This window comes from Musca vetustissima, unplaced genomic scaffold, assembly GCF_032173495.1.
Source record: "Musca vetustissima isolate MV318-11 ecotype Yass unplaced genomic scaffold, APGP_CSIRO_Mvet_v1 utg6361, whole genome shotgun sequence".
Classification (NCBI taxonomy): Eukaryota; Metazoa; Arthropoda; class Insecta; order Diptera; family Muscidae; genus Musca; species Musca vetustissima.
Genome location: NW_026880425.1, coordinates 55,916 through 308,179, shown reverse-complemented (window position 1 = coordinate 308,179; position 252,264 = coordinate 55,916). Strand labels below are relative to the sequence as shown.

The 252,264-nt window shown below is 33.8% G+C and overlaps 2 protein-coding genes across 2 annotated transcripts; both read left to right on the top strand.

Moving 5' to 3' along the window:
• Window positions 1–17,790: 17,790 nt before the first annotated feature.
• Window positions 17,791–136,023, top strand: LOC133326020 (extracellular serine/threonine protein CG31145; the record flags this gene model as incomplete). Its single annotated transcript, XM_061534697.1, has 9 exons — window positions 17,791–18,120; window positions 54,415–54,539; window positions 61,218–61,296; window positions 77,615–77,707; window positions 91,841–92,084; window positions 110,291–110,371; window positions 116,693–116,805; window positions 130,377–130,517; window positions 135,821–136,023. Coding segments are annotated over 9 exons (1,405 nt in total), but the record flags the coding sequence as incomplete, so codon positions are not given.
• A 24,731-nt stretch (window positions 136,024–160,754) lies between these two features.
• LOC133326019 (uncharacterized) lies at window positions 160,755–167,814 on the top strand. Its single transcript, XM_061534696.1, has 5 exons — window positions 160,755–160,971; window positions 163,999–164,073; window positions 164,178–164,586; window positions 166,376–166,512; window positions 167,431–167,814. Exons 1-5 carry the CDS (start codon window positions 160,821–160,823, stop codon window positions 167,751–167,753), a joined length of 1,095 nt encoding a protein of 364 aa, XP_061390680.1. The 5' UTR covers window positions 160,755–160,820; the 3' UTR covers window positions 167,754–167,814.
• The last annotated feature ends 84,450 nt before the right edge of the window (window positions 167,815–252,264 follow it).

Genomic DNA, 252,264 nt, shown 5'->3' with positions numbered 1-252,264 from the left:
AAAATAAAAAAACCAAAACGATACATCAAAAGAACAGCAATTAATGATACTTGAATTAATTAAATGTTTACTCCCTAAATAAAACGTTGCCATTTAAGATGGTCGGTCGGATGGTTGGTTGTGTTGGCTGGCCACTTAACAGCAGCTCCAACACCTCTTTTTCAAATACAGAGAGAGAATATAAATTTTGAGTTTATGTGAAGGAAAGGGAACATTTGTGAAAAAAGGAGAAAAAAGGTAGGCACTGAAGCGTGTTTACATTTTTTTAAAGAATGGCATAGAGTTGTGAAATTTATTATTTATTTTGCAATAACAGTTATTATTTCGGTATTCCACAAAATTTTATATTTTGAGATAATTGATAGACTGTTTATTTAGTAATTAAGGGGAGAAGGTATGCCATTAATAATGGAAGAGCATTAAATGGACCCAAGAGCTCCCATTGTCAAATCGCAAAGTGACTGCCCCATGATATACGTAACCTTACGAAGTATTTGTTCGATGTCTTGAGTCGGCGCTGGGCCTATGGTGTACATATTTTCTTTTACGTAAGAAGTAGCAAGGTGCATAAAAGACCTCCAGCTCTTCTATAGGAAGAAGAAGACCTCCAAATCTTCTATAAGAAGAAGAAGACCTCCAGCTCTTCTACAAGAAGAAGACCCCCAGCCCTTCTATAGGAAGCTGAAGAAGACCTCCAACTATTCTATAGGAAGAATAAGACCTCAAAATTTCCAATAGGAAGAATAAGACCTCCAGCTCTTCTATAAGAAGTAGAAGACCTCCAGCTCTTCTATAGAAAGAAGAAGACCTCCAATATAATTTGTCGATGAAACTTCGGATTATTTTTAGGCATTCCAAAGGCTGGATTTTATAAGCCTTAAGGCCCAAGTATTAATCCACTATCGGCTAATACAGCCGAATTAGTTGGTATTGATTTTTATCACTGGATTTTCTTAACATCTTACTATACGACGACCTAAAAAAGTTTAATTTTTTGGACTATGACTGGACGAATTTCCATTTTTGTACCCTCAGCCTTGTAGCTACATTGAAAATGTGTCTCATCAAAATATTGGTTTTAGAGCCCAAGTTTCTTTGGCACATATTCATTTCAGACCACCTGCTCGCCTGTCCGTCTGGTTGGTTCGCAGGATAATTCTCGAAGGGAAGGTATTAGAATATCGTTCCAATCCTTGGGGTACCTTCCCCACGACACGGTCAGAAATTTTTATTTAATAAAATAATAGCACAACCTAATATTAGTTTGGGGAAAAATAAATCCATTATTTCTATATTAAATAAAGTCCTATATTTAACAAGCTTCAGAATGTCCGATTTCGGTCAAATATGCACCGTTTTGGTGTATGATTTGTTGCCATTTTAAAGGTAACTTCAGAATGCCTCTATGCCATAGAAGACCTGCTCTTTATTTGCAAAAAACTCTAGTAGTCGATTTTCACAATCCTCCCTAGATACCGATTTTTTATAATTAAAGAATTTTTGCAATGCAAGATGCGAATGGCGGATGCATTAAAACTTCCCAAAAAAGCTCCCGAAATTTCTGGCTTGTCACTATAGATGTGTGTGACTTAGCGTTGTCCTGGTGGAACACGACACCTTTCCTGTTGAGCAATTCTGGTCGTTTCTGGTCAATTGCTATCTTCGAACGGTTCAGTTGTTGACAGTAGAGTTCAGAATTTGGCTTTTGGCCATATGGAAGCAACTCATAATAAATCGTTTTTCCACAGGGTTATCGTATGTTATCCATTTCTCTTCTCCAATCACCATCCGCTTAAGAACTGGGTCTATCCCATTCCGTTTGGTCAAAGCTTCGCTGATGGAAATTCGATCCATTCTATTTTTTCACTTAATTGGTGTGGCTTCCACACATCGGGCTTCTTTTTAAATCCAGCTTTGTGCAAATGGTTTAAAACAGTTTTATTGTCGATTTTTAGCTCCTGGCCAATGTTAAGACTGCTAACATGCCGGTTTACTTCGATCATATCTCCGATTTTATCGACATTTTCGACGACCGGCCTAATGGATTTCTTATTCTCCAACTGACCGACTTTAAATCCGACGATGTGGTCTATTGGACAACCTCTCACATATGGTCAACTCTTTTATAAAGCGAATTGTAAATCTTTCGAATTGTGAATCTTCTCAGACTTTAATATTTATCGTAACCAAAATGGGCCATGAGCCTATATGTCATAGGCTGAGGATATATATCTTCCGACAACCCGGACTGGCACTTGTTATTATTATTCGGCTGGTATTATGCTCATATTGAAATCGAGAATGGGTCCGCTTTTACAACAATAACATTTAAGTTAACCTACCATATTGTTAAAACCCTGAAATGTCTTACGTTTAACGGTCTTTAGAAATTCTCTACTAAGGTCCTGGACTTTTATAAGGACAATGTATTCTGTCTTAAGCAGTCAATGAACTCTTGTTTGGGCTACGGCCATTTTTTTTTTCTTCTAAAGAATGTCTGGCAAAAAAGTAATGCTTTGTTGTTTGTATCCTTCCGGAGAATTTATTTTCTTTATTGTACCATACAAAAGAACAACAATTTCTATTTGTTTCTTCGTATGAATAACTCATTTTTTGTTGTATTCAATTATCACCACCACGTCATCCGGATGTATGTATGTGTTTATGTAACCGTGAATGCAGTTTATTGTCTGTCGGCTAGACTTTACTGCGATTTAAGTAATTCTCTAAACAATTTACTTCCACATGAGACTAATACCACCACTGCAATTTAACATAAACACATTCATATTTTTGATATGAAAAATAAAATAAAAAACGTCAGCTGCGGCGCATGTCTGTCCAACGCCACACTTTGTTAACTGCCAAGTAATTTAGTTGACTTCCTATGTTGCTTTGATTTTCGTTACTTGTTGTTTTTTTTTTTTTGGTTCTTTAAACGAGGACTTGATGCAAGTCTTCCGCTGTTTACACCATTCTTGTTCTTCTTCTACGTCTGATGTTATAAAATAGAATTTCCGTTAACCGCATTGAAGACACACCGGAGACTCTGGGAGCAGTCAGCAAGTCATGAGGCATTTACTGGCTGTTGTGTTGTTTAGTATGTTTTTGTTGTTGGTGTTGTCAAAACCTAAAATATGAACTGCAGGGAAACACCACTACGATATACATACACGTGACGCCTTTTTGGCTGGCTAGCATGGTGACTAGGCCACCATCTTCCATGGTGGCATGGACTAGGATATTAAGCTGTTACTGTAAAATATGCTGTTATCCTTCATTCATAACGTGCCATGCGTGATTATAAGCCTGGTTGAGGTATACGTACATATATGTATATGATATGATTTGGATACTAACTGCAGGTAGGGAACGATGTTGTGTTTTAGCCATGTATTATAACGTGCTGCCAATACAAATTTCCTGGCCTTGTTGTCGTTTCATTTCTTCAACGTCTTTTTTTTTTTTTTTTGCTTACTGATTGCTGTTGACTGTGTGCCGTCGTGCCGTGAGGTTCTTTGTAGGATTTCGTTGACTTTTTTCTTTTTTTGCTTCTTGTCTTTCTTTTTTGTGTGTGGATTTCATTTTTTCTTCTACTCCAGGTCTTTACTTAAAGTTGCGTATCAACCAACGCTTTCTAAGGATGAATGTTGTTATTAGGAGTAATTGAGGCCAGACAGTAAACAGGAGAGTATTCAAGGCAGATAATATAAAAAATAAGAAAAAATAAAATGAACGAAAGACACCCAACCAAAAGTCTCCCATCTAAATACACGAATTGTGAATAGCAACTTGAAATGTCATTAAGATTGAGATTAGCATAGAATCATGTGAAATTGTAATGAATGTCGTTATAATTGGATATTTTAGATGACATTGTATAATATTAGGTTCATTTGATGTCTTCGAAGTCGTAAGGGGAATGTTATTAGCTTTTCAGATTTTCGTTCTTTTCAAATATGTTGACTTATTATTTTTCCAAGGAACTGTTTTAAATTTAAAGCGCTCTCGAAAGCAGCATAATAATTACGATAGATAAGGAAATGAAGGATTGTCAACTTCCAAAAATTATAGATTTGTGGATAAAAATGATAGACAGTGTCAAAAATATGTCATCTAGTTCATTGTGTAATTCCTTGCCCCTCACAGTCAGTGGTTGAAAATAAAGTCCCACCACAAATTGTATATAAACAAGTAAAACAGTGTCAAATTCTGACTTTTGTATTTTTTAGTTTTTGGGGGCCTACGGAGTCATTGTATGGTATCGAGGTGATGTAATACCTACACACCTTTTTAACGGAGCAAAATATTGGTCCAAGACCCAACTTTTAGTATAACGATCAAATCTCGACTAACTGAGTCGATCTAGACATGTGTGTCCGCCGTACGTCTGTCCATTAAGGATATTACAGACCATAGATATGGACAATCGTCCCGAAATTTCATATGTATGTTCCGGCCAAAGAAGACCCTATTTTTTGATAATGATCGGTTAATATTTAGGGAATCAAATAAAACAAAAACTTAATGTTTTGTCTGTTTTTATACCCTACACAACTATGTTGTCAGGGTATTATAGCTTTGTGCAGCCCCAAAAGTTTGTAACGCCGCGAAATATTGGTCCTAGACCCACCTTTAAGTATACCGATCGTCATATCTCGACTAGCTGAGTCGATCTAGACATGTGTGTCCGTCCGTCTGTCCATTATAATTTGTAAACACAGTTATGGACCAATCTTCACGAAATTTTGCATGTAGGATGGGTTCTGACCAATGAAGATCCCTATTGTTTTTAGAAAAGATCGGTTAATGTTTAGGGGATGAAATGGAGCAAAAACTGTATTTTTGTCGGGTTTTCTGGTCGCTCTAGAGTCCGCAATTATGGCCCAAACACCTCGAATTTTTGTATGGAGAAGGGGATCGGGTCAAAGAATTAGCATGTCTGTTTTGATAAAGATCGGTAAATAATTAGCGGGTCAAATGGACCCTTTTGTGTGAAAAACGACAACATTTGTATTCTATAGCGTATATATTAACCCCTGTAGGACATAGACCCGAGAAGTTGACAGTATATCCAAGAGGAGTGGTTGACCTTTAAATTGATACCAATGATATTGTCGTATGTACTCGGATGCGGGAGTTACACTTAAATTAACTTTAACTTAAATTAAATGTACTGAACATTAGTTATAATTTTCGGCCTCTAGTTGGTCCAGATGGTTCAAATATCGCCCAAGGTCAGAATATAGATCCACAGAAAGTTAGTTTTTCGTGGAAGTTGTGTAGGGTATCACTGGTTTCTTTTTGGTTTGCTGTAGATGCCACAATTACAACCCGAACATTACGAAATTATAATTAAATATTTACAGGTATCTACGTATTCCGATATGGTTTAGTATTATCATTACACTAGAGGTCGCAAACATCCCGCTTATAGCTTTGAACGCCCTTATGATCAAGGACGAAGCCTATTATTTTCAGTGATGAACTGATGAAATTGACTGGAAATTTTATTTTTGTCTGATTTTTCTAGTAGCGATCTGAGCAACTAATTGTAATGACAGTGTTGATAATTATCGGTCAATATTTAGCGGGCCAAATTAAACAAAACTGGTGCGTACAAATTACAAAAAAAAAAAAAAATGACAGAGTGGGAAAACATGATTCGGAAAATATGGAAGAGTAAGGAAGGAGTTCTGTTGAACTCTAATCGGCCAAGAGAGTGCAAATATCGCAAAATATTGCCCAAGTTTGGAATATAGATCCGCAGAACGTCAGAGTTCAGTGGTCAACTTCACACTTTATTTAAGTTTGGAAGAAATCTTGCGATGTGTCAAATTTTGATGAAATCAGTTACTCTCTTCGATCGTTATTTTGCGTACCTAGCTAGACTGAAGAACAAATATATGTAAATCGATTCCAAATTGTCCGGTTCAAAAAAGCATGAGCTCTGAAACAAATATTTCGGCATATATTAGCCGTAGCGATGGTTTGTGCATTTTCGCGTTCTCTAACGCCAATTGTTTCACTCTATCACAGTATGTAATGTGACGATCTTGCATTATCAGTCCACGAAGGGTATCAATGTTCTGAAATAAATCTGCCTCTTATGGATGACATTGAAGATGTTCTTATACTTTCCAATGCAAATGCCACATGTTTACAAGCAGCACTAGCTCCTAGGTCAGAAATGTACATTGTAGCCCTCATTGGAAGTATGATGAACTTACGCCTGTCACGTTTAGATTAAGTCGAGTTTAGATATTAGGCAGATGGCTGTACTGATAGATTTCTCGTAAAGTATCGATCAAACAATTTCAGATTTATGCTCGTTGGAAGGGTGACATTTTGTAGTAAACAAAATATTTTGCTGTTTTTTGTTTGGTGCATTCAGTTGTGAGTTACAGGGTGTTAAAAATGGAAGTGAACAATGAGAAAATTCGGTACGTTTTACAGTTTTTCTTTGACAAAGGCGCAAAAGCAATCCAAGCGGCTAAAATTGTGAATGGTGTTTGTGGTTCCGGTACTATAACAGCCAATTATGTGTAATTTTGGTTTCTTAGATTCCGTTTCGGAATTTAAGATATTAAAGATGCACCTCACACAGGTAGGCCGGTTGTCGAAAATGTCAATAAAATTGCAGAAATGATCGAAGTTGACCGGCATGTTAGCAATCGTAACATCTTCCAGGAGCTAAAAACCGATCGAAAACTGTTTTAAACCATTTACAATTGACCTGAAACGGCCAGAATTGACCAACAGGAGAGGTGTCGTGTTTCACCAGGACAACGCTAGGCCACACACATCTACAGTGACTCGGCAGAAACTTCGGGAGCTTGGTTAGGAAGTTTTAATGCATCCGCCATACTTGGCACCATGCGATTATCACCTTTTTCTTGCATTGCAAAATTTCTTTAATGGTAAAAAATTTTATCTAGGGAGAATTGTGAAAATCGACGATTCGAGTTTTTTTTTTTTTTTTTTTTTTGCAAATAGAGAGCAAGACTTATATGAGAGAGGCATTACGAAGTTACATTTAATATAGCATGAAGTCATACAACAAAACGGTACATATTTGGCCAAATCGGACATTCCGTAGCATGTTAAATAAAAACCTATAGTTCAAAGAAAGATAATGGATTTTTCCCCAACCTAATATATACAAAAGTTGCTTTTTTAACATCCTTCTTAACCATTATGGAGTAGTGTTATTGCATTTCTACTGCACCACAAACTGTCACTTGACTCTGCCCTAAAACAATAATCTGCCCTTAGCGAAAAATATCCCACAGTCGCCACAAGCAAATATTAATTTTGAATTCTTATTCAATTAAAATTCTTTTGAAGGCCCTCCGTACACACACCATTGATATTCTGGCGTTAACCACATTGCGGCTAAAGTACTAAGATTACTGTTTTGCATAGAATGCCCTTTAAAATGCATACAATCGCTCGCACACATATACACTCACTTAAACACACACTCACCAAACTCTGTGTTGTGTTTGCAAAGGATAAAGGATAAACATAATTCATATGTTTTATGAAATAACAAAAGAGCAAACTTAACTAACAAACACACATCGCACACCAATAGCATCGGCAACAACAAAACAGCAACAATCTACCTCCCACTGAGGTAGACAAGCTACGTCTTGGCTAATACCAAACAAGAAAGGTTATTGGATGGATGTATATATGCGGATACGTGTGGGTGTGTGTGTTTGAGTGTTGCAGTGTTTGCCTAGTGCTGGCAACCATGATGTCTGGTTGCTGCCTTTTACATACTTTAGTGTTTAGCAAAATGTGCTTTAGAACGCACACATATACACACACTCTCGCATATCACTAACCTCTACATAAAGTAAACACATAGCTGGTGAGGATGTGTAGCTAGCTGCTTGCCTCCTCTATATTGGCAGTAGCAAAATATATGCACAATGTAAATAGATTTGAATTGTGTACTGACTTTAACAGTGTCGATAGCCAACCAACACTACTATCGCCAACAACAACGACACCAATGAGGACTATGGCAAGTTTCAAAAGTAGCAAAAAGCCGGTTGTTTATGGTACACCTTTCATTAAGGCATTTGTTAGACATCGTCATCGTTGTGGAAGAGCATGACTAACAGGGTTAGAGTTTGATCCCTTGGCCATTTGTGTGTGTGTGTATGAAACGAACTAAAGACATACACCCATACGCACATACACACACAGATGCATTGACTCAATGGGTCTTTACTACAATTAGAGTTTAATATAATTTAACCTTTTGCTTTGGTGTTATGATGTTGGACGTTGTAGTTTTGCTAACATTTACACACACATCCGTAAAGTTGTGTGTGTGTCCGTATTGTGGCATATTTCTTCAGTTTTATTGCCATAGAGGATTTTTCTTTTTTCCTTTTCTGAATAGGAATTCTTTTCGAAAATTGAATTACGATTGCGGTAAACAGTGTGGCAGAAACAAACTAGCTGGCGATTTTCAAGGCATTCCTAAGGAAAGGGGTTTAGGATGGAGGATTTGTTTGACACCACTTTAAGAATGCATAGCAGTGATAACGGTCTTGTGAAAAATATACTTTAAAAAATCCACGCCTTTGGTAGGACTTGAAAAAATATACTTTAAAAAATCCACGCCTTTGGTAGGACTTGAAAAAATATACTTTAAAAAATCCACGCCTTTGGTAGGACTTGAAAAAATATACTTTAAAAAATCCACGCCTTTGGTAGGACTTGAAAAAATATACTTTAAAAAATCCACGCCTTTGGTAGGACTTGAAAAAATATACTTTAAAAAATCCACGCCTTTGGTAGGACTTGAAAAAATATACTTTAAAAAATCCACGCCTTTGGTAGGACTTGAAAAAATATACTTTAAAAAATCCACGCCTTTGGAAGGACTTGAAAAAACATACTTTAAAAAATCCACGCCTTTGGTAGGACTTGAAAAAATATACTTTAAAAAATCCACGCCTTTGGTAGGACTTGAAAAAATATACTTTAAAAAACCCACGCCTTTGGTAGGACTTGAAAAAATATACTTTAAAAAATCCACGCCTTTGGTAGGACTTGAAAAAATATACTTTAAAAAATCCACGCCTTTGGTAGGACTTGAAAATATATTTTTTAAAAGATCCCGGCCTTTGGTAGGACTTGAAAAAAATATTCATTAAAAATCCCCGCCTTTGGTAGGTCTTGAAACAATATTCTTTAAAAAACCCACGCCTTTGGTAGGATTTGAAAAAATATTCTATAATAAAATATACTATGGTGGTCCTTAAAAAATATTTTTTTAAAAAATCCATGCCTTTGGTAGGAAAAAATATTCTTTAAAGGACTTGAAAAAATATACTATGATGGTCCTTAAAAAATGTTTTTTTTTTAATCCATGCCTTTGGTAGGAAAAAATATTCTTTAAAGGACTTGAAAAAATATTCTATGATGGTCCTTAAAAATATTCTTTAAAAAATACACGCCTTTGGTAGGACTTGAAAAAATATTCTTTAAATTACTAGAAAAAATATTCTATGATGGTCCTTAAAAAATATTCTTTAAAAAATCCATGCCTTGTGTTGGTCCTTGAAAAAATATTCTTTAAAAAATCCATGCCCTGTGTTGGTCCTTGAAAAAATATTCTTTAAAAAATCCACGCCTTTGGTAGGACTTGAATAAAATATTCTTTAAAAAATACATGCCTGGTGTTGGTCCTTGAAAAAATATTCTTTAAAAAATTCACGCCTTTGGTAGGACTTGAATAAAATATTCTTTTAAAAATCCACGCCTTTGGTAGGACTTGAAAAAAATATTCTTTAAAAAACCACGCCTCTTATAGTGCTTGAACAAATATTTTTCAAGAAATTTGATAGTCCTTGCAAAAAAAAAAAAATTCGTTAACCACTGTGCATCAGCCTATTTTAAGATATAAATGAGTAACAGAAAAAGCTGCTGCAGTTTGTGGTGGTGGCCAGCAGTGGAACATAGCGTAGAAAACGATAACAAATTGCCTTAAATTTCCGTTGCAGTATAGAAAAGTACCAAGTTCTGCGATAAGCTCGATGTTGTATTAATTTCATTTCAGTTTGTTTTTGTTGTGTCGTTGCTGCTAAACGATTCGAATAGTTTTTACTGGCGCAAATATTCCCTTTAGAAGGCTACAACTACTGCTCTACTACTAGTCATACTGTTCCAGTTGACTCAAGGGAATTTTATGGAAAATTTATTTTTATTGACTATCAACAGCCAGTGAGTGTGGAACACTCACTAATAGAAAATAGGGTCCAAAACAACAACAGCAAAAACAAACTAAAATGAATAAATTGAAAGAACCACAACGACAACGATATGAAACAAACAGGCAAATGCCAATTTTTTCCACAACATTTTCCACTGCAGCTAATAAAGTTATTTATTTTTCCCAGCACCACCTTACTTACATTCCTTTTAGTCAGCATATTATTTTTTTCCTCTGTAACTATGTTATACGATATTTCCTTGCAATGAGGAAAAGTCATAGCCATAAAAAAAAAAACAACTGCCTTCTTCATTGACATATGACGAAAAATAGTTTAATGGTTTTTTCGTTTACATTTCTTCAAATGCCAATAAAAAGTGGAAGATGAAAAAACTCAAGTAAAAGGTCATAAACTATAAATAGTAAAAATGCAGAAGAAGAAGTAGAAAAATATGGCCCAAGGTAATAATGCGAAAATATCACCAGAAACTATAAATTTTATAGATAAAATGAAGAATGTTTATGTCCTTCCCCACTGGGACATCGGGTATGACTATGAAATGTAAGCAAACTGTAAATAGCATGGGAACGTGAATTGTATACTGAAGGAAAATGAATTGTAAACAAGGAAGAGCAGGTCGTCATATTCTAATGTCAAAAGGTAATTCTAAATGTAATTTAACGAGGGGGATTTTGAACTTTTTAACGAGAATCTGAATGTTTGAGGAAAATAAGTAAATATTATTAAAAAATTCTACTGCTTGACAAAATATTCTTAAAAAAAAAAATTATGGCTAAATGGTGTGGAAAAAAATTCTACGAAAATTCGTTGAAAAAAAAAAAAATTTTTTTGAAACATCCACGTCTCTGTAGACCTTGAAAAAATAATTTTTGGAAAAATCAACGCCTCTTTAGACCTTGAAAACATATTTTGGTAAAAATCCACCCCTCTGTAGACCTAGCAAAATATTTTTTTAATCCACGCCTCTTTAGACCTTAAGAAATATTTTTTGAAATATCCACGCTTCTTTAGAGCTTGAAAACATTTTTTTAAATCCATGCCTCTTAAGACCTTGAAAACACATTTTTTTGAAAATTCATGCCTCTTAAGACCTTGAAAACACATTTTTTTGAAAATTCATGCCTCTTTAGACCTTAAAAAAATATTTTTTGAAATATAGACGCCTTTTTAGACCTTAAAAAATATTTTTTGAAATATCCACTCCTTTTTAGACCTCGTAAAAAATTCTTTTAAAAATCTACGCCTCTTAAGACCTTGAAAAAACTATTTTTTGAAAATCCATGCCTCTTTCGACCTTAAAAAACATTTTTTGAAATATCCACGCCTTTTTAGACCTTAAAAATATTTTTTTTTGAAATATCCACGTCTTTTTAGACCTTGTAAAATATTCTTTTAAAATTCTACTCCTTTTTAGACCCTGTAAAATATTCCTTTAAATATCTACGCATCTTTAGACCTTAAAACATATTTTTTGAAATATTTACACCGTTTTAGACCTTGAAAAATATTTCCTTACAAATCTATGCCTCTTTAGACCTTAAAAAATATTTTTTGAAATATCCACACCGTTTTAGACCTTAAAATATTTTTAAAACCACTTCTTGTGTGGTCCTTTAAAAAATATTCCTTAAGAAATCCACAACTTGTATGGTCCGTTAAAAAAATATACCTTAAGAAATCCACATCTTGAACGGTCCTTTAAAAAATATTTCCTTATAAATCCACATCTTGTATGGTCCTTTAAAACATATTCCTTAAGAAATTCACATCTTGTATGGTCCTTTAAAAATTATTCCTTAAGAAATTAACATCTTGTATGGTCCTTTAAAAAATATTCCTTATGAAATCCAAATATTGTATGGTCCTTTAAAACATATTCCTTAAGAAATCCATATCTTGTATGGTCCTTTAAAAAATCCACACTTTGTATGGTCATTCGACAAATATTCTGTAAAAAATCCAAGCTTTGCATGTTCCTTCTTTAAAAAATCCAAGCTTTGTATGTTCCTTCTTTAAAAAATCCAAGCTTTGTATGTTTCTTCTTTAAAAAATCCACGCTTTGTATGTTCCTTCTTAAAAAAATTCAAGCTTTGCATGTTCCTTCTTTAAAAAATCCAAGCTTTGTATGTTCCTTCTATAAAAAAATCCACGCTTTGTATGATCCTTTGACAAATATTCTTTAAAAAATCCACACTTTGTATGGTCCTTTGACAAATATTCTTTAAAAAATCCAACCCTTGCATAGTACTTTTAGAAATATTCCTTAAAAAATCCGCGCTTGTATGGTCCTTCTTTAAAAAATCCACGCTTTGTATGGTCCTTTATCAAATATTCTTTAAGAAATATTTCTTAAAAAATCCAAGAAATATTCTTTAAAAAATCCACGCCTTGTATGGTCCTTTAAAAAATATATTTTTTTTAAATACCCACGCCTTGTACTGGTCCTTGAAAACCTATTATTTTTATAAATCAACGCCTTGTAATGGTGTGTTGGTTCATGAAAATATTCTTTAAAAATTTTGCACCTTGTGTTGGTCCTTGAAAAAATATAATTTTATAAATCTACGCCTTTTTTCCATCCTCTTGATTTTATCTTTTATATATTTTTTCTCATCTAAATATGTTGTGCATCCTTGCAACGAAACATTAAAATCACTTTGGCAAAAAATTCCATATGTGTTTTTTCTTGTATTATTTTCCTTTTCATCTGCGCCACGTGCAAGCTTCTCTAATGTGATTTTGTTAGAACTGGAACAACAAACAATGAACAAAAAATAAAAACTAATTAAAAAATTAGTTAATTACTAAGTGGTTTGTTGTGAAATTCAAGGAAAAACAACAGCTACAAACTGTTGGAGTCATTAATGAATTAGCCAGGCTGCCAGCTAGTCAGCAACAACCAAACTAACTTTGTAAGAAGCCGCACAATATTCCTGCCATCACACATCCGCACACAGAGCGTACACAATTATGGGCAACAATTACAGCATCCAGTGGGGGTATTAAGATGATAGTGGCTGCTGACTTGTGAGACCACATAGCCATTCGCTCTTTGAATCATCTTCTCTAAAATAATTATGTTGAGGAAAATTTGTTTGAATTGGCCAACGTATCTACCTTCCGATGCACTATGCACTTTTTACGTTTATTTTGGCATAAACTCTAATTTTAAAGCTATTGAATTGAAATTTGGTTTGTATAAATTTTTTATGCTCCCAAGATGACCTACCAATTTTCATATGATTTGGGGCACTATTTCATATAGCTACCATATAGCCGATCTGACCGATTTGTCCCGACTTTTTTGTTTATAAAGCTATTGAAGTGAAATTTGGTTTGTATGCATTTTTTATGCTCCCAAGATGACCTACCAATTTTCATATGATTTGGGGCACTATCTCATATAACTGCATATAACAAAATGTTTGTTATATGCAGTTTTTAGCCTAGGTCCAGCATCTTCATAATTTAATTTTGGGCAACATTTTTTTTTTTTTGGGGAAACATACTGCTCATCCATTACTATAATTATAATTTTGCTAAGCCATTTTGAATGTTTAGTTTTAAATCGCTCTAATTTACGGTAGAACTTTGGCAAATGCTTTTTTATATAATTAAAAAAACTTTAACTTGTTTCGATATCAAACGCATTTGGTCTTCATTTAAACTGATATTATTGATATTCTGTAGCACATATTTCACAAGTGCATCTTCTGAGCGATTTTTACTGCTCCAAATTTCAATAAGAGCTGTATGGGCAAACACATGTTTATCAGTAAAAAACACGAGTTGGCACAAAATAGCACAAAAAAGGCTAGTTACTCCTTAATTAACACACTTTTGTTAATAACTTGGCATTTACACCTTTTTGCAATGCTTTGCCATTCACAAGTTACACTCCACGGAACAAAACTACAATTTATAGATTTTATATAAAGTTATACATAAACAAAACATTTCACAGTATTACAACAACAGACAAATATGACAAAAAGGGCATATCGTCTTAATTTTACATACCTGCACTAACGTTTTCCATAATTACACATTTTAATTTTTTTCAATTTTGTCAAATTACAAGCACTCGAACTTAGCTGATTTTTACCGTCAGTTGTACCAAAACAATGTGACTTTCAAACTGCTGACTTTTAAAGCTCGCCAGCAAAAAAAAAAGGTTGCCACCCGCATTGATATTGAATGTTTTTTTTCTAATATGGGTGTCTACATTTAGGAAATCAGTTACATTTCAAAATATGAAAACAAAAAAAATTTGACTTTATGCCAAAAAATCACACTTTTTACCCATAGTGCGATGGAGGAATAGGTTAAGTTATCCCTCTATTTTAATTTGAAATCTTTCTAATCCACTTCAATCCCAATCTACCACTCCACATGCTGTTCTAGATTATTCACTTAACCATAGCACACAACACGTTCCGTTTCGAAAATCGCCAAAACAATAGAATATCTGAACCCAGGTAAAAATCATGGCAAAATGAGGAAAACGTAAAAATTATTCTTCTCCCCAACCGAAATAAAATAGCGTAGCCACATCTCAAGCTTCCCCAAAAATGTTTAAACAATTAACTAACAATTCTACGGGAATAAGGAAACAGCATGAAAATAACACCACTTTAGGAAGCTACCATAGAATTGCAATGAACTTTTAGTGTAATATTGCTCAAAACAACAACAACAAAAACAACGACCACGTCGAAACGACACCCATAAGAAAAGCAAAACGTTAGTGAATAAAAGTGAAAACTACTACTAACACACTCTGCTCTGCAGGTTGGAGGGATAAGCAGTGCTTTGGTGCCCGGCATCACCTCTACCAAGCGAAGGTGTTTGTTTTTCTGTTTTCTATTCTCGTTTGCCGGATAAGGAAACAAAAACAAACACTCACCAACACAGACACACACTCACACAAACAGTTCTTCAAACTTTATAAGCTTGAGATTATTAGACTTATAGTAGATGTACTTCAGTGCAACTTCTTTGGCTTGGCTTATTTTCCTCAGTCGGTCAGGTTTGTGAAGGGAGAGGGTGAGTGCTTAGGATGGCTTTGATGGCTAGGTGGGTGATCCAGACTCCTACGTGTGGTAGTGAGTTTCTTTTATAATGAAGACGTGTTATTGAATGGACGACGGCGACGCCACCGCCATCGTCGAAGGAACAGGAAAAAAGTTATCAAAACTTTTATACGAAGTCGGCGCAATGAAAGGTATTGTGCAAATCATTCAAATCAACGTAATCAGTGTGGCAGATGCACAATTTTGCGGAAAATGAACTTTGGAAAAAGTTTTGCATTTTCACAGCATCGCAGGATAGGGTGTTTAGGGGTGGATGGAAAGGGAAATCATATAGAAAGGAAGATAATATAAGCCCACTATAATCTATAATGCATACCTTTATTTTTTCAAGGACCAAAACAAGGGGTGGATTTTTTAAAAGATATTTTTTAAGGCATGGATCTTTAAAGAATATTTTTTCACGGCGTGGGTTTTTTAAAGAATATTTTTTCAAGGCGTGGATTTTTTTAAGAATATTTTTTCAAGGCGTGGATTTTTTAAAGAATATTTTTTTCAAGGCGTGGATTTTTTAAGAATATTTTTCAAGGCTTGGATTTTTTAAAGAATGTTTTTTTCAAGGCTTGATTTATAATGAATATTAATTCAAGGCATGGATTTTTTAAAGAATATTTTTTTCAATTTTTTAATAGAATTTTTAAAGAATACTTTTTTCAAGGCTTGATTTATGGACCATTAGAAGGCGTGGAGTTTTTAAAGAATATTTTTTCAAGGAGCATTAGAAGGCGTGGATTTTTTAAAGAATATTTTTTCAAGGACCATTAGAAGGCGTGGATTTTTTAAAGAATATTTTTTCAAGGACCATTAGAATGCGTGGATTTCTTAAAAAATATTTTTTCAAGGACCATTAGAAGGCGTGGATTTCTTAAAGAATACTTTTTTCAATGACCATTAGAAGGCGTGGATTTCTTAAAGAATACTTTTTTAAATGACCATTAGATGGCGTGGATTTCTTAAAGAATACTTTTTTCAAGGACCATTAGAAGGCGTGGATTTCTTAAAGAATACTTTTTTCAAGGACCATTAGATGGCGTGGATTTCTTAAAGAATACTTTTTTCAAGGACCATTAGATGGCGTGGATTTCTTAAAGAATACTTTTTTCAAGGACCATTAGAAGGCGTGGATTTCTTAAAGAATACTTTTTTCAAGGACCATTAGATGGCGTGGATTTCTTAAAGAATACTTTTTTCAAGGACCATTAGAAGGCGTGGATTTCTTAAAGAATACTTTTTTCAAGGACCATTAGAAGGCGTGGATTTCTTAAAGAATACTTTTTTTCAAGGACCATTAGATGGCGTGGATTTCTTAAAGAATACTTTTTTCAAGGACCATTAGAAGGCGTGGATTTCTTAAAGAATACTTTTTTCAAGGACCATTAGAAGGCGTGGATTTCTTAAAGAATATTTTTTCAAGGACCATTAGATGGCGTGGATTTCTTAAAGAATACTTTTTTCAAGGACCATTAGAAGGCGTGGATTTTTTAAAGAATATTTTTTCAAGGACCATTAGAAGGCGTGGAATTTTTAAAGAATATTTTTTCAAGGACCACTAGAAGGCGTGGATGTTTTAAAGAATATTTTTTCAAGGACCATTAGAAGGCGTGGATTTTTTAAAGAATATTTTTTCAAGGACCATTACAAGGTGTGGGTTTCTTAAAGAATACTTTTTTGAAGGACCATTAGAAGTCGTGGATTTCTTAAAGAATACTTTTTTCAAGGACCATTAGAAGGCGTGGATTTTTTAAAGAATATTTTTTCAAGGACCATTAGAAGGCGTGGATTTCTTAAAGAATATTTTTTTCAAGGACCATTAGAAAGCGTGGACCATTTCAATACGTGGATTTTGAAAAAATAATTTTCAGGTACCATTAGAAAGCGTGGACCGTTTCAAGACGTGGATTTTGAAAAAATAATTTTCAAGGACAATTTCGAGGAGTGGATTTTTTTAATAATTTTTTTAAAAGAATTTAAGATGTGGATTTTTTACAGAATAGTTTTTCAATAACAAATCGTGGATCTTTATTTTCTAATGCCTGAATGTTTAAATTTGTTTTCTTTCACCTTTAATAAACAACACCCTTAGCATCCACACTTTACAGCTTAATGTAAAAGTTTCAACTTCTTGTCTTAGCCCAGTTTAGTGTTCCAATTTGAGCTACACTTTTTTACTACTACTACTCGTACTACTTAGTCTTCATCTTCGTCTTCTCAAGTTGTAATTAAATTTTGGTACGGTAGAGAGGGAGAGATGCATTTATATATTTCATTTTCATGCAGTTTTCTATAATTTTGAACAAATGAAACTAATTTAATTTTGTTGTTTGCAAAACTTTGTATTACCAGAACAAAAAATAATAAAAACTATTTATAAATGCTCATTTTTTATACTATTTTTGTGCTTAATAATATATATATTTTTTGTTCTTGTTTTTTCGTTACAGTAATTATTCTGGTTCTAAAGAGACCTCAACGCCTCAAACAACCCAAGCCCGACCCGGCAGTGCTGCCGGTGGCAGTGCGGGTAGCCAAAGTGCTGGCATGGTTGCCACCGGCTTCCAGGAGCCAAATGCTGCAGCAGCTGCTGCGGCCGAAGTACGACAGTCAATGTTGACAACAAAGAAACCAATAACGTATGATCGTTTTGAAGATTTAGTTAAAATTGTTAACGATTATACGGGGACGCTGCAATATGGTCATGTCATTGTCGACAATGATGGTAATGATGATGGCAAAAATCCATCACTGGGTGAATTAATGAAAATGAAACCGAGGTAAGTGGAGCAATTTTTTAATAACAATGGAAATTTGAATATTTTGTAATAAGTACTTTTGAGGGAGGGGTTTGGGTATAAATTAATAATTATGAAAATAATGAATAGAACTGAATAGAATCAATGAAGCAGTTTAAGAATCAATGATAAATAATTACTGGGATGTGTCATGAATAGATGCGAAATGATAATATAAGATATATCTGACCTGATGTATACTCTAGACTGATTTTATATTTAAGAGAGAGAAAAAGAATCGGTCTAATATTATTTTTGAAAATTATGAACCTGTATCACATATAATCATCCACATAAACGAACGTTCTGGAAATACTGGAAATGGAATGAGGTCCTTATGCAGTGAATTCATATAGTAACATGCTAAAGGCACAACAAAAGCATCCAGCAGATATTTTTTTGACGATTTCCATCATTGCGTGATTCCTTGCTGATTAACATCTGTGAACTGTGTGCTTTCTTGGAGGAGGAACTTTCCTATCTTACCCATCGTTCTCATCTTCACCCAAAGGTAAGATGAGAACGATGGCGCACTGATTTTCAAGAAAAGAAAAACGAAAAAAAAACGAAATATATAACTACAGACACTTGCATTCTAATATTGGATAAAAATCTACATCTAGGCACAAGGCGTGGAATTTTTAAAGAATACTTTTTCAAGGACCAAAACAATGCATGGATTTTGAAAAGAATATTTTTTCAAGAAACAACACAAGGCGTGGATTTTTTAAAGAATATTTTTTCAAGGACCAACACAAGGCGGGGATTTTTTAAAGGATATTCTTCAAGGACCATCAGAAGCATTGATTTTTACAGAATATCTTTCTATGACCAACACAAGGGCTGGATTTTTTTAAAGAATATTTTTCAAGAACCATAATTAGCGTTGGTTTTTTCAAGAATATTTTTTAAGAACCGTTACAAGGCGTGAATTATTTAAAATATTTTTCAGGGATCATTACAAGATGAGAACGATGGCGCACTGATTTTCAAAAAAAAAGTCTAAAAGAAGAATGGATTTTAAACAAATGCTAGGCATTGATTTTTTAAATCATATTTTTTCAAGGACCATTACAAAGCGGTTAGTGGACACTATGTGGTTCTGAGGGCAGAAACTCATCTGTATATAATCAATAGAAATTAGACCCTCTATTGGCTGTTACACATAGCAGGCCATTTGTGGACCTGCAATTGAGGACCTCCTCTATAGAGTTCATGTAGATTTTCAAGATTGTTTATGTACTATATATATTTACCATGTCTTTGGACTTGTTGTGGGGTTTTTATAGATATAAAATCCTAAATGGATCTTCGTCCAAATTAATGTGGGTCTACTATAAATAGAAAGTCATATGTGAATCTTCTTTAGATAAGGTCCTTCGATAGGTCTTCTTTCGATGAAAATTGATGTGTACTTTGTAGGGGTGTCCATTCCATGGCAGAAGACATTTGGGTCTTAAATATATATAGCCTATCTGTTGGTTTACTCTAAGCGGAAGGCTTTCCATAGGTCTTCTAAAAATCAAATAATTAATGTACGTATTCTATAGATTCTTCTATGGTCCTTGGAGGTCTTCTGTGGGTTTTATATAAATTAAAGATTTTGTGGGGTCTTCAAAATACAGAAGACCGTATGTCTTCAATATAATATATTCTCTGGGTAAATTTTAGATAAAGAACGACCTGTAAGTTTTCAATATGTGGAATATCGTATGTTTGTATCCAATGAATAGAATATCTACTATGGGTTCTTTATGATTTTCCCAGAGTCTTCAATAGACCCTCTTTGAGTCTTTAGAGATACACTTATATTTGTTTTCCTTAAATATAGGATCCTCTATAGCACTTCAATGAGTAATACCCTTTCTGGAAGTCTTTAATAGGTATGAGAAGACCCTACATGGGTGTCGGTAGGTGCATAACCATATGTGGATTTTCAGTAGATGTGTACCTAATGTGGTTCTTCAGTAGGTGTAACATCCTCTGTGGTATCTGTTAGTTACAATTCCTGAAAAGTGTGTCCCTTATATTTACTTTATATAACCACCATTAGGAAATTAGTGTGAGAGGAAATTAGTGTGAATTATTTTCATTTTTCATATTTTTTATTTTTATTTATTTTATTATGCAGTATATCCAAACATTTTGAGAAAACAGAAATGACCACCAATAAAAATCAAAAATAATGTAACTTAAGAAAAATTGAAATCTTGCGGAAGGAGTACGAATATTTCCTCACCTCCGGCTTCAATTCTTGACAACATAATCTAAAACTGACAAGCATTTGAAATCACTGAAACTCCTCTTAAGAAATCCTACCACATAAAGAAACTCTAGGACATATATTTTCAAAAATGTCCCAACTCCTTCGGCATCTTTATCCCTATCACTTCAAATCATTCAAAGTGTCGATTCTTCTTGAAATTATCTTAATATATTTCACTTAAGCTCTTGTGATGTAAAATCTTAAATCTACAAATATTATCCCACCCGAAAAAAATACCCTTATCTACATTGTGAACAACTAACAAACACTTTGGCATGCCAAGGATTTACAATGGTATGCAGCAGCAACAGCACCAACAACAACAACATTTTTTTATATATTTTAAGAAATGTCATTTGGTTCAACACTCTTCGATACTATTCATGCAAATTGAAATGCAAACATAATCTTTCTGGTTAAAATACAATCTCTTTCGTTTGCTATAAGGAATACAGCAGCAGCTACAACAACGACAACAACTACAGCTACAACAAATAAAGAATAAAACGTTTTCTCTTTCTGGAATTGTGGAAGAAGATGAAAAAACTCACATACACACACACACACACATAGAAAAACATGTAAATCTTTGAAATGGCAAATTGAGCTGCATATCGTGTTGAATTGTTTGAAAAATCTTTTGCTTGCACATACAGCATAGGTAGAATGAATGATTACCCAAAATTAAAAATTAGATATATTTTTGTGAGAACAAAAAAATATAATCCAAAATTACAATAAATAAATTATTGAGAATATGTTTCCAGATTATATCAAGGTATCGCATTATCCTATATTTATGGGGTATATATAGAGGTTTTTATAAGAGGACGACTCTCTGAAAACTATTTCGCCTACTTATAATCATTGTAGCAGTGACCCATGACTATTTATATTATACATATGTATATTTATATATAAAAATATCAATATACATATATATTTTTTCTTATTCTACAAAACATTCCATCGGATTGTATATGGATAAGATATTCGTGTACTTGGCAACGTATGACATCTTTAGTGAGCGTTTCTTTTTTTATTCTTCTTCACTACAATGACAGATAAAAAGATACACTTGAAATGCACGAAATTTTTGTACTTGCACACACACACACAGACAAACATATAATGTTGTACAAAATTTGTATAAAGATATATGCAAATAGTTTAACATACCCTAACTAACAAACAGCAAAACATATATTTGTTTAGACACATTGAACCTACTCTGGCGCAGATCGTTACTTTGAAAATTGGATATAGATTATTTTTGAGATTTTTTCATGGGAATTATTCAAGTGTTGGTTGCATTCAGTGTTAGATGTATTGGATACATTGTGCACTTAGGCGATTATGGGAATCAGATCAAAATCTCAATTTGAAAATAAATATATAATAATATTTTTAGTGATAATGTGTTATATATAAAAATTACTGATTTGCTATAAATTAAAAGATGGTGTCCTGATTTTTTAACGGAATTGTTAAATAAAAAAATAATTGTTAAAAAAAATAATTACATCGTGACCATTTTCATGCTATAGTTTTCTACAACTTTCGGAGTTGATTATCACTACAAGTGTGAATCGATGAATTTCACGCATAGGCTTTAAACGGTGGAAATGGCAAAGACTTCCGTACAGTCCAGACTTGACCCCCAGTTACTCAATTTTATTCCCATACATCAAGAAAAAAAGTGTGGTCAGCGATTTTCTTCGCCAAGAGATAGTGATATACATCAAGTTGTTGGCCTAAATAGTGTTTTGAAGGTGTCTCAATCGGATTACATCGATAATTGGTATTTCTCGAATAAGGTATTCTGTGTGACTTCTATAGTTAAAAGAACTGGGTCTTCAATATACGGAGGACCTTTTTGGGAATTCAACATACAGAAGGTATTTTGTCGATCTTCTTTGGGTATAAAGTCTTTTTGGTGTCTTTAATGTATAAAATATCTTCTATGGGTATAAATCGGGGTTCCAAAGAGTAGAAATAATACCCTCTATGAGAATTCAACAGATAGAACAACCTCTGTGTGCTCTTAATAAATAGAAGATAATCTGTTGATCTTCCTACAATAGTCTTCATAGGATCCTTGGTAGTTGATAAATTAATTGAAACCTCTATGTGGGTCTTGATGGTAAATAGGTAAAATAATAAGAAATTTTATAGAAACCACACCGCCCGCGGGTTTTCAATCAATCACTGTGGATAGATAGAATACTCTTTAGAAATCTTGAGGACGCTCTGAAAATATTGAGGACACTCTGAAAATATTAGGTTGGGGAAAAAGAAATCCATTAGGCCGGTCGTCGAAAATGTCGATAAAATCGGAGAAATTATCGAAGTTGACCGGCATGTTAGCAGTCGTAACATCGCTCAGGAGCTAAAAATCTGTTTTAAACCATTTACGCATTGCAAAACTTATATCATCAAGCTCGACTCGAAAGAGTATAAATAATCACTTCAAATTACTTTGAAATGATCACACTGCCCTTACAAGGCAAAAATTTAAATAACAAAAATTAATTTCAGCTGAGCACGGCTAGGGCTCGAACTTAGGTCCTCGGAGTAACACAAATGTTGCCAGACCACTTAACGTTCTGAGCCATCAACACACTTCCAAAACGGTTGCGCATAAACATGTGTATACCATGGAAGCAATTGTAGGTGTGTGGATTAATTATCCATCGCTACAACAAAAATCTGCTTTGAAAAGGAATATTCCTAGAATGAAGACAAATGTCGAACTTTGACAAATTTGAATTTAATTCGCATATGCAAGTTTAGCATCAGGACGGAATAAATACAAGTTATCAACGTACGACCTTTGTAAAGCCACATCGCCCAATATGTCTGATAAGCCGCTTAAACAACGGCGAAACGCGTCGCATAATGGTGGCTTTCCTTTTTATTGCAAAACTTAGATCATCCAGCTCGACTCGAAAGAGTATAAATAATCACTACAAAACAGGATTCAAAAAGAAGATCGATATTTGGCTGTCACACCAATTAACAGAAAAAATAGGATGGATCGAATACCCATCTGCGAAGCCCTGGCCAAACGGAATGAGATAGACCCATTTCTTAAACGGATGGTGACTGGAGATGAAAAATGGATCACATACGACAACCATGTGCGAAAACGATCGTGGTCAAAGAGCGGTGAACCATCTCAAACGGTGGCCAAACCAGGACTAACGGCCAAGAAGGTTCTGCTATGCATTAGGTGGGGCTGGAAAGTGATTATTTATTATGAGTTGCTTCCATATGGCCAAAAGCTAAATTCTGACCTCTACTGGTAACAACTGGACCGTTTGAAGACAGCAATTGAGCAGAAACGGTCAGAATTGGAAAACAGGAGAGGTGACAACGCTAGGTCAGACACATCTACAGTGACTCGCCAGAAACTTCGAGATCTTGGTTGGGAAGTTTTAATGCATCCGCCAAACAGTTCGGACTTGGTACCAACTGATTATCACCTTTTTCTTGCATTGCAAAATTGGTAATTTTTTATTGATAAATAATTGGTATCTAGGGAGGATTGTGAAAATTCACTACTTGAGTTTTTTTGCTAATAGAGAGCAGGACTTCTATGAGAGAGGCATTATGAAGTTACCTTTAAAGATGCATATTTGGGCCAAATCGGACATTCTGAAGCAGGTTAATTAAATCCTATAGTTCATATTAAAATAATGGATTTTTCCCCAATCTAATATTTAATAAATATGAACCCGTCTGTATATATCCCTTTTTTAATAACAAACATTCTATGAGTTGTATATCGTAAATATTGCGAGCTTTATTATGATTTTAACAGTGGGACAGAGAAACGGAACTGGCAAAATCGACATACCAGTTTATTCTGATCAAGAATATTTCCAGGTATTGCAAACGCATTGACAAATTTTATGTACACTCCACCTTATGCTAGAGGGCATACTTTTAAAGTTTTTAAAGCAAATTTGTCACAGATAAAAATGTACTCTGCAAAAATGCATCTGAACCAAATGCAACCAATTACAATAAATTCTGTACTTGGGTAGCAAAAGGTCATGCGCCAAAGATCCAGAAAATAATAATTTTTTTTATCAAAATTAGACCTAACATTTGAGACTATTTCCTTGTAATATTAAAAATGGACCTGTAGGTGGCAAAAAGTGCAAAATCATCTTAACACCTTGACGGACAGTAGAAACAAGTGAAATTCGAAAACATGACACTAGGCTTCTACTTGTACGCTGGTAAATGCACATTTGTGCTGCTACAGCCGTCATGTCACATAGTGAACTTGAACTTGACGGCTATAGACGCAACTGTCCGTCTACGTGTTAATACCGAAATTTTAAATGAATACCATTAATTGATATTGTGATTCGCAAGATATTGTATTCCTATTAGGTGTACGAAATACAAATTGACGACTGTTTATATGAGAACCGCCTCCAAAAGTTGATCTATATTCTAAGACTGTGTTTACAAGCGACAGACAAGTCGAAGTCGATTGAGTTCATAAAGTAATTTTAATTTTTTTGAAAAATAATTTTGATTTTTTATTTTGTTTTATTCTTTAATTCATTACAGCCTCCTTTTTTATTTAAATATATTTGTGTATTCTTTTGCAAATTACAATTACACCGAGACTATCTCCTCACGATAAAAATCAGTCTAGAGCTCACACAATTCATAGTCTGAGATAAGTATGCAAACTAGAATATGTGGAGTAAATTCACGTCCAACTTTAACAAAAAATATATATTCTATACGCTTAAATAGGCCACATATAGAAATAATACTCATTGATAATTGAAAATGGCAACCGATTATTACATTTATATTAACCCGCATTCATTCTGTCTGGCTATGTCATCATGCTATTCATATAGTGTGATAATATAACCCATTCAAACACATACATCCCTACATAGTATTTCACTACTACCAATGCAAATGAAAATGCTTGTCTAATACATACATACCCATATATACTTAAAGTGCACTTCCTTAACTTAGTTGGAATGTGGGAGGCATGCCGGGACACACACACACATAAGTTTGCTGTAAGTCTAAGCGCAAATCTGAATGCGTGTCACGTCAATTGAACACAAATTTGTTCTAAATTGGAAAAAGTGGGCAGGCAAAAGACTTTAATTTAAAATAAATTTATTTTATTTGTTGCAAACAGAAAGGAAGAGATATATATGCTCCTTTTGCTATATATATGTAGGAAAATTGCAGATGTTGATGGACGGAATTGTGAAAAAATTACATGTTAACATGGAAATTGTATGAAACTGTAATTGTTTATAATTGAGAAATAATTGTAGGACAATTTTGATTATGAAGGACATAATTGAATGCAAATTGTAAATGCATCTGATAATGAAGGGTATAATTTTAAAATAGGTTTTTTTCAAGGCCGATTAAGAAAATTTTTCTAAAGGCCTTTTAACATTAAAATAATATATTTTTTAAAGATTTTTAATAAAAACAATGTTAAATGCCTCTTAAAGGCGTGGGGTTTAAAATAAAAAAATTAAGACTTATAAACGGGTGGATTTTTTAAGAATATTTTTAAATGTTTTGGATTTTTTAGGGAATATTTTCCAGGCTTAGAGAAAGATTTTTTATTAAATATTTTAAGGCCTATTTAAGCCATGGACTTTTTAAAGAATATTTTTCAAGACCTATAAAATGCCTGGCTTTTAAAGAATAGTTTCTCAATGCCTTTAAAGGCGTGAAATTTTTTATAGAATATTTTTTCAATGCCTTCATAAGGTGTAGATTTTTTAAAGAATATTTTTTCAAGGCCTTACAAAGCCGTGAATTTTTAATTTTTTTTTAATTTATTAAAATTTTTATTTGGTCAAGGGCCAACAAATGCGTTGATTTTTAAAAGCATATATTCCAGGCCTTTAAAGACGTAGATTTTTTAAAGAATATGTTTTCAAAACCCCTAAAATTCGTGGATATTTAAAGGACTATCTTTTCGAGACCTATAAAAACCTAGATTCTTAAAAAATATTTTTTTATGGCATGTGAAAGGCGTGGATTCTTAATAAAATATATTTGCAGGCCATGTGAAAGGAGTGGATTCTTAGAAAATATTTTTTTCAAGAGCTATAAAAGTCCTGGATTCTTAAAAACAATACTTTTTCCAAGTCTATGTAACTCGGGACTTTTTAGTAAATATTTGTCAACGCCTATTTAAGAGACCCCCTCCCCCATTAGCGGTTTAAAAAATTTTAATTTTTATACCCTTCACCACACTGTGGTACAGGGTATGACGAATTTGTGCATATGTTTGTAACAGGCAAAAGGAAACGAGATAGACACATGGTTCCTTTTGAGAATATGCATAGAATCACTTTCTGAGTCGATTTATGCATGTCCGTTTGTCTGTCCGTCCATGTTAACTTTTAAACAGAGTACAGGACGCATTTATAATCCGAATTGGATGAAATTTGGCATAGGTCACTTATTTGGCCCAATGACGAACCTTATTGAAATTGAGAAAAATCGGCTCAGATTTAGATATACCTCCCATATATATGTTCGTCCGATTTAATGTAAATTGTGTACCAAAGTCCCTACATATCTTTCGATTTACACGAAATTTTACATGGGGTACGGAATTAGGTCTGGAATGATGTGTGTTAAGTTTCCTGAAAATCGGTTCAGATTTATATATAGCTCCCATATATATTTTCGTCCGATTTAAGGTAAATGGTGCACCAATGTCCCTAAATATCTTTCGATTTGTACAAAATTTGGCACAACGTACTGAATTAAGCCAAGAATGATGTGTGCTAAGTTTCGTGAAAATCGGGTCAGATTCAGATATAGCTCCCATATATATTTGCGTCCGATTTAATGTAAATGGTGTACCAAAGTCCCTATATATCTTTCGATTTCCACGAAATTTTGCACAGCGTAATTAATAAGGTCTAGAATGATGTGTGCTAAGTTTCGTGAAAATCGGGTCAGATTCAGATGTAGCTCCCATATATATTTGCGTCCGATTTAATGTAAATGGTGTACCAAAGTCCCTATATATCTTTCGATTTCCACGAAATTTTGCACAGCGTAATTAATAAGGTCTAGAATGATGTGTGTTAAGTTTCCAGAAAATCGGCCCAGATTTAGATGTAGCTCCTATATATATTTTCGTCCGATTTTATGTAAATGGTGTACCAAAGTCCCTATATATCTTTCGATTTCCACGAAATTTTGCACAGCGTAATGAATTAGGTCTAGAATGATGTGTGTTAAGTTTCCTGAAAATAGGTTCAGATTTAGATATAGCTCCCATATATACATTTTCGTCCGATTTAATGTAAATGGTGTACCAAAGTCCCTATATATCTTTCGTAATGAATTAGGTCTAGAATGATGTGTGTTCAGTTTCCTGAAAATCGGTCCAGATTTAGATAGCTCCTATATATATTTTCTTCCTATTTTATGAAAATTGTGCACTCGTGTGTCCGATTGCAACACAATTTTGTACAATGAACTGTAGTTAATCTCTGGCTTATTGAAATCGGGTTTGATTTATATATAGCTTCTACACATATATTTTCGTCCTATTTAACCAAAATTGACACAAATTTTGCACAACGTACTGAAGTTAGTATAAACTAGAGGTTGGATATAAATGCCTCAACAAGGTAGGTCCAATCGGCACAAAATTTTGCACTACGTACTGAAGTGAAGGCAAGTTTAGTTGAAATCGGTTTTGATTTCGATATAGCTAATACATATATATATATATATATTTGCTTTAAATTGGTTTGCATAATTTTGTCCCATTGTAAAAAGCAACCCTATATCTGACCAAATGAAAAATTAGTATAGGTAGCAGAATGAAATCTTTATGGATCCATTTTCATGTTATTGGTCCTTCAAAAATTCGACGTCTGTTAAGTGGTGTGTATCATATTGTCGGCCCCGTCCGACTTGACTACTTTCCTTACTGGTTTATTTTGATTTAATTCTAATCTCCACTAATTCAATAATGTACTTATGAAATTTCAAGTGAAAATCTTAACAACTCTTGAAGATATAGCCGATTTATTAGGCTAGCATCGAGTGACGGCAAGATTGATTCTCAAACTTGTTTCGAAGCAGAGTTTTTACGAATGACGGGCACAATAACTCAAAAACTAATAATCCAATCGGCTCCAAATTTTGACACGTTTCTCTATCGTATGAACTAGGATAAATCCAATCGGTGAAGAACTTCCTTATTTTTTAACTTAGTTGCATTTCTAAAAAAAAATGCAAAGGTCTGCCATTTTGTTAATTTTTTAACGAAGTTATTAAACCAAATTCATACGAGAGTACTCTTTCTAGCACCCGTGGAATTTCCGGATTCTGATGTTCCAGTGAGGAGTTATCATGCCCGCCATCAAAAATAAGGACTTTTCTATAATCACCAAAAAACAACAAGAACCAAATTTTGAAAATTATTTTTATTTTCTTTCAAATCTTCAATTATTATGTGTAAAGTTACAAACCTTAACATGCATTGACATTCATTTACCAGCCCAATAAAAATCTTGAAAATTTTAAACTCGAGAATGAGGGAGGTCCCCTAATAGGACTTTTCAATGAATAACGTGGATCTTTAAAACAATATTTTAAAGGCCTATTAATGACGTGGATGTCTTAATCAATATTTTTGAAGCTGATTAAAGGTCTTGATTTTCTAAAAAAATATTTTGGGAAGACCTCTTAAGGGACTTGATATTCTATAAAATATTTTGGGAAGACATTTTAAAATTTTTAAAGAATGTTTTTTCAATGGCTGTAAGAGGCATAGATTTTTTAAATAACCTTTTTTAGGTCTATTGAATGTGTGAATTTTTTCAAGACCAATTATGTTTATATATTTCAAGGTCAATTCAAACCTGTAATTACAATAAAATATTGCAATTATAATTTCTTATTTGCAATAAAAACAACAACAACAATTGAACATGAAATCTTGCAAATGTTACCTTAAAGCAAATATTATCTTTTGATACACCTATCCTAAGGCATTATCGTCAGCAACAACTGTAACAAATAAATTTATATGTCCCCATAAAACCCCTCCACACCAGAAAAACAGAACGGAAACAAAACACAAAATTCCAAAATGATGAAAGTACATTCCCTTAAACACCTGTCGTCAAATATGTTCCGCTTTACAATTTGCCAAAAAATGTTTACTACTACATATGTATGCTCCAGGTTCTCCATCTCTACGAATGTGTGTGTGTGTGTGTGAAAAAAATAATGTTTGTGAATGAATACAAATTTCAGACAGATTCAACAATTTTGATGTGCTAAGTTGCTTGGCAGTCGATGGCATACGTATGTAATGGGATGTAATGAAGGAAATGATATGCAATGATATGATGGAATTATAAATTATTCTAGGAAAAATTGAAACTAATGTAATCAAATGATTTTTTTTTCAATATTTTATAATATTCCATATAGAAAAAAGTCTGGTTTTGTTACGAACCTAGCTGGCCATTTTGTCGACCTAGTTGAAATCTTTAGGAAACCCCTTTGGAAAATTATTACTGCAAAGCTCTGCGAAAGTGGAAGGAACTTTGCAAAACTCCCCTCAAATATTTAGTTAATTTTATTATTGGCACACCCCAATATCCTTTTACCTCTATATTTTTTAACGCACCTCATACATGTATGCATATGTGTGTATATGTTTGACAAGTTATGCAAGCATAACGTAAATATTTTCCCCTGTCATGCATAACTCCGTTGTTTGTTTGAAGCTTTCCCGCTTTTGTTGTTGGCTGGTTGGGTGCTTGCTTTTGTGATTGTGGTAGGATGGGCTTGACGATGGCGATGGAGATGACGATGGTGATTGTTCTGATGTTCATGCTGATGGCATTGGTAATGGCAATTTTCACTTTTGCTTTTTGGCATTTCCAGTAGCAATTTGAGTTGAGAGAAATAAATATTTGTTATTGTTGCTGTTGCTGCTAGTATGCAACAATGACAATGTGTTCGCAACATACGTACATATGTAAAGCATAGGTTTTTTCAAACATATTTTGGTTTTTACCCAGATTCACCTAGAAAAAAATATATGTTGGGGCTGTAACCAAACTACTGTATACCAAAGGGCTAAACCATTATCCTTTATGTATAAAGGGAAATTGATTATAGAGGTTTTTTGGTGTTGGCCTCATATTAATATATCTGTTTGGCTTGAAGTGTGTGTGGACATGTGTACCGTTTTATTTATGATTGGGAAAATATGATACCAGCATATTCATGTGGAAGATATTTCAGTTACAGGTCATGGCGCCCAAAGCTAAAATATTGAAATATTATTTAAATATTAAAGGTGTAATGGGGGGATGAGTTAATGGATAGCAGAGACGATTTAAAATTTTGGGTAAATACGGTTTTCTCGAAATGATTTGTATCAATTCAATTCTCGATTTATCAGCTCCTAAAAATCTATTTTATAAAATCCAATATTCCTTAAAATCTCTACGCTTCAGAAGCCTCTGAAAAAATATTCTTTACAAATATAAAATCTAAGAGGTCTTTAAAAAAGGTTTCTTTAAAAAATCAAGGCATTAGAAACCTTTGAAGAATAATATATTTTTTTTAATTTAAGCTTTAGAGGCCTTTATATATATATATATATATATATATATAACAAATTTTTTTTATAAAGTCCACGCTTTAGAGGCCTTTGAAATTATTTTTTTTTTTTATAAAATCCACGCTTTAGAGGCCTTGGAAAAAATATTTTTTTATAAAATCCACGCCTTAGATGTCTTTGAAAAATATTTTCGGAAGTCATTTGAAAAACCAGTAAGGGAAGTAGTAAAGTCGGTCTGGTACCCTTCACCACTTGGGGCACTTTCTACATATGTATCCTAACAGACGTCGCCTTTTCGAATGAATTCTAATTTCAGTACGTTGTGTCAATCAATTTACATTAAATAGGACGGAAATATATATGGGAGCTATAACTAAATCTGAAACTTAGCACACATCATTCTGGATCTAATTCAGTACTCTATGCCAAATTTCATGTAAATCGAAAGATATATAGGGACTTTGGTGCACCATTGACATAAAATCGGTTGAATCTATATATGGGAGCTATATCAAAATCTGAACCGATTTTCATGAAACTTAGCTCACATAAATTTGGACCTAATTCAGTACCCTGTATCAAATTTCGTGAAAATCGAAAGTTATATAGCACCATAGCCCCATTTACCTTAAATCGGACGAAAATATATATGTATGGGAGCTATATCTAAATCTGAGCCGATTTTCTTCAATTTCAATAGGATTTGTCCTTGGTCCAAATAAGTGACTTGTGCCAAATTTCATCAAAATCAAATCATAAATGCGACCTGTACTTTGTTTGCAATTTAACATCTACAGACGGACGGACGGACGGACGGACAGACGGACATGCATAAATCGACTCAGAAAGTGATTATATGCATATTCCCACAAGGAACAATGGGTCTATCCCGTTTCCTTTTGCCTGTTACAAACATATGCACAAAGACATATTACCCTGTACCACAGTGTGGTGAGGGGTATAAATATAGTTTAAAAATCCAAGCCTCAAAAGTCATTTGAAAAATATTCTTTAAGAAATCCACGCCTCAAAAGTCATTTGAAAAATATTCTTTAAGAAATCCACGCCTCAAAAGTCATTTGAAAAATATTCTTTAAGAAATCCACGCCTCAAAAGTCATTTGAAAAATATTCTTTAAGAAATCCACGCCTCAAAAGTCATTTCAAAAATATTTTTTTTAAGAAATCCACGCCTCAAAAGTCATTAAAAAAATATTCTTTAAAAAATACAGGCCTCAAAAGTCATTAAAAAATATTCTTTGAAAAATACAGGCCTCAAGAGTCCTTGACCTTTAAAAAATACGCCTTAGAGGGTCAACATTTGGTACACATTCCACCACTCCTTTGGATTCTAAATGAATTAGGAATTATTAGTTGAAAAACAATTTTGAAATCAAAGATTGTATTATTTCCACATCTTCGAAAAAAAAAGTTCTCTGAATGACCTTCTTATATTTCTCTGTGATAACTCTCTGAACTATAAACTGATTTATATAATAAAATGTTAATAATTCATTTCAATGAAACAAATACTTTTCTCATAATCGTATTTAAAAAATTAAATCAACTGTAATAAATACATTTTTTTTCAAATAATATCTTTTATATTCCAAATAATATCCTTCAGCAAAAAAAATGTAGCATTTCGATTTTTCCAATAAATATTTGCTTTTGTTTAGAATACAAAAATGACGATGACCCAGTTTTAATTAAAAATACAAACAAACAAAGGAAACACATAGAGACAGACATACCAACATACATACATCTATCATCGAATACCATTGGCAATGAAACATCTAATTAAACAGCTATCTGCCAGTGAACACATGCACATACACAAATGTACAAACCAGCGAACGAAGCGAACACATTCAATTAGTTATATGTACAACGATCGATTTTCCCATTTCCAACAATTCCTCCTCCCCCATTCACAATGGTAATCACATCAATCTAATTCCGCCTCCTATAACTCATTTCGTTAATACTTGTCAATGGCATCGGCAACAGCAACAACAAAAACAAAAACAGCAACTATACGCATGCCATTCATTCATCCAAACATCTATCGGATTATGAGAGTCAAACAGACAGGCAGTCAAGTCGGACAGACGAACCAACCCACCGGCCGAGAGAATGAAATGACTACCGACCTGTATATGACGCACATTCTCCACTTTGATTTGATACCTTTTTGCAATTTTAATTTGCCAAAGGCAATGCAAAATTTGAAAATGTGTATTTGGTGGCGAATGGTGGTGGTGGTGCGGTTGATATGTTCCTGAAATGAAATTTGCCAAATCATATTGAACGCTTTCGATAATACAAGGTTATATTTGTACAATGAAATTTTTGGAACTGCAAAATGCAGCGAAAAGGAAAGCAATGTAGAGGAGACATATGAAAGAAATTTTAATTTCAATTTGAATTAGTGATATTTCAGTTAGAAATAATTAAAATTAAGAATAAATCACTCGCTTTCTTTCTCATGGAAACTTTAATCGCGAAGCATACATTGAAAGGGAAATAATCTAAAATGTTGTTTACAGCTTTCTTGTTGGGAAAATATCTAACAGTTCGCAGGCCTAGAGGCCCAACAGGGTTATTTTATATATTTCTGGTAAAAAAACAATAAATAAATAAAAAATGGATTTGAATCGTTGACATTTTTGTCACGACTTTTGGCATTGGCAAACTTACATTTTTTTATTACTATAAAACACAATGTTATAGCACTGTAAGAATTAATTTAGTGAATTATATCATAACCCATGCTCGATCTCAAATCATTGATTGTGTATGAACTGCTAATGCCAGATAGTCATGTGAGGTTGAGGGATCCTTGAGCATTTCTTCTGCTACCATAAGGGGTTCTTCTTCTCAGACAAAGTCTCGTCATGATCGATGCAAAGAATTTTTGAAAAATACGATCACTGTGATTTAAGTTACGAACTTTGGATATATGCGTATGAGACCGAAAGAAACAGCAAAGAAGACGGATAAATCACTTTGAAACAAAAATACAATTTGATGGGTCATGCGATCTGAACAGCTAAGGATGGTCAATTCTGAGGTATACCATAAATATTGGTTTTCAGACAATTTGGAGCCGATTTACAAATGTCCGTATGTGTGTCTGGCTGATGCGCACTATAACTCTCGAAGGGAATAACTAAGTATACAAAGATGAGACCCGTTGGTCCACTTATTCTTGTACCTCTACCACAAAGGGTAAAAATTTTCAATATTTATAAATTCAATATTATGCAAAAGGATTGACAGATTTGTACCAAACATTGCACAACATATTATCTTTACCAGCCTAGGCCCACAAAGGGTCAACATTTTCGATATTATCTTTACTAAGACCAAATCAGGTCCAAATATGGTACTAATCGGGTCAATATTTTTTAAACTTGTAAATTTATTTTGAACCGAATTTAATAACCGATTTGATCAACATAAAATCCGAAACCTCTTTGATAAACACATATATCATATGAAGCGAATAAATCAACCTGTGTGTGTAGATCTCCGCAAACCATAGGCTGAGGGAGATATCTGTCGGCAACACCGACTAACACTTTTTTACTTGTTTTATATTCAATTGACATATTTTCAATATTATGCCTTTATATGAATAATACCATAGGTGATGGATCAATGGGTCCCATCATCAAACTTGAATCCTGTTTTAGTAGAAATATTACGATCTCTAACGTTTTGGTATATGTAGATTCTCATGTGAGATAAAGAAATTTTCAAAATTTTAATACGTGGTCTGATCAAAAAAGAACCATTAAGTTTTGGCCATGGTTAACTGTCTTGGACCCTTTAAAGTAATCGCCTTAAGATACATCGAAACAGTTCCGAAATGCCATTTTTGGTATAGATAATAGCTCCTGCTTCTATTTATAACTGTGGTACAGGGTATTATGTCTTTGTGCATATGTTTATAACAGGCAACATGAATCGAGATAGACTCATGGTACCTTTTGAGAATATGCATAGAATCACTTTTTGAGTCGATTTACGCATGTCCGTCTGTCCTTCCATGTATTTTTGTTAACAAAGTACAGATCCGATTTGGATGAAATTTGGCACAGTTCACTTATTTGGTGCAAGAACGAACCCTATTGAAATTGGAGAAAATCGGTTAAGATTTAGATATAGATCCCATATATAGTTTTGTCTGATTTTTTGTGAATGATACACCAAACTCCCAATATGTGTCCGATTGAGCAAAATTTTGCATAGCGAATGCAATTGAGTAAAAAATGATGTGAAAAGGTTTGTTCAAATCGGTTCATATTTTGATATAGGTCTTATATATATTTTCGTTCGATTTTATGTAAATGGTGTACCGAAGGGCCGATGTTTGTTTCATTTACACGAAATTTGGCAGAGTGTATTAATTGTATATAGAGTGATAAAGGAACTAATGGTGTATGCAACGGTTGCTCAATTAGGTCCATGTGTTTATATATAGCTCCCGTATATAATTTTACTCGATTTCGTACAAATGCTACACCAAAGAATCCAAGGCTGTCCGTTTGACATAAAATTTTTTATTGATTTTAGAATGGTATGTGTATGGGGTTTTTCAATTGTTTCAAATATGTATCTAGATAACACATTTAATTTCGCCCCCATTCCATCTCAATGGTCCTCCAAAGATTCTATGCCTGTTCTGTCTACAGGATATTGTAGATATTAACATCTCTTGTATGTACCCAAAGTGGCCCCGTCGGACTTTTGAGCTTTCCTTACTGGTTTTATATTATTTCCTGAAAATTAGAAAATCACTTTCCTTTCTTTCATTGGTTTCTTCGGTGAATATGGTAGTTGAGGTATGATAACAGTTTGACATTCACCTCACAAGCATCGATTGGGGGAGCTAATGCAGTATCATGGTGCAAAATTCATTATTGGATTTTCCTTATTAATCTTCAATCTTGTGACAAGAATTCATAATCAACCACGTCCTTGTAGTCAAAGAAAAAAGTCCCTTCCTTTTGTGGAATGTCTTCATGCTTAAAAATATGTCAATATCATTAACCATTTTCCCCTGAGGTTCGACAATTATCCAAAATCATTTTCTTCACTGCTTCAATATTTTCATCGGTTGTTGAAGTGTTCGGACAACCAAGACGTGTACCGTCATTGACAACTTCTCGGCCTTCCTTAAACTGGTTATACCTGAATTGAACCCGTGTTCTGCTCTTAGTAGATAAGAAGTATAAAATACATGTGTACCAACAGAACAGAAATTAAATCCGAAAATCGGATACACATATATCACGAAACCTTTCATATATAAGCTTTAGGCAACATGTTCCCGATTTTCCATATATTTTATTTCATTCCACTCTTAAGGATCGAAACTAAAAAACATTTATTACCATTGAAAATTAATATACATTTCATCCTCGTGTCACTTTTGTCCTACTGGGTTTTCTCCCTAAAATTACATTTACTTATGATTCCGTTGCCATAAATAAAAAAATACTCGTCTCCATTACAAAAAAGTGTGATAATGAAATTTTTCATAAATTTTAATGTCAACAATTCATTATTTTCAAATTTCATTAGAACTTCAAAGACAGCATTTTGGGTGGGAGGTGGATGGTTGCCACCAAAAGCAACATCGCGTGTCAACTAATCTGTTCGTAACGAAAAAATTATCACGTATTTTATTGAATTTTCTTTAATTTTGCTTCAATGGCATTTGTCCCCAGACTCAATCTAAATGAGGTGGTGCAGGAGGATGTGTATCTATAGAGAATCCTATTAAAGCTAATGATGATATTTAAAAGAGATAATATTTTTCTTATTATTTGTTTTTCACTTCTTCTCCTATGAAATATGTGGAATAAAAGGAAACCATTAAGTTTTTTTCTTTTGGAAAGTGAGTGAGATATAGATTTGGCTAGAGGAAAACAGCTCTTAGCCAATGAAGAACAGGATTTTTGTACAGGACATTAGAATCAATTTAATTTCCTGCATTTTGTAGGCGGTATAATGACAAGGAAAGAACAAATGTATTACAAAGGAAGATTTTTGCTGTTGTCGATTTTTTTGTTTCATACCAACAAGTAGTGGTTTGATGAAATGATAAAGTGTGTTGCAAATAACAATGTCATGAGTTTATTGTGTTTTTTAACGGATGTAAGCATTTTCCGAAAAAAGGAAGCAAAACAAATAAAATATTTGTTTAATAAATAATTCCTTGCAAATCGGTTCAGATTTAGATATAGCTCCCATATATATTTTCGTCCGATTTTAGGTAAATAGTACACCAAAGTCTTTACATTTTTACGAAATTTGGCGTAGCGTACTGAATTATGTCTGGAACGATGTGTGTTAAATTTCGTGAAAATCGGTTCAGATTTAGATATAGCTCCTATGTATATTTTCGTCCGATTTTATGTAAATGATACACCAACGTCCCTATATATCGTTCGATTTGCACGAAATTTGGATTTATAAGTTACTGAAGAACTCAAAATGTGGCCGAATACAAAAAAACATACTGAACCCATACTAACCTAACATGTGACAAGATTTGATGAAATCGGTTTAGATTTCGATATTTTGCTTTAAATTTATTTACATAATTTTGTCCCATTGTAAGAAGCAACTCTATATCTGACCAAAATTTAGTATAGGTTGCAGAATGACATGTTTAATTTCATGTTAATGGTCCTTCAAAAATGCGACGCCTGTTAGGATTCCATCTGTTGAATATTCCCAAAGTGGTGAAGGGTATCATATGGTCGCCCCCATCCGACTTTACTACTTTCCTTACTCGTTTTTTATGTCTCAGTATTAGATGGCTTTTGGAAAAATTGTCTTCAAACAATCCAGGCCTTTGGTAGGTCTTGAAAACAATTATTTAACAAATCCACGCCTTTAGGAGATATTTTATAAAATATTGTTCTAAAAAGCCAAGCGTTTGATAGTCAGGCCAACTATATAATAGCACCCTTGATATGCATCCGGACGATATTAATTTATATTATGTTCACAACATAAATTAAAAAAATTGAACTTACAACTTTCCTTGATTACCATTCCCTTACTCCCACTTATAGTCCTCTTTAGCACAATATATCATTAGAATAAATCCAAGGCTATAGAGAGATATTAATTTCTTTATTTTTTCTGCATTACTTTTCATTTTTAATTTCCTTTGTGGTTGGAATATTAGTTTTTTTCTCACAGTTTTTTCTTTCGCACTTAATCAGATATAAGAGTGTGTGTGTAAATGCGTGCACTAAACGAGCATCATAGGAAAAATCTTACAAATATTATTTTATTTTTTTTTTCTCTCTCTCTCTCTTAGAAATCGAGTTTAAGGTATATATGCGAAATCTGCAATCAAGTGTGTGTTCACATCCTAATTTACGTGACTCAATTACAAAAGGATTTTGTGATTTCAGATTTTTTTTATGATTTCTCCTTCGGTTTGCCTTGATTTTTTTCACATTTGCCTTACACACACACACTCTGTTATGCCTAACCCGCATAAAACTAACTAATACCGACATACAGAGATATATGCAATTATAAAAAAAAAATAAAGAACGAAGAATGTCATATCAAACATGCAGGAAATAGGATATAGAATGAATCAAAACAAAAAAACAAACATAAAATTAAATCTCCATTAAAGTTGATGAAAACACATAAATGCTGAATGATATGTATAAATGCATGTGTATGTAGGTTGTGATGCGTAAGCAAGCTGATTTGAGGTAATTGTTGTTGGTGTAGAGGTTCGTAGTAGGAGAAAATAAAAATTGTAATTAAAATGAGAGTAGCAAAAAATTGCAGCTAACTACTAGGAAGAAAAACTATGATGTGTACATATATTCAACATCATTTAATTAACGAGAATTAGGTTTTGAATATGAAAAAATGAGAATGTGAATGAATGTGCAAAAAATGCTAAATTATTTATCAACAAAAACTATAAAAAATCTAAGGCTTAACATTAAATTCCTCAGCAGCGAATATAATATAATTTAAACCGAAGAATACTTGTTGCCATTAAAACCTCTTCTGAATCACATCTTTTTTTAAATAATTTCCATTTTTAGATTTTTTAAATACTATTTGTTGGTCCAATAATAAAAATCCACGCGTTAATAGGTATTGCAAAAATATTTTTAATAATGGCAACGCCTTTGGCATACATTAAATAAACAGTCTTTAAGAAATAAACGGACTGCTAACCCCTGATCATAATATATATAATATATATTATTTTATATAATATAATATATTTTAAATTATCCATGTCCCTGATAGACATTATAAAAAATTATTTAAAAACACGCAGACCTGTAATATCCCTTGAAAAAGTTTATTTCCATGGTAGATCTTGAAAAAACTTCTTTGGGAAATATACGACCTTGGAAAGTCTTGAAAAGCCTTATTTAAAATATTAAAGTTTTGAATATATATATTAATTTATCAATGACATTTGTAGAATTTGAAAAATCTTATTTAAAACATCCCCGCCTTGAATATATTTTTTCTTGATATTTATGTGTGTACCTTTGGCATACTTAGTCTTGAAACATATCTATAAAAAATCCTACGCATTTGGCCTTAGAAAATATTCTTAAGAAAACAGGCCTATGGACTTGCAAAATATTTTTTATGGGTCTTGAGAATTATTTCTCAAAAATTGTGTTGAAAAAGTATTCTTAAACAAATCCACGCCTTCGGTATGTCTTGAAAAAATATTCTCTAAAAGTCCCTAGCATCTTTAAAAAATTCCAAGTCTTTGGTCGGTGTTAAAGAAATATTCGTTAACAAATTTGCACCTTGGATAGGTCTTGAAAAACTTCTTTATCCAATCCAAGCCTTACGTAGGTCTTGAAAAAATATTTTTTAACAAATCCAAGTCTTTGGTATGTCTTGAAAAACATGTCTTAAAAACCCCACGCATTAAACAATAATCCTCTAAAAAATTAACGCCTTCTGCCTTTTGAAAAATATTCTTTAAGAAATCCAAGGCTTTTCCAGGTATTCAAAAAAGGTTAACTTCTGGTATGTCTCAAAAATATGCCAAGCCTTTATAATACATTGAAAAACCAGTAAGGAAAGTAGTAAAGTTGGACTGGGCCGACAATATGATACCCTTCACCACTTTGAATATATTCTACATATTCCTTTTCGAAGGAACATTGACATGGAATTGAATGAACTTAAATCTAAATCTAACTCGATATTCTCAAAACTTAACACACTAGCTATAGTAGGGACAGATATCCATCTCAAAGACACGAAAATCCCCATGAACATGCAGAACAACAACAACATCATGTGTAAATAAAAATGCAGAAAAAAAATTTTTCTGTAAATACACTTATCATGAGGGAACAAATATATAAAATAGGTTATTAGAAATACTTCAACGTACAAAACATTCAATTATAGTAACTTTAGTATGTACATTGTACGAAATTGTGTGCCAGCCCGCCAAACTTTGGGTCTTTAGTGCACAATTAACATTAAATCGGACGAAAATATATATGGGGACAAAATCTAAATCGGAAGCGATTTTAACGAAACTTAGCACACATCATTCCGGACCTAATCCAATACCCTATGCCACATTTCATGCAAATCGAAAGATATATAGGGACTTTGGAGCCCCATTTACCTTAAATCGGACGAAAATATATATGGGTGTTATATATAAATCTGAACTGATTTTCTCGAAGTTCGCGCACACGTTATTCTAGACTCAATTGAGCACGCCATTCAAAATTTCGTGCAAATCGAATGATTTGGTGCACCATTTACATAAAATCGGACAAAACTATATATGGGAGCTATATCTAAATCTGAACCTATTTTCACGAAACTTATGACGCATCATTCTGGACTTAATTCAGAACTCTATGCAAAATTTCATGCACATCGAAAGATCTATAGTGATTTTGGTGCCCCATTTACCTTAAATCGGACGAAACTATCTACTGGAGCTATAACTAAATCAGAACCGATCTTCTCGAAACTTGACATACTTCATTCCAGATACAATTCAGCATACTATGCAAAATTTCGTGCAAATCGAATGATGTATAGGGGCTTTGGTGCACCATTTACATAAAATCGGACAAAACTATATATGGGAGCTATATCTAAATCTGAACCAATTTTTTCAAGAAACTTAGCACACGTCATTCTGGATCTAATTCAGTACTCTATGCCAAATTTTATATCTAAATCTTAACCGATTTACTTCAATTTCAATAGAGTTCGTCCTTGAGCCAAATAAGTGGGCTGTGCCAAATTTCATCCAAATCGGATCATAAATGTGACCTGTACTTTGTTTACAATTTAACGTCTACAGACGGACGGACATGCATAAATCGACTCAGAAAATGATTCCATGCATATTCTCAAAATGAACCATGTATCTATCTCGTTTCCTTTTGCCTGTTACAAACATATTCACAAAGAAATAATACCCTGTACCACAGAGTGGTGAAGGGTATAAATATATTTAAACAATCCAAGCATTAGTGGAGTCGTGACAAACTCTTCTTAAAAAATTCAGGACATGAAAAATATTTTTTAAATAACCTCGCCATGGGTAGGATTTAAAAAATATCCTTTAAAAACACACCATTTGTAGACCTTGAAAATTTTTGCTCTAAAACCCACCTTGAAAAAAATATGCTTTAAGAAACCACACCTTTGGTAGGCCTTAAAAAATAATTTAAAAAACCGCGCCTTTGGTAGGCCCTGAAAAAATATCCTTTAAAAAAATCACATCTTTGGTGGGCTTTATAAAAATATCCTTAAAAAAACACGCCTTTGGTAGGCTTTAAAAAAATATCCTTTAAAAAATTTACAAGACTTTGGTATTCTTTAAAAAGTTACGCATTTCAAATGCGCACTTCATCAGGTCTGTAATATATTCATTCTTTAATGTGAATAAAAATATATTCTTTAAATATCAGGTCTTTAAAAAATCCATTCTTCAATGTGAATACAGATTTTTTTAAAAAAATCCACGCATTGTTTATTTATTAAAAACTATTCTTTAAAACTCCAGGCCTTGAAAAAATATTTTTTTAAAATACAAGTTTTAATATGGCTATAAAAATACTAATTTAAAATTCGGGCTTTAATATACATCTAAATATTTTTCTGTGAATATATTTGTTTCTGTAAAAAAACTAAATTTTAAAACTCACATGTCAAACAACTCTAATAGCTATCATTAATTTCCTATTGGCATACATCAATAGATTAACTCTATTACTGTCTTTTACTATGAATAACTTTAAACTAATTATAATGTTAAAGAAACTTCATGCATACATTGCAGTTTTTTCATCTTCACATTGAGTACAAAAAAAAAACGAATTCCCTGTCACCTCATCTCCGAAATGAGCTTCCAAATGCTGACATTTTGTAACGCTTCAAGTGGTTGCTTCATAAGTACTACAATACAGAGGAGGAGTAAGTGTATGTTCTGTGTGTTCTATGTTCTGTGTGAATATTATCTGCAGGCAGACACTGAGGGAGGAAATTCCTTACATTTTTACATATGCTGTTTCCAAAGATGAGTAGAAAAAATATATATGAAGAGAGGGGACCACAAAAAAAAAAACTCAAACAGAGTCATCAGCAATTTTTAATAAGCCTGTCATAACTTTTTACAGGTAAGGTAGGTTGGAAGGTAGCGAAAAACCCTGTATGTAGTAGAGAGAAAAAAGTATGGCTAAGAAACCCCTATAAAAACCAAACTTACGGAAGGAAATATGAATTAAATTGGATGTTGCCTGCTATTCTCTTTATTTTTTATAATAGCTGTCATTGGGTTAGTCACTTTTGGGGTTTTTTTCCACAGATATTTTTGCTGTGTTAAGGGTGCGATAAGAGCCTTACAGCAAAACAAAAGACTTAAAGGTTTTTGGTATTAGACATATGAGGGTGAATTCAGTCAACCCTCTATGCATACGGTAATCAAACGGATTTCCTCCTGTTTTTTGGTGTTATTGTTAATATCGTTTATCATTGTGTCTATAATCAGTTTTTTTTTAGTTGGGGACTGCTTCTGCTGCTCATGAAGCGTATGATTAATTTCATTTCATATCTAAGTGATAAATAATACTCATACGACACCATGTCATGTTGAATTTTACGCTAGTGCTTATAATTTCCCATAACTGAGTGGGACGTAGGGGTTTATTAGCGAAACATTTAATGAATTGACAAATTTGCCAGCATACAAACCGAAATTAATCATTAATTAAGGTATATGACATATGAATTTATTTGGAGATTGGATTTTAGGAATTTTAGTAGAAGTGATGGATATTTTGAAGGAAATTTTAAAATATTTTCAATGATTGATTCATTGGTTTTTGGAAATGAATAAGGGAAGCTTTTGTTAAATCAATGAACTGAGTTATTAATTATAATTGGTGATGATAAAAAATATTATATGTTAACGTAATTTGTATAATGTCTGAGCAGCAGAAACATCGAAAGTCCGAAAAAGTCATAGGTTTTATATAGAATATGTTTGATTTGTTAAAGGCGTAGAACATTATTCCAACACACATTTAAGTCCTGATTTTTTGAAAATATAATTTCCAAACACCTATTTATGTTGTGTCTTTTTTAAAGAATAGTTTTCAACACCTGTCTAAAAAAATGTAAAAACAAAATAAAGGGCTAACTAAAAGCGTGAATTAAAAAAATACAGGGCCAACTAAAGGCATGGATTTAAAACAACAGGGAGTGAATTTTTTAAAGAATATTTTTTCCATATCTAAAAGCTTTGCATTTTTAAAGAATATTTTTCCATACCCGATGTATGGAGTGGTGCGGTTTTGAATGCTCACTAAAGGCGTGGATTTTTAAAAGAATATTTCTTCAGGGTTCCCTTAAGCCGAGGATTAAAAAAAAATATTTTTTAAGACCTACTAAAGTCGTGGATTTTAAAAAATATATATTTTTTGTAAGACCTACCAAAGAAGTGGCTTTTTTAAAGATTTTTTTCAAGATCTACCAAAGGCGTGGATTTTTTAAAGAATATTTTTTCAAGGCATATCAAAAAGCTTGGATTTTTTAAAGTAATATTTTTTCAAGACCTACCAAAGGCGTAGCTTTTTACAAATACTCTTTCAATACCTACCAAAGGCGTAGCTTTTGAAAATTACATTTTTTTAAAGACCTAACAAAGGCGTAGATTTTTAAAATAATAATAGATTAAAAAAAATTCAAGACCTACCAAAGATGTGACTTCTTTAAGATATTTTTTCAATACCTACCGAAGTCGGGGATTTTTTAAAGAATATTTTTTCAAGACATATCAAAAAGCTTGGATTTTTTAAAGTAATATTTTTTCAAGACCTACCAAAGGCGTAGCTTCTGAAAATTATATTTGTTTAAAGACCTACCAAAGACGTTGCTTTTAAAAATTATATTTCTTCAATACCTAACAAAGGCGTAGATTTTTAAAACAATATTTTTTTTCAAGACATACGAAAGACGAAGATTTTTAAGATAATATTTTTTCAAGACCTACCGAAGGCGTAGATTCTTAAAATAAATTTTTTTCAAGACATACGAAAGTCGAAGATTTTTAAGATAATATTTTTTCAAGACCTACCGAAGGGGTAGATTATTAAAATAATATTTTTTCAAGACATACGAAAGACGAAGATTTTTAAGATAATATTTTTTTCAAGACCTACCGAAGGCGTAGATTCTTAAAATACATTTTTTTCAAGACATACGAAAGACGAAGATTTTTAAGATACTATTTTTTCTAGACCTTCCAACGACGTAGATTCTTAAAATAATCTTTTTTCAAGACATACGAAAGACGAAGATTTTTAAGATAATATTTGTCCAGGCATACCAAAGGCGTAGAAGAAAAAAAAATAATTTTAAGGGCCTACCAATTTATTTTTAAATATTTTTTCAAGACCTTCCAAAATTTTTAACTATTTTTTTCAAGACCTTCCAAAAATTTTAACTATTTTATCAAGACCTACCAAACCAAATTTATTAGGTTCAGTCTCATATTTCTTATTTACCTCCACATAACCCCGTCAAATATTTGTACTCGTCGTTTTTATTTTTAAAAAAAACATTTAATACATATTTTACCACATTAAATTCCTTTAATTTGACAGCCAAGTGATGTTATTTAAACCATTTATTATAAAATTCTCCCCTATATGTATACCAAATTTTTAAAGTTCTGTTGACGAATGACCGTGGAAAATCTACATAACATAAAAATTATGATGCTGATGACGTTAGTGAAAGCTGGAGAGGAGAGAAAAAAAAACAAACAAACAACAAACATTTAAAAATAGGATTATTTTTCATTTCACTTTAGTGAGCGAAAAAAAAAACAACGAAAAAAAAGAAGAAGAGTGGAAAAAACGAAACGTACAAATGGTGGTCATTTGTTTGACGAGGCCATATTCAAATCTGTGAAACTTGATGGATGACATAGTTTTGTGTTTCACAGTCATGGATTGCAGTATTATGGAGGATGGCAATATTTATGCACATTTTCATATTCGGAGGGAGACTACTTCAAATATTAAATAGTTCATTAAAAATGTTTAATGCTGATACAATATATTATATCGGTCCACTACATATCCTCTTTATTTTATTTTGTTCTTTTTTTCTGATGGAATAGAATATATTTACGACTGGTACACTGATTTTTCTATATATTTTCCCTCTACAATATGTATTTTTACCTGATTTTATTCATTATACTGAATTCCAATTCCCTGTCCCTTCACTGTCAACCACAAAACGAAGTATAACAAATAGATATTGTCTAGCTCGGAACATAGTGCTGTGAATAATGTTGCAGCTTTACGTTAATACGACAGTTGGTACGAGGACAAGGTTATATGGAAATACAGACAGTCGAACAATCGCATTTCCCCTAACATCGAAAATGACTGAAAGTAAATCTTTTTTCTAAGTCTTTTTAATGCAAACCACTATTAAAGGAATGGAAAAAGAGAAGACTAAAAAACAGACACATAATAAAGAACCATATGCGGCTACATCTCCAAACCCAGTAACAAGCAATAGTACAACAGCATACATGTCCTAGTAACTCTTCATGTGGGCCAATTGTGGCGCAAAAAGCCGGACAGAAAATGTTCTATACGCGACAAAATAAATACCAAAAAACACACACACACATCTACAACATATGGGCATTGAGACAAACGCCATAGATATATTTTTCCAACCATCACCCAATATAAGCCTGAAGACAGGCAGGCAGGCAGTCAGGCAGCAGCTGCAATATAAACTTTTGTGGCATGTTAAGACATGGCCTTGAAGCGATTTCCAACACATATAAAAAAAGAAAAAAAATAGGTCGTTAAAAACATTTAAAATGGTAAACACTATAATTTATAATGTTTTAACTTTTCCACAATGTACGTATATGTGCAATATATGATATATTTGTGTGTGTGTGTGTATGGGCACAAAATATTTTCCAACACAAAAAAAAACTTAATAGTTTTGTTATCCTTGGCCTAATGCAAACTCCTCTGGTATGTTGTTGGTCATGATACTCATACTGTCTCGTAAAGTTCTTCACAACATCAACAGCAGCAGCAGCAGTACCAGTAGCAAGCCTGGGTATCTCTCTACTCCATTGTAAAAATGACTACAGCACGAAGTGGTGCGGAAATAACAAAATTCCAACAGCAGCAACAACAACAATCGACTTCCTCAAATTGAAGTATGTTTCCTGCCTTACAATTTATGTTTAATAGTCTGGCCTATGAATAGCTAGCTTTATGGGCGAAATTAATGATGGTGAATGTTAAGAATGATGGAATGAAAAATTCTCATATTTATTTTGATGTTAGAGTTTTTTTCAAAACCCGCAAAAGGGTATTAGAGAGAATAAAAAAACCGGTTATTTATGGAAAAAACTTACAAAAGGCGTGGATTTTTTAAATAATATTTTTTCTAGGATATTATATATATATATAGAATATTTTTTAAGGACCATTACAGGGTTTGGATTTTTTTAAAGAACATTTTTATGGACCATTACAGGGAGAGGATTTTTTAAGACATATTTTTAAGGACCTACAGAAGGCGTAGCATTTTTAAAGAATATTATTTAAAGACCTACAAAAGGCGTGGTTTTTTAAGAGGGTTTTTTGAAGGCATATCAAAAGCGTCGATTTTGAAAAGAATATTTTTAAAGACCTACCAAAGGCGTGTATTTTTTAAAGAGGGGTTTTTGAAGACCTACCAAAGGCGTGTATTTTTTAAAAAGGGATTTTTGAAGTCTTATCAAAGGTGTAGATTTTATAAAGAGGGGTTTTTGAAGAACTAACCAAGGCGTGGACTTTTAAAGGAGGGCTTTTTGAAGAACTATCAAAGGCGTAGATTTTGTAAAGAGGGGTTTGTGAAGACCTATCCAAGGCGTGGACTTTTTAAAGAGGGCTTTTGAAGACCTATCCAAGGCGTGGACTTTTTTAAGGGGGCTTTTTGAAGACCTATCAAAGGAGTGGATTTTTGAAGTCTTATCAAAGGTGTAGATTTTATAAAGAGGGGTTTGTGAAGACCTAACCAAGGCGTTGACTATTTAAAGAGGCCTTTTTGAAGACCTATCAAAGTGTGGATTTTGTTAAGAGGGGTTTGTGAAGATCTACCAAAGGCGAGGATTTATAAAGAACATTTTGTCAAAGCTAATAAAGGCGTGATTTTTTAAAAGAATATTTTTGAAGGCCTATTCAATTCGTGGATTTTTTAAAAATACTTTTTCAAGGCCTATCTAATTCGTGGCTTTTTTTAAAGAATATTTTACAAGGCCTACAAAAGGTGTGGGTTTTTCAAAGAATATATTTCCAGACCTTCAAAAGGTCTGGATTTTTATACCCTACACAACTATGTTTTCAGGGTATTATAGCATTGTGCAGCCCCAAGGGCTTGTAACGCCGCGAAATATTGGTCCTTGACCCACCTATAAGTATACCGATCATCATATCTCGACTAACTGAGTCGATCTAGACATGTGTGTCCGTCCGTCTGTCTGTCCATTATAATTTGTAAACACGATACAGGCCACCGATACAGGCCCAGGCTCGGAAAAAATCCTCAGAAATTTAGAGTTCCGTTGAAGTTGTGTAGGGTATCGTATGGTCGGCACCGTCCGACTATACTGCTCCGCTCACTAGTTTAAAGAATATTTTTAAAAACCTACAAAGAGCATTATTTTTATAAGGATATATTTTAGTGACTATAACAAGACGTGAGGTTTTTAAGGATATTTTTAGATGTTTTTTAGTTGTGACGTTTAAAGGGATATTTTTTAGAGACTAGAACAAGGATTGAATTATTTTAAGGATATTTTTAGGGACTATAAAAAGGCGTAAAATGTTTTAAAGATTTTTAGGGACTATAATTATAAAATATATTTTTTTAAATTAGAAATTTTAGTTTTTATAAATAATAAAAATATAAATTTTAATTTTTATAAGTGATAAATATTAATATTATAACAATTAAAATTTAAAATTGATGTTTCTATGTTTTAATATTTCTCGAGGCAAATATACGGTCCTCTAACCTCAGGTCTTCACATCCTGAGCAATTTCCGCATTCCTTTTATTTTTGTCTGCATTTTTTTGTTTATTTTATTTACTTACTTTTTTACCATTTCTCAAAACTTCCTTAAAAACTCTTCGTCTTCTACGAATAATTTAAAACACTAACAAAATGCCATTAGGTATAACGTCGTTTCATTACGTTACGTTACTCTTTATTCTCACAGCAACTACTAACAATATAATTTGTGCAAAGATTTGACTTCCGGCAATGCTCATACTCACTTATTTTTTATTGCCGTTGTTGATATTTTGCAACTCCCTTAGCTATCTGTTGTAAACTTTTATGTTTTTACTACACAAAACGAATATTTAATTATTTCGAAGCATACAATACATACCCTATATATATATAGGGTATAATAAGGACATGACTTATTACTATCATGTTATGGAGTTCAACATAAAACGAAAAGTACTTACTCCACCGCGCTCCGAATATGCTTCTAGAATGTCGGGTGGGCCTTCATCGACATGTCTTTTCGTTTAATCTTGACATTTTTCATAATATTCCTTTACAGTAGCGCCAGTAGAAGAAGATGAAGAGTCATCATCGTCGGTCGTAGTCGTCTCAGTAAAACTGTGTGAGTTAAGAGGAGTTGGTTGTGTTACATGTACTGTTGTTGTGCTCTATAAAGTACACATGTATATGTGACACCACCACCTCCGTACATACTACTTGCACATTGTCTTTTTCATAATTTTTGCATGAAAGCAAAAAAATAAAGGATACAAAAAATATAAAATAAAATGAAGAGTACATTGAAGCCAGGAAATGTATAAAAAGGAAGAAAAGTTAACATCATAGATCGTTATTTCCTGAGCATAAAATATAAAACTCCGTCACGCATATAAAGTTTGGGAGGAAAAAATGACTTCAAATGACAATATTACAGAAGTAGTTGATATTTCTTTTGTTAGGGTCTGTTCTTAGACATAAATAACTATAAAAATTACGAGGTATGTTCTTTCTTCCTGTGAGTTATTGTAAATATGAGTTAGGGAATTTTTATTGACGACCTTCGTAAAAAATATTTTACTTACTTTACATCATTCCGTTTTACTTCACTAGGGTATTGCCAACTTTACGCTTCACTGCTCCACAGGAAGTTGGAATCATTTTCATAGATATAGACACCCAATGAAAATACTAGTAAATTATTTCGTTGTCCAAACGTATTCTAAATATGAAGTTGTTGATGTTGTCTTTTGGATTGAGTAGAAATTGGTTTGTAGACATGCAAAAATTATTTCATTTGAATATTTCCCTTTACTTCCATTACATTTAATTTTGAACAAAATTTAGTTTTTTTACACCAAAAAAGTCAGTTATGTGTCTGGAAAGTATTTGCGGTAGTTATAGTGATGACTTAGTAATAGGAATTTTAAAGAACAATTTTTTTAGTAATAAACTAGTTTTGGCGAAGATCTAATAATGCTTGAATTTTAAAATATTATAGGAAACTATTCTTATAGACTCATTCGTTATCTTGTTGGAAGCCATTTGACAGTTTATGGGTCATATGTGATGTTATGTTCTTATGATAACCCTGATTTGTTCGCCACTTCGGAGCCTGCGATTTTTGCGTATTATCTACGATCATAAGAAAAAATGACTCATACAAAGGAGAAATCATATTACATTATGCAACAATGGTATGCATACAAGTTTAATCATTTTCTTAAAACCGGTACAAAATCGGGTTCATGATGTGAAAATTCGTTTTTTCTGAACAAGGATCGGGTAAAAATGAAAGATGACAATGAAAACGTACAAATTTTGATTTTTCGTCTTTGGGGACCCGATCGAAAATGTTATGAGCAACATTTTAGTCCAGTATTTGCTGGTCAAAAAATCTCGTCCTATGACGTATTTGTTCTTCTGAATTCTTGATTGACTTGCCAAGGACTTTCATCCCCATAAGATATTTTCCCGCACCATGCCATGATTCCGATTTTGTGTCAATAAATTAGTAAGTAATTTGAACCGTCTAAACTTGTTATACCCCCCTAAAATACCGAAGATTTTCTATGAGATCCCAAAATACAAAATTAGAATACCCAAAACACTGATGCACTAAAACTTGGGTTAATATTGATACAATTTGGTAGGTGGAAGCTCCAAAGTGATTTCTCAAGACGGACATGGATAAATGTACATAGAATTTTATTATGATCAAGAATAATTTATTGTGCTTCGTCGATTATTTTGAGGTTTGAGGCAAATGGAATTAAAAATTTAACCACATTTGCCTTTCTAGAGGTCTTTTCACGGGCGCTCCTTCTGAACAATCTATTCCTTCTTACTAGTGGATGATCCCATTTTTTTTTTGCAATCGCATTTGACAAATTGTATCATATTCACCCTCCTAGAGATCCTTATGCGGAACCATGTCAATCAATTGTGAGTCATCGCAAACATTGGTCGGAATATTTTCTTGACTAAGATGGAAAGACACACAATTTATCCTTCTGTTTCTATACGTTTACGTTGATGTCCTCAATTGCGATGGGTTTAAAAATATAAAGGTCCGTATAGAGTCCCGACTATAAACCAAAAAAAAAAAAAATCAATGGGCCCAAGTGTTATGGATGCCACGTTAGTTGAGAAATGATCTAAGACTACCATCCAAAAGCCCGTGACTGCCCTTTTGAGCTGCAACTTTCAGTTTTATTGGTATTTCCGTATGTTATCGTGCGAGTGGCATTCAGTTCCAGTGCATGCAAAATTGTATAATTATAAATTTTCAAATATTAGGTAGGGAAAAAAGAAATCCATTATTTTCTATGAACTATAGGACTTTATTTAACATGCTTCGGAATATCCGATTTGGGCCAAATATGCACTTGTTTGTATGCCATGTGCTGCCATTTTAAAGCTAACTTCAAAATTCCTCTCTCATAGAAGTCCTGCTCTCTGTTTGCAAAAATCTTTTGACAATCCTCCCTATTACAGAAATTTTGCAATGCAAGAAAAATATCAAAATCGCTAGGCACCAAGTTCTCACTGTATGGCGGATGCATAAAAACATCCCAACCAAGCACCCGAAGTTTCTGTCGAGTCACTGTAGATGTGTTTGACCTTGCGTTGTCCTGGTGTAACACGACACCTCTCCTGTTGGCCAATTCTGATCAATTGTAAATGGTCTAAAATAGTTTTTTGGTCGGTCAACTTCGACCATTTCTCCGAATTTATCGAAATTTTCGACGAACGGCCTGTGCGAGGTGCATCTTTAACATCAACAAACAAAACAGCAAAATAATTTTTTGCTACAAAAGGTCAACCTTCCAATGAGCATAAATCTGAAAATGTTCTACGAGAAATCTATCAGTACAGCCGTTTGCCGAATAAATAGTGGATTTATTTTTCCCCAAACTAATATTCATGGTTCGGCCAGAAAAACATATAGGAACCGTGGTAGAACTTTGAAGAGGTTCACATTGGTTTCTAACGTTTTACGTTTTGGTATCGTTCCCATATACTGATACCTAGCCATTATCGGTATATTTGAGATTTTATCCACATTTTCAAGTCCTGTTTTTGAAAGTGTCATATGGGTCCATGTTCTCACATTTTCCCATAAAAAGATCCCGTTCCAGTTTAGTTGTTTTTATGGTCATAGTCACATTTGCAGCCACAGAAAGGTGATGCAGTCACAGATATGGATGCAATATATAATTTCTGCCGATTTGGTTTAGGAGAACCCCCCATCAAATGGCAAATTAGGATACATTATGTTAAATATTTCCAACTTTTCATAATATAATTTTTAGACTTAAGAAGAAAAAATTAAGTTGACAACATGTTGTTTTTGTAATTAAATAAAAGTCCTTCTTTTCGATGGCGGGCTTGATTTCCGATCAATTAGAAAGAGTACATATCTGCCTCTGGAATGAAGTAGTATTATTGACTTCCCTCGAATAACAGCAAAATGGCAGATATAGGAAGAATATTTGCATGGAAAAACGCTTATTTTGAACGAAAACCCAAGCTCGATGAACGCGAAGATCTTAGTTCATACAATAGTTAATAAATCAGCTATATCTTCAAGAGTTGTTGAGATTTTCACTTGAAATTTTAATGATTCATTCTAGAGAAGTTGTGGGTTTAAACATAATAAAATTGATTTTTTTTAACTGGGAATGGGGAGGGGTCCCCTAAAAAATTGATTGATTACTTGATGTCGACCCTGACGTAGCCTCTCACCATGGCAAAAATTTTACAGCTGAGCCTGAAAATGTTTTTGAACCTCGTAGGTTTCAACAATAATTCTTTCACTTCAGAAAACAATCGGTATCCTGACCACAAATCGCCACAACATATTGTTACTTTTCGCACTTTTGTGCCAACCTTACTGGTTCTGAATTAGTAAAACGCTGTTTAGTTTCAAATCAGTGATTTGTTTTTTTTTTTAATCTATTAAAAATCTGACTACAATGATTTTAATTCATTTACTTTTTTTTGTTAATTTATATTGTTGTGATTTGTCGAACTTCTTGGTATTACTAATGGAAGTGTGGTAGCTCCGCTTTGCATCACATCTTTAATTCTCTTAATACTAATTGCCAATTGTCACACAAATCATGGATGCTCCACCGAAAATTCAGTTCATTTCAGATAAGGTACAAATCACACACACCCACGTACAAATCTCTTCATCCTCTCTCCGTTTCTGGTAATTTGCATGCAATTTTCTGACCAATTTGTGAAAATCTGAACTCTACACATACACACACATACATATTTTTTGTGTTAAATGCCCACCATTGTCCTTGCAATAACAATATTGGTCATTTTTAAATCCCAACGCTGATTTTGCACAAAATGTAAATTTCAATATCAAAAAAATACAAATCGTACAAATTCATTCACTTGTTCATGAGGTTTGTGTGTGTGTAGTTTTTAGCAATCTGGGGCCAGGGACGTGCCGGACCTATTTGGAAGTCAACAAGTAAATCCTCAATGGGTCGATTAAAACTATTTGTTGGTGATTTTATTTTTTTAAAGTTTTTTGTTGTATAAAAAAATGTTAACTACGCCTCTGTGTCGTAGAGAAAATCGACATCATACAACCATTGAGTACAATACCTCATTTTGTAGCAATCGAAATGCAATTTAATTTTCTACCGTATTGTAGAATTTTTGCTTTGCATTTATATCTGTATTTTAAACAGAAAAAAACACAAAATTGTATATTCCCAAATGACAACAGCCCCTATTGTCGATGTCATCATTGTCGACATAAAATTGTTTGTAATTCAGATTCAATTGTTTCAAACAACAGGAGGTTTTTTGTTGAATATATATATTTTTGCTGATTGTGAGAACTGGCCTACTGTATGTATGGTATATAGTGTAACATCAGCATATAGTTAATGGCAGGAGCGGAAGAGACATCCTATCATGTAAAGAATTGAAAATTGAAATTCGTTACATGTATGTTTTCGGTGCGGATAGATTTTTTTCTTTTATGTTCTGGGCTGGCAAGACATAATATTCCACAAAAATAATTTATGACAACATGTATGTGTGTTACACTCAAACATTCTGGTATTAGTTGTATTCTACTCTACAATTTGTCTACATTACACCCTATTATTATGTTTAAAATATTTCAAACCAAATTCTGAATATTTTTCTCATGTCATCAAATGTTTTGTTTTACAAATGATAATCTTTGTTCCTTGCTTTTTTTTGTTTTTGTATCTTTACAGTAAAAATGCAACAAATTTGGAAAAATTTCAATTGAGAATAACCAAACATGAATTGTATTCAGAAAATGATACATTGGTCGATGCTCTACTAAAGGATATGATCAAATTGCCCATAAAGCATGTTGGTAAGTTGTTGAATATACTATTACATATCGTACTCGTACATGTATGATGTTCATGTACATTGTGTTGATAATTTGATATATATTGGCACATGTACATATTTTATTTTTTGTCTTTGTTTGCTTGTCACAGATGATGTGTCTTAAATATTGGTAAAATTCAATTAAACGCCTATATAATGAAATACAATCACAAACACACACACATATTTATATATACATACTGAGAAAACAGGAATTAAAAATATAAAGAGATACACACAAATAAATTGTAATCCGATTATATTTTCATTGGAAATGTGACATCGGAGCATTAGACGTCACACGCTGTGTAAATATTGTTGAAAATTAATAGAATTTCTTTAGAAAACCAAAAATATAAAATTTTAACAGACTAAGGAAAAGCCTGTCTTAAGGACTGATTCCATCCAAATTGTGCACATGGCAGTATTTGTATTAACTTTAAATCAACACCTCGAACATTAAAAATTCATGTGAAGCGGATGGAATATCCAATTAAATCCACTGATTAAACCCATTGATCGTAATATATTATATACAACGAATAATAAGTCTTGTATTGTCTAAACATGGCAGACCTTTATATTTATACTAACCATAGATTTACAGCAATTATCGGCCCAGCCCTGCGATGATGGGCCTATCACTGGTACAATATCCACAAGTTATCCACCGATAATTTGGCATTACGAGTTCTAGAAGGCTGACATACATCTATGCAGAAACTAATCAATATAGGCCAATGTGTTTACATCGCCCGCCCATTTTTTAATATTTTGAGAGTTTTAGCCGAAATTCCCCACCGAAGTAGTATATCAGGTTCTCGTAGGGTGAAAAACATATTTGGAGAAGATTTTTGATGTAGGTCCATGTTTCGACATAGACCACACCCATAAACAACATCTTCTTCAGAAAATATTAGGTTGAGGAAAAAGAAATCCTCCCTAAGGGAATCAAATCATCCTCACAGCCTCAAGAGGATGAGAGTAACAAGGGAGCAGTAACTTGCGGAAAAGAAATCTTCGTTGCTGTGGACAGTTAAACCTTCGGCCTGGTATTCAATAACGGCAAAGAAGAGGAAGACGAAAGTCAAACCAAATGGCAAGGATTCAAAGAAGCAGAAGCATTGACCGTCGATTAGTCGACAGATGGTTCCGGATGATCAGAGAGCGCTAATGATAAAGGTGACCTCGATGGGCGGAACAACAATAGTCATTGACTGCTGCTCGACCGCATCTCAACATCTCAAGACGAAAGTCAAACCAAGTGGCAAGGCTTCAAAGAAACCTTCCAAGCAGAAACATTGACCGCCGATCAGTCGACAAATGGTTTCGGATGATCAGAGAGCGATAATGGTAAAGGTGACCTCGATGGGCGGACTTCCTAAATAATATTGAACCCATTTGAGACTGTTGAATACTAAAGGCTGTAGGCGAAGCGGGAAAGGAATAGCTGAAGAACGCTTTGATGCTTGCTTTAGGCAGATTCAAAAATTTCAAAAAAGAAAAAAAAATCATTAAAAAGCCAGTGAGCGGAGCAGTATAGTCTAACGGGGCCGACCATTTGATACTCTACACAACTTCCACGAAAAACTAACTTTCTGTGGATTTATATTCTGAGCTTGGGCAATATTTCGCGATATTTGAACCATCTGGAACAACTAGAGGCCGACAATTATTACTAATTTTCAGTACAGCCCTTCTAATTACTTGTCCAGATTCCCATCCCTTGTTTTGTGATCTTCTTATTCCTATTGGAGCCAATAGATCGACTCGAAAAAACACAAAAAATTAAGTTTTCGGTCCACTTCATCACAATATAATTACCTGATCGTCACCGAAAATTATAGGCGTTATCCTTGACCATAACTGGAACTTCATGGAACATGAAGAACAGCGCTATATTTCCGACCTCTAGTGTGGTAAAGGCTTACTAAATAATATCTGAATACATAAGCACCTGTAAATGTTTAAGTGTAACACCCACATCTAAGTACATGCGACCATATAATTGGTATCAAGTTAAAGGCCAGCCACTGCCCTTGGATATACCAACAACTTTTCGAGTCTATGTCCTTCAGGTGTGAATCTATACGCTATAGAATACAAATTTTGTAATTTTTCACACAAAAGTCAGGGTCCATTTGACCCGCTAAATATTAACCGATCCTTATCAAAACAGGCATGCTTATTCTTTGGCCCGATCCCCTTCTCTATGTAAAAATTCGCGATGTTTGGGTCGGTATACTTAAAGGTGGGTCTAGGACCAATATTTCGCGGCGTTATAAACTCTTGGTGCTGCACAAAGCTATAATACCCTGACAACATAGTTGTGTAGGGTATAAACAGCAAAATAGTTGTTTTACTGCGAAATGTCACCCTTCTAACGAGCATAAATCTTAAATTGTTTGATAGATACTTTACGAGGAATCAATCAGTACAGCCAACTGCCGAAAAAATATTGGATTTCTTTTTCCCCAACATAATATTTTCTTTTCTCTGCTAAGGATACAATCAGAATAATTGTTTTTTGGTGGTCAACCCTCTAACAAATATGTCGAGACCTGTATATCTTTTATTCCGCATTAAATTATTTTTTCTAAATTGGCGACTTTATTAACTATTTCAAATTTACCACCCAAAGTTTTTTTTCAGTTTTGTGTAAATATATTTTTTCTTTCTATGGGGAATTTAAAGATACTAATTCCCCAGAGATAAATTATTAAATTAGAATTAATTCTCTTGAATTTTGTCCACTTTTATATTTATTTATTTTTTATTTTATGTCCCCAATTGTTTTCAAATGAAGCCAAACTCTCTAATCTGAATGCAATTAATGGAATTTAAATTTTGGCAAAATTCTAGTTTTTAATTAAATCAAATGTAATTTATTTTACAAATAGGATTTTTCCACATTTTTTGTTTGTTTGTTTGTTTTTGTTACTGTGTTTTTATTTTTGTTTAATGTTTAATATATTTAATACTAAGCTTTTTATATATGTAGATCTAAAACTATTTTAAATATTTATATAAATCAAATGAAACTATTTCCGGTCATTGCAATTTACAAAAGAAAAAAGTGTACATTTGCATATATATACATTATCTAAAAATGTGTAGGCCAATGTATATATGTGTGTCCGTGTGTGTGTGTGTTAAAGGTCAGATACAGTTTACAGATTTATACTATAATTTAAAACTAAAACCTAAATGTTTAGAGTAATAAATAACATGCATATTTTATTACATTATTATTTTACGTATGTGTGCGTGCATGACCGTTTATTTTGCGATAATGGCAAATAAAACACGTCAAATGACTGTAAATAATTTAATTATTAACATATTAATTAAAAAAGGAAACAAATTTTATAAAAATTATTAATTTTAGCTTAAAAACAGATAATGGCGTATATTTTATTTATTTGTTTGAATTGTTGTTGATTATTGAATATTTGTTGTTTATTATTGAATATTATTTTGTATATAAATAAGCAAATTCAAATATGTTTTTTTTTAATATTAATGTATTGTAAACATTAGACATTGTCTATTATTTTCGTATAATTTAAATATTTTCTCCAAACCATAAAATTTACAAACTTTCTTTCTTCTGTAAATTTCTAAGAAATTATTCCTAAACAAAAATATATGTATGTTGTTTGCACATACCTACAAAATATATTATAGTTCATTTGTATTTTTGGAGTTTATATTTCTATACAAGTTAGGTTTTTTGTTTTGTTTTCATAAACATTTTCATATTAGTAATGATAAAAATGTTGTATTTTTTCAACACAACAAATACCAAAAGCAACATTCAACAGTCATATTGTTCAAGTACAACTAATATTGTTGTTGTTTTATATTTTAAATAATAACTTTTGAATGAAAAACTTTGACTGTATTCTCTACCAATTTCCCTCAATGTATGTGTGTGTGTACAAATATGCCATTAAACTATGAATGAAAACAAATGGTTGCACATAAACAATACACACACACATACACATTGAAATTAAACTCAGTTCCTTGTTCCACTAATTCATATTTCTTTTGTTAAAAACAAATTGTGTGTGTGTGTTTGTATGTGTGTGTGTGAGTGCATTCATGCGTATGCTTACACACGATTTTTTGTCTGTAGTTGTTATTGTAGGAAGAACACTAAATTGTAAGTTAGTTTTAGGTTGCAAAAATTTTCAAATTATTGTTTATTTTTGTAAAGTGTTGTTGTTTTATGGTCTTTCTCCTGGTTTTGTTAAAGAGAATATTTCCTAGGAATATTTATATTGCGTAGCAATTTTGTAAATAGAGGAAAAATGTTCAGTTCAATTAAGTCATTATTCAATGAAAATATCTACTACACAATATAAGTGAAGGGAGTTGTTGATGATTTACTGATATTTAAAGTTATCTGAGGCATGTTAGCAGTCGTAACATCGCCCAGGAACTAAAAATCGACCATAAAACTGTTATAAACCATTTACACAAAGCTGGATTTAAAAAAGAAGCTCGATGTTTGGCTGCCACACCAATTAACAGAAAAAATCGAATGGATCGAAGCCTTCGCCAAACGGAATGAGATAGACCCATTTCATAAACGGATGGTGACTGGAGATGAGAAATGGATTACATACGATAACCCTGTGCGAAAACGATCGTGGTCAAAGAGCGGTGAAGCACCTTAAACGGTGGCCAAACCAGGACTAACGACCAGGAAGGATCTGGAAGGGGATTACTTATTATGAATTGCTTCCATATGGCCAAACGCTAAATTCTGGTCTCTACCAGGGATGGTCTGTGTGACGAATTTTTAGGTTTTCGACTGTCAAAAAGGTGTAAACGTCGAAAACGTCATATACCTGTATAAAATGTAATAAACGTCATTTATATCAATATTATCAGCATATACAGTTATTTTCATGAATATATATTATTTTTACATATATCTGACTATTCCTTACTAGAACTGATAAAAATTTCTAAATTTTTTTGAGAAGAAAATTTTGAAAATTTGTATGGATTTGAGTAAAGCTTGCGTAATTCCCAAATTGATTAATGGAAATAGCTATTTTGTCAAAAACCTAATGGATTTCGGTAGGTTTCCGACGTTTCTGACGTATGTATTATACGTCGGAAATGTATGTCATTTACGTCACTGTTTCTGACAGGCCATCTCTGGTCTCTACTGTCAACAACTGGCCCGTTTGAAGATAGCAATTGACCAGAAACGGCCAGAATTGGCCAACAGGAGAGGTGTCGTATTCCACCAGGACAAAGCTAGGGCACACCCATCTACAGTGACTCGCCAGAAACTTCGGGAGCTTTGTTGGGAAGTTTTAATGCATCCGCCACACAGTCCGGTCTTGGCACCAAACGATTATCATATTTTTCTTGTATTGCAAAAATTTTTTGATGATAAAAAAATTTGTATCTAGGGAGGATTATGAAAATCGAGAGAGAGAAATGAGAGAGGCATTATAAAGTTACCTTTTAAATATAAAAACGAGGCATATGTGGCCCAAATCGGACATTCCGGAGCATGTTAAATAAAGTTCTATAGTGCATATGAAAATAATGGATTTATTTTGCCCCAACCTAGTATTATAGATCGATCGATGCAATGTTTTGTAAGAATTATGTGGAAAACTTGTCAGAAGACTTCAAAATACTTAGGTTCCATTATATTGAGCCTATATGAAAACGTCGACCGACTTAAGATACATTTCGATAGGAAGATTTGGCACACTAACTAGAATATCAAGTTAATATTAATTCGATTGAAAAACTTGCCAAAATATCGAACAACGTGCCAACATATGGGAGCTACCCCAAAACTTGGGCAAGTATTGAATATTTGGTTATGGTAGCGGGTCTACATGCCCAGAAATTATGAAGAAAGTTATTTTACTTCTGAAAAGAATCGGAAAGCCAATCTGCCTTTCGCAAAAGCTCATAGTTATTTTAATCCGACTCAGTGGAGAAATATTATGCTCTCGGATAAATTAAAGTTAAATATTAAAAACTCAAACATGAAAAAAATTACCACAGTATTGCAAGGGTAAGCATGGATGAGGGTCAATAATGGTAATGGGCTGTTTTTTATGGAGTTCGATATATTTACGAGATTTATAAAGTAATGGATCGGATTGTTTATAGAAAAGTGTTGGAACACAATCATCAGGAAAATATAAAAACTTTGGAGTATCGTAGGCAGCAAAAACAAACGAGATTCGCAGATATAACATCTTGCCAAAGGTTCAGGATGCAAGGAATAGTATACCCAAGAATCAAATAGACAATTTTATTGATTCAATGCCTCGTAAGTGTGCCACCGTAATGGAAAATAATGGTTATGCTGTCGATTACTAGTAAAATTTGCTTATTTATAAGAAATAATCAAAAAGTTGCTTTAGTTTTGATCATGCAATTGATCAATTTAGCTTTCTATAGAATATTGTTTTATTTCAAAATTAATTAAACGTTGTTTTTTTGTTAATAAAATATTTCTTTAAAGGACTTTATGTATTATCCATTAATGGATTTCTATGTATTACCCATCCAATTGTCTTCAATTCATAGCACTTATTACCGATCAAATACATGTATATAATTAAATATTTAAACTAAATATAAATTATCCCATTATTTCTCGTTACAGTACAAAAGGAAGGCGGGACACAGCTCAAATTAATGATTGAATATCCAAATAATATTAAAGCATTAATGAAACCAATGAGGTAAGTGAAAAGAATTTATATTTTTTATATATTATATAATTTTAATTTATTTAAAAGTGCTTAAAAGAAAAAGCTACCTCAAATTAAAACAAGTGAAAAAGCGTTAAGTTCGAACGGGCCGAACTTTGGATACCCCCCACCTAGAATACTGATACTAGAAATGAAGATATAGGGAACATACCAAAAAGTGGACCTATACCGACATTTCTAAAAAGGGATTATGTAAATTTTTAATAGATAATTATACCCTCAGCCTTATGGCTAATGAGGGTGTATACAATTTAACACGGTGAAAATGTGCCTCATCGAAATAATGGGTCTCATGCATAAAACGTGAGCTTGAGCTCGGACTCGATTTTTTGAGTAAAAGGTGCTTGTCATATGCATAATAAAATTTGATCTATTTGCCTTTACTCACTGCGCACGTTTGATCTCTTCTTGTTCAGTTTGAACTTAGAAATTGATGTTGGATGAGATTGTTCTCATTTTCATATGCATAAAAACAAGCTTTTGCTTACTTTTGTGAGCTCTTGCTTAACTTTTGTTGAGCATGCCTCTTCGTTGACTCGCGTACACTAAAAGGAATAATTGTCAGTGATTGTGAACATAATTTATCACAGAAAATTATTTTGGAAAAATAGTCCATGTATATTTTGTGTTGAAGCTTGACAATAACCCCCAAACATAAACCAAAACATATCAACGATTGGTTGCGGGAGTCTAAAATCCGGATTTTATGATGGCCAACACAATCATCAGATCTTCACCCTATAGAAAAATCTTTGGATCATCATCGATAGCAAAATTCAAAGGGATTCACAAACCAAAAAAAAACCTCTTCCCAAAGGTTCAGGATGTGAGGAATAGTGCATCAAAATAACGGTTTTGCTGTCGATTACTAGCTAAATTTGCTTATTTATAAATAAAATCAAAATTTGGTCAATGTAGTTTTCCATAGAATTTATTTTTATTTCGAAATAAATGTCACGTTTATATTCATAAAAAAACTTTCTCTATAACTTTATTTTCAAAAAAAAGTTACGGGTCATTAATTCAGTTTGCAATTTCAGTTGCTTTAGTTTTGGCCACCAGTGTATATATTTTATGGGGTCTCAGGTGAATATTTCGAGATGTTATAAACTGATTGAAAAATTGAGGAATATTAGCCAAGTATTTGCAAATATTCGGGTTTCAACAGACGGGTATGGATATAATTAATTTTGATCAGGAAAATACATATACTTTAGGAGGTCTTCGACAAATATTTCGATGTGTGGCGTATATGCACTCCGCCTTATGGTGCGGATTATAATAATATAAACCCTAATAATAATAATATAATCCGTTGTTTCTATTCCAAATGTTTGCTTCATTTCTTTGACACTTGGTAGCTGACTTTTTCCAAGTAAATATTTATTTTCATTAATTTTTGTTGTAGTATTTACTACTAGTTCTAATTCACTTCCACTTGACGACAATTAGAAGTTTGATCTCAATTTGCTCAAGTATTTGCAATTGGTTTGAACTCATTTTTATGCATACGAAATTGAGCAAAAGCAGTTGCTGTTCGATCTAACTCAACTTACGAGCAATTGCTTACTTGACTCAACTCATCGCTTTTGCTCGTTTTTATGCATGAGACCCAATGTTAATAATTTTTGGTAGGGAACTTTTTTTTAACATATACGACTACAAAATACCAAATTGCAGCAAATTCGGTTAAAAACGCGCTCAAGAACCCCAAAATACTAAAAATTTGGGGTACCCTTATATGGGGGCTATCCGGAAAATGGACCTAAATTCATAATTTTTTGTGGGGAGATTTGGTGCCTATTAAGAACTCAAAATACTAAATTACTTAATCGTCTTAGAATTTTACCCTGATCATAAATACGATCAAAACCACCAAAATACTGAAAATTAGGAGGTACCGTTATATGGGAATTACCAGAAACAGTGGACCTATAATAAGGGGGTCAACATTTTTTAATTTAATTCGAATCTACACTAATTCAAGAATGTCCCTACAAAATCTCAAGAACTCTTGAAGATATAGCCGATTTATTGCGTCAGCATCAAGTGACGGCTAAAGGGCTTTTCAAACTTTAAACGCGTTTTTTCTTTTGTGAATGGCAGGCACGATAACTCAAAAACCAATAACCCAATCGATTCCAAATTTTTACACGTTTCTCTGTGAGTGTATAGCTATCGTATGAACTAGGATAAAGCCAATCGGTGAAGATCTTCCTTATTTTTTTAACTTGGTTTTTGGTCAAAAATCGGCGATTTTCAAAAAATATTTTTTCAAAGGTCCGCCATTTTGTTAAGAGCGAAGTCAATAATCCTAGTTCATACGAGAGCCAGACATGTACTCTTTCTAACGCTGTTGGAATTTTCGGATTCCGATGTTCCAGTGAGGAGTTATCATGCCCGCCATCAAAAATAAGGACTTTTCTTTAATTACAAAAAACAATAACAAAATTTTTTTGTAAATTATTTTTCTTCTCTTTTAAATCTTCAAATATATATGTGCAAAGTTACAAACCTTAACAAGCGTTGGTATTGATTTACCAGCCCATTGAAAATCTTAAAAAATCAAAATCGAGAATGGGTGGGGTTCCCTTAAAAAAAAATGCTACCAGATACTATGCACCATTTTCAGTATTTCAAACTTCAAATAAAAAATTGGAAATTTTAAAATATAGAATCCAAATTCATAATGGCATGTTGATAAATTCCAAACACCTTATTTTTATTCCAATTTTTCAAATTATAAATAAATTTAATTTCTATGGAAAAATAGCATATAAAATATGAATAGCTTCTAAATTTGGAATAGTTTTTAATTATAAAGATATAATTTTCAATAATTTTACACATGTCAGCCGAATTGGGCAATCTTGTTCACTTTTTCGATTCGCTGTGCAAAAGTGACTAAGCCGTACATTGGTACATTGGTACACGGCAATTCGTGAACAAAATGAACTATATGAGCAATAGTGTCGAAGCCAGCAGCGAATTTTACTTTTGCCAAATACTTCCTTAGGCCAAGTCCATTCTGGAGTGACTGACTCTATCTGTCAGTAAAAATGTTTTTAAAAGCAAATCTTATATTCGGAGAATATATAGATTTTTAAATAATTTTAATTGACTTATATACATGATTCTAATCCCAAGAATAGTTCATTAGTAAGAAACCTTCAATTTCGTGAATATGGATCTACTTTTATATAGTAACTATTCACGTAACTTTTATATTTTTGTGTAAATTTTAATGTTAACTTTAATTGTTTATTTATTGCAATTAATTCATTTGAATATCTATCTACTTTATTTCCACGAATTACTCAATAAACAAATGTTTAAGTTTATTCATATTGTCATTTACCGCCAAATACTGATGTTCTCTGTGTGTGTGTGTTTTTTTTACGAAAAATACCTTATTTGTATTTAAATTTTCCTCCATTTTTTGTTGAAATACAATTCGGCTGAATTTTGAAATTAATCATTAAATATATTCTTCTTAAGGTAATTATAAGTCTTCCGTTAATATAATTTAAATGTAATGCTCTGCTACCTATCGCGCTGGTAACGTTAAACGTGGCATTCATTTGCATTGTAAATTCATTGCAGCACTTTTAATTACATTGCAATTTTAATTTTATGGATGGTCAATATTTTTTCCTGCTAGAGAGCAACAAGCCTGTATATGGGGGGAAAATACATATAAATTTTAAGCCATTCTGGGCAATCAATGATCTCGAGTGACAAATATGAACATAAATGGTAAATGAAAGGTACAGTGAAGGGAATTTTAATAAGTTCGAGCTCAGAACAAAATAAGAGTCGATTTTTAAAATTTATATTCTAAAGGAATGTGTATTTCCTAAAGCAGTCATAAGCGTGGATTTATTTAAAGGGTTTATATATTAAAATATTTTTTAGAGAACTATCAGTGCCTTAAGCGTGGATTTTTATAATGAAATATTTCTTTAAAGGACTATCAGCGCCTTAAGGGAACCCATCCATTCTCGATTTTAATTTTTCAAGATTTTCAATGGGCTGGTAAATCAATACCAATGCTTGTTAAGGTTTGTAGCTTTGCACATATATATTTGAAGATTTAAAAAGGAAGAAAAATAATTTACAAAAAATTTTTGTTGTTGTCTTGTTGTTGTTTTTTGTGATTAAAGAAAAGTCCTTATTTTTGATGGCGGGCATGATAACTCCTTACTGGAACATCGGAATCCGAAAATTCCAACGGTGTTAGAAAGAGTACATGTCTGGCTCTCGTATGAACTAGGATTATTCGCTCTAAAATTAACAAAACGGCGGACCTTTGAAAAAATATTTTTGGAAAATCGTCGATTTTTGACCAAAAACCAAGTTAAAAAATAAGGAAGATCTTCACCGATTGGATTTATCCTAGTTCATACGATAGCTATACACTCACAGAGAAACGTGTAAAAATTTGGAATCGATTGGGTTAGTAGTTTTTGAGTTATCGTGCCCGCCATTCGCAAAAGAGAAAAACGCGTTCAAAGTTTGAGAAGGCCTTTAGCCGTCACTTGATGCTGACACATCAAGAGTTCTTGAGATTTTCACTTGAAATTTTGTAGGGACATTCTTGAATTAGTGTAGAATCGAATTAAATAAAAAAAAATTGAACCCGAGAATGGGGCCCTTAAGCGTGGATTTTTAAAATTTTTCGTTAAAGGGCTGTTTAGGCCTCAAGTGTGAATTTTTAAAATATTTTTCAAAGAACTTTTTAGGCCTCAAGTGTGGATTTTTAAAATATTTTTAAAGGACTCTATAGGCCTTAAGCGTGATTTTAGATATATATATTTTTTTTTAAAGTACTGTTTGGTCGTTAATCGTGAATTTTTAAAATATTTTTAAGGACTATTTAGTCGTTAATCGTGAATTTTTAAAATAGTTTTAAAGGACTGTTTAAGCTTTAAGTGGGGATTTCGAAAAAATAATTTTTAAGGACTGTTTAGGCCTTAATCGGCGATTTTTTAATAATTTTTAAAGGACTGTTTAGGCCTTAAGCGGAATTTTTAAACTATTTTTTTAAAGGACTGTTTAGACGTCAAGCTGGGATTTTTTAAAAGGACTATTTTTTAATGGGGCTATTTTTTACATTTTTAATCAAAACCATATATTTGTGGATTTTAAACAAACAACGATTTTTAAATAGTTTTCCGAAGGATTAGGTATACTCCGAACGTAGTTTTAGATCCTTCCACTATATTTATCATCCGTTCTATAAATATGTATTCCATAAATTATTCCAAAGGTCTCTTGAAGCATGCAATGTGGATTAATAACATAATAATTCAAAAGTAGCATTTTTGGTCTACAGTAGGTAAGCTCTGAAGGTATGTTTTAGATCCCATTTTCTTAAAATCCCCCACTGTATCATCCTTTATATAAATATGTATATTTTTAGTGCAAAATGTCTTCTTTAGTCATTTTTCAGCAATTCCGTCAAATTGCCAATGACAATAAAATAATAGCAATCATTCAGAACAATTATTTTTCACCTACATACACATGTGACACATATGAACAATTGCCGACATCATCGTCGTCCTCGTCGTCATCATCACCAATGGAACAATACAAAAGCTGACATTCTCATTGTCCTATACACGTTTGTTTGTTATTTACCAAAGGATTGACAACAATCATCCATTCAATATCCACAGATGCACGCACACACACACACACTCACACCACCACCCATACACAACCGTTCAAATGTACAATAAGACTAAGGATACATTGATTGCCTGTTCTCTCTGTTGTGCATACATACATTCGTATATATCTAGGAATCGTTAAATGTATTTTCGCATTATTGTGTACAATTCTTATGACAGATTACATGTCATTCTTTATTTCGTATATTTGTCACTCTCCCTATCTCTCTGCCACGATGTCAACAAAATGTGAAAATGCTGCAAAACTTAAACTCCTCATCATCATTGTCTGGCTGGTAAATATTTGTTGGCGTTTTACTACTTTTACGTATTTGAGCGACCAAAATGTATTCACATTTTCTATAAGAGTCTTTGTAAAGGGTTATTGTGGAAGGTTGCAGACAATTTTTCTAAGAATGATATTGGGATTCAATTAGGAACGACTCAAAATTATTGAAATGTATTAAATTAAAATATGAAATTATTTTGTGATTGGAAGCAAACAATATTTTTAAAAATTCTCCTTCGGTGCTACCCTATATTCCCGTACAAACAAACATTCTTAAAAGGGAATCATACAATGTGCAAATTAAACATTAATAAGCTTAATGGTCATTTACTGTTTTTGCTGTTATAAATGAACCCCTAGAAATGTATGCTGTAGATGGTAGTTGAAATATAACCAATATAAATTACTAATAATTAACAAACAAGGATTCAGAGAGTTCGCCAACCAGCGTTTCAGAGAACATTTAATTCCTTCTGATGTACCGGTTGCAGAAAGGAAATTCCGAGGAATCATTACAGTTGCAGCTGCTAGATTTATACCTGCTGGTCGAATACCCGAAATTAGACCTTATTTCCCAGTAGAAGCAGTTGGTCTAGCAAATGAGCTCCGTCGATCTAACCCAGCAGATCCCAGGGTTAGGAAATTGACGTTGGAGGTCAGCTTATTAGTCGCGGAGCACAAGTGGAATAAATGGTTGGAGTACCTGAAAAGTTGCAACATTGGTACCGGAGTAAGTAAACTATGGCCAACGGTTAAGTCGGATGATAGGGCCTCAGTTAAATTTAACGACGAAACTGTGACTGATCCGAAGAGATGTGCAAGTTATTTTAACCGACTGTTTGTCGAGCATCCCGAGAGCGACAGAGCGCAGAGAAGAGTACTTCGTCATATAAGATCTATTCCAGCCGAGGAGGTACCACCACAGTTTACGATGGGTGATGTTGCATGTGTCATACGTAACTCGAAGTCGTTCAAAGCTTTGGGCCCTGACGGAATATCTATGTGTATGATGAAACAGCTGGATTAGCCAGGAGTCGATTACTTGATCAACGTCCTCAACTTTTCGATAGCCACCCACGTCGTCCCCGAAGCCTGGACAATGGACAGGGTGGTCCCGCTACTGTGGCCAGGCAAGAATGGTAGCAAAGGTGAATCTTATAAGCCGATTTCACTTTTGTCGCCAGTAGCGAAGGCCCTTGAGGCATTACTCCTCCCCGGCATTAGAGAAAGCTATCCAGTTGCGGATCATCAACATGGATTCAACAAATACAACAACAGCGTTGCACGCCATCTCCACAGATATGAGTCCTCGACATAACCAAAACCGACCGTGCGATAGAACAGTATTGGTAGCACTTGACCTATCAAAAGCCTTTGATACTGTCAACTATGCCACGCTATTTGAGGACATTGAAAGCACATCCCTCCAGCCGAGTTTGAAACGTTGGTTAATCAACTATATGTGTGGACGCCAGTCGTACGTGGAATTCCCAAACAAGAAGTCCAAACTCCGTAGAGTTAAACAGGGAGTTCCCCAGGGTGGAGTGATTTCTCCGGAACTGTTTAACCTCTACCTTTCCGGTATTCCACGCCCTCCGAATGGCATAGAAATCGTTACATATCCAGATAATTGTACGTTCATGGCGTCGGGTCCCATTGTTGAGGACATATGTGTGAGGTTGAACGCCTATCTCGCCGAATTAGCAGCGTTCTCTAAAGCGAGGAATATGAAAATATCCGCCACGAAGTCGTCAGCCACATTATTCACCACATGGACTGCGGAGATGAGAATGTCGTTGAATATGAAAATATGGGGCGCAGATAAAGAAACTTTGTTGACCTCTTACAAAGCGATAGTTCGGTCTATGGCGAGCTATGCGGTTCCAATGTAGTTTGTGTGGTGATACGCAATGGAGAATTATTCAGACCTGTCAGAACGCCGTCTTGAGGACTGCGACAGGGTGCCTCCTCATGGCACACCAGTAGAACATCTTCTTGAGGAGACGAAGATTCTTCCCTTACGTCAGCATAACAATATGCTTTCGTTGCAGTATCTGCTCGGGTGCTTCAGGGGACAATCATACCAACCATTATATGGTGGATAGGACTCCCCCAACCAGGCGTGTCAGGAAGGATCTGCATGATCTAGAGGGAGAGGTTCAACGTTACAAAAGGGAGCCTCTTGATCAGGTTGCCTATCGAGCAGGTCTGAATGGCATTCATACTGATACAGTAGTCGCAGCGCTGAACGGATACAAATTGAATGCGTCCTCGGAGCCAGGGTTACCGTTGTGCGACTTAAGTCGCAATTTGCAACCTTTTTGATGCCCTGTAACTCTGTTTGCAACTTTTTAAGCTTTGTGCGACTTTTCTTCTGTGTTATTTTTAAAGTTGAATTTTCCATTTTATGTGTTAATTCAAACTAATTTGAATTTTTCTACGTAGTTTTTGAGGTCCAAGGGTATCTGACATATTCTCGGACCAGTTTTAGTGACAAATTTATTTTTCTATGCAACCTTTTTTCAAGGGAACAACTTTTTGTGCAACATTTTTTGAAAATTGCCAGCGGTAACACTGCTCGGAGCTCACCCCCCACCCATAGCAGCTGAAGAACGTCAGCCGCCCAGACAAACCGGAGTAGTTTTGCCCCAATTACGTTGAGGATGGTGCAGTCGTCTCAATTAGTATTGGGATTGATGACCAGGTGCAGGATGGCTACCTAGCATGTGGTACGGGCCCTCATACCACACTGGCATGGATTTTTTAAAAATATTTTTTTCACAGTCTCTAAAAAGGTGTGGTTTAAAACAAAATATTTGAATGCGATGAAATGACATGTGTATGTATCTAATTCCAATGCAGTTGTCCTCGGAAGATGTTGAAGTTGTCCGATCTACAGGATATGGTACACATACATTCAAAATTATTGCAGAGGAACTTTTGTAAGGATTAATTTAATTCGGTATACATATTACTGCAGATTTCAATAAGAATCTTAGGAGCATCCCTTGTTTATACCCAAGGTGGAAAAGGTTATCATATCATGTCAGTTCCGTCTGACTTTGGTACTTCCTTTACTGGTTTATAAACTCCTGTCACAATTCAATGACCCCGTTATACACTCACAAAAATGAAATAACTTACACATAACTCGTAATGCATTTTTTGTATACATTTCGAATTGTAGTGGCTTTTATATATATCGTGAAATTGGTCCACTTATATTTGCCGGCTATATATGCGAATTTTCTGTTTTCATCCTTTTCATATCGGTTGTATTTAATTCATTTTAATGGAACTCTTGTTTAATTATAATAAATGTATGTATATATATATTTTCCACAACTTCTGTTGTTGATGAAATAACTTTACAAGAATTAATTGTTTGCCATGCCGTTGCCACTACCACTGATGCTGGCGATGCAGCTACTGCATCTTTAGTCGCATTTAAAATTGGTTGCAATAATTCATTCATTTCATTTAAATGTATAAGAAGGTTTATACATACACACACACCCAGTAATATGTTTAAACGCATTCAATTAAATTATGCTCTTTGCGAGTATAATTTTATTAACGACATAATTATTATTAGTATTTAAATAATTATACGAATGGGTTTTAAAATTTTTGTGTTTCAATAAAAAAATAAATAATTTTTTAATCGAATTTAATAATATTATGAAAATAATGATTAAAAGTGATAATTTTAAAATATTTAAAATCATTAGTTTTTATAGTATTAAATTATTTTGAAGTCCCCCCTTTGTTATATTAGATTGTTATGCTTATTTACCACTTCACGTCACACTATTTACAAAAGGATTTACTTAGTTTTCATATGTATTTATTTGTTTGTGACAAATATTTTTTGTGTTTTTGATTTAAATTCTCCGAAATTCTTCTTTAATCTCTGTGAAAATATTTTTGTTTTGTTTGTGTTTATCTTAAACTATATACAATTTCATCTGTTCTGTGTCTTCTCTTTATTTGTTGTTAAAGTTTCGCATTGCGAATATGACGAGGATGATGATGATGATGATAAATCAAACATAAATACAAACGTAAAAAGTAAATACTCGTACATACAACATTCCGTATCATCATCATTTTCCTTGAATTTTTTCCATTTCGTATTTAAGACAATAAATCCATGTCATTTATCTTATTTTTTTAAAACCAGAGAATAAAAACAACAACAACAGCCAACTAAGATGAAATGACGAAAACAGAGAGAAATGACGGAAGCACAATTGCAAAGTAAAATGAAAAATATCAAAAATGAATTGTTTCTTAATTATACCATTCGCTATCATTACACACAGCCACATACACACACACGCAGAGAATAAATACAGTGATATATTGTGAAGGAAGACTGTGGATAAAAGTTGAGTTTAATTGGAAGGATATATAAAAAACGAAATAATAATTGTGGTTATATGTGAAGAGTACACCATTTTCTTGTAGAGTCATTCAAATATATCACAAAACAGAAGGGTAAGCTCAAAGTTGGACTGGGCGGACTATATCATACCCTACACCACGTTGGATATATTCAAGAGGTGTTCAAGTAATCTCACAGCGATTTTAGACATAATTGGTATGGTTTGCGGAGGTCTTCGGAACTACAAACATGTTTTATTATTTATGCTTTTATCAAAGAGGTTTCGCATTAAATATTTATCAAATTAGTTATCCAATTAGTTATCCAATTCGCTTCAGACTAAATGTAGGGGAGACTGGGGCACATTCGGTACTTTGTTTTAGAGCCCTATAGAGTAACTTCGGGTAATGTGGACCACCATTTTCTTTTTTTGATATTGTGGGCGTAACAACGGTAAAAAATAAAAACAAATTGTTTTCACAACATGGTAGATTTGTTGGCTAATTATATTCCAGGTCAAAAATTATATATATTTGTCCATAAAAATGTTATGGCATTATATTTCAAAAAACTCTAAACTGCAAATAAAAATAACTTGGCCGGTAATGTGGACCAGTATGTGTGGGTAATGAGGATCAGTAAGTTAAAGGTAGGTTGTGGATTAATTGTGATAAATTCCAATTTATTGCACTCTTGGGTAACAATGAATGCAAAAATATATGGGTCCATGTTTTGGAATTGCCCCCATTTAAGGGTACCACCCCATTTGCGGTATTTTGAAGGTCCTTGCTTCATTATCCAACCGAGGCACCTATAATTTCGGATATCGAGTTTTCAGAGGATAGAATACCTTCTCGCATATTAAATGCGCCCTTGTTTCGAACTCGTCCTCATGAAAATGTCCCACTTTTTTATAGTGGTCCACATTACCCGACATTGAATATTTTTATTTAAAAATAATTATCGGCTTCAAAAATGAATAAACATTTAAAAGTAACCGAAAGTAATTACAAATAAACGTGTAGTTTTGTTAAAGAAAACAAGAAAACCACAGTACCTCTTTATATTGGAGAAAAACAAAATGTTCGACTATTTTACAAAATCGTTCGACTATCGTGCTAAAAAAAATTTCAAATCACACTTTTACAATCAGAGCTACATTTTCACCTACTAAATTTTTAACATTGCAATTATTTATTAAAAACCAAGTTTGATGTTTGTTTTCACTAATTAGGAAAACATTTATCAAGGCGACATTGACATATTTCAAGCATTTTTTTAGATATGGGGGGTGGTCCACATTTGACGCATGGTCCACATTACCAGAAGTTACTCTATCTCAGAACTGTTTTAACAGATATTAAAACATTATGACTGGTTATTGTCCTCTGATACTTATTTATAAAAACTAGTACCAAAAACATATAACAAATTAGCATTAGTTAACATTTTTTACAGTTTGGTAAAAAAAGGTCAAGTTCCCGGGGTAGCTTCGGCATTTGATGAGGCACATTCGGCACCATAGTCATAGCCTGGTAATTAACACCGCTATCAGTCTGGTTGAAATTCAAATTCTCTAAAGGGCTGGTAAATGAATGTTAAAATTTAGTTGCTGTTTTGGGTGATTAAAGAAAAGTGATTATTTTTGATGACGGACATGATAACTCCACTGAAACATCGGAATCCGAAAATTCCAAAGGTGTTAGGAAGAGTTCTTGTTTGGCTCTCGTATGAACTAGGATTATTGACTTCGCTAAAATATTAACAAGATGGCAAATTTTTGATTTTTTTTTGGAAATTTGATTGGATTATTAGTTTTTGAGCTATCGTGCCCGCCATTGTCTCGAGAAAAATGGGTTTAAAGTTTGATAATCACTCTTGCCGTCACTTGATGCTGACACAATAAATCGTTCAAGAGTTCTTGAGATTTTCACTTGAAATTTTGTAGTGGCATTCTTGAATTAGTGTATGTTCGAATTAAGCCAAAAAAAAAACTAAATTACATTTTTTGAAACCGAGAATGGGGTGGGTCTCCTTAATGCTATATTTTCTAGCGGCGGACATTGACGTCCTACGGTCTCATACTCCATCAAAAATAGAATTTTAAAGACAAACTCAAAAATGTTTAAGGAAATAATATAGAACTATTTGTATATGGCCGAATGTGCCCCGAATGTATTTTCAATGTTTTTTTTTTTTTTTATTTTTGTATCAATCTTCTAAAAGCTTTATATTTTTAATTATTTTTTTAAGAATACACTTTTAAATTAATGACTTTTCAATCATACTGCCTTAGAGTGTGAAAAGTTCTTTACACCAAATACTTACGAAATAGCATACAGATGTTACAAATATATTTAAAAAATACAAATTCCGTGCATATAAATAAGATTATTCGATACCTATGGATCAAAGCCAGTAATGTACAATGGGAGCTTCAAACAAAAACGCTATTGCCGAATTTGCACCGATGCCGAAGGTGCTCAGTCTCCCCTACATATTTATAAAATATTGAGCCTTTGTGGGTGATCTGCCAGAAGGAGAGGGCCGACGGATTCCAACTTCAGACCTGATCTAGGTTAGTTAAAGATAATATTTGTTCAAAGTTCGGACATTTCTTTCGCCTAGTATTAAACTTATAAATATTTAAAATTGTCATCCTTTGTGGGGGAGGTACCAGAAGGAATCGAAGAATGGGTCATATCTCCTGATAATTGGTCGTACAAAGTTTTATCCAAATCGGACATTCCATTCGCCAGATATTGAATTTATAAATATTGAAACATTGGGTCCTTTGTGGGAAGGAACCAGAAGGAGTGGACCGATACTCCCAATCTTCGAACTCTAACTAAGTTCGAAATAAATTTTACAATGTGCAAAGTATGGATAAAATCGCTTACACGAGTTATCGTGTCCATACAGACATACGGATGGACATTTGTAGATCGACTCCAAATTGTCTGAAACGGATTTGGGGTCTAAAAGGAATATTTCAATGAGGCACATATTTGCCATATTGAAGTGTATATATCCGCATTAGCCATCAGGCTGAGGGTTAAAAAATACTAGAATCGATCAAATATTTAGGATAGCCCCATATAACGTACATGTTTATTCTACCAAAGTACCTTCACTGATTTTCGTTGCTCGATTATGTTCAAGTTCCTATCTCAATGATCGAACCTGAGTGTCTGTAGTTTGGTATTTCGGTTTTTTTCTGACAGCAATTGTCCTTATAAATGTTAGCGATTTTGAACTACCACCTCAAGTTGGTGTTTAAAAAAATCGATCCGACCGAATTTAACAACGTTTATACTTTTTATAGTCCTTATAGGACTCCTGCTCTCTATTTGCAAAAAACTCTGGTAGTCGATTTTCACAATCCTCCCTATATACCAATTTTTTTATCATTAAAGAAATTTTGCAATGCAAGAAAGAGATGATAATCGTTTGGTGCCATGTCCAGAAGGTATGGCAGATATATTAAAACTTTCCAACCAAGCTCCCGAAGTTTCTGGCGAGTCACTGTAGATGTGTGTGGCCTAGCGTTGACCTGGTGGAACACGACACCTCACTGTTGGCCAATTCTGGCCATTTCTGGTCAAATGTAAATGGTTTAAAACATTTTTATGGTCGATTTTTAGCTCCTGGGCGATGTTACAACTGCTAACATGCCAACGACCGGCCTACCAGAGTGAGGTGCATCTTAAAATCAAAAAATCCTGAATGGAATCTACGAAACCAAAATTGCACATACCTACACATAATTGCAGTATCGGAACCATTAACACCATTCGCAATTTTTTAGCCGCCTTTCTTGAACTTTCCCTTCTATTTTTAACACACTGTAACTCACAGCTGAATGCACCAACCAAAAAAACAGCAAAATACTTTTTTCCTGTGAAATGTCACCCATCCAATGTGCTTAAACTGAAAATAATTGATCGATAGTTTACGAGAAATCTATCAGTACAAAAAATAATGGATTTATTTTCCCCCAACCTAATACGATCGGTGAAGATCTTTCTTATTTTCTAACTTGGTTTGTGGCCAGAACTAAGGAATTTTCCAAATATCAAATTTAATAGGTCCGTCATTTTGTTAATTTTTGAGTGATGTTAATAAACCTAGTTCATACCAGAGCCAGACATGTACTCTTTCGAATGTCCGCCGTCATAATAAGGAAATTTTCTTTAATTACAAAAAACTACAACATTACGTCAATTTATTTATTTTTTTTTAAATACATGTATGTAAAGTTCGAAGTCTTTATTAACATAATGTTTGCTCATTTGCCAGCCTCTTGAAACTTGTCGAAATTTGAAATTATAGGATCGAAGTCAATACGAAAATTATTTGTTTTAACCATTATTACTGATTTCTAAGCAGAGTCACAATATTGATCGACCACTCTTAAGTCATCTTAGGTATTTCCTTACCCACTATAGGGTTTGTATACTTAATGCCTATCTGTGACTCTCATAAGAACTCGCATATTCCATGTGATCTCTATTCAAGTTTACTTGGTGGGAGGCGCTTTGGATTTCGCACAATTTGTTAATCACTCAAAAAGCTTGGGGTCAATTGGTTCCGTTTTTCGACTGTTCCGCCTGTCCAATGTAGGATGTAAATTGTGAGTGTTACTGCGCAATTTGTGTGCCTGACGTCTACAGGTAAAGATTAGTTTCGTAAATCCAATAAAGGTTCAGATATTGACATGGGCCCCATACAAAGATATCGACCCATTTTTATTTTCTAACGTATGTATTTGTACTTTGGTATTTAGGTTTCTCAGAGGATAAACAACTCCTGACATACATTTTTCAATATCGGTTCAATAAAACAGTGGGACCATGTTTGATATATGCCCTAGGTAGAATTCTGTAAGAGCATTCTTTATTTGATTATCGATGCTACTTTTTCCCGCTTTGTCAGAGTGGAGTGAAAGTATACACCCTATGCCAACAGAACTCTCCTAGTATTGATAATATCTACATCAATATTATATATTTAGATACAAGAAGAATATTTAAAAGTCATACCCATATATTACGACTAAATATTGTCGTCAAGAACCTCATTTCGATTCTCCAACTAGATGCGTAACCTGTACTATACCGATGACTCCCTTCAGTTGTCTTGTTTGGATATTCCTTCCTTCTAACATTTGGAGCCACTGTCTTGCCTCATACCATCTACTTTAATTATATTGTGCAGAGGACACAAGATGAGTGGTTGTCTACATTCATTTATATAAGCTCGCATGAAAGAACATGTAATGTTAAGATTTAAAAATGGAAATTAACTTAATTTGTATAAAATTTACACTTTTTGGATTTTACTTCAATCTTGTGTAATGCAATCAACTAAACCACATTTTTTGGTAATTAAATTCGATTCAAATTTATTTTTTGTAATAAAAATCAAATTTTTATTAGCATAATAATACAAATGAAACATAAGTTTAAAGCAATTTAAAAATATAAAATATGTTCTTCAATAACTTATGTTAAATTTTGAATATATTTAATTAAACCATAACAAGAAGCAGATTTGCAAACCAATTTTTATAAATATATTATGAAAAATTTCAATATTCTTAAATATTCCATTTAAATTCTAATTTTATTCAACAAGCAATAAACGTACATTTAAACAACATAGGTATATCAAAAAATCGAAACTTCTACATTTTCCCATAAGATTAGGTGAAAAGTTATTTTTTCTCTCCTTCTGAATGTGTGTATATGCCATAAATTGTGACCTTTTACCCAAATTTTCAAATTAATTCCTGTGGCTATTGAATTTAATGCTTTGCGTGTTTTCATTTCACCTTTAATCTTTGGCAATTTAATTTTTTATGTTACACTTTTGTTCATGATTGTCCTCAACGTTTTATATATATTTTTTTCTCCCATTTTTTTTTTATTTTTTCAGATTCCCCAGGGACCAACAAACTTTACCCAATCATTTTTACTTCACCGACTATGAGAGACACAATGCTGAAATTGCTGCATTTCATTTGGACAGGTAAGTAGAAGTTTTTATAACCCACAAATACAAACATAAGCACATACACACTTATTCACACTGACCCACAAGGTCCTGGAAGTGTACGACTCGCTCGTGAGTGAGAAAATGAATAAGTGGGTGTAGAAGTTTAAAAATACCATAAAATGCTCATCGAAATAAGCCACAAAACTTTTGTGGTCATGTTATTTATAACAGAAAATCTATGTGTATATGTATGTGTGAGCGAGTGTACACCAGGTCGAGTTTCACTTTTGTCCACATTATGTTTTATAAAAACAAAACAAAAAAGCATCAACATCGTTGATTTGTCCTGACAACTCATCATGAGGCCAAGTCGAATTGAGTAGAACAAATCAACGAAGCAGCAAAATAAAAAAGATGAAATAAATGAATGACAAAACTCCCTACAACTTTTTAATTGCTCCTGACTGGTTTTCATAACAAATATATATACACACACATTTATTCATAATACAGTCATGGTTATTTTCATAAGTCAACAATTAGTTCTTAAATATTTGAATTGAAGTTGTATGACATTTTGTCAGGTAATTTGTTGAAAGTGTGTATATTTATTATAGGGGATGGAAATGAGAATTTAAGTTTTTAAATTGTTTAAGGAGTTGACACTAATATTAAATACTGAAATATATAAATACAGAAAGCGAGCTATAAACCTGTATATTTGAAGATTTTTTCGGAAAGAGTACTTCGAATTTAAGCCTAGGTATTTTAAGGAGTGTGTTGAGTTTAATCGGAGCTATATTTAAAAACATTTACTTTTTAAGTAAATTTAATGTGAACTTTTTAAAAAAATATTTTAATGATCTTTTTTAATAAAAAGTTTAAAGGTGTTTTTTCTAACAAATTTGAAAGATGTTAAATATTTTTTGAAGGTCTTAGTACTGTGTTGTTTTTAAGAATTTTTAGAACGATATTGAGCTTGGAATTAGTAATAAAAATTAGAAAGCTCTTAGAGTGGATTATTTTCAATAATTCAAGGATCATATGCTAGGATATTAAGAGTAGATTTTTGAAGGATTTCTAATGAAAAATGTTTCGACATTTTTGGAATGATCTCATAACAAATTATAAACGTTTTTGAAGGATCTTAGATGCTAATATAGTTAACAGTTGTTGGAGGGCCATTAAAGTGAACTAACTATATATATTTATTAAGGAAACTAACGAGTGGATTAAAACAATATAAGATTTGGATTTTTATGAAAAGGTCCTTGAAGCTGGATTGTTACAAAAACGAATTAAAATGTCCTAAGAGAGAGAGAGAGAGAGAGTTTAATTCTCTATTTTTTAACGTGGATGAAGGATCATATGATTTGATTTTTTAAATTATAGAAATGATTTTTTGTAAAGAAACATTTCAAGTTATAAGTTATAATTTGTCGAAGGACGATTGAAGCCTTAAGCAGTTTTAAGGGATTATTCGTGTTATAAGCATGCATTTTTTGGGGGACAATATGAACGGACTTTTAACAAATATGTTTGAAGGATTTTTAGAATATATCTTTAAAGGCCCTTTCAAGTTCCGAAAGTGATTTCATATATATATATATATATATATTAAGATTTTGCTTGATAAACAAGATTAGATCTAATCTGTTATTAAAGGCTTTTGGGTTTTTAGAGAATATTTAACAAAACTTTGATTTTTCAAGAAATTTAAAAAGGTTTTTTAGTATAGGCTTATCAGGACGGATTTGACTTTTCGGGAATGTTTTTTTATTATTAGCAAGGACTACACGAGGGTTAAAAAAATATTAGGAAAGGGCGTGTAATTTTTAAATATTATTGGGATTTTTTAATGGATTTTTTAAACCATTATTCAAAATTATTATTAGCTTAGATTTTTTCAAATATTTGAAAGAATTAGGCATACATTTTCTGCAAATATTTGAAAGGAGTAATATAATATAAATAAATATTTGAATAAACTATAATAAAATCATTGGAAGGACTTTATGTAGTTTGTTTAAAAAAAATCATTTAATTTATAGGAAGGAGTAGGCATGTATTTTTTAAAAAGTATTTGGAAGGACGGGATGTGCATTTTTTTAGAAAAATATTTGGAGTGACTGTCTTGTATTTCTAAGAAAAATATTTAATTTTTAAAACGGTATTGTTGAGTTCCATGTCTGCATTTTCAGAATAGTTTTTAAAATTTTATTGGCGATTAGGCGATTTGTTTTAAAAATATTTAAACGAGGCTTAGATGTTTTTGAATATTTGGAAAGACTAGGCATAGATTTTTCGAAAATATTTGGAAGGACTTGGCGTAGTTATTTTCGAAAATATTTGAAAGGACTAGGCATAGATTTTTTTAAAAATATTTCGAGAGGACTTGGTATAGATTGTTTTAAAAATCATTTTACTAATACTAGGCGTGGATTTTTTTATAAAAAATATTTAGAAGGACTAGGCGTAGATTTCATAGAAACATATTTGGAAGGACTAGGTGTAGATTTCATAGAAACATATTTCGAAGGACTAGGCGTAGATTTCATAGAATATATTCGGAAGGACTAGACGTAGATTTCATAGAAAACTATTTGGAAGGACTAGGCGTAGATTTCATAGAAACATATTTGGAAGGACTAGGCGTAGATTTCATAGAAACATATTTGGAAGGACTAGGCGTAGATTTCATAGAAACATATTTGGAAGGACTAGGCGTAGATTTCATAGAAACATATTTGGAAGGACTAGGCGTAGATTTCATACAAACATATTTGGAAGGACTAGGCGTAGATTTCATAGAAACATATTTGGAAGTACTAGGCGTAGATTTTATAGAAACATATTTGGAAGGACTAGACGTCGATTTCATAGAAACGTATTTGGAAGCACTAGGCGTAGATTTCATACAAACATATTTGGAAGGACTAGGTGTAGATTTCATAGAAACATATTTCGAAGGACTAGGCGTAGATTTCATAGAAACATATTTGGAAGGACTAGGCGTAGATTTCATAGAAACATATTTCGAAGGACTAGGCGTAGATTTCATAGAAACATATTTGGAAGCACTAGGCGTAGATTTCATAGAAACATATTTGGAAGGACTAGGCGTAGATTTCATAGAAACATATTTGGAAGGACTAGGCGTAGATTTCATACAAACATATTTGGAAGGACTAGGTGTAGATTTCATAGAAACATATTTCGAAGGACTAGGCGTAGATTTCATAGAAACATATTTGGAAGGACTAGACGTCGATTTCATAGAAACATATTTGGAAGCACTAGGCGTAGATTTCATAGAAACATATTTGGAAGGACTAGGCGTAGATTTCATAGAAACATATTTGGAAGGACTAGGCGTAGATTTCATAGAAACATATTTGGAAGGACTAGACGTCGATTTCATAGAAACATATTTGGAAGCACTAGGCGTAGATTTTATAGAAACATATTTGGAAGGCCTAGACGTAGATTTCATAGAAACATATTTGGAAGTACTAGGTGTAGATTTTATAGAAACATATTTGGAAGGACTAGGCGTAGTTATTTTCGAAAATATTTGAAAGGACTTGGTATAGATTGTTTTAAAAATCATTTTACTAATAGAAGGATTAGGCGTGGATTTGTTTATAAAAAATATTTAGAAGGACTAGACGTCGATTTCATAGAAACATATTTGGAACCACTAGGCGTAGATTTCATAGAAACATGTTTGGAAGCACTAGGCGTAGATTTCATAGAAACATGTTTGGAAGCACTAGGCGTAGATTTCATAGAAACATATTTGGAAGGACTAGGCGTAGATTTCATAGAAATATATTTGGAAGAAGTGTCGGGAATTACTTAGTCAGCTCTAGGTGTGGATTTTTGAAAACATATCGGCTCTATGTGTACATTTGTAAAGGACTTACTCAGTTGTAGATGTGGATTCTGTTTATCATTTTTGGAAGGAGTTTTTAGCTTAAGTTGTGAATAAGGTATTTTTTGGAGCTCTATTTGTGAATTAAATGGAATGCAAAGTGCAATGCAAAATTTATAGGACTACCATATCGAAATATATATATAATGAGTTTTTAAATGTATATACAGATCTAGGCATAGATTTTTACTGAATTTTAAGGAAGGACTTAATAAGATCTACTTTGTTTTCAATGAGTTTTTGATGATTCGAAATAAAAAATATGAACGTCTTTGCCAATAATAATTGTCTTTAAAGATTTTTTTGAAGGACAGACTGTAAAATATATTTTGAACGCATTGCTTTCAAAATAAGTAAGCTAGAGGTAAGAATTTTTGTAATTCTACTGCATGGATTTTTTAGACAGTTTTTTATTGAGTAAATTTTTTACATATTTTTATACCCTTCACCACTCTGTGGTACAGGGTATTATGTCTTTGTGCATATGTTTGTAACAGGCAAAAGGAAACGAGATAGACACATGGTTCCTTTTGGGAATATGCATAGAATCACTTTCTGAGTCGATTTATGCATGTCCGTCTGTCCGTCCGTCTGTAGATGTTAAATTGTAAACAAAGTACAGGTCGCATTTATGATCCGATTTGGATGAAATTTGGCAAAAGTCACTTATTCGGCCCAAGGACGAACCCTATTGAAATTGGGAAAAATCGGTTCAGATTTAGATATAGCTCCCATATATATATTTAACCGATTTAATGTAAACGGACCCTATATATCTTTCGATTTGCACGAAATTTGGTACAGCCTAATCATTTAGGTCTAGAATGATGTCTGCCAAGTTTCGTGAAAATCGGTCCAGATTTAGATATAGCTCCCATATATAGTTTCGTCCGATTTCATGTAAATGGTGCACCAAAGTCCCTATATATCTTTCGATTTGCACGAAATTTGGCATAACGTAATGAATTAAGCCTAGAGTAATGTCTGCCAAGTTTCGAGAAAATCGGTCCAGATTTAGATATAGCTCCCATATATAGTTTCGTCCGATTTCATGTAAATGGTGCCCCAAAGTCCCTATATATCTTTCGATTTGCACGAAATTTGGCATAACGTACATAATTGACCCTAGAATGATGTCTGCCAAGTTTCGTGAAAATCGGTCAAGATTTAGATATAGCTCCTATATATAGTTTCGTCCGATTTCAGGTAAATGGTGCACCAAAGTCCCTATATATCCCTCGATTTGCACAAAATTTGGCATAACGTACTAAATTGAGCCTAGAATGATGTCTGCCAAGTTTCGTGAAAATCGGTCCTGATTTAGATATAGCTCCTATATATAGTTTCGTCCGATTTTATGCAAATGGTGCACCAAAGACCCTATGTATCCTTCGATTTACACGAAATTTGGCACAACGTACTGAATTCAGCCTAGAATGATGTCTGCCAAGTTTCGAGAAAATCGGTCCTGATTTAGACATAGCTCCCATATATAGTTTCGTCCGATTTTATGTAAATGGTGCACCAAAGTCCCTATATATCCTTCGATTTGCTTGAAATTTGGCATAACGTACTGAATTGAGCCTAGAGTGATGTCTGCCAAGTTTCGAGAAAATTGGTCCAGATTTAGATATAGCTCCCATATATAGTTTCGTCCGATTTCATGTAAATGGTGCACCAAAGTCGCTATATAGCTTTCGATTTGCATGAAATTTGGCATAACGTACTAATTGAGCCTAGAGTTATGTCTGCCTTGTTTCGTGAAAATCGGTCCAGATTTAGATATAGCTCCCTTTTATTATAGATTGATTTTAAGTAATTGACGCACCAAGGAACCAATAGGCTGATAGGAACAAAACTTTCTGAAATTAGTATAACCTAACCTGTGACAAGTTTGTTTGAAATCGCTTAATATTTGGATAGAGCTTCCATATATATTTCCGACCGATTTCAAGTAAATTGGGCAGCAAACTCCTCATGTTAATCAGATTGACATCAAATTTTGCACAACGTACAAAATTGAGTATAGAACTACGTAATTGCGTTTTCTAGAAATACAGACATAGCCCAACGGACGACCTATTTATATTTGTTTGAAGTCGATTTACATACTTTATGGATAGATCTAGGTAGATTCACATTTAGATAAATATCACATATTTTATTTCATCCAATTTCATGTTAATAGTCATGTTTAATATACCCATTGTGGTGAAGGGTATCATATAGTCGGCCCCGTCCGACTTTACTACTTTCCTTACTGGTTTAAAGTAATATCCGGTCATTAGCATAGATCTTTCTGTGGTCTAATATTGTTAGCATTTTTTGGTCTAATTTTTTCTCAAAATCCTTATAAATAACCCTGAAATGTCCAAACCCTATAACTGTATACACTACACTACAACAAAGACGTTGCAGCAGACCATGTGTTATATGTATCACTTACATAATAACTTAATATTCAAAGCATTTCGGATGTTGTGTGTGTGTGTGCGTGTGTATTTAGCCACAAAAACTAAACAAATTTTGAAAAATATACACAGTGACATATTCGAAATGGAAAACCAACATTAAGAAAACTAAACGACAATACCGTAAAAATAAACTTTTTCCTATTTCACAACAAGACACACGAATAGCAAGAAAAACTAGATGCAGAAGAAGTAGAAGAAGCAAAAAAAAAACAACAATAAGAAAATTTAGATGAATGGCAAGTGTGGAGGACAAAGTTTATGTGATCTCTAACAGTAGCTAGAGCTAGCCAGTCATGCGAGTCTTACATTTGATTATTACCCCTCTCGTTTATACCACTACTAGTGGCGTGAGTGTGTGTGTGTGCATTGTGAGTTAGGTATTAAAGCTCACTTTTGTTTCGTTTTGTAACTCCTCTATAGTTTCGCTTTTTCTTGTTCTCGAGAACAATACGAAGAAAAACTTGTGTAAATATTTGTTGATACAAGTGTCTCATAGTTTATTTTTAAGTTCGGATAGAATTGAGTGTGCATGTGTGTGAGTGTTAGCTTCTTATGTCCTTATAAACATGAGAGTGGCTGTGTGTCTGTACAATAAATTGTGGTTTTAGTTATATATTTTAACTCTTAGAACTTTGTTATAAACTTATACCACATATACACATGCACTCACTGTGCTCTCTGTAGAACTCTGTCTCTCTCGATTAAAGTTTAAAAAAATTTAAACAAAAAATAGTGAAACACAAATACACGTTCCCGCTTGTTTATCATTTACATGTGCTCCATTGAGAATATACTCCGACACATTCACACACACACTCACCGCAGTCCAAGAAAAGTTATATTTCATAGTGAAACTAGATTTCACGTACATATGTATGTATGCACGTTGCAGCGTAACAATAATAAAAACCTCAAAAACCAATACAAACACAAAAACCGGCAAATAAGAAAAACATATCCACTGTAGACATAAAAACAGAGTACATAGCTCGATTTCATGCGAATTGTAACGAAATAAAAAAGCAAACAATATATTGTGAACATGGAGTATTTGCAAGTGTATAGGTTTCGTTTATTCTTAATTAATAAATATTTATATTACAAGAACGATGATTGTAACTGTTGAGTGTAAAAAAAATATTTTATTTAGTAGATTCAGTTTCATTAATAATTGTGTTAAGGATAAATATTTGAAAATGTTGTCAGAAGATTGCGTTCAAAGGACTATTTGAGCTATAGACATGGATTTTTGAAGGACTGTTTGTATTAGGTTGGTGCGTATGAAATGTCGGATTCTTAAGTGTAAAACTGCATATCGTTCTTTAAAAGCTGTTTATTCATCAAAGTATGATCCATTCGCTTCAATAAACTTCCCCAACGAGATTTTAAAGAGTAGATGCCTGTCTTAAAAACAAATTTGGTCTTTTTTTTCGAACCAACGCTGAATTTTTAAATAGAATGTTTAAGTTTTCTGAAGAATATAATGGTATTTTTGTTTTTAATAATTTTTCTGCAGGGAATATTCCACCTATTTAGATGTGGAAATTTAAAATAATTTTCTGAAGAAATATTCAAGTTATAAGTATTTTGCTATTATTTATTTATTATTTTTTATACAATCATTTTGAGCGATAGGAGAGGAAGGCGTAGATTTTTTAAATATTTTTGGAAAGCCTTTTTCATTTACTGCCAGACCCACTTTGGTAGACTCCTTCTCAATTTGTTCAAAGGTGGCTGTTACCGGTCACAATGTTCGACCCATTATATCGATGTCATCGGTGTAGCAACATGTGTGGTTTGGTGTACAGAGTGCCATTTCGATTCACCTTTGCCTCTAGTATGACCTTTTCCAGCAGTATGTTAAAAATATCACACGACAAACTGTCACCTTGTCTGAATCCTCGTTCGGTATTGAAAGGCTTCGATAGGTCCTTTCCGACTTTAACTGCTGACGGATAGGGCTGTCGAATGCAGCTTTATAGTCGACGAATAGGCGGTATGTGTCGATGTGTTTTTCGTGGGTCTTTTATAGGATTTGAGGCAGACTGAAAATCTGGTCAATGGTAGATTTGCCAGGTCTGAAGCCGCAGTCTTGAATAGTGTGGGTTGTAATCTAGTCTTCAGCCGATTGATTGCTATTCTGACCGCATTTTCGCTAGGTGGTATACACTCTATACCGTCATCAATTATTGGTTCTGGGGTATCCTCTTCACCACTACTATTTTATAGCAGAAGCTTTTCAAAATGCTCCTTCCAGATCCTCAACACGCTGTCTGTATCTGTCGCCAGATTTCCTTCTTCATTTCTACAGGAAGATGTGCCTGCACCAAAGCCTTCGGTTTGGTAAAATTTCCGGACTTCATTCTGACTCCTGTAAATCTCGATTTGCTCACGCTTACGTTTTTTTCTCCTCTCTCCCTTTTCTCCATAATTTTTCTTCGCAATAGTGTTGCTACTGTCAGGGTTGCCCTATACGATGCGTTTTTCACATCAGTAGTATTACGACACTCCTGATTGTTGCTTTTGCTGCAGTTTGTGTTGTGTTAGACCGCACCTTTGCTGCTACATTAAGACAAGTGCGAACCTTGGCTGCTACAAGGTAGTGGTCCGAATCGGCATTCACTTTGGTCTGCTCATCTTATAATAAGACTGAAGGACCACTTTTTGTTTTGTTTGTTATTCACAACATTTTTGTAGAGGGATGATTGGAGTCAAAGCCTTGCATTTTTAAATGCATTTTTTAAGTGGCAATTGCATTCAAACCAATCCAAGCTCAGTTCTACTTCGATGGAGACATCATTAATCAACCATTTTTTCTTCATGTATTGAAATAAAATGAAGTCATTGGATGCCAAGTCAGGGCGGTTAGTTCCCATTAATTTCACATTTTCATCGCCCGAGAAGGCGATCGTTTATGCCGTGGTTTGATGCATAATGATTTGTCTTCTCTTGTTCGAATTTCTTTTCCGAAGACTTCAGACAGGCAAACTGTGGCGTACTCCTCAGAAATGTCTGCCTAAGTTGTCAACCAGAACAGTCGCCAAATTAATTAGATTTTTCTCGTCTTCTCGACGATGCATGGTCAACGATTAACTCTCCAAGAGTGTTACCGATGTTTACTCTAAGAGTGAAATCGACTGGAAATAGTAAATTTATTTTTCCCCATTTGTGTGTTTGTTTGTGTTTCTAGAGTATCGAACGGTTTTCGATGTTGTTGTACTGATCTGGTCATATAAAAAAATTACTTTATACAATAATAAAAGTAGTTTGATTATTTAATATTTCACAAGATGTCAAAATGACCGCTTTTAGGCAATATAGGTATAGCACATGTGAATACGGGAAATGAAAGAGGGGGGTTAAGCAGTTACTATGATTGATCATAGTTCATTCCCTAGCCAGGCATACGTTATAGTTGGGTGGTAATTTTCATCACGTTCAGCAGTAGTGCTATCAATTACCGCTTTTAAATTCGAATTCCAGCCTAATAGTCAATTTAAAGAAAATGTTTGTGAAACTAAACAAAATGAGAGACTATGTATTTTTGTTGTGTGTATCATTTGATTTAAAAAAATGAAATTTAATTTACATTTTCTTTTCAGACTACTAAATTGAATTATATTAACATAATTTCATCCTAAATATGATACTGCATATACATTTATTAGTTTAATGGTGACAAAATAAATATTATTATAGCCCAAAGTATCCACGGATTCTGTTACATTCATTCCACTTAAAACTATGCTGTGTCGCAGAAAAAATAACGCAAAACCAACAACAGCTACTCATAAAATGAAATAATGAAATACGAAATCAGTTTATAACAAGAAAAAATTAAGACATTTACTTTATTGCATTATCATCGCCATCTGGACATTTTGAGGATGTCCAGCGCCATATTGTGGCTGTGGTAGAGGCTGGCTGCCGGGGCATTATCATCATTATAGACTGTTGCTAGCCACTCGTTCGTTCATTCGCTCGCTTGTTCACTGTTTTGAAAACACTTGGAATAAAATATTATTCTTTTGTCTCACGCCCTTGTAATTGTAATTTTTCATATTTTTCTAGCAGCATCAAGAAAAAAAGTCAGAAAAAAAAAATAACTGACGAGAAAAATGTGTTTTTTAAGTGGCTGTGTTTTAAGTTTAGTAGCATTCCCATAGACATTGTGGTAGAACATTAAGGTTGTGGTTGTGTCTTTATGTTTTGCCTCGCTTGTGTTTGGTTGCTTAGTTTCTTAGGACATTGCTATGTAGGATTATTGTTTTTATTTTTGTTATTCTGTTTTTTCCTCCTGCAACCTAAAAAAAATATGTTTTCATTTCTTTGTGTCACCAACATCACCGTACCTATTTGTCTTCCATTTCTGTTCTCGTTTGTCCTTTTTTTCCTGTGGCTTTATATTTTTTGTGGTTTGCCATCTTGTTTTGCTGGGGTTTTTCCGTTTCTTTTATTCAGAGGCGCCCGTTTAGTCCACTTTGCCAGGTCCCTTTCCCGCCAGACTTGGGCGTTCTTTTTTGTTTTTGCCAAAAATATTTGAGTGAATACCCATGATAGTCGTAAAGCAATTTTCTACCACAAAAGAAGCATTTCTTCTTTTAATGTTTTTTAGCTTTTAATTTTTGAACGATTTTGTGGTGGTGTTAGTTGTTGTTCTTGTTTTCTTATTTTTTCTCCAAAGACAGAGAGAAAAAAAATTTGGATCGTGTTATGTACTTTTGTGACTTTAACAAACAAGGCCGTTTGTTGTTCTTGTTTTCTTTCGGTTTTTTTGGGTGCAAAATACAAGACATGGCCAGCATAGTAAGAAAAACGCTACGAAGAAAATGTCACAAAAAAACGTTAAGAAACCTACAAATCCCAATGTGGTTTCTATTACCAAATGTATGTTTACTTAAGTGTCAAAAAATGAAAAGCTACCAGCCTGAAAGCTAATGTATTTTTTTGTTTTGTGTTTTTTATTTATTTTGTATTCAAAGAAGAATGACATTTTTTGGGTAATGGAGATTAAGACGTATTACACGAAATATCTTTAAATATATATTGGATTTAAATTGGGAATAGTCCTTGATTTTTTTAAATATTATTTTTGAAGGAATATTCAAGCTATAGGCTTGTTTTTTAAATTATTTTTTTTAAGGAATATTGGAGCTATGGGCGTGAAATTTTTGAGCTAAAGAAATATTCGGGCTTAAGGAGTGGAATTATAATTTTTTTTTTTTTTTTTTTTTTTGAAGGAATGTTCGAGCTATAGGCGTGGATTTTTTAAAATAATTTTTTGAAGGAATATTCGATCTATAGGAGTGAATTTTTTAAAATAATTTTTTGAAGCAATATTCGAGCTATAGGCGTGGTTTTTTAAATATTTTTTTTTGAAGGAATATTCAAGCTACAGGCTTGGATTTTTTAAAATAAATTTTTGAATGAATATTCAAGCTACAGGCGTGGATTTTTTAAAATAAATTTTTGAATGAATATTCAAGCTATAGACGTGGATAATTTTTTAAAGGAATATTCGAGCTAAAGCGGTGGATTTTTTTAATAACTTTTTGAAGGAATATTCGAGCTGTAGGCGTGGATTTGTGAAAATAATTTTTTGAAAGACTATTCGAGCTATAGGCCTGGATTTTTTGACATCATTTTTTGAGTGAATATTCGAGCTATAGGCGTGGATTTTTTAAAATATGGTTTTGAAGGAATATTCGAGCTATAGGCGTGGATTTTTTAAAATATTTTTTTAAGGAATATTCGAGCTATAGGCGTGGATTTTTTAAAATATGGTTTTGTAGGAATATTCGAGCTATAGGCGTGGATTTTTTAAAATATGGTTTTGTAGGAATATTCGAGCTATAGGCGTGGATTTTTTAAAATATGTTTTTGAAGGAATATTCGAGCTATAGGCGTGGATTTTTTAAAATATTTTTTTAAGGAATATTCGAGCAATAGGCATGGATTTTTAAAAATATGGTTTTGTAGGAATATTCGAGCTATAGGCGTGGATTTTTTAAAATATGGTTTTGTAGGAATATTCGAGCTATAGGCGTGGATTTTTTAAAATATGTTTTTGAAGGATAATTCGAGCTATAGGCGTGGATTTTTTAAAATATGTTTTTGAAGGAATATTCGAGCTATAGGCGTGGATTTTTTAAAATATGTTTTTGAAGGAATATTCGAGCTATAGGCGTGGATTTTTTAAAATATGTTTTTGAAGGAATATTCGAGCTATATATTTAAATATTTTCTTGAAAAAAATACTCGAGCTCAGGGGAGGACGCTTTAAATATTTTCTTCAAAGAATATTCGAGCTACAGGCTTGGACATTGTTAAAAAATATTTCCGAGCATCTATTTAAGCTATAGGCATGGATTTTTTTTTAAATAATATTTTCGAGGGTATCTTCCATCTATAGGCGTCGATTTTTAAATAACATTTTCGAGGGTCTCTTCAATCTGTAGGCGTCGATTTTTAAATAATATTTTCGAGGGTCTCAATCTACTAACCTGGATTTCTCTAAATAATATTTTCGAGGGTCTTCTCTTCAAGCTGTGGGCATACATTAAAAAAAAACTTTTTAAGAAACATTCGAGCTATAGGCTAGGTATTTTTAAGCTATAGGCGTGGATTTTTTACATAATTTTTAGGAACACTCGCGCTGTAGGCGATTTTTTTTTTGTAACTACAGGTGTGGATTAAAAAAATCTTTTGAAGGAACACTCGAGCTGTAGGCGATTAAACAATATTTTCAAGTGTGTATTTTCGAAGGTGTCTACAAGTTATAGGCATGGATTTAAAAAAAAATCTTTTGAAGGGATACTATTTGCGTACTTTTTAATAAAAAAATGATATAAGCTTGATTTGTTTTTTTTTTTTTTTTTTGAAGAAATAATCGAATGCTCTTTTTTAAATATTTTCTAGCATTTCTTCAAGATAAGGGGGTGGGTTTTAAATACTAATATCCAGAATTTATTTATGCATTAGATTCGCTCGAAATCGTTTAAAATTCATAAGAGTGCCGAATCGTGGATCTATGGATATTAGGCCCAAACAAAATAGAAATATTTAGTGTTGGTCTTTGAATCCAACAAAAGTTGTTCGTAGCGAAAAACTGTTCATGTGGCGAATATTACGATTAAACAACGAACGGCATTCATTACTAAGCATTACACCACAATATGTTATATCACTATTTTTAATAATATTTAAAATTTTTAATTGTATCATATTTGAATGTATAGATCCAGCGTTAAAAAATTTTTGTTGTTTTTTTTTCTCTCAAAAACATTTTAAATTATTCTAAAAAGTTAAACAACGTAACCTAACAAATACTGACATTCTATTTAAAAGAGCAACAAAACTTTTTTTAAAATTTTCATATCTTAAACAAAATATCTACCAATTTCTAACCACATAAACTTCCATGAAAAACCTTGAAACTTTAGAAACCTTCCAGCAAGTTATTGGGAAAAACTGTCTATTTCTTTTTATATTTACACTTAAAGGGTTGAGATTGTTCTATATTTTACTTATAACTTCAAACTGAACACACACCCACTCTCGCACATATATGCATACATACATACCTAAAACGATGTAATCCTCTTACATTCATTTTCTCACCATTACTTTTATGTGCTTCATTCGCCAACCATTTGACATAAATATCTAGAATAACTTTCATTTATATTCTCTTTCTCTTCTTCGTCTTCTTCGTTTCTCCCGCCCCTCAACGCCTCTCTTTGCTTTACCGCAAAACAGAATTTTAGGTTTTCGCCGTGCAATGCCAGTGACGGGTCGTTTGTTAAACATAACCACGGAAATTTATCAAGTCGCCGATGAGAATCTTTTAAAGACATTCTTTGTTTCACCTTCATCGAATTTGTGCTTCCATGGCAAATGCTCCTACTATTGTGACACATCGCATGCCATTTGCGGTAACCCCGACATGCTGGAGGGATCGTTTGCTGCATTTTTACCAGCTTACGAGCAGGCTGGTCGCAAGGTGAGTACACACACGAACACACACACACACACACTCAATTTTATTGAATTCAAAAGTTCGAATTTCTTATTTCATGGCATTTCATTGAAAATGAAATTACAAGGTGTGACTGTTTTTCGCGTGGGTTGGGGTGTTATTTTTAATTTGCATAATGGATAAATGAGAAAATAAACCACAATTATTACACCCATTTCCTATGGAAATGGGAAAAAAGTGTTAGACCTGGTGTGAAGAAATTTTAAATGGAAAATTAAGTAAATTAATGTAAAGCTACTATTGATTAAAATTCTCTGAATAGTTTATTTGAAAATGTGGGAAATTATGCATCAATTTTTTAAATGTTGGAGTTTCTATGAAGTGCATATTAATCTAAGAAACCAAGGAATATTTTTGGTCACCGTAAATACAAGTATTATATAGTAGGATTAATTTATAATCCATTACAAATATACAAAATATTTTTTTTAACCTTTTTCTTTTGTTTTCCAACAAAGAATAGGTAAGAAATGAATTTGAAACCACTAGATTATTATGATGTAGAATTTTAATTTACATTCAATTTTTTAGTTTGTTAAATTTTAAAATTGGCAAAATTTTAGGACAATTAGGACATGTCACTGTTGTTTAAAATGTTTTTAAATTCCAGTAAACCCAAATAGGTTAAGCATCAAAGTTTTCAAAGCAATGAGGCCTTAATGGTACATGATGACATTTTTAAATTATGCTAAATATTTAAAAATGTTACAGATGTGGTGCCGCAAAAAATCGATTTTTAACAACCCTAATATTTATTTTTTATGTTCAATCAATTAATATCCAAAACTTTGATATGAAAAAGCAAATTTTTATCTTTAAAAAATTTTCATTATTTTCGAATTTTTCTCCAGAAAGAAATTTTCTCTAAATCCAATTCTCGAAACACCTTTTCCACTCAGATAAAAACACATCCAAAACATGAGGTTTGTAGGCTTCTGGCGAAAAAAAAAATCGTTGATTGTTTTTCATGATGCGCGAGAATAGAAGTTATTCTTGGTGTGCCAAATCAGGACTGCACCGCGGCTGGTTCATCAACGTTTGTTTTTCGAATTCCTCCGAAGTCTTCTGGCAACCAAATTTTGTTCTACCGCTCAGAATTAATAAAGAGCACACCTTTCGTTGGATTTGGCTCGTCTTTGAAGATATATACTGTCCTGAAAAAATTGCCCTTAAAAATCCACGTCTTCTGTTAAACCTTGAAAAAATATTCTTTAAAAAAATCACGTCTTCGTTTAAGCCTTGAAAAAATATTCTTTAAACAATTCGCATCTTCTGAAAAAAATATTTTTTAAAAATTCCACGTCTTCTGAAAAAATATTTTTTAAAAAATCCATGTCTTCTATTGAGCCAGTGCGAAGCATTGTGGTAGGACGGGTCCGACCATATGATAGCCTACACAACTACCACGAAACTCATACTTTCTGTGGATCTTTATTCCGAGTCTTGGCATTATTTCGCTATATTTGACCGATTAGAGCTCTTTCTTACCGTAGTATGTTTTCCGAACCTTGATTTTTTGGGGTGAACCTTGCATTTTACATAGAAAAATCTTGGTTAATTTAACCCACTGAATATTGACCAATCATTACCAAAATAGCTCTTCTAATTGGTTAGTCAGATTTCCTTCCCCGTGTGTTGTGTTGTTATGTTCGGCATACAAAAATTAAGTTTTTGGTACATCCTTTACATATAATCCGACCACCAAAAATTATAAACGTCGTCCTTGACCATAACAGAAAATTGCAAAATTTCCAAGCCATCAGAGCGAAATTCCCTACTAGGTTATTGTAATACAGAACAATATCCGAATAGGTAGTCCAACAACATCAATTTTAATTTCAACCACTCCTCTTGGATATAAATATATATTTCTCTGGAAAAAAATTGTAATTTTTTTTCACACAAAAGTCTGGATTTTTTTGACCAATCTTCTTAAATATTGACCGAGCTTCATCAAAACACTAATGCTTATTCTGCATTAAAACAGTAATGCTTATGGGCCAAAATTCCTTCCTGGTGAAACATTTCGTGGTGGTGTTCGGACAGACAAAAATAAAGTTTTTTTTGGTTTTTTAACATCTCATTACCAACAAACTAGGGGTCTTCTTTGGTCAGAATCCATTCAATTGGTCCATAACAGTGACCTATATTGTGTTTACAAATTATAATCGACAGACGGACGGACACACATGTCTATATCGATTCAGCTAATCGAGATATTACGATCAGTGCACAAAGGTGGATCTAGGACCAATAATTCGCGGCTTGGGTCTGCACAAAGCTATAGTACCCTGACAGCATAGCTATGTAGGGTATTTTATGCATTTTTGGCACCAACTTTTTAGATGTCATTAAATTTGAAATTTCGATTGCCATTGAGTCGAAAATCTACTTACCATACTAAAGTCAAGATTGATAATTTTAATCAATATTAACCTTAGTTTTGGGGTTAGGTCCGATATCACGATATCCCCATAATAATGTGACGCTAATATAATGTTACTATATCATACGGTTCCTCTCAAATTTGGAGATTTAAAGCACGTTTTTATACTTTTATCAATTATAGTGAAGAAATTTTTATAAAAAGTGGACAAGTTTTGATAAATTCATAAAGTATCAAAATTTTTTCTCAGCACCACCTACCGACGCCAAAAAAGTTACTTCACTCAAACCACAGAATATTTTTTCTAGTTTTCCGATGTAATCCTTTTGTTTCCTTCTTTGCAATTTTTCTACTCCCCTGGGGGATAAGAGCTGGGCATCAATCTAACAGGCCCTTATTTGCATAAATATTATATATTCTGACAAAGATGTGTAATCTTTTATTATAATTTCTATTTTATATTTTTTTATGAATACACATACTAGGACTAAAATATATACAGTCGAACTTGCATAACTAACAACATTATGCGAAAAAATCAATTTATGAGGAATTCAGAATTAATTATACTTTGCCTCCTTAGTGTTAATAACTCTACATTTGCTTCGACTTGTGGAAGTTCGACTGTAATACAAAATGTGAATATTGATTTTAAATTAATATCATTTAGTTTGTATTTTATTCAATTTTTGATATATAAATTGGATGAATATATAACATTATATAAATGACTCCTTCTCCAAAACCTCATAACCGTTTTAAGGATAAATCGCCCACTCTGCCATTGGGGGTCCATTTAGGATTAAAGTTCTTCAAAAAAATTTCTGTTCGCTGCATTTTTATTTTCTTTTCATCACACTTCAACCATGACCGGCCATTGTTTTTTCACTAAATGTAAAACTTAGAAAAAAAAAACAACTGAAAGAAATGTAAACTACAATCCCTGGTGCATTTTATTCAAACACTAAAATGCAAACAATGGAAGCAGCAGCAACAACAACGGCACACACCATACAAAATCGTCCAGGCTCACTCACTACAACAATTTGTGAAATTAGAATAGAAGTGAAAATGGGAATACTTTTGTGTCGGCATTTATTCATGTTTTTTTTTCATTTTTTGTTGATTTCTTTTCCCAGGTTGAAACTTATTATGACACTACCGAATTTTAGCACAGCACAGTAATAGGGCCACACAAAAGGAAAAATCCGAATTTCTTAAGGATGACCAAAAAGAAAAAGTACGAAAAATAAGAAAAACAAAAATTCACAAAAGGAAAAGCAACAACTTTAACACTTAGGCCAAGTTATTATGATATACTTGAGATTTCAAAGAGCTAACCATCTTAAGGGCGGTGAGTAAAATCACACTGGACCATAATGGAAGGCATCATACGAAAGTAAACACAATTGTGGCCCACTGTGTGTGTGTTGCTACCAACAAAATATTATAATGTGATGAGAATTACACAAAAGGGTCAAAACTGGAATTTAGAATATAAAAGGCAAGAACAATGTCCATAACAGTAATGAAAGCAACAACTATGTAACAGGAAAAAATTTTCTAAAAGAAAAAAAAAACAAATATTATTCACTAGTGTATATTTTACATAAGATGATTATTATGCTTTAGTTTTGCAATACTTCACAACAATGAGTGAAACAAATATTGAAAAACAAAAGCAAAAATATGGAAATTAGTCAAATAGGTTTAGTAAGATGGGTAAGGGAGATATTCAAAATGTTCAAATTTGTGGTAGGAGAATGAAACAAACTAGGTTCTGTAATAGAAAATGTCTGTTAAATAAAATGTAATATTCCATGATTTTCTAGGAATTACAAATATCGTTTTATGATCTTTTGATAAATTTTTATATTCCTATTCCTATCAAAATTGAAGATTTTTATTCATCGTGGTGCATCCATGATGTTTGATGCACAGTCACAGTCACTTTTATGGAAAAAAGTAGTCCTCAAAATACCGAACCTATAAAATTCTGAACCTATAAATTCTGTATTGATATATGACCACAAAAAATGTCACAATGCCAATCTTCGGCCCTTTCGGTTGGTGTATGCAAACACTGAAATTATGGCAAGACCCCTTGTTTTGGGAGCTATACCACAACGGAGGACCGGTATATCCCATCTTATATCTTAAGTATTGCAATCTCGATCATGGCTTGCCAGCGAAATGACAAATTTAATATATCTCCGGAAATTTTCCCGGAGCAGTATCTATATTAGCAAAAAAATAAAAAAACAAGGCGTGGAATTAAAAAACAAAAACAGTGAGCGGGAATCGGAAGGAGCCATATGACACCCTACACAACTACCACTGAATTCTTATTTTTGCATATCATGAATATAGCATTTTTACCCTCTTAATCGATTAGAGGTCAACAGCTCCTCCTCCTTCTTACCCTGACATATTTCAGGAATCATATTTTACCGGAGTAAACATTTACGCCATTCTAATTTGCTTATTTTACACACAAAAGTCTTGGTCCATTATAACCTAAACGATAGTTGGTCAGATAATTACCCCTTGCAAAATTTGTGATGTTCAGCTTACAATACTCTAGAGCGACTAAGAAACCATACATGAACAATTTTTGGTCAATTTCATGGTATAAATGTCATCTGATCATCATCGAAATTTGTAGGTGTCATCCTTGACCATGGCCGGAACTTCAAGTAAAATTTCATAGTGATCCTTGCGACTTATTCGCCTTCTAATGTCGTCATGGTAATTCTAAACAAATCAAAATACAAAGACAGCTGTAATTATCTTAGTAGAACTTCCACATCCGAGTTGCAAGTATTCTTATTCCTATAGAAGAGCTGGAGGTATTCTTCTTTCTATAGGAGAGCTGCATGTATTTATACCCTTTACTACACTTTGGTACAGGGTATCATGTCTCTGTGCATATGTTTGTAACAGGCAAAAGGAAATAGACACATTGTTCCTTTTGAGAATATGCATAGAATCAATTTTAAATCGATTTATACATGTCCGTTCGTCTGTGAGTCTGTAGATGTTCAATTGTAAACAAAGTACAGGTCGCATTTATGATCAAATTTGGATGAAATTTGGCACAAGTCACTTATTTGGCCTAAGGACGAACCCTATTGAAATTTAAGAAAATCGAAGACATTTTTCGTCCGATTTAATGTAAATGTGGCACCAAAGTCCCTATATAACTTTCGATTTTCACCAAATTTTGTATAGTGTACTAAATTGAGTCTAGAATGACGTGTGTTAAGTTTCGAGAAAATCGGTTCAGATTTAGATATAGCTCCCAGATTTAGATATAGCTCCGATGTTATGTAAATGGTGCACCAAAGTCCCTATATATCTTTCGATTTGCACGAAATTTGGCATAGCTCACTGAATTAGGTCTAGAATGATATGTGTCAAGTTTCCTGAAAATCGGTTCAGATTTAGATATAGCTCCCATATATATATTGTCGTCCGATTTAAGGTAAATGGGGTACCAAAGTCCCTATATATCATAATCCCTATTTTCATAATTTTGTCCCATGGTACGCAGACGACTCTAAATCTGTCCGAATGAAATTAAATTTAGCATAAATTGCAGAAAAACATGAGTATGTCCCTTCGAGGGAACATTGACATGCAATTGTAAGGATACATATGTACAATATTCATTCCGAAACACTCATTGGAATCGGTTCGTCTTCGAAGAAACACACAGTCAGTTACTGGTTTGGTACGTAGATCCCTGATTCGATAACGTCTTTTGATGCAGCGTTGTGGTATTTATTCAAACAATCTTTGCACCAATCGATATGAGACTTTTTTGAGCGATCAGATGTTTATGAAATATCGAATGCATGCTGATGAAATAAATGCCCCTATCTCACGATATGTCACATGATGATATTGAAGAATCATTTTATGCACGACAACAATTTTCTTTGGCACATGTTTCAGTTTGAGCTTCATGGCATGATCACATTCATTATATAACCTTCTTAAACCCTCTGAGGTGCTGTGACAAAATAATGTATGTTTCCGATTTTCTGCGAAATCAATCAGACTTCTGGTCTATAATGAAATATTTTTATTTTATGTAACCTAACTATTAATGCCGTATGATCTTCTAGGGATCATCAGATATTTTCAATTATTGGTGAATGGAATACAATTGTAATTACATCAAAACGTCCGTCTATTTTATTCGAAACCATCTTTTGTTTGTTTGTTTGTTTGTTTTTTTCAAAAAGCAAGGATTTTTAAACCATATTTTGAAATGTATGGTTTCTCCTGACTAATCGAAAATATGTTTTTATTTTACAGACCATAAGATAATCAAACTTAAATTTACCTCAACCACTTAGAGCTAAATATATTGAAGTTATGTATAAAGTATTGAGAACTATTATATTAAAAAATAGTCCTTTTAAAATATTATGTTAGACGAGTGTCTAATTTAATACGAACCGTTCAGGAATTCATACAAAATTAATTTTGTTCTACGATATGAATTATCATATATGGACTTACTTGTATCAAATTTTTTAATATGCACACATCTATTAAAACTAATAGATTCCACAAGCTTATGGCAAACTTATTAATTCAACGATGTTCCTTTTTTATGTATTTTGTTCATTCTACAAACCAAACATGGCTTCATTTACAGTAAAATAAACCAAAAACACCATTTTCACCTTCTACGAATTTAAATAAGTGTTCTGATCATCAACAATGTGTATGTTCGTACACCTACATGTTCTTCCGAAGAAAATCGGGTTTTTTCCACTTTATAACAATGAACACATCTGCAATTCAAATAAGTTTTTTCCGGCATTTACTACAAAGAAAAGTTGTATGCGTATATGTTTGGGTGTAACAGCAACAACAGAACACACACACAGGAACCCGGCACTAACCAGATCGACCGAACGAACGACGGACTAACTAACCGGTGAAAGGTTAAAGCCAGAGTACATTTATCACATCATACATTAAAGAACATTAACATGAACATGAAATCCTCTCTATAAACAATATACAAATATGTATATGTGTGTATGCATACATATATACATATACATGTATGTGTGTGTGTGAGTTTGTTCTTCAATTAAGTATGTGTGGGTGAATAAATGTGTTCTTATACTAGAAGAGCTGTTGTTGGTCAAGACAACTAAGTAGAGGTTGTTATTGTTGTTTTTCTTATTGTTGCTGTTGCTGCTGGTAGTGGTGGTGGTGAGACTGTTGCTGATGGCTGTTGGTTAAGTTAAACTTTTTTTGATATGTTAAATAATGCTTTTAAGCTGCTTATGATAATGCAACGCAAACTGTGGTGGTGTTGTTAAACTACGGACACTCACACACACACACACACATCTACACATACATAGTAAGCAAACTACTAAGTCCAAAAACGGATATTCCCATAATACAGTGACAAAGGACAGTGCCGAGCTAAACGCCACATGATGAAGAGGAAAGAATAACTCAAAATACAAACAAAACATTAACCACAAACAGACGCACACACACTCACTGACACACACACTCAGCCAAAGAAGCAGGTGCACCTCTAATCCTAGGTCGGAAGCGAGAACATTGTGTTCCGTCGTTTTGTTTCCTTTTTTGCATTTCTTGTTGGTTTTTTCTTCTATTTCTTTTGTTCATTTACCATTAGTTTGCTATGAATTCATGTTGGACGTGGTCAAGGAAAAAACATAGCAAGAAAAGAAAGGAAACTTTTCTGCAGCAAAAACAAAAAAAAAAGCTAAATAATCCTTGAATTTAAGAGTGCGGAGTTTTGTTAAACTCCTTGTGGTTAACAGAGAAAGATAGATTTGCATTATTAAGTTTTTTTTAACTAAGCTGGTTCTACACCAAGTAGCGGCTAGAGGTTATTATAACTTTGGAAACTATTAAGAACGAAAGTTATTTGTATTGCTTGGCTATAGTTCTAATTCGAAAGTTATTTCTTGATTTTCTATTAGTAATAGTCGACTTAATTCAATTGCATATGACCTAAATGAAACAAAAATGGGATAAATGACCATTCTTCTTATTAAGTCAAAATATTTAGGGTCATATTTAGGGTTTCTCTCATTGGTTTTATGATACAGAGAATATTTTTAGTAAATTCCACAAACATTTTTTTAATCCTAGATTAATGGAGTTCTGGCTGTTATAGTTTTGGCATTGGCAACACTAAATGTCTTACTAGCCCGACTTGAAAAATCAATTTGCCAATATTTAATTTGATCAATTTGAGAATATGTTCGTGTGATCATGGCACTATCAATAAATCGTTGTATGCCTGTCTTATATCATACCGGCTAAAACCTCCCCCTGGGGTTGGTACCACCGTATCTCTGGATTTTGCCTGGGCCTCGGCCCCGCCATATTTTTTAAGGTTACGGCGTCTAGATCGGCTTTCTTTTTTTCGGAGGTTGGCGTCCATTGCTTCCAAGTATCTTTGGTGTGCCATAATCTTGTCGTTAACGTTGCCATAAGTTATGTAGCAACTTTCGGCTTCTAGCAATCTGCATATTTCGGTCCAGCGATCGTAGCTGAAAAACGTATGTTCAGCATCATTTTTCCATCGATCTTGCCACTTGTTTATCGTTTCTTGACGGGATGTCTCCGTGATTTCTGGCTGAGGTCCATACAATAGTTTGGCAATGAAGACTTTATGCCGCTCAAGTGCCTGTAAATCGATGGCGATCATTCCAGCTATAACGGGTATGGATTCCCCGGAGACCGTTCTGTATGATAAAGTCATCTAGAGCGCCATCACTCTTTATACAGGCAGTAGCTTTATAGCTCTTCCTTGAGCTTTTTAATGCCGGTCACCAAACTTCAGCTCTATACTGTAATACCGTATTGTTCGTCTCCATGATAATCTTCCTCTTGTTCGGTGATGGGTCACCAATGCACTTAAATCGCGATTTTAGCAGCATAAAATATTTCCCGATAAGCTAGGTTTACAAAATTTGGAGTGCAAAATTATAATGTTATAAAAATTGATTTGAAACAAAAGGGCGGGCCATGCATGTTGGGTTTTTTGGGGATGTTGGGTTCGTTTTTCAACCGAATTGGCTTTAATTTTCGGTTCTTATTGTATAGAAAATCTCATTACCAAAAGTAATCAATATTGGACTAGGTTATCGGGTAGCCCCCATATAACGGTATATACCATTATTCGGAATTTTTGGAATTTTGGGCACTTTTTTTTTAAACGAATTGAATGTCGTTATGTTTCTTAGGTTATAATTGGGTAGCAAATCTTTCTACCAAAAACTATTGACATTGGTCAAATTTTTTAAAATACCTCCGAAATTTCGGTATTAAGGGGAGTTTGGGCACATTGTTCAACCAATTGGCTGCAATTATTATTTTGGATTCCCATATACAAAAAGGGATCAAAATAAAACTTCAGTTGAGCGTTTGGGTCTTCGACGAACAGCATAAACTGATTAAAGTTGTTGGTGAAAGAAAGACTTCGAATTAAATACTCTCCTGTTTGTTTGGCAAAACTAGTCATCTGATATATATGATATATAGGTCTTATATAACGGTATATGTCTTTGGTATAGGTCCTATAAAACGATACCACCTAAAGGTCCCTTTCTATTTTTGGGATTTTAAAGGTTTTATTCGCATTTTCCAACCAAAGTGGTTATTATTTTGGTATTCATGGCTTTCGCAAACAGGCATAGATCTTTTCAGTCCCCAACCATTTTCGATACTCTGAAACATTTTGCCGCATTTATAGCACAGTTTTAGGAGAAATTTATATAGAAGTTCAAGTTCTTATATTGATCCTACATAAAGATCCGCCACTATTGCCGGAATGTTTAATATTTTAGCGTCATATTCCCACGAATGTGTTTGTAATTTTGCATTCGAGTTCTTGGTGGATGAAATCCACATTATCGGTTTCTTTTCGCAATTTTCAGCCGAATTATTTTTAAAAATATCGTCATTGGATATTCCGGCTTATCAAAGGGAGAAATACATCTTTGTAGAAGGTTTTACATAGTCTCCATGTAAAGAAAACATTTCTCAAGTTCGGGTTTTTGAAGGTTTTAGCCTCATTTCAGATTCCGGCTAAACAAAACAACGTCTTCTCATAATATATGCAGCAATGTTCACTCCTAATTTTTTAATAATCTAGCAGAAAATGTATAAAGATAAAAATCTCATATAAACATACCGACCTTTTTAAGAAATGAATTCTCAATACCTGGTGGAGAGTATAAAAAGTTCGGACCGACGATGTTTTTACATTTTTATTTATGACTCGTTAAATAAATTTTTCCAAATTTTAATGGTAAAATGAATGATTTAAAAAATCTTTATCAGGTAAGCAACACCTACTCCTAATAACAATCCGCAATGTTATTGTGAACATAAAGCCCTTCCCACAATTGCCAAACAGCAATTGTAATCTATGGTAAAGCATTAGGTACGAGTCGTATTAATAAGAAACCGTCCTAATAAGCTGCTCACTCACACACACACAATCTCACACAGATTTAATGCAATTTTTATAAGCAATTTTAACATTAAATATTAATAATTCGAATGTGGTATAGTAAAGCTTAAAGAAGAGAAATCTCACTCTCTCACACACAACAGCCAAATGGCAACTATCAAGTGTGTGAGTGTATGTGTACGGTTGAAATCAATATACTATTTGTAGCTTGAAGAAAAATTGGGTTTGCTTATCTAAGGATTTAAAAACAAACAATTCACTTCTTAACTTTGTGGTAATGCACCTGTCTTGTCTATGCCAAGGAAACTTAAGTTTCTGGAAAAAAAACAACTTTTCGACATGAAGAAGAAAATTATAGTATGAACACTCTCAATGTTAACTATTCAAATATTTATACAAATTTTCTAAGTTATGTGTCTGGAAGGTTTTCACACAATCAAATTTTGATAAAAAAAGAAAATATATGTACCAGTATATTTGAATGTATTTTGTTTTGCTGGAGAATTGAAATACAAAAAAAAAAACCTTCCAATAACCCTTGGTGGTTTTGTTGGACAAAGAAAACACCCATGAAATTTCCTAGAATCTTCCCTTCATACTACTACCATGGGTGGATGTCATTTTGTTGTTGTTGCCATTTGAAACCATCATTTGGACAACTGGTTACTGACCATATGAGAAGCTCTTGTTATTGCTTCTCTTACAATTGTGAATTGAGCCCTGTTGGAGCAGAAAAACACACACTCTCACACATTCTAAATAAATATTTGATAAGTTTCTACCATTGTCTGTTGTGTAACATAACCTAAAATCTTCAATTTAAAGCCCTCATAGCTTGGAACAGGTTACAAATACCTGGGATTCATTCTTAGATACAACAAAAAAAAATAATCAGAAAAAATAACAAATACCCGGCACAAAACCATAATCCTCTGTCCATCATTGTATATTCCTCTTCTATGCGATATAGAATCAAGTCGAAAAAAGGGCTATGCTGCTGCTGTGTGTTCGTATTTTTGTGTTTTTTTTTCTAAGAATTTTTATAAGTGATTTATATGCAGTTGTGGTCGAAATACCACAACCAATGCGGTAAACATCTTTTCAGAAAACTTCTGAATGCACTTGTGTATACATTTGGAAAAATAAAAATACGGAACACACCCGGACACACACAGTATCTATATATGGACAAAGATTTACCTTCACATGCACACACGCACACACACACACACACACATCAAAACATATTCTTGCACACAAGAATGATGTACAATGCACTTTTTACGCCAAACAATTTTTCAATTAAGGTTCATTTTTTCTGCTGCTGATGCCGCTGCCGCCACTGCTTCCTCTACTTCTCCTTAAATATTTCCTTTTCTGGTGTCAGTGTGGTATGTTGCAACTTTAGCCATGACATACGCCAGGAGAATACTGCCTTGATGTATGAGCGGGAGTGGTCACAAATTAATTTTATAAAAACCCTGAATGCACGAATGGATGAATGAGCGAAAGAAAGCAGAGCCCTCGAGGAGTGTAGAGAGTTTTTATTATACATTATCGTGTTAGAAATGCGGACAATAAAAATCACTTTAGCCCAGGTGCTCGTTAAGTGGACTTTTTTCAGCGAGGGTCGGGGAAAAAGTTGAAATGTGAAAAAAAGCAATGAAAAAGTGGATAAGTTTGTAGGCTCTACTATATAATGCGGATATATCCGCATTTCAGATATAAAAATTGGTTTTTGGGTTATATAAAGAGGTTATATAATTTAGGTTTGATATACCTGGGTCTGTCCAAAGAAGACTCCCATTGTTCTTGGTATTTTTCAGTGTATATTTAGGAGAGCTGAAATGGACCACAAATTTTATTTTTGTCTGTTTTTTTAGTAGCTCTAGAGGCCACACAACTATTTTTTCGGGGTATTTGGCCCCAAAAGTTTGTAATGCCGCGAAATATTGGCCCTAAACTCACCTTTTAGGTTACCGATCATATCTTGACTAGCGGAGTCAATCCAGACATGTGTGTTCGTTTGTCCCTCTCTCTGTCCATTATAATTTGTAAAGGCGACAGATAAGGACCAATCGTCACGAAATTTTGCATGTAGGATGGGATCATCCTAAAGGACAAATTCGCCATAGGTCAAACATTTTGAAGCTATGCGTGTTTTTTTTTTCTGGAATTTCTATATTTTGTTTGGGGCTATATCAGATTGTATTTGAGATAAATGTTCAATTCAATTTTGAGTGGATTCCTGAAATCTTGGGAGAAATTCGAAAAAAATTAATAGGCCCAAGCCAGCATCTATTTGTCAGGTCAAATTGTTAAATTTAAGGACCATTCTCAATGAAAAAAAATCGTTAATTGCTGCCGGTCCGAACCGACCCTTCAACATTCAAAATTTCAAAATATTTGTTAGGACCTTTAAATATAGTCTATGTTCTTGTAAATTGCCTGGTAGTTGGTTGCTTATTTGCCAAAATTAACAATAGGTTAGGAACTTCAATATACCGAAAATTAGGCAGGGCATTTCTATGAGAATCATGTGAAACATGGACCTATATTAGACAGTATGGCAGTAGTTTTTGTACTTCTTTATGGGGGCCATGCCAAATTGTAGTCACTTCGGTGGGAAAATTCTATATTGATTATTTTCTCCAAACACCCTGAATGTTAAATTACAGCCACATTAATTTGAAAATGCAGCAACAAACTTCAAAATACCCATTTTGGCACAGGGGCCTTCATGTTTGCGATATGTCAAAACATGGACCTATATTTGAAATGTCCGCAAAAATATGTTTCACCCTCCAAGAATTTAAAGTTTGTCTTTCACCGGCTTGGTTTAGAAAATGTTGCTAAAACCTAAATGACCTTTATCTGTAGGCTTTGCCAAACAATGGAACTATATTGGTAATTTTCCGCTTAGATGTATGCCAGCCTTCAAAAGTACGTAATGTCAACACATAATGTAATATTAAAAACTGGACCTATATTGTCGATTCTCTGAATGCTAAACTCCAATAACTCGAAATGGCAGAGCGCAGCATATTTGCTGTGAAAATGAGGCTAAAATAATGGGGTTTATATCAACATTTTTTCCTAAATATGTATTTCAACCTCCAAGAACTTATAGAATTTGGAAATCTGCAGAATATCGAAATTGGGGATCTGTTTTAAATATTTCGGTCTCAATCTTGATTCCATTATACAGACATGGTTGAATTGGTACAGAATTTAATTTTGGTTAAGAATACAAAGAAATTATGGGGTCTGCGACGAATATTTTGAGATATTAATTTTGGGAGCATTCGTGATATTTTCCAACTTGATCCATACATTTTACTTATACTACCCTAGCACATACTTTACATCCATAAACACGACAATTGCTTTTAACACTCTCCCCTACCACAAAAAAAACACATACTTGAAAAGTACAATTACTTTGAAAGGTTTGAAAACTCTGTAGTAATTCATCTAGCATTTCCTTCCGGTTGTTAGGGGGTAGCAAAAAATCCCCCCTACATCCAACAACTTATACAGTGGTTGTCGTCCCTCTTCTACTTTTTCGTAGTGAGGTTTCTTTCACGTTATATATGAATGCATGTATTTTTTTAAGCAATTTAATATTTGTTTGCCGTTTCATATAGAAATTGTTAAAAAGAAGAAGAAGCTCAATTTCTATCCGTAAGGTACGCTGTAATTCTCTCGGTCATTACACACACTCTTGTTGTATTTTTTTTACAAATTTTTGTTATAGCCAAGTCAACAAAACGCAAAAAATGAAAATAACTAAAACATAATAAAGAAAGAAACAAAACTTCGGAAGCAGCTTTTCATCCTATTGCATCCTGGACCTGCGGTTATGCTATTCTCGATATTTTCGTACGACATGCAACTTCCTTACCGCAGATAGCTGCTGAAGCAATGGATGTTTTGTTGGTCGGTTGCTTGGTTGGCTCGCTGGTTGACTGGCTTCTTGTTGCTGTACAAACCACAAATAAAATGTTCCAACAAAAAGCCAATTTAAAAGCAGCGGTAACAGCAGCAGCGGATGAAAAGCAGGTGCTACCATTACTCCGTGTGCAACGACGACGATGGCACACTTAGCATACCGAAGAAAGACACGGTCGGTCACAAGGACATGCTAAAGAAAGAGTTTTGTTCGCCAAACCGATGCTACTACGGTTTTGTTTTGTTGATTGCAAATATTCTTCTTGTTCTTCTTCCTGGCTTTTTGTTTGGCCAATGAAAGGAATATAAGGGAATATTTCTATCGCTGTTACACACACACACAATACCCGCTGTAAGTAATATCCTTCTATTTTCGGTGGTAAAGTAAAATAATTTTAAGCATTCATATCTATGGCAAACGACCCACAACAACTGGCTCTTCTATGGGACTTTATTCTATTGTTGGCCCTACCAAAAAATTCCGGATTTTTCTGGCCAAAGAAAATATTTGCATTTTATTGCAGGATAGTATGTCGGTCGAGTCGAGGCTTTTGAGAAAATGAAGCATGACAGTGCCGGTTGAAATTTTCTTCATGGATATTAGTCGTCATTGTCATGGAAATGAAGGTAGTTATGATGGTGGTGGAGGAGAGGGAGGAGCGATAGAGCTATGCAGCTAAGAATAATCTTACGTTTATTTATACAATGCAATTTTTGTGTGCTTAAATAATTCTGAGTTTTTTTCTGCTCCTCTATTAATATTTTAAAATTTTCATTTGACACAAACGAATTTCACTTGCAGATTTTGTTTGCATTATAATGCCAGGCAGTGGATAAAAATGGCGTTATTTATTGCATTCATTTGTAAAGAGTGGGAGGAGGGTGGTTTCTATGATGTTTAGAGTGTGGCTTATGAGATAAATGTCCATTGGAGCAATTAAAATTTCCTAAGAAGTAAATGAATAGTGGCTATGGAGAATTTTTCTATTGAGTGTCACTGAATCAGTGAGCAATGACTATAGAGTCAATGGGCATTGACTATAGAGTCAATGGGCATTGACTATAGAGTCAATGACCATTGACTATCGAGTCAATGAGTATGGACTATAGAGTCAATGAGTATTGACTATAGAGTCAATGAGTATTGACTATAGAGTCAATGAGTATTGACTATAGAGTCTATGAGTATTGACTATAGAATAATCAATGCTCATTGACTATAGAGTCAATGAGCATTGACTATAGATTCAATGAGCATTGACTATAGAGTCAATGAGCATTGACTATAGAGTCAATGAGCATTGACTATAGAGTCAATGAGCATTGACTATAGAGTCAATGAGCATTGACTATAGAGTCAATGAGCATTGACTATAGAGTCAATGAGCATTGACTATAGAGTCAATGAGCATTGACTATAGAGTCAATGAGCATTGACTATAGAGTCAATGAGCATTGACTATAGAGTCAATGAGCATTGACTATAGAGTCAATGAGCATTGACTATAGAGTCAATGAGCATTGACTATAGAATCAATGAGCATTGACTATAGAGTCAATGAGCATTGACTATAGAGTCAATGAGCTTTGACTATAGAGTCAATGAGCATTGACTATAGAGTCAATGACCATTGAATATAGAGTCAATGACCATTGACTATAGAGTCAATGACCATTGACTATAGAGTCAATGACCATTGACTATAGAGTCAATGACCATTGACTATAGAGTCAATGACCATTGACTATAGAGTCAAGACCATTGACTATAGTCAAACATTTAGACAGATTTCCTAAATGGTTGTAAAAAGGACTCCGTTCAGCTCGTGTTTAAAAAAGTACCTTAATCTTGTGTATAAAACTACCTCTTATATGAGTATACAGAAGAGCCTCTCAGATTGTCGAAAGAAGTCCTTCGTCTATAGAAAGGTCCTTACTATTCAACTTGTCTTTAGAAATCCCCCGGTTCACTTTGTCTGTAGAAGACTCTCAGCTTCAACTTGTCTATAAAATCGTTCAGCTCCTCAACTCTTCTTTAAAGTCCCTCTTAGTTCGTATATAAGCACTCCCAGGCCTCCAGCTCTTCTATACAGGCCTTCGCTCGTCTATAAGAACTCCCTGCACTAGCTTGTTTATACGACCCTCTACTTTATCACGTCTATATGGACTCTCTGTTTCAGCTCATGCATAAATACTCGTAGCCCTTCAGCTCGCCTTTAAATCTCTCAGCCCATCAGATCTTCTATGAACACTCCCAGTCCTCCAGCTCGTTTATAGAGCACCCACAGCTTCACTTCGTCTACTGAAGAATCTCTGGTTCGGCTATTCTATAAAATACCCCAGACCTTCAAGATGACTTCCTGCCCTTAAGCTCTTCTAGAAAGTCTCCCTTCTGCAGTCAGTCTATACAGTCTCCCATTCCAGTCTCGTCTACAAAAGACATAGCTCTTCTATAGAATATCCTTTCATATCGCCTATAAAAACGTTCCCTCAGATCTTTTATGGAATTGCTCGTCTATTGAAGATACACAGACCTTAATTTCAGCTATTGAATACCCTCTGATCTTCATCGCGTCTATAGAAGACTCCCCGGTAATCAAATCTGTTCTACCTCTATTCCTCGGTTCACTCAGATCTCCTCTATCGATATATCATTGCCTTCAGTCCTCTGTACACCCTGTTACCTCTGTAGAATACTCTTGTCCTCTCCCTACCTCACCTATAAAAAAACCCATTTGCCTCAGCTGACCCCAATTAATTTCCACCCTCCCATTTTATAATTCAATTAATTTTTTTCTTAAACAAAAAAAATCTGCAATAATATCCCTTATCGAAAATTATCTTCTCCTTCCCTTACGTTGATGAATATTCTTCATTTATTCAACTATTTAAATCTGGTGCATTTAGTGCATTTGAACTGAAAATAATAATTCCAACACCTCTCCGAACCATTTCTGTGTGTGTGTGTGTGGCGTCATAAAACACCTTTAAGCGCAATTTGTAATTTAAGAATGTGAATAAATGTTTATTAAACGGGAATGCAAAACCTTATAATTTAAAATTGTATATGCACACCCATTGCCACCTACAAGTTAAATGTGTCTACAGGAAACGGATATACCATACACCAGCAGCAGCAGTAGTAGCAGCAACACCACTACTACAACTACAGTAGCTGTGGCGGCAAGCAAACCAAACAGCGAATGAAAAACGCTGTATTTAATTGCTTTTAGTTTACTTCATTTTTAGCTACTCTCAATTCTGTTTCTTTATTTTTAGTTTTGTGTTTTGTTTGCATTACTCATCTCCCTCACTATTTTTTGCTTTCTTTCATTGCAGGTTTGGCGTCATCCCTGGCGCCGTTCATATCATAAACGCAGGAAGGCTCAGTGGGAAACTGATGCTAACTATTGTTCTATGGTAAGTTTTTATTAAAAAAAAGTTGGTTCTGGTCTTCTTGTTTTTGGGCTTGCATATTTTTTTCCTTTTCTTGGTTTTAAGCTTCCTTTTCTTTTAGGACTATCGTCATCGTCGTCGCCGTCGTTGTTGTAATGTTGATGACAATGAACCGTGTTGAATTTCGTGGGGGGTTTTGAACTCTTTTTTTGTGTTTTCTATGGCTATGACTTCGTTGCTTCTTCCCGGTTTGCTACGTCGCTTTCCTTTGCTAATTTCCATTAATTTAAAAACAAATAAAATGCTAAAATAAGATGAGCAAATAAAGAGAACACCATGTTGCGCAAAAAAGCAGACGAGAAAAAAGGCAGGCTAGGGGGGAAAGAAAAGAAATAAAATGGTTAAAAACACACCGTATAGCCTCGAAGACCTGAAACCTTATAAAGAATAAAAAAGCAAGGAAAACAAAAGACAAAGAAATGGCGAATCAGAAAGCTGTTAAGACAAACGAAAATGAACGTAAACTAACTGCCGCAGTATTAAAAATTTAATATGCCACTTATAATGTTGCATTAAAGTTAAATGAAAAATCTACAAGGTTTACTTGGTTAACGTCGTCGTCGCCCGCTAACAAGGAAATTAAAAACGGTATTTGATGGCCAAGAAGAGTAATGTTGGCATAAACTGCATTCATAAAAGCCAAGTTATGGTTTGAGCTTCGTTTTTCTGTTTTTTTACACTCCTTTTGTTCGTTCGACTAGTGGTATTGGGGGTTTTCCTTTTTGCTCTTTCCTTTTTCATTATTTTGTGTCGTTGTCTTTGTCGTCTAGTTTTTTGTGCGCTACTAGCTAGGAAAACATTTAATTTAAATCAAATGTAATAGCTTTCGAAATAAAGTAATTAGTATGGATTTCATATTGAGCACAGACAAGGAGAATGTTAAGGAGTGTTACCATCCATAATTGGCAACTGCCAGCGGGTGAAGGAATGCAGTAGTAGGACGCCAAAGGGAGTGGTATACAAATGAGTATTTGTTAACAATTTCAAAAGAAAATAAGACAACCTCTAGTTCGATATATGTAAACATTTGCTGCATTCAGTTCCTCACAGAATTGTCACGACTTTCAAACCGCCTGTAAACTCTTCCGTCAGAGAGTTGTTCTGCAAAAATCCTACTATTGGCCCGCAACTCGTATATAAAAACGCTCGTCTCCCCTTCCTTTAGTCAGCGGATTATGGGACATTATTTATGTTTCAAAAATTACAGAAGGGCCGATTACTTCCCCCAGTTCGACCTTAAAAAACTTTCATAGAGATTTTATATCCAACAGCATTAAGATTCCTTGTTACCATCTCCTCACAAAAATTCCAAACCTTTCATCCCATCGGGAAACACTCCCATGCAACAAGTCCATAATACTTAATCTGCTCTTCGGGTACTCTGCATGTTTCCTGCTATGAAATTCCCTGGCTACTGGTATTGGGGGTTTTCCTTTTTGCTCTTTCCTTTTTCATTATTTTGTGTCGTTGTCTTTGTCGTCTAGTTTTTTGTGCGCTACTAGCTAGGAAAACATTTAATTTAAATCAAATGTAATAGCTTTCGAAATAAAGTAATTAGTATGGATTTCATATTGAGCACAGACAAGGAGAATGTTAAGGAGTGTTACCATCCATAATTGGCAACTGCCAGCGGGTGAAGGAATGCAGTAGTAGGACGCCAAAGGGAGTGGTATACAAATGAGTATTTGTTAACAATTTCAAAAGAAAATAAGACAACCTCTAGTTCGATATATGTAAACATTTGCTGCATTCAGTTCCTCACAGAATTGTCACGACTTTCAAACCGCCTGTAAACTCTTCCGTCAGAGAGTTGTTCTGCAAAAATCCTACTATTGGCCCGCAACTCGTATATAAAAACGCTCGTCTCCCCTTCCTTTAGTCAGCGGATTATGGGACATTATTTATGTTTCAAAAATTACAGAAGGGCCGATTACTTCCCCCAGTTCGACCTTAAAAAACTTTCATAGAGATTTTATATCCAACAGCATTAAGATTCCTTGTTACCATCTCCTCACAAAAATTCCAAACCTTTCATCCCATCGGGAAACACTCCCATGCAACAAGTCCATAATACTTAATCTGCTCTTCGGGTACTCTGCATGTTTCCTGCTATGAAATTCCCTGGCTTTATTTCATTCTTTGTCGGAAACATCTTTTATAGGACACTTCCTACCCTGAAAGTGTCCATAAAATCTCCCACGCCATCAGTATAGGACCCTCTGATATTTAGCTCTTATATATAAAACCTTCCATTCAGTTCTGCAGTTTGTGTATAACAGGTCCACAGCTTTTCGATCAGATTTTGTGATTTTCAACTCATCTAGAAGATACTTGACTTCCAGCTCGTTCATATACCCTCCCTGCTGCGTATTTCGCCTAGTGTGATTCGATTCTTCATATCGTGACCTGTAGAATCTAATAAAAAAATCTTGTACTGAAATTTCCACACCAGCTCGCCTATAGAGAAACCTGGGCTATCATACTCCATCCAGCTTATTTCTACAGATGATTCCTTTCAATTCTTGCCTATAAACGCCTCACTGTAGACGGATATCTTCATTGTTCGTATTCAGAATACTACCTGCAACTATAGTGGTTTATAGAGGTTCCTGACAGAAGCTTTCAATTTAAAGTCCCTATAGCTCGTATACATGGCCTCCCCTTAACTCGTGTTCAGAAAACTCTTTTCAACTCTTCTCTAAATACTTTATTCAGTATGTCAATTGGAGCTCCTATACAACTCAGTTACTCTGTCTCTCTATAGAATACTCTCTGCCTTTATTCCTTTGTATACACTGATCTTCATTCCCTCTATAGGAGGCTCAATGACTTCCGTCCTCTGTACACTCCTCACTTTTAATTCCACTATAGAAGACTGTTGCCTTCAGCTCATCTATATAACCCTCTCTGATACCTATATGTCTATCGGAATCCATCAGCCGTAGTTCATCTGTGCAAAATTCAACGCCTGTATACAGAAGGACCACTTGAGCTTTAGTCTGAATAAGACTCATCCTCCCCCATCTCTCGTATACAAAAAACTGCACGTCTAAAGGATACCCCGGCCTTCACCTCTTCCATAAAGACTCCCAGTTCTTCATCCCGTCTATAAAGACTTTCCGTCCTTCAGCTTGACTTTAAAGACTACCTACACTTCAGCTCGACTATGATTCAGTTCGTTTATAAGGACTCCTAGCTCTTCAGCTCTTCCATAAAGACTCCCAGTTCTTCCACCCGTCTATAAAGACTTTCCGTCCTTCAGCTTGGCTTTAAAGACTCCTTACCCTTCAGCTCGACGATGATTCAGTTCGTTTATAAAGACTCTTAGCTCTTCAGCTCGTCTATAACGATTCTCCACCCTTCAGTTCATCTATAATAACTCCTAGCTCTTCAGCTCGTCTGTAAAAACTCCCTGCTTTTCGGCTCGACTAAAAAGACTCGCTGACTAATAGGACTCGTTCGTCTATAAAGCCATCCTGCCCTTCTCTTTAAAGGCATCTAGCGCATCACTTCTTCTCTAAAGACTACCAGCTCTTAAGCTCGTCTATAAAGACTTCCAGGTCTTCTATTCGTCTATAAATACTCCCTGCTTCAGCTGTCTACAAAAACTCTTTTCTTCAGTTCGTCTATAAAGCGTGTCTATAAAGACTCCATGACTCAGCTCGTACACAAGCAGTGTTGCCAATTTAGCACTTTTAGTGCTAGATTTAGCACTTTTTAAATTCGTTTAGCACCAAAAAAATTGATCTAGCACCTAGCACTTTTTTAGCATTTTTAATTTGATCCAGGATTTTTTCAAAATGTTTAGTATAACTCCAAAAAATGGTCGTTTTTCGATTTTTCATTGAAGTTTTCGTATGTTTCACATGGTGGATTTGATTTTCCAAGTGAGCGGAGCCATATAGTCGGACGGGGCTATCCATATAATACCCTACGTAACTACCGCAGGACATAAATTATCTGCGAAACTAATTGCCGCGTCGGTGAAAAATTCTGTGGGATATCTATTTCCTGGTGTTATAATAATATTACAATATCAGAATATAACAAGTATTATAAAAACCGATAACCTCCACCATAAGGATGACAATCAAAATATCTAAAATTAATTGGGGCTCCTAAGAAAAAACTCATGTTATGATAGGACGTTGAACATACCGAAAAATACGTGAGGAAAAGAAAGACATCTAACAGCGGAGCTACCGTTATATGGGGCTATAATTTGGAAGCGAGATTTAAAACCTAAAATATTAACTTGGGTCAATATTAATAATTTTTAGTGCGGAAATATGGTGATACCGTTATGGGAACCCAAAATACAGAATTAGAGGCAATTTGATTGGGAAACGTGTCAAAAATTCCCATGTCGTGGGGTACCATATTAGTCAATTACAGCCAATTCGGCGGGGAAACGTGTCAAAAATGCCTAGAATGGCAAATAACAGGGGTACCGTTATATAGAGGGTACCCTGAAACTTGGGCCAATATTAATAATTTTTGCTACGGACATTCAATGAGAACCCAAAATACATACCAAATTACAGCCAGTTCGATTGAAAAATGTTCGAATATTGGGGGGTACCGTTATATGAGGGCTAGACCAATACTTGGAACGAAATATGACAATACCAAACAACCTAGGAATATTAGCAACGACTGTGTAAAATTTCGTAAATACTGCGATCTCTATTATGATTTCAAAAGGCGGACATCCGTAAATCGACATAGACTTTTATTCTGATAAAGACTTTGTGGTGTCTCCGGTGAATATTTCGAGGTGTTGCAAACGAAATGCCAAATTTAATATAGACTCCACCTTATGGGGGTGTGGTAATGATAATACTATTCACTAATAGAATATGTAGACCCCTGTACATATTTACGAATAGCTCCCACTCTCGGTCCTTCTAAAATAAATGTATACGGCATAGAATGCACATTTTGTATTTTCCACACAAAAGTCTTGGCCAATTTGGCTCGATCAATGCTTATTCATTAGCGTTTCCGCCATATACAATTTTGTGACCTCTACAAGACCAGAAAAATATATAAAATGGTCGATTTTACCAAACACAATAAGTGTCCCCACTGGCCAAAACCGGATATACAAAATATCGAGTTTCATAGCTATGACCGTTACTTTGTTTACAAATGTTAATATACAGACGGACAGACACACACATATCGACTCAGCTAGTCGATATATGACGATCCGTATACTTATAATACCCTCACAACATAGCTGTTAATTTATATTTCCTTATTCGTATTTAAGTATACTAATAATTTTCTAAGAAATATAGATCTCATTATAAACTATAATAGAATTTCTTTATATTCATTTTTAGCACTTTTTTCTGGCACTTTTCTAAAATTTTTAGCACTTTTTAGCATATTTTTCAACAAAATCTAGCACTTTTTCTCTATCAAGTTTTGGCAACACTGTACACAAGAGACCCCGGTTTGAGTTCGTTTATGAAAACTACCACTCGTTACCTCGTTTATGAAAAGTTTTTTAAGACGTTATTCAACTCTCTTCAGAACATATCTATGACGACCCCTTTCAGCTCATTTTTAAATGCTACCTTCGTCTATAGAGACTTCCAGCCCTTTTGACTGAAGAATCCAAGCCTTTCAATTCCCTAAATACTCCCAGCCCACCAGTCTATAATTTATTACAGCTTAAGTTCGTCTATAAAGACACCGACTTTAGCTTGCTATAAAGACTCCATGCTTCCGCTCGCATATAAAGAGACTACTTCAACTCGAACATATATGAAGATACTAGCCATACTACCTTCGTCTATAAAGACTCTCTGTCTTTCAACACGCCATAAAGCCTATGGACCCTTCAGTTCGTCTAGAAAGGTAATCTTTAGCTAGTTTATAAACACTCTTCAGTGTAAGTTAATTTAAAAAATATTTTTTGAACACCCATAAATGGGTGGATTTAAAGGTGTGGATTTAAAAAACAAACTTTTTTTTGAAGATCCATAAAAGCGTGAATTAAAAAAAAAACAAATTGAAAATCTATTAAAGCGTGGATATTTAAAAAATTGTACTTAATTTTTTTGAAGCTCTATTATAGCTTGGTTTATCATGTTTTTCGAAAATCTATAAATGCCTATACTATAAGGAAACATTTTTAAAATATTTGCCAACTACATCGTCCATATATTCTCTCGTCCTCTTTTTCCTCTCATTCAGCTCTCTCTCTCTCTATACATTTTATTAAATTACTACTTATATAAATTTGTTGTTGTTTTTGTTAATTTCTCCTTACAGGTTCGTGATATACCACCCTATGATGAAGGACGACGTTTGCTTGACTTAATGGATATGTCAGTGTTTGATTTTCTGACCGGCAATATGGATCGTCATCATTATGAAACTTTCAAGTAAGTATACCAATCACTTATTTGGGAAAATTGTTTGGGAAAAAGGGGTAATAACTAAAAAAAAATATATACGAAAAACCCAAAAAAAAAAAAAATAAATTGCATTAAATTTCCTATAAATGGCTTGACAAGTGTGTCCTTGTTGTGGTTTTATGTGGCTCTTATATGATATTACCAAGAACTTCACTTGTATGCCAGCGGTAAGGCAGGCAGTCAGTGAGTGAGTCATGTTGTTGGATGCCCACATCGAGTTACCATACCAATTACGAATTCATACGAAAGACACACATTCAGCACTTTCCTTGAATGATGATGAAACGATGGCGGCGGTACACATACACACCCGCACCAACGGAACCCAAAACCATTGTGTCAGAACTTAAATGACATTCTGATATTACATTCAGTGGTGGTTTTTGGCTCGTGTCAGCACTTTCTTAAAATTCCAAATTGACAACAAAAATTTTTGTGTTCTGGTGTGCTGATGATGGTTTGGATTTCTTTGGTATTGGTGAAACCTTCAAAAGTGGAAGTGGGCAGAAATGTCACTCTGCTTGGTATGGTATACATAGGATGATTGGCATATATATGCATGTATGTGTGTATTCCTAGCTATCACTGATTTTCATAATTGATTTACTAGTTGCCAAAAGAATGACCACCAGAAACAAAACCCTGAGTTGACTTCAAAGGTCCGGAATATTTTGATATGTTCTCTAGCTGTTGTTGTTTTTTCTTAATTAAGCAAAGAGTTCAATGTGAATAACCAAATGGAATCAACATGGTTTTCCGGTTAGCATATGAAAAACTTGTGATATTAATTAGAGATGTGGGTATGGAAATCTGAAAGAGGTTAGTTGTAAATGGAAATGTGGTGTTTTTTAAAAAATACTTTTAGGTATTTCTTTATAAATTTATTTAATATGAATTGTATTATTTTACATACATATAATACCAAATTATATGTGTGTCACTTCTTGACATCTCTATTTTACATTGTAAGCTGACTTTTTATCAGGGCTATCGAGGGCTTTCATAAATGTTTTTCCTCTACTATTCTATAAATAATCAATAAATGCAAAAATATTTTTTTTTTTATTTTCTTGAATAAATTATGCTTAAGGTTACACATGAAAAAAGAAACAAGAACAACAAAATATTACATTAAACATGTATCAATTATTGAAATCAATTAATATTTAAAAAAATAGTAATCATGTCAATTGAAAATAAGTAAAAATTATGAATATAAACTAAAACAGGGTGAACATATTTGCCAATTATGTTTGCTGTTTTTTTTCATGTCTACTCAGATTAAAAAAAAAATATACATGATTATAACAAACAGATATTTTCTTATGACAGTACAGTAATTAAAAGTAAATACTTGATTAATAGCGTAAACTATTGTTTTTATACCCTTCACCACACTGTGGTACAGGGTATTATGTCTTTGTGCATATGTTTGTAACACGCAAAAGGAAACGAGATAGACACATGGTTCCTTTTTAGAATATGCATAGAATCACTTTCTAAGTCGATTTATGCATGTCCGTCCGTCCGTCCGTCTGTATGTCTGTCTGTGCATGTTAAATTGTAAACAAAGTACAGGTCGCATTTATGATCCGAATTGGATGAAATTTGGCATAGGTCACTTATTCGGCCCAAGGACGAACCCTATTGAAATTGGGAAAAATCGGTTCAGATTTAGATATAGCTCCCATATATATATTTAACCGATTTAATGTAAACGGTCCCTATATATCTTTCGATTTGCACGAAATTTGGTACAGCCTAATCATTTAGGTCTATAATGATGTATGCCAAGTTTCGAGAAAATCGGTCCAGATTTAGATATAGCTCCCATATATAGTTTCGTCCGATTTCATGTAAATGGTGCCCCAAAGTCCCTATATATCTTTCGATTTGTACGAAATTTGGCATAACGTACTGAATTGAGCCTAGAGTGATGTCTGCCAAGTTTCGAGAAAATCGGTCCAGATTTAGATATAGCTCCCATATATAGTTTCGTCCGATTTCATGAAAATGGTGCCCCAAAGTCCCTATATATCTTTCGATTTGCACGAAATTTGGCATAACGTACTGTATTGAGCCTAGAATGATGTCTGCCAAGTTTCGTGAAAATCGGTCCTGATTTAGATATAGTTCCCATATATAGGTTCGCCCGATTTCATATAAATGGTGCACCAAAGTCCCTATATATCCTTCGATTTGGACGGAATTTGGCATAACGTACTGAATTAAGCCTAGAGTGATGTCTGTCAAGTTTCGAGAAAATCGGTCCAGATTTAGATATAGCTCCTATATATAGTTTCGTCCGATTTCATGTAAATGGTGCCCCAAAGTCCCTATATATCTTTCGATTTGCACGAAATTTGGCGTAACGTACTGAATTGGGCCTAGAATGATGTCTGCCAAGTTTCGTGAAAATCAGTTCTGATTTAGATATAGCTCCCATATATAGTTTCGTCCGATTTCATATAATTGGTGCACTAAAGTCTCTATATATCCTTCGATTTGCACGAAATTTGGCATAACGTACTGAATTGAGCCTAGAGTGATGTCTGCAAAGTTTCGAGAAAATCGGTCCAGATTTCTATATAGCTCCCATATATAGTTTCGTGCGATTTCATGTAAATGGTACACCAAAGTCGCTATATATCTTTCGATTTGCACGAAATTTGGCATAACGTACTGAATTGAGCCTAGAGTTATGTCTGCCTTGTTTCGTGAAAATCGGTCCAGATTTAGATATAGCTCCCTTTTAATATAGATTTACTTTAAGTAATTGACGCACCAAGGAACCAATAGGCTGATAGGAACAAAACGTTCTGAAATTAGTATAACCTAACCTGTGACAAGTTTTTTTTTGAAATCGCTTAATATTTGGATAGAGCTTCCATATATATTTTCGCCCGATTTCAAGTAAATTGTTAGTCAGTTTGACATCAATTTTTGCACAACTTACAAAATTGAGCATAGAATTACGCAGTTGCGTTTTCTAGAATTACAGACATAGCCCAACGGATGACCTATTTATATTTGTTTGAACTCGATTTACATACTTTATGGATAGATCTAGGTAGATGCACATTTACATAAATATCACATATTTTATTTCATTCAATTTCATGTTAATAATCCTGTTTAATATACCTATAGTGGTGAAGGGTATTATATAGTCGACACCGTCCGACTTTACTACTTTCCTTACTGTTTTTTTTTATAAAAATATACATTTTTATCAAAATAAATAAATAAAAAGTCATCGAGGCTTTGTAGGCCAACTGAAGGAGTAAGAGTTTGTATGGACGAGCTGAAGGACTGGGAGACTTTATGGACCAGATGACGGGTAGAGAGGCTTTATTGACGAGCGGAAGGACAGGAAAAGTTTATAGACGAGCTGAAGTGCTGGGGACTTTATAGGCGAGCTGAAGGATTGGGAGTCTTTGTAAATGAGCTGATGGTTGGGGAGTCTTTATGCTCGAGAGCTATTGTCCTTATAACCTTTCTAGAGCAGGGAAACTTTTATAGGCGAGCTGAACGGTAGTAGTTCTTATAGATGAGCTGAAGGGCTGAAAGTCTCTGAAGACGAACTGATGGAAAGGGAATCTTTATAGACGTTCTGTAGACGACATAAAAGGCAGGGAGACTTTATAGACAAACTGTAGGGCAGGGAGTCTTGGTAGACGAGAGCTGGCAGACATCTTCTTGAAGTTCCATTAAAGCGTGGATTAAAAAATATATATTTTGTAATCTTCTCTTAAAGCGAGGTATATATATATATATATCTGATGCATGGCCGTCCGTCCGTCTGTCCATGTTAAGTTGTAAACAAAGTACAGGTCGCATTTAGGATCCGAATTGGATGAAATTTGGCACAGCTCCTTTGTTTGGACCAAGGAAGAAGCCTATTTAAATTTGGAAAAATCGGTTCAGATTTAGATATAGCTCCCATATATATTTTCGTCAGATTTAAGGTAAATGTTGTACCAAAGTCCCTATATATTTTTCGATTTGCACGAAATTCGGCACAGCGTAATGAATAAAGTCTAGAATGATGTGTGTTAAGTTTCGTGAAAATCGCTTCAGATTTAGATATAGTTCCCATATATATCTTCGTTCGATTTAAGGTAAATGGTGTACCAAAGTTCCTATATATCTTTCGATTTGCACAAAATTTGGCATAGCGTACTGAATTAAGTCGAGAATGATGTGTACACAGTTTCCTGAAAATCGGTTCAGATTTAGGTGTAGCTCCCTTATAAAGTTTTGCCCGATTTTAGGTAAATAGTCCACTAAAGTCCCTAGAGATCTTTTGATTTGCACGAATTTTGGCACAGCGTACTGAATTGCGCCTATAATAATGTGTGCTAAGTTTCATGAGAATCGGTTCAGATTTAGATATAGCTCCCATATATAGTTTCGCCCGATTTTATGTAATTGGTGCACCAAAGTCCCCATATATATTTCGATTTGCACGAATTTTGGTGTAGGGTACTGAATTAAGTCTACAATGATGTTGCTAAGCTTCGTGAAAAGCTAGGCCGATTGACACAATGTACTGAAGTAATATAAATTCGTCTTTGCCAAGTTTCCCTGAAATCGGTTCAAATATAGATATATAACAAAAACGCGACGTCTGTTAGGATACATATGTAGAATATACCCAAAGTGGTGTTTTTTTTTTTTGTGGATATATTAAAGCATGTTTTTTTAAATAGTGTTTTAAAAGATCCATTAAAGAGTGGATTTAAAAAGAATTTTGAATATATTAAAAAAATATTTTTTTAAGATCCATAAATACGTGGGTTTTTAAAATAATATTTTTTGGCGAATCATTGTTTTCCAGATCAAAATCAAAGCTTCGATTTTTAAAAAAATATGTCTAAATATCCATCAAAGCTTTTTAAAGAAAATTTTTTAGGTTCCATCAAAGCGTAGATTTAAAAAAAAATTAAAGATCTATCAAAGCGTGGATTTTTATAAAATATTTAAAAAGTATATATTTTTTAAAGATGTACTACAGCGGGTATAATTTTTTTATATCCATAAATTCGTTGATTTTCAAACAAAATATTTTTTTGAAGATCCTTTAAATCATACTCTTTGGTATTATAATTTATATATAAAAATTTTATTATAAAAATTTTCGATATATTTTCCACATTTGCCACGCTAATCGTTTGTAATTTAATATCATCCTTACTTCAATATTTGTTGCAGCAATTATTCTCCATAAAATTGGCAATATTTTTCCCGGAAACATTGTTAAGGTGTAATTTTTATTTCCTTTCTCCTGAATAAAACACACACATTCCCATATTTCCCATACGATCTAATTCCCAACCATAAACAAACTATACCTTAACATACCACAATAGAATGAACATAAATATCAAAATCTATGACATGATCTTTTGGCACTGGCTTTAATGTATAATTACAAATCATTCAGTTATCATATGTTCGCTAGTTCAAACAAATATACCAACATATGTCGTACGACTGTGTGTAGTATACCTATGGTGAATGACTATGTATGACTACCATGGTTAAGACGATTTTTCTTATGTATGTATATTGCTCCCAAATGCTTTCAAGTAGTAGTAATGGTAGCAGCACATATCATAGGATATATGCTAGGAGTCACACTATACTACCTACTAGTGCTCCTTTAGTGGCCTATTTAAATTTTAGCTTGATTGGATTTGTGTGTGTGCGCCCGTGTGTCTTGTACATCAACCACCGGTGTGATGGAATAACCGTTCGTTACGGCCATTCCTTAATGGGGTTTTGTTGCTACAATTATGCAGTGCAAAATTTATGTAGATCATGTTTATCTATTATGCGATTAGACGATTTCCATTTAAAGCCATTTTCCACACAACAATATTGGACACATACATACAGATAGATAGATGTATGAGCGTATGGATGTACATGGCAAAATATCATGGGAGATATTGTTGTTTGGAAGGTTGTGTTGTTTACTTCCTATTTGTAGTATAGCCTACCCATTGGGATTGGCTATTAGTGTGCGATCGTGTGTGTGTGTGAGGAAGCATCTTAGTTTTCGAAACTAAAATGCCTGTGTTATTTACGTTTTGTAACGGTAACTGTTGTAGATTACAGCCATACTAAAGTGGCAATTGCCAAAACGCATCTGGGTATATGTACATGTATGTGTGTGTATGTATTCGGGCCCATCTCTTTAGACTTGTAATGGAATTTGTTAGAAACATTAGGACGCCACTAACACTTGAGTTGATTACATTTTTGATGGGAGGCCACTAATTATGGTAAATTATTATAAGGCCTTTATGGAGGATACAAATTAAAAATTAATTCAAATAAAGACAAATTTGTAAAAATTTATATTGAATGTAGAAGTTTGATGCAAATTTGTTCAAACCCCTACTATGCTTTGATTTTTAAATATTATATATTTTTTGAGAAGATTCACTAAATCTGGATATTTTTGAAGATCTATCAAATCGGGATTTTTGAAAAATCCAATGACGCTTTTAGAGCATTTAAAGAATTATCATTTAAAGAGCATTGTCTATCTAGATCACAATAAGATAATATAAGATAATATTTTTAGGGATGTATAAAGAATGTATTTATTTTTATTTTTTTTTTTATTAAAGAAAATATTTTCAGTGGAATATGATTCTTGAAATTTTAAATAGTTTTTTCCAAAATCTGTAACCGACATTTTTATTCTCACGCATCCACACTAAAGACTGCAATTACACCTTTAAATGCACGTGCCTCACACCCATGGTCCAAACGCGTCCTGGCTTTACACTGTTCAATGAATCATTAAATGTCGAAAGCCAGCCATTCAAACCGTCATTCAGTCATCCAGTCAGTCATTTATGGGCTCCATCTTCTTCTTCGTCGTCGTCGCCGTATTTTGCTTTGCAACATTTTTGCCACCACATTCCTGTTGTGCGAAGAGAAAAATCAGAAACGTTACACATTCCAAAGCAATCAGCAACACATGAACAAGCCATTCATGTAGGTGTGGTAGTAGTGTACACTATCAGTGTTATCTTTCTTACGGATATGCATTTGTGTATGTCAGAATGAATGTTTTATGTCGGACATACATACCCAACCCATATCTCCGTAACCATTGAACTAACATCATATGAAATGCAGATGGCAATTGATACAAGGAAATGGTAGTGTTACGAACGAGTGATGCTTTCAGGATGTTCTTTAGATGTCCCTATATCAATGGCTTCACACGCATGCACGCACACATATACACACACAGTCATCGATTGTTAGGAAGTATGTAGTATGTATTCGACATAAAGTTTTGTGGGCAATCCATTCCGTGGCTTACATTGATGATGACCAGTGTGTGGTGGAGTATGTGTTTGGACACATGTGAAATTGGTGGAAAAATCTTCAATATCAAATTAAATATTGGTACATGTTACCAAGTCGTATCCCTGACACTAAGGACGAAAAGAAGAATCAACAAAGTAGATGAGTCGTTAGATTTGACATCGATTTTTTTTTTAAATCTAAAAGTTACGCTTATTTTAGTCGAAAAAATATAGTAGTCCTTATAGTCCTTGAAAAAATATTCATTATCCAACCCATGTTATAGTCCCAGAAAAAATATTCTTTATCCAACCCATGTTATAGTCCTTGAAAAACTATTCTTTATCCACCCCATGTTATGGTCCTTGAAAAACTATTCTTTATCCACCCCATGTTATAGTCCTTGAAAAACTATTCTTGATTTTTTTTTTTAGAAATCCACGCCTTATAATCCTTGATTTTTTCTTTATAAATCCACGCCTTATAATCCTTGATTTTTTCTTTATAAATCCACGCCTTATAATCCTTGATTTTTTCTTTATAAATCCACGCCTTATAATCCTTGATTTTTTTCTTTATAAATCCACGCCTTATAATCCTTGATTTTTTTCTTTATAAATCCACGCCTTATAATCCTTGATTTTTTTCTTTATAAATCCACGCCTTATAATCCTTGATTTTTTTCTTTATAAATCCACGCCTTATAATCCCTGATTTTTTTCTTTATAAATCCACGCCTTATAATCCTTGATTTTTTTCTTTATAATCCTTGATTTTTTTCCTTAGAAATCCACGCCTTATAACCTTGATTTTTTTTCTTTAGAAATCCACACCTTATAATCCTTGATTTTTTTCATTAGAAATCCACGCCTTATAATCTTTGATTTTTTTCTTTAGAAATCCACACCTTATAATCCTTGATTTTTTTTTCATTAGAAATCCACGCCTTATAATCCTTGATTTTTTTCATTAGAAATCCACGCCTTATAATCCTTGATTTTTTTCATTAGAAATCCACGCCTTATAATCCTTATTTTTTTAGACATCCACGCCTTATAACCCTTGATTTTTTTCTTTAGACATCCACGCCTTATAATCCTTGATTTTTTTCATTAGAAATCCACGCCTTATAATCCTTGATTTTTTTCTTTAGAAATCCACGCCTTATAATCCTTGATTTTTTTCTTTAGAAATCAACGCCTTATAATCCTTGATTTTTTTCTTTAGAAATCCACGCCTCATAGTCCTTATTTTTTTCTTTAGAAATCCACGCCTTATAGTCCTTAATTTTTTTTTCTTTAGAAATCCCCGCCTTATAATCCTTAATTTTTTTTCTTTAGAAAACCACGCCTTATAATCCTTGATTTTATTCTTTACAAATCCACGCCTTAAAATCCTTGATTTTTTCTTTAGAAATCCACGCCTTATTATCCTTGAAAATGTTTTCCTTAAAAAATTCACGCCTTATAGTCCTTGAAAAAAATATACTGGTGCGTTATAAAATCGACACTTGTTTTAGACTTAACGAAAATATTCTTCACAATTTCGAGATTTGTTGGACCTTGAAAAAATTATCCTTTAGCAAATCCACATATTAAAAGTCCTTCACTCTGTATATTCCTTGACAAAAAGTTGTTCTGTAAACCAGATACAAGTTACTGACACTTCAATGAACCGATAACCTTGTGTATGCAAAATTTATATATTACAATAAATACTCTTTCCTTCCTTCCCTTCCACACTCACACACACATTGCACATTTATGTCCTCAGTTGGTATTTTTAAGGACATTTCAGTCCTTCAACGTTTACCGTTCTGATCGCGATGCATTAAATTCAACATCATTTTATATCAAATGGGTTTTGTTATGCTAAATTGATTTTGAATGTTTACAGAAATAAAATACATATACATACACATGCATACAGTCATCCCATATGTATATGTGTACAGATTTGCCCAATATGTACATATATATTTTGCATACTTTACTTTACTCGTCTCAACCAGCCGCAAACTCAATTTATACAGCATACCAAACTATCTGCACATATGCTGCTGGTAATTGTTTGCAGGTGGATATTTATATGACTGTGTGTGTGCGGACGTCTGTGTTTGTGTACGTTTATATTTCGATGCATGCATTTAAAGTGCCTTTAAGTGGCAATTAGATACACCATGCATTTAGGTGTCAAAGGACACTTTGGGCTGTCTCCGTCGTTATTGGTGGTGGTGCTGCTGCATAACAACAACTGTATAGGGACAAACTTTTACATAAACAGTGTTGCTGTGGCTTCCTTATCAGTGTGTGTATGTGTGCGTTTGAATGTATATATTTTTGAATGTATTTTTTTAGTCTGTGCAATGCAAATGCCATGACTGGAAGACATTTGCTATTGAAATGGTATTCAGGAAAAATAAAACGACGACACTTGGCTTTGGAACACTAAAGTTAGCCATTTGTGTAACGTATCAAAATGAAATGAATATTTAATCGAATATCAGCTATCCATTATAAAAAGTCAGTGGGTTTTAAAGTGTTTTTTCCTTTAAAGAGTTGGACCTATCAAGGTGTATAGTATTAAAAAAACGTTTTGGTGGTATGTAAAAATATAAAGTTATATGCAGTGAGAATAAAGATTTTTTATTCAAAATATTATACTTCAATGTTTTTAGTTTTTGAAATTTAAAATTGTGCTTACAGTCAATGAAGTTTCAAATATGCGTATAGTTAAAATAGAGTTACCTTTATATAGTTTAGAAATAACATATACTTTTATAGTCCTTGAAAAAAAAATATTCTTTGAAATAGCAATGCTTCTTATAATCCTTGATAAAATATTCTTTAAAAACTGAAGCCTTGATAGTCCTTTAACAAATATTCTTTAAAAATACAGGCCATATTAGGGTCCTTGAAAAAATATTTTTTAAAATGTACAGAGTCCTTGAAAAATATTCTTTAAAAAATATGCCCTTTTTACAGTCCACGCTTCTTATAGTCCTTGAAAAATATTCGTTTAATAATACAGGCCGTATTAGATACATTGAAAACAATTCCTTAAAAAGAGTCCTTGAAAAATATTCTGTAAAAACCAACGCTATACTAGTCCTTAAAAAATATTCTTTGAAAATTCCACGCCTTATTATAGTCCTTAAAAAATATTCTTCGAATATGCCACGCTTTGTTATATTCCTTTATATTATAGTCCTGCCTTGTTATAGTCTTTAAACATATATAAATCAACGACTTGTTATAGTCCTTAAAAATATTCTTAAAAAAAAACCTCATTTTGTAAGTCTTTCGAAAAATAGTATCTAAAAAATCTACGAGACTTTTAGTCCTTCAAAAATAGTTTTTCCAAAAACACGCTTCTTTTATAGTCCTTGATAAAAAAATAGCACTAAACATTTGCGTTTCTTAATGTCCTTAAACAAATATTCTTATAAACATCCTTGCTTTGCTATAGTCCAAAAAAATGTATTTTATGAAAATTCTATCATAAAAATTTTAATCCTAGCTTAAAATATTCTTTAATAAATCCTTGCTTTTTATAGTCTTTAAAAAAATCAAAACCTTGTATAGTCTGTGAAAAAATATTCAATAAGAAATCCACCCCTTGTTAAATCCAAGCCTTGTTATGGTCTTTATAAATATATTATTTAAAAGCGCACACCCTAAAAATATTTAAAAAAAAATTAAAAATATATTTGAAGAAATATTCTTTAAAAAATCCACGTCTTGTCATAGGCCTTGAACTAATATCATATGAATAATGCAAGCCTTTCTTATAGTCCTTTAACAAATTTTCTTTAAAAATTTCCATTACGTTAATTCTTGAAAAACCTTCTATGAAAAGTGTGCACTTTTTACATGCATAAAAAATATATTTTTTTAAAAGCAACGATTCTTTAAGTACCTGTGATTTTTTTTAAATCTACACATCTTATAGTCCTTAATTTGTGTCCTTTTTTCATTTTGGAAAAATTTTCACCTTGTTGCTTCCTTTATTGTTTATACCCTACACCACTCTGTGGTACAGGGTATTAAGTCTTTGTGCATATGTTTGTAACAGGCAAAAGGAATCGAAATAGACCCATGGTTCCTTTTGAGAATATGCATAGAATCACTTTCTGAGTCAATTTATGCTTGTCCGTCCGTCCGTCCATGTATTTTTGTGAGCAAAGTACAGGTCGGATTTATGATCCGATTTGGATGAAATTTGGCACAGCCCATTTGTTTGGCCCAAGGACGAACCCTATTGAAATTGAAAATCGGTTCAGATTTAGATTTAGCTCCCATATATAGTTTCGTCCGAATTTAGGCAAATTGTGCACGAAACTCGCAAAGTTTGTCCGATTGAGACAAAATTTTGCACAGCGTACTAGATTAATTCCAGTTTGTTTTGTGGAAATCGGTTTAGATTTAGCTCCCATATATAGTTTCGTCCTGATTGATGTATGCGAAGTTTTGTGAAAATCGGTCCAGATTTAGATATAGCTCCCATATATAGTTTTGTCCGACTTTAGGTAAATTGTGCACCAAACTCGTAATTTTTGTCTGATTGAGACAAAATTTTGCACAGGGTACTGAATAATGTCCAGCTTGATGTACATGAAGTTTTGTTGAAATCGGTTCAGTTTCAGATATATTTCTCCCATATACAGTTTATCCGATTATAGGTAAGTTGTGCACCAAACTCCCAATATTTTTCCGATTGGGGCTAAATTTTGCACAGCCTTCTGAATTAGGTCCTGTTTGATATTTATGAAGTTTTCTTGAAATACCAAAGGTATATGCAACGGTTGCTCAATTAGGTCCAGATTTACATATAGCTTCACATACATTATTTTCCTAGATTTCATACAAATGGTACACAAAAAATTCCGATTGACATAAAATTTTTCATAGATTTCAGAATGGTATGTGCATTGAGTTTTTTACTTGGTTCACATATCTATGTAAATCACTCATTTAGTTTCGCCCCATTCCATTTCAATGGTCCTCTGAAGATTAGATGTCGATTCTATCTACAGGATATTGTATATATTAGCATCTCTTGCATGTATCCAAAGTGGTGAAGGGTATCATATAGTCGGCTCCGTCCGACTTTTAAACTTTCCCTACTGGTTTAATTTAATAATTGTGCAATATCACTGTGCTATTGCTTCTTTATTTTTTTATTATTTAAAAGTTCTTCAACGAATACATTTACCTTTATACTTCAATTCAATATTCAACAACAAACTATCAACAACATTTCAAAACCTCCCTTTGAATACGAAATGCTTTCCTGTTAATTGTTAAATAAATCCTAATGCAAAATTTCAACATTATTGTTTGTCGCAACAGCGTTTACACATTTCATCAATTTGAAATGAGCCTCGCCGTTATCAGTGGTGTTAAATAATGACAGACGAAACGGCCGATTGCATTTGTTGTCAGTCAGTCAGTCCGTCAGCTTTGCATTTGGCCTATGTTTACTTTCGCTCTCTTTCAATATTTAAATCCAATCGGCTTAACTTTTTGGCCTATGGCATATTGAAATTTTCTATTTTCCAATTGCTAATTCAAGTATTTAGGCTTAACACGTATGCTCCACAAAATCGATAAAACTCGTTGAAGTTCTAAATCCGCATTGAATATATAAATGTGTGTCCTTGCATTTTATGTCAACAAATGTCAAAATTTTACTGGCCTAAGTGGTAGATAAATATAAATTTAAAACCAATAAGTTAAATCTGATGATAGCTATATGTTTATAAATTTAACCCTTTCATGAAAAAATTTGACCCCGGCTATTTTTCGAAAAAAATTTAAAATTTTATGAAAAAATTTCTGGCATCGATTGGGCCTAATCATGTTAAACAAAGTATTTTCATCTTAAACAAATAATCTCGGAGCAAAATGAGTTACATACCTCCTGGGACCTCATAAAATATCATGGTTAATCTAAATATATTTTTAAGATAATAAATATTATATAAACCATTGCATAACTATTACAAATATCTGTATCATACAAAAACTCAAAATTGAATGTGAAAATATTTTGTTTCACCAATTGTTACATAAAATTCCAATTAAATGTTGACGAATTTATGTAACAATTTTTAAATTTTGTTTATTTATATAGATTCATTTCATTAGAAATTAAAACTAAAAAAAAAATACAATAAATATTTTTTTGTTTTTATCTATTTTCAGAATATACGGCAATGACACTTTCACCTTACATTTGGATCATGGTCGAGGTTTTGGTAAAGCATTCCATGATGATTTGACAATATTGGCGCCAGTGTTGCAATGTTGTATGCTGCGCAAATCAACGGTTAAAAAATTACTAGAGTAAGTACTGAAAAAATTCACTAAATTGCCTAAAACCAACAAATTTTAATTTATTACAATTTATTACCACATTGTGTACAGTACTTTGTTTCTGTGCATACGTATTACGTAGTACGAATTTTCTCATATATAATATCATTTTATGTATGTATATCAGTATATGAAAACTTTAGAATTTCCTCTAACCATTGCTGGAAAAATCATTAAAATCGGATAAGTATTTGCTGAGTTATCAGCATTTGAATTTAATGATGGTCCGAAATATACTTACTGTTCGGTGCTGGGCGCCTAATACCTAAAAATGAAAAACCACACAAAATCGGTTTTGTAAAAATCGGCATTTTCATTTAAATGGTAGGTAATAAACTCGAGTTTTATGATTTTTTTCAGAAATGGTTAAGGAAATTCTGAAGTTTTAGAACACACTGGCAATAAATGTAAAAATTCGTAATATGTCATAGTTTAGGGATACGTATTGTACTATTTGTATACCCTCAAAAAGAGAGTGAATATTAGACTTGCCATTCCATTTGCATCATATCCAATGATTCGTCGAAGACCGCATAATGTACACATATGGTCTTTATAAGAATATAATTGTATTTCGATTTATCCATGTCTGCTCCGTTCGTTGGAATCACGATAGAAATCGCAATATTTATTTCATTTTCCAAATGAGACTAGCATAAATCTGTCTAGAAACTGATTATTAGAGGTCAATTTTTTTGACACAGCCCACATCTGAAATTCACACCCAATTTTCAGTATTTTGAGACTACATTTTTATTTCGAAATGACTCTAATTTGGCATTTCGTGGTTTTAGAGGCTGGTATATGTCCACAGAAAATGATCATTATAGGTCCACGGTTTGCCGTGTAAAGTTCCCGCCATATTTTCGATATGTTGTGATTTTCAACGCATCTTCCCACCGAAAAGGCTGCAAATTAGCATTCTGGGTTTTTGGTAAAAAAACTTTAGTTATGTGTCAGCTCGTGGACATTTATTTCAATTGATCTGTTATTTGCGTAATGTTTAAGTTAAGGTTATTTAGCACATATTCCGCCCCTTTCGACTACACTGCTTTGTAGGCATATAATAAAAAAATAGTCGATATTGTGCATATCCGTAAATATTTACATATTACGAATTTTCTCGTATAGAACATCATTTTATATATCTATGTCAGTGTGAAATAAAACTTCATAATTTCCTCTAAACATTGTTGCAAAAATCATAAAAATCTGTCATGTTTTTGCTGAGTTATTAGCATTTGAAACCAACCATATTCACAAATTTACTTGCTATTCGGTCCTGTGCGCCTATTACCAGAAAATACAAATCTCTCAAAAATCGGGTTTTTTGACAACTAACAATTTTTTTGTTAAATGCCCTCTTTTTACAAAACTGATTTTTGTGTGGTTTTTCATTTTTTGGTAATAGGCGCCCAGCACAGAACAGTAAGTATACTTCGGAGCATTGTTGAATTCAAATGCTAATATCTCAGCAAATACTTAATCGATTTTTATGTTTTTAACTGAAATGTTTAGAGGAAATTCTGAAGTTTTAGTATACACTGGCAACAGATATATAAAATGTAGTACTATAAAAGAAAATTCGTATTATGTAAAAGTTTTTAGATATTTTATAATATCGGATATTTTTCTATTATATGTCAGCAAAGCTGTTTGGTCGAAAGGGGCGAAGCATGCGCTACCCTACACTAATAACAGATCATTTGAAAAGTCCACGAGCTGGCACATAACTGACGCTATTTATTTTTACCTAAAAACCTGGGATGATAGAATTTTCATTTTGTTGGTGGGAAGATGCGGCGAAAACCGAAAATAAAACGGGAAATGTATATGGGGCAAAACCTTAACGTATAATGAGCATTTTCTGCGCAGTCGTACAAGCCTACAAAACCACGAAATACCAAATTATTTTCTATTGGTAAATGTACCCTAAAAATACTTCGTAGGGCGTGAATTCCATGTGGGGCTGTGCCAAAAAAATGGACATATAATAATCGGTTTCTACGCAGATGTATGCCAGCCTTCAAAACCCAAGAATGCATAATTACAGCCCTTTCTTTTGGAAAATGAAATAAATATTGCGATCTCTATCGTGATTCCAACGGACAAGACCGGACATGGATAAATCGAAATACAATTATATTCTTATAAAGAGCATATACAGTGGCTCCATCGCATAATCGGACAAAAGTTTTTCTAATATAAATGTATTCTGAACATTAAAAAAGAGTTAAACATATATTTTTTTTATATTGGTAGTTTTCATTATATTAAGGTTCTGTTTACTGACGAAAGCAAATTTAATTTGCACGGATCAGATGGAAAGATGTATTTGTGGCGTAAGCCAAATGCTGAATTTAATCATAAGAATACAAAAGCCACTGTTAATCATGGAGGAGGTTCTGTTATGGTTTGGGGCTGCATGTCGAGTGCGGGATTAGGCAATTTGCATTTTATTGATGGTAAAATGGACAAATTTGTCTACCTGAAAATTTTAAAACAAAATGTAAAGCAAATTGCAGACAAATTGGGTATCGCGAACAACTTTGCCTTTTATCAAGACAACGATCCCAAGCACACATCAGGTGTTGCAAAGCTTTGGTTGATCCATAACTGCCCCAAACTTATACAAACACCTGCACAGAGCCCAGACCTTAACGTAATTGAGCATATTTGGGAAGAATTAACTAGGAGAGTGTATGAGAAAAAATTTAACTCCTTAGTACAGCTTAAGGAGGGCTTTACTGAAATCGTGGAACTCCATAGAGCAGGAGGTATGCCAGAATTTGGTCAAATCAATACCGAAGCGTTTACAGGCCGTTCTGGACAACAAAGGATATGCAACTAAATATTAATTTCTCGATTTTTTGCATTTTTTAACATTGATATTTTGCTTTGTCCGATTTTGCGTTGAACACAATAAATTGAGTTAATTTTGTTTTTCTGGCGAAATTTACTGTTATCACTAGGAAAGTTGTTGTTTTTTGTATTGTTCAGAAATAAAAGTAAGTAATGTGTAAATAAAAGTGAAAAAAACTACACATTTAGACAATTTCTTTGAAATGTATAGCATTATTATATCTGACAACCACTTGTCCGATTATTCGATGGAGCCACTGTATATGCGCTTTATGGCGTATCCGACGAATCGTTCGAAGTGTTGCCAACGGAATGTCAAATTTAATATACACCCCACCTTATATTGGTGGGTATACAAATAGCACAATACATAACCGTAAACATTGACATACTACCAATTTTCTCTTATATAACATCATTTTATATATGTAGAGCCAATGTGTATTAAAACTTAAGAATTCCCTCTAAACATTGCTGAAAGAATCATAAAAATCGGATAAGTATTTGCTGAGTTATCAGCATTTGGATTTAATGATGCTCCGAAATATACTTACTGTTCAGTGCTGGGCGCCTGTTACCTAAAAATTAAAAACCACACAAAGATCGGTTTCGTACAAATGGGTATTTTCAAAAAAAAATGTCCGTTGTCAAAAACCCGATTTTTGCGAGATTTTCATTTTCCGGTAATAGGCGCCCAGCAGGGAACAGTAGGTATATTTTGGAAGATCTTTGATTTCAAATCCTAATAACACAGTACATATTCAACCGATTTTTATAAAATTTGCAGAGATGTTTGGAGGAAATTCTGAAGTTTTAGTATACACGGGCAAGCATATATTAAAGTATGTTATATAAGAGATAATTCATATTATTTAAAAGTTTACGAATATGTTCAATATCGGTTATTTTTAACCCTCCACCATACGGAGCGTATATTAAATTGTTATTCTGTTTGCCACAGCTCGATAGATTCGTAATGAACTCCATAAATTATATCATATTGTAGATTTATCATACTTAGGATTTTTGTAGTGAAACGGGTTATATCGATCCACATTTTGGTATAGCTCCCATATAACGGCATTGACCAATTTTCGGCTTGCAGTCGAATTTCCAATCAAGGAGTCTCTAATTTGGTATTTCAGGATTTTGGAGTCTGGGATATATCTGCGCAGAATATTATCCCTAAGGTAAATCCCAGTATTCGAGGCGTATGGCTGCGTTTACCAACCGAAAATGATATTTCGTGGCTGCCCAGAAAATTATCAATAAATGTCAATGTTTTCGGATAATCCCTATATGTAGGTTCTGCCCTGCTCCGTTTACGCTTTTAGTCGAAATTGTCTACCAAAGGGGCTGTAATTCGCTACTTCGAGTTTTTGGTAGCGGACACATTTCCATATAAAGATCCCGCCATACTTTCGGTATTTTGAAGGTTTTAACTGCATTTTCCCACCAAAAAAGGCAGCAAATTAGTTTTAGGTTTTTGGTAAAAATTAAAAAAAAAAACCGTCAGTTATGTGTCTGGTCGTGGACTTTTCACTTGATCTGTCATTTGCGTAAGGTGGAGCATCTTTCGACTATCTTTCGACTTTGCTGACAGAAAATATCCGATATTGTAACATATCCGTAAACTTTTACATTGTACGATTTTTTTATTATTATATTATATCATTTTTATATAAATATGTCAGTGTGTAATAAAACTCAGAATTTTGTCTAACCATTTGTACAAAAATCATCAAAATCGGTTAAGTATTTATTGAGTTATAAGCATTTGAAGTCAAAAATTTTTCAAAATATGCCTACTGTTCACTGCTGGGCTCCTATTACCTAAAAATGAAAAACCTCACAAAACTCGGATTTGTAAAAATGGGCATTTTGAACAAAATAGTCTGTTTTCAAAAACCAGTTTTTTTGAGAGATTTTCATTTTCCGGTAATAGGCGCCCAGCAGCGAACAGTAGGTATATTTTGGAAGATCTTTCACTTCAAATGCTAATAACTCTGCAAATACTTAACCGATTTTTATAAAATGTTTAGAGGGAATTCTCAAATTTTAGTACACACACATACATATATAAAATTATATCTTATAATGGAAAATTTGTAATATGTAAACGTTTACAGATATGTGCAATATCGACTATGTTTTCACCCTACACCATAAGGCGAGCTGCGAAAAAAGTTGCCATTATGTTGGCTACACCTCAAAAGATACGTCGAAGACCCAAAAAAGAATATATAATTGTTCTTCAGAATATTTTTTCTTTCGATTTTGCCATATCCGTCTGCCTGTTGAAATCACTATATAAATCTGAGTCTGAATCGATCTAGTCATATTTTCTGCTTTATTTAATTTCACTTTATTCTCATAATTTCTAAATTTCTATTCTTCTCTTTTCTTTACAGATTTCACAATGGTCCCCGACCCCTCTCCGAAGTAATGCGTGAATCGATGCTCGTCGATCCGGTGAGTCCCATCCTTTGGGAACCCCATTTGGCTGCCTTGGATCGACGTGTTGGCATTATCCTACAGGGGGTGCGTGATTGTGTTAAGAAAAATCCACCAGAGGAGATGGAAGGTTCGGAGGACAATGTTTCGTCATAGCGTTGAAAAAGACGACGGCGACGGCGAAGGAAACGAATGACTAGGCAATTCATAAGAAAACCAAAATATTAGACATTAAGGCAATCTAACATAGTTAACGCCAAGAAAAAATTAAGAAACAGAAAAAACTTAGAAAAATCATAACAAAAAAAAAATAATACAACAACAACAAAGTTCCCTCAAGATATATTAGATTATTAGAAAAAAAATAACTAAATAAATAGTTTTGTTTGTTTTTGTTTTGTTAAACAATTAATTGATAAATGTAGGCATGAATTTTGTTAAAACCAAAACCAACACCACCACAATTCCCATATTAAATGAAATTCCCATTTAAAAAAATATACTTAGACAAAATAGAGCCCCAATTGAAAAGAAAGGAAAGGATTTTTTCTAAAAAGTTCCTTTTTATAAAAAAAAAATTAAAAACAAAAACAAAAGAGGCAAGCTCTCTACTATACAAAAGAATAATTGGTAGCAAATTACAAAAAAAAAAAACAATACATAAGAAAATAAGCTCTCAAAGACCCTTGTTGCAATTAGTTTTAATATGAAAAACAAAAAAAAACCAACAACAATAACAATAGAAATTAGTTTTTATGTAATACACAAAAAATCAATACCAATAACAACAAGAACAACACGTAAAAGCTTTAAAAGTGATACATGTTTTCTTTAAGACGAAGGCAAAGAAAGTATCAACTGTGTTTTTTAACAAAGATTTTTTTCATAATTTTTATTAATAACAATAACAACAAAAAACAACAATGTCTTCTTTGTCCCTCTCATAGTTAAAAGTAAAGTAAAAAAATACGCGTGACTTTAGTACCTTTTTTGTGAATGAATGAAAGTAAAAAAAAATGTGAAATCATGTTTGATAACTAATAATATTAATAAGTTTTGATCTTATAAGTGAAGAAAAACAACTTGGCAGCTATAATATATTATTCTTTATTTCTTTTTGGATATTGTGTTTATTTTTCATAAGTTTTATAGTTGATGTGAAATTTTAATGAAACACTCAGTGTTTAGAGCTTTAGATGAAAATTAAATATAAAAAACGATTTAGTAAAGTTATAGTTTTTAAACCAAAAACAACAATAAAAACTACAAAAAAGACTATATTCTTTAATTTTTAAAAAATATATATATTTCAAATAACTGATATCATATATACTATTATATATTAATAATTTTTAATTATTTTAAATTCTATTCATTTTAAATGTAACTATTTTTAAAAATTATATCAATATTTAGAATTATTATTTTTTCGGAAAAAAACTGTGCTTTGAAATGTGAAAATATAGATGAAGAATATCAAAACCCACTTGAATATTTAAAATCATTCTAACCTTAATATTTTACCACCAACACCGGATCCGCAATAAAATTGAGATATAGTCGGTGATTATAGCAAATAAATTGTCCGAGGATAGAAAAAAGTTCTCTTAATCCAGTGGAGGAAATGTGTCAAGATTACAAATTGATATATAATTTTAAAAGTTTTTTGAAAATGGTGCCAAATGGGGACTATTTCACATCCAACGATTTTAAAAATATATTTTTAGTCCTTGAATAAATGGTATGGATTTTGCAGACTGACTTCAAATATATATGGATACATTTATGAGCTGTATAATAACGAGGCCAGTAGTTGATCGCACTTTGTCACTTGACTAGATACAGAAGACATACGTGACACATTCTATGTACAGAAGACCTATAAAAAATCTACCTCTGTATTTGGAAGCCCCATTTTGTATGTAAAAATCTATGAAGAATTCCATGTGTACTGAAAACATATACCCAAAATCATGTGTTTGCGCAAAGAACACTGCAGTATATCGAGCACAGAGTGAAGATATATTCAGAACATCTTCACTCTGCGCTCGATATACAGCGGTGTTCTTTGCGCAAACTCATGATTTTGGGGATATGTTTTCAGTAAACTTGGGATTCTTAATAGGCTTCTTTATAGAGGACTTATATGAGTTCTTATAGCCCACTTTTGCAAATCTCGGTTCTCAATTCATGGTTAAGTTCGTCATCGTATGACAGTATCAGTTCCCATTTTATTATTGACTCATTTCAAACAATTCGGATTCGATTTAGAAATGTCCGTGTTGCTGACTGGAGCGCACTTTTACTCTCGTTGGGTGTAACCGATTGGATCTAAACTTTGGCATCGTATTATTCCTATCACAAGTTCTGAGATGGAGACTATAGATCCACATCTTCTGGTACCTCCCAAACAAAATGATCAAAATATTGTTGAAAAAATATAACAACATGCGAAGGGAGTTTTCGATTCAAACAAAACAGTGCACAATACCTGAAAATGTGGCTAATCGGTGCGCACAAAGTGTCAACATTAAATCCAATATTCAGTGATAAGCGTGGCCGCTTTGATTGTAATATTTTTGAGTCAAAACTATATCAATTATGAAGATGGAACCAATAGGACCACTCCTTCTGATGTACATTGGAATATTTATAACAAACCTATAATAAATCTGAATGTGGGGGTCCATAGGACATCTTCTTCTGTTTCCTTCCCAAATGTGGTCAACTCTTCGGAATGCCAAAGCGCAGTCCTTTCGGTTGGGACTTATATCCTCAAAATACCGCAAAATGACCGGGAACTTTATATGAGGGCTATGTCAAGACACGGACCTTATGGATGTTTTTCTGCGCAGATACCAGCCTCTACAACCACTACATGCCGAACATTTGAGTTGGACTTTATATGGGGACTTTGTTGAAACATTAACCTTTAGTAGTAATTTTATGTATAGATGTAAGCAGCCTCCAAAATCCCGAAATGCGAAATTAGATCATTTTGGATTGGAAAATGAGGCTTAAACCCTCAAAATGCCTAAAGATGACGGCGACCTTTATATGAAGGCTATATCAAAACATTGACCTATAATCATAATTTTCTAAATATATGTTTGCCAGCCTCCAAAAACCGGGTATACCAAATTAGAGCCTTTTGGTTTGAAGAATTCAGAATTGAGCGGAACCCTTATATGGGTTCTATGTTATAGTATGGTCCTATAATTATCATTTTCCTGACAGATGTTTGCCACATAAAATGCCCCTTATTGTCAAATTACAGCACTTTTGGTTGGATAATCCGTCTAAACCTCAAAATACCGAAAATTAATGTGTACCTTATATGGGGCTATGTCACATCATGGGCCTATATTGAAAATTTTCTACGTATATATATATATATGTCAGCCTCCAAAATCCCGAAATGCAAAATTATATTCTCTTCGCTATGAAATGCGCCTATAAGCCTTAAAATATCGAAAATTGAGCGGAACCTTCATATGGGAGATATATCAATATATGGTTAGAAAATGTGTCTAATACCTAATACCGAAAATTTTATGGTACCGCTATATGGGAACTATACCAAAACGTGGACCGATATATCCCATTTTTAATATCAAACATTCTACGAGCAATATCAATGTGAGTACAAATTTTCAAATCTATATCTTAAATATTACGATCTCTATCGTGATTTCAACAGACAGACGGACATGGCTAAATCGGCATTGCATATTATTCTGATCGGGAATTTATATACTCTATCAGATCTCAAAAGAATCTTTCGAGGTATTGCAAACGGAATGACAAATTGAATATAAACTCCACCTTATAATTGAGGAAATAAAGAGTAGGTCCACTTCGACATTGTTCAGTGCAAACCCAAATACATACGTGTATTGTCATAGGCTGAGGATATGTATCAGCTAGCAACTCCGACTGACACTTGTTTCCTTTTTTAATTTAAACAATAAGGCTGAAAAAATAGTTACGATTTTAGATATCATGATTGCAACCACATTTACCGATCTTTATATCAGATGGTTTGAAACTTGTCAGATTTCTCAAAAATTTAAAATTATATCCAATAACAGCCCATATTCAAATAAACCTTAATTGAAAAGCACAGTTTTTTCCTAATTCTCATTGTCTTAACTTTCCTCTAGGGATTGTGTTGAAATGTATACACAATTTTCTTTACATAGGTTTTATTAAATATTTTTATAATTTTGTTTTATTTTATAGACAATTTTTTAATAGTTTAGTTCCGTACCAAAGAAATATCAATTAACGTTTGAAATTTCATGATTTTTCACAATTTCTACATAAAACCATTTATTTTTTTCTTTCTCTTGGGCAAAATTATTTATATTCAATCCCAGGTCTTTGGTCAAAATTCACTTAACAAGAACAACATAAACGAATAACATTTATTATATATTATTTTATTTGTAATCATTTTCAAATATATATTTCTTTTCGTTGAAACACAAAACGCAATCACACAGACATATATAACAAACATGAAAAAATAAAAAAATATTTGTAAAGAAAAAAATCAGAAAAAACTGTAAACCGAATAATATCCTTTATAACAAAAGTACCTTCTTATCTGTATGTTTGATGTAAATAATATATAATTATATATAACAAAAATATATTATATACATATAAATTTTAAATTAAACGGCAAGGAAACATCATGTTTTATATAAAAAACAACATTTTTTGACATTTTTCTTTATATTTTATTTAGTTTTTTTTTACTTTTATTCCTCATATATTATTTGTATGTAACATATTAATTATCTTTTTTTGTAATTTATAATTTAAAGACATTGATTTATTTGTTGTAGTTTCAATTGATGAAAAAAGTTAAAAACAAAAAGAAAATATTTAACATTTATAAAATGTCAATGTTATTTAATTGTAATTATAAAAATTACTTTTTACTATATTTAAAACAAAAATATATACATACATATATTCATATATATACTTGGAAATATATATATGAAGAACTATAATATCTGATACAATCATATATTATAATAAAAATAAAATATTATTATTAATAATAGACAATTTAAATAATTAGCACTGTTGCAAATTAATAAATAACTAAAAAAATATATATAAACAAAAAAACACCATCAACGAAAAACAAAATCCAACAACAACAAAAATTAAATAAAGTATAATATTTGACTGTTAAAAGAAAAAAGTTGGTTTTATTTCTTAAAATTTTCAATTATTAGATATATAGACTCCTCGTATTGCCAAAATATGCCCTAAAATATTTACAAAGAGGCTGAACCTACTGTATATTTGGGACTATCGATATCCAAAGATCCATCGATATATTTAAATTTTGGTATGACGAAAAACATGTCTGAAATCCACAAAATACTCAATACTGAAGGGTACGGTTATTTGAGGCTATACAACCACGAAGACGGGAAAAATCCCACTTCCAACACCTGATAACATAATGTTATATCTGGATTTGCAAAATGTGAGAAAATTTAGAAATTTGGCGAGTTATTAGCAATATAATATACCCTCCAACAAGTGGTGGATGCTATGAAAAACGTATTTTATGTGTCAAGCAGTCTATTTTTCAATTGACATGTTATTTGTGTATAGTAGGACATATTCAGCCCCTTTCGACCAAACAGCTTTGCTGACATATAATAGAATAATAGCCGAAATTGTAAAATATCCGTAAACGTTTACATATTACGAATTTTCTCATAGATATTACTATTTCACACGTGCAGGGTCATTCTGTAATAAATCTTCAGACTTTCCTCTAAGCGCTACTACAAAAATCATAAAAATCGGTTAAGTATTAACTGAAAATGAAAATCTCTCAAAAAAATGGTTTTTGACAACTGACAATTTTGTTGATCATTTTTACAAAACCGATTTTTGTGTGGTTTTTAATTTTTAGGTAATAGGCGCCCATAACCGAATAGTAAGTATATTTCGGAGCATCGTTGTATTCAAATGTTAATAACTCAGCAAATACTTAACCGATTTTTATGATTTTTACAGGAATGTTTAAAGGAAATTCATAATTTTTATTGCACACTGGCAATACATACATAATAAAATGATGTAATGTAAAAGAAAATTCATATTTTGTAAAACTTTTTGGATACGTTACAATATCGAATATTTGCCAATAATATGTCAGCAAAATAGTTTTGATGAAAAGGGGGAAATACGCTCTACCACAAATAACAGATCAATTGAAAAGTCCACGGAAAAGTCCATTATATGTCACAATTGACGTTTTCTTTTAATTTGCAGTCTTTTCGGTGGGAAGATATGATGAAAACCTACAAAATACCAAAAATATGGCGGGACCGTTGTATGGGCAAATCCTGGACCTATAATGATGATTTTCTGTGCAGATATGCCAGTCAAATTATAGATATTTCGATCGGAAAATGAAGCCTGAATATACTGAAAATTTGAGGCTGTAGCAAAAAATTTACCTATAATAATCAGTTTCTACGCAGATGTAGGCCGGCCTCCAAAACCCCAGAATACCAAATTACAGCCCTTTCTTTTGATAAATGAAATAAACATTGCGATGGAATCACGATAGAGATTCCAACGGACAGCCCGGACATGGCTAAACCGAAATACAATTATATTCTTATAAACACGATATATATGTACTTTATGGGGTCTCTGACGAATGTTTAGAGGTGCTCTAAACGGAATGGCAAATTTAATATGCACTCTACCTTATTTTGAAGGTAGAACTTGCGAACTTTCTCTTATTATTCTCTTGTTTATATGTATTGCCTGTGTGTACATAAACTTTGGAGTTTCCTCTAAACATTTCTGCAAAAATCATAGAAATCGTTTAAGTATTTGCTGAGTTATTACAATATGAATAAAACTATGCTTTGAAATATGCCTGCTGTCGGTGCTGGGTGCCTATTACCAGAAAATAAAAATCTCTCAAAAATCGGGTTTTTTGACAACTGACAATTTTTTTTTTTTTTTGAAAATTTCCTTTTTTAGAAAACTGATTTTTGTGTGGTTTTTCATTTTTATGTAATAGGCGCCCAGCACCGAACAGTAGGTATACTTCGGAGCATTGTTGAATTCAATGCTAATATCTCGACAAATACTTAATCGATTTTTATGATTTTTGTAGAAATGGTTAGAGAAATTTGTGGAGTTTTATTACAAATGCATATATAAAACCGTAATATACAACGGAATGACAATTCGCACTCCACCTTATGTCGGATGCGTTTTTTGTGTAGGTTAGCACATATTTCTCCCCTTTCGACTGGCATATAATACAAAAATAACCGATATTGTACATGTCCGTAAACTTTTACATATTACAAACTTTGTTTAATGCAATAACATGTTTATATGTGTGTACTAAAACTTTGGAGTTTCCACTAACCATTTCTGCAAAAATCATAAAAATCCGTTAAGTATTTGCTGAGTTATTACCATTTAAATTCAACTATACTTCGAAATTTACCTGCTGTTCGGTGCTGGGCGCCTATTGCCGGAAAATGAAAAACTCTCAAAAAATTGTTTTTTGACAACTGTGTGGTTTTTCATTTTTTGGTAATAGGCGCCCAGCACTGAACAGTAAGTATATTTCGGAGCATCATTGAATTAAAATGCGAATAATTCACTTAATACACACTTGTTATAAATGTATAATATGAGGTTATATAAGATAAAACTGGTTGTATGTCAAAGTTTTCGGTTATGTATTGTAGTATTTGTATACCCACCAATATAAGGTGGGGTGTATATTAAATTTGAAATTCCGTTGCCAACACCTCGAAAGATTCTTCGGAGACGCCAAAAAGCATATATAATCTTTATAAGAATATAATTGAATTTCGATTTAGCTATGAACTGTTAGTATCACGCAATATTTATTTCATTTTTCAACCGAAAAAGCGGTAATTTGACATTCTGGTGTTTTGGAGGGTGGCATACATATGCGTATATGTCCATATTTTGGCATAGCCCCACATTAAATTCACGCCCATTTCTCAGTATTTTTAGGGTACATTTACCAATAGAAATGGCCATAATTTAACATTTCGTGGTTTTGTAGGCTTGTACGTCTGCGCAGAAATTGCTCATTATACGTTAAGGTTCTGCCCCATTTTCGGTTTTCGCCGCATCTTCCCACAAAAAAGCTGTAAATTCTATCATTATAGGTTTTTGGTACAAATAAATAGCGTCAGTTATGTGTCAACTCGTGGACTTTTCATATGATCTGTTATTTGTGTAGGTTAGCGCATACTTTGCCTCTTTCGACCAAACAACTTTGCTCACACATAATAGAAAAATATCCGATATTATATAATCTAAAAACTTTTACATTACCACATTTTATATATCTGTTGCCAGTGTATACTAAAACTTCAGAATTTCCTCTAAACATTTCAGTAAAAAACATAAAAATCGGTTAAGTATTTGCTGAGATATTAGCTTTTGAATTCAACAATGCTTCGAAGTATACTTACTGTTCGGTACTGGGCGCCTATTACCAAAAAATGAAAAACCACACAAAAATCAGTTTTCTAAAAAAGGACATTTTCAAAAAAATCGTCAGTTGTCAAAAATCCCGGTTTTTTGAGAGATTTTAATTTTCTGGTAATAGGCGCCCAGCACCGAACAGCAGGTATATTTCGAAACATAGTTGAATTCAAATTGTAATAACTCAGCAAATACTTAACCGATTTTTATGATTTTTGCAGAAATGGTTAGAGGAAATTCCAAAGTTGTAGTACACACAGGCGATACATATAAACATGTTATTATATAAGACAAAGTTCGTAATATGTAAAAGTTTACGGACATGTACAATATAGGCTATTTTTTGTATTATATGTCTGTCGAAAGGGGCGATATATGTGCTAACCTACACAAAAAACACATCCGCCATAAGAATTGTCATTCCGTTTGGATTTTGTGTAAATGCACGAAATTTTCCGTAGCGTACAGAATTGAGTCGTGCTAAGTTTTGTGAAAATCTGTTCAGATTTCGATATAGCTCCCATATACATTATCGACCGATTTTATGTAAATGTTGCACTAAAGACATAAAATATTTCTCCGATAGCAATAGAACTTTGCACAGAGTACTTTTCCACCCAGTGCGAAACAAAAATACCTAATTATAGCTGATTAGTTAAAAATTAAGAAAAACCTTAAAATGCCAAATTTTGGGGAACCGCTATATGGGGGCTACCGTAAAAAATTGGCCGATATATCTCATTTTCAATACAAAACTTCCCAGAAGTAACATTTATATACGTTCAGAATTTCTATCTTCAATATTGCGAGCTTTAATTTTTTACAGGAGTATAGTTACGTGTTTTTGCATTTAGCCATGTCCGTTTGGTCCATTGGAATCACGATACAGCTCGCAATATTTATTTAATTTTCCAACTAAAAAGGCTGTATTTTGGCATTATGGACCTATTAATATAGGTCAATTTTTTTGGCACAGCCGCCATATGAAAGGCTGGCTCAATATTCAATATTCCAATTTAGCATTTCATGATTTTGTAGAATGCATAGAAAATGATTATAGGTCCAAGATTTGTCTGTATAAAGGCCTTTTCGGTATTTTGTAGGTTTTCATCATATCTTTCCACCGGAAAGATTGCAAATTAAAAGAAAAAGCCAATCCCGTGTACTTTTCAATTGATCTGTTATTTGTGTTAATTTTCTTTTACATATTGTTTTTTCTTTTACTATCTTGAATTTTCTTTTACATAACATTATTTTTTGTATGTATTGTCAGTGTGTAATAAAACTTCAGAATTTCCTTTAAACATTTCAGCAAAAATCATAAAGATCGGTTAAGTATTTGCTGAGTTATTAGCATTTGAAATCAACGATGCTACGAAGTATACTTACTGTTCTGTGCTGGGCGCCTATTACCAAAAAAATGAAAAACCACACAAAAATCAGTTTTGTAAAAAGAGGGAGGGTACTTAACCGATTTTTATGATTTTTGTAAAAATGTTTAGAGAAATTTGTAGAGTTTTATTACAAAGCATAATATACATGAGAAAATTCTTAATTAGTAATAGTTTGGAGGAACTGAAAATTGTGCGTTACCGTAATATGGGAGCTATACCAAATATCTTAGGAAGAATAACAATTTCAGTGAAAAATTTTCAAAGTTCTCTGTTAAACGTTGTGATCTCTATTTTGATGTACAAGATAGCGAGCGGGTATCCCTTAATCAACATTGAATTTCCATCGGATCAAGAATAAATACATATACGTTATGGAGTCTATTATGGATCTTTTGAGGTGTTCCAAACGGAATGACAATTCGCACTCCACCTTATGTCGGATGCATTTTTTGTGTAGGTTAGCACATATTTCACCCCTTTCGACTGACATATAATACAAAAATAAACGATAGTGTACATGTCCGTAAACTTTGACATATTACGAACTTTGTTTTATATAATAACATGTTTATATGTATTGCCTGTGTGTACTAAAACTTTGGAGTTTCCTCTAACCATTTCTGCAAAAATCATAAAAATCCGTTAAGTGTTTGCTGAGTTATTATAATTTGAATTCAACTATACTTCGAAATTTGCCTGATGTTCGGTGCTGGGCGCCTATTACCCGAAAATTAAAATCTCTCAAAAAACCGGGGTTTTCGACAACTGACAATTTTTGTTTGGAAAATGTCATTTTTTACAAAATTGATTTTTGTGTGGTTCTTAATTTTTTGGTAATAGGCGCCCAGCACCGAACAGCAGGTATATTCCGAAGCATCGTTGAATTCAAATGCTAATAACTCAGCAAATACTTAACTGATTTTTTCAAAACCCAGTTTTTTTGAGATTTCCATTTTCTGGTAATAGGCACCCAGTACCGAACAGTAGGTATATTATGAAATATCTTTGACTTTAAATACTAATAACTCATATCTTAACATAGTATCCAAATGAATATACCGCCCTGTATTCGGTAGCTGCCTGCCAACCGGAAAGGATTTTATTTGGAATTTATTGGTTTTCAAGGCTGACATACATCTGCACAAAAGATTATCATTGAAGGTCTATGTTTTAACATAGTCCCTTATATAAGTCTCGTCCATTTCCGTTTTTATGGTTTAGTCGAAATGGGGCTACAAATTGGTGGTCCATATCATGGTTCAGTTATATTTTCAGTCTTTCGAAGGTTTTAAACGCATATTCCCTCCGAAAAAACTGTAAATTGGCATTCTAGGGTTTTGGTAAGTAACGTGTACGGTTGTGGACATTTCAATTGATCTATTATTTACGTAATGTAGGGCATATTCCGCCCTTTCCGACCAAACTCCTTTGCTGTCATATAATAAATAGTAATAGCCTATATTGCGCATATAAGTAAATTTTTACATATTACGAATTTTCTATTATATAACAAAATGTAAATGTATATCTAGTGTGTACAAAAACTTCGGAATTTCCTCTAACCATTTCTGCAAAAATCATAAAAAGCATTGTTGAATTCAAGTATTTGCTACTTAGTTTTTATGTTTTTTACAAAATGTTGAAAATTCTGAAGTTTTAGTATACACTGGCAACAGATATATAAAATGTAGTAATGTAAAAGAAAATTGTATTATGTAAGAGTTTTTAGATATTTGATAATATGGGATATTTTTCTATTATATGTCAGCAAAGCTGTTTGTTCGAAAGGGGCGAAATATGCGCTAACCTACACAAATAACAGATCATATGAAAAGTCCACGAGTTGACACATAACTGACGCTATTTATTTTTACTTAAAAACCTAGAATGATAGAATTTTCAGCTTTTTTGGTGGGAAGATGCGGCGAAAACCGAAAATAAGACGGGAAATGTATATGGGGCAAAACCTTAACGTATAATGAGCATTTTCTGCGCAGACGTACAAGCCTACAAAACCACGAAATGCCAAATTATGGCCATTTCTATTGGTAAATGTATCCTAAAAATACTGAGAAATGGCCGTGAATTTCATGTGGGGCTGTGCCAAAAACTTGACATATAATAATCGGTTTCTAAGCAGATGTATGCCAGCCTTCAAAACACAAGTATACCTAATTATGGCCGTTTCTTTTGGAAAATGAAATAAATATTGCGATCTCTATCGTGATTTCAACTGACAGACCGGACATGGCTAAATCGAAATAAAATTATATTCCTATAAATATCATATATATATACGAAAAATCACATTAAAATCGCTTTCGTACAAATGGGAATTTTCAAAAAAAATTGTCCGTTGTCAAAAACCCGATTTTTGCGACATTTTCATTTTCCGGTAATAGGCGCACAGCAGCGAAAAGCAAGTATATATCGGAGCATCGTTGGATTAAAATGCTAAAAACTCAGCAAATAATTAGCCGATTTTGATGATTTTTACATAAATGTTTAGAGGAAATTCCGAAGGTTTATTACTTTATGGCTATACATATATAAAATGTTTTTATTGAAGAGCAAATGCAACGTTTACGGATTTGTACAATATCGAATATTTTTACAACCTCCACCATAGGTAGAGTATAGAATAGAGTACATATGAAAATTGTCAATCTGTTTGCAACCCCTCGAAATATTCGTTAGTGACCCCATGGAGCAGAATAAAATTTTATGTCGATGTAGCCATGTTCGCCTGCCTGTTGAAATCATGATGGAGATCGAAATTTTTAAGATGGAACTTTGAAAATTTCCTTTGACATTACTATTATTTCAAGGATATTTGGTATTGACAATGAGTTCACGATTAATATAGCTCCTGTATAACGGTACAGTACAATTTTCGGAAGTTTTGCGGTTTTAGGCAAATTTTCCCAAACGAAAGGGGTGTAATTCGACATTTCGGGGTTTTGGAAGCTGGCATACATTTTTGGAGGCAGTGATTCATCTAAACAGAAAACCACCACCTTATCCGTTTTGATGGTTTTAGACGCTATAGGACAGTTTCTCAACAACAACAAATTCAGAAATATTTATGAAATCTTTATTTTAACCGATATAATTTAATGCTTGAAAATTATTTAATGCAAATGTTGATAGCGACTGCGCCTGAAATGGTCTATGCTATGCTAATTCTGCTATATTCTCTTAAAGTGGATTTTCGGCCAACTTTCCAAAAATCTATTCACCAACATTCTGTGTTGCCTTTGGTCGTTTGGCTTCAATTCTTGCACCAGCTTTATTCAAAATAAATATGCCACCATCAGTAAAGAAATACAAAATCGGCCAAATGATCATCTCGATCACGCTTACAGGAACATATATTTCGCATCTATCAAATCGCAAAGTGGTAGCTATTTGGCCTTGAATCTCGTTGGGTTTTTTGTATGGGCGTAGACCTTATATTTCACGTGAAGGAAATAAGTCGCATAGTGTTGTCAAATCAACAGATACCGATGGATGTTTGCAATAACTTCTTCGCTCAGTAATATGTGCACTCCCTAAAAAGAAAAATAAAGAAAAGTTATGAAAAATTAATGTTGTTTAAATCACTTTACATTCTGAATATGAATTTAATTTTATGCTGATGAATGCGCTAATCTTTATTAATTATACACATAAAACGTTATGACTATACCAAGGAGATTGACACTTAAAAGGTGGGCAGAAAGATAAGCCTGGCTAAATCAATATAGAATTTTATTCTAATCAAGAATATATTGCGAGAAATGCATTAATAAAAAAATATTTTGCAAAAACTGCGTTTTATGTGCACCATTTACATAAAATCGAACGAAAACATATATTGAAGCTATATCTAAATCTGAACCGATTTCACCGAAACTTGACACACGTTAGGCTAACTTTGAGTCTTTGATAAACCATTAACTTAAAATTGGACAAAATTATATATGGGAGCTGTATCTAAATTTGAACCGTTTTGGACTATTTTAAATAGGGTTCGTCTTTGGGTCAAATAAGTGAGCTATGTCAAATTTCATCTCATTCGGATAATAAATGCGACCTGTTCTTTGTTTACAATTTAACATAGATAGACAGACGGCCGGACAGACGGACATGCATAAATCAGAAAGGATATTTGCATAAAGATATTTTCTTATAGAACCATGGGTCTATCTCGTTTCCTTTTGCCTGTTATAAACATATGCACAAAGCCATAATACCTGTACCACAGTGAGGTAATGGGTATAAACACAACAAATCTAAGTAATGCCTAAAGGTATGCTTTAAATTATTTGAGTGTTATCATTCCATAGCAATTGATACTACATACTTATAGTGTGAGAAAGTAGAAGTCACAAGTTCCATCTCTGAAATAAAAGTTACTTATTAGAAATTCTTTTTAAAGCATATCTTTAGGCGCTAATGATGTTTGATAGTTAGTTTGATAGTAACAATTAGTTGATTAATTTTCGTTTTAGCGGTAACTTACAGAATATTAATTGAATTGCGCTAATTTTTTGCTTCAAGTCTTAGCTTAAAATAACAAAATTTTTCAAAATTTGATGATCAAGTTTCAATGATATATATACTAATAAAAGAGTTAAGTGATTGACTGACTGACTGATTTAAAGATTCATCAACGCCCAGACGAAACGGCTGAAGGTGAACCGATAGAGCGGGAACAATGCAATTTGTAGTGAGGATCACTGTAGGGGTGTGGGATTGGGGTCAGGATTTAGTTTAAGAAATTAATACCTTTGAGTACTAAATGGTACTTATTTTGGTACAATTAGAATTTTAGGTGAGCCAATAGAGCTAGAATCATGAAATTTGGAGTTAGGATCACTGTTGAGGTCTAAGATTGAGATATGTAAAAGTTTTGAAATTTGTACTAATGTGTACTAAATTCGGTACAATTTGAATTGTGAGTGAACCAATAGGGTTGGAACCCTGAAACTTGGATTTGGGATCACTGTTGGGGTATGTAAGAAGTTTAAGAAATTTGAATTAAATGTACTAAATTTGGTACAATTTAAATAGTGTGCGAAGCGATAGAGTTGGAATCCTGAAATTTTGATTTAGGAACATTGTGAAGGTGTAAGTTTGGGGTATTAAAGAAGTTTTTGAAATTGGTACCACTGTGTACTAAATTTGTGGGTGAACCGATAGAGTTGGAATCCTGAAATTTTGATTAAGGATCACTGTGCAGGGGTAGGATTGGGGTATTTAGGAAGTTTTGGAAATTGGTACAACTTTGTACTAAATCTGGTACAATTTGAATTGTGGGTGAACCAATGGAGTGGAAATCCTGAAATTTGAACAGGATCGGGGTATGCAGGAAGTTTTGTTGGATGGTTGAGCAGGGTATTTATGGAAATAATGTGTGATAAATGGAAATTTGGTAAAATTTGGATTTGGGTAGACCTTTATAGCTCGAATCATGAAATTTGGTACTAAATGGTACTCAAATTCAATTTATTTTCAATATTAATGTGTGGAATGTTTAGCTTTTCTGACATATTCACTTTTATGTGAAAACAATCCATGTTTTAATATTACCCACATTCGCTAACGAAGTAGCGGGCATATGTTAGTTTTACATAAATTAATAAATTGAATAATGCGGTATGGTAGGCTAATGCGGTATGTTATTATATAATCTTATGTGAATTTATTTCAACATTAACTAAAACAATTTTTAAATTAAAAGAATAGTATTTCAAGTGAATATTTTACCATTTCATCCAACATTGATGCAGAAACAACCGAACTTAGTCTACTAGTATTTAAAATGTTGACCCTTTGTGGGGGATGAACCAAAAACAGTGAGTTTCCATCTTCGGACTTGATCTAGGTTTGGTAAAAGTATTACTATTTGTAAAATCATTTGATGCACATGCGGTTTCCAGAAAGTACTGAAGTTTTTCTTACGATCCAAGTATATTTTGTTGAATTTCATTTGACGACTAAGATGTAGTACACGTTCATTGAAGCCTTGGCCAAACGAAATGAGATAGACCCATTTCTTAAACGGATGAAAACGATCGTGGTCAAAGAGCGGTGAAGCACCTCAAACGTTGGCTAAACCACGACTAACGGTCAGGAAGTTTCTGCTATGCATTTGGTGGGACTGGAAGAGGATTATTTATTCTGAGTTGCTTCCATAGGGTCAAATGCTAAATTCTGATATCTACTTTTAAAAACTGGACCGTTTGAAGATATTTGACATTTTGAAGCTCTGCCGAAGCGATTATAATATTTTTGATCACATTGCAAAATTTCTTTAATGATAAAAAATTGGTATCTATGAGAGAGGCATTATGATGTTGCCTTTAAAATGGCAACAAATCATACAACAAAACGGTGCATATTTTGCCCAAATCAGACAGTCCGAAACATGTTAAATGGAGTCGTATAGTTCATATAAAAATAATGGATTTATTTTTTTTCCCAAACTAATATAATTAAAATTTCGGATTGCGCTTTGAAACTATAATAAAAACCAGTGAGCGGAGCAGTATAGTCGGACGGGGCCGATCATACGATACCCTACACAACTACCAAATTTTCTGCGGATGTTTATTCCGAGCCTCGGCAATATTTCGTGATATTTACACCCTCTTGCCCTATTAGAGGTAAACAGCACCTCTTCCTCACACTGACATATTTTCCGAATATTACGAGTATTCAGAACAGCTATTGTCCAGATTCCCTTCACCGTGGGTTGTTGGAACATTTCAAAGCGATTGTTCCACTCTCTAGAGTGATAATGGGTTACTAAATAATATACGAATACGTAGATACCTGTAAATATTTAGGTGTAACTCCCACACCCGAGCACATACAACAATATAATTACTCTTAATTTAAAGGCCAATCACTCCTCTTGGATATAATATCAACTTCTCGGGTCTATGTCCTTCAGTGGTAAATATATATGCTATAGAATACAAATATTGACCGATTTTTATCAAAACAGGCATGCTTATTCTTTGGCCCGATCCCCTTCTCCATGCAAAATTTCACGATGTTCGGGCCATTATTGCGGCCTCTGGAAAACGAAAAAATTTAGCCTCTGGCAATAGCTTCATTGGCCAGAACCCATCGTACATGCAAAATTTCGTCATATCTCGACTCAGCTAGTCGAGATATGACGATCTGTAGGGTCTAGGACCAATATTTCGCGGCGTTACAAACTTTTGGGGCTGCACAAAGCTATAATACCCTGACAACATAATTGTGTAGGGTATAATTAAAATCGAGCTTCAAAATTTCAACGACATTTAAATGTTGATACAGATAAATTTAAAAAAAATGATACAAAAGCCTCACCCTGTTTTTACATTAAAGTAGCCACAGCATCCAACGAAAATAAACCTAAGATGTAACTTTCATGAGAAGTTAGCAACGGCAGATCAATAAATTTAAAACTATTAAAATTTTCTCATATACTTTAATGTTTCCCGATTTATAAAGGCTCCAGCTATGTTAAAAAATGGCAATATTTTCCATATAATCATTCACATTTTTTGTATATAATCAAAAAGGTAACTGGTATCATTTAGTCGACCTTTCCGACTTTTCTACTTTCCTTACTGGTTTTAATGAGTTCAATACATTACTGCAATCCATATCAATTAAAAACTAACATATAAATTTATTATTACATATTATATAATATATGTATATTTTTGTATTAAACAATTAACATTTTCTTAAAGATATATTATTTTACCAATTAATAATATTCTTCCAAAAACCCTTAAAGCATAAATTCCTCCCTCATATTTAAAATCCCATTAGTTATAGACATTGTGACATACTAGCATATAACGACATATTCATTTTAATATTTATTTTACCCGGCAGTATTCGGAGGCGATTGTCATCAGTGTCTGGCAACACTTAATATCATCATTTAACGCTCTCGGGCATTCATGAATTATTGAATGGAAGCAAAGAGCGAGAATGGAACTCACACAACACACATTTAGTTAACGCCGGACAATCGTTACGAACAGATCATTAGAATAGCAGCAAAGCGTGCTAATAAAATTCTACGGTAATGAAAATGAAGACAAATTCAAATAAATCAATTACGCTTCGAGTGGTGGTTGTGGATGCATAAGTGTATCCGTGGTGATAAGTGATGATATTAAGAGCAAGTTTTGTGAAATTCAATATATACAGCAAAAAAATGATACTGCAATAATATAAATAATTAGTAGCATTGAGTACACTCAGTACACTGAAATTTGATAATCTCGTATTGTTACTAGGCTCTTGTTCAAAAAAAAAAAAAAAAAAAAAAAATAAAATGCAAAACAAAACCTTAATCAGCGATTAATGTTTAATACATTCATATAAGAAATATACATACTTTCGTATGTATGATTTTAAAAAGTTAATTAGCATGTTTTTATGCTCTCTCGAATATTTGTTATTGACATACATATATTTTTTTTATTTTTGTACTAATATATATTTCTACGATTTAACACTATTCCCAACAATAAGGAACTGGATATGGCTTCCAAAAACAAAATGTGTACAATTTATTCTGTGTATGTGCCAAAACAGTGGACTCTGGGTACACGAAATTAACATTTATTTATGATTTGGAATAACTAAAATGTTTGCTGAAATAATAATTTAGAATAATATAATATTCATTATTTGTGGTGTCTACTGTATTATAAAAACTGTAAGCAGTGTAAATAATTCACAAGTATCGATTTCCAACGTTGATTATTTACATTTGTCACAATCTATATATATATATGTGTGTATTATAGTTATTATTCCTTATCAATAATGAGCAATTCGAGCTTGATTTATCAACATCTGGTCGTCTCTGTGTCTGCATATGGAGTGTATAGTATATAGATTACAGTGCATTAAGTTTTATATGGCCTGATTTTATTTAACATTTAAAAGATTTTTATCGTCATTCATCTTCACCTTCACCAATTTCGTCCTTTTCCAAAACTACCTCCATATCTCAACACTACACACCAATTCTGACCGCAACTCGGTTCACCGAAAATTCAAATTTCGATTCAAGCTCTATCGGTTAGCCCAAATCGAAATTTGATACCATTTAGTGCACATTAGTTCCAAATTTCCAGATTAAAGCTCAATCCTACTTATTTAGCTGGCTTGTGACAGAACGATTGTTCCATAAGCACAAAAAAAAGATTTTCAAGCGCGTCGGTCTTGTGCGCATCTCATCCAATTTGAGATGTTGTCTTCTACTTGATATTTCCATCGGATTCGTGGCCTTCCCCTTCAGCGTGAACTATCACGTTCCGCGCTTATATATGCCTTTTGTGTGGGGAAATCTTATATATTCTCTCAACATGACCTAGCCAACGTAGTCATTGTATCTCGACCCGTCTGACTCGATGTCCGAGTATAGATGGTACAACTCGTGGTTCATTCGACGGCGATATTAACCGTCGACGAAAATCGGCCGTATGTCTTTGGGAAAATGTTCTCTCTAACATTCCAAGAGTTGCCTCATCTGCTAGCGCAAATACCCATGTTTACTCAGACCATAGTAGCATCTGTTGGCCAACACTATTCTCCTGCAACAGCGTCTTATAGAATGTGAGTTTGGTCTGGCGATAGGTGACCTTGTTTTTGAGTTTCTAACTCAGACCATAGTAGCGTCTGTTGGCCAACACTATTCTCCTACGGATTTCAAAGCTGATGTTATTAATTTTGTTTACGGCGGTACCTTGGGATATAAAATCGTTAACTACGTAGAATCTGTAGTTTTCAAGTTCCAAAGTTTGGTCCGAGTCTATTGGAAGTCTTGCGCGTTGATACCATCAGCTTGGTCTTATCGCCATTAAAGCTCTATCGGATCACCCAAAATTTAAATTGTACCAAACTTAGTAAACATTAGTATGGATTTCCAAAACTTCCTACATAGCTCAATTACTGTTGGGTGTAGCAACAGTGATCCTACCTCAAAATGTCAAGATTCCAGCTCTGTCGGTTCACCCAAATCCAAGTTTGGTACCATTTAGTAGACATTAGTACGAATTTTTAAAATTTCCTATATACCCCAAGCATACACCAAAACAATGATCTTAACTAAAAATTTCAGTGTTCCAGCTCTATCGGTTCACCAAAATCCAAACTCTACTTTTCGTACACATAAGTAAACAAATGTGCAAAACTACGTACATGTCCCAATCCCGCCCTCCGACAGTAATGATAATTTTAAATTTCCGGATTCCAGCTCCATCCTCACCCCCAAATTTAAACTGTACCAAATATAGAACGATATAGTACATTTCGTATACATGAGTACACACTTCCAGAACCACCTCCTTATATCGACCTTATTTCTCAACCTTAAAATTACAAATTTTTAGCTCTTCACATGCAACGAAATTGTACCAAATTACGCTCATTTTAATAATGTTCGGATACTTATAATCTAAAAAAATAAAAAAAAAAACTTAAAATCCTTTGGCACATCATGTCAAGTTCCAGAGATCTAGCTCTACCGGTTCGTCAAATGCTAACGATACCACATTTAGAACTCCTTAGTTCCGCTCTAGTACGAATTTCCAAAAACCCAGCCTTATCGGACACATTTGGACTAAGAGTAACCCTCACCCAAAATTGCAAGATTCTAGCTTCCGCCGTTTCGTCTGGACGTTGAAGAATCGTTAAGTTACTCTCTGCTGTATCTTACCGAAATCCCGGTTAATCGATGAATTCTTATCTTTAAATTATACCAAGTACGGAAATTTGGAAAATAGATACTAAATATTTTGCAAAATTATTAACTAATGGATACTTAAACTATTTACTCTAATTGAATTAACTGATATCAAACATTGTAGCAAAGATTTACTAGTCCTAGTACAAATTCAATTAAAAACTCATTTATCATAGTTTCGCTGAAAGATAAAAACAAACAAAAACATTCAACGGCTGATAACCTCTATTGTTTTCTACGTACCGAGATCGCTATATTAGGATAGGTCGAGTAATAAAATTGTATGTTTATCTTACAAAACTAAATCGTTGTAACATCTACTCTTATATTTTTATAAATTTAACATTTAATATTATCTAATTTCAAGATCGCCATATTTTCAACATTAAAAAAATTGCTTCATATGTACGCAAATTGTGTTCATTTACTTTTAGCGAACCCATCTAATTCACACATTTATGCTGTGAAAGAGAAAAAAGAAAACAATAACAACTCACATGGTACACAAAATGCCGGTCACCAAGGCAAATGACCGATAGACATATTCTCTCACGTGTTTATATATACATATATACGAGTACATATGGTTTCTAACTATACAATTGTTGTTGTTATTTTTAATTGTAGCGACATATAAAGAAACATACACAATGCGACAACATACATAATGCCCAACTAATGATCATTGAATGGTATTTACGATAACGTAAAGAGTACAATGGGTCTCTTAGAGAAATAAGAAAATACGTTTTTTACTTAGCAATATTAAATTTGTCATTTTGTTTGCATCACTGTAGACCCTATAGAGTATGGTCCAGAATAATATTATATTCTATAATATTATGATTCTCTGTTGAATATACCCATAGTGGCAGAGCTCCGAAATGCTCGCTCGAATTCGAGTGAAGAATGAAACTCGCTCGAATTCGAGCGGGAGTACTCTTGCGAGCAGGGCTGCCATATTTGCCGATTTATCGGCATTTTGGCGATTTTTCACTCTAAAAATTGAAAATTCCGATTTTTGCCTCAGAATTGCCGATATTTCAACAATCGACACAAATTGTCTAATTTTTAATTTAATACGGCGTTACCATACAAACATATAAAATTGGCAGCTTTAAATCGTTATAACTATCGGCGACTCGCCGCAGCCGTTTTCAATGGCTTAGATATCTGCATTTTTTGTCAGTATTGTACTCTGTCTAGTTTACATTTTACATCGAATAAGGCAAATCTTTAGACTCCGAGTTTAGGGAGTTAAACTTTCTGAATTTTGAAGAAATTTTTGAAAATGCAGAATACAATTTAAAAAGTTTTTGGAAAAAAATTTCCGAAATTAAACGTGGGGACTCCAATTTAGCTTTTCCAGTTTTTTCTAAATTTGTACAAAGAATTATGGTTCTTCCCCACTCCACAGCAAATGTGGAACGAATTTTTTAGTCAGGTAAACCTTAACAAAACTAAAATTAGAAGCTCACTTGATAATGATTCATTGGAAGGTATTCTTCATTCTAAATATTACCTCAAACTAAATAATTCAAATTGTTTTAATGTCAAAATTGATAATGAATTACTAAAATTGTGTAATAAAAATATGTACTAGTTTGTAAGTTATTTTTATGATCTGAAAGATCTCACTAGTGTACATAATAATTACTATATTTTAGAAAAATCTACATTTTTTGTAGAAAAATGAATCTTTTATGTTATTTTTTTTATACAGAATTGACTTTGTTAATGTAATAAACAATATTGATTTGTTATAAACCAAAAAAATATGAATTTACTTATAAATTATATGCTTCCGATTTTTTGCCGATTTTTAAAAATACAAATGCCGATTATGCCGATTTTTTTCTGAAAAATTTACGATTTTTTATGAAATTTAACTGGCAGCACTGCTTGCGAGTAGAAAAAGTAAATAGAGTATACTCTATTTTTCACTGCCACTCAAATAAGAGCGCAAGTGCTTCGCTCGTTTTCGAGTGGGAGTGAAATACGCTCGAAATCGAGCAGATTACACTCTTGCCGAGTACTCTTTTATTTTTATTTATGTTTTTGTTGTGATACCGTTGTTTTACTTGATGTTGTTTGTGTGCATTGTTTGTTTGTTTGTTTTGTGATGTTTGGTTTGCTGTACTGCTGGGAAAGCATGCATCAACAAGCTCGTTCTCTGCGTTCACTTTATGTAAGTCTGAAATAGTGACAGCAAGACGAACCAGCCTCCAAATTGAAACCCTCGACAATATTTTGATACTAAAATTAAATAATGAACCACTTATGCATTCATGGGTTTTCTTTCAAACCAGCGCTTTTAATATTTTTGGAGAATACTTTTCCACATTTTTTAATGAATACCATTTTAAAAATTTGTTTGGAGGTGTTTATGCTTTTAAAAAAAATATTGAATTAATTAAATCACACGGTTGAATTCATTTTATAAATTAAAATAAAAAACATATAAAAATCTTATATGGTATAAGATTTTTATTTGTATTTCACATTTTCAGTAAACAAAATAATCGATCTCCCCACAGCACACAAAAGATCAACATCAAAAAATGTTTGCTACTACACACACACACACACAAATAACCAAACAACCAAATTTATTTGTCCACTCGATTTCACTCTTAGAGTGAATTCATACTCTATTTCGAACATTTTGACTCACACTCTTTTTCTTCATCAAGGAGTACTCGCGAGCACTCCCAAACAAAATAAAAGAGTGGAGAGTATACTCCCTAAAAAACTCGTACTCTTTACTTACTCCCACTCGGGAGTATTTTTCACTCGCGAGTAAAATCGAGCAAATCGGAGCTCTGCATAGTGGTGACTTTTCCTTATTGGCATTATTATACCCTTCACCCCCCTTTGGTACAGGGTATTACTCGTATGCTTTTGTCCATATGTTTGTAACAGGCAAGAGGATACGAGATAGACCCATGATTCCTTTTGAGAATATGCATAGAATCACTTTCTGAGTCGATTTATGCAGGTCCATCCGTCTGCCTGTCCACGTTAAATTGTGAACAAAGTACAGGTCACATTATTTATTTGGCCCAAGGACGAACCATAATGAAATTAGGAAAAATCGGTTCAGATTTAGATATAACTCAAAGTTTCGTCCGATTTTTACTAAATGCTGAACCAAAGCCTCAAAATATGGCAGATTGAAACCAAATTTGCATTTCGTTGAAGTCTCTTCAGATTTAGATATAGCTCCCATATATAGTTACGGCCAATTTTCCATAAATGGTTCACCAAAGCTTCAAAATATGACCGATTGGCACAAAATTTGTCACAACATACTGAAGTTAGTATAACCTATATCCATATATATTTTCTTCCGATTTTACGAAAAGGTTGCATCAAACTCTTCATGTTTCTCAGATTGATACGAAATTTTTCACAACGTATATAGCATATATATTTTCGACCGATTTCATGTTAATTGAGCTCCAAATAATTCAGAGATCCCGATTGAGATTTGGTTTAAATCGATTTACATAATTTGCCCCAATTGTAAACAAACGATTCTATATTGGTCCAATGAAAAAAATTATGGGCTGCAGAATGGCATGTTTATGAATTGATCTAAGTCGATTCACATTTAGATAAAAATCACATATTTTAGTTTATCCAATTTCATGTTAATTGTTCTTCTAAATTCGACTTTCATATTGTCGGCTCCGCCTGACTTTCCTCACTTAAAATTATTCTTTGCATTTTATTTTTTTATTATGTAAAATAATTTTATAATGACGAATGTTTTTGAATATTTTTTATATATACGATCACTGCAATTGTTTTTAATTTTTATGTCCTATAATTCTGTTTAAGAATGTTAAATTGTAAGACATTTAAAACAAAATCGAACTTCTCAATGTCTCGCATAAAAACAAAAAACTAATTTAAACATTTCCATGACCAACCACTCTGATTGAATGAATGACTGCACTTCAAAAGACATTTATCGTAGAAATGGAAATATTTATAATTAGATATCCGCACTGAACTGAGCAACCCATAACCATAAGTGGTTATACTTGTCAATGAATGAACGAACGAATTGCTGGAATGCTTCATTTATGTAAATTAATTTATTTTATTTTTCTATTTTTCATTTCTTTGTGTAGTAGTAGTAGTAGCCAACTGTAGCTGCCATTAGAATTCAATTGAAAAATGTCACAATCCAAGTCAACTTCGCCGTCGTCTGCCAACTATGTTGTCGACATTCGTTCGGATACAGTTAGTTTGCCGACAAAAGAAATGCGTCAGGCCATGTTCGATGCCGTGGTGGGTGATGATGTATATGGTGAAGATCCAACCGTTTTGAAATTGGAACAAACCGCTGCACAGCTATTCGAAAAGGAAGCTGCCTTGTTTGTACCCAGTGGTACTATGGCGAATTTATTGGCAAGTAAGTAGTAACAATTATCATTTTTGGTTTTGTATATGCACGCTTAAAGATTGTAGATTGGTTTAAGACGTGGGGATGTTATATTAGGAAGATATTGTAGTATATTTGGATTTATTTTGTTTAGTATTTTTAAACCAGTTTGATTGTTATTACGTATATGGTTATATATTTTTTTAATTAGATATCTCTAATAAACAAATTAATTTTGTTAAACATTAACAGAATAACAAGAATTAATAATCGGTGTCTTTAACCTGAAATGTTGATGTGACGTATTATATCTTTCAAATGCAGTACATGAAAGAAATCATTCAAAATCTAGAACTTTTATTTGAGTTATTTCAAAATCGTCAGATTGTTATTTAAATATTATATTAAAATAATATTATTTGTTATTAAACGTTCCGCCGTAATTTTTTGTTTAGAAATTATTTTAATAATACGTCCAGAAAAAAATATTTGTAACTAAATGTGACATATATTGCCTTCCACCATAAGATATATCATATATTGAATTTGGCAATCTGTTTTCAACACCTAAAAATATTTTTTTTAGAATGCCACGTATAGGGTTTCATTTCGAGGGAGGGGTCCTGCAGGTTCAATACGAAAAATTGTATTGGAAAAATACATTTTTGTGTGAAAAAAAATCGGTAGGCCGGAAGCACTGGCCCACGATAGCTATTGTAATCTATACTAATTAAAAAATAAAGTGATTGACTGACTGACTTAACGATTCGTCAACATTGATATTTGGTGTGAGGGTCACTTTTAGTCAAAAGGTGTCAGATAAGGCTGGGTTTTTAGAAATTCGTACTAGAACGGCACGAAAAGTACTAAATGTAGTGCAATTTGTATTTTGCGAACCGGTAGAGCTAGTCCTCTTAAATTTGGAATGTGGGTCAGTAATGTGGTGTAGAATAGATGTACCAAAGGGTTCTTGAAATTTTAAATTAACATTAATATTTGCAACTGTTTTACTTAAGTGCACTAAAATTACTAAATAGTAATATAATTGGTACAAATTGGATATAGGAGAACCAATAAGGCTGGAACACTAAAATTTGGAAATAAGATTACTGCTGGAGTGTAGGATTGGCGTATGGATGATACTAAATTTGGTACAATTTGAATTTTTGGGTGAACCGATAGAGCTGGAACTCTGAAATTTGGAGTTAGGATCACTTTAGAAAATGGGGTATGTAGGAAGTTTTGGAAATTCGTACTTATATGTACTAAATGTTACTAAATTTAGTACAAATTGGATTTGGGTAAACCGATAGAGCTGGAATTCTGAAATTTGGAGTTAGGATCATTGTTGGGGTGGAGGTGAACAACTTATTCGCAAATAATTTGCAAAATATGTTCATGGTTGGTTATAGCCCCCATATTATGGTGTCGCCCTATTTTATGCTTTTTGATAGTGATAGACGCATTTTCCAGTCTAAAGTAATTATCATCTGCTTTATGGTGGAGTGTTTAAAAAGTTCGGCCGCCATGTGTAGAAAGAACAAAAATACAAAATTTGGTCTCAAGGCAGGGATGTACGGCGGCAGGAAGTTTACACTTTTTCCCGGTTTAAAATGAATAAGTTTGAGCCGATTTGTGATACTACACAATGATTCGTTTCCCTTCTTCGTTTTACGAAGTTATCCGAAGACTTCAGGTAAGCATATTGGTGTATAACTCAGAATTGCCCGCCCTATCAACAATCACCACATGAGCAGCTTCACCGAAGAAATTGGCGGCTATATTCTTCGATATGCTCATATTCTAAATTAGGATTTATCGATCCACGTATAGCTCCCATATAACGATAACCAAAATATTCATTAAATCGATTCGGTTTTAGGTAAAGTCTCCATTCAAAAGAGACTCCGAATTTCCACATTTTAATTATTTGGGATATATTTTTCACCCGATTTCTTTTATAATTTCATATATTGGATTCTTTGTTATAATGTGTGTAAAAATTTCCCTCGTTTCGTGGTAGCTCTCATATAATGATACCCTAATTTTTCGGTATTTTAAATTCATTTTTGCAACAAATTGGATAATTGGCCAATTAATGGTCAAATGTTCCTACCAAAAATATCAATATCAGGAAATGTTTACGTGCAGACAACATTTGGTATTTTGAGGATTCCAGACAACATAATTAGGTCTCATTTGATATTTTAGGATATCATTGGTCATAAATCTGCCCAGAAGAAAATATTAATATAGGCATAACTTTAGGTATTTGCTTTATTATAGGTATTCTGGCCTTTTCCGGATTCCGGAATTTTCCGGATGTAGAATATTTCTGAAATTTCTGAATTTTACGAATGGAATTCCGCCCCCTGCGTACGTCCCTGGATATAACGATTCTAATTGATATAACGATTGTCATACATTGACTACATCTGTGTATAAAATTTTGAATCATAGTATACGCGGAGTTAAATTTTTATATGAAACTTTCAAAATTTACATTCTATGGACCACATATGTACCTCGGGCATTAAAATATATATAAAGAGCCCGTAACTTTATATAGTGATGTTGTGTCAAAAATGGGTCTATATCAAAATTTTTCTGAAATTTGTTCAAAAAACCGAAATGCCAAATTATAGAAAATTCGGTGAAAAATTCAAAATACGAAAAATGGCCGGGACCTGTATGAGGAGGCTATGTAGCAAAATTGATGTATTTTGATCATTTTCTGAATAAATGTACCGAATAATGTCAAATAACAGCCTCTTCCGCTGGAAAATGCGGCTAAAGCCTTCAAGATATTGATAATGTGATTGCAGCCATCGATGTCCATTGTGAAAAATGTCCAATTTTGAAATCTATTTTTTCTTTAATTACACCAATGTAAATGAAACCCCCAAAGAATTTTTTAGCATTTTACACAGAGTAATTAATTTTATTGTCGTTCCTTTGTCTGGCTAATGAACTTTAACCTCACAATGAATTATTTTCTAACACTACATCTTATCGTTTTTATTACCGTTTTATTTTCTACTTCCCTCTCTATTCCAGTTATGGTTCATTGCCATCGTCGCGGCACCGAAGCTATCGTTGGTGACATTTCTCACACATTCCTTTACGAACAAGGTAAGTAGGAGCGTTATAATGAAATACCTTCTCCCAGTAACCTTTCGAGACATTAATTATCACTTCTCCATTAAATTGAACTTCTTCGTCTTCTCCTTGTTTAGCGGGAGCCGCACAAATTGCTGGCGTGCAATTAGCTACAATAAAAAACAAACCCGATGGCACCTTTTGTCTCAAGGAAATGCAGCATAAGTTACGACTCTACGATGATTGTCACGAACCTGTTACGGCGCTGGTCGTCGTAGAGAATACCCATAACATGTGTGGTGGTAAGGCTCTGCCGCTGGAGTGGTTAGATGAACTGGCAGCAATATGTAAGGATCCGGCCAAGACAAATGGCAAACGCATTGCCCTGCATATGGATGGTGCTCGCATTTTTAATGCAGCTACATATTTGAAGGTGCCCGTGTCGCGCATAACCAAAGATTTCGATTCGGTGTGCTTTTGCCTGAGCAAAGGACTGTCGGCACCGGTGGGTTCTGTATTGGTCGGCAATAAAACATTCATTAAGGAGTAAGTATTGTTGTTGTTGTGTTTGGTGCATAATGCTTTAAGGCACCTGCTAGGTGGGGTGGCATTTCGGGGAGGTTTATGTTGCCAAGAAGCCATAGCAAAAAAGAAGCGAAAAAGTAGAACAATTACTTTAGAGGGTAACGATTAAATGTAGTAATCCTAAAGGTGTCGTTTTGTCATGTGACTAATGATTATTTGTTAACTCCTTTCAAACGCTTTATTTAGTTCCCCTAAGGGTCGTACATACATACACACCTACATAATGTGTTTAAGACGTCTCATGTTTCGCACATATTTGAGACGTTTCCAATGCAAGGAGATTTGTAAAGACTAAAAAATGAAGATATATTCAACGAATTTAATTCATTAACAAGATAGAAGCCATCATATTTGGTTTCCGATACAATTTTTGTCCGCCTATAAATGAAAAATATAACTATCCTTTGCTAGAGATGTATGGTCAAAGAAGATCTTGAGCTCTTCTATGATTGAGAAAGATCTGAAATCTTGCATAAAACACCTTGAGCTCTTTTAAGGTATAAAATCACTCCAAATATTAGCTTGGCTATCAAAGCTCATAGATGACCTCAAGCACTTCAAATTTCAAACAAGACCTTGAGCTCTTCTCTGACCAAAGAAGACCTTGAGCTCTTCTCTGACCTAAGAAGACATTGAGCTCTTCTCTGACCAAAGAAGACCTTGAGCTCTTCTCTGACCAAAGAAGACCTTGAGCTCTTCTATGACCAAAGAAGACCCTGAGCTCTTCTCTGACCAAAAAAGACCTTGAGCTCTTCTATGACCAACGAAGAACTTTAGCTATTCTATGACATAGAAGACATTGTACTATCTATGAGCTCTTCTGTGACGTAGAATACCTTTCTATGGATTAAGAAGAACTTGAGCTCTTCTATAGCCATAGAAGACCTTGAGCTCTTCTATAGCCATAGAAGGCCTTGAGCTCTTCTATGGCTATAGAAGACCTTGAGCTCTTCTATAGCCATAGAAGACCTTGAGCTCTTCTATAGCCATAGAAGACCTTGAGCTCTTCTATAGCCATAGAAGACCTTGAGCTCTTCTATAGTCATAGAAGACCGTGAGTTCTTCTATAGCCATAGAAGACCTTGAGCTCTTCTATAGCCATAGAAGACCTTGAGCTCTTCTATAGCCATAGAAGACCTTGAGCTCTTCTATAGCCATATAAGACCTTGAGCTCTTCTATAGCCATAGAAGACCTTGAGCTCTTCTATAGCCATAGAAGACCTTGAGCTCTTCTATAGCCATAGAAGACCTTGAGCTCTTCTATAGCCATAGAAGACCTTGAGCTCTTCTATAGCCATATAAGACCTTGAGCTCTTCTATAGCCATAGAAGACCTTGAGCTCTTCTATAGCCATAGAAGACCTTGAGCTCTTCTATAGCCATAGAAGACCTTGAGCTCTTCTATAGCCATAGAAGACCTTGAGCTCTTCTATAGCCATAGAAGACCTTGAGCTCTTCTATAGCCATAGAAGACCTTGAGCTCTTCTATAGCCATAGAAGACCTTGAGCTCTTCTATAGCCATAGAAGACCTTGAGCTCTTCTATAGCCATAGAAGAAGACCATGAGCTCTTCTTTAGCCATATAGGTTATTGAGCTCTTCTATAGCCATATACGGGCATTGAGCTATTCTATATACATAGACGAATTTGAGCTTGATGACCGATGGTCCTTCTAGTGGATTTTCTCATATATTACGGTGTTGTATATATATTTACATATTCACGTTGTGTTGTTTATATGTATCTTACAGAGCTCGTCATCTGCGTAAAGTTTTGGGTGGTGGCATGCGACAATGCGGTGTACTAGCTGCTGCCGGCTTAGTGGCTCTTGAGACAATTGTTCCACGCTTGAATGATGATCATCAAAGAACAAAACGTATCGCAGAAGGTAATTTATAAAAAAAGACGAACGAACGCACAAACACACACACACACTCTCACAGGGCTACACAATATATCCTATCACACCTTGGAGCCTGGTTGGTAAGCAGCTTCATTTGTCTCAGCAACCCCATAACTTCATCTGTCCGTTTGCTGTATCTGTCTTTACAAAGGTTTATGCATTCATCCGTTTATCCATTCCCATTTGCATGGTTAGTTGTAAGAACCAAACTTGTTGTAGCGGTGTGTTGTGTGTGTGTGTTTGTGTGTGGGCATACTTCACTGTTTCATAAACTGCCTAAAGTGGCACTTTGTACCATAACACACTTACTCTAAACATTATTCACCATTTCGTTATTGTTCCTTCTACTGCTGCTGCCGGTTGTTTTTATCTCGCTTTTACTTCTTGGTTGTCCTGATGAAGCGTATAAAAAAGAGAAATTGAGAAAATAGCTGAAATCCTTTATAAGAAGAAATATTTTTGCAAGTCCATTAAAAGAGGATGGACAGCAGGATTGTATCACCCTTCGACAATTTTGGTTTCCTATTTGCCATAAAAATATATCTTGAGATGGGGAAAACACATTTGGTTGTGACTCTCTTGTGATACCTCGGTTTGACGTAGTCTCAAACCCTTGACACAACCCCAAATTCCCGCATTTTCAAACATGACTCGTTTATTTGCTAATAAACTGCAGTAAATGACGTATTTTTGTACTTGAATTGCAATTCGTTATGCCGACGAGTTTTGCTCATTCTTTCGTTTTTTGTCTATCCTCTAGATTTCTTTTGTTCCACGATTTTTTCATTTCCTCTGTGAGTGTGTGTACTGGTGCATTTGTATGTTATATATTTTTCCCTTTGCATTTCATTTGTAACATTATTTCTTTTTTGTTGCTTTTTCCCTTTACTTCCTTTTGTCTAGCTCTCCATAATCTACACAGCCCCAACATTTCCGTTGACCTAGCCAATGTGCACTCAAACATTCTGTTGATTCATATGGTTAATCCCAAAGTAACTGCCGATGAGTTTGCCAAACGTCTGGGTACAGTAACGCCACAGGAACTGGCGGATGGTGTAGTCACTGGCGAGGAGGATGGTGCCCGAGGCATTGTATTGAAGGTCAGTGCCCGTGACTGGGCATATGCACGCATTGTGCTATATCATCAGATTACGGATAAGGATGTGGAATATACCATTAAAAAGTTTGAATATGTCATCAAGGAATTTGATCGTCAGTTGGCATGAATTGACTTTGAAGGGATGATTGACAATCAGATGTTAAACGTCCTATGCCATGTCATGTAAATATAAATAAATTTCCCAAAGGAAAAGTCCGTTTCGTTTTTTCTTTGTATAAAAAAAAAGAAATAAAAATAAAAAAGGATTATAACCTTAATGTTGTTGTTTATTGGAAATGGGAATTAAAAGGAAATCTTGAGTGATGTTATAAAGTTAGAGCAATTTATTCATGGTGTTCTTGTTGAAAATATTGATTCATGTCAGGCATCATTTATTTTCTTTTCCGTAGAAATAAACATTAAAAAGTTTCATTTTCCTTTTTTTGTTGGAGCATTGTTGCATGTTTATTTTTTCTTTTAAGATTTATTTAGATCATTAAAAACTCCTTTTCTTTGTATTCAACCTTGGGAATAAGCATGTGAAAAGGGATTATAAATAACACAGAAGACAGAAAATAATGATGTTATCGATAAATAAGAATTATAAAAAATATTTTTTTTCATTGGCAGAACTGAGGACAAATTGAATTACAATGCGTAGCAGATGGATTAATAAATGACTTTGAATTATATGCCTCCAGGTTTAAATGTATTAAACGTTTTATTATTTCTATATTATATCTGTAATACGTGAATCAATTATGTTATGTGTCGCCGTCTGCCTATTATAAATTTTATACAAAATACATGGACCGATATTTATAAAATTTTTCATGACATTTTAGTTCTGTCCAAGAACGACACAAATTGTTTTTGATATGTTCGGAATATGTGAATAATGCCGAACCTTGGTCCTATAATAATACGTTTCTTCATAAGTGTATGTAAGCCTTTAAAACCCCGGTAAGTCAAATTACAGCCCATTCGGTTTGAATATGCGATTAACATATTTAAAACGCTGAAAATTAGCAGTAAGATCATATAGGAGTTATAACAAAAACGTCGATCAATATACCACATTTGCAATACCACACATCATAGGAGTATTGGCAATGTCAGTGCAAAATTTCAAAGCTCTTCTTAAATATTGAGATAGGCTAAATCGACATAGAATTTTATTTTGATCAAAAATATATATACTTTATAGGGTCTCCGACAGATCTTTCGATATGTTTCAAACGGCAATTATAAATTTAATATACCCTCTAGTTTATGTTAGAGGCCATAATGAGCATAATGTCCAATTTAATATACCCTTCAGTTTATGTTGGAGGTCATAAAGACCATTGAAGGGCAAAAATATTTAAGAATCGGAAATTCTAAACTTTAGTGATCTATTAAAACAGAAAACTAAGGTGAAACTGATCAATTATTTTGATATTGCGCCTAAGAGTATGCAATGTAAGCTTTTTATTTTAATTTTATCCGCAGTGACATCTAGTGGGTACTAGTTTACAATTACAATTCTAACAATACAGTTGCAGTTGTTTTGGACTGTATTTTTATAAAGATAGAAACTTTATTACCTTATTATAACCAAGTATTTGACACCCTACACCTAAGACTTTTTATACCCTTTACCACACTGTGGTACAGGGTATTATGTATTTGTGCATATGTTTCTGATCAATCAATTTCTGAGTTGATTTATGAATACACGTCCATCTGTCTGTCCATTTAAATTTTAAACAATGTACAGGTCGCATTTATGATCGGATTTTCACGAAATTTGGCATAGCGTACTGAATTAAGATGTGTGAATTAATTAATGATGTGTGTAAAATTTCCTGAAAATCAGTTCAGATTTAGATATAGTTCCCTTATATATTTTCGCCCGATTTTAAGTAAAGGGTGTACCAAAGTCCTTATATATCTTTCGATTTGCACAAATTTTGGCATAGCATACTGAATTTAATGTGTGTGTAAAGTTTCCTGAAAATCAATTCAGATTTAGATATAGCTCCCATATATATTTTCGCTTTATGTAAAGTGTGTACCAAAGCTTATATATCTTTCGATTTGCACGCGTAGCGTACTGAATTGAGTCTAGAATAATGTATGTTAAGTTTCGTGCAAATCGGTTCAGATTTAGATATAGTTCCCATATGTTTTTTTATGTAAATTGTGCACTCAAGACCCAAAGTTTGTCCGATTGCCACACAGTTTTGTACAATGAATACTGAAGTTAATATAAATTAACCTCTGTTAAGTTTCCTTGAAATCGGTTCAGATTTAGATATATTCATATTAGTTTGGAGAAAAATAAATCTACTATTTTTTCGACAGATGGCTGTACTGTACTTTTGTTTGGAGCATTCAATTGTGAGTTAAGGGTGTTACAAATGGAAGTGAAAAAAGAGAAAATTCGGAACATTTTATAGTTCTTCTTTGACAATGGCGAAAATACAAGCCAAGCAGATAAAATTGCGAATGGTGTAAATTTTGTTGTGCAAAATTTACCTTAACTCAAATTGAGACTTGAATAACGTTTTTGACATTGGTGCAGATGCAAACATAGCATCCATATATATTTCGAACGGGTGTCAGATTGAGATTAAATTTTGAGCAGTGCGGATTACCGAAAAGCGTGTATCAAGTGTGCTATAAATCGATTTACATAAATTTGTTCCAATGTACGCAAACGACTCTAAATCTGCCCGAATGAAATTAAATTTAGCATAGGCTGCAGAAAGGCATGTGTATGGATTGATGATAGTCCTTTCACATATAGATAAAGGTCACATATTTAAATTGAACATTGTAGAATATATATGGAGGGTATCATATTGTCGGCCCAGCCCGACTTTACTACCTTCCGTACTGGTTTTAGGTGGTGGCCAAAACTAAAGCGACTAATCTTGCAAATAAATGCCTCATAACTTTTTCAAAAATTAAGATATCGTGTTGTTTTTTTCAGTTGTAAATCGGGTACTTTGTTCATTTCAAAAGCACAAACAAAATTCAATATTAAGGGAAACCCCCCCCCCCCATTCTCGATTTACTTTTAAGATTTTAAATGATCTGGTAAATGAATACCAATGCATGTTAAGGTTTGTAACTTTGCACATATATATTTGAAGATTTAAAAAGGAAGAAAAATAATGTACAAAAAATTTTTGTTGTTGTTTTTTGTTATCAAAGAAATGTCCTTATTTTTGATGGCGGGCATGATAACCCCTCACTGGAACACCGGAATCCGAAAATTCCAACGGTGTTAGAAAGAGTACATGTTTGATTCTCGTATGAACTAGGATTATTGACTTCGCACAAACATTAACAATATGGAGGAACTTTTATTTTATTTTATTAATCGCCTATTTTTGACCACAAACTAAGTTAAAAAATAAGGAAGATCTTCACCGATTGGCTTTATCCTATTACATACGATAGCTATACGAGGAATAGTATGTCCAACTCTCAAATAGAGCGTTTTATAGATTTAATTTAATTCGTATGTGTAGTGCCTTAATCAAAAATAATGGTTACGATGTCGATTACTACCTAAATTTAATTATTTAAAAGAAAAAAAATTAAAAAGATGTGTTAGTTTTGACCAAGCAGAAATTGGGTCTACTTAGTTTTCCATAGAATATTATTTATTTTAAAATAAATTTTGTGTTTATACTTTTTTTTTTAAGTGAACAAATAACCTATTTATTTCTGAAAACACTATAAATTTCAAAAAAATTTTCAAAAAAGTTACAGATCATTTATTCAGTTTGCAATTCTTGTTGCTTTATTTTTGGTCACCAATGTTTATTGACCATTTTCTAAAAATATGTAGTTCACTCCACAAGAATCCGGAATGAACATCCTAAATATTGCGAGCTCTATCGCAATATCCACAAACTACATTCTTGTAGAATATTATCGAAATTTTTCTAGAATATATAGAGTTCAAAAATCCTGTCTTGCGGTATTTAGTTTGCGGTTCAATAAAATAAGAACGAAAAAGACGCACATGTATTCATGATAAAAAGAGGATATATCTTATACAATCATATTTCTCATTAGATTTGACTGAAGACATTACGCTTGAAAAATAACCTGAAATAGCAGTAAATAAATAGATTTAGATTTTCTTATTGAACTTACATCAAAAACTTCTTCAGGACTTTCATACCCACGAGGAATGTTCTACTCCCACAGCATTACAATTTGGAATATATTTACAAATGTCCGTATGCCTGACTGGTTGCTGGTGGTTGTTCCATGGGGAGTAACCGATTTCATCGAAACTTTTCGCATAACGTAATATTTTTACATGCTTCGATCCACTCCTTCTATTTATATATCGATCATAAAATTAATAAAAATGGCTCCAGCTCCATAGTGCTATACATTAGACAGTGATACACCTAAACTCTTTAACCAAAATGGAATGCAATGGTCATGATTAGTGAATACTACATATGCCATATACCCTCAGTATACACCTTACTGCAACACCGACTGACAGATTTTACTTGTTTTAATAAGGAAAATCAACACCAAAGTGATTTGAATTTCTCCTAGGTGTCATTTTAATTACACAAATCTTAGCCATAAAAATCTAATTCATTACCAGTTATGTCTGAATGGGTCATTGGACTTACATTACATTGATTTCCATAATATTTCATTTGTCATATAGGTATGTATATTCAGTTTTTTGACTAAAAATAATCATTCTTATATTTCTTTGGTGTAGTCATCCTTTGTGTAGGATGTATAAAACCATTCCAAATATAACCCATAACGGCAGAAAGAAATGTTTCCCTTTTCCGTCAATTCATTAATTAAATAATTTTCACGAAATAAACAGGTGTGCCCCGTACATTTGATTTGAATAAAGGGAATCAAAACCGAAGGTGTGAGAATGGCCCAACTAATACAAATACAAAACGACAATTTGTTATGTCAACAAATTTATGTCTGTTTATTTAGTCCAAGTTTTACAAATCACCACTTCCTCAAACTCAAACTCATGCCTGTACTCAAACAACAAACCCAACACAAAAACACCAAATGCTACTGGTTATTCGTTCATAGGTTGCCTTCTTTCTGTTAGAAGTTAAAATTCTCATTTATTAATGTCAAAGAAAAAAAAAACTGAGAAATAGATATCCAAGGACATACCATTACAAGGGAATTTATATGAAAACTTTAATGGGACCAGATGTAACATCTTCGTAACATCAGCAAAATAATTTAAAGTTAAAAAGTCAAAAAGGGATACTTATCTACTACGAATAAATTTTAATGTATTTAAATTTGAAGTTAATTGTGTGAAATTAAGGTCATTTGATATGCCTGCTTTATTTTACAAATTACAAGTATTAGGGGAAAGGGACGATGAAAACATTCCAATAGCGAATTCATGTTTTTGAGGACCTATGTGAAGGACCTTGAGGAATATGTGAAGGTCAAAAAATGTCGTCTTGTGGTATTCAGTTTACCGTTCAAGAAAATAAGAACCAAAAAGACTCCCAAGGATCCTGTATATAATAAATCAGTCAATTTTGATTCAATTTTTTGAGGTTGTGTGTGAACCCTCGACATCTGAAAAATCAGTACCCAAAGGATGTCGAATTTATACACAGACACTGAAGATCCTAGATTCTCCCTGCCCTAGATGATATATGTATTAAAACTGTGATCCCAGAATTTTTACCTATAAATACATAGAGTTGAAGCAAATCCAGATTCGCCAGGTTTTATAAAAGAAAAATTGGTGTTCGTATCTGATGAGCAAAATTTGGGTAAAATACACTCACGACTCTTATATGGGATCTATGCCAAAAAGGGTGTTCATTGTCTACCAGGGGGCTTCTTATCCCCTGAGAAAGCGACATACATAATAACAGACATTTATTTGGAAAATTTGGCTATGTTTTTATACCCTCCACCAAAGTATGGAGGGTATATTAATTTTGTCATTTCGTTTGTAACACATCGAAATATTCATTTCCGACACTATAAAGTATATTCTTGATAAGATTAAAATTCTAATATGATCTAGCCATGTCCGTCCGTCCGTCTGTTGTAATCACACTATCTTCTGAAGGAATTGAGATAGAGTGCACGTTTAGGCATAGCTCCCATATGAGGGTACTCCCAAATTTTCGGTATTTTGGGTTCTTGACCGTGTTTTTCAACCGAATTCGCTGAAATTTTGTACGTTGAATTCTTATTGGGTACTAAATGTCTCCACAAAAAATTATGAGTATAGGTCCACTTTTTCTGGTAGCCCCCATATAACGGCACCTCCTAATTTTCAGTATTTTGGGGGTTTTGATCGTATTTTTCCACTGAATTGGCTGTAATTTAGTATTTTGAGTTCTTAATAGGTACAAAATTTCTCCACAAAAAATTATGGTCCATTTTTTCGGATAGCCCCCATATAAGGGTATCCCCAATATTCGGTATTTTGGGGTTCTTGAGCGCGTTTTTCAACCGAATTCGCTGCAATTTGGTATTTTGTAGTCGTATATGGTAAAAAATCTCCCTAACAAAAATTATTTATATTCACCTCCTTTTTGGGGTAGTCCCCATATAACCCCCTTTTTTATATTAAAAGAGTTATCTAATTTGTTCCGCCTTTTTGGTTTGGTTCTAAGAGTCTGTCGTAACCATTTAACCTGCAGAAGATATCGAGATAAAGCTAGAACGTAAGGTTCGATAATGAACTATTACCCGCATTTAGGCCTAGCCCCTGTATGGGAGGTATCAGAAGGAGTGGACCGATAGTCCACATCTTCGAACCTGGAAGAAATAATAAGATAGGCACAGGTTGGATGAAATCAAAATTTTCTGGAAAATGGTTCACATTATGGTTTACATAATCGCGTTGTAGAAATGTCGGTATAGGTCCACTTTTTGGTATTTTCCCTACATTTTCATTTCAAGTACCTGTCAGTATATCTATGGTGGAGGGTATCCAAAGTTCGGCCCTGCCGAACTTAACGCTTTTTCACTTGTTTTTTAATAACGAAAATGGACGTGGGAGTCAAAACATAGATTTACATTGTAAAATTTCTGTGAAGAAGAACCTGCAATGCGAAAATACACTTAAGACCATGAAAATATATCAAATGGAGTGGGAGCTTTATATGGAGGATATGTCTACTAAACATGAACCTATATTGATGAAATTTGGCCTAACCTCATTTATTCGGAACCCTTTCGACATTGACAAAAAATGTAGGGGATGAAATGGACCAACTACTAAATTTTTGTCGGTTTTTCTGGTCGCTCCAAAGGCCGCAATTATGGTCCGAATACCGCGAAATTTTACATGGAGAAGGAGATTGGGCCAAATAATAAGCATGCCTGTTTTCATAAAGATCGGTTAGTATTTAGCGGTTCAAATAGACCCTGACTTTTGTGTGAAAAATGACCAAATTTGTATTCTAGGGCGCAAAGATTTACCCCTGAAGAACATAGACCTGAGGAGTTGATTATATCCAAGAGGAGAGGTTGACCTTTATATCGACACAAATTATATTGTCAGATGTGGAGATACACTTTCATATTTGCAGGTGCTTAGGTACTGAGATATTATTTAGTAACCCATTACCACACTAGAGGGCGGAAATATAGCGCAGATCGCTTTGAAATTTTCCATGAGTTTACAGTTGTGGTCAAGGACATCGCCTATAATTTTCGGTGATGATCAGATAATAATTTTGGGATGAAGTGGGCCGAAAACTAATTTTTTTTGTTCTTTTTTTCCAGTCGTCCTATAAGGACACAATTATAAGCCGAACATCACAACACAACTCATGGTGAAGGGAATCTGTACAAGTAATTAGAAGGGTTGTAATAAATATTAGTAATATTCGGAATATATGTCAGAGTAAGGAAGAGTTGCTGTTGACATCTAATCGGGCAAGAGGGTGCAAATATCACGAAATAGGTTCGGAACAAACATCCGCAGAATGATAGAGTTCCGTGGTGAATGTGTAAGGTCGGCCCCGTCCGATTATATTGCTCCGCTCACTGGTTATATATATATATATATATATATATATATTTTTTTTTTTAAGATTTTACAATAGTGCTCTAAATATCCAAGGTTCGTCCGATAAGACGAAATTTCGCACCGAATTCCATATTGACCCTGGGAATTTTTAAAACCCAATTTTGCTTTCAATAGGTCTGGGTTTAGGTATAGATTTCTATATAATTATACGCACCGTTGTATGATTTGTTGCCATTTTAAAGGCATTTCTCGATCATTTCTTCGGTTTTATCGACATTTTCGACGGCCGGCCTGCCTGTGGGATGTGCATCTTAAACATCAAACGGAATATACGAAACCAAAATTACACATAATTGGCTGATACAGTATCTTAACCGTAAACACCATTCACAATTTTAGCCGCTTGGCTTGCATTTGTCAAAGAAAAACTGTAAATTGCACCGAATTTTCTCTTTGTTCATTTCTATTTTTAACACCCAATAACTCACAACTGAATGCACCAAACAAAAACAAATAAATTATTTTTACTGCGAAATGTCACCCTTCCAACGAGCATAAATCTGAAATTATTTGATCGATACTTTACGAGAAATCTATCAGTAGCCATCTGGCGAAAAAATAATGAATTTTTTTCCCTCAAATTAATACTAGGTTAAAATAAGAACCAGTGAGCGGAGCAGTATAGTCGGACGGGGCCGACCATACGATACCCTACACAACTTCCACGGAACTCTAACTTTCTGCGGATGTTTATTTTGAGTCTGGGCAATATTTCGTGATATTTGCACCCTCTTGCCCGATTAGAGGTCAACAGCACCTCTACCTTACACTGAATATTAATAATATTCATTACATCCATTCTAATTACTTGTCCAGATTCCCTTCACCGTGGGTTGTGTTGTGATGTTCGGCTTATAATTGTGGCCTATAGATCGACTAAAAAAAAAACACAAAAAATTAAGTCTTCGGTCCACTACATCCCAAAATTATTATCTGATCATCGCCGAAAATACTAGGCGTTGTCCTTGAACACAACTGGAAAATTTCAGAGCGACCAGCGCCATATTTCCGCCCTCTAGTGTGGTAATGGGTTACTAAATAATATCTCAGTACGTAAGCACCTGTAAATATTTAAGTGTAACTCCCACATCTGAGTACGTACGACCCTATAATTGGTATTAATTTAAAGGTCAACCACTATTCTTGGATATACAATCAACTTCTCGGGTATATGTCCTTCAGGGGCAAATATATAGGCAATAGAATACAAAATTTCTAATTTTTCACACAAAAGTCGGGGTCCATTTGACCCGCTAAATATTGACCGATCCTTATCAAAACAGGCATGCTTATTCTTTGGTCCGATCCCCTTCTCCATGTAAAATTTCGCGATGTTCGCGCCATAATTGCGGCCTCTGGAACGACCAGAAAAACCGACAAAAATTTAGTATTTGGTCCATTTCATCCCCTAAATATTAACTGATCTTTACCAAAAACAATAGGGGTCTTCATTGGCCAAAATTTCGTGAAGATTGGTCCATAACTGTGGCCTGTATCGTGTTTACAAATTATAATGGACAGACGGACGGACGGACACACATGTCTAGATCGACTAAGCTAGTCGAGATATGACGATCGGTATACTTAAAGGTGGGTCTAGGACCAATATTTCGCGGCGTTACAAACTTTTGGGGCTGCACAAAGCTATAATACCCTGACAAAATAGTTGTGTAGGGTATAAACATACATTCCCATATTGGTGTTGGATAATAGTCACCTCCGTCCGCTTTTTATCAAAAACCATACGGTTTTTTTTCTAATTTGAAATCAATTTTCAAAATTATATTACTTCAATCGATAACTTAAATTGATCGTTTATATTTATCTAAAGTTTTGTTGCAAACATTCGTCAGTCAGTTTGGCAAACCTCCGTGTGACCTCTATAAATGTGATCGAACTTTTCGATAGACATAGAATATGTCTGAGTGTGTCGGTTGGTGTGCCATTGTAAATTGCACATTGACTAAAATCACTTCATTTGTCGTTGACCAGATTCTTGTCGACCTTATTCCTCTGCTTCGGATTCTTCTTCTATCTTCATTGACCAAATCGAATTGCTTTTAAGGATATGCAAATTGTATTAAACTTTCATAAAATGTCGTTCATGTCTTCAACATGCCAAGCGACATTGCTTCCACACAGCTGGTGGTGCTGGATGGCCAAACATAACAATATTTGTCCAATACGGAGGGGAATGTCCTGCCATACCAATAGAAGAATATGGAGCGGGCGAATGAACGAACGAGAGAGAGTGGGTTTATCGAACATCCTCCCATTGTCATCGAAATTATTTGGAATGGAAATACATTTTATATCGTAACTATTAACGCTTGATTGCATTCCAAGAGGAATTACTGCAATGGTCGTCATCGTCATCGTCGTACTTGCTGTTGCTACTGCTGCTGCTGCTTAGAATAAAATTGCTACCATGCCAGCAATGACAATTGCAATAAATGTACGTTTTATTTTATTGTCAAAAAGAGAAATAAAAACACAACAACAGTACGAAACTAAAAAGGAAACGAAGTATGTATAAGCAAGCAACCAATCAGTAAATGCATGAAACAAAGACAATCTACGGTGGAAGGAATATTGTTTAAAAATCGACGAAGAATAAAGAAAAAGAATAAGAAACATAAAGAAAAGCGGATACAAATCAGGATACCATTAGTTGTATCATTGAAGCTTTTTGAAGAAATTCAACTTTTTTCATACAGTTTCGGTCACCAACGTTAACATCGTAGCCGTTATTCTTCTCGTCATCAGTATTGGCTTTGGTTTGCTCTGCTCGTTGTGAGAAACGTGACAGGCCATTGATTGCTAATAACATTATCATTATTTAAGAATTTATTTTGGCTTAAATGTTAGTTTGCCGCGAAAATATGTACATTAAATGTAATTGTGGTCTCTCTACCATTCAGGGAAATTTGTATTATAGGCAATTTAAAGAAATCGGGTTTCTTTATGAAATGGTGAAATTTTTGAAATAATGTATAAGTTTCAATTTCATGATAACTGTAAATAAAAAATATCCCTCAAACATATTGGAAATAGTATGAAAGCAACGCTGTATGTATAATTGGGGACAACGACGTTACAAATCGTCCAACGAATATGGATATTCAAATCGTGTTATAATACAAATCCTAATTGGCGTGAATACTACATTAACCCTACGGTCAATAACCGAAAAAGTATACGTAGATCAATAACCGTGGTACATTTGTACCCATCCAAAGATAGCTCTGTAACTCATTAAAAAATTGGACTATCGTGAGGTTTTTTGTTTTAAATTAGTCTATGCGGATCTGGTCTAGATGTAGGAACTCAAAATTATATATACATTAAAATAATATATATTTAAATCCATGCTTAAATGATAAACTATCTAAAACAATCATAGTAAATTCGTTATAGCTTTCGAACGGGTTAATCTTTTTTAGTTATTTTTTTATTGGGATCTCATTTAGGTGTTCCTCAACCCTTCTGCAAATTTTTGTAGCCCTAGACAACATGGGGCCATCAGGGCGACTCGTGGAAGTCAGAAACTACCCTGGTTTTCCTTTGGTATACATGGACTAAAACAATTATTATTGCCAATTATTCACATTTTATGAGTTTAAAGATTGCGATTGGCACATTTTTAACACTATTTAATACTTTAATACGTTATTTAATGATAGTTTATATATTAACGCCAATTTATGATTGTAATAAATCAGACTAATTCGATTATAGAAAAAGTTTCAGGCCCAGTATGAAGAATAATTGGATAATTACGGACAATAATCATTGTTTTTGTCTCTGTATACCAAAGGAAAACCAGGGTAGTTTCAGACTTCCACGAGTCGCCCTGATGGCCCCATGTTGTCTAGGGCCACAAAAATTTGCAGAAGGTTTGAGGAACACCTAAATGAGATCCCAATAAAAAAATAACTAAAAAAGATTAACCCGTTCGAAAGCTATAACGAATTTACTATGATTGTTTTAGATAGATTATCATTTAAGCATGGATTTAAATATATATTATTTTAATGTATATATCATTTTGAGTTCCTACATCTAGACTAGATCCGCATAGACTAATTAAAACAAAAAACCTCACGATAGTCCAATTTTTTAATGAGTTACAGAGCTATCTTTGGATGGGTACAAATGTACCACGGTTATTGATCTACGTAGGTAATAACTTTAAAAAATTGTAAAAATTATAAAAATGGAAAATATTTATAATTTTTTTCTTCGATAATGTGTGAAAATACCTCAAGAATGATTCCTCAAAATTTGATCCAAATATCTCCATTATTAAACATTTTACAGCATTTTTATTCAAAAAAAGGTACAAATGTACCCGGTTATTGACCGTAGGGTTAAATGAATATGGAGAAGCCTATCAAAACACAAAAGTGCATTAATGATCAATATAATATTGGACGTTAGGTCCCCCATCTTGGAATTTAAAAGTGTTCCGCGTTCAATTGTATTATTAATAGGTCGTATAAACGGGCTTATGAAGACGTCGAAACACCAATATCTAAAACTGGTATTACTTGTATACCATACACAACTATGTTGTAAGGTTATGGACTAATTATTATGACTTTTCGAATGTTGGTAATGATTGGTTTATATATAGGGGAACAACTGGGCCAACAACTTTATTTTGTACATTTTTTCCGAAGCCCGAATATTATGAAATGTTACACATGGAAGGTTATTTTGAAAAGGAATAAAAATGATTTTTTAAGACAATCCGTAGCCAGTCAAATGGACCAAGTCTTTTGTGTGAAAGATTATGAAATTTGCATTTTATGGGATGTATATTGTTCCAATGTACAAAATTGGGACGGTTGATCATAAAACTGTTATTAATTCTGTTTGCGTAATAGGAAATATATATGGATGATATACTAAAATTTTTAAAGGGTTCTACATCTTTATACGCAAAATCATATTGGAGGCCTGTCCGACTACACTACTCCGTTTGATTGCATTTGAGCTTAACATTTAATTTTCGGTATTCTAATGAATACCGGTTCAAGTTTTCTTTAGTGGTGGAGAATCAGCCGAACATAATTTTACTGCATTTTAGCTGATTTTTTATGGATAACTTGCAGACCCGGCAAACGTTGTTTTGCCCTATCAGAATTGCATCAATTCGGCACCCAATCTTTAATCGGGCAAAACGCAAAGAAGCTATATAGCGCGCCATCTGTGGGACGAATTTAAAATTAAACAGAAACACTCCTCACGCCCCATAGAGCAAATACATAAAATTTGGTCAAAATCGGTGCAGTAGTTCTTGAGTATAGCGCGCAATTTGTGGGACGAACTTAAAATTAAACAGAAACACTCCTCACGCCCCATAGGTGCAGTAGTTCTTGAGTTACGTTGCACAAACAAAAAAATAATAATAAATATTGCGCCATCTGTCGGATGAACTTCAAACTACACCTAAACACTCCTCACGCCCCATAGAGCCTGTACATACAATTGTCAAAATCGGTGCAGTAGTTTTTGAGTTTAGCGATCACGAACATACACGTAATTTATATATATGTATATATATATATATATAGACATATAAACTTTTATGCGATGGAAACATGTCTCATCGAAATATCGACTATAGACCCCATGTGTGTTTGGTCCAAATCCGTTTCAGAAATTTGTTGTCGATTTGCAAAGGTACATCTGTATTGATGGCTGGTGCGCACCATAATTTTCAAAGTAAGTAATCAATTTGATCCAAACATTTCACATCGTAATATTTCTTCCACACATAAATCAAGTTCGAATATGCGCAATATCGATCCAATCCATCTGGTACATTGGGGTACATTGGGGGTATCCGATAAACAAAACTGTATAAAATAATAATATTTTAACCAAACATGTAAAATTTTTAAAAATTGGACCCATACGGCAACTTCTGCTGGTTCTTCCCCATAGATGATAATTTTTTGATGTGTGATCTAAACATGGCAGCCCGTAATACTATACTTAATATAGATCTAGGTTAATTATCTCCTATATTGGTCCATATCTCAGGTATCTCACCCACAATCTCACAATTAAAAAAAAAAAAATGAAAAATAAATTAAAACCAGCAAGGAAAGTAGTAAAGTCGGACTGGACCGACTATGTGATACCCTCAACAGATATCGCCTTTCGAAGTAACATTAACATGAAATTTGACGAACTTACATAGTGATCTTTATCTATATGTGAACCGACTAACATCAATGAATACACATGACATTCCGCAACCTTTGCTAAATTTCATGTCATTTAGACAGGTCTGTCTGAGTGAAAGAAGGACTCTAAATAGCGTAATGTGCAAAATCTCAGTCGGACACACGGACACACACACATTAAACAAAATTCAATACAGTAACTTCGGGTAATGTGGACTATGCGTCTAATGTGAACCACTCCTCCATATCTAAGAAAATGCTTGAAATATGTCAATGCCGCCTGTTTTCCCAATTAGTGAAAACAAACATAAAACTTGGTTTTTAATAAATAATTGCAATGTTGAAAATTTAGTGGTAGAAAATGTAGCTCTGATTGCAAAAGTGTGATTTTAACATTTTTTACCGCAATAGTCGAACGTTTTTGCACAATAGTCGAATATAAAGAAGTTATGTGGTTTTCTTGTTTTATTTAACAAAAATATACGTTTAGCTGCAATTACAATCGGCGATTTTTAATTTTTATTCCTTTTTGAAGCCGATAAATTTTTTTAAATAAAAATTTTCAATGTCGGTTCATGTGGACCACTATAAAAAAGTAGGACCTTTTAACCAGGACGATTTCAAAACATGGACGAATTTCATATGCGAGGAGGTATTCTATCCTCTGAAAACTCGATATGAGAAATTACAGGTGCTTCGGTTGGATAATGAAGCAAAGTCCTTCAAAATACCGGAAATGGGGCGGTACCCTTAAATTGGGGCTATTCCAAAGTATAAACCCATATATTTTTGCATTGATTGTTACCCAAGAGTGCAATAAATTGAAATTTATCACAACCAAACCACTACCTACATTTAACACACTGATCCTCATTACCCACACATACTGGTCCACATTACCCGCCAAGTTATTTTTATTCGCAGTTTAGAGTTTTTTGAAATAGAATGCAACAACATTTTTATAGACAAATATATATAATGTTTGACCGGGAATATATTTAGCCAACAAATCTACTATGTTGTGAAAACAATCTGTTTTTATTTTTACCGGTGTTACGCCCACAATATCAAAAAAGAAAATGGTGGTCCACATTACCCGAAGTTACTCTAACGTCATTCTAGTCTCAATTTGTAACGACTTGCAAAATTTCGTGTCAATTGATGCACCATTTACTTTGAATCGGACGAAAATATATATATATATATATATTGAAGCTATACATAAATTTGAACCGATTTCAACGAAACTCACCCTCTGGTGAGTTATATTAACTTCAGGCAAAATGTTGTGTAAATCAGCCTAGCATTGGGCCTTTTAAAGCACCATTTACATAAAATCGGACGAAAATATATATGGGAGCTATATCTAAATCTGAACCGATATTCACGAAACGTAGCACACCTCATTCTAGACTCAATTCAGTATGCCATGCAAAATTTCGTGCAAATCGAACGTAATATAGGGTCTGGTGCACCATTTACATAAAATCGGTCGAAAATATATATGGGAGCTATATCTAAATCTAAACCGATTTTCACCAACTTCAATAGGGTTCGTGCTTGGACCAAAAAAATGAGCTGTAGCAATTTTCATCCAAATCGATTTATAAATGCGACCTGTACTTTGTTTACAATTAAACATTACGAGACGGACAGACAAACGGACGGATAAATCGACTCAGAATGTGATTATATGCATATCTTAAAAGGAACCATGGATTTATCTCGTTTCTGTATTCCTGTTACAAACATATGCACAAATACATAATACCCTGTACCACAGTGTGGTGAAGGGTATAAAGATGCTCTCCTCGACGGTAATTCCGTTGATCTCCGCAACTCGTAGGTTGGGGGTATATACCATCTGTCGGCAACACCGACAGCCACTTTTTTTCCGAGTCCCTCTTTCGAAACTGAAGTACAGCTCGCTGTGTAAAATGTCATATCAATTGGAGAAACGCTGATTACTTGTGTAGAATTAGTCTGAAATTGAAATTCTAGTGTCAATATAGTACGCTAACGTTGGGAATATGTTGATTTATTTAAACTGGTTTCAATAAAAATTGATAAATTTCGCGCAAAAGTTCGTTGCAATTGAATTTAGAACCAATCGGGTTTAAATATCTAAATATCCTGCACTATTTATTACGCTATGCTAAATTTCGTCACATCCGCACAAAATTTGATCCAAGTCTCAATGAACTTTTGGTACGCATTTCAAAATTTTGTCTCAGTCGAACAGACATTGGGACTATTTAAAAATCCGAATAAAACTATTATATAAGTGAGCTATATCATAATCTGAAGCGATTTTCACAAATTTCATTACGATTCGTCCTTGTGCCAAATAAATGAGCATTGCCATATTAAATCTTATTCGGATCATAAATGCGACCTGCGCTAGAGAGACAGAAATATAGAAAAAAGACTCAGAAAGTGATTCAATCCTTAAAATTGAATACAAGTGGTCCGAAACCCATCTGGTAATTAATATGGTTGAAAAAACAAGCCAAAAACTCCGCAAAATACACAATAATTAGGTGTACCGTTTTTGTAGTAAGATGCGTCACCCAACGAAAAAAAGGTAGATTCACTACCCAATTGTGGTACCTTTATATGGAGGCTATACCAAAACGATGACCAATATATACAATTTTCAATACCAGACAGATGAAGATGCCTAAATCGTCATAAAATGTTATTCTAATCAAGAATACATATTTTCGTTTTTTAACGAACCTTATTTAACCCTGAAAATGCACAATAGCAGTATACTCCTCTTGGGACCTCCTACAGAAATGCAGGCATTACTGATCTAAATATCGAAAATCAGAATGTCATTTAATATTAGGACACGGGGACCAACAACATAATTCCCTCCCAATTCCCTTCGGGAAGTAACCTTATATGAGGGTTGTATCAAAATTTTATAATTTTTGGTATTGAACTTCTCTCCTCTAATGAGAACACGAAATATAAAGTTTTAGTCAATTTAGTTTAAATACATATCGGACCTTTTTTACATTACTAGAGATAGTATTTACCGGGTAAATACCCAAAGAGTGGGTAAATACCCATTTGCGGGTATTTATTTGGGTATTTACTATATTGAATCGGTAATACAACATCTTACACCCTATTTCCGGGTTTCTTTTATCAAATCAATTTAGAATGGATAGTTTTACGATACATTAAAGACGTGGGTAAATACCCGAGTTTTTACTCAAAAATTGGATATAAACTCATTAACTGCCGCACCATTTGACATAGGCGGCCAAAATTTTGCACACATGTTTTTAATGTCAAATGGGGTCCCTGGGTCCAAGGTTTGATATAGCCCCCATATAACCGTATCTCTCCATTTAGGGTATTTTTTATCTATTAGACACATTTTACAACCAAAGTGTAATTTGGCACAGAGTGTTCTTTTTGGGTATCTAATTTCTATGCAAAACTTTATTTATGTAGGTCCACGTTTACTGGTAGCTCCCATACAAAGGTACCCCTATTTTGAGTACTTACCTAGAAATTGGGTATAAACTCATAAACTACGGAACCACTTGACATAGGCGACCAAAATTTTGCATGTTTTTAATGTCAAAACAAATATAGAAATCCAAAATGGGGTCCCTGGGTCCAAGTTTTGATATAGCCCTCATATAACCGGGTACTTACCCAAGTCTTAAAAGTATAGTAAAACTATCCATTCTAAATCGATTTGGTGACACAAACCCGGAAATAGGGTGTAAGATGTTGTATTACCTATTCAATATAGTAAATACCCAAATAAATACCCGCAAATGGGTACTTACCCAATTGACCGGGTATTTACCTTTTGGGTATTTATCCACTGCCCATCTCTATACATTACGAGCAAAAGTCCTGACATTGTCATTGAGGAGCTCTATTTCAAGAAAATGTCTCTCTCCCTCTCTCTCTCTCCTAGTTTTCCTGCTAGGCGGCGTAGATACTTAATTGTTGTTCTAATATTTAATAGGGAATTCTCAGGATTCATATGTTTTATGTGTATGTTTGTTGGTTTGAAGACCGAAATTGTTGTACTCTATGTTACTCCTTTTATGCTGGTAACATTTCTGGTTCATGATGTAGTAAAGATTTGCAGTGGCTAATATCGCACCAAAGCAGAGTGTTTCCTTATCATATTCGTGATTTTTCTGATATTTGCCTCAATGTAAATGTCAAGTATTGAGTTCCTCCATTGGAACTGAAATCATATAGTTCATCTTAGTAGATATATTTCTCTATGGTTCTGACACAGTTCATTCTACCGTTTGAAACATCTCGAAATATTCACTGGAGATTGAACAAAGTACATATCAGCCGCTATGTGCACACATCGATAAACTACCTAAAACGAAAAGTTTAGAAAAGCGATTATGAAATGTATGTTGTTTTTATTCTGCAATTATACTAAAAATAAAATTTATATATTTCTTGTGGCATTGTTTAATGTTTTTGCCTCTTTCCAATTACAATTCGAATTTGTTACGGAATATTTGATGTAATTTTTGGTCTAGGATCAAATATTACAAAATATGCAACTATTCGTTCTAATCATAGTTTTTAATTGAAAACTACAAAAGGGCGCCCTGCAAAAAATTCAACAACAACAGCAACAACATTCATTCTAACAATAGCTAGTACGGCATTTGATTCATTCATGTTGAAAATTAGACAAGTTCTTCTATTCTGCCAACTTAGCATAACAAAGTAAAATACCAGTAACAAAATTTTAGATTTTAACACTTGTAATCCTTTTGCAGGATGATGATGAAGAAGAAGAAGCAGCAGCTGCACAAGAACATGCACACAAAAAAGAATACTAGGAAAATCGTTGATTTTACACAAGGGCAGAGAACAACTGCAAACAGTAACTAAGCCAACTGTTCGGTACAAGTGATTTTCGTACCGAAACTTTTGGACCAAAAACCTCAAGTCGGTAAAAAAGATTTGCATGTTTGTAAAAGTTATGTTCTTACCATTTCAATTTATGAAAATCCTTGCTAATTACACAAGAATTTTTCTCTAACAGATAGTCGTACGTTCGTATGTTCGAACGCCTAGCCACCCGCTCGTTCGTCCATCCGCCCTCTCCCATCTCCCGTCCATTCAGCTGCCTGTCTATGCTCTGTTTGCTGTCAGAAGTTTCAGTACATCTTTCAAGTTGCAAGCTAACGATTGCAGCCTAACAGAGAGAAGAGCCCATAGCTCTGGGCAACAACGAAATGGAGTGAAAGTAATAAAAATTTAAAATTGCCAGAAACTTTAACCAACCATCACCAAGTCTTAACCAATGCTAAGGATGAGAGATTTAGAGTTTTTGAGCGATGAAATAATAATGCAGTAGTACAGAAAAACTTCGCCTTTCATCATAACACATAGAAACAAACGTATATACTCGTATACATTGTTTGCTATATAATTGATTGTGACTTCCAATACTTTAAGAAAATTAAATTGATTCTATAAGTGATAAAGTGGAATATAAAGGATAGATTGTAATAAAATGCCAATCGTATTACATTTTAAGGTTATTTTACGACATTATGCCTTATAGTATGTTTTTAACTTTTTCAAATATATTAAATACTATTCCAGAGCTTGTAGAACCAAATTACAGCGAATGGGAATGGAACGCGGAACGGAATAAGACCACTTCTTTGAGAAATATGGCTAAAACTTGAAAAATAACTAAAATATACCAAATATGTTCTGCAAAAATGTCTTTTAGCCTTTAACAACCCAGAACGTCAAATTACAGTCACTTCGATAGGAAAAAGCAACTAAGACTGTCAAAACACTGAAAATGGGTGGGAGCTTTATACGGGGACTATGTCAAACTTTATATAGGACCCCAGAATGATTTTTATCTTTAGAGTTTTAACAAAATGAGAATGAGAAGAATGCCGAATTAAGTCGCTTCACTGTTGGAAAATGCAACAAGGAAAATAAAAAAAATGTGTGGGGTCCTTATGTTAGGTTAGCTTAAGGGGAGGGGTGGTTTACACTACCACATGTCCAATATTAGGACAAGTCTGTAAGTGACCTGTTGTGTGCTCTAGAGAAGCAAGCAAGTTAGAAGAAGTCATTTTTGGATTTGAATGTTCTAAACGTCTAGGAGGTCGATTATTTCACTAAAGGTGTCATTTTTTAAGAATTGGGTTCGGAAGCTTGAAAACGCTGGGCGGTGGCACAGGAAATATTCTAAAGTTTTGCTGTTTTCTCTCCACACGATCTACACCAGTTGCTTCCCTTGTATGTAAATCGGTCCGCATGCTGTTATGTCCCGTGAGAATACCGGTTATTTTACTAAAGGTGTAATTTTCTAAGATTTGTGTTCGGAAACTTGAAGAGGCTGGGCAGTGGCATAGGAAATATTCTAAAGTTTCGCTGTCGTCTCCACACGCTTTACACCAGTTGCTCGCATCCAATTTTATGTAAATGAGCCCGCAGCCTGTTATGTCTTGTGAGAATACCGGCCAGTATGCTGATTTCCCCTTTGTTTTTTGTTAAGATTTGCTTTGTATTATTCTCATTTTGGTGTTCCCATTAAATTTTTGTGCGATTCCAAAAAATTTTGTGGGCTTCCCTTACCCATAACCTTAGTTCTAGACGCGTTGCACTGAAAATATGGGGTCTTAACATCCTAAAAATTGAGCACTATCGTGATTTAAGGGAAGATTTTCAATGGGCTGGTAAATCCATACCAATGCTTGTTAAGGTTTGTAACTTTACACATATATAATTGAAGATTTAAAATAGAAGAAACATAATTTACAAAAAAATTTTGTTGTTGTCTTGTTGTTGATTTTTGTGATTAAAGAAAAGTCCTTATTTTTGATGGCGGGCATGATAACTCCTCACTGGAACATCGGAATCCGAAAATTCCAACGGTATTAGAAAGAGTACATGTCTGGCTCTCGCTTGAACTAGGATTATTGACTTCGCTCTAAAATTAACAAAATGGCGGACCTTTGAAAAAATATGTTTGGAAAATCGCCGATTTTTGACCAAAAACCTAGTTAAAAAATATGGAAGATCTTCACCGTTTGGCTTTATCCTAGTTCATACGATAGCTATACACTCTCAGAGAAACGTGTAAACATTTGAAATCGATTGGGTTATTAGTTTTTGAGTTATCGTGCCCGCCATTCGCAAAAAAATGTTTAGAGAAAAACGGGTTTAAAGTTTGAGAAACCCTTCAGCCGTCACTTGATGCTGACACAATAAATCGGCTATATCTTCAAGAGTTCTTGAGATTTTCATTTGAAAATTTGTAGGGACATTCTTTAATTAGTGTAGAATTATATCAACAAAATTTTTGACCACGAGAATGGGGGGGGGGGGGTCCCCTTAAACTAACGGACTGGCTTTCGACAGGGAAATGTATAGCCTCAAATCAAAACGGATGGTGACTGGAGATGAAAAATGAGATCGTGGTCAAAGAGCGGTGAAGCACCTCAAACGGTGGCCAAACCAAGACTAACGGTCAGGAAGGTTCTGCTATGCACTTGGACTGGAAGGTAATTATTTATTATGAGTTGCTTCCATATGACCAAACGCTAAATTCTTATATCTACTGTCAATAACTGTACCGACCGTTTGAAGATAGCAATTGACTAGAAACGGTCAGAATTGGCCAACAGGAGAGGCGTCGTGTTCCACCAAGATAACTCTAGGCCACACGCATCTACAGTGACTCGCCAGAAACGTCATATAGTCCGGGCTTGGCACCAAGCGATTATCATATTTTTCTTGAATTGCAAAATTTCTTTAATGATAAAAAATTGGTATCTCGGGATGATTGTGAAAATCGACTTCTGGAGTTTTTTGCAAATAGAGAGCAGGACTTCTATGAGAGAGACATTAAAAAATAATCTTTAAAATTGCAACAAATCATACAACAAAACAGTGTATATTTGGCCCAAATCGGGCATTCCGAAGCATGTTAAATAAAGCCCCATACTTCATATAAAAATAATGGATTTATTTTTCCCCAATTTAATATATTCTTGATCAGTATAAAATTCTATCATGATTTACCCATATCTTCCTGTCTTTTGAAATCACGAATAAAACGATGTCATCGAATGCCATCGAATGTCAGTCATGTAAGGCGGATGACCCGTCAATTTAACGATTGGAATCATATAAGCGACATTTTAATAGAATATTTGGAGATAAAAATGTTCACTATATCCTTTTATTGTGGTGATAATGTTCGTTATCCCAAATGCCTATTAGTGTTTGCTTTTATAACCACCACTTAAAGAAACTGTTTCAAAAATCGTCTAAAAGAAAATAATTTCTGTTTAACTATATTTCTCAATAATATAACGAAGTTACAAATAATGGCATTTCTTTCGGTATTTTTCTGAACATGAGCATCTCTAGTGTTATCATTAAAAAGACACATTAAATTCCCTCGTCGGAAAATAAACTGAAATGTCATGCAGGGAAGCAGGAAAGTTAAAAATAACAAAATATATATTTACCAAATTTGTTGGGTGTTATTTACCACAGCTGCATGAATACTTCGGAAAAGAAGATATAATTTGCATGTTGGGATACTGGTAAACAAAAGTTGTATGCAACGATATAACAAGCCATATAATAGAGTGTACCCACTAAAGAGTAATTTATTTAATTAAAAAAATAACTATAAATAATTTATACTACGATAGAAATAATAACTACGTTACACCCTCATATACCAATAGCAATGTGTATCTGAGGTGTTATTAACAGTGAAAATACAACTAGACAAGTTTTACCTTCAGTGCCCACAGAAATACATATATAACTATGTATATAGCCCTGATTGTTATACCATGTGGACTTATTTCTTTACATTTTATGAAAACCAAATAAGGTAAACAAAATTCTCTTCAACTAAAAATATAAATTAAACTTTCTAAGGTAAGCTAAGAGAGCAATTATGTCGTGTTTGTAGGCATTATGAATGCATCAGAAAAGGAAATGAAACTTTTGCGGTAAGCATTTTTAGTTCAAGGAAGAAAAGTTTCACTCTCTCCCTATCTCCTCGTCGTATTTATTATGGCTTGAGTGGAAACTGAGGATATTATACAAAATATGCAGAGATACACACACGCACATAGAGTTTTAATGTCTATTGTATGGCATAAATAATTTGAGAGTAGAAAAAGTTTTACATTTTTCAATTGCTGTTTATGTAAGAAAGGGGGCTGGCTAGTTTTTTTAATAGAAGATTTTCGTAAAAATATAAATTAATTGTTTTTTGTTGCGAGTTAAGTTTTCAATTAATTTCGATATTTAAAAAAATTTGTAATTATATAAATTGGATTGGTATATTATTACAAAATATAAAGTATAAAATGTAAAATAAAAAATATTAATATATTAAAAGAGATAATACATAACATATTTATTACATAAAATATATATAATAAAATACGCAATATTAACATATACAAAATAGAATAATACATTAAATATAAATAAATATGGAATATAAATTTTATATAATTATATAAAAAGTTATAGAATATCACACACTTTTAAAATGCTTTTTTCTCGAACAAATCTTATACATTTGTAACATTTTTAAAATTTTTACATTATTGATTAAAATTTTGAATCGCCGCCAAAAGAAACCCATTCATGTTCAAGAACGATACTTATAAAATATTTGAGAAAGCAAGAATTAAAAACGTCGATACGTTTGGTCGGTCAAAACTACATTGAGGTTGATACTCAAAATACCTAAGATTTAACGACATTTTCACATGGGGCCTATGACATAGTAAATTCCTACCAGGAGCAAAATAAATGTCCACCTGCAGACACTCAGGTTGGAAATTGGGCTCGGACTTGGACATACGCAAATTTCGCGTGATTTCGCAAATTTCTCAAGCGGACACATATTGGGATTTTGGTGCACCATTTACAAAAAATATATATGGGATTTCCACAAAACTTCATGTGATTCAACCTGCTGCAATTTTATTACGCTGTGCAAAATGTTGTCTTGATCGGACAAAACTTAGCAGTTTGGTGCACCATTTACATAAAATCGGACGAATCTATATCTAAATCTGAACCGATTTCAACAAAACTTGGTATATATACAACTAATTCGGTACGCTTTGTCCCAGTCGGACAAAACTTGGAGCACCATTTACTTGAAATCGGATAAAACTATATGGGAGCTATATCTAATTCTGAGCCGATTTTAACGAAACATCGTATGTATCAATCTGGACATAATTGAAAGCGCGGCACAATGGATCAGGAATCCACTTTTTTGGCAAAAAGTAAATTTCAATTAGAGCCGATAAAACGTAATATATTTGAAATCTGGGGACTTAGAGCTTTACACCAGTAACATTTTATAACATTGTGGGTCACGGTTTGCAAATGACATGACGTCAAAATCAAAATTTCATGTGAATATAATTTATGTTTGAAAAATGTTATACATTGACATGCCAAAATAGTAACATAAAATTAGAGACAAATTAAAATTAGAGCGAAGCACCACAAACGGTGGCCATACCAAGACTAACGGCCAGGAAGGTTCTGCTATGCATTTGGTGGGACTGGAAAGGGATAATTTATTATGAGTTGCTTCCATATGGCCAAACATTAAAATCTGACCAGTCAATTGACCAGAAACGGCCAGAATTGGCCAACAGGAGAGGTGTCATCTACAGAGAGTCGCCAGAAACTTCGAGAGCATGGTTGGGAAGTTTTAATGCATCCGCCATACAGCTCGGACTTGGCACCAAGCGATTATCATGTTTTTCTTGCATTGCAAAATTTCTTTACGATAAAAAATAGTATCTAAGGAGGATTGTGAAAATCGACTACTAGAGAGAGAGTCATTATGAGGTTACCTTTAAAATGGCAAACGGTGCATATTTGGCCCAAATCGGACATTCCGCAGCATGTTAAATGAAATCATATAGTTCATATAAAAATAATGGATGCTCCTCCATTTTGTATTCATATCATTTGATTTTCAAAATCTGACTTCACATTTGTAATTGGTGGCCATTGCTCTACAAAACGTTTTCAAAAATAATTCAATTCGATTAATACAACTTTAAAAAAAAATTGACCGCCGTTTTCGACCCACCCTATTAAATTTGTACGTTTTTCTTGCAGAATCGTAATCAGCGTCCTCGAAACCCTTATATGTGATATTTATTTATTTCATAAACCCACTGTTCTAATTATGGCCAAAAAATGGGATCTCTGATCCATAAACTTTTGGGGTTTGGTGCGGGAAACATAGATCATATTGGTGTGGGTAGAGAGATTTTCTAAACAGGTTCCGGAATGCAAAATTACAAACACTTTATAATGCTGAAATGTAGTCTCTTCGGTAGGAAAAGACAAAAAATTAAATTTGAGTTAAATTCGGTTAAAGTCTACAAATCTTCATAACAATGCATGTTTAGGGTTACTATTAATAGGACCTATATCAAAACAAGCAGAATATCCAAAAGGTGCTAATTTGGTTAAAAATGAGATTAAATACCGAATAGTCCGGCGGCAAATCCGAACATTTGGTCATCATTCCCATCAATTCTCCCAACAATTCTCAGAAAAATACTCGTGTCAATTACTAAAAATACTTTTGGAAAAACTACGACTTAGAAGACTTTCCAGGTGTCCTATGGGTTTTAGCTTGAAGCAAAACAAAAATCGATCGTGTGGGTCGTGCCAGGTGTTCTATTGATATACGCTTGAAGCAAAACAACAATCTATTGTGTGGGTCATCGAAGACGACAAAGACCACAATTTGTTAACCTTAAATCGTCAGGGAAATTCGAAAAATCAATAAGAGAGAACGAATCATTATGTACTATGACAATAAAATGTTGGATATCCTTCGCTCGAATTTAGAAAGTCGGATCGTAATTGCTCTTCAACTGTGTTCTCGGAACTCAGTTGAATGTTTGCCTGTTGGCCGCGTGTACGCATCGCTAACATCGTCGACAGATGCCAAGAGATTTTTCCTCACGAGCGACTCGTAGTCTATTAAGTCCTGCATCTTAACATAATTTTTATTTATTTTCTCGTTTTTAGTTTAGCGAACGTAAATTGCTTACTGTTAGCAGTTTTGGCCCGCTTTATAAAACCCTAACATTTATAACAATTTTTGGAATATTGACAATAAAATCTAGACTTTACATGTAATCTACATGTCAGATTTACGCATCTTTAATGTATACATGTTTAAAAAAGTAATGATGTACATATTCAATGGTACGATTTCCCTTTTCAATGCATTAAATTCGATCGACCATAATTTCAACAAAAAACTACCTACATCCCATATTAAGTGTTACCTGATATCGTGGCAAACTATCACAAAACAACGAAAAAAATCCTACCAAGAAGAAAAAATCTCCATTCCCCACAAATTGTCCTTTTATGCTGTACGTTTTCACCGTTTTACTCTTTTTTCGATTCCACAGTTTTTTTGTTTGAAACGCATCTCTACAGTTCGTTGTTTGAAAAAGAAGGCGAAAACGAAGAGTGTAACTGATAACACATATTCATGTAGTAGTCGTCGACGTCGTGCAAACATTTAGCGGATTACAAATGTTTCGTAGCACACAACTCATGCCTGGCAGAAAAATGCGTGGACATACCAAAGATTTCGTCTACAGGCATTCGTGGTGGATGTATAACATGATGTCCGGTTGTCTTTTTGTTTCGTTTTCGGTTGGGGTTTTTTTGCTGCTCTTACAGAAATATCCATGTACGGTAATTCATTTTTATCCAATTCTACGAACTTTTACAAATGGCGATTTCTTCGTTTTTCGTTTTGTTTTTTTGCACGCCAATGCACCACAACAACATGCATACAAATCTAACGATGTTATACAAACGAGACGAAGGACAAAAATTGAAGAAGTGGTGCAAACATCACGGTATGTGAATATATTCGAAGTACTTGACGTTGAGTTTGTTATCACTTCCTGTATTTTTTTTTTTTTTTTTTTTTTTGAAATTGCTCTATTTAGTGGGAAATATAATGAAGTTGTATTTCAGTTTTCGAAATTTTCACACTATTCTTCATATTGTAAACACACATATCATCAAGTAATTAGGATCTATATATAAACCAGTGAGCGGAGCAGTATAGTCGAACGGGGCCGACCATATGATACCCTACACAACTTCCACGAAAAACTAACTTTCTGTGGATTTAAATTCTTAGCTTGGGTAATATTTCGCGATATTTGAACCCTCTGGACCAACTAGAGGCCGACAATTATTACTAATGTTCAGTACAGCCCTTCTAATTACTTGTCCAGATTCCCATCCCTTGTGTTGTGATCTTCTTATTCCCATTGGAGCCAATAGATCGACTGGAAAAAACACAAAAAATTAAGTTTTCGGTCCACTTCATCACAACATAATTATCTGATCGTCGCCGAAAGTTATAGGCCATAACCATAACTGACCATAACTGGAACTTCATGGAACATTTTAAAGCGATCAGCGCTATATTTCCGCTATCTAGTGTGGTAAAGGGTTACTAAATAATATCTGAATACATAAGCACCTGTAAATGTTTAAGTTTAACTCCCATATCTGAGTACACACGACCATATAATTGGTATAAATTTAAAGGTCAACCATTGCCCTTGGATATACCAAAAACTTTTCGGGTCTATGTCCTTCAGGTGTGAATCTATACGCTATAGAATACAAATTTTGTAATTTTTGACACAAAAGTCAGGGTCCATTTGACCCGCTAAATATTGACTGATCCTTATCAAAACAGGCATGCCTATTATTTGGCCCGATCCCCTTCTCTATGTAAAAATTCGCGATGTTTGGGTCATAATTGCGGCCTCTAGAGCGACCAGAAAATCAGACAAAAATAAAGTTTTTGGTCCATTTCATCCCCTAGATATTAACCGATCTTTACCAAAAACAATAGGGGTCTTCATTGGGCAGAACCCATCCTGCATGCAAAATTTCGCGAAGATTGGTCCATAACTGTGGCCTGTATCGTGTTTACAAAATATAATGGACAGACGGACGGACGGACACACATGTCTAGATCGCGACGTTACAAACTCTTGGGGCTGCACAAAGCTATAATACCCTGACAACATAGTTGTGTAGGGTATAAACAGTTACACGTATAATATCGGTTCAAACAGAAAAACCACATCAAGTGTGTCGAATAATAGTTATAAAGTATGTGCCTCCAGTTTTCTAAATATTTATTTCATAAAATGTAAATAACTCAAAAGGACCTGCGGTAGCGTCCATTTCGGACGATTTAAAGAAAAATATGTATTTCAATTTAATGAATCCACACTGTGCCTATGATCCTGATCTACAAAAAAGAGATAATTTAAAATAAGGAAAATGATATCACCCTTCCCGCACAAGTCGCAAAATTACTTCTGTCGCACTCTCACTTTAAAAAGTGGCCCTTGAGACAATTTTATTGTGTGGAAGGCTAAAGGAATCCAGATAGACCCATGGTTCTTTTTGAGAATATGCATACAATCACTTTCTGAGTCGATTTATGCATGTATTTTTTTGAACAAAGTATCGGTCGCATTTATGATTCGATTTGGCACATGTCACTTATTTGGCCCAAGGACAAACCCTATTGAAATTGGAGAAAATCGGTTGGGATTTAGATATAGCTCTTACAAATAGTTTCGTCCGATTTTATGTAAATGGTGCACTAAACTCACAATATTTGTCCGATTGAGACAAAATTTTGTACAGAGTACTGAATAAGGTGATTATTAGTAGCTAAGTAGATATAGCTCCCATATATTGTTTCGCCCGAATAAATTGTGCATCAAACTCCCAATATTGTTCCGATTGACAGAAAATTTTACACAGAGTACTGAAATAGGTCCTGATTGATATATGTATAGTCAAATTTAGGCCGATTGGCACAAACTTTTGCACAGCGTACTGAATTAGGTGCAAATTTATGTATGCGAAGTTTTCTTGGAATCGGTTTAGATTTATTTTGTTATTAAAAATGAAAGTAACTAAAAGTTGACATCCGTATTCAAATTACTGCAGGTTGGCGTCCGTGAAGTTTTGTTGAAATCGGTTCAGATTTATATATAGCTCCAATATATATTTTCGTCCGATTTTATGTCAGTGGAGTACCATACCATCAATGTTTCCGATTGAGACAACATTTTGCATACCGTATTGAAGTTACTACAGGCTGACATCCGTGAAGTTTTGTTGTAATAGGTTCAGATTTAGATATAGCTCTCATATATATTTTCGTCCGATTTTATGTAAATGACGCACCGAAGAGTCTATGTTAGTTTTATATTCACGAAATTTAGCAACGGATAGGAAATTATTAAATCGGTTCAGATTTAATTTGTTATTGAAATCGGTTACCATGTAGATATAGCTCCGATTTTATGCAAATGGAGGAACATAGCGTATTAAAACGTTTCAGATTCGATTTTATCGAAATGATGTACCAAGTAACTAAAGTTTGCCCCTTCGGACGAATTAGTGAACAACGTACCAAATCGAATCTAGAATAACGTGTATTGAATTTTGTGTCGAGATGAATTTTGGATAGCGCACTGTGTTACAGCATACCAAATGGTGGATACTACGCTTGCTCAAATTGATTCATATAGATCTTATACATATTTTTCTCTATGATTGACATTATATTTTTCATAAATTTTTGATTGGTATGTGCATTTTTTTGTTTTAATATGTTCTTCACACAGTTAATTTCGTCCGATTCCGTTTCAATGGTTCTCCAAAGACACTATGTCTACTCTATCTAAAAGATATTGTACGTATGAACATCTATTGTATGTACCCAAAATGGTTAAGGCTATCATATATTCGGTCCTAAAATTGTGATGATTGTCAAATATCGGTCGTTTCGTATGACAAGACTTTCGATTTTAAAAATGGCCAAATATATTGCAGTTACATTTATGTATTAAAAGTTACTTTTTATATTTAACTGAAAATGGCGATCCCCTTAAGGGAACCCCCCCAATTCAGATTTTAATTTTTTAAGATTTTCAATGGGCTGGTAAATCAATACCAATGCTTGTTAAGGTTTGTAACTTTACACATATATAATTGAAGATTTAAAATAGAAGAAAAATAATTTACAAAAAAATGTTTGTTGTTGTTTTTTGTAATTAAAGAAAAGTCCTTATTTTTGATGGCGGGCATGTTACTACTCACTGGAACATCGGAATCCGAAAATTCCAACGGTGTTAGAAAGAGTACATGTCTGGCTCTCGTATGAACTAGGATTATTGACTTCGCTCTAAAATTAACAAAATGGCGGACCTTTGAAAAATATTTTTGAAAAATCGCCAATTTTTTACCAAAACCAAAGTTAGAAAAATAAGGAAGATCTTCACCGATTGGCTTTATCCTAGTTCATATGATAGCTATACACTCACAGAAAAACCTGTACAAATTTGAAATCGATTGGGTTATTAGTTTTTGAGTTATCGTGCCCGCCATACGAAAAAAATGGTTTGGAGAAAAACGCGTTTAAAGTTTGAGAAGCCCTTCAGCCGTCATTTGATGCTGACACAATAAATCGGCTATATCTTCAAGAGTTCTTATGATGTTCATTTGGAAATTTGTAGGGACATTCTTTAATTAGTGTAGATTCGAATTATATTAACAAAATTTTTGACCCCGAGAATGGGGGGGTCCCCTTAAATGGATTTTTTATTTAGGTCACAATGTGATTGTCATTATATAACTGATTTAATATTTCTTATAACTGTTATTGTTCCTGCCTCAACATGTTAAACATATTTAAACTCGTACTCTGTATCGTATGTGTAATATTTAATAATATATTGTACATCATACGCCCCTAGGTCCAATGGTTAATAAAAAGGGAATAGAGAATAATATTTACTTTTTAGCTAAGCCAGCATGATCCCTTTCTTGTTGTTTTAAAAATAAAAACAACAAGAATTCGGATTTCGCCACAAATCCTCATCAGTTCTCTTAGTTTTCTGCTTGTCCCAGGGAGTCATGTATCACTCCACTTAACAAAACAAAACTCTTCTTCCCCAATTTTGTTACATCCACAACGTCAAGCCCAAGTACTTTTAAAGAACGCTCTGTTTGAGAATTCTCTAAAAGTCTCAGAAAATGTTGTGGCGGAACATGTAACCATGTGAAATTACTCCACTGTTATGCGTCTCTACTTTGCAGAGAATCGACATAACATGTTTGTTGGTATCGCTGTTACGCGATGACCATTCAAATGACAGTGCTGTCGTCTATTTTCTAATATTTAATAAAATTTTACAATACCGGAATATACAAATGTGTTTACATATTTTTTTTCTACTGTTTTCAACTTAAACGCCATTAATGGAGTAATCCGGAAATATAAATGTTTTATCATATCTATGTCTATTTTTGAACAATAATTATACATTTAGATCTTAGGATAAAAATTATATGTAATGGAATAGTAACTTATATTTACTAGTGATATCGACCATAAATTTTGCAATAAATTTTATTAAGCATCTGATATTAATTTTGATTAAATTTTTAAAATATGTTTACCTATTTAATCGTATGAAACATAAACAAAAGTACAAAACTACAAGCTGTTATTTGTAATAACGTTAATCAAATACTGATGATATCAATATGAAAACGAACAATAACAACGACGACACAATATTGTACACTAACAATGACAAATTAAACCACTTCTCTTTATCTTTTAACAATAAAAACAGTTGAAAAATAGTCAGCCTTAATGTCTAGTAGCAAACACACCAATCAACCAGCCAGCCAATTAATGAGAGATTAAATCACTTGGGAATACAAAATGAGACCTTGAAATCATTTTTATACATTAACAGTGTCGTTTCACTTTTTATTTTTGCTCAGCCATAACAGCGGCTGTGGAATAGCAGTCGCAGCAGCACGCGCTATCATATTTTCATGGATGACATTAACCTTAATTGGCAAAGTTTGACTACCCGGTAACTAACATTGAGTAGGTGTTCGCGCACGCCACCGTTAAGTGTGCTAATTACGTTATATAGACATAAATAAATGTTGTTATGATTTTGAAATACTTATCAGCAGCAGCAACAAAATAATACATAGATTGTGCGTAATTAGCATGAGAAAATTGGTACATGTTACTTACTAACACTAATCAAAATGTGTGTCAATTGTTTAAACTTTATGCTCTACATTCTGTGGTTGATTTTAAAGGTATTTAAAATTAAAATTTTTATTCCGTTTGTAATACCTCGAAATATTCATCGGATATATTTTTGATCCGAATAAAATTCTATGTCCGTTTAACCATGCCCCATCTTGTGTCTATTTTCTGTATCTTATTCGATATTTGATAGGATGAAAAATATATTGGGTGTTTAGGGTACGTTTCTCTACCGAATTCGCTGTAAATTGATATTTTAGTTACTCAATGAGTAGAAAACATATCTTAAAAATAATAAAATAAATAAAAACCAGTAAGGAAAGTTCAAAAGTCGGACGGGGCCAACTATATGATACCCTTCACTTCTTTGGGTACATACAAGAGATGCTCGTATGTACAATATCCTTTAGATGGAATAGACATAGCATCTTTCGGGGACCATTGAAATGAAATCGGACGAAATTAACGATGTGAAGTACATAGGTATTTGAACTAAATTAGAAAAACAACCCTAGAAAAACAACCTCTCGAAAATTTATGAAAAATTGAATGTCAATCATTTGTCTGAATCGAGCTACACATAAATGGACGTATTTGAGCAACCGTGGCATCCACCATTTGGTATGCTGCAACACAGTGTGCTAACCAAATATATAAGAACCGATGTCAACAACAAAATATCGTACAAATAGAACAGGATCTATGGTGCTCAATTTACATTAAATTTTGAACCGAAATCAATTTCAAATTAAACCAGTGAGCGGAGCAGTATAGTCGGGCGGGGCCGACCATACGATACCCTACACAACATCCAAGAAAATCTAACTTTCTGTGGTCCTATATTCTGAGATTGGGCAATATTTCGCGATATTTGCACACTTTTGACTGGCTAGAGGTCAGCAAATCTTACTAATAATCAGTACAGTCCCTCTAATTACTTGTCCAGATTCTCTTCACCGTGGGTTGTGTTGTGATGTTCGGCTTTCGACCCGAAAAGTACGTAAGTAAGTTTCATCACCAAAGTACGTAAGTAAGTTTCATCATCACCTAACATTTTAGGCGTTGTCCTTGACCATAACTGGAACCTCATGGTAAATTTCAAAGCGATCAGCGCTATATTTCCGGCCCCCAGTGTGGTAACAGGTTACTAAATAATATATGAACCTGGAATATTTAAGTGTAAATCCCGCATCCGAGTACCTACGAAAATAAAATTGGTATCAATTTAAGGGAACCCCCCCCCATTCTCTATTTTAATTTTTCAAGATTTTCAAAGGGCTGGTAAATCAATACCAATGCTTGTTAAGGTTTGTAACTTTGCACATATATAATTGAAGATTTAAAAGAGAAGAAAAATAATTTACAAAAAATTTTTGTTATTGTTTTGTTGTTGTTTTTTGTAATTAAAGAAAAGTCCTTATTTTTGATGGCGGGCATGATAACTCCTCACTGGAACATCGGAATCCGAAAATTCCAACGGTGTTAGAAAGAGTACATGTCTGGCTCTCGTATGAACTAGGATTATTGACTTCGCTCTAAAATTGACAAAATGGTGGAACTTTGAAAAAATATTTTTGAAAAATCTCCGATTTTTTACCAAAAACCAAGTTAAAAAATAAGGAAGATCTTCACCGATTGGCTTTATCCTAGTTCATACGAGAGCTATACACTCCCAAAGAAAAGTTGCAAAATTTTAAACCGATTGGATTATTAGTTTTTGAGTTATCGTGCCCGCCATTCGCAAAAAAATGTTTAGAGAAAAACGCGTTTAAAGTTTGAGAAGCCCTTCAGCCGTCACTTGATGCTGACACAATAAATCGGATATATCTTCAACAGTTCTTGAGATTTTCACTTGAAATTTTGTAGAGACATCCTTTAATCAGTGTAGATTCGAAATATATCAACAAAAATTTTGACCCCGAGAATGGGGGGGTCCCCTTAAAGGTCAACCACTCCTCTTGGATATACTATCAACTTCTCGGGTAAATATATACGCTATACAATACAATTTTTTTCATTTTTCACACAAAAGTTAGGGTCCATTTGACACGCTAAATATTGATTGATCTTCATCAAAACAGGCATGCTATTCTTTAGCCCCATCCCCTTCTCCATATTTGGGCCATAATTACGGCCTCTGGAGCGACCAGAAAAACCGACAAAAATAATGTTTTTGGTCCATTTCATCCCCTAAATATAAACCGATGTTTTCCAAAAACAATAGGGGTCTTCATTGGCCAGAACCCATTCTGCATGCAAAATTTCGTGAAGATTGGTCCATAACTGTGGGCTGTATCGTGTTTACAAATTATAATGGACTGACGGACGGGCGGACACAAATGTCTAGATCGACTCAACTAGTCGAGATATGACGATCGGTATACTTAAAGGTGGGTCTAGGACCAATATTTCGCGGCGTTACAAACTTTTGGGGCTGCACAAAGCTATAATACCCTGACAACATAGTTGTGTAGGATATAAAATACATATTAGACCTAATTCCAGTCCCGCTGTTAAATTTCGTGAATATTGAACAAACATAGAGAACAAACATCGATCAGTCGGCGTTGCCGACGGATATACACCCTCATCCTATGCGGTGAGGGTGTATTCGTTTTAAATTTTATCCTTTGTGGGGTGGTACCAGAAAGAGGGGACGAATGGGTTCCATCTTCAAACTTGAGCTAGGCTTGGTAAAGATAAAAAGTTGTGTAAATTTTGATTCAAATCGTATAGTCCGTTCGCATGATATTAATTTTATAAATATTGAACATTTTGAATCTTTGTGGGTGGAGTGGACCAATGAGTGCCATTTTCAAACTTGATCTAGGTTTAGTAAAGATAATAAGTCGACATTAAAAATAATTTCCAAGCCCATTCCATCTTCAACGTGGTCTTTCCATCGGATTCGTGCCTTTCCCTTCTGCGATATTCACCATCGACGCAGATCGATGACGAATATCGCCGTCCGGGGAATTTTTCTCTCAAACACTCAGGAGTTGCCTCATTTGCTTGCGCAAGTACCCATGCTTCAGATCCATACAACAGCACGGGTAATATCAGCGTCTTGTAGAGTGTGTGTTTGGTCTGGCGAGAGGTGGCCTCGTTCTTGAATGCTTACCCAGACCAACACTATTCTTCTCCGGATTTCAAAACTGATGTCATTAGTTTTATTTATGGCGTCACCAAGGTATATAAAATCTTTAACTACCTCGAAGGTGTAGTCTTCAAGTTCCACAGTTGGTCCGAGTCTACTGGACGTCTTACGCGTTTATACCATTAGCTTAGTGTTTTCGCCATTTACTACCAGTCCCACTTTGGCAGACACCTTTTCAATCTGTTCCAAGGTGGCTGTTACCGCTCGCAATGTTCGACCCATTATGTCGATGTCGTTGGCGTGTAACATATTGTGTTTTGTGTACAGAGCGTCATTTTTGTTCACATTTACATCTAGTATGAACTTTTCCAGCAGGATGTTAAACAAGTCACATGACAAAATGTAAATGTAGGTCTGAATCCTCGTTCGATATTGAAGGGCTCCGAGAGGCCCTTTCCGACTTTTACTGCTGATCTTGTACCAGTTAAAGTTATCCAGCCTAGCCGTATTAATTTTGCAGGAATGTCGAACGCAGATATGACTTTAAACACCTCTGAACGGATAGGGCTGTCGAATGCGGCTTTATAGTCGATGAATAGATGGAATGTGTCGATGTATTTTGCGTGAGTCTTTTCCATGATTTGTGCCCAGAATGAAAATCTCGTCAATGGTGGATTTGCTAGGCCTGAAGCCGCATTGGTATGATCCAAAAACGTCATTGACAATTGGTTTCAGTCGTTCACACAGCATGGTGGATAGCACTTTATATGCGATGGGAAGGAGACTTATTCCCCTAGAGTTCGCACATATCGCCTTGTCTCCTTTTTTGTGCCCGAGACATAGGATGCTGAGGTTCCAATCATTGGGTTTGCATTCCTCTAGCAAAATTGTACTAATCAGCTGGTGCATGAGCATCTGACCACCGGAATAGTTCATCGGCACCTCCTGTTTTATTGTTCTTCAGCTGATTAATTGCTATTCTGACCTCATCTTGGTAAGGTGGTATACACTCTATACCATCATATCTTATTGGTTTTGGGGTATATTTTTCACCGCCACTATTTGATACCAGTAGCTTTTCAAAATGTTCGGTCCAGAACCTTAACACGTTGCCTTTATTTGCCAAAGGTTTCCATCTTCATCTCTATAGGAGGATGTGCCAGTACCAAAGCTTTCGTTTTGGTGTTTTACTCGTTGGTAATATTTCCGGACTTCATTCTGACTCCTGTACATCTCGATTTGCTCATGCTCCCGCTTTTCTTGTTCTTTCTTCTTTTTTTCTGATAATATGTTTCTCCTCTCTCCTTTTCTCCCGATAATCCTCTCTCGCATTATGTGTTGGTACTGCCTGCAGGGTTGCCCTATACGCTGCGTTTTCGCCTCAGTAGCATTACGAGACTCATGATCGTATAACAGTTTTGTTAATGGTGGTTCTTGGTACCCAAGTGTTGTTTTTGCTGAAGTTTGTAGGGAGTGGGCAATTCTTTGCCATTGTGCTTCTATATTATTATCGGGACAAGGAGTGCTTTCGTCATGCAAGAGGGTAAGTTGAGCGGATTATGATTCTACTATATGTTGTGCTTGAAGCTTTCCGACGTCGAGTTTCAGTGTTACATTACATCGCACATTTGCTGCTACATTAAGGTGCTAACCTTGGCTGCCACAAGGTAATAGTCCGAACCGATATTCGTTCATCGTATCGATCGAACTTCTAAAACACTAGATGAATGCCTTCCGTCTATCCCAACAGGATCGATTTGATTTCTCGTTGTTCGATCGGAAGAAATCCAAGTGGCCTTGTGTATATCGAGATGCTTGAATTTGGTGCTGCTGAATTTTCCGACGGTGGAGCCAAAGATATTTTCCCTTTCGATTTTTGCATTAAAATCTTCTAGGAGAATTTTAAAGCCATGGCCAGGGCAACGGTCATATTCTGTTTCTAGATTTCAACATGATCGATTTGATTTCTCGTTGTTCGATCGGGAGAAATCCAAGTGGCCTTGTGTATATCGAGATGCTTGAATTTGGTGCTGCTGAATTTTCCGACGGTGTGGTCAAAGATATTTTCCCTTCCGATTTTTGCATTAAAATCTCCTAGCACAATTTTAATGTCATGGCCAGGCAGTGGTCATATGCTGTTTTTATGCGCTCGTAAAATATGTCTGTGGTCTGTTCATCTTTATCTTCGGTCGGAGCATGGGCGCAAATGAGACTGATGTAGAAGAACTTCGCTTTTATACGGATTATAGGAATTCGCTCATCTACTGGAGTGAATCTGGAGACGAGGTCTTTTATTCTCCTGTTAACAATAAATCCGCAGCTATAATAAATCATGGCAGCTATAATACAGGGCGTAATCATATGATTTACGTACGCCAGTCCATTTCCATCGCATTTACTGTAAGGCAATAATATTGGCTTTGTACTTCTTGAGTAAATACGCCAAAGAGGGCACTGCGTCTGTCCTGTACAACGTGCGCACATTCCAAGTGCAAATTCGCAGATCGTGGTCCTTTCTACGTTTGCGGGGGTCTTCAACATTAGGAGGGTTTGGGTTTTTTCGTTGCTTTTTATACCCTACACAACTATGTTGTCAGGGTATTATAGCTTTGTGCAGCCCCAAGAGTTTGTAACGCCGCGAAATATTGGTCCTAGACCCAGCTTTAAGTATACCGATCGTCATATTTCGACTAGCTGAGTCGATCTAGACATGTGTGTCCGTCCGTCTGTCCATTATAATTTGTAAACACGATACATGCCACAGTTATGGACCAATCTTCACGAAATTTTTCGTGTGGGATGGGTTCGGCCCAATGAAGACCCCTATTGTTTTTGTTAAAGATCGGTTAATATTTAGGCGATATAATGGACCAAATACTTAATTTTTGTCGGTTTTTCTCTTTGCTCCAGAGGCCGCAATTATGGCCCAAACATCTCGAATTTTTACAGGGAGAAGGGGATTGGGCCAAAGAATAAGCATGTCTATTTTGACAAAAATCGGTCAATATTTAGCCGATCAAATGGACCCTGACTTTTGTGTGAAAAATTACAAAATTTTTATTCTATAGCGTATATATTTACTCCTGAAGGACATAGAGCCGAGAAGTTGATAGTATGTCCAAAATAAGTTTTTGACCTTTAAATTGATGCTAATTATATTGTCGTATGTACTCGGATGCGGGAGTTACACATAAATATTTACGGGTGCTTACATATTCAGATATTATTTAGTAACCCATTACCCCACTAGACGGCGGAAATATAGCGCTGATCGCTTTGAAATGGTCCATGAGGTTGTAATTATGGTCAAGGACAATGCCTATAATTTTCGGTGATGATCAGATAATAATATTGGAAACTTAATTTTTTGTGTTTTTTTTAAGTCGATCTACATGCCACAATTGGAACCTCAACATCACAACATACTTGTCCATAAAGAGGGTATGGACAAGTACAGCCCTCGACTACTGAATATTAGAAATATTTGTTGACATCTAGTCGGTCTAGAGGGTTCAAATACCGCGAAATATTGAATATAGAACCATAGAAAGTTATATTTTCCTCGAAGTTGTGTAGGGTTTCATATGGTCGGCACCGCCCGACTATACTGCTCCGATCACTTGTTCATAGTAGGTTCGGTTTTCCGTGTGTGGGCAACTAACCCGACGCTTCAACCCATTTTTATAGTTCTTATGGGTGAACTCGCGGCACATATTAGCCCGGTTGATGAAAATAGCTACCCCAGGTGGCCCAGGTGGCACCAAGGGATCAAGATAAGCCTGGACTTCGCCATGTTAAAGCCAATAAGAGCCGTTGCTTGGTATCTATCATCCCCTAAGCCACCCCCAAACATATGCACAAAGACGTAATACCCAGTACCACAGTGTGGTGAAAGATATAATGATCAATATTGGTCCACTTTTTAGGGTTACTCGTATATATAATGGTACCTCCTTAATTTCGGTATTTTGGCAATTGGGTGTTATTTCTTAAAAAAAAAAACAATTGAGGAACGACCATCGCTGCTTTATTTGCATGAACCATATGTCAATATCATCACCAACAGAATATCAAATTTCTGGGCATACAAATTGTATTTTCTAATGCAATCTTAATATGGACAAATTTTTATTTAGGAAAAACTTTAAAAATGTTCGTAGTTTAATAGGATTCCTTAAGGAAACGCAATGAAAATTTATATTCCCTAACCAACACGTTACGCCTGGGTATATATCAAGACTGCAGGAAATCAAATGAAAACCTATTAAAAAATAAAGACATTATTCTATGCCAAGATATTACAAAGTTAGGCTAACGTTGTAGCCGTTGTTGTTATCCTTACAGTATGCCTTAAGGAGTTTCTGTTGCTGAACTTAGATTGAGGCTAATAGAGTGATAGGAATATTTTGTATTGCTACAAACCAACTGGGTGCAGGAGGCATTTCGACGACTATCGTTGTTGTTGTTGCTGTTGCGAGTAGCTATGGGTTGTTATTGTTGGCTATTAGCGGCTTAAAGTTTACTGATGTTGCACGACTTTGCATGTTAAAAATAAATTTAAATTGTTATTGTATGCAGCAACAAACTAACCAAGTCGCCCGCCACTCCTCCAGTCAAACATCGAAACGACCAACTAACTAAGGATAATGTGTAAATACTCACACCAGCGGCCACATAAAGCACAGTTGAAAATAACAACATTAAAGTGTACACCAGGAAACAAAAGCCAACAAATGAAGAACTTCAAGTCCTTTCTTACCGCACAAGTAATCCATTCAGTCCGACCGTACGTCCGTCCGTCAGTCAGTCATTCATGATGAGCTGAGGGGTATGTGTACATGTGTGTGTGTGGGAGTATAGGGTAGATGAATGATGATCGCCATCCGAAGGAAAACAAAACAACCGTATAAAAAGTAGCAGAGTCAAGTAAACTCTGCTAAAAGAAAAATACGAAACGAAAAGGTCAAAAAGTCAGTGTTGAAGCTTACATTTACTTAGTAGTACGTATGCACGGTGTACATAGAAAAAAACAAATGTAATATTTCACCTTAAAATGGCTGGATTTTAAAGGCTATCTAATTCAAAGGCCTTCTCCATCCCATCTTCTCTTGGATTGGGAAATAAGGAATGAATGACAAATATAGAAATGGTCGGTAAAAAAGTTTGTTAATATAAAGGAGTGCTCCAAATAAGAGCGTTTACTATTTATTTTTCAGGCCTGATAATGAAACTGCGAATAGTTATCATTATAAATATATTTGTTGTTTTCTTTTTAAATGTATTATCTATGTTATGCGCTGAGACCACTTCGATTCAGACACCTCTAAAATAACTTCTTCTGACGAAGAAAATCGTTGAGTACGCCTTTTTGTGATCCGAGCGAAAAATTATATCTCGCTCACGTTTATAGCGTTACGCCCAATATTCGGAATGTTGGGGATTTTGGCATCTTCCTCGACCGAATTAACAGCACATGTATTATGTATTTTGTGTATTATGTATTTTGTGGAGTTTGGGACGTTTTCGGACCATTTTCGTCCATGTTCGATATGATTCCATGTTTCGGTTTAGATCTAACGTAACGGGACCGACTTACTTACTTAGTTGGCTTATGACAGAACGGTTGTTCCATAAGCCGAGCTTAAAAAAGATTTCCAAGCGCGTCGGTCTTGTGTGCATCTCCTCCAATTTGAAACACCCTGTTTTATTTATGGCGGTACCAAGATATATAAAATCGTTGATTATCTCGAATCTGTAGTTCTCATGTTTCACAGTTGGTCCGAGTCTACTGGACGTCTTGCGTGTTGATACCATCAGTTTGGTCTTCTGGCCATTTACCGCCAGACTCCTTCTCAATATGTTCAAAGGTGGCTGTAACATGTGTTGTTTTGTGTACATAGTGCCATTTCTGTGCACCTTTGCGTCTAGTATGACCTTTTCCAGCAGTATGTTGAAAAGATCACATGACAAACTATGACCTTATCTGAATCCTGGTTCGGTATTAAAGGGCTACGATAGGTCCTTTCCGACTGTAACTGCTGACCTTGTGCCAGTTAAAGTTATCCTGCATAGCCGTATTAATTTTGCTGGAATGCCGAATGCATACATGACTTTAAACACATCTGAACGGATAGGGCTGTGTCGATGTGTTTTTCGGGGGTCTTTTCCAGGATTTGGCTCAAAGTGAAAATCTGGTGAATGGTGGATTTGCCAGGTCTGAAGCCGCATTGGTAAGGTCCAATAATGTCATTGACCATTGGCTTCAGTCGTTCACACAGCACGCTGGAAAGCACTTTATATGCGATGGGAAAGAGACTAATTCTTTATAGTTGGCACATATCGTCTTGTCTCCTTTTTTCGTATTTTTCAGGTTTAAGCATTTTGGCATTTCAGCTCTTCGATGATGAAAAACATTTTTGCAAAAAATGTTCAATATAGTTCTATCTTCTGATAAAGCCTCTATATCAAGGCATCGTTTTCCATATTTTGTATAATTAAAATGCATTTATTACCGATATTCCGGGTTTTTGATTACTTTCATTATTTCGAAAACTGTAGTCGAATTTTTCCACCGAAGTGGCTGTAACTTAGTTTTGCGGGATCAGCAGATTCCTGATAAACAAAAATAGTTTTCTTAACCAATTTTCAACATATGGCTCCCTTAAAAAAGCATAGCTTCATTTTCCGTGAGGTACAATTCCAAGGTCAGTTTTCAGTTTAATAATATTTTTTTCAGATTTTGGATGTGAAAAATGCATTATGGAGATGAAACGTCATGGAGAGTATATCATGAATCCACAAGAGTAGGTAATTTTTGTTCGCTTATTAAAGAATATTTTTTCGAGGACTTCAATAAGTAATGGATGTTTTAAAGAATATTTTTTCAAGGACCATAACAAGGGGTGAATTTTTGGAAGAATATTGTTTCAAGGACCATGACAAGGCGTGGATTTTTGAAGAATATTTTTTCAAGGACCATAACAAGGGGTGGATTTTTAGAGAATATTTTTCTAGGACCATTACAAGGCGTGAATTTTTTAAAGTATATTTTTTTCTAGAATCATTACAAGCCGTGGATTTTTTAAAGAATATTTTTTCAAGAACCATTACAAGGCGTGGATTTTTTAAAGAATATTTTTTCAAAGACCATTACAATGCGTGGATTTTTTAAAGAATTTTTTTTTTTCAAGAACCATTACAAGGCTTAGATTAAGGGTATGCCTACTAGAACATGTGGCGATATTTAGTAACTTGTAAAAGTTGGAGTCGATGTAGAAAAGTCAAACCCTAATATTTATACAGAACATAACTTAAGTGTTAGTTAAAATCATATCAGGAACTCGTTGTTCTAATTGTGGATATGGACAACAAAATTATCAATTTTTGTTTTAATGAAATCTCTGATTAAATTGAGTACATTAAAGGCCCTGTTGTGGTAATGTACCTTCCAATCGCAACATATTCACAACAATAGCTACAACAATGCAACTGTAAAAAATTATACAAATAAACAAATAGAAGTGTAGTATTTAAATGCAAATGGTTACCATTTGTTTAGTTTATGGCGAAGGTATCTCGCAATTAAATCAAACTACTACCACTGCTACTGTTGTTGATGTTCCTGCTACTGGTTCCCGTCGACGGTAGTAAAATTAAATGACTTCTTACAACTTCAACAAAACAATTCAATGTTCGCATACATGTCTTTATCTGAGTCGTGTGTATTCATGTATGAAAGTGTGTGCGTGTATATTTTGGTATATTGTATAGACATACTATATTGTAGATAGAATTAGCAAATGTATTCAGCTTTATAAACAGTGTAATAAAAATTATAAGTGCTATAAATTAAAATAGCAAACAGTTGTGGGATTAAATGAACAAATTAATATTACGTATATTCTAAAAAACAAACATCAGTGTCGGTGTTGTTTGTTGTTTTTAAGACGTAACTTAAAAATCATATTTAAAAATATAAATATATGCTCTTTAATCAAACACCACTGTCCAGTTATGCTACTACCACAACATTACAAATGTTTGCAAGTAAATATGCATGTATGTAGAGTTTGTATAGGTGTATGTTTTATTGCATAGCATTTTACAAAGATTTACAATGTACTTCTGCTCAGGGGAGTTACACAAAATGTGTTTCGCCACACCCACTGCTCGATGAGGAAATATAACATAATTAAATGGAATGGTGGAATGAGCACAAAAGAAGGCAGGGCACACAAAGAAAAGTGCACATTTTTTCTGTATTTCAAATGTTTTCCACGTTGATTTTTTTACTAGAATATGTGTAGACATAGTCAATAAGGGAACCACGTGTAGAGGTTAAACAAGTATGTAATAATGTTGTACAGGTAGTAGAACTTCATTAAAGAAATGCTATTTAAATATTCTCCCTAGCATTGAGTATTGTATTTAAAATGAAATTAATTTTTAATATATTAGGAATAGGTGTTTGTTGACATCTCAATTAAAAAAACAACAAGGATCTACAACCAGTTTCGACTTTTCCGAAGGTTGTCCACATGTTATTAAGTTTATATCATGAGTTAATATCAGGAGTATCAATGTATCAAGTTATATACTGAATTACTACAGCATAGATCAGCTGCTGAAGGGAAAACACCTCGTAGATTTCATAAACCTTAGAATAGAACCTTCTACTTTTATGAAAGTCGAGATTACGAGAAAAATAAGCCAATAACGGAGAGACCCAAGAAAAAAGCCCATGACATCATAATGGACTCTTAATAACAACATGTGTTAAAGGGCTATGATTGAAGACATCCAAATAAACCTTCATTGAGGTGGGACGTCGGCTTCGGATATGGGTTAAAACAATTGGTAAGGAACATCGTACGACTTTAACGGTTGTTGTTCTTAGCTTTAGAGTGGCGAAGCATTTTTCTGCAGCTGAATGATTAAATTCAAATATCACAAAAACGGTAGCCCACCCTATCATTCAATAAATCATGTTTTAAAATTACCAAAGTACAGCTAATTCGATTGAAGAACGTGTTCAACAGCACTAAAATGCCGAGTGTTATAGGTACCGTTATATGGGGGCTATATCAAAAGGTGAAATTCAATACCAACCATCCTAGGAGTAATAGGAGTGCAACATTTTATAAGCTTTATCCTAAACATTGCGATCTGTAAAGGAATTTCAAAAGACGGATACTCATAAATCGACATATAATGTTATTCTCATCAATATATATAGATGAAAAGACTGCAACCAACTTCAGACTGCTGTCATTCCTAAGCCACTGGTCCGACAGCTGTTGAAATTATTCCAGTGACAGCTGATTATATTGTTTATAAGCGTACAAAAGCACTTTGATGAGAATTTTCCAGAAAAAAAGATATTCGTGATGGAATTCAAGAGTGGTAGTGTGATTTGAGTTCATATTTGGCTGGAAAACAACAAGTGGCTATTCGTTAGAGGGCTCCAGCATTTAAATGTCTTGTGTCACGTACCATCGCTCGTTACCGTGATACTGGTAGCGTAGTCCGAAGTCAAGGAAGTGGACGGAAGAAAACAGCAACATCAACAGAAATGGTTCGAAAAATAAAGAATCGACTTGACCGAAACCGGCGTAGCAGTGGCTGAAAAATTGCTCGTGAGCTAAACATATCGCAATATTCCATTCGGCAAATATTAAAAAATGAGCTCGGGGTAAAGCCATTGGAATTCCAAAAAGTGCAAGAACATACACCGCAACAATAAGGAATGGACTCAAAAGAGCTAAAGAGTTGCATAGCCGAAAGTGGTGAACTGCCGAATTTGGGTTTCTTCGATGAGAAAACATTCTTTGTCCAGCAGTTTGTAAACAAACAAAATGATCGTGTTTACTTGCCAAAGAGGTCAGCTGAAAATGTGCACCTTCGGTTGGCCACCAGAACTCAAGCGCCGGCCATGGTGATGGTGTGGGCCGCCATAACAGTCGATGGTCGCTCTCCGCTCATATTAATCGACCGTGGCATCAGAATAAACGTCGAATATTATCGCGAAAATATTCTGGAGGGTGTATTAAAGCCTTGGGCACAAAAGACCTTGGACATTCCAACAGGACTCAGCACCATCGCACTCAGCACGCGCCACCCTAGAATGGTTACAAAATGAGGCTCCTCGCTTCATTTCCAGGGCACAATGACCACAAAAATCTCCGGATACCAATCCGTTGGACTATTGTGTCTGGAGTATTTTGGAAAGCAAGGTTGGCACTAAAAAATACCAAAGTGTCAATCACCTCAAGCAAGCGCTTCGCCGGGAATGGGCCAAAATACCGCAGAGTTATAACATTTTAAGAAGTGTTTCCTGTTGTATCTACTAGTAAATGTTCAATTTTTCTTTCAAGTGAAGGGTTATACCAGATTCTGTCTCGGCCTTTTCCATAGTTGGGAGATTCCTCTTTAAACATATCCTATTGCCTTGGTTGAATTTATAACCTATCTATCTATTCTCTTATGTTCTGTTTTGATTTGTTCCCCATGATTGTAGCCAATTACATGTGTTAATTATTTTCAGATAGCATCTGCGGTTTTCTTTTACAAATAAAAGTGATGAGCCTGATTAATTTCTAATATGAATAAGATCCTTGGACTACTTGTAATCACAACACATTCACCACAACCACATCGACGACAGTCAACATTAAATGTAAACTGATTCACCACTTCCGCCTCCATCTTCCTATGTAATTATTACTATACTATAAACATAACTGTAGATGAGTTGGATGGTTATTTTTATTTTATTATGTAAAATTAATTAATTACCTTATCAATATAATAATGGACTTGTGAACAAGGGTATGCCGAATAGCATTCATTAATTAACTTCTCGAAACTGTTGTTTGTTGAAGGAACATAATCAACGATTTGTCTGTCGTTAAGTTCATCAATTAATTGTTGATTTCAATAATAATAGTATTTAAGTATTGTTGTCATTGTATTATTATTAGAAATTAAGTGTTAAGTTGTCATTCGGAAAAATAACATTTGAAAAATAGAGGGAACATCTTTTGGACTCTAAATAAAATGGGAATTTTTAAATTGGGTACATACGAAATATGTTGAAACATAATAGTTAAAAATATAGGTAAGTATAGTTCCGACGAATTATATTCTCTTCCTCCATTATATATAATATATGTTTTTCACTTAGAAACCAGAATATATAGCTAGGACTTTCAAAATGCTGAAATTTTGTAAAGAAGTTCTTAAACATGAATAGAAGGGAATCTTCTTATCATAATAATAATGAAATCTGTAGGGGAGACTGGGGCACCTTCGGCATCGGGGCACCTTCGGCAATCGCGTTTTCGATATGAAGCTCTCACCGTACATCACTAGTTTCGATACATAGGTATCGAATATCGAAATAAATAACTGACACAAAGTTTGGAATTTATAGCTAATAAGCTTATTTAGATATATAGGTTTTTGTATTTTTATAGATGTTTCTGTAATATTTCAATTCCACTTCCTAAGTATTTTGTGTATAAAACTTTTAAAATTTTTAAGACAATATTATTAATAAGTGGTTAACTACGATGTGTATTATTATAAAAATATTTAAAAATATAATGTTTTTACAAAACTGATCGAAAAAATGAAAAAAAAAAAAACTATAAAAAGTACATTCGGGGTACATTCGGCATTGTAAAGTGGGGCACATTCGGCCATATACAGATTGTGCAATATTATTTCCTTAAAATGTTTTTAATTTTTCTTTTAAACTAATCCTTTAATATGGCTCGAAATTGCATATATAAGATCAAACGTGCTTGTATTGTCGAAAATGCGATAGAAAACCTCTATTTCTGATGGTGTGTACGACCTTGAGATGTAAACGTCCGCCGCTAGAAAATAAAGCCCTATAATTCAAACATTGTTTGGCGTATTAAAACCAAGTAGAGTCTTGAGAGGATCAGAATTTCAACCAGACTGATAGCGATGACAATTACCCGGCTATAACTCTGGTGCCGAATGTGCCCCATCTAATGCCGAAGCTACCACGGGTTGGGGCACATTCGGCAAATTTGACTTTTTACAAAACTGTAAAATTTTTTAACTAATACTATTTTTTTATATCTTTTTGCTACTATTTTTTATAATTAAGTGTCAGAGGACAATAATCAGCCATAAAGTTGTTATATATGTTGAATAAGTACTGAGATATAGAGCTCTAAAAAAAAGTGCCGAAGGTGCCCCAGCCTCCCCTACTTCTTAAAAATTCAATAGACTTTACACCACAAGGTGGAGTGTATATTAAATTTGTTTGCAATACCTTGAAATATTCACCTGAGACCCTAATTATTCTTAATCAGAATTAAAGTCTATGTCGATTTAGCCATGTCCGTCTGCCAGTTAAATACAGATAGAGTTCGCAATAATGAAGACAGATCTTTGGAAATTTGCAGAATGTCTCCCTAACAATAATTATCAATATTGGTACATGCTTCGGGGTAACCCCCAGAGAGCTATACCCACCACGTTTCGGCATTTTTGGGGACGTCGGCCACTTTTTTCAGCCAAATTGGCTATAATTTTATATGTTTATATATATGTATAAAATATCACTCCACATTTTGTGTAGTTTCCATATAACGTACTTTAAGGATTTAAGTTGTTTGCTCTATAATTAAAAAAATATGTTTTCCGGAATTTTTCGATGTAGGTCCATCTTTTGACATAACTCCCATATAAAGAGAAACCCTACCCATTTTCGGACCTCTGAAGTGGTTATAATTTCACATTCCGAACTCCCGGTGACTAAAAATAATCTTTCCAGAAAACATACAAATGAAAATATAACCCGTGAGCGCAGCAGTATAATCGGACGGGGCCGACTTTACGATACCATACACAACTACACTGACATATTTTCCGAATATTACTAATATTCAGTACAATCCTTCTAATAACTTGCCCATATTCCCTTCACCGTGGGTTGTGTTGGGATGTTCGGCTTATAATTGTGGCCTATAGATAGACCCGAAACAAAAAAACAAAAAAATAAGTTTTCGGTCCACTTCATTCTAAAATTATTATCTGATCATCACCGAATATTATAGGCGTTGTAGGTGACCATAACTGAAACCTCATGGAAAATTTCAAAGCGATCAGCGCTATATTTCTGCCCTCTAATATTAATTGGTTACTAAATTTAACTAAGTTTAACTCCCACATCCGAATACATACGGCAATATAATTGTTATCAATTTAAAGGTCAACCACTCCTCTTGGATCAACTTCTCGGATCTATGTCCTCCAGGAGTAAATATATCCGCTATAGAATACATTTTTTAAATTTTTCACCCAATAGTCAGGGTCCATTTAACCTGCAAAATATTGACCAATCTTTATCAAAACAGGCATGCTTATTCTTGGCCCTTACCCATGTAAAAATTCGATGTTTGAACGTAATTACGGTCTCTGGAGCGACTAGAAAAACAGAAAAAAAAATTAAGTATTTGGTCCATTCCATCCCCTAAATATTAACCGATCTTTAACACAGTGGGCAGAACTCATCCCACATGCAAATTTTCGTGAAGATTAGTTCACAACTGTGGCCTGTATCGTGTTTACAAATTTTAATGGACAGATGGACGGATCGACACACATGTCTAGATCGACTCAGCTATTCGAGTCGATACTTAATATTTCTCGACGTTACAAACTCTTGGGGCTGCACAAAGCTATAATACCCTGACAACATAGTTGTTGTGTAGGGTATAAAAATAAAGAACCTATTAACTGACAATTTCATAGCCACCATATGAATTACTCGAATATTTTTTAAGAAATTTTGAATACACACCACATGGTGGATAGTATAAAAAAGTTCTGCCCGGCCGAACTTTACGACTTTTTGTTTTTTATACTGATGTACTGACGCGTTTAAAATTGGAAAATCAAACGCATCCAGTGGAACATATGGGAATTTCAATTCGTCAATAAAATCAAACAACTATTGTTTTTAGTATTTATTGAGGAAATGAAATGAACCGAAACCTTTATTTTCGTTCGTTCTTACAGTCGCTCTTCGACCTGAACATCATGGAGAAAAGTGGAAATTACCAAAACTTTTGGGTGAGAAATTACATAATGTAGCCCAGAAGGACATAATCCGCCCACGTTTACAGTATTTCCAAGGAGAGTGGATGTTCTTTAAGTCATTTTCACATTTAACACATTTTTCAAATTGATCGATCACAACAGGCATGCTTATTCTTTGACCCGATCCCCTTCTCCATTCAAAATTTCGCGATAACAGGGTCATAATTGTGGCCTCTAGGGCGACCAGAAAAGCAGACAAAAATAATAATAATAATAAATTTTGGTCCATTTCATCCCCTAAATATTACCCGATCTTTACCAAAAACAATAGGGGTCTTCATTGGTCAGAACCGGACCTACATGCAAAATTTCGTGAAGATTGGTTCATAAATGTGGCCTGTATTGTGTTTACAAATTATAATGGACAGACGCACGGACGAAGGGATGGAAATACATGTCGAGATTGACTCAGCTAGTCGAGATATGACAATCGGTATACTTAAAGGTGGGTCTAGGACCAATATTTTGCGGGTTGCAAACTCATGGAGCTGCTATAATACACTTACAACATAGTTGTGTAGGGTATAAAAGCTCGACCTATGACGTCATTTCATTCTGGGTTTTTGGAATACTCACCAAGGGATTACATTCCCATAGTGTAGGGTAAGAAACGATAAATATACCAAAAATTAAACGTGATGGGTTCTGTGTCAAAACGTGGACATATATTGAACAACAACCCGGAATGCCAATTTACAGCCACTTCTGTTGAAAAATTCAGTTAAAACCTTCAAAATGGTTGGAGCGGTACCGCCCCATTTCAAATGGAATAACAAATTTCACTCCACACCAAAGGATTTAAAAAATATGACTACCCTAATCCATATTAACGCTTGCACACTAGTACTACAGAACAAAAAAAAAAGCCCAACATGTCAAACCAACAAAAAATTCCCACATACACAACCAGAGATTTTTGCTGTTTAAATCCCGCGGGTTCATTTAAAATGGATCACCAGCACATTGTTTAAGCCGTTTTCATTTGGCAAAGAGCACATGTCAAATATCGTGTCATAATGGGGATTTGTTATTCTGTCAATTTCTTTTGGCGGTGCAAAATGAAATAAACAATTAAAAAATTCTGCATGGACGTATGTATGTGTGTGTGCTGGTATGTCGATCCCGTTTTATGGGTGTATAATTAAAACGATGTTAAACATTCATGCCCTTTAATTTGCAATTAATTTATAGTCGTTATTTATGTGTTTTGTTAGCCATTATTGTTGATGTTCTCATTTTTGCTGCTGCTGCTGTTGTCGCTTTTGTCGTTTGTTGTTGCTGCTGCTGTTGTTGTTGTTGCCTCTGACTATTGTTATTATTTACATTAATTTAATGGCGGGGTACAATTTAAACAAATACACAAACACACAGAGTCTAAAAATGTGTGTCTATATGTACGGTCAGACATTTACACTTGTATAAATGACAAAATTGTCATTCCATAGAATGTCAAATGCTTTGACATTAAGGATTGCAGTTTGTTTTAATGAATATTGATTTCATTCGAATGAAATGAATTCCGTTAATGGTATTGAATGTTGATACATACCCCTAGCTGAAAAGAGAAATGTTGAGTAGTTGTTAGATGATTAATTCAAATTAATTTTCCTTATTAATTAATGAATGAAATGAAAAATAGTCGCGATATCCATTTCGGATATTCAACGAAATAAATAAAATTAGCGATTGTTTGACTTTAATAATTTAAATCGCTGAAGAGTGCTGAAGAGTCAAAATCAATATTTCGAATCACTTGAAAATATACCACAAGTCGACAAAATACATAACGCGTTCAAACAATTGGTTCTAGTTAAAAATGTGTCACGATGACATGAGCACACAAAATTACAATTACATAGTGACACAAAATCAAATACTTGAAGTAAAAATTCTCCATTGGTCAAATTATTGATTTATAGCGTTATAAAAAAAAATAATAAAATTAGTGCTAAGAGTAGTATAGTCGGACGGGGCCGACCATATGATACCAGCGATCAAAGTGTTCAGAGCTATATTTCCGCCATCTAATATATTAATACGTAAGTACTTGTAAATATTTAAGTATAACTCCCACATCCGAGTACATAGGACAACTTAAAGGTCAACCACTCCTCTTGGATACACTATCAATTGTTTGGACCATGTCCTTCAGGGGTAAATATATAAGCTACAAAATAAAATTTCTTGTCATTTTCACACAAAAGTCAGGGTCCATTTGACCCCCTTAATATTGACCGATCTTTATCAAAACAGGCATGTTTATTCTATGGTCAGACCCCTTTCTCTGTGTGAAATTTCGCAAGGTTTGGACCACTGGAGCGACCAGAAAAAGCAGATAAAAATAAAGTTTTTGGTCCATTTCATCCCCTAAATATTAACCAATCTTTACAAAAACAATAAGATAATGGATAGACGTACGGACACGCATGTCTAGATCGACTCAGCTAGTCGAGATATGACAATCGGTGTACTTAAAGGTAGGTCTAGGATCAAAGGTAGGTCTAGGATCGAGGCGTTACAAACTCTTGAGGCTGCACAAAGCTATAATACCCTGAAACATTAACTAAATACCAACGAGTAAAAATCAAACCGAAGGCTTCGGTGCAGACACATCCTCCTGTAGGGATGAAGAAAGAACCCTGGTGACAGATACATACAGCGTGTTGAGAATCTGGAAGGAGCGCTTTGAAAAACTACTGGTATGAAATAGTGGCGGTGAAGAAGATACCCCCGAGCCAATAATAGATGACGGTATAGAGTGTATACCACCTAGCCAAGATGAGGTCAGAATGGCAATCAATCGGCTGAAGAGTAATAAAGCAGCAAGAGCCAGTGGGTTACCAGCCAAACTATTCAATACTGGAGGTCAGATGCTGGTCAAGAGCATGCACCAGCTGTATGGTACAATTTGGCTAGAGGAATGCATACCCAATGATTGGAACCTCTGCATCCTGGGTCCCGTTCACAAAAAATGAGACAAGACGATATGTGCCAACAATAGAGGAATAAGTCTTCTTCCCATCGCATATAAAGTGAACGACTGAATCCAATGGTCAATGACATTATTGGACCATACCAAAGAGACATGACAAATCCATCATTGACCAGAATTTCACTCTGCACCAAATCTTGGAAAATATCCACGAAAAACACAGTCTACCTATTCGTCGACTATAAAGCCGCATTCGACAGCCATGTCCGTTCAGTGGCATTTAAAGCCATGTCTGCGTTTGGCATTCCTGCAAAATTAATACGGCTATGCAGGATAACTTTAAGTTGCACCAGGTCATCAGTTAAAGTCGGAAAGGACCTATCGGAGCCCCGAACGAGGATTCAGAAATGGTGACAGTTTGTCGTGTGATCTTTTTAACATCCTGCTGGAAAAGGTAATACGAGACGCAAAGCTGAACAGAAATGGCACACTGTACACCAAACAACACATGTTACTCGCCTACACCGATGACATCGACAAAATAGGTCGAACATTGCGAGCGGTTAGGTGACAATTTAACGTGTGATCTTTTTAACATCCTGCTGGAAAAGGTAATACGAGACGCAAAGCTGAACAGAAATGACACTCTGTACACCAAACAACACATGTTGCTCGCCTACGCCGATGACATCGATATAATGGGTCGAATATTGCGAGCGGCAACAGCCACCTTTCAACAAATTGACAAATGGCGAGAATATCAAGCTGATGGTATCAACGCGCAAGACGTCCAGTAGACTCGGACCAACTGTGGAATTTGAGAACTACAGCTTTGAGGTAGTCAAAGATTTTATATACCTTGGTACCGCCATAAATAAAACTAATGACATCAGTTTTGAAATTCACACATTACGAGACGCTGTTATATAGATCTGAAGCATGGGTACTTGCGCAATCAGCTGAGGCAGCTCTCCGGAAGATCTATGGGCCGATCTGCGTCGATGGTCAATATCGCCGTCGAATGAACCACGGGCTTTGCAATTTATGCTCGGACATCGACATAGTCAGTCGTATTGAGCTGCAGCGGCTACGGTGGCTATGCCATGTTGTGCGAATGAATGAGAATGTTACAGTTCTGAGACTTTTAGAGAATTCACCAAAAGTACTAAGGCTTGAATTTGTTTAGTGGAGTGATACATGACTCCCTGGTACAATATCCCAAGCAAAAAAATTAAGGAAACTGATGAGGATTTGTGGCGAAATCCGAAACTATAGTCTTCTCTGCATTTCCCGAAAGTAATCAATGTGACCATAAACCACTTTAAAAATAAAAATTTTGTGGTTTTTATTTTTAAAACAAAAAGAAAGGGATAAAACTGGCTTACCTAAAGAAGTAAACACACACACCCTACAAACAAATGCCACACTGAATCTGTAAATATAAAATATTATGAAGAAGTGTTGGATTCGTTCGAGATCTTAATCATAACTCGATCTCATAATGCCAAACATGTAAATAATAGAGACTGGCATTCGCTAATAGACACAAAATGTGGCTTTTGGCATGTTAATTTACCTCCAAATGCACATATACATATACAATATGGAAGCAAAAATGTCATAACCGAATTTCTTCCACTATCCTGTTAAGCTTTATTTCGAATTTAATTTTCGTAGAAATTATCAAATGAATATCGTCATAAGTAATTTCCCAGAATTCAGGGTTCTATGAAATTTTGATTTTAAATAGTATCTACTGTTAGTTGTATATTAACGAAACGGAAATTAGCTATCAAATTTCTTCGAATTTAAATGTCCAGGGCATACTTAGAAATTGTTTGCAACTGTATTTAGAACAACGTTATTATCAATACCAGTAATACGAAGCATACATATGTATAGCATGGCATTTAGATAAATATAGTCCTAGTGCATATGCCTATGCATAAATGTTTTAAATAAACAAATACACATATATTGTCTGTCACAATTAACACAACATGTGTTGAACATTGGAATATCAAATTTCAAGAATCGTCAGCTATTCTTTTCACCGAAAAAAATTGTTCCAAATGGAGAACAATAAAATCGTATAATTGGACTAAATGTGGCTCCTTCACAAATCTAGATGCCCTTATATTTTGGTCCCATATACAAGCATAGCTCTATTTTCAATGGTCTTCCACCCTTCCCAGAAATATTTAGTACATATCCAGGTTTGATCATAGCTCCCATAGTACATTAAATTTATGTTTAAGGGGCCGACCGACATGATACCCTACACAACTTCCATGGAAATCGAACTTTCTGTGGTTCTATATTCTGAGCTTGGGAGATATTTCGCGATATTTGCACCGTCTTGACCGACTAGAGGTCAACAAATATAACTAATATTCAGTACAGATTACCTTCACCGTGGGTTGTATTGTGATGTTTGTCTTTAAATTGTGGCCTGATTTAAAAAAGAGCTATGTACTAACAATTCCTGCTAGAAAACAGTATGCTCATTTATTCATGTGTCGTATGTGTCGTACACTTAACAATTTAATGCAACACAGGTAAGTAGTTTTCTATGAAATTAAAAAGAAAACTCTGAATCGCAAATGGCATTTGTGTGGACGACAAACCAGCATGTGTTGCACAGCTGAAGTTCAGAAAAAAATATGTACTGAAAAAAAAGAAAATTTATGTGTCCATAAGCTTTATGGTGGTATGTGCAATAAAGCGATACGATATCATAAAAAATAGTCTACGTGAATGGTCATAAAACATTTTCTAAGAAAATCTATATGAAGTCCCATAGCAAGAGGCTACTTAAAAGACTGGTGTAGTAATTAAAAAGAAAAATTTCTACTCGATTGCATGACAAAAAATGATTTCAGGTTCGCATATTTTATAAAGGGAAAATAGTGGAAATGCATATTTTAATTTGTAATTTAATTTACATAAACTGTTGGCGAGTGCTGCCATAGGGGTTAAGTATTGACAATTCATATATAGATAAAAGTTTTAAGTTATGTACATGAACAAGAGAAAAAAATATTGCTCTGATATTCCTTGAAAATTATTCGTAAAAATCAATGTTTACTGATTTGATAAAGTGATGCGGTTATAGTCCTTGGAAAAATATTCTTTAAGAAATCAACGCCTATTGTTGAGATAGTCCTTGAAAATCAAGCCTATTGTGGAGATAGGCCTGGAGAAAATATTCTTAAAAAACATCACGGCAATTGTGATAGTCCTGGAAAACATATTCTTAAATAAATAGTTCTTTAAAAAATCCACCCCTTTGAAAAAATATTCTTTGAAAAATTCACGCCTACTGCTATGATACTCCCTGGAAAAATATTCTTTAAAGAATTTACGTCTTTGTAGGCCTTTGAAAAAATATTCTTTAAAAATTCCACGCATCTGATAGTCCTTGAAAAAATATTCTTAAGACAGTAACGAAAGTACTAAAGTCGAATTGGGCCGACTATATTATACCCTTCACTACTTTGGGTATATTCTACATATACATCCTAAGAGACGTCGCCTTTTCGTATGAACATTGACATGAAATTGAACGAACTGATAAATGTGGTCTTCATCTGTATAAGTACACCGACTAACATCAGCAAAAACATAAAAGTATAAAGATACGACAAGTGATACGTCGACAAATTCCAATAGATGGCTTTTCCTCTGTTATTACGATATCATAACAACAGAACGAACAATATTAAACATTCTAAGCGCTATATATCAAGCTTATTAAATAAAAAACAGTGAACGGAGCAGTATACTCGGACGGGTCCGACCATTTGATACTCTACACAACTTCCACGAAAATCGATCAGCGTATATTTCCGCCCTCTAGTGTGGTAATTGGCTTCTAAATAATATATGAATACGTAAGTACATATAAATATTTATGTGTAACTCCCACATACGACTATATAATTGATATCAATTTAAAGGTCAACCACTCCTCTTGGATATACTATCAACTTCTCGGGTCTTTGTCCTTCAGGGGTAAATATATAGGCTATAGAATTTTAATTTTTCACACAAAAGTCAGGGTCCATTTGACCCGCTAAATATTGACCGATCTTTATCAAAACAGGGATGCTTATTCTTTGCCCCAATCACTTTATTCATGTAAAAATTCGCGATGTTTGGGAGATAATTGCGGCCTCTGGAACGACAAGAAAAACCGACAAAATTTAAGTATTTGGTCCATTTCATCCCTTCATTGGGCCGAACCCATCCTACGTGCAAAATTTCGTCAAGATTGGTCCATAAATGTGGCCTGTATCGTGTTTACAAATTATAATTGACAGACGGACACACATGTCTAGATCGACTCAGCTAGTGGAGATATGGTGATCGGTATACTTAAAGGTGGGTCTAGGACCTATATTTCGCGGCGTTACAAACTCTTGGGGCTGCACAAAGCTATAATACCCTGACAACATAGTTGTGTAGGGTATAAATATATTTTGAGTGCAGATCTCTGATTTTATTTACATTTCGAAAGATATATAGGGACTTTGATGCACCATTTACATAAAATCGGCGAAACTATATATGGGAGCTATATCTAAATGTGATTATATTATCTTCAATATCAATAGGGTTCGTCCTTGGGCCCAATAAGTGTATTGTGCCAAATTTCATCAAATTCGGATAATAAATGCGACCTGTACTTTGTTTACAATTTAACATCTACAGACGGACGGACGGACGGACGGACATGCATAAATCGACTCAGAAATTGATTATATGCCTATTCTCAAAAGGAAACATGTGTCGATCTCGTTTCCTTTTGCCTGTTACAAACATATACACAAAGACATAATACCCTGTACCACAGTGTGGTGAAGCGTGTAACAAACTCCACTCCTCTGATAGTCTTTGAAAAAATATTCCTTAAACCAGTGAGCGGAGCAATATAGTCGGACAGGGCCGACCATATGATACCCTACACAACTCCTACTAAAATCTAACTTTTTGTGGTTCTATATTTCGAGCTTGGACAATGTTTCGCGATATTTTTTTTGACCGACTAGAGGTCAACTAATATTACTAATGTTCAGTACAGCCCTTCTAATTACTTGTGCAGGTTCCCTTCACCGTGGGTTGTGCTGTGATGTTCGGCTTTCAATTGTGGCCTATAGATCGACTCGAAAAAAAACACAAAAAAATAAATTTTTAAGTCCACTTCATCCCAAAATTGTAATCTGATCATCACATGGAACATTTCAAAGCGATCAGCGCTATATTTCCGCACTCTAGTATGGTAATGGCTTACTAAATAATACCTGAATACATAAGCACCTGTAAATATTTATGTACTCCCACATGCGAGTACATATGAAAATATAATTAGTATCAATTTAAAGGTCAACCACTCCTCTTGAATATTCTATCAAGTTCTCGAGTCTATGTCCTTCAGGAGTAAATATATACGCCATAGAATACAAATTTTGTAATTTTTCACACAAAAGTCAGGGTCCATTTGACCCGCTAAATATTGAGCGATCTCTATCAAAACAGGCATGCTTATTCTTTGTCCCAATCCCCTTCTCAACGTAAAAATTCGAGATGTTTGTGTCATAATTGCGGCCTATGGAGCGACCAGAAAAACCGACAAAAATTAAGTATTTGGTCCATTTCATCCACTAAATATTATCCGATCTTTATCAAAAACAATAGAGGTCTTCATTACGCCGAACCCATCCTACATGCAAAATTTCGTGAACTGTGGCCTGTATCGTGTTTACAAAATATAATGGACGAACTGACGAACACACATGTCTAGGACCAATATTTCGCGGCGTCTCTTGGGGCTGCACAAAGCTATAATATACTGATGACAACATAGTTGTGTAGGGTATAAAAATCCACACCTCTGATAGTTTTTGAATAAATATTCTTTAAAAATACCACATCTCTTCCTTGAAGGAAATTTCTTCAAAAAATCCACACTTTTGTTCTCATAACTTTTTAAAAAACATTCCTATATAAATTTCCAATGCTAATTGAGATAATTTTTAGATATAAAATTTATATTTCACTTTAACCTGGAATGACTTTATAAAATTATTATGTTAAAAATTAAACGTAAATATTATCTTTAATCATTAAACACACAAAAGAATAAAAATAAATATTTTAAATTTTCTTAAAACAAACATTGTACTTGAATACTCAAAAAATTGTTGGGATTAGCTAATCCAAACATTACCATAACATTATCTTTGTTCTTCATCGTCGTAGTCGACAGCAACAACGACGTCTTCTTCTTCTTCTTGTTCGTAGTATTATAATAAGTATTACGTTTATATGCTATCATGGATAATTGCCAATTTCCTCGAAGCTATTTATTTTAAGCTTACTTACTTGTAAAAGGACAAAGGCAAATTTGATTTTTGCTGATGTATAACGAAAACCAATTAATTAATTATATAAATCCATATTATTGCCTAACAAAGGGCATTATACAAGTGGTAGCTGCTGTAGTCGGCTGTTTAACCTCTTTTTCTTTTTCGAAATGAAATTTTATATTAAGATGTAATACGAAGGAAAATACAAACGAACAATGTCTTATTTAGGAGAAAAGTGTTGTAATTCTTAGAAAATGTGTAAAAGACAAACAATAACAGAAGGTTAAGCTACAAAATGGTATAATTATATTTGGCATAATATATGTTAGTTATGTTGAGCGAAAAAAAATAAAATATTCTTACCAGGTAAGTAAGTAATATTTAGCGTAGTAATATTTATGATAAACACCAAAAAATTCCATATGAATTGTTTTAGTCCTTTTTCATAGATGACACACATTCTGCAAAATATGAGTATGCTTTTCTGTAGAGTTAACACATTTTGCAGTTTTTTGTTGGTTTGTGTTTTCGAAAAAATTAGGCGTTGTTATACATTAAAATTTACAAGTATTTATTTTGACATGTACAATATACAAGTGAAACACCATTATCACTTAATGGACGCTGTAGGTGGTCGGTCATATGAATATAAAAATTTTAATATGAACTAATGTGCATTTTACACTGGATTTTATGTATTAGGGAGGACCAATATTTTTAATTATAACTACACGGCATTGAAGCTCACTGCTTATTTGGAGCTGAATTGGATTATATGGACTTACATGGACTGTATCTGTTTCCACAGAACTGCCATGCATCATACACTACAGTCGATTTTTTACATCCTCGACCTCAAGGTGAAGTTTAAATTTAATTTGTCATTCCGTTTAAAACACCTTGAAATATTCTTCGGAGATCAAAATAAAATGCTATGACGATATATAGGTGTTCGCTTTTGTATAGCCCCCAAATAATTGTACCCCCAAATTTATTAACGGAATTGACTGTAATCTGGTACTTTGAGTTTCCATTGGGTAGCAAATTCTCCTACCAAAACCCAGTAAGGAAAGTTCAAAAGTCGGACGGGACCGACTATATGATACCCTTCACCATTTTGGGTGCATACAAGATATGCTCATATCATAATTGAGAAGTTGTAGAAGTTCCTCTGTCCCATATAACGTGTGTGTAAAATGAAAACTTAAAACGCATTTTCTGCAAAATATTTTTTTTTTGAGTTATGCCTGTCTTGCAGCAAAATAGCGATATGTACAATATATATATATATATATATATATATAGTTAAAATCGACATAGCATCATTGGAGAACCCTTGAAATGGAATCGGTCAAAATTAACTGCGTGAAGTACATAGATATTAGAACTAAATTAAAACAACCCATACACATATCAATCTGATGTTTATGAAAAATTTAATGCCAATCATCGAGCTAAATATGTACAACCCTGGCATCCACCAGTCATTCTAGGTTCGATTGTGCACTAGTTCGTCCTAAGCGGACAAAGTCTAGTTACTTGTTACATCTTTTCGATAAAATCGGATGAAAATATATATGGAAGCTATATCTAAACGTGAAATGTTTAGCGAACAGATATAGGCTCCTCCATTTGCACCATTTGCATAAAATCGGATAAAAATATATGAATCTGAACCGATTTCAACAACAAAACATAGTGTAGACTATATGTGATCTATATATAAATCTGAACGACGGACGTCAACGTGCAGTAATTTGAGGATGTTGTGCAAAACTTTGTCTCACTGGCACAAACATTGACAGTATGGTGGACCATTTATGTAAAATCGGAGGACACTATATATGGGAGCTATATCTAAATCTGAACCAATTCCAACAAAGCTTCGCATACATAAATCCAGACCTAATTCAGTACGCTATGCAAAATTCTGTCTCAATTTGACAAATATTGACAGTATGGTGCTCTATTTACTCAAAATCGGACGAATATATATATATATATATATATAAATGGGATGTATATATAAACGCGAACCGATTTCAACCAAAATTTAACCAATAATTTCAATACGGATGTCAACCTGTAGTAACTTAAAAACACTATGCAAAATTTCGTCTCAATCGGACAAACATTGACAGTATGATGCATCATTTACATGAAATCGGAGTAAACTATATATGGGATACATAATTTTGGACCTAATTCACTACGCTGTGCAAAATTTTGTGCCAATCGGAAAACATTGACATTATGGTGCTCCATTCACAAAAAATCGGAAGAAACTATATACGGGAACTATATCTAAATCTGGACCGATTTCAAAAAAAAAAAACTTTACATATATCAATCTAGACCAAATTCAGTACTTTGTGCAAAATTTTGTTTCAATCGGGCCAATATTAGGAATATGGTGCTCCATTTACATAAAATTCGACGATACTATATATGGGAGCTATATCTAAATCTTACCCGATTTTCTCCAAGTTCATCTAAATCGGATCATAAATGCGACCTGTGCCTTGTTCACAAAAATACATGGACGGCCGGACATACATAAATCGACTAAGAAAGTGATTCTATGCACATTCTCAAAAGGAACCATGGGTCTATCTCGATTCTTTTGCCTGTTACAAACATATGCACAAAGACACAAGAACCTGTAAAACAGTGTGGTATTCCCCATTATTCGCTATTTTTGCAGTTTAGGCACTTTTTTGCGTTTTTGCAAGAATTTCGTAATTCTCTTTGTGTAGAAAATTTACATGCATACCATTATCAATATTGATCCATTTTTTATGTAATTTTTGGAATTATAGGCCCGAATTTTTAATTGAAGGGGCTCTTAATTTCTTATCAAATCTTCGTACAAAAATTACCATAACATAACTCACCATTTCTCTAAGGTCCGAAAGAAGCTGCAAAAATGAATAGACAATTTGTTGAGTGTGTTATATCATGAAAATTACCGCTATGTTTGTTCGATTTTATGTGATTAAAATATTTTCTTCGCCGATACGTCAACTAAATGATCTGCGACAAAAATGCGTATTTTCGAGAAATAGACGATTGATTCCAATGTATGGACAGATGGAATCGATCCATTAAAACATGTTTTGTTTGTACTAAGATGATAATACATTTCGAATATTGTTTTTTATTTAAGGGGACCCCCATTCTCGACGAACACCACGACAATTTACAAGAGGGTGGGAATAATAATAGTTTTAGGCAAAGAATAATAGTTTTGATGAAGATCGATCAATATGTAGCGGGTCAAGTGCAACTAGACTGTGTGTAGAATGGCAACATTTTATTCTAAAGCGAATATATTTATTACTCGCGGCCATAGATGATCAGATGACATTTGGGAGGTAAATTTTAGGATAAGGCTACAATTATAACCCGAACATCAGAACTCGTTACGCTGGGAAGGAATCTGGCAACTAATTGAAAGGGCTGTTTTAATAGTGTTTGGGCTATATTCAGCTGTTAAATCTGCCAGATCTTATTTTTCATCCCGCCATTATGATTTTTCTTACTTTTTTCTTGTTGAATCGAATATCGAATCAATAACTAGGATCTCTAGTTATTGATTCGATATTCGGCTGGCTAACGAACGTGCTTCAACAGTATTTGAAGACTGTTGTGGTTTCTGACGGCGGACATGATTTCCGATCACTTGTACGAAGATTTGCTACCCTATTTGAATTCCAAATATTTAAACATTCTAAAAGCCTATTAAGTATATACATACATATATATTAGTTCGAATTGAAAGTAGTTTTGCCTTATTTTAAATTTATTTTTGCTCCAATAAAGACCCTAATGTCTGCCTTTTGAGTTTTTGCAATTGAAAATTATTCTCATGCCAACCTCTAAAAATCGAAAGTGAATATAAAACGTATACATGTATTATTATTTTGTGGGCGTTGTTTGACCGCATGTTGTTGTTGCTGTTGTTCATTAAATGAGTTAACATTAAAACCATGTTCGATTATATTATACACTCACTTTTAATGTTATTGTCATATATGCAACAATGCAATGTACGACAATATTAAAGTTATTAAATATTTTAAAATGTGTATGGACGAGTACAATTTGAAATATTATTTAAAATATATCATTATGTAGATTGGGGGAATAAATGATCTTTTTTTATGCACTTACAAGTCAGAATCAGAGTCGAAAAATACAAGGAAGCTTCAGAGACAAGGAAGCTTACGTATACTAGAACTATATTGAGAAGAGATCTTGTACCCAGATGCTATGGTTGGTTGGGAAGTTGACTAAGACAAGAAAACATTAAATCGAATTGATTGTTAGATGTGGCTAACATTTTCCACCCCCACACCATGAGCTCCGTTTTATGTCACAGTATCAAAATAGAATGACCACAGCTCTAGATTTTATGCACTATCCCTCCCTTATTTTCCTATGTTAGAGGTTTTCACCAAATTTGCATGCATTAAAGAATACAAAATTTGCAATTACGGCAACTTTTTCAAATTTATTTTCGAAGGTTTTTTTCAAAATGTGAAGTCGGAGTATATTCAAAACAAGATCGACGCTGCAGCTCTGGTGAAAACAAGTAATAACTTCCTTAAGTGCAACCACCTTGTATGGATTAAAAATGCCTAGGTCTGACCTTTTCATGGAGGCTATTGAAGTAATAAATGATTTTTCAGGATGTTTTTATTATCCGAGAAAACGATATAGTCAATTGCGAACAGGCAAATTGTAACATTCGCCTAGGTTGTTACTTTTTTTCTTCTTACGGATTTATATTTTACTTAGGATATATTCGAAGTTGTATATTGTCTATCAGGAGCAGTGTTGCCAAAACTTTGTCGGAAAAAATACAAGATTTAGTTTAAAAAATGCTAGAAAGTGCTAAATAATTTAAAAAAGTGCCAAATAAAAGTGCTAAAATGTTGCAACACCTCGAAATATTCACATGAGATCATACTTATAACGGTATAGAAGAAAAAGCTTTGAAATTTTGCACATTACAAATATTCCTAGGGTGTTTGACACTGAAAATGGGATATATATGTCCTTTTTAGGGTAACCCCAACTGAATTGGGTCTAATTTTATATTTTTAATTTTAATTGGAAAAAAATCTACCTACCAAAAATGTTCAATATGGGTGCATGCTTCGACTTTAGGCACGTTTTTCAACCGAGGTTGCTTCAATTTTATATTTTGGATTCTCATTAGGCAGGAAATCTCCATACCAAGAATTATCAATATTGGTCCGTGTCCGGGTAGCCTCCAACGAGCGGTCTTTAAGATTTTTTAATAGAAATGATTGTAACATTACATTGCACGTTTTCAGAGGCTGGCACAAATGCAAAAAATTATCAACCTAGGTCGGAGTTTGCTCACAGAGCTCATAGAGAGTACCGACCTATTTTTGGTATTTTGAGGGGTTTAGTCCTATTCTCTGGGCTCTGTTAGGGTAGAAAATATTTATGAGGACAATTTTCTATATTTGGACATATAGTCCATATAAATTTTCCGTCCTATTTTTTCCCAACAAAGTGACTGTTTAAAAATATATGTTTGCCGATTTTTTTTTCATTTTGAAGTGGGCCTCATTTTCATTTTGAAGTGGCCCTCATTTTCATTTTAAAGTGACCCTAATTTGACATTCTGGATTCCGGTTGAATAAAAAACATCTTTCCAGAAATTTTACAATTTAGGTTTATGTTTTTTACGTTACTCCCTCACAAAGGCCCGCATAATTTGTTTTTTCATTTTTAAAAATAAACGACGTACTAGCAGGCAATGTCACAGTCATCATATGCAGTATTAAAAAATTTAAGAACATTTTAATAAACACCACGTGGTGCAGGTTATAAAAAGTTCGGCCGGATCGGTTGTTTTACTTGTTCATAGATTTTTTAACATTGGAAAATCAAATTCATAGCGTGAAACATAAAGAAATTTCAATAGGTATATGTGAAATCGAAAATCAGCCATTTTTTCGGATTAAACAAAAAAGTAGCCTGAAAAAATAAAAAAGCTAAAAAAGGTGCTAGATCAATTTTTTTGGTGCTAAAAAGGTTTAAAAAGTGCTAAATCTAGCACTAAAAGTGCTAAATTGGCAACACTGATCAGGAGGTTCTTCTTCTCTGAGAACAAAAATGGGAATTTTAACTTTATTGTGATTATTTTTGTGCTTACCAAAGAACTCGAAATTCCAAAATCCCATTTCATGTCCATAATTAGAAAATACATTATCATAAATTAGGCGAATCTGCAATAAAACGGGAGAAATTAAAAATGACGGTCAATTTTTTTAAAGTTAATTTAATCAAATTCGTGTTGAACCTATGGTATCTGATTACAAAAATTAAGTCAAGTTAAGTAAATGAATCAAATATAATAGAATAGAATGAATAAAAAAACAAATAATTATTTTGTAGCGGTATTTATGATCACTATTTTGTATATAAACATACATAATTATATTCTAAGGGTAACGACCCGAAATATTGGTCCTATACCGATCGTCATATCTCGCATAGCTGTGTAGATTTAGGCATGTGTTCTTCTATCCATTATAATTTGTAAACAAGCTACAGACAACAGTTAATTTCCATTCTTCACGAAACTTTGCATGTAGGATGGGTTCTAGTTAAAGAAGATCGCTATTGTCTATGTTGCTAATCGGTTAATATATAGGGGATCAAATCAAAAAATATATTTGTCTGTTTTCTGGTCGCTGTAGAGGCCACAATATTGCCCCAAGCAGCACGAAATTTTACAAAGAAAAATGAAACTGAACATGAAATAAGTATAACCGTATTTATGAAGATCGGTCAATATTTTGCGGGTCAAATGGATCCAGACTTTTGAGTTAAAAATACAAAACATTGTATTCTATGGCATATATATTTACTTCTGAACGACATAGGCCGGAGAAGTTGATAGTATATTCAAAAGTAGTGGTTGACCTTTAAAATGATACCAATTATATTGTTGTATATACTCGGATGTGAGAATTTTACTAGCCTGATGGCTAGAAAATGTTGCATGAGTTTACGGTTATAGCCAAGAAATACGCCTATATTTTTCAATGATGATCGGATGATATCTCAGGTATGAAATGGATCAAAAACTTTATTATGTCTAGTTTTCTAGTCACTCTACATGCATCATTATACTCCGAGCATCGCCAAATAATTTGAATTTCTGTCATGGCAATGGAGGATCAATATTTAGCAGGTCAAATGTACCAAAGAGTTTGTGTAAAATAAAAAAAAATTACTCTTATGGGGTATTGTTTTATTTCAGGAAAACGTTATTCGGAAATCATACCTCTGAGTCATCTGCTGTTGATCTATAATCGGCCAAGACATTGCATGTATCGCGAAGTATTACCCAAGCTCGGAATATAGAATCGCGGAAATTTAGAGGTCAGTGGATAGGCGACGCCCGCCTATACAGCTCCGTTCACTGGTTTAATTTAATGGTAGCGTTATATGAGGGCTAACCTAAAAATGGGACCAATATTGATAATGTTTGGAAGTATTATTTGCTATGAGAACTCAAAATACGAAATTACAGTCAATTTGGTTGAGTCCAATATGTGCGAAAATAGTATACAGGCGTTTACCGGTCCCGTGTGAAGCTCTTGCATTTTTGGCAAAAATCAAGGTGAATATAATCTCAGAGTAGCCCTCGCCATTTTCAGTTAAGTTACAATTCGCATCAACTTTGAAGAAATACGGCCCAAATATGTCACCACTTCTTCTGGCAGATCTTCTCCAAAATCTACAATTGTGCTTATGAGCCACTTTAGTGGGTCAATTAAAATGGCAATAAAAAGATTGAAACGCTCGATTGACTATCTGTATAGAGGGTATATTTTGATAATACAATTCAATGATTTGCAAATCTTTTTTGTTTGTAGGAAGAGATTCTTGCAACACTTCTGTGAATTACCACGGTCAATTCAACGGTCAGACCTTAACTAAGGTGGGATTTGAACCAGTATGCTATGCAGACGACATTATAATACTTCTGAGGAAAACGATTTTTAACTTGTTATGTAGAAAAGCTTAAACGGTGTTAAACATCACATGTAATTGGATGAGTTCGAAGGGCCTTAACCGTAGGAATAGCCGTAGGCTCTAAATGGCGACCTGCAATAGAAGAAAATAATGCCAAACCTTTTCGTGCATAGCGTCCAGATCTGATGTCATAGGCAGCGGAAACCCACAACATTTTTTCGAATAGCGAGGGGATTGCGAAATAGCACAACAATTTTTTGGGGGGACCCAAATGAAGATAAGACAATGCAAATATGAATGCTTAACTGAATGGAAATCAGTCGACTGATATTCTCACAGGACATAACAGCCTAAACGCCCACTTACACGATATTGGATACAAGGGAAGAAACTGATGTAGAAGTTTTGGAAAACCAAATACAAAGATGACTTATTCCAACTTGCTTCCTTCTCTAAAGCGCACAACAAGTCTCTCACAGGCTTAAATGTATGTATATCTGTGAAAATGCGGCTTAAACCTTCAAAATTCCAAAAATAGGAGGAGACCGATATAATATGTATATATAAGCGCAAATATATCTATCTTTAATGATCGGATCACTATCGAATTTTAATAGTCAGTCGGTCTCAAAGGCTGTAGTTAATAAATCGAAATAGAATTTTTTTGATCCCTTTATAGGGCTTCCGTTTGGGGGGGTCGTCGAAAATGGAGAAATGTTGACCGGCATGTTAGCAGTCGTAAAATCGCCCAGGAGCTAAAAATCGACCATAAAACTGTTTCAAACCATTTACACAAAGCTGAATTCAAAAAGAAGTTCGATGTTGCCACACCAATTAATAAAAAAATAGAATTGATCGAATTCCATCTGCGATGCCTTGGCGAAACGGAATGAGATAGACCAATTTCTTAAATGGATGGTGACTAGAGCCGGGAAATGGATCACGTACGATAACCCTGTGCGAAAACAATCGTGGTCAAAGAGCGGTGAAGAACTTCAAATGGTGGTCAAACACGGACTAACTGCCAGGAGGGTTCTGCTATGCATTTGGTGGGACTGGAAGGGGATTATTTATTCTGATGCTTCCCTATGGCCCAACGCTAAATTAAATCTCTACTGCCAAGAAATGGAAGATAGCAATTGACCACCTCTCCTTTTGACCAATAGGAGAGGTGTCGTGTTCCACCAGGACAACGCTAGGCCCCACACATCTACAGTGACTCGCCAGAAACTTCGGGAGCTTGGTTGGGTAGTTTTAATGCATTCGCCATACAGACAAGACTTGGCAGCAAACGATTCTTGCATTGCAAAATTTCTTTAATGATACAAAATTGGTATCTAAGGAGGATTGTGAAAATCGACTACTAGAGTTTGTTGCAAATAGAGAGCAGAACTTCTATGAGAGAGGCATTATGAAGTTACCTTTAACAACTACAACATATCATACAAAAAAACGGTGCAAATTTGGCCCAAATGGGACATTGCGAATTATGTTAAATAAAGTCCTATAGTTCAAATAAATGTAATGGATTTATTTTCCCCAAACTAATACGTTGATACGGTGCAAACGGAATGACTAATTTAAGAAACAAAGGACTACCAAACCTGTTGAAAATAATATTCACTTGCAAAAATTATGTAGCAGATAACAACCCAATTATAGGCATAATTGAATCACCACAAGCATATTATATTGTCTAATATAATTATGAAATGTAAAACGTGTTTTGGTTTTATAATAATTATAAACATTATAATAATTAAATTACATTTATAATGCACGAGTGAACGACGCAGTACTCCTCGCTATTGCAACACACAAATAAATCCATAAACATCAAACCTTACCGACACCGACAACGTCATACATAAAAGTTTCCAAGTATTTGTGTAAGTGTGTGTGTCTGTGTGTATATAATTAAATTTGTCAGTTTTGTCAAAAGTGTTTAATAATCTTTCACATTCCCCAAGGAGTTAATTACTGAAGCCTTGTGTTTCTAATGCCGTGTTTGGAAACCGCGTAAATGTTATAAAATATTTGCCTCAATCACGCTCAGGCTTAACACACTCTCTCTCTCCCTCTGAACGTCAACGTCGACGTGTTACTTAAAGAATTTTTGCTAAATTTTTTTGGAATATTGTCGGTATGGGAATTGGGAATTAATGGGTGTATTGATTATTTACCTAGTCATTGAACGTGGTAAGACTAACTGGAACAGCAACAACAACAATAACATCGGCAGCAGTAGCGGTAGCTACAACCATAATTTAAGTTTAATTTATTCATTTAATATTTATTTGATGTAGGTGTTATTGTTGCCGCTGTTGTTGTTGATGATGGTGAGGCAAGGTGGTAGTGTGTTGTGGTTGTTGTTTTTATAGTTGCCATTCTTGCCACCATAGATTGGTGTTAGTATAAACACGCAAAGTTTGCTTACATTGAAGAATTACCTGAATGCACGTCAACATGAATGGCTTATGCGCTTGCTAGTAAATAAATCTCAGCGTTCGCTTAAATATTTGAACAACTGAACACACACACACGCAGCCATACATACACATTTACAAAGGCTTTAACTACTCAACGTGCAGGTAGTTTCAAACTATGAAAGCATTTCTAAATTCTAAAAAATATACGTATTCCATAGAAATTATTAAATTAAAATTATTTGCTAAATTTGTTGTTGGCAGTGTTGTTTGTTGTTTAATTTGTATTTAATACAATAAATAGTTATATTTGTTGTGAATTAAAACCCAATGTGAGTTGTACCTATTGTAAGGGCTTACTAGTGATTCAATTCCAAAACGTTTTGAAAAACACAAGGTTGATATACTTCACGCTAATATGTAAGGCATATTAATTTCGTCATTATTATTATTTTTTTTTTTTTTGTGATTCATCGAATTTGGTAGTTTTGACCCTATAAGGATCTGCTAGTTCATTTGTCCGCTGTAATTAATGTATCATTGAAATACATAGAGATAGAAGGAGAAATTTCTTACACAAGTCATAATAGTAAAAAAAAAACAATTTTGCAGATCAGCGCGTTTTTATAGCCACCGTTTTTATGGAATTTGAAAATATTTAGATGGTATACATTGACATTTTAATCCTGCAAAGGGAAAGAAATATTTACGCAATAAAATATTGATCCATCAGTTTTTTGCATTTAGAAGACCAAAGCTAAAATTCTCAAATTCAATTGAAAAACGTCCCCCAACCCCCCAAAATGGCGAATGGGTGGTAGCTATATATATGATAGGGCTGATTTTCTATTCAATGAAAATCCAATTAAAATTTCAGCCAATATGGTGAAAAAACGTGCCGAAACTCTTCAAAATACGAACATGTTGGATGTATTGTTATATGGGAACTATCCTAAAATGTGGACCAACAATTGAAATATATTTTACTCAGTGAGAAAATATCACATTACAGTTTTAAGATTGAAAACATTGCCAAGATACTGAATATGAATTGGACCGATATTATATATTGGGACCGAACGTTAAGTAGGCCCATGTCCGCCTACACTGACATAGAATTTTTTATTTCTTGATTAAAGAAAAGTCCTTATTTTTAATGGCGGGCATGATAACTCCTAGAAAGAGTACATGACTGGCTCTCGTATGCACTAGGATTATTGACTTCGCTCAAAAATTAACAAAATGGCGGACCATTGAACATTTTTTTTTTTTTTTTTTTTTGGATAATCGCCTTTTTTTGATCAAAAACTAAGTTAAAAAAATAAGGAAGTTCTTCATCGATTGTCTTTATCCTAGTTCATACGATAGCTATACACTGCCAGAGAAACGTGTCAAAATTTGGAACCGATTGGATTATTAGCTTTTTAAGTTATTGTGCCCGCCATTCGTAACACACTGCTTCAAGAAAAATGCGTTTAAAGTTTTATAATCACTCTTGCCGTCAGTTGATGCTGACACAATAAATCTTCAAGAGTTCTTAAGATTTTCACTTGAAATTTTGTAGGGACATGCCTTAATTAGTGTAGATTCGAAAAAAAAAAAATAAAAAAATTGTTTAACCCCCATAATGGAAGGGGTCCCATAATTTGTTAGCCCATAGACTTCGCAGAAATTCGGTAAATATCAAATGTTACATTTGACCACACATGCAATGTGTGCGAACTGAAACTCTCGAAGGGAGCAACCGATTTCATCCAAACATTGAACATCGAAATATATCGGTCCACTACTGCTGATATCTCCCACACAAAGTGGTCAAAATATCACTGAAATTCAATTGTATAATATCATGCATAATTACCAAATTGAACCCATTTGCACAACCTATTATCTTTACGAAATATAGCTCAAGTCTGAAGATTGAAACCATAGGTCCACTTTTTCTGGTTCCTCCCCCACAAAGAATCAAAAATTTGAAAATAATCCATTATTATGCAATGTCCGATCCAAATGGTGCATATCGTAAAATTTCTATTAAACTCATATCAAGTTCGAGGATGCGACCCATTTGTTCCACTTCTTCAGGTATATCCCACAAAAAATTATCAAAATTTTGCTGAAAATTAATTTTATAATATTATGGAAACACAGCATTCGATTTAAATCAAACTTTGTACAACCCAATGTTTTAAACATACCTGTATAATATTGGCTGCCATTTTTTTTTTTTTCAAAATTGAAAATTGAAAATGGATCTAAAATGGCAGATCAAACATATCAAAAAAACAGTGAGTGGAGCAGTATAGTCGGACGGGGCCGACCCTACACAACTACCACGGAACTCTAACTTTCTGCGGATGTTTATTCCGAGCCTGGGCGATATTTCGTGATATTTGCTCCCTCTATCCCGATTAGAGGTCAACAACACTTCTTCCTTACACTGACATATTACAATCTATATTCAGTATTGTCCTTCTATTTAATTGTCCAGATTCCCTTCGCCGTGGGTTGTGTTGTGATCTTCGGCTTATTATTGACATCGACTCAAAAAAAAAAAAAAAACAAAAAACAAAAAAACACACACAAAACACAAAAAATTATATATTCGGCCCACTTCATTCCATAATTATAATCTGAACATCACCGAAAATTTTAGGCGTTGTCAAAGCGATCAGCCTATATTTCCGCCCTCTATTGTGGTAATGGGTTAAATATTTCAGTACAGCTTTAAGTGTAACTCACACATCCGAGTACATACGGTAATATAATTGGTATCAATTTAAATGTCAGTCAACTTCTCGAGAATAAAAAATTTTGTCATTTTACACACAAAACACTGGGTCTATTTGACTCGCTAAATATTGACTGATCTTTATACAAATTATGCATGCTTATTCTTTGGCCCGATCCCCTTCTCCATATGAAAATTCGCGATGTTTGGGCAATAATTGTGGCATCTAGAGCAACCAGAAAAACTGACAAAAATTAAGTATTTGTTCCATTTCATCCCCTAAATATTAACCGATCTTTATCAAAAACAATAGGGGTCTACATTGGCCAGAAACCAGTCAAACCAGTCATTGACCAGATTGGCCAATAGCTGTGGGCTTTATCGTGTTTACAAATTATAATGGACAGACGGACGGACACACATGTCTAGATAGATTCAGATACTTAAAGGTGGGTCTAGGACCAATATTTCGCGGCGTTACAAACTCTTGGGGCTGCAATTAACCTGATATAATAACCTGACAACATTGTTCTGTGGGGTATAATAAATATTTAATTTCTTCGCAGTATTTAATATCAAATAGCATGAAATCGTATTTATACCCTACACAACTATGTTGTCAGGGTATTATAGCTTTGTGCAGCCCCAAAAGTTTGTAACGCCGCGAAATATTGGTCCTAGACCCACCATTAAGTATAATAGGAATAAGCATGCCTGTTTTGAAAAGGTCGTTCAATATTTAGCGGGTCAAATGGTCCCTGACTTTTGGGTGAAAAATGACAAAATTTGTATTCTATAGCGTATATATTTACCCCTGAAGAACAAAGACCCGATAAGTTGATAGCATATCCAAGAGGAGTGGTTGGCCTTTAAAATGATACCAATTATATGGTTGTATGTACTCAGATGTGGGAGTTACACTTAAATATTTACAGGTGCTTTTGTACTGAGATATTATTTAGTAACCCATGACCACACTAGAAGGCGGAAATATAGCTCTGATCGCTTTGAAATATTCCATGAGAATCAAGGTATGGCCAAGGACCGATGATGATCAGATAATTTTGGGATAAAGTGGACCGAAATTTCTTTTTGTTTTTCTTTCGATTCGATCTATAGGCTACAATTATAAGCCGAACATCACAATACAACCTAAGGTGATGGGAATATGGACAAGTAATTAGAAGGACTGTACTGAATATTAGTAATATTCGGAAAATATGTCAGTATAATGAAGAGGTGCTGTTGACCTCTAATCGGACAAGAGAATGCAACTATCACCAAATATTACCCAGGCTCTGCATAAAAATAAATCGTAAGGGTATCGTATTGCCGGCCCCGTCCGACTATACTGCTCCGCTCACTGGTTTTTATTTATTATGGTTGAAAAACGTTCTCAAAATCCCAAACTATAAAATAATGTAGGGCCTACCCGAAACATAAAATTACAATACCCAATGAGAATTCAAAAAATTACAAGAAGTTCGGTTGAAAATCGCGCACAAAATCCAAAAACAAATTGCTTCTATACAAAAAACCTTTCATACCCAAATGTCTCTTGTAACAAAGCGAAGTACTTAGCTGAAAAAAAACTGCATGAAATTTGGGGGAAAATGAAATTTGGCTACCCAAAAAAAATGTAGCAAAATGTATCATTCTATCAAGAATATGTGCTACACAATGCGAATTTAAAATATAAAATTATAGCTAATTTTTAACGGTTATTTCTATGTAATCGACAATACCTCTTCAAAACCATGAAACTTCGACTTTCACCTCATGTCATTTTTAAGCCGTAACCCCAAATGTTATAACATTTGACTGGTGTCCCCAGATTTGAAATATTTGACGCTTAATCGACTCTACCTGAAATTGACTTGTTGGCCAAAACAAGTTGGATTTATGGTCCTAGTGCAAAGGTTCAAAATTGTGAAATCTTGTAAATCTCAAATGAATCAAACTTAATATTTTCTTTCATAAGAGATTTCTTTCTTTCTTTGCACATCGTATACCGTCAGTATGATATTCACAATTTTGTGTGCTCCCGCGAAATGTTCCGACCACTTTAACTATTCCCACACTTTACGTCCATTTTTTAGTAACAATTTGATGAGATTCAATTTTCTAAATTTTCTGCGACAACTAATCGTTAACCTAATACGAAATTACAAACAAACAAAAAAACAAATTTTGTAGGCTTCAAACCTTAAATCTATCTAAATGAATAATATTTATAATACATTTTTAAACTACTTGATCGCTTTAAATATTAGCAGATCACATCTTTGGTCAGAATGAATTTATTTACAATTTCGTGACGAATATCCAAGGCAGCTGCCTGATTTTTGATTACATGTTATAACGGCCATATAGCTGGGGTTCTGTTAGTAGAAATTTGTGTGATAGTTGTACTAAAATATACAAAAAGTAGACTCTCATAACTATACAACAAAATTCAGCAACCGATCGGTATGCAATTCTATATAGGGATAAAAGACTTTAAGAATACAAAAGGACAAATTCGTAAAGTAAAACATCGTCGAAATACTAGCAATATCTCTTCTAAATACTAAATCACTATCATATTCAACGTCACCTCTATTGTGTGTATATACAGACTGACGGATAAAATATTACAACGGAATGTTGGATTTAGGGAAAGTGCTCGACGTATATTTACACACACAGTGGTATTCCCTAAATTACTAAAGAAACCCCTCGCAAAGACGAAAAAACTAACAAGTCTTATGGCATGGCGCATAATGTAATTCTTCCCATAACACCATCACAAAAAACCATTTACCAATCCCTTAATAAAACAAACATAAGAATGGCTATAGTTTTTTGTGTGTTTCTCAGCAAACAAAATATTGTTGTAGAAGAACAAACAAAAAGAAAAAAATCTAACCCAAGCAAATCCTCACCAAGGAACCAAAAGCAAAGAAACTTTTAAAAGGGCACACAAAAACATCGACAACAGCAACAACAACAACACAATTCAAAGGTGCCATAAACAAACATTAATAAACTTCATCCGCAGACCGGCTATGGGGTTTAACGCTCTATTAAATAGAACACTTGAAATGTTTTGCTGCTCATCCATTTAAATGCTAATTCACAATAAAACTCGTACTCATAGCTCCAGCCACAATGGCTAAAAAGGAAATCTTAACAGTGAATGCTTCATTAGAAATCCTATTGTGTTATTAAATAATTTTCAACGATTTAATTTTTTTATTTTTCTGTTAATGTTTTTTCAGCTTTTATATGCATGACTTATAGTCTATTGTGCTGTTGTAAATATATGTTTATAACCTGCTTTGGTACGGCAGATTGAGAGAGAGACAGAGAATGAGAGAGGGTATTACATGTTTATGTTAAAGTGTTTTGTAATGCATCGAATTAGTATTTAAGTAATACAGCAAAACTATTATATAATCAGGATGGGATTCGCAGAACACCGACAGAGTTTTAGTAGAAGCGGTCCATTATTTGAATTAAAAGAGATACAGATTTCCACACTAACATTGGGGATTTGAAATTTTTAATGAATATTTTTCAAGGACCATTACAAGGCGTGGATTTTTTAAAGAATATTTTTTCATGGACCAACACAAGGCGGGGCTTTTTTAAAGAATATTTTTTCATGGACTTTTTAAAGAATATTTTTTCAAGGATCAACACAAGGCGTGGTTTTTTAAAGAATATTTTTTCAAGGATCAATACAAGGCGTCTTTTTTAAAGAGTATTTTTTCAAAGATCAATACAAGGCGTGGATTTTTTAAAGAATATTTTTCAAAAGAACCCACACAAGGCGTGGATTTTTTGAAGAATATTTTTTCATGGACCATCACAAGGCGTGGATTTTTTAAAGAATATTTTTTCATGGACCATCACAAGGCGTGGATTTTTTAAAGAATGTTTTTTTTAAGGACCATCACAAGGCGTGTATTTTTTAAAGAATGTTTTTTTAAGGACCAACACAAGGCGTGGATTTTTTAAAGACTGTTTTTTCAAGGATGGATTTTTGGATTTTTTAAAGAATATTTTTTCAAGGACCAACACAAGGAGTGGATTTTTTAAAGAATATTTTTTCAAGGACCAACATAAAGCGTGGATTTTTTAAAGAATATTTTTTTCAAGGACCAACACAAGGCGTGGATTTTTTAAAGAATATTTTTTCAAGGACCAACACAAGGCGTGAATTTTTTAAAGAATATTTTTTTCAAGGACCAACACAAGGCGTGGATTTTTTAAGAATATTTTTGCAAGGACCAACACAAGGCGTGGATTTTTTAAAGAATATTTTTCAAAAATATTTTTAAAAATATTTTTCAAAAGGACCAACACAAGGCGTGGATTTTAAAAATATTTTTCAAAAGGACCAACACAAGGCGTGGATTTTAAAAATATTTTTCAAAAGGACCAACACAAGGCGTGGATTTTAAACGAATATTTTTTCAAGGACCAACACAAGGCGTGGATTTTTAACGAATATTTTTTTAAGGACCAAAAAACCAATTCGTGGATTTTTTAACGAACTTTTTTTTCAAGCAACAAAAAACCAAGGCATGGATTTTTTTAAAGAATAGTTTTCAAAAGGGCCAACACAAGGCGTGGATTTTTTAAAGAATATATTTTCATGGACCATCACAAGGCATGAGTTTTTTAAAGAATATTTTTTCATGGACCATCACAAGGCGTGGATTTTTTAAAGAATATTTTTTCATGGCGTGGATTTTTTAAAGAATATTTTTTCATGGACCATTACAAGGCGTGGATTTTTTTAAAGAATATTTTTTCATGGACCATCACAAGGCGTGGATTTTTTAAAGAATATTTTTTCATGGACCATCACAAGGCGTGGATTTTTTAAAGAATATTTTTCAAAAGGACCAACACAAGGCGTGGATTTTTTAAAGAATATTTTTCAAAAGGACCAACACAAGGCGTGGATTTTTTAAAGAATATTTTTCAAAAGGACCATCACAAGGCGTGGATTTTTTAAAGAATATTTTTCAAAAGGACCAACACAAGGCGTGGATTTTTTAAAGAATATTTTTTCATGGACCATCACAAGGCGTGGATTTTTTAAAGAATATTTTTTCATGGACCATCACAAGGCGTGGATTTTTTAAAGAATATTTTTCATGGACCATCACAAGGCGTGGATTTTTTAAAGAATATTTTTTCATGGACCATCACAAGGCGTGGATTTTTTAAAGAATATTTTTTCATGGACCATCACAAGGCGTGGATTTTTTAAAGAATATTTTTTCATGGACCATCACAAGGCGTGGATTTTTTAAAGAATATTTTTTCAAGAACCAAAAAACCAAGGCGTGTATTTTTTAAAAAATATTTTTTCATGGACCATCACAAGGCGTGGATTTTTTAAAAAATATTTTTTCATGGACCATCACAAGGCGTGGATTTTTTAAAGAATATTTTTTCATGGACCATCACAAGGCGTGGATTTTTTAAAGAATATTTTTTCATGGACCATCACAAGGCGTGGATTTTTTAAAGAATATTTTTTCATGGACCATCACAAGGCGTGGATTTTTTTAACGAATATTTTTTCATGGACCATCACAAGGCGTGGATTTTTTTAAAGAATATTTTTTCAAGGACCAAAAAACCAAGGCGTGGATTTTTTAAAGAATATTTTTTCAAGGACCAAAAAACCAAGGCGTGGATTTTTTTAAAAATATTTTTTCATGGACCATCACAAGGCGTGGATTTTTTAAAAAATATTTATTCATGGACCATCACAAGGCGTGGATTTTTTAAAGAATATTTTTTCATGGACCATTCAAGGCGTGGATTTTTTTTAAAGAATATTTTTTCGATTTTTTAAGGATCATTACAAGCGTGGATATTTTAAAGAATATTTTTTCAAGGACCACAAAACAAGCGTGGATTTTTTAAAGAATATTTTTTCAAGGACCACAAAACCAAGGCGTGGATTTTTTAAAGAATATTTTTTCAAGGACCACAAAACCAAGGCTTGGATATTTTAAAGAATATTTTTTCAAGGACCAACATATGATGGGTACTTTTTTAAAGAATTCTTTATACGACTTAAATTTGTTTAAATGAACAAACGTTCTCAAATTCTACTCCATTTTCTTTAAATAAAAAAATGCACACTTCATTTCTTTTCCACATTCCATGTGTTATGACGTTGATGTTTTCTCAGACCATTTATAATCTTAATTCATTCATCCAGTCAAGTGAACTGGGTGGGACTTAACAACTGTCTCAACATACTGGGCACTGTGGCTATACCAAAACTGACTTTAATGCTCATTTTCATTGTTGAGTGAATAAATGCCAAGTGTTGCCCGCCCAGTTATATTTTTTATCTTACAAAAGCTACAGAAAAATAGCAGCATTGATTCCTTTGTCCTTCCATATGACCGATATTCGTTCGTACGTTCATTCATTCATTTGCACGCTCACATACGCACATGTGCAACATTTGTAGTGAAGGCTTTGATGTTCTTTTTCTGGAACTTTTCCTTTTTTTCTGCAATTTAATTCTTTCACACATTTGCCCATTTGAGGTCAACGTCAGGCATTAATACTGAGTAACTCAGTTGACAGACCCTTCCCATCTTGGCAATCAGTCCAAGTGTGTAACATTGTAATTTGAAATACTTTGGCCGGCTTGTAAATGAATGAGAGTCCAGTGTATTTCTACAGTATTTTTACTTCCAATCGCTGTTGTTGTTGCTTCTGATGTTGTTGTGTTTGTTTTTGTTGTTGTCATTCCTGTTTTGCATCTGTGGACATGTTTTTGATGAAGCCAACAGCATCACGACCAAAGTGTATTCATCAGTGTTACCACCATCACTATTCGGGTTAATTTTTCTTGGAAACCATTTGCATAAAATTTACTCAATGTCAACAACAATGGATACACACACATATACATACACACAGATACTCATATATACAGAAAAGTAACCATACAGTGACCATGTATACCTACACAAGACTATGACACGTACAAGTGTCGAGGACAGTAGTCAAATTTTGGAATTTCTTGCGGAAGATAAGGGATCTTTAATTCATGAATACATTTGCAAGTTAGAGGTGCATGTGTGAGGAGATATGATATTCCAATATAAGGGATACTCCTCCATAAAAACATAAAAGTCAACTAAAATTTGACAGATCAAATAGATTTTAAGTATCTATAATAACCTAGACCCACAGTTGGAACCACACATATCTATATAATAGTATTTAAAATCGTGTTCAGTTCTAGACACAGTTCCATAAATTTTTATATGACTGAACACATACTATATGATGTGCTCATATAATACACACACACATTTACATATCTGTCCGCTGAATAAATATTTACATTTATATTTTTCACAGATTTTTGTTTGTGTGTATGTATGTGTATGTCTGGTGTATATTTGTCTCAACTTTTGTCTTCCACAGCTACCATGATATTCGGTGACTCTGATATTCCCCATGAATAGCATCATCTCATTGCTGTCATATGAACTGTCAATTTTTGTTTTCCCTTCTCCATTTGTACTTAATTTAATATTCGTTTTTACGTTCACCACGATGGTTTTTTTTCGTTTCTTCCTCTGAAAATAACAAGAGGGTTAGTCAACAAAAAGGAAGAACAAAAATAAAAATTTGTGTTATATGTTTGTGTGTGTGTTGGTTGGTGTTGATCTCGTTTCGTTGTATGAAAAAAAAAACAAAATTGTTCAACTGGTCCGACATGGAGACCAACATGCAATGGGTTGGCCATTAATGTAGATTTTAAACAGGAAAAAGGTTTTAAGCAGCGAAAGCTCTTCGTTGACCATTCGTTGACTATTGAATGTTAATTAACATACAAAAAAAAATTAAAACACTTGGGGTTTTAAATTAAGAGAATACGTTTAATTTTTATTGAAAGGTTTTGAAGAGTTCTCGGTGCAATTTAGAAAATTGTATTATTTTGGAGTAGAAAGCAATGACTTAATTAATCATTTGAATTATTGAGGGAGATATTTAAGTTCACTTATTGCAAATTTTTGAAAATGTAGTAGGAATTTGAAAAATGAAATCACTAGAACGTCATGATGCAAAATATTCAAAAATTATGATCTTATTAAAAATTGGTGAAGTCCTGGTGTTTATTCCGCTAATCAGAATCCAAAACTATTAGATTGTGTGTGTCTATCAACGGCGGCCATTGCCAATAATCAGATCTTCACATTTCTGAAACCCCCAGGTACTATTCAAATACAGCAAAGTCCCAAAGAAATATTTTGGTAACCTCTATTTGTAAAAAAGAAAAATTACACCAGATTCATGCACTTTTCTAAAATAATGTATGAATATCAGGCGGCGTTGTAAGTTCATTTACAATACCATTGTAAATTGTTAACGAAATTGAGGATCTTTGACATATTTTTTCGAATTCAGATATAACTTCTAATTTGATTTAAGGGATCCACCACAATTTTCGGTTTCAAAAAATTTAATTTTATATTTTTCAAGTGAAATTTTTTAACAATTATTTGATATACAGCCCAGTTAAATGGGCTTTTTTTTCGATACAGTATTTTTATGACTTGTGGCCGGATGCTGGTCAGGAGCATGCACCAGCTGATTAGTACAATTTGGCTAGGGGAATGCATGTCCAATGATTGAAACCTCAGCATAATGTATCCTGTGCACAAAAAAGGAGCAATACGATATGTCGACACTTTCCACCTATTTCTTGACTATAAAGCCGCATTAGACAGTCGTATCCGTTCAGAGGTGTTTTAAGCCATGTCTGCAATTGGCATTCCTGCAAAATTAATTCGATTATACAGGATAACTTTAACTGGCACAAGATCGGCAGTTAAAGTCTCTGAGCCCTTTAATACCGAACAAGGATTCAGACAAGGAGACAGTTTCTCGTATGACATTTTTAACATCCTGCTGGATTAACTAAGCAATTTTGAAACATATCCACCTCCTGCCATACTAAACTCACACTCTACAAGACGCTGATCCTACCCGTGCTGTTATATGGATCTGAAGCATGGGTAATTACGCAAGCAGATTAGGCAGCTCTTGGAGTGTTTGGGAGAAAAATTCTTCGAAAGATCTATGGGCCGATCTGTGTTGCTGGTGAATATCGCCGTCGAATGAACCATGAGTTGTACCATATATTCTCTGACATTGACATAGTCCAACGTATAGAGCTGCAGCGACTACGTTGGCTAGGCCATGTTGTGAGAATGAATGAAGATATCCCAGCTCAAAAGACATATAAAAGCGAACAAATATATTTTTTCCAAAAACAAAATCGAGTGCCAAGCAGTGCCAGAGGATATTTTAATGGTTATAGCACAAATGGACGCCTAGATGTGTTATCTGTCCACAATTTTGCGACCCTTAATAAACTTAAGTATTATTGTCCATAATATAAAATATAGTCGTTGTCATGCTGATGATAAAATTGGAAGATACTAGCCTCACATTCAGATTTGATGATTTTGAGAAATTTTTCAACCAAATTGGCCATAATCAGACCATTATACGATTTCATGCTACTCTTATTTGAAATACCACCAAGTAATGAAATATTTAATTTCTATTATATTATTTTGGATTAATTTTATTTGAATTTCAAAATATGATTTTAAATTTGTATTTAGTGACCCTAAGGTTTTTTTTTAACTTTTAACAATATTGGGCGCCATTTCCGATCCACGAAACTCTTATATGTGACTTTTATTTTCTTCATAAACCCACTGCTATAATTATGGGCAAAAAATAGGGTAACATAAAATAGGAATAGGCGTGGAAAGTCTTTGAAATATTCGGCGATAAAAGGTTTTCTCCCATTAAGAATCCACTCGGTACCATCAAAATACCTCAAACCAGATCCAATATTGAAAAATGTTGCGAATAAGTTTCTTCCGCAAAGGCTGAGCATGTCCTGGCATGCCAAATTATGCCTGGTTCCGTAGGAAAGTACACTTTGAACCATACAAATTCATGTAAATGGCGGGACCTTTACATAAAAACTAAGTAGTATGACCAATTTTCTACAAATAAGTTTTTACCCTCCATTCATTCGGCGTCAAGTCGATGCTATGCGGTGAAAACCTATAAATTATTTCTTTTTCGTATTTCTCCGAAATTTTCGGACAAAAGTTTGTGGTGGACCACTCAAAAAAGTGCGTGTCGATTGGTGCACAGAAATTAAAAAATATACGATGTCGATGCTGTATATACACTGTGCTCCATTTGACGAGCGATATTTGCACCCTCTTGACCGCGATATTTGCACCCAATTGACCGACTAGAGGTAAAGAAATATTACTAATATTCAGTACAGCTCTTCTAATTACTTGTCCAGATTCTTTTCACCGTGTGTTGTGTTGTGATGTTCGGCTTTCAACTTCGAAGTTTTCGATCCACTTCATCCCAATATTACTATCTGATCATCACCGAACATTATAGGCGTTGTCCTTGACCATACCTGTATCCTTATTTAAAATTTCAAAGCGAACAGCACTATATTTCCGCCCTCTAATGTGGTAAGGGTCACTAAATATTATATGAATACGTAAGCACCTGTAAATATTTAAGTGTATCTTCCACATCCGAGTACACACAACAATATAATTGTTTTCAATTTAAAGGTCAACCACTCCTCTTGGATATACAATCAACTTCTCGGGTCTATGTCCTTCCGGCCAGAAAAAAAGTACAAAAATTTATGATTTGGTCTATTTCAATCCCTTAATATTAACCGATCTTTACCAAATATAGGGGGTCTTCATTGGCCAGAACCCATCCTACATGCAAAATTTCGTGAAGATTGCTCCATAATTGTGGTCTGTATCGTGTTTACAAATGATAATGAACAGACGGACACACATGTCTAGATCGATTCAGCTAGTCGAGATATGACGATCGGTATACTTGAAGGTGGCATTACAAACACTTGGGGCTGCACAAAGCTATAATACCCTGACAACATAGTTGTGTAGAATATAAAAAGGTAAAAGTTTATAATGGAAATTATATGCAAAATCGTGAATCGATTTTTGAAGTCACAAATGTTTTATGACGAACTGGAAATAATTAGAATATAGCCTTCACATATAAAATCGAAGATGCTTCTTGGGTTAGAAAATTTAGTAATTACCTCCAAAATACCGGAAACCATAAATACAGAACAAAGATTTTGGTTGTGAACAAAATCGTCATGGGTCAATTTGACCTATTATTCATAAAGAATATGTTTTATATCTTTGTTTGCGTATATACAGGTTATTTTTGTAATAACATGGCAACAATCAAATCGATTACTGAATATTTTTATAAATCTCGAGTCCTTATTACGTTTTCTCTATCCTTCTAGCACCGGACCCAATCAAATGTTAACCAAACAAGTTATTACATGTGATTGACAATAGTTTTTACTTTCAATTGGTCAATGCATACCAATTGCAAACCAATGCATACTAATCGGTTGCAAATGATGTTCAAAAATTTGGTCATGCGGATTTCCCTTTCGCAATAGAATACTATTAACGTATTTGTCAAAATGAGATCCATTTACAAAAAAAAAAAAAATTCTTTGTTAATGTAAATTGATTAAAGCTTTCTTTCTTACCATGATCGGGTTAAAGTATAAAAATGACGATGAAAACATACAAACATCGATTTCTTGTATAGGAGGACCATATCTGAAATTTTATGAACAAGGACGAATTAAAAGGACTATAAGGAATATGCCTTCTGGGTTCATAATATATTCACCAAATTCTTTAATAATCAAAACGAATTATATTCCCCAAATTATTTAATAATCAAAACGAATTTCTTACCACCAAGACCAAGAGCTTAATTTTACTGCATAGTGTTATAAACATACTAAAATCACAGTTTTTATATATCCGCCTATACATTAATTGCAGAAAATTTTTCAAATAACACTCTTTACGATTCCCACCTCTAAGGAATAACAATGTTGAACTTAAAAATGTTTCATTAAACACCATCTTGAAACTATTTATTTACACAAAATATGAGTAACGGAAAAACAAAATAGTATAACAAAATTATTCACAAAATCTACAAAATGTATATCCCAGCATGAAATAATCACAACATTTATTACAAGCAACATTATATTTCACTCAAATAGACACCCAGCAACTCCTTCGTACTCCCCCTCATCACCCGCCAAAAACAAAATTGTATGACATTACAACTTTTAACTGATTTATTTGCAAACATAAATATCAGTGGAAAATAAATTAGCACTGACTGTCTGTTGTTCTGTTCTGTTTCGTTCATTGTGTCCAACAGAAATAACTATAAATCATAACCCTTTAAGGGCATCTGGGCAAACGGGGTAAGCATGAATGAAAAATATAAACACAA

What these genes read in the sequence shown, in the direction of transcription:
- LOC133326019 (XM_061534696.1), top strand. Translation starts at nt 160,821, where the DNA reads ATGCGTCAGGCCATGTTCGATGCCGTGGTGGGTGATGATGTATATGGT. An exon ending in CACATTCCTTTACGAACAAG is followed by an intron (nt 164,074 to 164,177) that starts GTAAGTAGGAGC and finishes CTCCTTGTTTAG; the next exon opens with CGGGAGCCGCACAAATTGCT. An exon ending in AACAAAACGTATCGCAGAAG is followed by an intron (nt 166,513 to 167,430) that starts GTAATTTATAAA and finishes CCTTTTGTCTAG; the next exon opens with CTCTCCATAATCTACACAGC.